Raw genomic sequence first — 288,358 nt, 5'->3', positions numbered from 1 at the left:
TTTTTGTAGCAGATGTATTGTATATATTTTCATGTCCTTTTCCAGCTGGCATGGCAGCTCTAATGACTTGCACTGAGAGTCCACAATTCAATGCACTAGGTAGAAGTTTTACTTTCAGGCCACTGAAATCTTAGCCCTGGAAATAAGTACATGGCTCTTACTTTTCTATATGCTTCCTGAAATACAAGAAAGAATGTCTCCAACACCCAAAGCTGCATTTCACAATAATCATGCCATTTTTTTCCTGCCTCTTTCTAAGCAATATATATAAGGAACATAAAGCCATTTCACCTGTGTTTTCCTCACCAAAGATCACATCATGTTTCCTGCAAATGAAGGAGCTCTAACTGATAGGAGAGAGATATCTAACTCTATACTAACACAGAAAGCTGTTTGGAAGATCTTGACAGTTTGAGGTGTGTGCTTGCAGTTGTGGGGTGTTAGAAGAAGAATACTTCTGTGGAGATCCATGGCATCGCTCCCCTACTCCTGTAGCAGAACATATGGGGTTGGGGGAGAAATGCATGTAATGCTCCCATGTTCTGCAAGTGATTTATAGGAGCAGAAGAGAGGATGGGAGTGGAGAACTTCATGCTGACTCTGTTGGCATCACTTTTTCTGTATTTTCTCACCCTACTTAGAATTTCCTTCTCCATCTAAAAAGGCTCAAACAGCTGCAATAGATGACAAACACGGTATGGTTACCAACACCCAGGACTTCCCCCGAGGTGTCCTGCACCTCCATGGCTGTCTGTCAGCTTGCTAACCCCTCTGCCAAGGCAGGACATGTGGAGAATTCCACCATAAGAGGTCTGTCCTCCAGGCACGGCAGCCTCTGGGCGTCTGAGGTAGCTGAGGGTGAGGACAGGAGGGCGCAGCAGCCACAGAGCTGCCGCTGTAGCGTGTGGGCACAGGTAGAGGTGAGCACACCTGCCCGGGTGTGCCGGGCCGGAGAGACACAAGAGCCCCAGCCCTCCTGCTGAATACAAATCTTTAGATAAAGCCACGGCTACAGCACTGTAACGAAACAGCTGGGGGCAAGGCTGGCGGTGGGGATCAGAGTCCCAAGGCCTCACACCCGCTGTGGCGCAGCCCAGGCGCTGGGTTTCGCATCCCTGGCTGCTGGCTTAGGAGGTCGGGGCAGGTTTGGGTCCAGGACAGGTTCACCTCATGTTGCTTATTTCCTCATCTCCTTTTCCCCAGCAGTTGCCAACACTGACTGTGGGGAATGAACGGGCAGCGAGGGCAGCAGGGGCTACCTGAGAGCGCCTGCTCTTACACCCATGCATTAAAGCATCGTTTAAGAGCCTAGTTTGCCAGTGCCCAGCCAGTAAACAGGGAAGATCAATGCGAGGCATCAAGCTCTTGCCAAAGGATACACGAACATTTCCAAACAAAACATGCAAACATCAACCGATTTGCTCCCACCCAAGTTCCTCTTCTAGGCTACTCCAGCAGAAAAAGCTTCGATTTTTACAAAACAGAAAAGAACGAAGAAAAACCCACCCCCACCCTCCCCAACTCCCTGCATTAATGATTCTCTCAATTATTTTTTGCCTCTTCTAATCGCTGAAAACTCCCCAGCCCACCGGCTCCTCCCGGCCGGCCCCGGCGGCACCTCTGCCCCGCCTGGCCCGGACTTGGGGGGGTGTGGGGGGGGTGTCGGGGCTTGAACTCCGCGTCCCGGGGGTGCGGGGAGCGGCCCCGCCGCCCCTCTCCTCCCTCCCGCCCTCCCTCGCTCCCGGCTGGGACGCGGTTCCCCCCGCACTCACCCGCCGGCCCCGGGCCGGGCAGCGCCAGCAGCAGCAGCAGCAGCAGCAGCGGCGGCGGGAGCGGCGGCCCCGGCACGGCCCCGGCTGGCCCCGGCGGCATGGCCCGCCCCGGCGGGGACGGCGCCGGCGGCACCCGGGGCGGCGGCGGGGGGGAGCGGGGCCGGCGGCGGCGGCGGGAGCGGCGGTGCGGGCGGCCGGGTCCCCTCGGGGGAGTCGGGAGCTCGGGGGAGCGGCGGCTGGGGGGGCTGTGTGTGTTCCCCCACACCCCGCCGTGTCCTCAGAGACACCCCACAGGCGCCGGCTTGGGGGTCGTTACCCACCCACCCCCCCCCCATGCCCCACAGGTGGGGGGGTGCTGGCACTACTGCTGTTACGGAGGGGGTGTCCCCATTCCTGCTCCCAGGCAGAGGGTGAGGAGCGGGTTATCATTTCTAGCTGTGTCCAGGGGGAGGGGGGCAGGTCCTCACCTCCATCCTGCCCGCAGAGATGTGTTCTCCGCCTGTTTCACACGGTCACGGGGTGTGTGGTGGGGGGGGGTGGATATGGACCTTCACATCCCTCTTCTCCTCCTGCCCCAGGCTCCCGAGAGGTGTGGCTTCTCCTCCAGCTGGTCACCTCCAGCACCGCAGAGCACCAGCTGTACTCATGGAGGCAGGTGAGGGGGCTTCGCAAAGACAGGCTGTAATAACGCAGGGAGGACTGGAGTGTTCGGAATCCCTGGGGGACTCCAAAAGCTGATGGATGGGTAAGTCTTTACAGACAAAGTCATGTCTCCATGAGGAGATCTGTGAAGGGGATGGGGCTTGAAGACCCTGTGTCAGCCTGTGAGGCCAGTGCTGATGGTTTTCAGAGAGTGTTGGAGGACAGCAGGACACCCAAGCTCTGGGCACAGGTAGCTGGGTGGAATTTACCTGCTCTCAGAGTAGTGACCATGTAAAGAAAAGGAACTTAACTCCTTGTGAAATTAAATAGAGGAAGGCATTTCTCATAGGGATAGAAGGAGCCAGTGGGCAACTGGATCTGAGAACTGATGGCCACCACCAGGAGGGAAACAACCAGAGAGGACTGTACACATGTGAGTTTAACAAAGTAAAGCTTCAGGGGTCTTAATACCTCCCATGCTGCAGACCTTTAATTTCTGCTTTCATCCTCGTCCATTCAATAGCATGTAATACACTGGGAGGTCATGAACTCCTGACAGATATTTATGGTCGCATCCTAAGAAGTTCACCACTGTTTTGCTCATGGACACGTTTTCCTTTTGAAAAAGCATTGCAAGCGGTAGTAAGCCAGCGTTAGCCGAAGTGAAGAAAAAGAGAAGGATGAAATGTCGTAGCAAAGTAACCTGACATTTCCTGAGAGCTTTTCAGCCAGCTTTATAGAAGCCAAGAAGTCACTGGGGCTAGAGAGTCGCGAACAGCTCCTCTTTGCAGCTGGTTCAAGTCGTAATGCTTAAAACGCTGACTGACGCTTCCAGCCCCGCACGAAAAGCGTAGCGCAGGCCCACCAGGAGACACCTCTGAAGCCCCTCCACCCTCCACCGACGGGCCGGGGCCGCGGGGATCGGGGGCAGAGGCTGCAGAAGCGTGTGCCTGGGGCGCGGGGGGGCTCCCCCGGGGGCTGCGGGCGCCCCCACGCGCGGGCACGGGAGCTGTCCAGGGTGCTGAACCCCGCCGGCCCCGCTCTGCTTACTCCCAAACACGGGCGGGTTCCCCTGGCTGACGTTTGTCAGAGGGTGTCACTCTCTGCTCCTCTGTTTTCTCTTTCGAAGTTTTCCCTCAACCCGAAGCGCGGACGATTAATTCAGCCCTCCTCTCTGTTAATGACGGCATAGTGCCGGTGAGGAGGCCGGAATGAAAGGGTGGGGTGAAGGAAAACCTGAGAGTAGCTCATGTCTTGGGGAAGTAAAACCTTTTCCAGTCGGTAGCGTATCCACCTTAAGAGCGTCCTGTCCCATTATCCTGTTGTTCACTCCTGAACAAATGAGTAGAAGTTTCAACTCATTTATAGCAGATTTAGAGTTGTGGATCAACAGAAGTAGCAGAAACTTCCTGTGGTGAAAGGGACAGGAAGACAGGAGTGGTAAAATTTTCATGTATAGAACAGAAGGCAGAAAAATAATATGACTGTAGCCATGTTTCAGAGTCTCCAAAGTGGTCTTCTAAGAGAAATAAATTGCCTTACTCCCACTAAAGTCTGACATTGTGACAGCTCTTCCCTTATGTACCAAGTCCATACCAAGAAAAAGATCAACTCTGCATGTTGTAATAGTACTTTATTCATCTAAGTGACTCAATATTTACTTGGAATAAGATAATAGAGAAAGGTCATATAGATGTTATACCCTACATGAATTTGTCTAGTGTAAGCCATTTTTAAGTCCTAACAGGATGCATCTAGATATGAGGATGAAGAAAGAATGATGGATGTTGTCTACCTTGACATCAGCAATGCTTACGACACAGTCAGCCACGGCATCCTTCTTTTCAAGTTGTGTTATTAAGGTCTGAGTAGATGGATTACTATGTAAAGCTGAAAAACTACCTGGGCTGTCAGGTTCAAACAGTTTTGGTTAAGGGTTGTACCCTTCCTGGAAGCTGGTTACAAGTAGACTTAGCCAGGTGTTTGTCTTGGGATGTAACTTTTTAAGTATCTCTATCAGTGACCTGGAGGAGAAGACAAAATCCACCTCATCAACTTTGCAGGTTACACTAAACTGTAGGAGGATCAGGGGAAGAGGAGTTTGTACACTCTGAACACAGGGCTGCCATTCAAGAAGGCCTGGACAGGCTGGAGAAGAGGGTCGACAAGAACCTTGTGAAATTGAACAAAGATAGCTGCAAAGTCCTGCCCCTGGGAATGAAGAACTCATTGCAGTGGTGCAGACTGGGAGCTGGCTGACTGGGAAACAGCTCTGCTCAAAAGGTCCTGGTAGGGAAAAACCCATATATGAGCCAGAGGTGTGAAAACTAGCAACATACTATGTTATACTAACAGGAGTGTAGCTAGATTCTGGAGGAAAGTTGTTATCACTCCTTTCTACCCAGTGCACTTGTTAGACTGCATGTGGAATATTATGATGTGACCGGTTTTTTGCCTGTCAGTAAAAGGAAAATATTGATAAACTGAGCAAGTCTAGTGGAGGGCCACCAAAATTTTCACATGCCCTGTGATGCGAGGCAAACAGGTTTGATCAGCCCAGAGAAGACAAGGTTTGGGGGGCACCTAATAGCCACCTTCTCATATCTGTGAGGAGGTCATCAGGAAAACAGAGGCAGGGTCTTCACAATGATTCATGGTGGGAGGGCAGAAGACAGTGGGCACCAGATGAAACAAGAGAGAGATGGTCTTTAAAGAGTGATCTGATAGAACTTTATTCCTGCAACATAAATTTTCAGGTTAGGGTGTCCTGATGTTTGGCACTTCCTTTTATCTTGATATGAGATTCTCTTAGTGTTTTAAGACAATACTTCAGCCCAGACAAAGTGTTCATTCAAGAGGTAACACTGGAACATGCAACTTGGACGGGATGTTTTTTTTTTTTTTTCTTTTTCTTTTTTTTTTTTTTTCAGAAGTAAAAAAGTTTTTATATGAGTTTTCACAGTTTAGGCAGTCACATAAATGTCAAGTTGCCTTAGTCTTCTGGAACAGAATAATTTTTACAGTTCTAGTTTATCAGGCTGGATATTCTGTGCAACACTGGAGACACACTCACAATATTAACTTCACCAAACATACATTGGATTTCAACCTATCGATTAGTTTCTGCTCAGCACTCAAGTTAATTTTCCAGGAGTCTAGAAATAATTTCTCAGAACACAGCTGGAACTTCTGATGACTTTATTGTGTTATTTTTGTTTATTGTACAAATGCAATGGAGATTTGACTGTGCAAAGTACTCAGTATTCTGGTCCTAGTTCAGCAAAGGATGTAAGTACATGTTAAACTTCAACTTTAGACTTCAGTGCTTTGCTGGACCACGGTCAGAGAGGGTACCATGCTGAAAATCCATCCCAAAGGTACGCTCACCACAGAGCTAAACAAAAGACAGCCTTTGAGATGGCTCTTCCTTGCTTCCTTTTTCAAAAACATTTTAAAATAAATAAGTAAATAAATAAGATTAGCCACCCTTCTCCAGCTATATGGCAAAGACATTATGAGAAGCTCTCTTTGTGTGGACTTACAGTAAACATGCCACATCACATGGAGTGGTTAATAAAGGGGTACGCAGGCATGCCATAGTGATTTTGCTGGGAATGTGACTATTAATTAATTGAATTTTTGCAGTAGTGTCTCATCCCAAGGGGTAACATAATTTTATGTGATGCTAGCAGTTTTTTAGGTCAGTTTTTTCTGATACATCCCAGCTTTATATTTTTGTAAGTAAAAGCTGTAAGTGATCTTTTTTACACACCTGGATAAGCTTAGTTCATAGCTTCATTAAAAGACAAGCTTGTAGTAGATTTCCTCCTCCATATAAGTATAAAAGTACATAAGTTGTAACTGTGTTTCTAGCCTGTGTAGGTAAATACCTCATTTCTGTGCAATGCAGATATATATTGTTGGGTTGCAAAGAGCAGGAGTACAAGTGCTTCCTGAAGGCACACAGCTGCTCCTGAACTTGAACACAGCAACCTTGTCCTGGGAGCCAGCATTGCCAGGGAAATAATGCACAGACTCTTGTTTATTTTTGTAATTTACAGCTAAACACCACTAGATGTCCTCTGCTGCCAACCCTGCTCTTACATATACAGCTAAAGTGTTGTTACCATATCCTCTCTTTACATTTATATCCCTTGCATTGAAAAGCATGTTACTACTGCCAGATTATTACTGCCTGGAGAAGAGAAGGCTCCAGGGAGACCTTATTGTGGTCTTTCAATACTTAAAGACAACTTCAAAGAAAGATAGGGACAGACTTTTTAATAGGCCCTGTAGTGATAGGACAAGGGGTAATGGTTTTAAATTAAAAGAGGGTAGATTCAGACTAAATATAAGGAAGAAGGTGGTGAAACACTGGCCCACGTTGTCCAGATAGGTGGTAGATGCCCCAACCTTGGAAACATTCAAGTTCAGGTTGGACGGGGCTCTGAGCAACCTGATCAAGATAAAAATGTCCTTGCTCATTGGGGGCGTGGGGTGGGGGAGTGAGGGGTGTTGGTCTAGATGACTTTTAAAGGTCCATTCCAACCCAAACCATTCTATAACTCTATGACTCTTTTTGCTTTGTTGACAAACACTATATGACAAGTGTTAGAAAAGACATGAGTGCGCTATGTCCTGAATACCTGTATGGAGGAACTGGAAGCTTTAAACTTTCCTTCCATTCTTCTATTTCACCTCCCTACTCACTTTGTTACCTTTCTGGGGACATGAGAAATTAATAGATGAAAGGTCTGACATTTGGCTCTACACCAGAGAAGGGTTGGTCATGCTCTGGTCATTTCCACACTGATTGTCACGTTTTGTCTTCATACCTGAAAAATTGTTTGGTCTCTTTGGAACTTGGATCAGAGTTGAACCAAGCCTACTAATGGGATTAAAATGGCCTTGTTGTTACATGAGCTCACAGTCTATATGGTAACAAAGTTCATACATGTGAATTTATAAAAGCAACCTGCTATATAGTGGATGGGGAGGGGATAGACAAATAGTGTGAAAAGGTTCTAAGGACATCTCAACAGAAAGGACAAGAAAGTTGTATTTGCACATCAGAGTCTGTTTATACAGAATAATGTATGACAAATGGAAGTAATTTTTTTCTCTCAAGTGACAAGCAGGTTTATTACCTACAAAGTTGTCTTCCTTTTTCTAGGAATGCATATTGTGGGTTTCACTTCTGGGACAGCTTGTGTGTTATGCCACTTGCTCGGGACATTGACTGAGGCTTTTACTGAAGAATAGAGTTTGCATTTCATGATTAACTGCTAGTACTCAAGGATCAGACCACCAACTGAAGAAGAGTTTCTCTATCATCATTTGTAAACTATCATTTGTAAACACATTATTTCAGGTGGGAAAACGGAAAAGCTTTTCACAAAGAGAAACATATCTCACTAGATCATTCAGATATTTATTTAATTTTTAATTTTTAAAATTTAAAATTTAAATTTAATAATTAAAAATAATTTAATTATTTTTACATAAATGGGTAAAGAAATTTCATTTATTTAAGTGAGGAGTCTGTAATACTGAATTAATTATGAACCACTTGTGATTTTAGTTTGACAAAAATAGCGTAATTTTACTTGATGAGGCAAATGATGTTTTATTATATAAATTACATAAATATATCTTTTTCCTGACCACATATTTTTATCTTAGTGAAAAGATTTGGAAATGAGAAGTCTTATTTTATATGGCTTTATGTCTTGAATGTTTATTTATTCTTTACATTATACTTATTAACTGTACTGTGCCTGTGCCTAAATAATCTTAATCTATCACGCTAGACACAAAATACCTAATTAAAAAGTACTGTTTCTGGTTCAAAGATTTTGCCTCCTGGCCATGAATTCAGAAGCAGTCAGGGGGTGACAACTAATTTATTCCAATTCAGGACACCTTAAAATATATTTTATGAGCCAAAATAAAACCATCTTTGCTCCAATATGGTGAATTTGCTATGTGACACTTGAGGGGCCATTTTCTCATGCTTTGTTGTAACTCTTTAAGTGTGTCCTTAGCTACCACTGCATGATACACACTGGGTTTATGACTTAAGCTTCAATGCTGCATGTGCGTATTCACAGATGAGAGACATAGGTAATTAAAGCAAACAGGCTGGGAAGTTTGAGTTAACCAAGCAGCGTTTATGAGCTAAGAGATCAATCTGAACAGTTGCAATGGCATTTTATTGTCATTTGTCTTTTCAGAAGCTGTAAATGAGCTGCAATGACACACATAACTGTGGAATAAAGGCTGAAATCTCCTGATCCTCCTTTCCACCTAACACCTTGTGCTGATAGCTTCCTGTGATATCGTGCTGGTTTTCCTCTTATTCCAACATTGACCATATAGTTCTGATATTGGCAATGATTTTCTGGTTTTGCTGAGGCCTCGCTTTATATATAATTGTGGTGTCTTGCTTTACATCTAGCTTTGTCAAGTCAGCTTTTTGATCTTCAGTGATGTTGCACCCCCTTTTATTTATACTACTATAATTTTTAATGCCTCCAGCAGGAGTAGAAGAGTCTGGCTCATTATGTGTATGTTTCTCCAGATACAGAATGGACATAGAAACAAACTGCAGTGGCTAGTTATGCATTTGGGCTTGGCACCTGGTCTCAGCCACATCCTATTTAGCACTTTCCTCCATGAAGCTGCTTACCCTTTCAGACACCATCCCGTTTGGAAGCTTGAATGTCCGTCAGCAGCTAGTAAAATCAGCAGTAGCAGCTGATCAATTTTCTAGAGCTCAGAAACATAAAGAAAAGAGGTGTCTGCAGCCACATTGAGAGTAGATATGTAAGAGAAAATTTCCCTGGAAGAGCGGTCTCTAGTTTGTGTTCTTGAACATTTCAGATTGAAAAAGTTTTCCAGGACACTATGAACCCCTTGAGAAGTGTATGCTTTGAGTGACTGCCATATGGAGATCAGGGTGGAGGGTTTCTTTCTTGTTGTTCCTCATCATATAGGCTAAGTCTTGTTCTGTAAATATCTGACTTAAGAAATATCAGTCTAATGGTAAGAAATCACAAAGATCATTCCTATTGATTTTGGCTGAATGTTTTAAGAGGAAAGGAAGCAGAGGTCCTTCAGGGACTTGGGCAGATTTGCAGTCAGCTACATCACTATTGTAACGTCTACTATGTAGCAGAACTTTGATTAAATGCCTCATAAGAAAACAAAATGTGTCCTGGCAGCACCTCTCATTTCACAGGTTTCTTTCAAAAGCTCCTAAGAGACCAATTCAAATCATGGCCATTGCACATTAGTGCCACAGAGCCTGATCTAGTGTGCCTTATGCAGGAAGCTAAAAGTAAGATTCTACTGAGGAAAAAACCTGCAAAAATTAGTGATCTAAACTCTTATCATAAAAGTCATCAGTGAGGAGCCCAAGCAGTTCTCACTTGTCATTAAATCTGGGATCATAAATGAAATAGGTTCACGTAGCTTTCTGTGCAAACACCCTACACAGAACTGCAGACCTGCTACAGATTTTTTTAACCCCACCTTTCTCCTCTCAAAAAATCAACCATAAAACAGTATAATCAACTTGGCAACTGATCTCTGACTTATCTGCTTCTTGGTTATCCATCTATAGAAGGCTAATTCCTCAGTCTAGGTCTCCCTTTCTCAGAGATCAACAGTTTCAGGTGAGTTACGAGACAATCCACCTCAGCAAGTCACATTAGCTCATTTATCTCTTTACCGAGCCTGGAACAAATGCTGATGGGGCAGGAGATTTCGGCAAACACTGTCACTCTGGCACATCTGCTGGATTCAGAATTTCTCTCTCTGTTCTTGATTGCCTCATAGTTAAAGCACAGTGGTATAGAAGCACCTGTAGTCCTGATCAATGTCATATTGAACTCAGTTTCTTTCTTTCTGTAGGTTTTAATGGAGGTCATATCAGGTCACAGCAATATAAATATTCAACCTTCCAGGCTGTTTCAAGCTCTCATGATCCTGTTCTTTTTTCTTGTTGGCAATTTCAAAACTTAATCTGCTCAAGTACATCTGAAATGTGACTGTTGCCAAGTACAAATGAAATCATGAATGTTAGCTGGTAACTGGTCCGAGGGCACTAGTCTGAATGATAAACAAAGTGCAATTATATTCTTTTGTCATATGCCTTCTTGCCTTAAAAACTGAGTTAGGAAAAAAGTTTCTTTATAGTTTATCTAAGCTGCCACTTACATTCCCTTTTTCTCTAATCAGCGATTGCATATTAGATAAAGTTTGTCACCATGCCAACCCACTTAGAAAGGTCTTGGACAGGAAACACAGCTAGTGAGGGACAGAAGTTCATGAGAAAGAGTTTCCAACATTTTTCCAGCTGACAGGAAACTACAGTTACCACAAAGGATTTCTTGACGTTTTCACTCCAAAACGTGGGTCAATAGTCAGACATTCAGCTCATGACTCAGGCATGAAAAATGTATAACATCTGGCTCAAATCTATGCTATAAGCATGCTATGGAGAGATTCATGACCTTAACCTAAAGGTTTATTGGATTCATTTTTAAAGACAATGAGTTTTATTTGAAGAAAAACCATGCAGGAATATTCTGCAGTATTCTAGTTGTTAGGACTGAAGCAGTGAAATGCCTTCCTTTGGTCAAAAGCAAATGGAGGAATAATAGAATATAGTACTATTCTGTGTTATTCAAAAATAGAAAAATACTCTTTATTTTTCCATTCCATTGTGTTAGGGCTCATTTTCTTAATTTTCTTTAAGTTTTGAATAAGTAATGACAATGTAACAGTAACAACAATAATTGTATAGAAGCCAAAGCTGGTATGAGGTCTTACGACTTGTATGGTAGGTGTTTACTTCACTCACAATCACATTTCATGACAGATAATTTTTATAAACCCTGATTCAAGTGATGAAATACTTATCCTTGTTTTGCAGATAGAAGAATAAGAGGCATGCCTGAAAACAGAAGCAATATTAACTGTGCTAGGAAATGGTCCCAATTATCTTCAGAACCAGTCCGACATCTGTATAGGAATAGTCACAAACTGAGGACTGATCCCTCAACACACCATCACTCTTGAAAAACCTTTTAAGTAGAAGAGAGGCTGCAATGCAGAAATGATCATGCAGTCACAAACAAATTAGTGGCAACATCAAAACTAGACCTCAGAAGATAATCACAGAAGTCCATGCAGAGGGATACAGATCCGGTGCAGTAAAACGACATCCATCTTGTTGATATTTGGCTAGCTGAGAACATAGCAAGGCAAGATCACATCTGCCTGTATGTGTCTGCATAAACACATCCATAAATTCCAGCCTCACGCCTAATTCTCTCACCCACATTTCTTGCTTCATCAAGAGTGATGCAGAAGCAAGTTACTGCTATCATTCCTCACCATCACTCAGACACCGGCAAGAGAATGCAGTGGAGCAATTCTGGTTTACTCCCTATGTTCAAGGCTGATTCACGTCACAGAATTGTGATTCTGAGGCATCTGGAGGAACAGCTTGAAAAAGTGCCTGTAAAATCTGCCTGCCTGTGGTCAGTCCCTATTTCTATTTCTTTTTGTCGCCATGCAACATAGGAAGAGACAACAGTAGTGGGCACTGGAATCCACACTGGCTGTGTGATTTTTAACTACTTTTATGCACATCTGACTAGCTTTTTAGTAATGGATTCTCAATTACTAGAAGAAATACGCATGAAATATCTCTAGGTAGTGCATTTTAGGCCATTACTGTAGCCATCCTGTAAGCCTTTCTTTATGTGGCATGGCTTTCTTTTGAATTTCACGGTCTTTAGCATATCTCTTCAAGCAAATTCATTTCATTTGCCTTGTCCTTGCTTCCCACTAAAACCCTTTTCACAGGGGGTCTCTTCAATGGCTTTCCCAGTCCTGGTGTTAGAAATGCCTTTCTTACATTAGTTACTCTTAATTTCCTTAAAAAATCAGAGCAGAGGTGAAGTCTGGGGAGGGGAGAAGTGCTCGCTCAGCACCAGGCTCCACGCTGGTTAGAGGACAGCATTTAATGCAAACATAATCGTAAACAGGACAAACTCAGGAAGTGGTTTTAAATGTGCATATTGTTCAAGATTAAAATATTCCCATGGGAACCAGTGCATCAGCTGCTTCCAGCCTGACGGAGAAACATAGTTTGGATGGGAACAGGTGGAATTCTTCCCAGTGTGTGAGTCATTTTTTCTCTGGCTCCCCTTACAGACTTTGGGGCAGATCCCAACGCAACACACACTATTCTTTTCTGTTCTTTGTTTTGCTCTAAACCAAATCAAATGGGCAACATGCAGGATGACTAAACTAGTGGACAGGACTGTATTTTTCAAGATTGTTGATTCTGGATGAAAATGGATTATCTTGGTTTTGTCTCTTTACTCAAATATAATACAGATGGATAACTTGGGCTGCGGATAGATTTTTTTCCTCCAGAAAAAGAAAAGGATTATTTCATACCTCTATCCATCATGAGACCTGTTCCTACAGACTGGGAAAAGGACCAAAGAAAGATAAAGTAGAAAAAATATTATTCATATTTCCTGAGTAGTCAAAATTAGATGAAAACTTGAAAATCAGATTAGGATCCGAGTTCACTAAACATCAGGAGTGTCTGCATGTGATTTTTCATTTCAGTTGAATTCTAGGTCCTGGAGAGGCTAATAAATCCTGCAAGGAGAAATTTATAAAAAAAGGTTAAGTTTATCACACTACTCTGTTGTCTCCATCACTTTTACCCTAATACTGTTTCTGCCAAGGCCCCATGATTACTACAGTGAAGCTGGAAATAGTATAGATGCTAAAGCACAGTACAGATGAGATTTACACAAAGACAGCCTGATCCCTACAGCCAGAAGTCTCTCTTCTGTTGACTAGCTTGAGTTTAGCCCTGTAAGAATTTTGTTTCTTCATTCATTTTTTACACATGGATTATTTTTCCAGGCAAGAGAAGCAAGGGAACATCATATACTCAAGTACTTCTGAGATAACCATAAGGGAGAGAGCTACACCATGAAGCTACTCATGCCTGTGGGTTCTGCATCTCATTCCTATAGGCTCCTTCCCTCCCTCAAGGTACCTGAAACATGATAGAGCAAAAGTCCCAAGTCTTCCCATGAAATGAATTTTCTCCAGTGTTTGAAGGGAAGTGGCATATGAATTATGAAAGCTCAGAGTGTTTATAATGTGAAGCTCCTTCATTCTTTTCTGCTGTGGAGGAGCAGAAGCATTGGGGACGAGCACCCCCCTTACTGGATTCTCCAAGATCTGAGGCAGTGCTTTTAAGGAGTCTTTCCTGACTGATATTTTTCACAGAAATGGTCTTCCCGTGAGGAGGAAGGAGTTCTCATCTGTGTTTTGTGGCATCCGCAGTGCAGAGCCTTCAGGCTGTTGTTGCAGTCAAGGTTCCCCTCTGATTCCAAAGGTCTTTGTTTTGCTGGATGAGAGATTTGAAACACTTGTGAACCGTGAGTATTTTCACATGGGGCAGAAAAACATTCCCTGATCAGCCTTAAATATACTCCATGGTTAGAGGTGAACTCTGACTCCAAAATGTGCTAGTCTGAAAATATCAAAGATGGAGAAAACAAGCTCTTTTGTCCCAGTTTTATGGGTGACAGACAGGTGCAGATTTTGAAAAACTTACCTGAGATGACATGTCTGTGCAGCATTTTGTAGGCTGCCCGGGGCTTTTGAAGGCTGCCCGGGGCTTTTGAAGGCTGCCCCAGATTTACATATAGAACAGTTAGGGCATGCTCCAGCCTATCTGATGGGTTATGTGTCACTAGATACATGTCAGTCACTTATCCCACATGGGCAGCAGATGGGGAAATTGCTGGGGGTATTGTGCCTACAACTGGCCTCATACCTGCCCATGAGGTGTAGCATGGATCTTCCTGTGACGGTCACAATTTGAACATTAGTCTCACTTCTCACATTCCCACACAAACATGCTATGGGTAGCATGACTAGGTGTATGGATCGTGAGCTATATTTAAAGTTGGGTGGAGAAGAGTTTTCTCCAATTTAGAAAAAAGTTCACAGTTTCACCAATGCACAGGATGAAACCAACACCTTCAAAGGTGTAATAGACATAAATAAAAGCAGCTGCCATGGAAAGCCTTGAACACCCTAAGTCTTTTATTGTGTATATGGGAAATCTTTCTTCTTTATTTCAAAAATACATGGGGAAAATATGTATTTATGTGTGCGCATTTGTCTATATAAACATAAGTCTTCATCTGAACACAGTTGGAGTTACAATTGCAGGCATACTGATATTTAAACCTAGGGCTGTTTTGGCAGAGAATGTCATCTCTGGATACAAATGTTCTCTCTAATCTTTTTTTCCAGAATAAGTCGATAAACAGATAAATCTCTGGTGAAACTCCCCTGAAATTACATCAGAAATTAAATTTTGTCCCATGTTCTTCCGTGTTAACAGCTTTCTTCCAACAGTGTTGGCTTCTTCCAAAGGCTAAAAGACAGAAAATCCTTCTGTACCGAGCGTTGCATGTGCTTCTGTACCACAGCGATGTTATAAAGGCTGGCATTAGAGGGGTTTGATCTGAGGACAACACATCTTGAACTGGGTTTGATCATTGTTGTGTCTGTTGTGTGACTTTCTCAGAAGCATTGTGAAAAATCCCACAGATAAGCCCATAATACAATTAAAGTAATAAAAACATAGTTATAATGGAAGGAAGATACAAACTCTGTCAGAGGCTCTGATTTTACATTTCTACTACAGCCAGCTGTCTAGCATCACTGTCTGAACTGCCTGGAAAGGAGGTTTCTGTCCAGCTTCCTCTACGGTCATGGTTACCACAGGGCAACCAAGACCTTTGGGTAACGAAAAGATTACCCGTAAGAGTCGGGGTGTGGTGTAAAATCTCTGCTCTTGACTGCCATCTTTCTCATCCAACTCTATCTTTCAGCTCTGACCTCAGATATCTCATTAAATAGATCTTCTCTCTTGAGAAGCTCACAAGAAATACATCGATCTCAGGTCTTGAGATGTTATTCCCTTGGTGAGGCTTGTCCTATCCCAGCAGTTCTACTAGAGCATCTTGAGCAGGATCTGCCAGGTTACTTTCCTTTCACAAGCAGTAGGTGTTCAAATATTAATTCTAACTCTCATGCCTACAGGGAGTGAGGTCAATCCATTCTACATTTAGGCTGTGAGGCAGACTCTCCAGATGTTTGCACCCTTGTGTCAAGAGGTCCTAGACAAACATTATACGGTTTTAGCTTTGAAAAATGCTCTTAGACCTCATTTTGTAGACAGTTTTACTTTTCATACACTCTGGGGATGATTTATTTGGGCTGCATTTTTATGTTTCTGCTTTTAAGATTGTGGGTGGATGTTGGTTATGACAATTTGTGTTTGGTATTTTGGTATTCTGGTATGTTTGCTTTTATGGTACGTGGATGGGAACTAGTTGCATTTTACAGAGCTATTTGTTGTAAAATTGTGGGGTGTAAATAGGATTGAGAGAAATAGTATGCCAGATTCTTGTGCTTAAAATACCACATTGTACAACCGTGCCATGGATTGGAAATGTGTGTTTCAGGATCTGATTGTGGTCTTTACAGTCGTAATTTATATCTATCTGTGATGGATTGGGTTGGTCCTTCGGAGTTATCTTTGAAGCTTTTATTCTCAAAAGCAACTTCAGTGTTACGTGTCTAGTTCCAATGGTATGGTCTTTCCATCTGCAGAGATTGAAATCTCTTAGTTGATAAAACACTAACAAGGATTGGCAGATGTCTGCTATAGGCATGAAACAGTATTCTGGTTTTCTTGCAGTGTAAGTGTGAGCTATGAAGCTATGGAAGCTTCTATTTTGCAGGATATATGTCCATAAAATACGTTTTGTAGCAAATATTTCAAAATTTGAACTCAGTAGTAAAAAATTCAGCCAGTATCTCAACTATATTCCAATTTTATGAATTCTGATGAACAAAAATATTTTGTGTTCTCCATCAGAGATAAAGTGAACATCTTCTGGAGTTTGTAATGAAAAATATGAGACAGATCATCAGAATAATTTTGGGATTGGGGCACTTTTCTCAGAATGGAAGGAGCAACCTACATTCAAGTTCTAGGTCTGACTTTGGCAGAGCTGAAACATTCAAGATACTCTTCATGTCCCAGATCAATAGTATGATCAATCTGTTTTTCTGGGTCCAAAGTCAATCATTTCAACCAGAGACCCCATGCTGAAACTGAGAACTTTATCAAAAACATTGAGAGGTTTTCTGGATTTGATCCCAGACATGTAAAAAAAGTTCATATAAGCATCTTTTTCCAGACCTCAGATTAAAAGCCACTGGGTAATTGCTGACTTGTTTGAATCTGTCCCTGCATGCTGCCTAAAAAAAAAAATCTTCATTTTGTTCACTTCATGTCTTCAGCTTGGGAAATGAAATCCATTTTTCTAAACCATCTGTCAAAGCAGCTAAATGTTAGCAACAGAAACATACAGCTGATTTCCAGGAAGAGCACAGGCTATTATCTAACTGTATTGTCTGTGCTGAATTGGAGGGTTCCTGAGTCTAAACAAGTGGCTTTTCTTGATCTTAGTGATATTTGGCACTGAATCCTGACAGATAGGTTTTTGCAGGCTGCAAATAGCACAGGGACTTGAGACCAGTAATGATAAAAATTCATGAGAGGACTGGCTGACCACACAGGAGTACAATGCCCTGAAAAAAGCCAGAACATTATTTGTACATTGTATATTCCATTGTCTTTGCTTAGTGTTAGGATCAGTTGCCTTCTAAATTTCTTAATTCATTTCTGAAGATATAAGGCTGTGTTGATTAAATTACATTGCCATAAAATGAATAAACAGAGTCCACATGTAAAAATCATTCCTTCCTGAACATCTTACTGAGTTTTCTTCTAGACAGGTAAGTTCAGTATCATTACTGGCCACACTTCTGCTTTTTAAATCTTTTCTTAAAGCTTCATCTCACATAAATAAGTAGAATGAACTACTATGACTCATAAATGAAAAGAAAGAAACACAAGTATATTTATGTAGCAAAGTTCAACAGACTTCAATTTTAACTGTCAAGTACTCTGTATAGAAATTAACCCTGTTCCAGGAGGCTTCCTGTCTGCAAAATTTAATTGCAGACTGCTGGCAATTTATTCCCTAAGTGAAGTACAAGTACTGTTCATTTTTCATATCTCTTTAATGCTGACTTCTGTGCATTTCCTGTGTGAAGTCATCCAAACAGATTTCCAGACTCTTGATTTCACACAAAGATACTGCCCTGGGATCCTGGCACCTACATGAGATGAACACCCACCAGTGCTTCTGAGTCAGAAGAGGTATCTGTTCTCTCTATCAGATTGCTGATGCAGTTGGTGGCCTCAGCTGAGACTGTCCTACCGTACCAAGCACTGTACAAGCAGAAAGGAAAAGACAGACTGTCAGATAAAAATGTGGTGGAAAGGACGAGTGATGCTCAGAGGTGCAGAGAGATTAAATGACTGGCCGATGGTCACCCCTTAATGGGAGTGTGAATCCCACTCAAACCTGTGTTCAGTTCTGTGATAAAGGCACCAGACCTCCTCTCACTGTCTATCAAAACTCTTGACAAAACGCCATCCATGAAAGCACAAATTATTGAAGCTGAATGTAGTCTGTGCTTGCATGATGAAATGACAGCTTTCTCTTGTTTGGTTCCACAGTTCCTGTCTGCCAAATCACAGCGAACTATAGCAGTGAGTCCATTTAGTGACTCTTGCAGTGAAAATAAAAATTATGTTTCATTTTATGAAGTTGTCATCAGAAATGATGTCTGTAATTAGAAGAGAGAAAAACTATTAGGATGCCCAAAGGCTTGTGCTGGGAGGCACCACGCTGCACACTCCCTGTGCTGACTTCAGTTTTCTGAACATGTGTCTGATAACTGAATGGGTTTAGGAACTCCTTCTGAAGCGACGGGGCGAAGGGGATGAGTGATACTCAGGCATGTCAAGCTTTGCCTGTATAATGCTCATCTGCTATTGTCATCATTATTCCTCTGGTGCCAAGTCTGTCTGATGTTAGACAATGGAGGCTGAATTCACCCATGACACAACTCTGCCAAAGGCCAACAGAGCTCTGCCACCAGAGGGATTAGTCCCTTCTAAATCTTTTTCAGCGTGTTGGATGTGCTGCAGCTGATGTGTTAACGACTCCTGACATGTGCTGCAGGACTGTCTTTGCAAAGCAGCTCACAGGGAATCTCTCATGTAGCTCAATTAATATTAATTTACATGTCTGGGAGGTGGTGTGCATTTCCCACATGGCGCCTTAAAAACAGACACAAAAAAGCTTTAATAATGAAGCAGATCGCAATGGGAAGTGGCTAACCCACACGGCCTCCCTGTGAAGGTAATCCCAGCTCCACCAGTGGAAAAGTAAACACGGGAGCTGGCTGGATGCGGGCATGTGGACGGTGCTAAAAGAGCAAGAGACCTGTGGGGTGCTTGACAGCAAGGAAGAGGATGCTTCAGGGACAGATTACAGGTTTGAGCTGCCCCTTTTTTTCACAATCACCATCTATCTGTATGAAATCTCCAGAATAAACCTGGCTGAACACTTGGTGATAAACGTATTAGGAAAAAGGATTAGATAAACCTCATCTAGATAAACTTCATTTAAGGATCAGGAACAAAGCAGACCATTTTCTCGGGAAAAAACCAAACAAACCAGATTTATGATCTGGGTGGAAATTACAGTATGTAAAGTATTTGCCAATTTTCCTTTTGTGGAGAAGCAGAGCTTAGAACTGAACAAGGGAGACCCATTCTGGGAAAATACACTACAGAATGGGAAAAGGTTTGAGACTTTTAATAACACCATCGTAGGACACGTAAAGCTTAAACTGCAGTACTGGGTACAACTCCAGTTAGCCACATTAAAGAAATATTCCGTTTTCCCGAAGCACGGGCGGAGGCTGTAAACTGAGACACCTGGGCTATACGGACCCAGTTTTATGACACGTTTTATTTCTTACGAATAGACTTCTGCAAGCCAATCTGAAAAATCAGCCCAGCACCTCCCGCTCCCTGCCCTGGTCGTGCTGCGCTGGAGACGGCCCGTGGCTCTGGTGACACCCTGGGAAGTGTCCCCCCCCGCTCCCCCTCCTTGCAGGCAGCGTAGAGCCAGGCGCAGGCTCTGCCTCCTCCGCACGGGTTTCTCGGGACTGGGTGGTTTCTGGGGACCCTCTCGCCGTTTCCAGGGCTCTGGGACGCGGTGGCTTCCGTGGGACAGCTGTGACACCTAGTGGTGACACCCGCGAGGAGCCGCTCCCACGGCCCTGGGGGAGCACCGCGGGCCTCCTGCCAGGGCTGGGAGAAGGGCACCGGGTTTCTGTAAGGGCACCGCTGGGAGCGTCAGAACACCTTTTTAAAGGATAGCCACGTATCTAAGGGAATTTTGCTTTGCTCAGACTCCCTGCGGGTCTTTTGAGGGTCTCTTGTCACCCTCCTGATCCTCACCAGTTGGTTCTGGTCCTTTCTGACCGCACCATGTGAGCCCGGGGCATGTGGCAACCACAGTGAACCTCGAAAGCACTTTAGATGGTGATGATAGTTGTGCTGAGTTTGGTTCTAAAATCCACACTTGCCTCTGGGCAATAATCTTTGGCCTTCGCCTCACTTATAAGGGGGGTCAAAAAAACTTGTGTTCAGGCTTGATCTAAGCAAGTTTGGGATGTCCTGCCCGGTTCCTGCCTCCCGTATCTGTGTGTCCTCAAGTCTCTGCAGCCCACCTGCAGCTCTGCCGGGCAATGATTGCTGTGATAGTACTTCTGACCTGTAAACTAATCCAAGGCTCAGCAGATGTGGCCAGTAAATGCATCAACTTTTGCTGGTAGGTTTGCTTTTTTGACCAGGCAAACAGTTTGTTTATCACAGTGGATGGTTTACTTTCCAGAGGCTTATCCCTAGTATTATACTAATTTTTCAAGCAACAAGATGAGCTGCTGGCCTTGATTAGCCTCCTAAAATATAAATTTTAATATTCCAAACTTCACTGTAAATGGCAGTAATAGGCATTCCTACTGGCAACCTCATCCAAGTATTCAAAAAACAGGAAAAAAAATGAGAAGGGACATAGATACAGCAGTGCTGAGAAGTGAAACATTAAACTTCTCATTCACATGCCTCCAGACTGGGGTTTAAACACCTTTCGGTGCAGATGCTGTGGAGATCGTGCCTGTTGCCCCAGTGGTGATCGCTGTATGAAGAGCTACACGTGAGCCATGTGCAGGGACAGGGCGTTCTCTCCAGGGCTAGCTGTGTTTCTTACCATAGGTCTATTTCAACCACATTTTAAAATTTAAATTCACTTTACTTAACTACATTCAAGATTTATATTTAAAATGTAATATTTAACTTTAATTTTTAATATAATTTTATATTTATTAACTAAACTTAAATGTTGTTTGGACACTTGAATGTTCTGTTAAAGTCCCACAGAGGATGAGAGAGAGAGCTGAGTGTCCCCAGATTACTGACACTGAACTTCGTATGCGAAATATACCCAGTTACTAATAATGCATGCAAACATTGTGACCACATACAGATATATAAACATAGATATGTGTGAGGGTGTGTTTAAAAAGGGCATATTCCCAGAACTCCACACCAGTGATCTACATTCCTCCATCCACGTGGGCTACTACCCACTTTACACTTACATGTACCACAGTTCGTGTCCAGAGCCTTTCTAATGCAGCCAGTGACCTGCTGTACTGAAGATGAGGAGCAAGGGCTAATGCAACGGAAGACCAGGAGATCTGAATGAGACACCAGAAAATCTGGGAAGTCTAAACCAGAGCAGGACTGTGAGTGAGCTGTGCATGCTCAAGGGATACAAGTGCTGGGTAAATCATTTACAGGCAACTGCAGTGTGATGAAGGTGCTGCAGGGGGAAAGAGACAAATGAGACCATGGGGAATGATTGACTACAGTTAAAGGTCACAAACCTTTGTAAATATACGGTAGAAACTGAGTTAATGTGGTGAAAGATTTACAAGGCCTGAGTAGACTTAGTAAGAGGGCTGGGGGTGGCAAATTTTGGACCATTATAAAAGTTGGCAGTCATGTATTGGTCAGGAGATGAGCAAGCCTGGCAGATCCTTGGTAGCAAAGAGCAAGACCTAAGCATCCAGTTTCAGAAGGGACTGACATCTTTGGAAGCCCCAGCTAGGATGGTCAATGGAAGTCTTCATGTCACAGATTGTCTTGAATAACCTTTAAATCATCTCCTTTTGGCTCTCTGTGTGGGATGGCCCTGCTAAGGAGGTGCAATCAGAACCTCCTCTTGAAAGGCACAGAAGTGCGTAAAGTAACAGAGTTAAAAAGCATGAGGGCAATAGGAAGGAAGAACAGCTTGCTTGGGTAAATTTTCATAGGGGCATTGTGAAAATGCCAGCAAATGAAAGGACTGCCTGAGGCGTAATTCACACCACTGAGAGCAAAATGCAAATAAAATGAGTCGGGTTTGAGCATTGTAGCTTACTGACATGTGCAGTTGACATGACAGAGCCCTTATCAAAGCCGCTTTATCTGCCCAGAAGCAAGGCAGTGGGTGTGTTTGTGCTGCTAGAACAGAACAGGTAGACAAATACATGTCATCTCCCAGTCAGCGTCTGTGTCAGTGGAGTGGACATGGGGCTTAGAGTTGAACACTCTTTTGCCTTTGACTGATCAGTAACCAGATGAGCTTCTGTGTGCCTTGGTCAGGGTACAGGCAGCACAAATCTACAAAATATTCAGCCCTTAGACCTAAACCAGTAGAATATAATTCCAAACCCTGAATCAAGAGATGTCAAAAATTATTATTCAAATGCCATTTTCTTTTAGCTGTGTCAGGAGGAACAAAAACTTCTCTTGCTAATTTTTATGACCATTTTTAAGACTTAAAGTGCCCTTTCCATGCCAGAATTTACATACAAATATTTTTACTTCTAAGCAGTGTAAATTGCATTTGCCAGTTCAAAAGTGTCAAGAGAACAAGGACCCAAAGCGTGGCTGAAGCTGGATGCCATGGATCTGGGAATACAGAAAGCAAAGAGTCAGACAGGTTAGCATCTCTAAGCAGCCCCTCTCTGCTTGCAGACTCCACTCACATATCCTGAAACCAGGTGAAATTCCAGGCATTCTTATTTTATTTTGACAAATTCTTTCCTCCTTCCAAGCAGTCAGGACTGTGCCTTGGGATAGGTCTGTCCTTTCACTCCTGAGTGGCAACCTCTTCAGTTGTTTCATCAGACAAGCTTTCAACACAATCCATCAAATGGAACATTTGCAGCATTTAATAAAAGTCTGAGCACCCTAGGACTTGGAGAAATGCACCTCTTTGTTCCTCTGTAGAGGGGACAGGATAAGTTTGCTGTGTGCCTGCCTGTAGGACATCACTGCTTACACACAGCTAAACTGACAGCAGGATTTGTTCTTTATTCCTCATTTCTGGATTAATGTAAGGAAAAACGATCGTGAGTGATGCTAACTCAGGCTTTAATCTTTTTTTACATTTGTAGATCCCCTTCAGGACATGATGCAGGCTACTACTGACAGCAGACTTGTTTTCCTAGACTTGCACTCGCAGGCACAGTGGAGGTTACACATGGGAGCACACCAGTCTGTGGCCAGTGAAGGAAAGGGGCTGCTCAGAAATAAGAAGCTCCTCTTGAATTCTCAGCTATAGCACTTTGCTTTGGTGAGCACGCTCTCTATCAGCAGGGTGGAAAGATTGGCTTGGGGATGGGGGGAAAGTCCCGTGTTCATCTACAGGAAATTCAGTTTCCACGGTGTAAATGGAAGATTTCTCCCACTGTCAGAGCTGCCGTCTTGTCTTTGGCAGGAGTCACGGACTCACAGAATGGTTGAGGTTGGAAGGGACCTCTGGAGATTGTCTCATTCAATCTCCCTGCTCAAGCAGGACACCTAGAGGTGGTTACCCAGGACCATGTCCAGCTGGGTTTTGAATATCTCCAAGGATGAAGAGTCCACAGCACCTACGGCCAACCTGTGTCAGTGGTAGGTCATGTTTGCAGTAAAAAAAGTGTCTCCCGATGTTCAGACAGCACCTCCTGTGTTTCAGTTTCTGCCCAGGGCCTCTGGTCCTAACACTGGGCACCACTGAAAAGAGTCTGGCTACATCATCTTTGCACACTCCCTTTAGGTATTTATATATACTGATAAGATCCCCCCTGAGCCTTCTCTTCTCCAGGCTGAACAGTCCCAGCACTGTTAGCCTTTCTTTATAGGAAAGATGTTCCAGTTCCTTCAATCATCTTTGTGGACATTTCTGGACTCTGTCCCACTGCAGGTAGGACAAACTGGAGAGAGTCCAGTGGTGGTTGGTGGCATGGGGCTGCCCTGGGTCCGCGGTTGAACGGTGAGTGCAGACTCAGAGGAGTAATTTTCTCCAGACTAGTGTTCCCAGAAGGGAAAAAGAAAAACCAAACACTCCTTTCCCTCTCACTGCAACTGCCTGGATGAATGAGCGATGGTGGGTTAGTGGGCAGTGTGGTCTGTCAAGTCCACATGCTGGTTTCTCACATTTCAGTCAGTTGTTCTCACCTTTCTGCCAAGTAAAAATAACATATTTCCAAGGGACTTTGAGTCTGGTGATGTGGGAAGAACCACCTGCTAAAAAACACCAGGGAAGTTTTCCTGATAATTTGTCAAAGGCAGAATTTTAATCTATCATTGTGGAAAAAGGACCCCTGAAATCATTGAACCAACCCCTTGACGAGGGGATTAACATGTGCTGGAAGTTACAGGAGCAGTCAGGAAAGTGTGGTGGTTTATTAACTACTGTTTGTGACTGTCCACTGAGGGCTCTGCTGAAGTTGGAGATGTTTTTCGCCTCTTACTCGAAGCTTTCCCTGGCTCTGAGATGTTTGGTGGGCAGACGGTGTTATTTAGCCATGTAGAGTACAGCAGCTGGACAACCCAGGCTGTAAAGGTTTTCTTTTGACTTTTGCTGCCTTGGGACACCCTTGTCCATCCAGGCTGACACCCTGGGTGATGCACCCGTGCATGGGCCATGCCTGGAAGGACCACGTGGGAGTGCGGGTAGAGAGCAGTGCTGCTACAGCAGGAATATCCTCGGTCCCTGGACACCCCCTCAGCACCACGTGGGACTGAGCAGCCCACTCACATCACACACCAGAAGAGTCTAACCCACAGCCTTCTCTAAGCAGTGAACAGGGCCAAAGTCCTGCTCCACAAAGGAGGCCAGAGCCTCCTACTTAATTTAGTGGCAGAAGCAAGACTATCCTGCTTGTTCTCAACAGAAATAATGGAGAATGGGCAAGTGGCTGAGCTCCAAATCTCATCCTGAGTCTGGGAAGCACTCGACTGGCTCTCAAGATCTTAAAATGAGTTTTCAGGGCTCACTGTTAGGAAAGACTTTCTGTTTAGACACAGATAGCAATTAAGAGCCCAGCTCTGATATTGGTGGGACATCAGTGGGGTATCAAGTCTCAACCAGTCCTTCGTGGTGGTGATATGACATCCCCACGTGCTGGCAGACCTCAGGCAGTGTTGCTCAGCCAAGCAGCCACAGTTCCCCATAGTGCCAAAGCGAGCGGGTCTGTGTCCTTGAAGAGCGATGTTCCACTAGAGTTTTTGCTGAAGCTGTTTATGAAGAGAATTTATGGCAATTCTACACAAGGTTATCATTAGGAGAACTTTTAAATTAAAAATACAAATGTATATATGTATACATATGTACCCTGTGCTTGTTACTTAGCAACTTGCTGTGTCTGTCCTCAGAAACAGAGGTTTCCATATCCAGCTATTTCTCATGATAGATCAAGGTCTGACCGATACCATCTTAATCACATAATCACTATGCTAAACAACAAATTGTAGGGAAAATTTTGTGGTACAGATAGAGATTACACTCAAAATAGCACACAAAAAAAGTACAGATTCCAGATGCTGGACATTTGGAACATTATGCTTATTTACACAAATAAAAATGATATTTCATTGCTTAATCCAGTGCATGTTTTCTTTTCTTTTTTTATCAACTGTAAAATCTGTTAGGAAAGTTTTGTGCATATTTGCTAACAACACACTACCAGTTGTTTGAATAAACAAAGTGCATTTTCCTTCATCCCTGCCTGTCCCATTGACTTTGCCTGGAAATGCCAATGAGGATCTTCTGTTTGCTAAACTAGTCACAGGAAGATAGCAATGTGAATTCTGTCCTGCAGTGTTTGCACAAGCGCTGGTGGCAGAACTAACATAAATGCTCATGGGAATTTGTTTCTGCAAGGTTAATGTCAGAAATGATTTATTGAAGCCTTCCTCCCGCTCCCCAGTCTGGCATCCATCAAGCGAGTAAACAACACCCCCATGATTTCAGAGTGCTCTGAGGCTGGTCACTGAGCAAACACTCCAGATCAGAGTCAATATTTTTGGAGCAATCAATCAAATGGTATTTATTTCCACAAAATTTAGGTTGAAATACTTTGAATCAAGAGTCAAACCCAATGGTTTTGAGGACAAATTCTTTTTTTCCTGTTGATACACCAAAGTTATTCAGTGAAATTGGTGAGTTGATCCAACTAAAGTTATACTCACATTATGTAGAATATTTTTTTAAAAATTATGTTCTTTTAGCTTTTTAATGAAATTATAGAAAAGAATATGTCTGTCCTCATGTGTTCCCACTCCAAAAAGAAATAGGATTTGCATGGTGTTGCCACACACTTGCGCCATGGAAATGCCTCTTCTAATCCTTTCTCCATTACTCCCCATTCCTGAGAGTCTGGTACTTCTTTAGGAGGTCTTATTTCTTTCTAATCTCTATTTTATTTATTAAATGCACACTGAAATTAATTCTTCCTTTTCCATCATGAGTGATAACTATAGAAATCTGGATCCATAGGCCCCTGCAGGTAGAGCTCCCGGAACCAAGCCCAGCCCTCAGGGATAAATTAAATATTTATACCTTAACCAGATCGTAACCATTCTTATGGTTACTTATGGCCAAGCCAGTGGTTAATGAACTCAGTCAAGAAGGATAGTAATTAATTTTTTTTTCTGTTTATTTACCAGACAAATGGCTATTACTTTCACAGATATGTTATTTTCTAGTCACAGCCAAAACCACTTTCCCTCACCTCCAGGAGATGTTGGGTAGTTTCAAGTATCAAACCATAACCTGAGACAGTGGCTTGAAGATGGCAAGTACCTCGAAGCAGGTATCAGATTGAGCTGAAATGCCAGTTTTGTCTTGTTCAAATGCCAGTTTAGAGTGTTCCTGTTAATGTGAGGACATGATTAGAGCATATTAAGCCATAAATAAAAAAGGGCTATAGGGTGTTAAGTTTATGGTTGGACACGATAATCTGAAGGATCTTTTACAACATAAATTATTCTACGCTTCTATGATCAGCTGTGGACAGACATGCACTTCGCAAACAGCTGCATTTATTGAATATCTTTCAGTTTTTGCCTCTGCTGGCAGCTCCTGACCAGCTCTGCCAAGAGCTGGGCGCTGCCTCATCTGCTTTGGGCAGCGGTACCCAGATCAGTTTAAACACCCTGCACCCCCGAGGTGCCGCATGCTGTCCCTTTGCTGGCAGCCCCGTGGGAGTGCTGAGCAGCCACGGCTGGCCTGGGGACAGACATCTGCCCATGCTCTGGGGCACCTTAGAGCTCTCCTTCCATGTTGTTCATGTTTGCATCTCTCTGGTAAATTCCTTCTTCCTTCCTCTGCTCTGCAGGGCTCAAGTCCAGTTTATTTTCCAACCTCTGTGTTACTAAAGAGATTTTTCTTTTTTCATCTGCACCCAGGAGAATCAACGCGTTAGTACAAGAACATGGCATGGTTCAGGAGACCCTGGGTTTGGTGGTCACATCTGTACTGCTTCTCCAAAGCATGCTTCAAGGGCCTTGGCTAGCCAGGAAAGTCAACCTCGGATCCCAGCTGCTCCTTCCCACTGGTACCCCAGCACAGCACAGCAGCTCCATCTCCTTCAGTGGCTGGCATGTGGCAGCCCTGCATCTACTTCTCTAATGTTTCCTAGAAATTAAGAACATGAGGGTGGTTTTCAGAAAGAGATGCAGCCTGAAGTCCATAAATGCCGTCCTTCTAGTCCCAGGCTCAGCAATTGCTTCCTCTGTAAAGTGAGATAAATTATTTAACCTGATCTTTATCTTCATTAAGAATATGATTCTGAGATAGGAATTTCTAAAGCCTGTCTATGTGCATGTCTGCATTAGTTAAAAAAACACAGTCAAATTTGTGTGTAGTTTTGTAGATGAGCTATAGAAGTTAGAAGAAAGGACTTTGCAGTCTCTTTTTTTTCAATAAGGCAGATTCTTCCCCTCTCCTTGTGGAAGATTTCTCGTTCCTTCCTTAAATGAGCAGTGATGAGCCAACAGGTGCAATAGGGAATGGGATGTGAAGTGCCAGGTCCTATTTTTGCTGAGAATCTATTCATATGGAGATTTTTCTCCTGCTCACCCCACTCTATGCCTCTTAGAGCCAACAGATCCTCAAACTTGTTGGTTTTTCTTCTGTCTCTGGTTGGGTTCATCTGGGGTTGTAGGGAAAGCTTTTCAAAGCTGAGCATTTGAAAACTTGTCCCTCTTCTGCTTCAGTTGCTTCAGCAGAGCTGGGGAGGTGTGGAGGTCCCTGGCACTTATTGCATATCCATACACTGCCTTCCTCCACATGGCCAGGTACGTGATCATAGAATCACAGAATATTTTAGGTTGGAAAAGACCCTTCAGATCACTGAGTTCAACTGTAAACTTAGCAGTGCCAAGCCCACCACTAAACCATGTCCCTAAGCACCACATCTACACGTCTTTTAAATACCCCAGGGATTGTGACTCAACCACTTCCATGGGCAGCCTGTTCCAATGCTTGACAACCCTTTTGGTGAAGAAATTTTTCCCAATATCCAATCTAAACCTCCCGTGATGCAACTTGAGGCCTTTTCCTCTTGTCCTATCATCACTCATGTCCCAACAGCCATGACAGCTCTTGGATCGTTCTTTCTCTCTTAGTCCACCACAGCTGGGCCATCCTCTCTGTGACATGAGACAGCAGCTTGGTAGGAGATTTGGGAATGAGACTGCAAAATCCTGACTCCTGACAGGAGCCCAGGCTGTGGGAGGGAGTCACGGGTCTGCAGAGCATAGCTACTGAAAAGGCCACACAAGTGAGGAGGACTGGGCTGGTGGCCATGTCTCTCAGACTTGACTTTTCACAGCCAAAAAAAGAAAAAGTGCCTGATAATCCCGAGGAGAGGGGGAGGAAGGGATGTGGTCCTGTGCAATGTCTTGGTACATCCTGAAGCTGGCAGATACAGAAGCTGCTCTCAGGCATTTTGAAGAGGGAGGGACTTCACAATCTCACAGAAACAAAACTCAGCTCATCTCATGGCAAACCGAGGGCTCGCTTTGCTGGCACTGACAGGATGAATTACTGGTGTTGCAGGATGAAACTTGCGCCTTTCCCTGCTTCAGTTATAAAACTGTTCTCCAGGGAAGCAGGGATGGCTTCTCACTTCTTTTGGCTCCACTCAGGCCACAGCTGTAGAAACATGATTGTTTTCAGTGGAAGGGTATTATTGTTTGTCATACTTTCATATGTTGGGGCCTCTGTAGCTGAATTTTCAGCATTATATATATATATTCCCTCCTCCTCTGAGAAACCCTCTTCCCCATTTCCAGGCCTCTCCCACACCCCCTACCTTTCAAAAAGATGCTGTGGTTTTATTGTGCTTCTCTTGTGTGTGAGTCTGCAAATGCTTCTTGCTTTCTGCCTGAGGCCTGCCAGCTTTTTCCCACCACGGCCAAATGGCAGCAGAAAGAAGAAAGACTATCATCTCAGGCTGGAGGCTTTCCTTTCTGCTGTGCTCTCTCAGCCCTTTTCTTTTAAACATAACTAGCATGAAGTCAGGGAAGAGATCATGTTAAGTCTTTTGAACAACCTTTTTGGAGTATATGTGCTGCTGGCTTCTGCTACTGGCATCTTCCCTTGTCACAGCAGGGGACAGATGTCCCTTTGGCTTTTCTGCTATGCTACAACATTACTGAGTCTTTTTTTTTCCTCCATGAGCAATGTCATCAACCTGCTGCAGCCATGCCAGCCCTGAGCCCAGGGCTGAGCAAGAAGGAGAGATTAATATTAATGAGAGGGTGAACTAGTGATTTCCTTAGCTGATGCACTTGGTACAAACCATCATGTATGGTCCAGAGCTGGTAGATGTGCTGCTGGGCAAAGCCTTCACACTAGCAGCTGAGGTTCATGCCCTGCTTTGCCCTCACCTTTCCAGATGCTGGTTTGGAGCCTTGATGGACAGAGGGGAAGTACAGTTGTCCCGTTGCTGCACCCCATTGCCATTGTTGTGCCGTTGCTGCCCCATTTAATGGGTTCAACGTTAGGAGCCTGGAAGAATGCCAGAGTGATGAAACACTGGCAGGGTTTGGCCAGAGAGGCGGTAGATGCCTCATCCCTGGAAACATTCAAGGCCAGGTTGGACGGGGCTCTGAGCAACCTGATGTGGTTGAAGATGTCCCTGCTCATTGCAGGGAGTTGGACTAGATGGCCTTTAAAGGTTCCTTCCAAAACCATTCCATGATTCTATGAAAGCCCCTGGCAATGTTGATCTTATTGAAGAGATACCAGCCCTCTAGGGAGTGATGCGATGCGGGTCAGGGCGCAGCCTGGCAGGGCTGGGAGCAGGCAGAGGTGAGGAGCCCCGGCCTGACAGGAGCTCCCTGCTTTGTGTCCCAGCCCCGCAGTGCCACACAGAGCACATCTGTCCCGAGCACCCCCCAGGAATGGCCTGGACATGAGTGGGGAGCGGGGCTGGCGAACTGCAGCGAGGGGCTGGGGCCAGGGTGCAGCTGCCACTAGATGTCAGCCACTCCTTGCTGCAAAGCAAAAGACCCAAAAATGCAAGAAAAATTCCTGAAAAGACTCAATTCCTGCCTTTCTATGGGCACTCCGGTTATCATCCCTTACCAAATACCTGAGTGAGAACGTCTCTGAGTTGCTTTGGAAGAAAACACTTCACTTTATCCACGAAAACATTTAATTTTATTTCTCTGCATAATAATGTTTTAAATCTTAATATTGTGGCAGTGAATTTGTCAAATAATTTGCATCTATTTTGCAGGAAGGATGTTTTTCCCTTCCTCAGAGTAAGCTCAGGAAATGAGACAACCAGGCAGGAAACTAGCTAAACACTGATGGAAATATAAAATGAAGATATTTATCTCATCACTGTATTGACAAGCTATGGGTAATTGTTTTCAATGTTTTAAACCGTTGATTTAAAAATGGACAAAATTGAAGTTAAGTCTTCTTTCCTCGAACCCTGTGAAGTGGATCTAATTAATCAGCACTTTTGCTTCTGGCAAGCAAACACAGCAACAAAATCAAAAGTTACAAACTACAGTAAACTTTGTGGTGTGGTAATATTTGTGTTTGGAGTTTAACCTGTTTCCTGTGCTGTGGTACCTAATATCTGGCACACGGGAGATCCCTGCTCCCCCCAAAACCTAGGAAAACAGAACAGCAGTTTCTCAGCAATACCTTTAGCGTGAGTCCTCGCTTGCTGTTGCTACTCTCTAAGGCACCTTTGTGCTCTTCTATCCCTGTGGTGATTCTTTGGTAGGCTGTTCCCAGAGTGTAAAACAAAACATCTGGTTGTTAACAACACAAAGCTGTTACAACAGCTGCAGTCTGCCAGGATGCACAGGACCTCTGGCCAGAAATCATTTCCCAGCTGCAGGAAATAGTGATAGGGGATCTATTTTATCAGCTCAGCATCAGCTGGGAGCTGCCTGGTCTGCACCATATTCTCGTCTTGGTGAGGTGCAGGCATGACGCAGCTCCAGCCAGGGCCATGCTCTGCCTCATCACCGTTGCAGCCAGCATTGGCTTTGAAAGCATGAAGAGATGCTCTGTTAGTACTCAAACTACGCCAATATTTGGCAGTCTGGTTGAACCATCCTAGACTGAGACAGAGGCTGGAAACTCCTGGCTTATATTATGAGCCAGTTAGTCCAAATGTGGTAAAAAGGCCATTATGGAGCCTCAGGAACACATCTACTATGGGGCTGCACAATGGGGCTTTCACCTATAGGTGAGAAGTTCAAAGCTGGACTCAATTACACCAGTTGAAGCATCATACTTAGGGGGTTACCAACAGCTCTACTGAAGGATTTGCTCTTTTAGCCAGGACTGGGGAAGCTGGAAGTGGTTGGGTAGTTGCCGCTGTCTCTCACCCATTCCTGCATATCTGCAAGTAGATGCAGCTCTGGCCTCATGGGGATGATGGTGCAAGGGGGCTTAGGGAGCAGCTCCACAGGATGATGCCTGCAGGAGCCAAGGCATTGTAAGCCAGAGCCCTGCTCCCCCAGCAGTTCATGCTGCCTTGCTCTGCCAGTACAGCTCTTGGTGGGGTTGCTGCATAAACCAGATCATTGACATGATCCAAGTTAAACCTTCAGCATAAAACAAAGCAAAACTTCTGATGGTTATTTTTAACCCAGATCTTTTTGCTGATCTGCTTTGCAGCTCAGCGCCACAAATAGGTGGACTGGCAAAAGGGAGGAGCTGAAATGTGGTGCAGTTATGGGAATAAGTGGCTGATGATGGAGCGTGTGTGGTGGAAACTCTACCACCAAATCCAGGGTCTCATGATGCCACCTGGAGTTTAGGATGCTCCTGATTTCTGGCAGCAGAACTCTGTCTCATTTGCCACAAACTCTTTAACATTTGCTCTTTTTAAAGGCAGCTTTAAAAAAAGAAGACAAACCCAAGTAACCAAGCAAAAAAACCCAAGCCTAAATATAAAAACAATCACAAAAAGTCCTCATAAAGACCATTTTTTTGGTGTGTTTTGTATACAGACACATGCATACTCCCCTCCATAGGCAAGCCTGGTCTGATCTGACATCACAGTGGCTCAGGGAGATTGTCCCCTATTCAAAGCCACTCCAGCAACCCATTGTCACTTCACTGTCACTGATGCTCTGATGTCGGGGACGTGCGTAAGGACAAGAGCAGCCAACACCATCTCGAACGCTAGACCTGAGGATCTGTTGGTGTGAACAGCCCCAATGACAAGAGGGAGATCCCGCTTCCTTCCCTAGAAGTTCTTTTCTTTTGTTTGTTACATTTAACTGTAGCTATATTAAAGACTCTTAATTATAAGTTTCAGAGACCTCATTAATCACCAACCTGACAACATTACAGAGATGAGCTGCCAAAGGCATGACCAAATCACTAATTACCGGGTTTAGATTCTGCTGTTCAAAACTTGATTAGCTACAGATACACAGGTGATAATTCCTACTGTCTTCTTCATAGTGCACCCTCACTATTATCTGCTCTAGTCTGATTTAGGTTCTTACTAAAATAACATTATGTTAATTAAGTAATCCCACACACAGAATGCTTAATGATGGAAATGATTAAGTGGGTTTAGATGATGACTAATATCTCAAACTGTACTATCAGTGTCAGAGAAACTGGTGAGGGATGTACACAAAAAGAAGGAACTCCTCACTGCCACTGTAAATCCTAACTGTGAACACAAATTATAAAAAGCAATGAAAAATAAGCCAATCATTAATAAGCTTAATTTAAAAAAACAATTGCAAAAAAATGCAATCAATTGAATCTCTTCTCTGAAGAGCTAAAATTACCCATAGTAGCAAGACCATTTCAAGTGTGTTACTAAGAGCAGAATCTGCCCCTTTCAATTTCTCATGTACTCAACAGGTAGGTGGTGGTGCTGCCCTCCTCCACCATATGCCTTGGATCTGAAAGCTCAGTGGATCTTTGGATGTATGTATTCCATAATACGTGAAATAAAAAGGAGCCTTACAGGAGGCTCTGCTCTCCCCAGGAGCCACATCACACCAGTGCTACAGCAGCAGATGCTTGTGCTTCCACCTTGCACTCCTGTTCAGTTTTGGGGAGGTGCTCAGACAACCCTAAATGACCAGCTGCATCCCCAGCCAGCACCTGGGACCTGTGCACTGTCTATGAAAGGGTTTCTGTCCACCCTGTGTGTAAGCCCTTGAAGCATGCACGTACTTTCACCGTTGCCCAAGGGTGTTTTGTTCCCAGTTATTTTTCACAACCCACATTTAGGTCCAAACCATGCTGGACTGACTCATTGGGAGATCCCTTCACTGCAGCATGAGCCTTTCAGTCCTCCTTCCTTCAGGGGAAGAAAGCACTTCCAACGATGATGAAGTCAATTTAAGAAACAAACTCACCAAAAACGTGAGGGCTGCCAAGATTACCTTAATTATCCACAGAGGTTAAAATTTTATTTTGATATAAAAATTAAATAGCAAAGTTGCTTTTTTTTTTTTACAGTGATAAATTAGAAATTTACAGTACATACATTGAAGTAGATATATTTTCTGTACACCCCAAAATAATCAGTGTCTATTTCCTTAAAAATCAGAAAAAGGAGCTAACTCGTCTGTTTAATATAAGAGCTAAGCTTGTACCTCCCCAGCAGACTCTTCCAAAACCTGCAGTGAGAGGAGCACAGGCTGAGGGGGAGGAGCTGGGAGCAGGGACTGCACAAGGAAGGTAACTGCTGCAAAGTTTCTAGTTGTATAACCACAGAAACTGTACTTCCGAGACAGGATTAGTCACACATTTTTTGGCTTTAAATTCATAACAACGTTGAAACGAGAGAACATACGAGTTGCAGATGCCCACTCTTCACAACCACCGGGTTTTTTGGCTATCTATCTGCTGTGACTTCCCACTCAGTGGGAAGTACAGTGTCCCCTCAACTGCTGGGGAAAGATGTTCTTTCAGGAACAGCAGCTGGTGTCTCTCCCCAGCCCACCTCCTCCCCATAGGATTTAAGTCCCTCACACTCTTTAATGGAATATCCCCCCAGGCCCCTCAAAGGGCTATGCCGTGCTATCCTCATCCAACTCGCTTACAACATCTCAGATCGCTGGGGACATGCGTCTGTCACAGTCCACAGGGTCACAGGCAGAGATGCAGGGATTTGAGAACAAGTTACAACTTAACATTCACTTCTGTGTACATAACATGGTTAAAACTGCCATTTATTGAAACAGTTAGGTCAAACATGGGTTGTATCAGCCAGGAGAGTATCCAAATCATTTCAGAGTGAAGGACACTTGAGTGAACATGACACCTTGGCACAGCCAAATACTAGGTTACAAGAAAAGGCTCATACTGACTTTACATTCCTCGCTGCATCGGGAGAAAGATTGCACGACGGAGAAGCTCTGTCATCTGAAGATCTCCTCCTTTCGGAACTCCTTGTCCTCAGGGGGATAACCAGATCCAAACACAACACTAATAGCAAGACACTTTATGGAGAGGATGAAAAGGCTTGGCTGGTATGCGGTGTTGGCCAAGACAATGCTTGTGTGTCTTGAGCAGAATGTGTCAAGTTGTCACTTGTTCTGCTGGAGAGGGAGCCCAACCGCAAAGACTGCAATTAGGGTTTGTTTGGGGTTTTTTGTTTTTGGGTTTTTGTTGTTTTTTTTTTTTTTTAAAAAAAAGAAGTACTCTAGCACATGTTTCAACATTGACATTGAAACAATACACACTTCTGGGACAGATTAGTGCTCACAGCCAGAGCTGGAATGAACTGTGGTTTGGGAAGCACATGGGGCACCTGTGTGTAAAGCAAGGACTGTAATAAAGCAGTGCCTGTTCTCAGCTGCCCTTGAAGGTCGTCCGAGTCAGGGCACCAGGGAGATGCTCTGCAGCTGACCAGGTTCCACACAAACAAATGAAGCAAAAGTTTAGGGCACGCAGATAAAACCAAAGGTCCTTCAAAGGGATAGAGCATCAGAACATTGTTCTCTTAAGTGCTTCTAGGCTATTTCTATTTGCAGCACCCTTCTTATTAACCAGACAAGCCCGCAACACAAGGTTCAAGCTCCCCACGAGCACAAGCCAATGCCTCCTCACATAAAAACATAAAAAACTCAACAGTTGCTATGAAACAGGATTATTCACCAAGAAGTTGGATCTCTTCTCTTGGGATCCCTTTACAAAAAACTGGAAATGTCTCTTGTTCCCGAGGACTGAATGCCTGCTCACATCCTGCATGTAAATATACATTTGAAAAAACTTCATAGCTATCGGAGCATCGTTGTGAGGCAGTCAGCTGTACTGCGATGTCATGGGCTGAGAATGTTCTTTTAATTGTAACTGACACACATAATTATACAACTGATCTGTGTGAACATGAGGTTGCCAAGGAACTTAACATTTCGCTTCTCCCCAGACTGGCGTCTGCAGAGATACCATCACACTGAATGAAATATATTAAGACTTAATTGCTTCATGTGATGGGTCTCCAGAGAGAGCCAGATAAGTTTACTAGGAGAAAACTGGCATTGTTTGAAGAGACCCTCAACTCATTTTCTCTTTCCTGGAGGAAGGAACACCATAAAGTAAGACTTTATTTAAAGCTATTAAATGCAGCAGAATAAAGCAGTCCACTGGAAATAGCAGGAGCACCTGAAGGTACAGGAATGGAGGCAGATGGATAATGGTAATTAATGCAGACCAGACAGAGTTTCCCAGCTCCCACTGACTCCTCTACTTCTGACAATGGCCTTGAGCAAAGCTTTTAAAAAATCGCAAATATTGACAGAACCACAGAATAATTCAGGTGGGAAGGGACCTAGAGAGGTCCAAATTCCTGCAAGGCAGAGCAAACTCCCAATTCAGACCAGGTTACAGATGGTAGGAAGAATGAGTCGAAATTATTATTAGACCATCAGATGACTTAAAGAATCATCCTCACTAATACCTCACTAAATGCTGCTCATCATGGATAACTCTCAGACCTGGAAAGTCCACTTGGTATCTGTTGGAGGACCTGGTCCTTGGCTGATTTGTGCAGCATATGGGAGCAAGAGAATACCCCAGGGCATAAAGACACAACCCTCAGCAAACGCTTCCTTCACGGTGCTGAACTTGGAAAGAAGACATCTAACTGAGGTCCTGGGTGCTCCATCTTCTGATAACTGGACCCTCAATCAGCCCAGAATTTGGCCCCAGATCACCTTTCCTCCATCAGCTATAAGACGATGAAAAGAAAATAACATCCCACAGCTGTGGGCTACAATCCCTCAGCTTCTAAAGACTTCAGTATATTGCATCCTGCTTTAAAACAAAAAAAAAACAAAAAACAACAAAAAGGAAGATAACGTGTTTGGATATTTCACAGCTTTTAAAGCCTCCCTTGGCTTTCTTATTTTGGGCAGCATGGTTTATGGCTATTGTATCTGCAGCATGATCTTTTTGCTGTTTATTCTTTAAGGCTTTTTTTTTCCATCCTCCAGAGACAGGTTGTGTAACCGTCTCCCTAACTCTGCTCCCAACATTTACACGGCAATGCTTACACACAGCCAGTCTTTCATGGGAGATCAGTCAGACCATCGGGGTGTCATCCTTTTCTCATACCACAGTCTCATTCCCTTTCCCAGGTTTCACCCAACCATCTGCTCTCTTCTCCCGCTTCACTTTCCCTGAGTTCACCAGTCTGTTCGAGCACTTCTGCCACGTGTGCAGAGTTTTGGCCGACCAGATCCACATACCTGATGTAATACCCACCAGGAGGGACATGAAGATTTTGAGCATCTCCACTGCCATATTGGAATCATCTGCTGAATAGCGGAAAACGGCCCAGTTGGAGATTTCGTAGAAATAACAGGCTATGACACATGTTGCTGGGACAGTGTACAGCACTGAAAAGACACCGATTTTGACCATCAGTCTTTCCAGTTTGTCAGTTTTAGTTCCATCTTTCTGGAGATTAGACCTGATTTTAAATAAGGCCACGAGTCCTGCTGCAATGAATAAAGTCCCAATGACCAGGTAGGTGAAAAGCGGAGCGACGACAAAGCCCGTCAGTGCATCTAGGTTCTGGTTCCCAACGTAGCACAGACCGGTGAGCTCGTCTGCATCTACTAGTCTCATAATCAAAATGACTATGGTCTTCACCGCGGGGATAGCCCAGGCTGCAATATGGAAATAAGAGCTGTGCATTTCTATAGCTTCATGGCCCCACTTGAGTCCGGCAGCCAGAAACCACGTCAATGTCAGAATAACCCACCAGATGGAGCTAGCCATCCCGAAAAAATACATCAGCAAGAAAATTATAGCACATCCTGTGTTCTTAAGACCTTCTTGGATAAGAACAGGTTCTGCTGCCTCTTCAAAATCACAGGATATCCTTTCCCGGCCCACAGTTAGCCTCACAATATAAGCAATGCTATAAATATTGTAGCACATGCTCAAAAATATGATTGGGCGCTCCGGGTAGGAAAATCTGGATGAATCAATCAGGAAGGTCAGAACTGTGAAGGCAGTTGAGATGAAGCAAAGACTGGCCCACACAGCCATCCAGATATCTGTGAATTCCTTAGCCGACCTGCTGTAGAGACCAGCGTCGTAGCCGCACTTCAGGACACAGTTCAAGCTTCTCTTCACCCAGATGTACTGATCCGAGTTAGATCCCATGCTGTGGCACTCCTCTCCAGGCTGCAGGGAGGTCTTGCTATGAAGGGGCACCTCTTCGTCTCCTGGGCCCTCCATGCACATGTGGTTGTGATCATTCTGGGGTGGGAATTTGCTGCAGTTTAGGCTGTCTGGCCAGGCAAATCCAAATTCTTTTAAAACGGGTTCGCATCTTCTTTTGACAGAGAGGCACATGCCACCGCAGGGACCTATAGGGATGTTAATCTTCTCTGTGCACATCGGAACATAGACGGAACAAAGGAAGAACTGGAAGAAACAGGAATCACAAGTGCGTTAGGGGAAATTAAACAGGTCAAAATATAACAAGTTTTCTCTTTTTTTGCCTTTTTAGCAGTAATATTTGGTCCTTTGCCTTAAAAAACAGGAAGCAGCATAAAACAAATAAACCAAGAACAATAAAAACAAAGGAGAAAAAAAACCCAAAAAGCTAACAATGTTGTCTTCTTTCAGTTCGAATGTGGTCTAGAGCCAAAGCCTGAACATTTTACTCCCTAGATTAGCTCTGCGTAAATTTAGCCCATCAGTTTCAATGAAGTGAGTGGGATTTAGCCAGATCTAAACCTCAAGGGTGCAATTTAAGAAAGCAAAAAAGCAAATTAAGGCGGTTTAAACAAATACATAGATTTGTTCTACACACTGCCTGGATATTACAGCTAACACGCAAACAGAAGAAAAGGCATTTATTGAATTAGTTTGGTTCGCGATCCCCCTAGAAGAATGTCTTTTTCTTCTGCCATAAGGTCACGTACGTATTTACAACGGGAATAAAATATCGTCGTTTTCTCGGCTTTTGAATAATCGCAGTTCTGCGACGCGACAGCGTCAGAGGGATTGCGTGCTAATTCCGCAACTCTGCCCCAAGAAACAAGCTGGGTTTTGTTCGATGAAGCCCGTGCCCGTGGGGAGGGCGAGTTTCTTGCCTTTCGCCTGGGACAGCCGCTCCGGCGGCGCAGCTCTCGGCGGGTCCCGGGCGGGCAGCAGCTCCCCGGGCGTCTCATTTCGGAGGGGCAGCACCCCGGTGCGACGGGATCGGCGGGCACCGAGAGCCAAAGCCGCCGGAGCCCCGGCGCTGCCTGGCGGGGGGACACCGGCCGGGACAACCCGCCGAGCCGTCCCCGGGATGAGCCACATGCTCCCCGCTGCCAGCGAGGAGAGCACGGCGGGGCGGCGGGACTTTCGGGTTGGTTGGGGGTTTTTTTTCGGGCTGAGCCGAGGGGATGGGGATGAGGATGGGGACGGGGCGGGGGGACAGGGGGGGTGGCAGGCGGTCCGCGCACTGCACGGCCCCCCCCACCCCCGCCCGCCCCGGCACAAAGGGGACCCCCTGGAGCCCCGACCCACCTGGAGCTGGCTGGAGCAGCCGTACTGGATGAGGGGGGTGAAGGTGGTGAGCTGCAGCTCCGCGTCCGCCTGCAGCTCGTGTCCCACCAGGTTGGGCATCTTGGTGACATTGTAGCCCAGGTTCTGGCACATGGCGATGCGGATGGCGTCGCAGCGCCGCTCCTCCTCGTCGCCGAAGCCCCGCGCCCCGCCGAGCAGCCCCGCCAGCAGCACGGCCAGCAGCCGGCCGCGGCCCAGCGCCCCCCCGCCGCCCCCCGCCATGGCCCGAGCAGCGCCCCACCGGCCCCGGCCCGGCCCCGGCTCCGGCCCCGGCCCCGGCCGCGCCGTGCCGCACGGGCCGGCTCCAACGGGGAGGGGCCGGGGGCGGCTCCGCTATTAAACAGCCTCGCCAGAAACTGCCCAGGGGAGGGACGGCGCCTCCCCGCTCCCGCCCAGCGCCGCCGCCACCGCCCCGGGGAGCCCGGCCCGCCGCCGCCCCTCCGGGATGCGGGGGGTCCTACCTGCGCCCCCCGCCCCGGCACCGAGGAGTTTCCCGCACCCGCACCCCCGGGAAGCGCACGCCCCCCTGCCTGCATCCCACCGCTCCTCGCAGGGATCCCCGCCTCTTCTCCTCCCTGGGGACCTGCACCCCCCTCACCCTTGTCCGTCAGGACCATCTGGTTTTACCCAGCTTCTCGGGAAAGATCTGCCGCAGGGATCCAGCATGCCCAGTTTCAACAAAATCTGTTCCTTCGGGGAAAATTAGGAGACTACTTTGAAAATCAGGCCCTCAGTGGAGGCAAAATGCCGCCTGAACCTTGGAGTCAGTGCTTCTGCCTCCCAAAAATCACTTCCAGTTTGAACTGCTACTCATCATCGCTTCAGTCCTTCAGGATCGCCACGGCAGGTACCCCCGTCCCTCCCGCACGCCTGGCGCCCATAGGAGACATGTCACTGTCCCCAGGGTCCCCCCCACGCCGCCCCAGCATGGGTGCTGGTCCCAGGGGCTCCCCATGGCACCCAAGTGCAGCTCCCCACGGACCGGGTGGGCTGAGACCCCTGCCCACGTGTTGGGGCCCATCATGCCCCAGCCCGCCCTCACTTCTGGCCTGTCTTTCTTCAGCCGAGGGTGCTCAGTTTCTTCACTGCCGGATAAAAATGTCCAGGGTGGCTTTCTAAGCTGCCTCCTTTTCTTCCCAACGAGTTAAATTGCACCGCTGGTCGCTGGGTTACATCTGTGTTTTAGTGTTGTTTGCTTTTTCATTGGGGCCAAAAACCTGGAGGGCACTGCTAGGTACCTCCTGGCATCTGTATAAATCTCCATAAAATAAATAAGCGTGGACTGAAGCATTCGTGAATTTGGGGGGTGAAAGGTTTGGATGATTAAGCAGACCTTTAACATGTCACCGGGAGGAGGGATTAAGAGCAGAGAAATGAGGCTTGTGCTGAAAATCTCTCAGTATTATTTACACCTGTAATAAAATGTGGTTGAGCTGGTTGTGCCTTTAGCAAAAATATGTCATCTATTAATGAATTCTTTGTAAAGCACTTTGAAAATGTTTGTAAAGCCCCCAGTTAAGTGACCTCTTACTGCGTGTGTACGGCGTGTGGCATGTGCCTGTGCTCCTGAGCATGTCCATCGCGAGCAGCTACGCCTCGGTACACACCTCGGGGCCTTTGCTTCTCCTCAGGGTCTCCCAGGTGCATCTCTGGGAATAAGACTAAGACTAAGAGACCAAGGCAGTACTTAATGGCTCCTTTCCAGACACGAGATTATAAATCACAGCAAAACCCATGCTATGAAGTACCTCGCGCTCAGTCACGGCGGTTTTCCCCTCTGCCGTTCCATCACCATTGGGATTTTTCCACCTCTGAGATGTGGGAAATGTGTGTGTGAGCTGTACTGTGATGTTGTAGGGACTGATGGGCTTTCAGTGTGCTTTCCTCTAGGCAGATGGGTAGTGTTTTAATGGAGGTTTCATGAGCATAGATATTTACATAGCTCTCATCACTGCAATACTTTACAGCTAGCTCCAATAAACAGTGCCTTTAACCTCACAGAATGCTTGTGAGGCAGACAAGTAGTATTATCTTAACCTTTTAAACACGCAGGCAGACAGTGTCACAGTCCCAAGGTCAGGCAAGGAGTCTATGATGGAGTCAGTAACTCAACCATATCTAGAAAGGCCCGTATTTACTCCCAAGCGTTGCCGTCCGTAACCAGCAGCGCTCAGCTGATATCTGGGTGGATGATAACGCTGTGAGCACACACAGTGTTACATATGCCTGCTGAGCCGTTCCCAGCCCACCGAATTTATCACCTACATCAGACAAGTGTGGGGAATGGGTGATGGGTGCTCTCCATACAAACACCTGAAAGCAGGAGGCAGAGAAGTTTTGGGTTTTTTTTTGTCCAAATTATATGGGAAAGAAGACTAGAGGAAGGATCATAGTGACATTAAAAGCTATAAAACTTTGTCTTAGTATATGAAAACCCTTTTCATTTGCAGTCTCCTGCTGCACTCAGGCACTGAAGCAGAGTTTGCTGCTATCAGAGTAGGACCTTTGCCTAGTTTCCACAAAAAAAATCACCTATTGCATATTCAGAAGTTACGCAGCAAAACCCTCTGCCCATGGACCTGGTCCTTGGACTCAGTAAAGGGGCAGAGGGACATTTTAAAGCTACAGCGAATGCAAGTACCTTTTTAGAAGAAGAACTCTCTCCCCCCCCCCCAAATAAAAACCCCTACCGCTATTCCCTTTTCTTTGAGAACACAAAATAAATATTAGAAAGTGCTACACTGCTGTGTTTGCTTTGGAAAGTCTTTTAGATAATGGGAATTAGTTTTCAAAACAAGAGTGCTGGGAGAGGTGGTGACAAATCATATGAGAGGTCGGAGTCAGAAAAAATGGTAATTATCCTGCTTTGAACCTTACGCATATATTAACAGTGATTAAACGTCACTATGATAAGGATGTACATAATAGTTTCTTTAAACAGATCAAAGTAAGAAAACTCTGGGCTGGGGGGTTTATAGATCCTTAGATTACTGGGCAGTGTGAGACACTGGCCTTAAACTGGCACAGCACAAACCATGTTCCTTCCTCGATTATTGCCTGAGGTACAACATATTTTTTTTAATAAATCTGATTTTGATTTTGAGGTTGCTTTCATTAAAGGATCAGCAGCCACCCTGATAATTATTATTTATTATAGCCGCCAATAATTACATTTGTTTTCTAGTCTGAATTATCTTCAGTTTCCAGCCACTGACTTTTGTTCTATCTTTGCTGGCCAGGTTGAGAAGTCATTACCGAGATTATCCCTGTAGGTAATGTCAGGCTGTGATTAAGTCACCCTTTGACCTTTTTGTAGTAAGCAAAATAGATTGAACTTCCTGAGCTTTCTATTGTAAGGTGTCTTTTCCAATTCTTTAATTATGCTTTTTCTTTTAAAGGAGCAAGATTTGACCCTGCTCTTTGAAAAGCACTTTCAGCCCAAACCATCCCTTACAGTCTTAATGTGGATATGTCTGAATTAGTAGCCTAATCACCCTCGGTCCCTTTAGAGTCAACTAGAATAGGCAAACACTTGTAGAAGGCAAATCAAAACAGGAATTACATGAATATAAAATCCTATTTATAAGTTATTATTATCCTGTTATTACTATTCCCCCCCTTAAGTTTTTTATGTGGGTTTTCTGCATATTTATTAAAGCAACGAGCCTATTTTTACATTACAAAAATAAATAACGTTTACCGGCATCTCTCAGAGTCTTCCATCACCTTGCAGGGTATCTGAGAAGGTTCATAACTCCTCTCTGAACATTTTCAGTGCTTCACCATTTGCCTGAACTGTAGATTTAGAACATGGCTCGGCTTTTCCGAACACTCATGTCAAATGTTCAGGTAAAATACCCTCTTCATTCCTACACAGGTTCACCCTGCTTAGACTTCCATGGACATGATTTGCCCCATAGCATCATACTGACAGCCAGGACTGATGCCTTGCTGGCAGACCTAAGAAATCTTGGGCACCCTGTTGATTTTTTAAAATAGGTGGGTACCACATTAGGATGTGATTATTTTAACCAAATATAGATGTCAACTTTTGGTCAGATGAATTTCATTCTGAAAATGCCTCTATTTACTGTAGAGGGAATCTAGCATGACTAGCTCAGAGGTGAAAACTCTCCAAGGGGTGTCTAACGCTGCATGAGAGCAGTCCCTGTCTTCCTGCTGGTCTCCTGGGACTCGGTGACAGAGGAGATTGATATTGCCATCCCAGAGATTACTTTCAAAGATCTTGGATATAAGTTATCTAAACATACCAAGTTTTTAATATGTGTAACTTCTAGAGCTGGTGTAGGACAATGAAAGTGTAAGAATGCGTTAGTTACTATTAGTTATCTCTATCATGCAACTCATCTCATACATATTTTCCAATATACAACAAAAATACCTGTGGACACTTCTGTCACCTGTTTTGTTTGTTGTCAATTCCACAACTTCCATTGTGTAATGGACTGGTACCATTAGTTACATTCTCTTGGCCTCTGTTTACATAAAGCACTATTGTCTTTGACTACCTGTCCATTATTTTTTTGGTTTTGCTTACTTTATAACATTCTTGTCACTCCTTTTGGATTTATATTCATTCAAAGAAATGTCTCATTTCTACTGTTTGACATTTATGCTTTTCTTAAATTTAATTAACTGTACAATTTTAAAAATTTAATTAAAGATTTTTTTCTTTATAAAGTTGATTAATTTTTTCATTAACACAGATCACTTTCTTTTTTTCAGTGGTGGCTTTTCAAGCATCTAGTAATATATTTTAAATAGATTCGTAACTACTGTTCAAAGGTTTCATATAAATTCTCTCCCCTCCTTACTTCCATACTTTGTGAGGTTGATCCTTTTAAAGCAGGAAATACGTCTATTCCCCAATTTGCATTTATCCTGCTGTATTTATTCATTTGAATCAGCCTTTCCATTGCCCAGTAACAATCAGAAGAGAAATGGTTTGTTTTGTTGTGACACTTCAGGTGAACATGATTCTACCTCAGGAAAAAAAACAGTGCAGTGATCTCCATACGCATTTATACATATCTATACATATATGCAAACACATTCACACATATATCTCTCTTTTATACATATAAAATATTCATAAATAATATCAGTGCACAAGGTAGTGCACACAGTAGCACGCTGATTCAATGACATTGAATCAATCAATGTTGATCTCTGTGGGGCAGAATGTGTCCCAAATCTTAAAGCAAAGTGTATTGTATGTGCAAATTTACCTGCCATGGTGCGCTGCAGCATCCTTCTGGGCCTGATCCAGTGGGATTTGGCTGCTGATGCTCTTGGTATATTTTGGTTAGGTTTCTACCTTTGGTGTCTCCATGAGAGCCAGCTTGTTCTGCGAAGGAATCTCAGCCAGGACCAGCAATGGAATCTAGAGGGCAGGTCTCCTGACATGCTGTTCATCTCTGTTTTCATGCAGACATGACTGTAACTTACTTTAATGTACTTTGGTGCAGCTAGGCTGTGACACATAGATCCCATATCTGGATTCACATGTGTAGTTCCTTGTGTGCCAACATGGGTCAATAGTTGCTCCATGACCCCTGAAAGTCAATATTTTAGTCTGCCCAGAGTCCTCATATTTTGGTTTTATAGCACTGTAAACAAGAAATTTCAGTGCTAGTTAATATACGTCATTTTGAGAAAGCCTTTGCACTTAGATAGCAATCAAAACATTTGGCAATGCAAGAGATTTTTCGGATTATTTGTGTGGTTAGAGATCCAGCAGGCACAGATGCATCACACACAATGTTCAATGGGGCACAGAGAGCAAAGCTGGCCATAACTTTCATAAGGTGAAAGGTGCCATGTAAAGGTCACTTCATCTATGTGTTGCTATTTTTTTCACAAAGGTATTTCTCTTTCTAGGCTTAAGAATAACTTGGACTTTTTTTTTAAGAAAGTTTTCCTAAAGCCCCTTTCCTCAAATAATTCAGAGATTTCTCTCTAGCCAGATTAGCAGAACAGATAAGAAGTTGTGAGGCAAGGTCACTGTCAGGATCTGGTGAGACAAAAACATTTCCACAATGTTTTTTTCAGAGCATAGCTACATTTATGAAATGATGTACTAAAATACAAACCCATCCAAAACAACCAGTCCTCCTCCCTTGCTTATTTTACCCAGCTTCTCGGGAAAGATCTGCAGGGATCCAGCATGCCCAGTTTCAAAAAAATCTGATCCTTTGGGGAAAATTAGTAGACTGTTTTCAAAATCAGACCCACAGTAGAGGCAAAATACAGCCTAAATTTTGGAGTCAGTGCTTCTGCCTCCCAAAATGACTTCCAGTTTGAACTGCTACTCATCATTGCTTCTACAATGCTCAGAGATTTGAATTTTGGCTTGAAATTTCCCCTTGACCTTAGCCCAAGGGATTTTTTTTTTCTGGAAAATGACGAACAGTTTTCTTCTCATAAAATTCATCAGAAACCCTTTTTTTTATGCTAACTCCCGAACAGCTTGGTTTTATAACTTCAGATTTGGCACGTGCAGAGTGCAATCCTGAAGGAGGAATGCACTTTTTGTCTTGTTTGAAGAAGTTTAATTTTGCAATAGCAAATTAGCCGGAAAGTTTTGGAAATAATAGACCAATCGTTCACAAAGCGTGATTTAACCATGGTAGAAAATGACAGGCTGAGTTCTCTGTCCCTGAGAGGTCACGAGTCTTGCTTTATAAATACGGCTTAGTTTCCTTTTTGCAGAGTCATCTTTCCCACTAAATCTTTCTGCGTCCTGTTTTGCTTTAACTCTATGGCAGCGTCAGAGGTTATTTCCCGTGTATTTGCTCTCCATAAGCAACATTGTACTTGGCTCTCAGTGGCATTTTGAATGTCCTGTAAAGTGAATTTCACTGGACATGATTTAAGAAGGACTCTTTCTGCTCTTTTCTTGCATGGCATGCTGAGTTAAATTACTGCTCCTCACTCACCCGGATTGTACCTGGCCCTGGTTCTCACATCCAGTTGTCACCCACATCACACAAACCTGCTTATGGACATAGGAGACAGGTTTCTTTTTTTTAAAGCAACCTCCAGTGCTTACTCCTCAAATGTCTTAAGAAGTAAATACTAAGCTTTTAAACATTTATACTAATTAATTTATTACCAAAGAGTAAATACAAAGCTTTTAAACATGGGAATTAATTAATTAAATTAAATTAATTAATTTTTTACACTTTTGAAATTAAGTTAGGCTGAGATAGAAATCCCTCAAAATAAGAGCTGAGAAGGTGAATTTGCTGATATGCTTCGGCTGGTTTGTGCTGCTCCAGCGATACCACGACAAGCTGGTTTAATCAATCAGTTATTGCAGGCTTAAGGTTGTTCTGTGTCATTGGAGCAGCACAGAGCTGTCAAGCATGCTGATGAATCTGGCCACAAATCTTAAAATGTACTATTTTTTCCCCATTAGAAAGCCCATGTGAGCTGATATGCTGTGTTTAATTACATAACAGCGAGTATTGACTTGCAGGGCACGGCTGGAAAAAAAAACCTTCTTTGTATTGTGTTGGGCAGGCGGTGGGTCATTCTCCTGGGAAAGAAATTTGACATCTGCCAGGAGGTGAAGTTTGCTGCATTCACACTGCTTTTGTAGCGACTGTGAATACACAAAAGGGGACTGGATACAACAGTGAAACCTGTCCTCTTGCTGATAGGGACTGTTGGCAGGACTCTCATGAGGAGCCGCTTCATGCACCAGTAAAGCGGCTTTAAGTTATATACAAAACTGCCTTCAGGTCCTTACAGAATCCCAGAGACATTTAAATAGGCAGCAATACTTGACTCCTCCAGCTCTAGTTGGACCGCCCAGTTTATAGTGGCACTATTCTTCACTTTGTGAGCCATTTAAAATATAGTTCACTGTGTGCTAATTATTTCCACATTCCAGTCTCCTCTGTAATTCTTCTCATTTTTTTATTAATGTGTTTTGTTTTTTTTTTTTTTTCTCTTTAAGTGATCACTGTAAGCACTCAGATTGGGAGTTGGTATAGTTATTTCATTTAAGGAGATGAGTTTTTGGTAATGTATATAATCTGCTTTATTCTAATCCCTCTTCCAATATAGTTGATTCCCCTTTCTCACACAGACAGAGCTGCTCTTCCATGAACTCTTTGTATGCGACACTCATAGTTTTCCTTTTTCTTCACCTATTCCTATACTGTTAAAGCAGTGCTACATTCATATGAAGACAAACACATCAACTTCATAGCAGGCAGTGAGAAGGACTGGTTTGGCAAGTCTTTGGCAAACAGGTTTCTTAATTTCTATCCAGGATGGCAAATTAATCATATGGATTACTGCTACACAGACTAAAGGACTTTCAAAATGAGTATGAGCATAAATAATGTCATTAACTCTTGTCCAGAAGGCTTTGCTGTCATTTTACATTTACCTTGTGTTTCTTGCATGTGTACAGGTGATTATGTGGAGTGCAACCCACCTTACTCTGTGTGCATATATGCTCCTCCTCTAACTCCCTGGCAGGGTAGGTCCAGGTACTAGTTGTTAGAAAACTAACAAAATAAAATAAATAATCCTGTGATGACAAGGAGGGGTGGTGTGACCACAAAAGAAAACAGATCAGCTTAGATTGGCTTCAACTGTCAAGGAACCACACCCTTATTCTTTTCCATTGTGCTGATCACGATGGTCTTTTAGCATTGTACCGAGGTTTTGTTATCAATGGAACAAATGAAGAATTTTATTGCTGGATCAAGCATTTGAATATATACTTATCTTTCATTCTTGAGTAGTGTAATTTATATTTGGAGGCTGACAATTCATCTAGTTCCCCATAGATATATAGATGAACTTAGAGAATAGTGAGAGTTTATGTGAATTTCGTTTTTCTCAGGCATTTTTATTCCTCAGAGAGACTTCCATGGGGCCAAATTACCGTGAAAACTAGATTACCATGATATTTCAGTTCCTTATGGTAAAAGTTCATGTCATTCATTACTGTTGACAGTATACATCTATCCTTGGGGAACTATGAAAAATATAAAAAACCCCTCCTAAAAATGTGCATAAAAAAACTTAAGAAAGATGCCATTTAACCCAAATGTACCCCGAGCAAAGCTAAAGCCAATTATTTCCCAAATATGAAAATTTCAGGCCACAGCTGGGCACAGTGCTGTATTGAGAGGCAAGGTTATTACTTGGTTTATGACATAAAATTGCTCCAGATATGTGAAGAAATCAGTTGGAAAGAAGATCAACACACAAACTGCTTTGCTCTGAACACAAGGTGCAAAGCAGTGGAGAGTTAGGCTCCCAATTTAGACCAAAGCCACTGTATCTGCTCTTCCAGTGCAACCAGTTCCTGAGGCTAAAACCTGGATTGAGCCCTCCTTATTTTAATCTTGCAGGAAAGACTCTCAGGGGGGCACTTTGCTACCACACCAAGATCACTGCAATAGAGGACAACCACTGAAAAGGCCAGTGATGCTCTCTGTGCTTCCTCAACCCTGCCTCTCCTTCCTACACTTCTGATGTAGGGGTTGTGCAGCCAAGGGCGAGTTGTTTTGATAGGTTTTGTCATTGCTGGGTTAGTCGGACATCGAATCCCATGTAGTCAAGGCAGACAGAGGAGGTACTTAAGAGTCCAGATCTAATGTGGCTGCACTGGAGATGAAGCGCTCTCCCTTGACTATCAAAGGAGTTTAGGATGTCTATCTCATTCCTCAGCTGCTCCAGGCAGTTGGGTAAAGAGAAACTAACATAGGCTCAAGCATAATAAAAGGTAGGGATTAAGGAAGAATTTATGCAACAACCCTTGGGCAACAGTGTGTGACTGTAGGATAAATATTCTTGACTTCAGTCTGACTAGAGGATCATTTTAACACTTTTATTTTAAGACTCTCACATAAAGTGTAATGCCATGCCACTCCAGTCCCTGAATTATGAATGGATCATCTGGGTCTCAAGAACATGATTTCAGTAAGTAAAAAGTCAGCATTTCAGAAGATCATTGGTTAAGTAGACACAAGAGAAAAGAGGATTTTCCAAAGTCCTTCTAGAAAGCGGTACTGGTAAGAGATGGCCCTGGGGTTTATTTTCTTCAGCTAAAACAAACTGACATGCTGGATGTTAAAGGACATTTGTTTCGAGAAAATGAGGTTCTGGTAAGCTGTACTGTAAACCTGTATGTCTCTTTTTTTGGATCATCAATAATTATAGCTCTTCTGTACAGTGGTAAAAGCTATATAGTCTTTCAACCTTGGCTATTTAATTAACTTAAAATTTCACTTTATCACTTGAAAATACACTTTTCTGCACTATTTTTGCATAAAATCTTTCTTCCTAAACAGAGACAGATGTAGTTCGGTGGAGGTGGGAGTGCTGGGAGGGAGTATAATTTCTTGCATACATTGTGAATTCCCATGTAAATTTTACTAAAGTTCTGGTATGAGGGAACTTATTTGAAATATATCATTTGGGTTAATGCTGCTTTGTGGTGCTGAGACATAAACTGCACAACCACGGACATCAGGTCATTAACCATCCTTAGTGCCTTGTTTTTAGGGGCAGCATACTATCTCAACCAGGGCTGTATCAGTTTCCCTCTGGGTGTTTGACTGAAGAGATCTGTATAAATTATTGCCATTACATCTCTTCTTTAAAAAAAAAACAAAAAAACAACAAACCCAAGCAAAGTCCTTTTACTTTCTATAAATAGGGTGTAGAAGGAAGGTGCTTTCCTGGTGTGGGAGGGGAATGTAAAATGATACCATGTCTGACCAGTTACCTCATCTCTATGCACAGGCACATGCACATGCATACTGAACTCCAGCCAACGCAGTAAGTTTTCTGCTTCCTATCTTCAAAATCTTCCAATGCTAAAAAACACTCTAAAAAAATCAAAAGTAGTTTTGTGACAGTGACATGCATCAGGCTGCAAAATGACCTCTCCCAGGGAGTGGTGAAAGCCCTATCATTTATGTTATAAACAATAGTAATTCTTAACACATGATGTGCACAAAGCTGGACAAATATTAAATGATCTGCAAAACACGCCTTTGAGATCTCACTGCTACAGAGAGGCATGGATGGGGCTTTTGGGATTAGGGCCCAAAAAGCAAACCTTTTCCTCATAAAAAAATTACACTCAAGTTCATCTCTTCTAGCTGGGTACTCTGATAAGATAACTCCATGGCATTTACTTAAAACTAGACAAAACACTGGAAACTATTCTCTGGAAGACAATATTGGGAGGGCCAAGGAAATAACCTATTACTTTAAGGAGTGGATTTTTTCAGCAACACTGAGTTAGGTGTCCAACCTGCAGCGAAATCCAGTGAGATCTGAACATCTAACTCCCACAGGCTTCTCTGAAAATAATGACCTTAAGATGTTAGATTTTTCTCTTGGCCGTGCCAGAGTTAGTATGAGGGAAGTCTCTGCAGGAGATGTCTGTAAATGAGATCAGAACTCAACCATAAAATGCTGACAAAGTCATCTGGAGCACACAGAGCTGTGCTCAGTGATGAGTATACCATTTCTTTATTTTTGTGTTTATTACATTTTTTTTCCCCCATGTGTTGTTTTTGGTTTATCGGCAGTTTTTATTTTATTATAATTTACTTTCATTTGCTAGTTCTCAGCCTATTTACAGAGAACAAAAGCATGCACAATGTAAAACAGTAGAATAATAGTGTTTATTTTCACAAGTTTGGACCGATCAAATAACTCACAAGTCCCAAAGTGGAACCATGCCTGAGGTAGGTTAGGTCATCTCGAGTGTGGGGAAACAAACAGAAATATCCCATTCTTCACTATTGTTTATTATATTTATGTCACTTGAGAGCTTTAACAATACCACATATATAAAACATTTGTTCTTGCTTTCTGCACTATTCAGAGTCTTCTCAAGGCCTTTTGGTGCTTTTTTTTTTTTTTTTTTAGGGACACTGCAATGTTGCTATGCTTTAGTGACTTTCTCAACTGATTTAACAGACATGTAAGAAATGGCCCCTAGGAATAAGCCAGGGGTGCTGAAAAGGAGGTTTTGTTCTCTGAATGCTTGTATGCTTAAAAATATTTCTTTTGAGAGTTTTAACTAGTTTGTTTCAATTTCTTTCCCCGATTCTTTTTCACATACATTCAAAGCTCGAGTCTGTTGTTGCTATCAGTATCTTTGCAAGTCCCATCAAATCCACAACTGGTTTTTATACTGTCTTGATTTTTGACAGGAGGTCCAAACGTGGATGCCTAAAGCCCACCTAAACCCATTATTTCAAAAGCTAATAGTAACCATGGGTGCATTGCTTCTTCCATTTGCAATTTGAAGCACTTTCAAGATGCCTCGCAGCAAGAGGTGGCTGCTCATCCACCCTGCTGCAAATAAAGGCAAAGGGGGCAACTTGCCTCAAAGAGCCTCTTCCGAGCCATTCACCCTGCTCACGGCTTTGGATGTCCATATTTTTGTTGAGGAGTGATGTAGTTTATCAAACCCATCATTGCAGGACGACCTAAAATCACTGCCAGTCTGCTTGAAAATACAAACCTGCAAAACGCAGTGTTTCGGTAGCCGCTACTTAGACTGTTAATTCTACTGCTGTGATGTCCAAGAGCTAGCAGCAGGAGTGATCAGAGTCCTGAGGCTATTTCAACATGAGCGTTTGAAAATTAAGTCACTGAAATGTACTGTTCATTATTCCTCTGGAAAAAATCAGGCTTAAATTGAAAGCCTTTTCAGAAGTGCTGAGTTCCTAGAAACTATCATTATTTTTCAAAGGAGCTGTTGGCTGCTCAGTTGCTTTAAAACAACTACATTTCTATCTGTGGGCTTAGCAGCCCAACTTGATGGACTGACAGTTTTATTACAGAAACTTTAAGTACACTAGGAACTTCAAAAAGAAAAAAAAAAAGGCTCCTTCTGAGTCCTTTCTTAAGTTCATGAAGCTATTCATGACTTCGAAAAAATGCTTGCATTTGAAGCATAAATAATATTGCAGTAATGACATCAAATAAAATGGAAATGACTGAAGAGGAGGGGCAAACAAAAAATATTTGCTTGAGGATTTCATCATTCGTTCCTGTCTCCATTTTCTCTCCTATTTTCTGAGGCATCCTTTGCATCGATGCTGCTGACAAACAACCAGCCACTGACCGCTGCTCCTGTGGGCAAATGGTAATGACTGGCTTTTATCTATCTTACCTTATCATTTTTTCTTCATCATTTTATCCTACCTTACGGCCAGAACTCTCTATAGCGTATTTATCTCAGATTTCATTCAAAAGGTCCAAAAAGGAGCCATTAGAGTGAGCTGGCATTCAGGTGGCATAGACGATGGAGACCCAGAGCTCTAGCTCACTCTGTGGACCTCTTTAGGTCCAAGGAGACCCATCCCATGCTGCCTCAGAGCCCCGTGTGTGCAGCAGCGCTCTCACCCTTCCCACTCACAGACATGGAGAGCCGAACATCGTCTGCAGGTTTGAAGGCTGCTGCCCCCACCTGGTATACAGAACTGAAGGACATGGAAGGTATGTGGCAGAGGTCTTTCCTGACTGCTGAATTTGACACGTTGAGAAGGGAGAATGGCAGAGGACGCACATGAGCTCCAGAGGCAGCGCTGTGCCAGAGCTTGGGCAGACGTACCTCCTGAGAGCACACACGAATGAAGGTAGGGCACTAGCCTTTATTATCCGGGTGAGGGAGTTTCAAGCATGGGAGGAGGCTGAGGTACCAGCGTGATGCAAGATGTAATTTTGCATTATTTCCAGAACTACAGAAAGCACTTTCCTGGAAAGCTGCAGAGAAGCAGCAGGGTCACAGTTGCTGTTCTGGGCTGCTGTCCACATGCACTGCCTCTTACTCATTTCTAGTGAACCCACTGGCTTAATTTAGCCTTTAACAACCAATTCTGTCACCTGATTTAGAAAGAAGAAATCACTGTCTCCAGGAACAGCAGCACCATAGGCTAAATACAGTTGAAGTACATTTCCACTGACATCAGTAGCAGGAATATGGCTCAGTGTGTCATCTCCTGGTTTGGCCTGCAGAATCAGTGTGGTCAACATTACGATTTTGTTTTCTTGATGTGATCCTTGGTAACGCTGTAAGAAAGATTGCAACATTTATTTCTGGAAAAAATCCAGATTTGTATAAACTGGGAGATATTGTGTGTATTAAAATATTCACAGGGTATTATCCCACAGTCCATCTCACGTTTATTTTGGAAATTATTCTGTCTGGAAAATGGGAAAACTTCCAGATAATTCCTTTACCTTGAAATATCAGCAAACACAAGGGTATTTTGAGGTTATTCCCTGCTAAAAAATGAAAAACTAGCATTCATGGATGTAAGCCAGAAGAGAATCCCTCTTCAAAAATGTAAAATTGGTTAAGTTTAAAGTGTACGTAGTTTCAGAGACAAGGGTGAAAAGTAGTTCTTAAAGGGTTTTTCTTTCCTTGGAGGAAAGTAAAACCAGCTCCATTAATGGCCATTAATTCCCATTCAATACAACCATTTTATGTATTACTGATACATGTTAAAAGCTCGTGATTTATTTCGACAAAACTAATTATATACTGTATCTACCATTTGTCTTGGACTTGGAGAAGAAATGGAGGTTGGAGCAACATCTCCTAGTTCCTATGCAGTATACTGAAGGAACCAGATGTCTGTGTATAGACATTGCCTCCACTGACCTGAGCAGAAGGATGAATTTAATCCCTAGAATTTTTAGCAGCAGAGTATTTTTCAGTCTGGATTTCATAAACTTTATGATGGAGGCATGAGACAATTGCACAGATGGCAGGAGAACAAACCAAAGGACAAAAACAATGAGAGTGGAAGAATGGGAAAAGAAGGAAAGTGAGTGAAAAACAAAAAAATGCTAGAAAGAGCAGTTCTTATCGGATAAGAGAAGCTACTTCCAGAAATTAATTTTAGGCACTGAAAACTGCATTAGTAGGGAAAAGCTGAGGGAAAAACTAGATCACCTGTCCCAAGGGAGAAAATAAATACATGGCAAAAAAAGCACAGAAGTTGGAAAGCAGCATGAGGAGAGGGCAAAGCATTACATTTCTTCCAAGTTAAAATGTTTCCAGATTGTTCTGATATTTAAAAATGTTTAGAAGGAAGATTTCCCAGATCCCAATGGATTTGGAAGGCAAAGCCTTCTGCAATGTGAAGTTCCCTATTTGGCTTCTTTCTTCAGTATCTTTTTTTTCCTGTCTGATTTTGTTCCGATTACTTAAATGCTGCAACTTGGATTCCCAGCTAGACCACCTCGTAGCACTGATACCTGCCGGCTGTGAGGGCAGGCAGAATTCTTCACACCTCCAGCCACTCATGTGCTGAGATATGTAATTTACTTGTAGACACCAGTTTTGTCAGATGCTGAAGGTATTAGCAGAAAATGTTCTTAGACTGTGAGACCCACTGAAACCTGGAAAGGCAGGCACTTCTGTTCTTCATTCAGCAATTGCCACCCAAAACATCTGATCCCCTAATATAATCAGTTATCATCAGTATAAGTAAACTGGAGGACAGTAGTGCTGTCCACCAGTTAAAGTCTCTTGATAAAGTCTGGCCCTGGACTTGTGCTGAAAGCTGTGTTTCATTAATCCAGCTGCAAAACGGTACATGGGCAACTGGAGCAGAGTCTAAATGCAGTGAGATGCTGCCACATCACTCCCCTCGGTGGCACAAGGCATGGAGAGTGGAATATCACAGAATCACAGAACTGTCTAGGTTGGAAAAGACCTTGAAAATCATCCAGTCCAACCATTAACCTCACACTGACAGTTCCCAACTACACCAGATCCCTCAGCGCTATGTCGACCTGACTCTTCAACCCCTCCAGGGATGGGGACTCCACCACCTCCCTGGGCAGCCCATTCCAACGCCCAACAACCCCTGCTGGAAAGAAATGCTTCCTAATATCCAGTCTAAACCTTCCCTGGCGCAATTTGAGGCTATTCCCTCTTGTCCTGTCGCTTTCTACTAGGCTAAAGAGGCTCATCCCCAGCTCTCTGCACCCTCCTTTCAGGGAGCTGTAGAGGGCGATGAGGTCTCCCCTCAGCCTCCTCTTCTCCAGACGAAACCCCCCCAGTTCCCTCAGCTGCTCCTTGTACACAAGTTCCTTCTATCATAGCTGTCCTAATCTAACAAGGCTCACATGTCTATCTGACACGTTTGGCAGCTTAAAATTTTATTCAGACACATTGGTATATCTGATACTGCCACATTCATGAGGACCAGGGAGTAAGCTGAGCACTATCTATTCCCCCACCATTCATGCTGTGTAGCAATTAGCTCACTCTCTGGCTTTGTTTTGGGGACTACTCAGAGTAACTCTCTCTAAGGCACCTGGATATTACAAGGCAAGTCCTGAGAAGCCTTTGTCACGTCACCTGGATTTATACCAGGATTCATCACTGATGTTCATTTAAGTAAATGATGTTAAGTTCATTAAGTATGCAGCCTTGTTCACGTGACAAGGAGAGGTTCTGAAAACCCCAGGTATTTATATGAGGGCAAAAGTAAAGGTCCTCAGTGTTTTTTTAATTCATGTGAGTCCTTCTTTTTCCAAGATTACTTTGTCCCAGTTCCATTCAAGGGTAAGTTTTTCCCAGTACAGAGTAGGCTGGGATGGCATCTGATGCCAACTGGGCTATCAGCAGTATTCCCATGCTGCTTTACCCCTAGGGCTTCTTCCCAGAACAGTATTGCAACCCCACGGAAAAGGATCTGGAGCAAGGTCAGGGCTGTGCCACCTTTTTTGTTAGTCCATCTTCAGAATCTTCCTTGGCTGGCCCAACAGGAGAGATCCAAAAGCCTCCAGTTCTGAGCAGGCAGCTTTCAGTCAGATCAGGGTTGTGGCACAAATGAACACGGTAAACGGGGTATCTTCTTGGGCCCTTCTTTACCACTTTTCCTCCACTTGAGCAGTACAAGCCTCACAAAATTAGGACTGTTTGCAAAAATATGTCTCAGAAGTGAAATTATTAGCTTGTGCAATTACTAATATTGTATGTGCCATAGCTCCCTGCCCACAAATACAAGGCAGCAAGCACGCCTTAAACCCAAGAGTGGGTAGCAAAGCCAAAACACGCAACCAAGTGTGCCAGAATCCATATCTTAGGCAATAATTGCCTTTTCTGCCCACAAACAGCTCTTTAACAGAGCAATACAAAAACAGCAAGCAAGGCGCTGGGTCCAAGCCAAAGTCCAGACAATGTTTCAGCAGGTTATCTTGCCAACGCTGCTTCCCTGCGAGGCTCAGCACACAGCAATACTCACTCCCTTTTTCAGCCACGCAACCGCAGCCTCAGGGGAGCTGCACCTCAGCAGTAAAGCTGAATTTAAGGGTATCTCTAGGGTCTTCTACTAGATTTTAAACAAGACTGTCATAGGCAGAGGTCTGCCTAGCAGAGGGGTGGTTGGTCAAGCACGCTTGACTGAAACAGCATAACTGAACTACTTAGGTCAAAAATCTCCCAGATTTGCTGGGAGTCTGCAAACAGTCTCTCACTCAGCAGCTTCAAGTTCTGTGAACTGCCCAACTCATCCATCTATGGGCTGCTAAATTTGGAATGCAAGTATGCTCTTGCACCCACAGCAGGCTCCATGGAAGGAATGGTAAAGGTTTTTGCAAAATTAATGACAAATTTGCTCTATTTTGTTGAGAGTGGTACAGACTGGTCTCAGGTCTGATCAAGGAGGGGAACTCTGCAGGCTCTGTAGGAGGAGGATTTGGAGGTAGGCTGTAAGGGGGAGGAATTTTCTTGCCGTGGATCTGTTCCAAGTCTGTATTTGACTGCAGGTTAGTTTGTTGATCCTCTTGTCTTAGGACATATCTCCCATCTAGGTCTTGAAATAACCTCTCCTGACTTGACCACTGCACAGAAGGTACAGAGTGTACTTGCTCCATCAGGACCGAGTGTTTGTAAACTGTTACTTAAGAGGGACCTAAGTAAGATCCCCAGGTCCTGACACACCCAGCCCCTTTGGTCCAAAAATAATCAAAATTTCAAGCTGGAACCAGATGCCAGTTTTGAAACTGAACTATAAGTGTGTCATCAGTCAGTATGTTGACAGTTTTGTAAAACTCCATCACATCCCACCCTGTGTCTTTGCAAACCAGAGGGAATCAGCCTATTTTAAGCTTCTCCACACCACGCAGTGGCTCTCACTCCCTCGACGACTTCAGCTGCCTTCTTCCCGCTCAGCTGCACCACCAGATGTTGAGCGCAAACTGCACACCCCGCACACTGTGCTGGGGCTGGGGCTGCGCCGAGGCTTCGAGCGCCAGCACAGCGCTGCTGCTTGTCCACTCTCCCTGCTGATGTGCAGCCTGGGCCGGTTTTCCCGCCACCTCCTGCGGCTGCTGCTGCAGCACTGGCAGCTGCAACCCGCCCGCTCCGTGCCCGGGGCCCAGGCCGTTCTGCCCTAGTGCAATGCCTGCGGCCTCACCAGGCAGGAGCGAAGGGACAGGAGCGAAGGGACAGGAGCGAAGGGACAGGAGCGAAGGGACAGGAGCGAAGGGACAGGAGCGAAGGGACAGGAGCGAAGGGACAGGAGCGAAGGGACAGGAGCGAAGGGACAGGAGCGAAGGGACAGGAGCGAAGGGACAGGAGCGCCGATGTAGGGATGCAGGACAGGGGTGCTGGGGACAGGAGCGCCGATGTAGGGATGCAGGACAGGGGTGCTGGCGACAGGTGTGAAGGCACAGGGGTGAAAGGGACAAGGGCAAAGGGGACAGGGGTGCCAATGTAGGGGTGCAGGACAAGGGTATGGGGACAGGGGTGGTGATGCAGGGGTGCGGGGACAGGGGTGCTGGGGACAGGGGTGCGGAGCAGAGGTGAAGGGACAGGGAAGGTGGCAGGCGAGTCAGGCTCCAGGGGCAGCCGGGAGCGTGGCCGTGCCCGAGCCGCAGGGGCCGGGACGGGAAGCGACACGGCACACGACACGACACACGACACGACACACGACACATGACACACGACACGACACACGACACGGCACACGACACGACACACGACACGACACACGACACGACACACGACACACGACACACGACACATGACACACGACACACGACACGACACACGACACACGACATGACACACGACACGGCACACGACACACGGCACACGGCCCGTCCGGCGCAGCGCCCCGCGCCCCACGTGTGGCGCGCGCCCCGCGCCCGTCTCGCGCCACCCCGCCCCCGCCGCTCCCCGCCCCCCGGCGGCCGCGGATTGGCTGCGGGCCTCACGCGAGCCGCGCGGCGGGGGGGGGGGGGGGCAGGGGCTGCCCGCGAATAACCCCGGCGCCGCCTGCGCCCCGCGCGACCTTTCTCCTGCATCGGCGGTGACGCGGCGGCCGCGCGCCCCCTCCCCGCGCGCGGCAAAGATGGCGGCGCTGAGCAAATCCATCCCCCACAGCTGCTACGAGATCGGTCACACCTGGCACCCGCGCTGCTCCTGGGCCGTCCTGCACGTCACGCAGGGGGCCCTGGCCGAGTCCCTCCGCATCTACGGCACCCTGTACCTGGTGGGTGAGGGGGGGCTGGCCTGAGGGGCCAAGGGCGTGAGGAGTGCGGTGGGGGGGGGCTGGCCCGGGGGAAGGGCGCGAGGGCTGCCAGGGAGGGGGAGTCTGGCCTTGGTTTTGGGTGGAAGGCCGTGAGGGGTACCAGGGCGGGGGGAGCCTGGCCTGGGGTGGGAGGAATGGGAACAAGGGGTTATGGGGTGGGGGGAACCTGGTCTGAGGTGAGGGGGAAGAGCATGGGGGGGGTGGGGAGGGCACAAGGAGTGTCAGAGAGGGGGCGTCGGGCCTGGAGCAGGGAGGAAGGGCACGAGGCATATTAAAGGAGGGAGTCTGATCTGGGGTGGAAGGGGTATGGTGGGAGAGGAAGGGTAGGAGAGATGTCGAGGAGCATCCTGACCCTGAGGTGAGGGGGCAGAAGAGCAAAAAGGGTGTTTCGGGGGGAGTGTGGTGCTGGGGAGGAGAGAGGTGGTGGTGGGGGCAGCTTGGTTTGAGGGCTGGAGGGCATAAGGTTGTTTGTGGGGGAGAGAGCCTGATGCTTGAGGGGGCGTGTGTTGAATCTGGGCCTAGGAGGGAAGAGGAAGGGCATAGAGTGTGGTGGGGTCTGGTGGGATAACGTGCTGTGAGAGGGGTGAAGCTGGTGGGGTAGGAGGTCATGGGCACGGGCACGGCCTGAACATCGTATTGCATCAATTTTCGTTACCTATGATACTTGACTTAATATTTGCCTGGGAGGCTGGCGTTATATCTTTGGCAGTAGCAAGTGCCATGCACGCATGTATTGCTGTTGGAGACACTCTGGTAATCAGTGTCTTAGGATCGAGGAGATTCCATTATTACATTGAAGCAAGGCTAAAAAAGATACATTAAGGCTAAAGGAGACGAGTATTCAAAAAATAAATATCCTATAGGTGAGGGATCTTAGCTTGGGTGTGCAGTTAGACTTGGTTATATCACCTCAGTTGCAACTGGCTTACTTCCAGTAAATTAGGGTGTAGGTGGAGGAGTCGGGATCTGTTTGCATCCATCTGTGTAAACATATCCTGAAAGCTGATCTAAGCGGGAATCGCTGCAGGTGAACACTTTCTTCTGTCCCCACTTCTGTCTTTCTCCTGTAGTGGTGCTTGGAGTAGTGAGCTGGCTACCAAGCTGGCCCCAAACTAAGCCTTAAAGAAAGAAAAAAAAAGTCATTGAGTCTGTGGTTTCAACTCTATACCAGTGCTGGTACAACAAAATTATTGAGCTATTTAATAAAGAGAAGGGAAGGAGCGGGACTGCAGCAGTCCCAACATATTTAATTTAAGCTCCCCTTGAAGTCTTGCATGAGTGAAAATTGTGATGACATCCAATTACATGATAATAAAAGTTAGTAAGTAGTAGTGGTGTGGACCTAAGGAGTTGTTGGGTCTGACAGTGAACATTTTCACTCGAACTGACACAAACAGAAGTGGCAGCTGTTTCTGTGAGCATACAGGGAGATGGATCAGGAAACTAACACAGAGAAGAACATTCCCTCTCCTCCTCTCCCCCTCAGTAATTTTTTATTTGTATCTGTTTCTGATTGTTTGCTGTATTGGGAGCATGAAGTTTTGTACCAACAGAGAATGGGCCTGAAACGAGCATGAGGGAGAGGTATAGTGGTGGTATGTCATGTCTGGCTGAAGAGAAAGCGGCTTAAACAGCTCTGTAATTAAAGTTCTCCAGCAGCCAAGCCTGGTAAAGAGATTCCTGCTCATAGCTATGTTGTGGTTGTACAGTCACAGGTTACGGGGAAAGCTCCCCCTTTTTATTTATTTGAAAAGAAAAACAAACCTAAAAAATCCAAAATATTTTCCTGATCTGTTTTACAGTGTCGCCCCATGAACAGTTACAACTTGTCACAAATCCAAGGTAGGGTGAGAACCTTCTCAACCAGTGTCACCCTGTACTGCAAAACTGCATCAGTTTTTACACTACCTTCTTTCAGTGTCTAATTTTTCTTAGGGTTTTGTTGAGAGTGTTTAGCTTGATTTAGCAGAGTAATCTAAAGCTGACCTCCGCTAAAATCTTGCTGCTGCCTAAAGAGGGAGGAAGCACTTGCCTTCCTTTGCACCCAGACGCATAACTATACCCCTTTCTTTGTGTGGTCTTGGACCTTATCTCTTCTTGAGCACATGGATTAATTCACTAACCCAGAAGAGGTTACTACAATGATTTTAGCTGGGGTAGTTTTCAGGTGCATTAATTGAATTGATTTATTAAGCAGGATTTGATGAGCACCAGAGCCAGCATAATGTAAAGAGTGAAAGGGTGCAGTGGGGATGGCAGGGGAGGAAGCAGAAGACTTGCACATTAAGTAGGTTGGCAGGGAAAGTATACTCTTGAATTGAGAGTCATTACTAATGTCATTCTTTGCTGGACTTAAAGCAGTCCTTGAAAACTTTGTATTTGTAAATGAAATATCACAGTTGGACAGTGCAAATGTTCAGTCCTTTTCTGCATTCTGAGAGTCACATAAGGGGATGAACTTAAATTATTTTATCTTTATAGTTATGTCAGCATATGTTCAGAATATGTCTCAGTCCTTTGTACAGCTCAGCAACCAAAAAAATAGCACTTCATTTTTCTATGTCAAGCCTGTAAAATGGCTTCTGCTTGGTTGTTCCTCCTGTTGGTGCAAGCTAATAACTAAGGAAAGTAGATGAAAGTTTCCTTTCACAAAAGCTTGTGTGAAATTGAATGAGAATGAATAGATGAGAATAAATTGCAAGAGGTTGTTCTGGGAGAGAACATGATTAGGGACAGTTATAATCCAGAGTCTAAACACGTAACATCTACACCCCACAGCTCTTAAATGTTTTGCTGCCCTTCAGTCAATAGGAGACTGATGGGGCCAAATTAAGTGGTGCTAGTATTTAATGAGTAAAATACTGTTTTTCAGTAAATGGCTGCAAAGAGTATTTGCTTTTAAGTAGTGCTATACTACTTTTGTATTAGATTTTTAATAACTGTTTTTAGTTGGAAAAAATATCTTCAGATATCATAGTCTCACTGTCTGTATTTTTGTTCCAGTACCAGTTGATTGCTTTCTCAGAAATAGGTTTTATATCTAAATTGAATTGTCCATCTGCATGTGAATTGGCTGACAGGAATGCCTATTTCATAATTAAGACTGCTTCAATTTCACAAAGCAAGTGTCCCAATGCTCAAGTCTTCTGAGACCCACTTTTACAGAAAAAAAAAAGTTAAAAATTGCTTAACACCTGTACCCCCAGAAGAAGCCCTAATCTCCCATAAACCTTATAATTATACTTTTTAAAAACTGCCTGCCTTGATTTCTTAAGAAAACTTTTTCAGTAAAGTCCTTCATCAGAGTTTGTTGTATTTTGTTCTATCTACTTCTGTTTTAGATTACTAAAAGCTAAAGAAAATCTGAAGGTGTAATCTTGTGTTTTCAAAAAAGTTGAAGAATTCAGAGTTCTGGAAATCCACAGAGGTGTGGAGAAGTGTTTTGCCCGTTATCATGCCTAGCATAAAGGACACAGCCAGCATAAAGATGAACCCATAACCAGATTGTATTTGACACAAAAGGGTCAGTACAGGGGTGAGCACTGGGGGTACAAACAAGTCAATCAGGTTATACATAATCGACATCAATCCCAATGATCCTGACAACGACACCAAACAACCAACAATGGGTGGAATAAACAGTGACATGCAGTCTCCCATAGAAGTGACAGGAGACAACCAGGTTAACAAGCCAAATACATAAGACCAAGGAAGCCACATACTGAATCCCTACAGAGCCCACATTTACAAAAGCCAGACCTGACTCGAGCCCAGTCCCAGGGAGGCGGGAGGTCCTTCCCCAACAGGGAACTCTGCACAGGGCATTCCCCTCACACACAGACACTGCCCCTGCCTGCAAGGGGTCCCAGCTTTTATCCCTACATGGGACACCTGACCTTGGGTTACTCAATGCTGGACCTGGGGCTTCTTTACCCAATGGCTCTGTCTGCCAGGCCGCAGCACCCTGGAGGGAAGCTTAGAGGGAAACTCACCCCCCCTTTGTGAAGGGCTGTGGGAATCACCCATATGTCAGCCTTAATTTGGGGCTTGGGGTTGAAACCCCAGCATTTCAAGAAGAGAGTGATTTCACAGGGACATTGCATAAAGCTGGAGAAGGGGGAAGGAGAGGCTGGAATATTGTATTTGAATTGTCTCAATTTCTGTTTCCCGGGATTTCTGTTGATTTCACATGGGAAATCTGCCATTCATCACATGCATTGGAGCAAAGCACTCTGTTTACTAAATGTCTGTAAGTTTTAGGCACTTGTTTGATGATGGTGCACATTTTGCAGTAGATGAATATGCTTAGTTGTTAGTTATCAGAGGTAATCGGATCTGGTAGTAACATTCTCTTTTAATCTAAATAAGGTAAAAATCATTTGTTTGGTACTTTGCAGTTAAGCTAATTCTTCTCACTTTTTGCTTGTGGGATGTCAAGAATCATTTGTGTCATTCACCTTTTCTTCTCCTAGTCTGATCATCTGTTTTCTTCATTTAATTTAAGCCAGGCTCCCTCCCTGCCTCTCCAACCTAACTTCTTTCCTGCTCGTCCCCTCTCAAACACAGGCCTTCTCCTGCCCTTCTCCAGCACTGGCCCCTTCCCACCCTACCTCTGCTGCCCTTCCTTCACCCTGTGTGCCTTTGCTGCTAAATGACAGAGCCAGGGAACAGCTTGTACGCTGGCCCCTACGTGGTTCACGCTGACAGTTTACTCGTGGCTCTCACTCCACATGCCTCTCTCCCAGACAGACCTGCTGGCATATCAGAGAGGAGCACCAGGGCTAAAGCAGCGTGGATGCCAGCAGGTCTGTTCAACCTGTCCTCTGGACAGGGGGGTGGTTTGGACAATTTTTTAGCAGAAGAGGTGTAACCTGAGTCTGCTTCCAATACATTTTTAAATGATTCATGGGTCTTGCTATATTTTGTTGATTTCTTTCACTTAATTTATTCTCATACTCATTTTGATCTTACTTTTGATGCTCTTTTCGTACTCATTTCATACTCTCCTTTGTAATATTTTTCACACATGTGCCATATCTGCATCCTTCTGTGCTTGTAATAGCCTTCAGGTTCTTAGATGCCAGTTCCTTCTTTCTGTGTCAAAAGTTTTTTCCTATTTACAATTACAGTGCAGTTGTCTTTCTAGGCCTTCTGACCTCTGAGTATCTGTATTCTTTCCCTTAATCTGCATTATTTATTTTGTAAGCTCCCTAGGATGGCACTGTATATAATATTGTTAAGGACACAAATGCTATCAGTGATTGTACAAGTATAACGTGTTTTTTCTTGTATAAATGTGAGGGGGACATTGGTACTAGTACAGCATGGGCCAGGTTGTCATGCACGTGGCAGTTGGCAGGTCTCTTCACAGATAAATTACCGATTGACACGAGGTAATAACAAGAACAAACCTAATTATAGCACTAATAAATTATTTTGAAAACTGTTGCACGGAAGACAGAATCAGCAGCCGAAAATTGAGGTGAGGCGGGATGAGCTGTGAGTGTTGCATCACTCCCCTGGCTGCGTGTGCATACCTGTAGGACAGGGTCAGGGCTCGGTCCCCAGGATGGATGGTGCACACTGACTGTGCCACTGCTGCTTCAGGCTCACTTCACATGCGGTTTCTCTTAGGGATTGGTGTTTGGACTAGTCCTAAGCAAAGATGGGGAGTCAGCTAACACTAAACCAGATCCTGTCTTATCTGCCAGTGTAGACATAGTCATCACGTGTCATCTTTCTGAGGTGTGTGAGAAGGCTGTGCTGGCCAGATTGTATTGTAAAATAGTCCAGAATTGCTCAGTATATGAAAATGTGATTTTTTTGTTTGTTCTGTGAACCATTGTGTATTTGGAAAGAGGGTGGAGACTAAGAAGAATGTTCGCGTTACCCTTGAATATGCTTCTGTATGCCAGCTTGGATCTCTGGGTGAGCCGTCAAGAAACTGCCTTCTGTCAGGCCCTGGTGATGGTGGTGCGTGATTGTGTTGTGTTGGGATATCTGATCATCTTAGTGCTGTGTAGCGTCCTGTATCTCTGTGCTGTGGTATGAATGACATGTAGGTCAGTGTGTTCTTGCCTTTAGATTCTTCTGTAAAATGGATTAAATATGACTAAAATTAGCTTAAATGTTACTAAAGGAAGAACCTGGCTTCAACGTCTTCATTCGAGGCTGTAATCATTCTGCTTCCTTCAGGTGGCTTTCGTGCCAGGCCAGTAAAATTCTTTCAAAAATCAAAAATAAACAAAAATAGTCTCTTGCACAGATAATGAGAATTTTAAAAGAATCAGTTAATATATTCAGGTAGGCTGAAGAATTTGTGCTTGAAGATGCAAGGAGTAACCTAGAGCCTGCATGAAAAATAGCCCTCTACTCATTTCAGCGCGAGGGAAACAAGTGGTGAAGATAGTTGCCATGGAATGAGAGTAATGCTGGGACTGAAGGTAATTTAGATGTTATTCAAAGAGTACACAAGTGCTGTTCATTTCTTTTTTTAGTTGGGTGGATGATATGGAAAATTTTAAAAAAGCCAAACCAAAACAATCCAACCCCCTGAAGGTGGTCTGCGTATAACATCTCACAAGGGACAGAGAAGTCAGAGAGCAGGAGACACACAGTCTTCCTCAGAGTATTGCAGGAACTGACTTACGAAATGAAAAAATCTGGGAGACAGGTTTTGTAATTTGTGAAATCGGGGAGGGACCAGCTAATTGAGGAACAACGAATCTGAATGTTTAAGAGGAGGCATGAGAAACAAATTGCTGATTTGAACATCATTGTCTTTCAAAACTCAAGCGTTACCTGAGGGCATTTAGAGATTAAGTTACTCCAAGGAGTTTAAAAATAATTTTTATTAAGCAAATGAATAATCTTCTTGTAAAATTAATACAAAATTGCAAATTGTTATAAAAATACATATAAATGAATGTAATTATGAAATAAATCTGACATCAGTCTAGCTGTGCCTACTGCTTGAGTAACCTGAGGTATTTTCTTAACTGGTTTAAATACTGGGAATTGCTTTGCTTTTAGCATGCACATATGACTTAGTTACAAAATTTTCCTTGGCTTTTTAATGACTTGCAGTGTATATATAATATAAGCCATCTACACAGCATTATTGATAATTTCTAAATTTGCATTTTAAAGGTGCCTAAATATGCCAGATAGTCACTCTTCTAAATGTCATTGAACTCTCCTTCCTGGAGATTTGACTATGTGTCTGAATATTTCTGTAGCTTTTTTTTTTTCCCTTTTTTTTTTTTCTGTTTTTAAGTAAAAGTTTGTTATGATGTGTATGATTTTAGTTGGATATTGTGTGAAGGAATGAGATAGAGATGTTTCTGCTTGTTTTCAGTTTCCATCAATCAGTGCTGTATGTGTTGGCTAATTTCACTAAAATTGGATGGAGGGGTAGTGTTCCTAAAGACATAAATTTTATACAGACTTAGGAAGTGGTGGTTTGGTGGTGGAGGGTGAGTAAAAATGATGTACAGACAACGGCAAGGTTGGTGCAAGGTCAGTAGTTTTTTATCCTGCCATGTAACCTGTCAGACTGTGTACACTAGTCAGACAATTAGCGTATTCATTAAATGAAATCATCCTTTGTGGTGATGCCTCCTGTGGAATCTGTAGTTCAGGGACATAGGTGAAGACTGAGGATACTGGAGGTGAAGCTCAGGTTATTGTGGTTGGATGATGATTACTTGTAGGCGTTACATGACCTATCGTTAAAGTAATCAGGCCTGACTGGTGCCTCTGATCATGGGAAAGGTCGTTTCTGGGTCTCATGTTCCTTTTCTGCTGGAACACACTGACAGCCTAGCTCAAAGCCTTGGGCTACGCTGTGTAGCTGTGTTTTAAGGGTTGTGTTGGAAGTGCTTATATTCCTTCCACAGTTAAGACAGAATAAATCAGTTCTGATTTCTTAGTTCTATAGGGCTTAAAGCTTGTATATGAAGACTAAATTAAAAAAAAGAAAGAACTTCAGTGATACTTTTTGACAAACAGATGGTATCCTAAATCTGGTGGACTGATTTTTCATAATTACGTTTTCATGTTGGAGAGTCAAAATGCAGTTGTGTGAATTCTGTAGTTAATGCTAGAAAATATGTTTTCTATCGATTTATTTTTACTGAGTAGGTTGTTTTTAATACTTCAGACATAAAATAACAGTAGGCCTTAGAGTTCAAATCATTAACAATGTTTGTTCTTAGAGTGACCAGTCTATTACTTCAGGAGCGTTTGCATTTGATTTTGAGGGGTGATCTCCTCCTTCCAACTCCCCCTCTGTATATTGTACTTACATTAAGGTCTAAAAGCCACATTTCTTCCTTCTCCTTTCATTTCTAGTCACATTCAAACAGTCTTGGAGATGTAGTAGCTTGTCTCTCATTTTTTTCCACCTATGCTAAATATAATTTCATAGCAACTTTTTTTTTGAATGAATGAAATAGAGTTTTTTATATATAAGAATGTTTTCTCTCTCTCTGTTTCAAGATGATAATGGCCAAAGTGTTTCAGTGAGAGTTAAATCAGAGCTTGCTTTAAACTGGAGGGGAAATGTGGCAATTACCATTGGAGGGTGAATCTGTTGTCAGTTTACGTTGGGTTGATGAACAGGAGAAGGAGAAATCTTCCAGTCTGGGCTAGGTGCATAAAAGATAATCAGCTGTTTAGAGAATCGTTATGGTGCTTGTATATTCAAGAATTTTGGAGGATGGGTTTGTGGTCACATCTCTTGCTGTGATACCTGTTATGTGTTAGTCCTGCTGTTTGTTCTCTTTGTTTATAAGTAATGAGGGTGTGGGGTTGCCTTCAAAAGCCTTCTAACATTGCCAGGCCTGCATTAAAGCATAACTCAATTTTACATTTCAAGTTTTAAACAGTTGTGTGCAGAATTGAAGAAAGGAATTACTTTTCTTAAACATAAGTCAGAGTCTTTCTGTTTCCAGTTTTCCCACAGGTGGTCATGGGACATTGAGCAGTGCTGGATCAGTCTTCAGGTGTGGAAAGGAAATCTTTCTCCCGTGCTTGACTTAGCTTAATCAAGAGGCTTTACCTGAACACATGCCTAGTACCAAACTAGTTGTGTTTGAGGCCAGAAATATTTTCTCTGGAAGTGAGGCTGGCAGGTGTTTAATTCCACCCTCTTCTGTGTGTATGTAGGGCACAGATGTCACACAAGGACAATCAGGGTATATTTCATCAAATCAATTTCTCACTTGGAAGTGTTACTAAAGAGTAATGTATTGGTCTTTTCTGTAGCACGCAAAAGTTTCATTGTCTGAGGACTAAAGTGATCTGTCTAAGATTCATCCAGATGCACATATGCTTACCCTCATGATTATAATATCCAGTGATACACAGATAGTCTTTTCTGGGTTTTAGTTGTGAAGTATAACTTGTACACGCATGTTGTGGTAAGGTATTAGCTGTCTTTTTCTACCTGCCAGTCCACAGAAATGTGGCGCTCAGATCACAGCTAACCCTTGCAGGAGGTTAAAATCTTCGCGGGAACAAAAGCACAGACACCAGTATGATGGTTGCTACTTGTTCAACTTATTAGCTGCCCCGTTGCTTTATATATGCTCCTTAAAGGGATCCACCTTAAGCACGGCTGTGTTTTGGTAACATTCTTCTTTGGCATGTTTGATTGGTTCCCTATTCTTCCCGTACATCGCGAGGTCTTCCGAGCGCCTCTCCCTACACATGGATGAATCAAATACAGAAATAAATATAATGATAATTTTCTTAAACTGTCTCCACTTGTGCTACTAATTCTTTAGACTTGTTGCTATGAGATTTTTTTTTTACTTCCTTAAAATTTTAGCATCTGGTTACATATGTGTTACTTGACTGTCATGTAGGTAAAAAAAAGTCTACTCTTGTATATGTAGGAGAGGGTTGGAATTTTGCCTTATGGGTTTGCAAATCACTGGAAAAGTAGCAATAGGCATTTAGAATATTAAAACGTCCTTCAATGGCTCTATTAGGGTATTTGAATGCTTGAAAATTTTCTGACTATTCATTTCCTAATATTTTAACATATCTGAACCTTTTTAGAATTTAATCTGTTATTTTCAGCTTTTTTCCTGAAATGTTCTCTGTTATCTTTTTTCCTACCTCTGCTGTTTATGTTTTTGATGATGAAATATCTAGGATTCTTTTTGCTTAATCCTTTTTTCCCCCCATTGATGGTTTTCTTTCCTCTAACTGTGATTAATTTGTTTTTCTGCAGTATATCTGTATTTTCTGCAGACTGTTGGACTGAAGGGAGATCAAGAGCTAAAACTTGTGGATGTGAATAGACAGAAATTAGAAAGTTCTAAAACTTTTGGACGTTCTTAGGCCATTTACCTGTGGCAGAGCATTGTTTGTTTTAAATTCCCTTTTGCTCTGAGTTGTTGAGTGTTTGGGCATCTAGAAAAGTATTTCTTATAGGAGACTGGCAAAGACAGGTTTTATTAGAAGATGTGAATGTAAATATGTTCCCAAGCTGGACTCTATTCTGTTTCTGGAGCTCTGGTGGCTTGAGCTCTGCTCGTTTTGAGAGAAGAAATGGGAGTTGAATGGCAGGAAGGGCTGTTACAGGCAAACAGCTCAGCTGTTGGTATGGACTGTTGGTAACGAGTACTTAAGTCTTTGTTTAATGCTTACACAGGCCAAATAAAGACTGCACCGTCAGACTGTACTACTAGTTAAAGTTTCTTTTTAGTGCATGAAATGCCATAGTGTAAGAAAACTTAAATTGTGGTGAGAGGAAAACATCAGTTTTAGTTTTTGAAATGTGGGTTTTCTTCATTACTTTCCAGGTATCTTGGAATTCTTGCAAATTAAGTTACAAGGAGTGGTTATACAGTATCCTGAGTCAAATGCTTAATTTTTGGAATTTTTCTTGGTGAATAAATAAATAAATTGTTAGGTAATATTAGGTATGTATTTCAAACCTGGGTATTCTTTACCTGCAGAGTAGCAAATGCGCTTGAGAAAGTGCCATTATCTAGTTGTGACTTTAAATGTCAGTGACAGGCATATTGGTTTACGTGGTAAGAGTTGTTATAGTATGTTGAATATACTGTGGACATGGGTTACATTAGGTCTTTTATTCCCTTTGTAGTCTCTTTCCTGGAGAAATGTGTGTACAGGGTGACATTTTGATTTTACAGTTTTGTCATAGTTTGGTGTTGTTTTTTTTTAATTGGTGATATACGGTATATGTGTAAACAAGAAGTGAAAGCCATGTGCCTTCTATTAGGAGTGGAAAATGGTGCAGTCGGTGATAGCTCTTAGTACCTATGAAACTTTATTCAAGTTGTATTGGTATTTTTTTTTAAAAAAAAGGAAAGGTGGTACTTTACAGGAAAGGGTTGTCTTGGTTAAATGTAAATTCCATTGAAGGGTGGAGTTGTTAATTACAGTCTTTTTTCTAGAGAGTTGTGTAGCCCTTCTAAATATCTTAAGGCCAGATGCCTTGAAAAGAAGAGATTTAATTTAAGAGTGACTCAGTGTTTTATGGAAAGCCAGAGTAGGAAGTTGCAGCAGATCTGATCCTAAGCCACTCTTAGTCAAAGGATATGTTGGAGCATTCTTCTCTCTGAGGTAGATAAGACTGCACTGCTGTGGTCTGCCTGGAGAAGTTGTAAGTGAAACCTGGGTCATAATCCACTGGTATTCAGTGGGGTCTGCTCTCCCTGTTTCCAGATGTTTTTTGGACAGTCTTCACCTTCTCATAAAGGGTAAAAAGCAGGGAAAACAGCATGGCTTCAGAAATGGAGGAGTGAGTTGTTTCTGTTCTCTGGATTATGGCTAAACTGCTGGGTTAGGGGGTGAGGTGAGGCAGCACAGGCAGCATGGAACTGAGGGGAGGCAGCATTGCGTCTGGGTATCACTTGTGGCGCGATCTCACACAGCAGTGCTTCACTTGTGTTGTGGACATGCCAGACCATTTTACTAAATCTGGAAATCTACAATAATTGGTAAGCACTGAAGAATTTTATTTTATAAAATTCTTGTCACTCTGTCTCAGACTGAAACTGGGAAATTATAGAGAAGGGTGACAAGAGTAAGGGGAGGTATGGAGCTGGTTTTGTCCATTCCTGGAGACACGATAGTCAACTGTTTAGATCAGTGAGCTGAATCAGAATTGCAGTCCTTCATTCTTGTAGTGAATAACACCCCAAACTAAATTTTACAGCTATTGCCACTAAGGTCCTGATACAGACCACCCTGAGGTGCCTAAATAAATATGTCCTAGGATTTGTATGATCCTTTTATGGCTGGAGAGAGAGCTGAGACCATAATGTCAATGAGATGTTAATTCTGTCTGTCAGACTCCTCAGGGAGTCTCAGTTAATTTACAGACCTTCTGCTACATCTGTTGGCATCTTCATGGAGATTAATAGTTTGCCAAGGAAGTATCTACTGGATGTCCTGATGCTTTCTCCTTCCATGCTGCTATCTGCTACCGATGGATGCTGCAAAGCCTTCAGCAGTGCCATTTATTGTAAGAATTTGGCCTTCATCACAGTGTCCTCCCAGCTCACTTGGGTGAAGTATATCCCAGTAGAAACCAGGAACTGCTGCAATCTGACAGATTTCATAATCTTTTTGTCTTGCCAACCTCAACTTTAATAGTACTTTTCAGAAGTGTGTGGAACTGAAAGGGAGAGCAAAGTGGTGTCCAGAAGTGTCTCGTTATTTTTTCCATGTAATCGCACCATTGGTGGTGGAGGAGAGGAAGAGAGCCTGCTCCATAGTCTGCTTTTGCCTGTTTGCAGCTGTACATGATATTTAGCTTAGTTGATGTCTATAAAGAACTTCGAAAATTATAAGCATTATTTGTTTGTTTTTTTTTTTTTTTTTTTCTTGGTGGGCGTGCGTTGAGCTCCATTGCCCTTACACATACAGCTCTTTCAGTTATTGTGAGCAATGTTTCAGTGTTTCTTTGGACTGGTTTGTGTGTCATCCTTGGTTCTGTTTTATTTTTCGCTTGGGAATAGAACAATAAAGAGAAAGGAAAGCAGAAATTCAGATTAGTCTCAAACTTGTTGGAGAAGCTACAGTAATAAATTTTTTACTTAGATGTGACATTAACTTATAAGATACCAATCTTTGCTGTTTCACTTCTGACGCTTTGGTCTGAGGAAGCAAGGCTTCACACTTCAGGTTTAAGGTCTGTATTCTTAAAACAAACAAAAAAATATTTTGTTCCAAATGTTCATGACCTTTGTACATTAGGCTAGAAATAGCTGAGGAGGTAGCAACTAGTGATCCAGCGTTTAGACTACGTTAAGACTTTCCTTCATCAGAAAGATTATCTGGATTGCATTATTGCTTAACCTATTATGGTTTAAGCAGTCTTGACACTTGATTAAGTAATGTGTAAATCTGTTTTCAGAAGTCTGTTCATGCATGTATTTCTCCTTAATCCTTGGTTCAAGCTTCATTTTGGAAACAGATTTTGGCAGAACTTTCCTGTGGTTAGTGTTAACGGAACCCTCGGCCCACCTCTGAATCTAAAGTATCTACTTGCTATTCAGTACGAGTGGACAGTGTTTCAGAACAGCTCCCTCTCCTGTGTTTTCAAATTGAGGAACTGAGACTTCGAGAGATGTTGCCAATACCAGTTCGACAGGACGTCTTCTGTTGTTCTCATCAGTACCAGCAGTACGAAGCTTGCTCTCTTCGGGACTTCTCTAATTCTAAGCATTGACCAAAACCTCCTGCCAGTTCTGAGACTCCCTGGGAGATCAGTGCAGATAAAGATAATAATGCTATTAAAAAGGACAATAAAAACTATGTCATGGTGCACCCAAAGTCTAATTTCGTGGAATCATAGAAGAATGCAGGTTGGAGGGACCTTGGGAGGCCATGTGGTCCTAGCTACTTGCTCAAAGCAGGGCCAGTTGGATGAGGTTGCTTGGGGCATTTTCTAGTTGAGTTTTAAGGATCTCCAGTGATGGAGAGTCCACGACTATTTTGGGGAACCTGCTCCAATATTCAGCCACCCTCAAGTGAAAATTTTTCTTCCTTAGGTCTGATCTGAGTTTCACATGCTTGAACTTGTCTGTTGTCTCTTGTTTTACCCCTGTGCACCTCTGAGCCTGGTTCTCTACACTTCCCATTAGATATTTGCAGAATTTCTGTGGACAAAAAAGAGTTTGAGGACCTTCAGTGTTTGAGTCATTAAATAACTGTTTTTTGTAAAACATGGGACATACATTACACTGACCAAAAAGAACATTTATTTTTTAGATCCAGCCTGGTTTCTGCTATAGGCAGTATTTTAGAGATAACATAATATTTCTGTAAAATTTGTCAGGAATGTGTTGATCTTCCAGCAGACGGTGAACATTTTTTGGAGGACTTGCAGTTGGTTAATTGGAGTAGAGAACCTTTAGAAATACATCATCACTTCATAGACACTGTGTAAGGCCTGTATTTGGATTCCTTTAGTGACATTCTGACCTTAATTATGTGATAGTCCAACTGTCTGGAAGACAAAACTCAATGTAAATTTATCATATCTTAAAAGTTGTGTTATCTGGCAGACAACGTTTTTGACTATTATGGCCAACGGTAACAAGGTAATAAAATTCCTCCTATACTTCCCATTTAGGATTGCTTGATGTATTTCTTGGTATAAATATTGTAACAGCTGGAGCAAGTTCAAAGGAAATCTTTGTGGTATTGTTCATAAACCCAGCAAATTTAAGAGCCTTTGATTTACTACTTAAATAGGCATGTCTCGTTCTCCTTTTTTATTTTTCTTTACAATGTGCAAAAAAGAGCCTAACTGAATTAAAGTTTGTCACCCCTTTTTTTCTTCCCTCCTCCCTCAGATTGCAGCTATTCTCAGGAAACGAAAACTTGACTATTACTTGCACAAACTGCTACCTGAGATCTTGCAATCAACTTCCTTTCTGACTGCAAATGGGACCTTATATATTGCTTGCTTTTGCATTCTAAGGTTGGTATACTGTCCTAACAATGAAATGTAATAGGAAAGCTGTTTTTATGCAGCTTCTCAGTTTATATAATAATTTGTCTTTTTTTATAATAGGCTTGTTTGTAATGGGTAGGAGTAAGAAAAACAACAGCCATGCCGTCATCTTGATTTCTGGTCTTACCACTTGAATTGGGTTGCCTTTTTTTTTCCTAATCCTTTTTGTAATCCTTTAAATCAGTAAACAAGTCAATATACTCACTTTGCTTCCTTTTTTCTGTTTTACTGATTTAAAATTTGTTGTTGCAGGAAATTAAAATATATTTTAGAGGGGAACTGAGAAGGCCTAATCTTTCTCTCCTAGACAGAATTGACGTAATTTGATGTTTGTTTCTATTTTCCTGCTGAAGGGGCTGTGATGGCTTTTTATGATCCTAAACTTTATCCAGCCATCTAAGTTCGTACTTTCCTTATTTGTGGTCACAAATGAAGGAAATCCCAGCACAGCTTCTGGGGTTCTGTAAGACACAGACTTGCTCTGAAAAATGAATATAAATGGCTCTTCTGTACTCTTGAGTTGTTTCCAGTGTGTATTTCATGTGACTATCAGGATAGTTAAAAATTAAACTTTCCTGCTTACGAATATGATGATCTTGTACATCTAAATGCATTTAATGTAAGAGATGTTTTACATAGTCATGTAAAGCGTATAGCAGCTATGAATTTTTGAATATTATCTGACAGTGCACTCAACAGCCCCTCTAAGTTAATCAAACCCATTAAGCCCTACTTCTAGGTCTGTTTAGAGGCCTCTAAACTTTGCTTCAAAGCTGAGGGAGAAGGCTAAGAGGAGGAGCTGGCTGAGGAGCCATGGAAAGCTTTTTAAGTAAATCATTTGCAAAGTTCAAAGTGAATCTTCAAGTAATGAGCTCTAAAGAATATGAATTTTTCTGGCAATCTAAGTTGTATTAATATTGATTTATCTTTACTCCTCTGAGCTATACAGTGGTCTTCCTTATCCTTCCGTGCAAATCTGTAGTGCCTTATTTCAGTGCTGTAGTTAGATGTTACTCTCTGAATTAAGCTGGTGTGGTTTTAATTTTTGTTGTTTTCAGCTGTTCCTCTAACAGAGGTTATTAGCCATCTAGCAGATCTGTGACTATGCCTGTGCTAGTAAATGAAGCAGGAAAACGATTAGTGTTTTTCTCTGAAGCCGATTGGTATGGCATCGCTTTCACCTATGTGGAACATAGCTGTGTAAAGCTGTTTTGACCTCCAAACCAGCATGGCCAGATGCAGGCTGGGTGATGGAAATGGTACCTAGTCTGTGTGCCCTCCAAGTCCCCTTGACCCGTTCTTTAGGTTCACCCAGGACAAAACCATGCCAAGGATGACTAACAATTTAATGTGACAAGGCATACATGTAAATGCTTGCTCTACTGTTCTTACAGTTGGGCAGCTGAGTACCAACCAACAGCTCGGGAGATTGTGTATGTGTTTTCCATTACAAAGAGATGCTCATGAAGAGTTGTCACCTGCAGCAGATTCTCTGCTGGTAGGGTCTCTGCAGACAGCCCAACACCTGCAGTTTGCAGGACTTGCAGATAAAAAGTAAAATATCAGCCTGTTGGCTGGGGTGCTAATTGGAGCTGGTGAACTGAAATCACTACCAGAGGCAAAAGAAGAAAGTGTTTAGGCAGCCTTATGCACTGTGCCTGTTGAGGTATATGAATGTCCAGTTATAAGGAGTATTTTGCAACTTTTCTGACCAGAATAAAATTCAGAGCCTCAACAATTAAGCGAACAGGATATATAAGAGCTATTAAATGACATTTCGGAAAACAATGGATAACTTGATTATCAGAGAAGTCATACTTTCCAAATTTACTAGTGTGCTTTGAAGGATGAATATGTATCTGATGATGATCTGATTGGTGCATTATATGTAAGTTCCCAAATGACTTTGACAAGCTTGCTTGCTATGACTTTTCAAGAAGAAAGATCCTCTGTCTTCCAGGAATTAGTAAATGATTAGCAAGTAGTTAATATATATGAAACAAAACAAGAGGTAAATAATCAGTTTTCATGATAGGAAGAGGTTGCCAGTGATGTTTCTGCTGTGTCCTTTGTTTTGGATGTACCTAAAGAATCTGTAAAAGGGATGAAGAGTAGTGTGGGTGATTGTATGAGATTATTTAGGTTACAGAAATCTAAAACTGACTCTCATCCATTTCAGAAAGATCTGTTGATTAAAATCACGAAATTTGAGAGAAAAGTGCAAAGTAATGCATCGGGAGGAAAAAAAAAGCAATCCTATCCTTACGCAGGAATGGGCTTTACACTAGCTACTATTAATCAGGAAGGTGTTTGAGAGTTGTCATGGATAGGTTCCTTGAACAAGGCAGTCCAGTACTTAAATGGTCAAGGAGCTGAGTAAGTGTTATTTGGAAAGAAAATGAGAACAAGCCAGAAACCTGTATAAATACATGACATCTTTACAAGTTGAGTACTGTATGCCTTTTTAAAAAAATTTTTTTAAAAGAGCTTCTCCAAGATCATAATGTTGACAAGTCCTTCACTTGGAATGTACTTAATATCAACATTGTCTTGCAGTTTTAGCCGTATAAACTTGCTTCTCTCATCTGCTCTTGCGGGGGGTGATGGAGGATGGAAATGTAGACTTCGTTCCTTCTTTTTAAGTGATTTGTGTGGGGTTTTTTTGTATTTCTTTGCTTCTGTTTTGTTTGAACATGTATAATTCCTTGAGTTTATTGCTGTGTAATACAGTGTACCTCCTTCAGTAGCCCCTGAGAGCAAAAGTAATTGTATGTCATTTTCCAGCCCGGAATGGGATTCGGAATTGTACATTTTAATCCATCAAAGAAATATCAGCACCTCTGTGATGTTCTGCATACCTTTGGCCTAAATATTTCTGAACTTGATTTGCAAGCATGTAAAAAGATTGAGACTGTGGAGATCTAGATGCTCTAGATCTGATACTAGATAGTGATGAGAGATGGGATGTGATAGATTTGTATAATAGGATGCATGCTGCAGTTTTTGTATCTTTTTTGGTTGGAAGGTATATTATAGTGGGAGCAGCAGTAACTCAGAAGCAGAAGTATCCAGTGAGCCCCGTGAAGCTGACTGATCTTACTCTCCTGGAGTTCTTGACCAAAGCAACAGATTAAAGTAGCTGAACATGTTAACTCATTTTATCTGCACGATTCCTGGTTTGGAAAGAGTGGCCTGTTTCCTTCTTTTGTAGTACCAAGGAGGAGATATGTTGGCAGGCACATAGTAGGTCCTGGATGAAGTGGCCACTTCATCTGTTTATACCTTTAGCAGAGTTCCAGTGAACCTTCAGTCACTGTGTGTGCTGAAAATACATCTTAGTCATCCAGTAACAATTAAAAGAAATGTAATTGTCAGTGAGAAGTCTGTCTTGTTCTAGTATGTCTTGTTGGTGCTCTTGTACTAGGGAAAACCACCAAAATTGAAATAGCTACAAATATTTTTAAGGATGTAAAACTACTCAAGAACGTGCGATTAAAATAATTTCAGGCATTGTTTAATATTGTCATCATTTCACAGGTGGGCAGAATTTCAAAAACATCTAAATCCAGTATTAGCAGTGACTTAGGTTGTGGATAGATGTTCTCATTCTAGAAGGGATTTACCAAGCTAATTTAGCTGACTTTTTAAAATTTTATTTTGTTTTTCCTTGAAGTGACTTAGGGACTATGACAGACTGCTCTGTTGGCAGAGCAGTGGGAGTGATGATCCTTTGTTATGGATGTGTGACAGGCCAGCTGGGGGTGTAATCTCTTCCATTGGTGAGATCCAGAAGACTACATCTGTCTGGGCTTCAGTCGGAAGTGCTAGGCTCCAGTGCTGACAAGCATTACATCCTTTAAATGAAAGGTGTGATTTTTTAGGTTTTTGGGTTTATTAAATGCAAAACCTCATGAAGATGTGATTTTTTTTTTTTTAGTCTAGCAACTTAGAGTGATTAAGTTTGTTCATGTACAGCTTTGCATTAGTTTGCTTAATTAGATCCAACTTTTTATATCAACCAGCCTCTGAGTTTTGGATTCAGTTGTACATAGAGGAATGAGATGCGTAACCTGAAAGAACTCATATTTCTCATTCCAATTTCTAACCATAGATTATGCGAAAATAACCATGCAAATAATAACAAAAGCTTGGTTTTATTTACTTGCAGAAGTTTGTTTCACTTACTGATTGCACATTTTAATTTCCAGTAGGTTTTATTATGTAAAATATGTTACTTTTGTTTCTGAAATCTTATCGAACCAAACGTTTAAGCATTGTAGAGGGATTCTAAACCATGCCAAAAGAGCAAATTCCTGTTTCTTTCCCACAGAAAAGACATTTGTTCTGTTACTTAACAGGTGTGTCTGGTAAGATGTGTTCATACTTATTAAGATGTTTAAAATGGCTTCTCTGAAACTTCATACAGTAATTGCTTTCCAAGAGAGTCCTAATAATGAACTTTAGCTCCTGCAGCATTTGGCATTGTCATCCTGAGAAATTATCCTTTTGCAGCCGTGGGAATGAACAGTGTGTGTAATTGCCATTACATCACTTAACTGCTGATACACTGGCTCTCTTTTCACATATGAACATAAGCTGGCATTGCTCACTGGTAATGTTATTTTTGCAGGAGAAGTATGAAATGAGGCTGTTCATGCCTTTTACAGCAAGAATGAAAGAGGGCTAATCAGATAGTATTGATTAATTATCTTTGTTCTCTCTTTTGAGTTGTCAACATGAAATTTTATCTAAGAAAATTTCCTTTTGTACCCTGTATGTTTGCCATTATGTTTGTTGTATTTTGTTCACTGTGTTTTTGGAAGGTTGGACTCCATTGTACCACTGTTTTCCTGAACTGATAGTGCTTATCAGCTGAGCAGCATTGGTGTAATTGAACTATGTTTGTTGTCATGCTACCAAACTTCATGACTGCCTGGCTGCTTTTGCTTCTGTGATCAACCTAAATTATTTTGAAGGTGCAGGTGTCTGGAACAGACCAAATGTGGTTGGTGACATTGTGTCTCATGCATTTTGGTTTTCCTCCTTTGAGTGTGACCAATTTATAGAAATATTTTCTTTAATGTTTCTGTAACTTTTTTTCAACTCCTGTTGTTGGGGGAAATTTGATATTGTGTGGACTCTTTGAGTGCAATCCAGATGTTGTTGCAAAAAATGAGAACTTTTCCACCTTAATAGAACTGAGATGTCACTGTCACTTCCAGTTGTAAAGTACATCTTGATTCCTTTGCTTACTGTAAATGAGTGGTTTATGGTTTTTAGCATTAGTCGACTATCTCTTTGGAGCATGATGTATATTAATTTGGTTTGATTTCTGGCTCACCTGATTGCATCCTTACATTCCACAAGGCACATCTTCCTTTATATGGACAAGTAACAGAGAGAAGCAACTCTAAGTTCTTTTAGAAAGTTTTTCTGCTATTAATATTTGCAACTTTTCAGAAACATCTCTTGAAAGCACTGCTTTCTTTGAAGGAAAGTAATCCTTTAAATGGAATGAATACGTTAATGAAGTATTTCAGGTGTTTAATGTTTATGAGAACTATCCAGCTGTGAAAATACAATGATTAGTATTTAGCTGTAAGTCTTGATTAAAGTAAAAGGACAAAATTAATCTTAATAAAGCGTGTGTAATTTTATAATAAAGGTAAAATATGGTGTTATATATGTTTCAGTTGCTTTGCATGTAATATGTGTACAAATTACATTTTCAGGAAGATACTTGGAAAATTCTACTTTTGGTCTCCTGGCTTTGGTGCTGCTTTACCTGCTTCTTATATGGCTATTCTCATCGAAAGGAAAAGCAGGTATGGTTTATGTTTATGGATTTTCAGTTTTATATAATAATATTTCTTGTTTTAGTTAGTTTGATGAATAACATTTGAAAATTCCGTGGTTTTATTTCAGAATGCTGGAAATAAGGTTCATTTGAAATAGTGTCTTTGGCAGCCTTAGATTTAAATGTAGAAAGCTACTGTGAAAAAACACTTTACAGACATTCAGTTTCTTGTTTGTGGCTTGTTTTTCTTGTTTAATGGGTAATTGTGTTGTTTAGGTTTGCCTGATGAAGCTCAGTTGTTTAGGATTTTCTAATGAAACTGTTGGGGTTTTTTTAAACATAATTGATATAATGTTTGCAATTAGTCACAGAGAAGGAGCATGCTAATGAAAGTTGCTGATGACTTGAGTTAACAACGTGACATTAGTTAAGGTAGACCAGTAATAGGATGTGGTGGAAAAAACTGACTGGAAGTGCCGAAGTAATCCGAATTGCATGAAAATGTAACGGTACAGAAAGCAAAGACTTTCACTTTAGGAAAGATGCCAAAATTCAGCTATCAATGGGAAGTTTGTTATGAAAGCATGAAGAGGGGTGTAGAAAGCTCTGAATGATCCAAGGATAGCCAAAAGTTGCCATTTGTAGTGTGGCCATGAAAGGTGGCAGGTGAAATCCTCAGTTGTAAAGTTTTAATGTTTTGACATTCAACTTATATTGGTGGCTTGTATCAGTAGTGAAAGTTATAGTGCTTTATTACTGTAATATGGAATGAGATCCTTTATCATCTAGTTTGTGGGTTTTATTCAAAGCAGAGAAGGTAACAAAAGGGTGATGTAAGGGATTACTCTTTAAAAGATGATGAGGGAGGGATGAGGCACTAGGGATGATGTGATTGCACTTCTGCTTACTATGAATATCCGAAACTTCCTTCAGCAGTCATTGAAAGATAACTGCAAATATGTACACATCATGTTATTGACTGGCTGTCAGGCCTCATTCCTAAACTTTAGGTAAGATTGTCAAAGTTCTGTCTTTTAAAAGAATGCATTATCCATTCCTTTTGGAGACTGACAATGTGTAAGAAGTTCTGGAAAGGTGAGAGCATTTCTAAATCTCTTCATTTAATGTAACTACAAGGAAAATACTAGTAATAAAGTAACTAAACAAGTTAATTATCTTTTTAATGTCTTTTCTAGCTGTCTGATTTTCATTTTACTGCAATTACTTCCTAAAAGGGTTGGTACACTTTGGTAGAACTTTGGTTCCTTAGAGTCTAGCACTGCTGTTGGCATTAGTGTTTTGCTTTGCGGTGAGAGCAAATGCATTTTCTCCCTTTGATTAGTGACAGCACTAGTTTAACTTTTCCTACACACCTGTTACAACGTGAGGATTTTGTGTGTCAGACCTCTAGTATTTCTAGATAACATTAAAGTGGAAGAAATCAGGCTGGTTTTCCATCTATGCAGGTTTTTGTAGCTTTCAGAGTATTTGTGAATCAAGAATTGAAACTGCTTGTGAGCCCAAACCCATACAAGGTTTTTGTGGAACAGTGGAACAACTTTGAAAAACTTGCAAAGCTAAGTAAGCTTAAGTAGAGCAAAAAGAGTAGGCAAGCAGATTTTATGTCAAATGGGTATTTCTATAATTCTTGGTGGCAATGTATGAAAGCTTGGACATGTTACCAGCCTCCTATTTAGCATCTGAAATTTGAAAGAAATAAAAGTTGAAACAGAAGTGTGGGAAAATGACAAAAGTACAGCATGTATGTAGTATATAATGCTGAAATACTAATTCCTGGAAGGTTGTTATTCTTTCTGTCAGAATCCAAAATGTGTGACCTAAGATAATTTGCCTTAAAACTTCACATTATATTGCATCAGATAAAATGTAAAAAGGCAGCTTTGGTATTGCAATGAACACATGCAGCTGAAAATGTGGGATCATTGTTAATGAAAATGTTAAATGGCATCAGAGGGTAGTTTACGTTTTTTAAAATAAAAAATTGTTTGGTATGTTATAAGATGCCAACTATGTGTGATGTGTGAAATGCTGCTGATCACAGACTTGGTGAAATATGATTTTCTGATTTCACATCTGTTTGCTTGTTCGCTTCTGTTACAAGCAAAAACAAATTTTAATAGACTTGTAGTCTCTTAAGAAACTGATGTTTGACATGGAGACACAGTGGCATTTTCAGTTGTCTCCTGAGTAGTTTACAACAAATTGTACTGAAAAAATCAGAGAGGTGGGAAAAAATCTTGATTTGAGTTCATAAACATATCTCTTGCCCTTCAAATTGCTACTAGCAGCTGGCAGCAACATCAAACTTAATCACTTAATCTCTTCCCAAGTGGATACCCTATTTTAAGTACCTCACTGGCATTTGCTTGCACAGCATCCCTGTCAGTCCTAAACTTGGGAACAGCAGGCTTGTAAATCAGATTTTCTTCTAAGTGTTGCTGTTCATGTGTGCCAGCCTTGTACATTTTATAATTCTTACAGAAGAATGGGAAAAAGAGATGGATAGCTTGTCGAGGTGCATTATAATCCTGAGGAGGAGCATGTTTTCTGACGTGTTACAAAGCTAGTTTGATTGTTGTTTGTGTAATACGTAACTGCAAATTTGCAAGGCACTGGCAATGAGAAGGGGAGGTGACATTGCATAGAAACTTCAAACTCACTCAGAAAATGATCTGCATTATATTATGCTGCTACGTTTCTATAAAGCTATAAATTGCACGTTAGTATGTCCGTGTGCATTCCGTTTGGTGATTACAAAATATGGTTATCCTTCCTGTGAAGACTAGTTTATTAGGATCTGTGGAAAGGGCCAAGGAATAAAAACACTTGTAAACTTTTTTGTATGTGTGTCTATAAATGTTCTGTGAGATTACCAGAAGAGAACTAGTCACATTATTATGATTAAGTAGTGGTTTGATAAGAATTATTTCTTATCTACATTCTTATAATTTCCATGTTTATGTATCAACATTCAATTATATGTTTGTAATGTGCAGATTCATATTCTATGCCTTTAGTCCCTTATTTCTGTAGTAGTAACTCAGAATTTTTACCTTTTTCTGGTAGTCTCAAGCAGTGTGGGTTGCCTGTTAGGATTAGAAGGAAGCATACTTACTGGCCAATGCAGAATTTATAAATGACAAGCTGACATGTGTTAGCTGCATCGCTGGTATGCAAGAGGGCACAGGAGTTAAACTTCAGCAGATTTTGAATGTACATTATCTCATACAATACTGATCTTTTTAATAGTTGCTAGTGTTAGTCCTGCCATGTTATTTCTTTTCTCTGTATTTAAGGCTCTGGCAGAGATGTTGAAAAATGAGAAATGAAACAAAAAACATTGTGTTACTGGTGCCTTATATGTTTTCACATGTCAAGAAAATATTCTTACAAATAAGGAAAGTACTCTCTTTTCGTGGAGAAATGTACGCGATTCTTTCGAATGTACGTTTTTCTAATTATTTTTGTTTATTTAGCTGTGACATCATTTGAATTACTCTTTGTGTATATATTGTCATAGTAACTGTGGCTGCATGATAATAAATAAGCTTCTATCAGGTGCACTTTCACAAGTGTATTTAAAAGAATATTTTTTTTTTTACAGTTTCACCTTTTTTACATTTCTATTAAAGAAATTGTTCAATTCTTTTGTCACAGAATTTAGTTTTGTAGTGTTAGACATTAAAAGCTGTGTTAGTGTCTTCTCAGAAATACAGATATGACTCAGTTACATTAATTTCATTAAGCTTCCTGAGGAAATCCTTACATTCATTTTATTAACCTCTCTATGGAGTTGTTTTACCAGTGTGCTCCTTGTTTACTCCTGTAGATGTTGTTTCAAACTGTTGATAAGAAGCAATGTTATAATTTTGAAAATTGATTAATTTCCTTACATCTTCTGGCCTCTGTTTGTAATTCAAAGTTACAGTCTCCTGTCATTTTTTCAGCATAATTCAATGTTATCAACAAGCATTGAGCATATAGTAGAGGAGAAGGTATGTGGCTTAGACTGAAAGACATGGTATTACGTTGTTCTAGAAGCACCGAGACTGTTAGAAGACAAGGAAGTAACTGAATATACTTGTTAAAATTGTTGTGAATGAAGCTGTTGAAATGTGATTTGAGGCTTGGCTGAAGCCAGCCCATTGCTAGAAATCTGATTATATCAGTTGTACCTTAGTGATTTCTAAGACAAGGAAGTCTGATAGCTCAGAGTTTGTATTTAAGACCTCTGTGATGACTTTCAAAGAAAATAATTATGTTCTCTTAAGTGTTTTATGAATGTGCTGATGTTTCAAAACCATTTAAATTGTGTTTTGCTAATATGCTAGTAATTTTGCTAATAAGTTTGCTAATGGCAAACTTCAGTTTGTTGGATGCTTGTTCAAAAAATACGGTATTAGTGAGTTTTAAGACATAGAACTAAAGCTTTAAGAAGGGACACAATTACAGTTTTAATGAAATTAATTGTCTTACTGCCTGGCTTCCCCACCCTCCCTACCTTCCCCTGCCCTTTGTAAGTAATTAAGCCAAAGAAAGTTTAACTACAGCCCCCTAAAAGTTCTGTGGCAGTTCTGAAGGGACCCTTCTGCCTTCTGGGATTGCCCCCTACTCCCCCCTTAGGCTGCATTAATGTTTACTTACTGGCTGTTAACATTATAGCGGCGCCTGTCTCGTCGCTACAGTTAAGACTGTGTCACTGATGGTATTATAAAACTTGAAATTTAGGGCTTTTATAATTTGGTTGTAAAATCTTGCTCTGGGCGACTATTTGCAACATGTTTTTAGTTGAAAACTTCGGGTGTTTTTCATCAAAAAAATTCAATGTACTGGGCTCTCAGGAAAATATTTAAAGCATGTGCATTTAAAAAGTGATACAGTCCATGTTCTAGAGAAGATCAGAACATCTCTATGTATACATATATTTAGTGTTCTTGGAAACAAATGTATTGCTATGCATTGCTTAGAAGTGGCAGAAACATTTGTGTAAGAACAGTGTGTAATTAGATTGTATGTATGTTGTCCTGATGAAACATTCCGTTGCTATTAGGGTCATTTGCTTGAGGTAGAATGCCATTAGTTTAAATACATTATAAAGGAAGAATATGGCAGCACAGTAATGATAAAAAGTATATGCTGTAAATACATACAGCATTTTTGTAAGTTTATTCATTCAAATAGAAATTTGTTGGTATATAATGCTGTATAGTAGTATAGTATGTTTAAACTTGAGGTGACAATTTCCTTTCTCAAAATGGTTATTCAGTTTGACATTGTATTTTTAGGGAAACCTATAAATCACCAGTATGGGGGGGTAGGTGATCAAAACAAGTCAAGAAAGTTTTAATACAGCAAGAGTTTTTGCAAGCTTTAGTCTTACTTGCTACAGGTAAGAAATTGAGAGCGTGAGTTACATTGAGGGAGGAATTTTTTTTTTTCTTTGGTATGTTTTAGTGAAAAATGGCTCAAGTTTGGGTCACTTACATGAGTATTTTGTGGTGTAATCTGGTAGAGAGCTAGCAGGGAAACAAATTATTTTGGAGTTTTACTCTAGAGTGATTATTCCTGTGAAACAGGGAGCCAAGTTGTAGAAGTTAATGGGAAGGCTTTTTGTTTCTAAACCCAAAGATGTTAAAATCCATTGCACTTCAGCAACTGCCTTGGTGAGAGCCAATGTTTGAGATTCGTGTTTTTATAGTAACAGTGTGAAAACATTTGAACATGTTTTGCTGCATGCTTTGAGGGCTGCTACTGCTATAGTCATGAGAGGGAGGGAAAACACTGATGGTTTCAGGTTGCCTGGGAGTGCAGGAGTTGATCTGAAAGGTGCTGTGATTGTGGGAACATTGTGAATGACAGGTAGCTCAGGACGGGTGGCTCTGAGGAGTGTTTTTCATGGGAAATAGCATCTTTTGTTGACTTTGGATCTTAGTGGGAGATCTAAGAGCTGGGAAATCTTGCTCAGCACAGGGTTAAAGTATTTCTAACCAGTGCTTTACAGTAATTTTTCTTTTTGAGAATGGGATCACCTGGCTCATGCTATGTCTGTCCTGACACACTCAGTCTCCAGTTTGGAAAAAAACCCCCATGTTATGGAGGCTCTCAAATAAGCAACCAACCACCAAAAATTAAAAAAATGAACTAGCTCTCCATAAATGACATATTCGAATGTCTGTGAGAGGAGAACAGAACAACTTTCTAGGGTTTAGCGACAACTCAAAACGCAGAACAAAGCCCCACTCCCTAGAGTTTAATGGCAACCCAAAATGCTCTAACACTCACCTGACAAGTGAGGGCTCTCAACCCCGAGGACCTGCTCCGGGCAGCGTCCCGACCCAAGGCCCCTCGAGGAGTTTCCTTGGGCAGCGTCCTGACCCCAGGGGAGAGTCCTCGAGCGCAGCTGCTGCTCCAGGGGACGAGCTCCCAATGGCTCCCCCAGGGGACTCCACTTACGCCCGGGCCCAATCTGACCTGTGGTCAATAGCGGCTGCCACTGGCCAAAGGCCCCAAATACTGTGAGGCCCTGAGAACAAAGGCAGCCCCGACCTGCCACCCCTCGGCAGCCAAGAAGCTCTGCTCTCACTGGGCGGGGGCACCTGCCACACCCCAATAGCCTGTTATTTTACACTAGGAAGATTAATGAATTGTGTAGGGTGTATCCCTGACAATCATAACTTTGTTGATATTTTCAAGGAGATTTCTGTTTTTCACTTACTATTTATGGTATTACATGTTAATTCTAGAAGTTGTTCCTGGAGTTGATTTAACTGTGTTTAGTTAAATCAATATTAATGAAGTCAAGAACCACCTTTTATAAACACAGGAGCAGGCAATTCCAGTGTGTCATAAGTGAAGTAAGTGGGGTAGAAGACCATCTTGGCTGAACAGGGGGCTCTTTGTGGTGCTCAAGTGTAAAAAGAAATCGTATGATCTCTGGAAGCAAGGTCAGGCTTTGCAGGAGGATTACAGAGCTGTGGTTTACTTCTTCAGGTACAAGACATGAAGGCCAAAAGCTCAGTTGGAGTTGAAAGTGGCCAGTGTTGTATCTTCCAATAGGAAGCACTTTTTTAAAGTATGTCAGTAGGAAGAGGAGGTCTAAAAAAATATTGGACTGATACTTGCTGAAGGTGGTCATCTCACTAATAGGGATGAAGGAAAGGTGGAGGCATTCAATGCCTTTTAAGGTCTGGTCTTTAATACTTACAGACCTTGGGCTGCCCAGTCCTCTGAGTTGGAGGAGCACGATTGTGGGAACAGTGACTTTCCATTTGTGGCATTGGAAATTGTTAGGGACCAGCTGTATCAGCTGAACGTTCGTAATTCTATGGGGCCTGATGGAATTTGCCTCAGAGTACTGGAGGAGCTGGCAGATATTACGGCAGGACCCCTCTCGATCATCTGTGAAAGGTCTTGGGAGTCTGAGGAGATCCCTGAAGCTGGCCTTTGTTATTCTAGTCTACAAGAGGGTGTGAGGGAAGATCCAGGGAACTACAGACCTGTTAGTCCAACCTCAGTTCCTGGAAAAATTATGGAGAAGATTATACTGGGTACTACTGAAAAGCATTTAAATAACAGTGAAGTCATCATGCAGAGTCAACACAGATTCACAAAGGGAAACTCTTCTTTAACTAATTTGATATCTTTTTATGACAAGGTCACCCACCTAGTGGATGAAGGGAAGGCTGTCATTTAAGATGTAGCCGGATTGTGAAGCAGTCTTGTGTAAAGGAAAAGCATGTTCTCTATGGGTCATAAAAAGATGCTGTGTTACTAGCAATATGTAAACTATGTGCTCCATCTGTAAAAGTAGCTTCAGTGTTAAATTTGCTGCATTTAAATGAACTGTGGAAACCGTTTTGTTCTCTATGCAGGAAAGATCCTCTCTCCCGTACTGTGCTCGTAATTATTCCTACAATCAGTCTATCCTTCACCTCCGTCCTTTACTCCTTGTGATTTTGTGTATGCATTTAAGATGTAGTTACAATCCTTATATTTCTGCATACCTTCTAAAACGAAGTGGTTACAGTCAACACTGACTTTTCTATCCACCTGAAATGCGTGTTTCTATTTCATAGCAGTCATCTCTTCCCAGTCAGTTGAGTGAATCACCATTATGTGTCTCAGTTACAAAGGCAGTCTAGATAACTGTCAAACTAGTTTTCATCCACTTCAGATGGTGAAGGTTTGGCAAGGTGAATCCTATAGTTATGAACAGAACAAGAAGAATCCTTGGGGATCAGTGATTCTAGTCCCATGCATTTATAGTCAGTCAACCCAGGTTATAAACTAATCAGGCTTCTGAAAAACTGTAACCATGTTTGCAGAAGTGTTTGTTAAACAAGCTTCAGGAATTTTCAGCTTTCAGCATTTGAGTGTTGGAAAAATTTGCTTCAGCTTGCTTGTGTGATTCTTGAAGTCTTGCACAAGGTGAAAGAGCAGAACAGCTACAGCTTTGTAGTTGACAGTCCATTTTCTGGGATAACACAGATAGACAGCATAAGAATACTGGAAGATCCCACGTAAAATAAATACCCGTGACTCTGGAGATGCTGGAGAATGTGTTGCAGACTTTTGGGTGGGTCTGTACAGACTGCTTTTATTTTCTCATAGTGTTGTTACAGTCAGGGTTGAGCTGGATCATGCAGGACTATTGGTTGTATTTGCTCAATGGTCTCCAGTTCCTTGGGTTTCAGGAGGATTTACCAGCTCAGGCACAGCACCAGCCGTGAGGTTACTTCATGAATAATAATATAAAGACATCACAGGCAGCACATGTTAAACTCTGGACTACCTCTGTCAGTTTGCATGAGCCAGCCTGGATGGACAAAGGGCAGTGCTAAGGTCACGCTACAAGCTCTGGTAGATACCAGGTGACTCTGGTAGTTAGCTCTTCCTGTGCTGCTCCATGAGTAATTGAGGGGATTATAGTTATTTTTAAAAAAATTTTCTAATAGATTGGCAAATCTATTTTTGAAATGTTCACTTTGCAGGCTGAAAACTAAGTATAAGTGATTTAGTAATCTGAGTATAATTTTGTATTCTGTTTTTCATCATTAACCCCAAAATCCCTGCAAAAACCCCTAGAAAACTTACAGTCCTGTTGAAATGCCTACAGATAAAATGTTAAAAACCAGACTGCTGCTGAACATTGGACTATTCTGCAAGTCTGACTTGGATTCAAATGGAACAAACAGTGGATAAATTACTCTGTTCTGTCTGCTCAGCACTAGCATCCAGGAGACACTCATTTGGACTTCCTTGGCTTAAGCAAACACTTAATACATCTTCTGTGTCTGAATGCTTGCGTGTAACATGCAGCTCCCAGAGGGGGAATAATAAATACTGTGCTAGCATAGAATAAACTTCAGATGCTGCCTAGGTGAGCTGGCTATAGTGCTGGCTGGTGTCGCGATGAAAAGCTTGACATTTACCTGGCAAGAAAATATCTGTGCCTACCATGCCTCTGATACAGTGGCTGAAAGTCTTCAAGGGAACTTTTCTGTGATATGTTCTCAAGTCTGCTCATACGATAAATTTTAGTTGGTGCAGATGAGAGGAGCTTAAATCTTTGTTTCTATATGAGCCACACCTATGAACCCTCTGTAAATGAAGTGACTCCTTCCTGCAGCCTCATTGCTTCTGCAGCAGGAAAAGTGTGGAGGTAGAAACCTGGCATGGTAATGATTTGCTATATTTAACCATGCAAGGGTTTTCTGTGGTTAAGATTGCAGCAGTGTACTGTGGTTTAACATCTTGCTTCCCCTTCCTGCCCTCTCCCCTCCACATCCCGGGACAGAAAATGACACGCTTTTATTTCCTTTAGTAAGTCCTGTGGATTGCATATTGGTTCTTGTAGTCAGATGACCTCCACTCCAGATTGAAACTTTCTGATAAAGTCAATGTGTGCTGTTAAAACCTTCTTCTAAAGATGGTCTGACTGAAAATCAGCAACAACAGAGTCCACGGCATTAAAGGCAAGCATAAAACAGGTGTCATGAATTTGGGCCAGTACCTGTCACTGCAATCCAGACTGCTCCAACTTTAGTGAAAGACTAAAACAGTATGGATTGTTTGGTAGTACAACGTCATTTTGTCTACGTGAAGGAATTTGTATGTGCTCTATCTTGATTCATCAATGATAAGTTTTTCCTTTTAAGCTCTTCTTCAATGTATGTTATTCATTCCTTGTTAGCCAATGGACTGAGTAACTAGCAAAAATGTTTTGATATCAGCTGTTGGCATTTTGGATCTTTGAGCTTAAAGCTAGAAAATAATAGGCTTGGACTCGACTTAGTAATAGCTTCTTTCTGTCTTTGGTAGGTGAAATGTCACGTTAACATCTGTCTGTAGTATCTGGCACAGTTCACCATTGAATACTGATGTCCTGCCAGAAATAGACTTCTCAGTCAGTAGGGTTGTGTTGGAATGACTCTCAGTCAAACTTATATGTCTTGCCTACCTTTCTAGAGAAGGTTTACATTGGCTTCTGGCATTGCTGTTCCTTGGGACCCCTTGTGTTCCAGGCCCTTGTGGATGTAAGGCACACTCTTAACAGCATTAATATATCTTCTGCGTGACTAATTCATAGTTCCTAACTAGATTTGAAACCTGCCTTTAATATGGTGTATTATGTTGTCATTGGGGTTCTAAAGGAGGAAAAAAAAAATGCAAGGGCATTGTATGTTGGCAAGTCTAACTCCATTCCCTACTTCTGCTGGAATAGCTGGTCTGCTGTTTCTGAATATAAGGGCATTTAGAAGTTAGTCGCACCATGTGAAAAACCTCAGTAAGCTTCTGTTTGAGTTAATTTGTCATGTTAGCTTTTTTTGCATATTTCAGGTATTTTGTAAACAGTGTAATCGGATCACAAATGTAATCATGAAAACATTGTGAGTCTAAAGAGAAAATTAGCTCTGAACATGCAAACAAAACAATAGCTACTAGTTTGACAGACTAGAAAAAGAGTGTTAAGTCTTTTGAAATAGATGAAAAACTGATGATTTGAGTTGTTTATCAAAAAATATTGTGGAATGGACTGTCTCAAACTGGGCACAGAATATGACTTGGGGAGGGAAAGGCAACTATTTCAAGGTGGTTCTTGGGAAGCCTCTGGAGCTGCTTCTCACCGAGCTGCTGTGGGCTGGGTTTGGGGTGTGCAGATAGGGTAGGGGTGAATGGCCCTTACCTGAGAAGGGCTGGAGGTGGAGGAGAACAGGTCAAATACTGGATGAATTTCCACTGGTGTTGGTCCAATCCCAGGCTGTCTGCTAGAGTACTAGCCTAATATGAGAATTTTTTTCCCCTTCTTCCTGCCCTCATTCCCAAAATACACTGAGCATATGCCAAGGCCAGTGAATGTTGCCCATCTCTGCAACTCCGAAATTTCTGTGCCCTGTCTTGCTCTTCTATCTAATTTTTATTAACGCTTCTGTCCATTGTGTCATCTTTTTCTGTGAAACAGTAGTGAGGTTGCCAGTAGAATATGTAGAAGGAACGACCTGCTGTTGGTAAGGATCCTTAAAGCAGTTTTGCTCAAAAAGAGGGTATTTACTTTTGTGCCCTACACACATACCTTCCAGACAAAGTGGCCAAGCAGCACGTCTATCCCGACTGAGAAGGTGCCCAGAAGGGAACAGAGTGTTTTCTTTTTGATTGACTGATCTGATTAAAATCAATTCTGCTACTACCAACAGCCCAAAGAAATTATTTTTTGGGGCCTTAATTAACCCTAGATAGGCCTTCTATACCAAGAATGTTAATAATTTAATAAAATCACTGGAAATCCTTATTTTCTTTTCCTGAGGTTTGATTAATTTGCTATTCTTCTGTTATCTACTAGTTAATCCTTTTATGAAACTAATAACCTTTTTGGAATCTGATTTTTATCTCTTCATGGAATCTTGTGAGGTTAAATCACGCTTTAATTAAGAGTTTTTTTCCCCTCTGTAGGTCAGTCTTTGTTTTGACTCTGTTGGCTCTGTAGACATCATGGAGAAACTGGGAGAGGAGAGAGAGGGAGTGAATGTTGAAAGAAAATAGATGTAAAACAGAGTATAAAACAGTTAAAAAATTAAACTAGATGTTTTCTTGTGTTGCACTAGCTGAAAACTCTGTAAGAATTATTGGTACTAATTTAATGGGAATGTAGATATATTTTCTTTTTGGCTTCTCTCCCTTTCCAGTTTTCTCATACCCTTTCTTTGGCATGTGTTCAAATCATAGAACATGTTGAGTTTATTTTCTTTCCTTTTAAGAACAACAAATTCTGAGTATTTGCAAGAAACCATTTTACTTAATATGTAATGTTAAGTCATGCAAGTATTACTGATTTGCCGTTTTGAGCAACTTCAATTTCCCCAACCTGTAAAGTGTCCTTTTCCTACTTTAAACAACCCAAAATTTTGAAATAGAAAACTTCTTTAAAAAAACAGTGGGTCATGGGTCCTTAAACTGTATATTTTTGACATGATGTTATTTGCCTGAACATTATCTTCGTGTGAAAGAGTTGCTACTGGTATTTGCTAAGCTCAAAAGTAATCATTTTCTTTTTTGAAAACTTATTGCTTGGGTCTGTTTTCATAATTTTTGGCATTATTTTGAAAGCTTATCTGTTCCTGCTGATTTTAAGTGAACTTTTGCACCAGGATTTTGCTGCTGGCCTCCAGCTGTCAGTAGGAAATTGGTGGGTGTGAGAGATTAACGATACCCTAAACATAATCTGTAGTATTTGTGTTATTACAGGGATGCAATCACAATTCCAGATCTATAGTTGGTTAGCTTGCGGTGTCAAGCTGCTGTAGAGCAGAAAAAAAGCCTTCTTCATTTTGACCTTTTTCTTTTCAGGGGAAACCTGTGATTTGTGTGTTTGATTTCATTCTGCAGGTTATAAAGTGGTGTGTTTTACAGTGTGTGGGGGGGAGGGAAGCTGGGGGGAGGAATTCTTCCTGTTTTTGCAGACCACAAATCCTGTCTGGGGAGCCATTACAAACTATTATGTTAGCTTCTTAGTTTATGTTCAGAGATTAAAGACAAAGTTAACTCTTTTTTTTTTTTTAAAGGACAAATGTTCTCAAATTTTACTGTATCAAGTCAGTACAGCATAAGTTATGCACTCTTTGCCTTTTTTTATGCTCCACTCCATATATACTTTTGAATCCACTGATTCCTTTGAAAGTAGTTTTATTTGTGATTTCTTTTACTTACAGAGAATCTGAAAAAGGATTATTTGTTAAAATAAGGTGATAACTTTCAGAATATGCAGCAGACTCAACTTGAATTTGTAGGAAATTTACAATTTTTTTTTCTTCCATAAATTCAGTGTGTTAAAGTCACATGTAGTTCAGATCTTGTCATAAGAAAGGGTAAGTTTGTCTTGTTTCATTATAGTACTTATTTATTCTCAGGTTTGTTGGTTTGACAACACTAAGAATTTTTGGAAAAGTGAATAGGGACACGATGTTTTGGACTAGGAACAAAGTTAGAAAGCTTTATAGCAAAGCTAAAACTATTCTTGTCTTAGCAGTGAGTTGGATATTTTTATTTTGTGTGGTTTTGCCCCCCATCTGTTTAAATGTATACTATATGTGTGGAGAAACATAACCCATTAGTGAGGCTGTTTAGTCAGAGAACATGTTATCTCAATTCCATGCCTAAAGATTTTTAACGTGTTGCTTTACCTGTCTTCAGGCTCCTTTTAGCCATCTTTACTACTGACTGCTGCTGTATGTTGGGTTACAAGAGCTCTAGCAGGGTATGGGACCTGGGTGTACTTGCCCCAGTGTGTACCTTGCCCGGTGGTGTGAAATTACCGGTTTGCTGTTACAGCTCACACCTAGAGCTATTCTCACCAAAAGACGTGCCTGTTTAGTCAATTTATGTGAATTTTGTACGTAGTGGTCATCATCTTACCGTAGTTATTTCCTGTTATTTCTGACTTGGTCACTTATTTCCCCTTTACTTTTGAGCAAGAAAAATGTGGTTATAAAAAACAAAAGACTGGTAAAAAAATGCAATTATAGTAGTTCAAATATGTTTAACTGCAGTGAATGTTTAGATTTCAGGATGTCTACTCAGAAAGGTTTGTGGTTTAACTGAAACAGGGCAATAGAGCAAACAATGCTCAAACTTCTTATTGCCAAAAGAAGTTCTTGATAAGAAAGTCACAGGGACTGGAGTGCTGCATATTAGACATATCAGATGGAGAGGGCAAGGCAAGACATATAACAGAAGGAGATAAATATTCAAAAGGAGGAATGAATATTGAGAGAAAAATAGCTTAAAAATGGCAGGCACCCATCTATCTTCTGTGGCTGTTTAAAGAGGGGTTTAATTTCTGTTGGAAATTTTCTTTGAGTGCTGCTGTGGTTGCAATAATTAATTTATGGTAAAATTGCCATGAGCATAAGTATGTTCTAAGGATTCATCCCACCTTCAGGCAAGGTTATTTTTTTGTTGTTGTTGCTTTTTTTTTAGCTTAGCAACAGCTCTATATTGAAGGAAAACCATAAATAAGGAGAGAGAACTGGCACTGAGTTTTGTAGGAAAAAACATCTTGGTTGTAGTTGAAAAATTGGTATTTTGTATGATTTGCTATTATTATGAAGTAAAAGCTCATGCTACTTGTGAAAGTAGTTATTCTTTGAATTTTATATCATGTCAACCTAAGCAAGAAAACAGTCTTTAGGAAACTGTTCCACAAACAGTATGTTGGAATGCAGATTTGTACAGTTGTCATTGCTTCTAGGGGCATGAATAGGATTTGTAACTCCACGTGTAAGGGGAATTGGACTTTGGCCTCAACCACATAAGTTTTCCAGAATTTACAGCACTTACAGAAAGTATAAATACCTTGCTCACAGGCAGATGGATTTAAAGTCTGAGTGGTACTCAGTGATTTCTTTCACTTTAAAATACTATTGATTAAACAAAGAATAGGCAATCTTTAATCTGTCTTTTATTGCCTGTATTTTCACTTTAAGTCCTTGAAGATGTGTTCTGAAAAACTGGAACAGTACCAGTGAAGAGCCACGAGTATGATTTAAAATCTTAGGTACATTGTGCAAAAACTGAAGGAGCTCAGTTTGTGTTTAAGAAATGGTATGTGGGTGACTTGGTTGGATTCTGTAGTGTTACAGTGGAGATGAAGATGTAACCAGTTTCAGTGACCAGACAGATTTTTGTCTATAGTAGGGTGCAAATTGCAGAGGTAAGTAGCATTAGAATAACTTACCAGTACTGGTTGTGGTGGCGTCGTTGGAAATACTTAAAGACAAATTTGATCTTTTCTTTAATGAATTAGCTACTTTAAAAAGTTTGTGTTTTATATTAGTTAGGAAGCCAAATTATTTATCTCTGTAATCTCTTCTGATTTTCTAGTACGTGGAAAAAAATATGCATGGTATTTTGAAAGTGCTTACAATTTTCTTTTTTTCTCCTGTAGAATGATAGAATTGTTCAGATGAACCTTGGGAAGTCACCTAGTGCAGCTTCCTGCTTGGAGCAGGACTAGTGCTGAGCTCAGACCAGTTCAGGGATTTGTCCGGTCAGCCCTGCAAACCTCTGAGGGCAGAGGTCTGACAACCCCCCTGGGTCCCTGTTCCAGTGCATGGCTGTCTTGATGGAGGAAATTATGTTTCCTCAGGTCAAGTCAAAATCTCCCCACCTGTGCTTGTGGTTGTCTCCACTGGCTGATCAATGCCTGTTTTGTATTGGGGACCAAAATCTGGTGCAGTACTCTGTGTGGTATAGTGAGTGCCAAGTAAAGGGGATTAATCATTTCCCTTGACCTCCTACCTACACTTCTGGTAATACAGCCCAGTACACTACTTGGCTTCCTTGCTATTTTTGTCCTATAGCTTTTTGGTTTTTTTAACAGTTATTTTAGACTGTTTTCCTCTGGGCAGTGCAATCACAGAAATATGTATGTGGCTTTCTGTTGAGGTTTATAGGCCATAGTTTAAGAGCTATCGCTGTTAGAATTTGGTCTGAACATTACCAAGTTTGTCTGAAAAACAAATTTTATCACAAATTTTATCAAGTGGAAATTTTCTTTGAGGAAGGTATAAATATCTTCTGGAAGCCCATGGTCTGTTTTAATTTAAACATTAAAAGTCGAATCCATGAGATTGGAATTTTTCAGCCACAGATGACATGACCTGTGCTCAGTAACTAAACTCTGATACATTGCCTGCTCAGTTCTCTGACAAGCATACAAGAAAATTCATGTGAAGGTGTGAACTGAGGGATAAAAAGGAGAAACAAAATGAAAAATATGCTAAACACTACTGCTCTTTGGTACTTGAATTAAAGGGTAATCAAAAAAATGTGATTGCTTTTGTGCAATCCTCCACTTCAGGTAAAAGATACCAGTCGTCTTAAGACTTTTGCAGAACAGTTTTTTTTTGTTGTTGTTGTTTTTTTTTTCTTTAATTTAACACAGCAGATGGGCAGGATGGACCAGGATGTGCCATCCCATCTCCTGTCCCACAGGTGCAGCTTTCTTGGATCCTGGTTTAGGTCCTTGTCCTAGTTCAGCCCTGGTCTGCCACTCATGAATTTTGCCCCTAGTTTGTGTTTTTAATTCCCAAATTAAAGATTGTGTATGTCATTAGAAATAGAGCAGAGTACAGGAGATACTGGCAGTTGAAGAGGTGAGAGGGAGGCTGTGGGAAGCCAAGATGAAGACCTTGATGTGAGCAGCTTCTAGAAGAAACTGTCATGAGATGGAGATGATGGAGGAGGAAGGGGCAGTAAGGATGGATGTGTACCTGCTTGGGCTCACCACAGTGACCTTGCCAGAACATCATTGCTGTAACTGCCTGCTTATGTTGGTGCTTCTGCGATTAACGTTCAACACCGGTTCGTGGACTTGGGGGGGTGAAATGTTAGCTGTTTATTAGTATCTTTAAACCTCCCCAGAGCAGGTGGTTAGACATGGCTGACTAATTATTTTTGTTGTTTAATTATTTCCTGCTCTTGTAATACCATTTCTCAATTATAGCCTTCTCTTATTTAGCAGCTGCAGTTTTAATACAGTCCTGGGTTGTACCAGTGACCCTTTTGCTTGGCCTTCCTCCATCTTTCTGTCCTGTTTTCCATCAGCTGTCATTGCTAGAAAATAGTGCAATGTTTCCTGAACTTCCACCCGCTTTTTTACAGTTGAGTTCAGGATTGGGTTAGGCTTGTTGGATCACATTTGCACAGGGCCAGCAAGAGTCCCTTTTTTCCTTTTTTTTTTTTTTTTTTTAAACATGGGGCCATTTATTTTTAAAACAGTCACAGATTTAATTTGGAGGAAAAAAGCTTTCTGCTTGGAGTTAGCCAGGGCCTTGTACAGCAGCAGATAGCGATGGGCTTGCCGCAGGCACTTTCAGATGATGTCATCTAGCAACTTGCTGTATATTCAGGTCCGGAAGTTACTTCCTTGTGTGCATTCATTGTCTGCACATTTTCCCTTCTCCTGCCCACCTACATCTCGCATTGGTCTTGTGGCAGCTGCACTGCAGCTTCTGATTTCTTTCCTTCCTCTTCTGTAGCCCCTTTTCCTTTCTTTGTCTTTGTGGTTGGCGAGTTGCATTTTATACTTAACCAAGAGGAACCACAATAAAAGCTAAAACTTTGTTAGACCAAATTCTGATTTTTTTTTTTTTTTTTTTACTACTAAAACAAAAAATTAAAAAAAAAAAAAATCAGTGAGAGACTAAAAGACCCTGTTTGCATGACATAGAGACTGAAGGACAGAATTCACCAAGTAAATTATGTGCACATACAATAGTCGTGCCGTGTTGTGCACACCATGTATGATACAATTGTGAATGCACATACTGTACTCTTAAAGCTGCATCTGCCACTCAGTAGTAAGGTAAGAGTATTACTGCAGGATATTGTTGAAGTTCTGATGTTTTCCAGAATACTCAAAATGTATTGAGTTAACATGTTAGCTCTCATGGGTAAATTTAATTCTGTGTTTCCAAGTATCTGAATGTTTGGATATTGATCCTAAACTTTTAATGCTATTACAGGGGTAAAAAAAAAAAAATTAATCCAAGAAACATGAAATAACCAGTATTTTTCCTCTGAGAACAAATTAAAATAAAATTTACAGTATACAGAACTCTATTGGCTGCCAATTTGGTAATCAGAAGAGTCGGAACACTGATATTATTTTATCATCTGAGCTGAAGGACTAGGTGTTTGTTTACAGATCAGCTTGACACTTGAATGAACCTGTTACATGAGGTGAATTTTCACCCCTTCCTGATCAGAAGGATCATGCAGTATTTTGATGCTTTATTACAAATTGTAGAGGTCTCTTTGCTTTAACAGTTACAGACCCTATTCCCTATATGTTGTCCTTCTGTTTCTTGTGTGTCTCATCCTCATCAAATCTTTAGATTCATGTTTTTTTTTCCTTAGGTTTCCATTGCTAGAGTCTTGTTCCTCATACCTGGCACAGAGTGGTACCAGGTGGAGAAGGTATGCAAAGAGCAGATTTTTAATGCTGCTTATTAAAAAAAAACCCACACCACAAAATCCAAATGGATTTTGCTAGTTAAAGTTTTGAACTTAACCCGAATTAGAATCTTTCCTGTGAATAGAGAGCAGCTTGTGGAACGTAGGATGGTGCATCATTGCTTCCTGCAAATTCAACTCAATGTGAAAGCACTAAATCTTCAAGTGGAGTATATGACTGTACCTGAGATGTCTGCTGTGATGAACCCTGATCTGGATACATAACTTGACAAAGTTCTAAACTATGGGGTCAGGAAATACTGAATAATTTTTTTTTTTTTTTCAGTTGGTTGAAGCCTGGGAACTATGCAACAGGAATTTCTGTGTTCCCTGCTACCTGTGATTTTGTTTTGCTTGCTTCTTCAACTGATGTGATAGCAAGATATGTTCAGTTAATATACCATTCTCTTAAGCATTCTATGAATGCTTGAAAACTTAGTCTCATGACAAGTGTTATGACAAAATGGAACATAAAAGCCTGGGTTGAAGCTTCTGTTATTCATGTAGTAGTAGTATAAAAAAAATCTTGAATGATATGGAAACAAAGGTGATATCAGGTTATAAACTTATTTCCATGTTGAGAAACTTTATTGGTTAAACATGTGGTGCCTTCTATGCTGTTTTCAAATTTTGTCTGTTACAGCGGTGGGGACAATAAGAAAAACTCAATACTACAAGGCTGACAGTAAAATCAAGAAATTAAGAACAGCAGTCCAGTAACAAATACTGAAACTGAGTTTTCCAACCTTTGGCCATAGTCTGTAAGCTGATCTTTGCAGAAGAGGAGGAAGGAATGAGGTCAAAGCAAATCTGCAATAGTAAGGTTTTCAGCTTTCTCACGGCCGAAGGTGACTTGCAAATGATATACAGAAAATAACTGTATTTTTTTCATCTGGACTCTACAATGACATCTAATACAGCCTGTTGTTACTGGAGCAGTTCATGTCTGCATAGCCAAGAGTTCAGTTCTGGTCTTGTGCTGCTGTAGCATCAGCAAAAGTGTGAGAGCATGAGCTCAAGTTTATACTTTTCTTATCTAAATAGCAGTGTGAGCTATGGGCTGTGACACAGGGACTGTCTCAGTCTATGTCTATAGAGACATAGATCTGAAAATACAGCAGGGGAAAAAAAAAAAAGAAAAAAAATCAGATAAAGGTTAGAAGAGAAAATGTTGGCAGCTGTGCCAGGACACTGTTGGCATTGTAACTCTCAACTAGAAAGGCAGGACATACTTGTTTGAGCCAGTATTTCTGCATCATTGATCTCAGCATAAAAAACTTTTCATGATTAAGTAGAAGGGCTAAAGGCACCTTGAGTTACATAGCACTGATCACAAAACAGAAGCTTACACCCAAGAATTATTCTGTAAATTCAAAATTTAATTTAGGCTTTGGCCACAGTTTGTATGCTTACATTACCAGTTAGTGTGTAGGCTTTTGTTTTGTGATGAGTGCTGTGTAATTCAAGGTGCTTTACACCTTGAAGGCTTCAGGACTCCTGCAGTAGCAAGTTGCTATATATAACTTGATTCATGTAATTCCTCACCACTTTGGATAGCGTGCTGTCAAGGTGCTATTTTTGGTTTCATATTTATTTTTTTATAGGGTGGTAATGATTCATCCTCCATCAGTAATCTGTGTTTTAAACTTTAATAAAAAAAATCTTAATGCTTATAGTGTTTTTCTTCAGTGTGCAAAAAAAATACGTAATTAATTCACTGATTTTATCATTTCTGTTTGCAGGAGAGGTCTCCTCACAATTTACATGGCCAATCAAGTAAGTAGTCCTTTTTTTCAAGAATAAAAGTAGGTAAGATCCATTGGAAATTTTTAAAACTGATGCTGAGGTTCCTTGCCTTTTTAATGCTTCCAGGATTTTTCTTTTTCTTTAAGAATTATGTGTTATTAGGTAAATAAATTATCTTAAGAGCAAATTGTGACTGTAGGTCTTTTAGAAGTAGCTGTAAAGCAGGGGCTGAAATTATTTCATTTTGCTGTGCTCAAAATTTCTTGTATCATAGTCTCAGGAAAATTCGTAGTTTTATATGTCCCCTCCATAGTAGAATGGCATCTGTTACTTTTAATACTCATTATTTTGCAGATGAGTCATCTAACACCATATACTTTAGCTATGTAATTGTTTCTCAAACTGCTATCAAATACCACACATGCAAACATTTTTACTATCTGGTTGTATAGATTTAATTTTTTTGGTGGCATATTCGTTATAATATTCAAATAAATAACAGCAGTGAATTTATCTAAATGACACATTGTACGTTAACTTTTTCTAAATATGGAATACTTCTGTTACGTGATCATACATCTTTAGAACTGATTTTATTATGCCAAAAGAATTATCTGGGTTTTTATAAAGTATTAGTTATGTAAAGAGTCATGGAAACTACAAAAAAAGGAAACAACCTAAGAGTTGTGTTCTGCACTACTGTGACAGTGTGCTGGGGCCTCAGTAGAATCGTGCAAGAGTAAAACTCTTTTGATAGTGAAAAGGTTAATGACTAGAAGTGATGAGACAAAAGCAGTGTATTGTAGTACAGATTAGGGTGGTAAAATCAGTACCTTCTCTTCATCCTTGTAAGGTCACTGTTGATGACTGCTGTAATTCTGAAGATTTGGGGGGGGGGCAGCTTTCGGTAGGAGGTGACATAATATATTTGCTAGCAGGTAAATATCCAGGAAACTCCTTACATGCATTTGCCAAACCTGTCACTGATTTCTCTCTCAAATTCTGGTGTTTAACAATCCATTTTAGGCAGAAATTGTTTCTTGGGTTATTCTGTATTCATAGACTGCCTGTCATTACAGACAGACTCATGAGTGGCGCTTACAGGCATCACAAGATAAGAAATTAATTTTTGCCATTAACTTTATTATTGTCAAGTACCTTCTTAACTTTTACAGCTGCTTGACTTGGATGGCTCGTACCCTATCCTTTACGATTCCTTTTCTTTATAAAGTTTTTTACATAATTTGAAAAAAAAACCCAAATTCCTTTTCTTGAAATTTAATTAATTAGATGTTCACACTCCCAGTAACACGTGGGAACAAGGTTAGATTCCTGCAAGGAAATCTTAACCTTGGAAAGTCTGAAATTGTCCTTGTATTCAGAAGAGCAACTGTGTACAAACTCATCGTTTAGGAAATACGGGTTATAAGGATGGTGGTAATTAGTTGGACATTTCATCATTCATTTGGATATTCTCTTCAGCATAAGGGTTCATTTTAGACACATATCTTTGGTGAACTCGGGGTTACCAGGGTTTGCTTTTTATACTGCCCTTGATCATTCATACTTATCTTGTTAGCAAGCTGTGTAATCATGTTAGATGTTTCCCTATTTGTTTTGCTTGTCTTTGGTTTAGAGCTTTATATGCTTTGATAAGATTCACTTATAAATTTACTAGACCTTTAAAACATTTATTTGTTGTCTTTAGATTGCACCACGCCCCTTTCTGAAAGCTGGCAAATTTTAACCATTATTGATGGCAGCTAGATTGTGAAATTACACTGCATTTCTTGCGTTCTGCAAAACTACTGTCAGGACCTATTCGGATATACGTTGAAATAAATGTATTCCTTTGTTTTGTTTCATGTTTTGCTAAACTGTTTTGCAGTCTGGTCAGTAATAATTGAGGCTTTTTGTGTGATTCTTCACGTGTGCCTTTACCTGGTTAGACAGACAGGAGGTAATTGCAATTAGGTTTATTGGTTACAATAAACAATTATCATGGTTGTTGCTGCAGTGAATCTTTATGGACATATTAGGGCTTTTAAATTAGAAATTTTTATTTCTATTGTCCTGTTGGCAGTGTGTGACAATTTGTCCTCAGAGATGAATTTACTTAGTGAAAAGGGGAAAGGTGTGTTAAAGTCTTTATGCATGGCTGCTGTTTCTCAGCTCCGTGGGTGAAATGCAGTAGAACATGAAAGGCAGAGAGCCTAAGGACTCTTGTTCTAAAGGTGACATTTTTATTGATTTCTAATCTGGAGCTACTAGAAACATATGAATAAGTGTCCTGACTAATTTTAAGTCAGTCAGTGATTATGGATTTATGTGAACCTGAACTCCCCAGTGGCATTTCCTTACTGCTTACACAATGAAATGACAGATTAAAAAGAAGCTATTTAGGTTATATATGCTCTATGGAAAAATCAAATAAAAATGCTTTCTTAAACTAGCTTTCTGCTAAACTGAAGCTATTCAACAGTGCACTTCAGGGCTTGAATTTATTTTTTTTTCTTTTTTATTTTTTTAAGATAAGAACTAGAAATAACTATAGGATTGAAGGGTCTGTAGTTTTAATTTTGATATGCAGGGTGTAAAATCAACTTCTGAGCTTCTCACTGGAAGACAGTCAAAGTTTTTAGAAGTAAATTAATATGCCTGAGCCCTAACATTGTTGAACATGTGGGTTTGGAAAATTTTAACTAGTTACAGTCTGGGACCTGATGTTTCTGTAATACCCTGGAGCAGAGCAGCAGTAGTCAGTGCCGTGGACCACACAGAAGCACAGAGCCTTTCAAGTTCTATTTTGGATTGCACATGTTAAAGAAATTTCTAGGATTGTAAGAGGTGCATTGGTAATGAACATATAAGATGATCCTTCATGGTTAATTTGAGATCAAAAGGAGCCCCAAGATTCCAACAAAAGGTGGAAAGTGAAATGTAATCTCTTCAGTTATTTTTATCTGGAAAAGTAGATGGCATTAATGACTGCCCATGAGTAAGACGTATAGCTCTTATATTTCAAATCAGTTATGGCATAAACTTCATTGTGAACAGCTCAGCAGTTGAGTTGTTGCTTTTATGTTGAAGCAACACAGGTTTTGGATTAGGAATTTTTTTTGTGTTGCTGACAAAACAAATGAATGCTACCTTCAGTATACAATATAGGAAGAGACAAGTCTGAACTATGGCCAATTTTATATAAAACTTTTGAGAAACAAAAATTTAGGAAAACTAATGTGTTATCATTGAAATCCTCCACCAAAAAGGCAGTTATTTTAGCATATGCTGAACTGCAAAATACATTTTTTTTTAAATCAGAAAAAAATGGAAGTTTCTTTATGTGCTGTGTTTGAAATTCAAACTATGCATTACTATATATCAAAGACTTTCTTCCTTTTGTACTGTGGCTTCTAATGTATGGTGTTGTACTTAGAAAACTGGAAATGTTAATATTAACAAGTTGCTCTTGAGGGTCATGGGTTAAATGATGTAAAGCTCAAGCATAAGATGAGGCAGCTGGATGCAGAAGACAGAGTGATGCTGTTGAGGACTGGTTCTGGAGTGTGATGGGAGAAAGAGGTGTAGGAATCTGGCCCAGACGTAGAGAGAGCACTAGGGAGTGGAAAGGCATAAATTTGAAAAATAAGACAAGCAAGATAGGAAGAAAAGGAGGCAGAGAAGTACAATCTAAAGATGAGAAATGAGAATTTATTGTGGCAAGAGACATGCAGGGACTGGAGCTGGGCTGATGTAATGGGAATTGGTTTGTGGGAGTGTTACAAGTATAATGAGTGGAAGAGAGATGAGAAAACATTGAGTCTATTCTAGTTAAAACAGTGAACAGATGATAAAGAAGATGTTAGGTTTGCGGGGAAAGGAAAGGGTGAATTTTATTGCAATTAGTATGAAGAGAAATTTAGTAAGATTCCAGAAAGAAGGAGAGAGAGAGAGAGGGTATTACTAAAGTCCTGGGCATGGGAGTTTGAGAAATTGTTGTTAGCAATTACATCTAGATAAGGTTTACACAGAAATACAAAGTATACATGTTTTCTTTATCACTGTGTTGATGTTAGGTCATCAGTGCATCTGCCATTTAAGGAGGAGATACTGTTTTAAAGTAAGAAATACACATCATTATTATGAAAGCAAAGTATGGGAGAGAGGGTGCATCTTCCCAGATGCAGTGCAATGTGCTGATCATACATTAAAGACTGGTGGTAATGAAGAGAAATGCTGAGAGGCCAGTCAAGTGTGTAAGAAGACTGCAACAAGGGAAGACCTTCAAAATTTTCTACATCCAAACTTGGGATGTTTCTTGGAAAACCTCTGAGAGCTGCTGTGACCTCACTCACTTTAACAGCCTGCTAATGAAGCTGAGAGCCTGCTTACCTTGCCGTTCCTTTCAGATGTACCAACTCCTTCCCTTCCTACTGCTACTTCAGAAATATTTTTTTCATTTGTATTTCAAGTCCAATTAAGAAATAGTTAAAGCTACCACAAAATGCTGTTCACATTAAACAAATACTGAACCAAACGAGTTGATCAAACACATTTGTGAGTGATACTCTAATAGAGAACAAATACAGCTGAGCACAAAGTTTCTTGCAATTTTAAAGTAGTCCAAGCAGTTTCACAGCTGATTTCTTTTTTTTTTTTTTTTTTTTTTTTCCCAGCTGCATAAATAGACTAAATCTGGGTTCATTTTGGCTGTATCTTTGTTTATTCCAACCAATCATTGTGAAGGTCACATGTAAGTTGTGCTCTTAAAACTTGAAATATTTGGTCTAGGAGCATGCAAAAATGCTGAAGCACAGACTTAAAAAGAAATCTCTTAGGATCTAATGGAAAAATGATTATCCAATCCTGTTCAGTCAGCTTTAATCCAGATATTTTTGTTTTTCTTATAGGAAGGAAGTCATAGTGATTCAAAATATCACTAAATCTTCATACTTTGCAATAATTTAAAAAAATCAAAGCCATTAACCTAATTTAAGATATATGTCACATGCAGACAGCAAAGTAGATACCAAGCTTGACAGAGATAAGGCACAGTATAAAACATGGTTCAAATGTTTGAGGCCAAGGGCCCTCCAACATCACTTTCCATATATACTGAACTTGTTATTGTTTCATGCTTTGTGGGGGTGATACATGGAGAGATGAAAGAAAGAGTGAGACTTGCTATGGCAAGAGACAGAACAACAACAGAAATCCCCTGTTAAGCAGTGCTTTTGCTGATCCTGTAGTTTTAAGTTTTTGCTTAAGGCAAACTGGTAATATTGTAAAGGAAGGTACTTGCACTCAAGAAGTGCTCTTGACACTGAGCATTCTTGAGTGATTTTTCTCACCAGCTTATCAAATGCTTTCTGTACAAAATTGCCAGTTTCCGAGTTGTTACAGATGTTTCAAAAAATACCTTGTGCCAGTTGCAGTTAAATATGGGAGGATACTATGAATAGTAAAGGTTGAAGGGGCTTGGGTTTTTTTGAGTAAGGTGCTGTTTGACTATAAAATCATGTTTATAATTTGCATAACTTGCATCTCTGTGAAATTATCACCTAGTGCTGTCATATGCTATCAAACACTGCATACCAAATCGAAAATACCCTTTAAAATACAAAAAGTTCATGATTATCACTTCTTCATTGATAATTCTGAGAAATAATAAGTATTTAACATGTCCCATTTGTTTTGGCAAACCATTACATTTGGTTACATAGTTTATTGTAACACAAAAAAATGTTTTCTGTTTAAACTTACTAAACTTAAATTTTATAAAGAAGACACTGTCTCCTTTGGGAACAATTCTGTTTTAGTCAGAATGAGGAAGGATGGATAAATTTACTTTTACCCAGTACATATTTTAAAGTTTTTAGAAGCACTGGGTTCTAGTAAAATGAATTTGACCGCACCTGCTGTTTCTTTTTAGATAATTAAAATTTTGTTGTGTGCTTTCATATAATTCTTAGTATTAACATTATACAGGGACTGCCATATGGGGGGATGGGGGAGCTTAGTGATTCTTTTAGCATATTAGCCACGATAAGAATACCTGGAATTTCTTTGTTTTCTAACATTTCAGATATAATCTCCGTAACTGAAAGTGCATCAAGTAACTTCTTGAGATGCTTATCTTCCAGGATGCTAGCCCTCCTGCCACCATCTCTTCCTTGCTTTGTCACTGTTACCTGCACCCCTCTTCTGGGGTGATAGTGCCTTTGGTTACAGCAGCAGCTCACAGGGACTATCTATATTTATACTCTAGTGGTGTCCAGGGTATATTCCCCTTCATTCCTTGTGTTGTCATCTTTTGAGTCAGTAATGTGTCAGTTGAAGTAAAACTATTGCTTAGTTCCTTCTTGCAGGCAAAAAACCGGAAGTACCAGGTTACCTTTGTGGTTAGAATAGTAAGTCTTGTTGTCTTGGTTTTGTAAGTTATTGTTAGAACACCACAAGGACTTTGATATTTGATTCAGATTGGATATTAGGAAAAATTTCTTCACCAAAGGGGTTGTCAAGCATTGGAACAGGCTGCCCAGGGCAGTGGTTGAATCACCATCCCTGGAGGTATTTGAAAGACGTGTAGATGTGGTGCTTAGGGACACGGTTTAGTGGTGGGCTTGGCAGTGTGAGGTTAATGGTTGGACTCAGTGATCTGAAGGGTCTTTTCCAACCTCAGTGATTCTGTGATTCTGTGATACTGCTTCTGACTTCCTGGTTAACTTAGAGGAAAAAAAAATCCTGTTTGAAAGCTCACAGGGGAGCTCAGGTTTTCCTCACTGAAAACCACATTGAGCTGGAACTCGGGACTGTAAGATCATAAAGTAATTCCTGCCCTGTGGAGGACAAAACCCAGTCCTGGGACAGTGTCCTGAAGCGATGTACTGATCTGCCTAGGGAGGCATCTCTTATCGCTGCCTGGGTAAGGGAAGAGCAAAAAGGACAGAATTTAGTACTGTCTAGAAAGCAGTCTCAGGTACTACTTATGGCAAAATATCTGCTGTCACATGGACAAACGGGCTCAGGTGATGACTTGCCACTGGCTGTAGTTGATAATTTTTGAACTTCTGTTTCAAGTTAAGCCTTTAATTTTAGTATTAACAAGAAACAAGTCTTCTCTGTTGTAAATTTAGACATCAGTATCAACTCACTAGTGTTTTCCCTTAGGCTACAGTTCTAATACATGATTCTTCCTTAACATCTCAAGTGTGAAGCTCAGGTGAGAGTCCTGAATCCTTGCTTCTAATAGTGGCGTTTTTGCTACTATTTTGGCCCACATTGTAACCTGGGATTTCATGAGGAGTTGTTTGCTTCTGCTTCTATCAGGTCACGCAATGTTCCTTGATAAATCCTGCCTTTTGTTGTAGAATGGTATTTTTCTGCTATTTTGTCATAAGGATTTAGGAGACCCTCCTCTGTAGCTTCTGATTCTTTTCTGCATAGATCTTAGTAGAAAAATGAAGTAGAAAACAAAGAGCTTTCATTTTTTCCATTTCATGGAATGCTTACTCGGATGGAGCTCATCTGATATTTGTTCTATGGCCTTCACATCATTTACTCTGTCTTATGGTGTAAAGCCAGGCAGAGGCAGCCCCTTGTTCTCAGAAGGACACTTGGTGTATGGCTGGTGTCACAGCACGGACAGTCAGGCATCACAAATGCACTTTCTGAAAATGACAGAGGACTTGAATGTAAGATGGTTTACCAAACTCAGGGAAAAGAGTCAAGATTGATGGATTTTTATCCTTTAGATTTTAAAAAGCAAATCTCAAAGAAAAAATCACATGTTAGTTTAGACTTGAAGACAGTGTGCTTGAGTGAGAAATGTGGTTTGTTTTTTTGTATAATTTCAACAGCCAATCTGTAGTACTCTGTAATTAACTGGTAATGAAATATAGCACTTGGACGCTAATGGCACTTCAATTATTTTGCAAAATAAAGCCTCAAAACATGAAGTTGTCTCAGAAACATCTCGAAGGAAAAAAAATCATAATGAAACAAGAAGACTTAGAGATTCAAAGATCTGCAGAACTAGAAAATGCTCATTACTCATTCTTGTCTCCTTCCTTTGGTTTGCACTTTGTCAAGTAGAATCAGTAATTGAGAAATAGATTTTATTAATTTTAAGCTTTTCTAATGCTTTCTTATTTGCTATAACACGTAGTATGTGTATGCATGTGTTTGCAGAATTAATTAAAACTAGCTAAACTCAGTTTTGAATAAGAATGTGGAAAAGAAAGCTTGTTTTGTCTTCTGAGGATACTTGTAACTGTTCTCAACGTTGTTATATTTTTGCTTTTGTCTCATTCTCTCAGCATCCCCAGGGTACAGATGCTGTTACTACCATGTGCCAGTTGTATACTGGAGTGGTAAAGTAAGGGAAGTGTAAATGTAGTAGTATCAAAAAGCTGAAATGGTTTCTATTAAGATGTTAATAAAGGTAATGTAGACTACCTGAAAAGGAGCAAATTTTTCTGAGTAGTTTGGAGAATATGGAAGTTATTCAAAAGAAATGGTTACTTTTTAATGACTGACAGTAATGTTCAGATCTATTCCACAGGCACCTAAGCAGAAATAAAATTTTACCCTTTCATGGAATCATTGAGTTTATTGTGGTGACTGTACAGGGAAGTGTATTGTATGATCAACATTTCCAAACTCCTTGCTCAGAAATTAAATGCAGATGTTTTCAAATAATCAAAGACTTGGACATGTTTTATTCTAGTCGACAAATGCTCAAGACACTTTCCAAAAATTTTATTTTGGAATTCAGAATTAGATGCCATAAATGGGTAAGCTATATACTTTACACGTATCATGTTCTGTGGGATAGGCAGTTTGGCAACTGCAACAGGCAATACTGAAATAAATTGCTACTTTTAAATATAAACATTACATAAAACTCATATGAAGAAGGAAATAAGCTGAAGCCTTACTTTCTTTTGAATAGAGCCTAATGCACACTAATTTGATTAACAGAATACTTCACATAATCAAATTATGGATAATTCATGGTGCTCCATGATGATTTTAAAAGGTTGAAACTTAAGGTCACTGTCACTACCCCCACGCTGAATCTTTAAAAGGCAGGTTTTAAAATTAGGAGTCATGTGAACTTAAACATTGCTGATGTCTTCACTTTTAAGTAGTACAGTAATAAAGTTCGATCCTGGCAGCTGGTGTTCTTGTGGATTGACATGGCTAATTGGCTTTGGCATCTTAGCCTCAGGAAACCTCATCCATCACTTCAGAGCAGGACATTTGGCCAGAGTCAGGGAAAGCATTTAATACTCTGTCTCTTGCTTTCTATGCAAAGCTGCTTTGCATTTTTAACTTTCCAATGTATCTTCTAAGAAGCTCAGTGTAAATACTTCTCTTTGTGCTGCTTTACCATGATCTTTTATAGTGAATAACTACCCATTTGACTTTCTAAAATGAGCAAAAGTTTTGATTTTGCAAATGAGTTTTGAGACTTACCTCTCGACTAATAGCTTAAAAACTTACAGCTTATGCTGAGTTTCATATCAGAAATATACTAAATGCTAAAGAAAGCTAGTTGACTTTTATAGTTAACACTTTGCTAGTTAGTAATTGAGATGAAAGTAATGCTTAACTTCAGATTATGAAGAGCTATCAGACACCCATCTCTAGTGCACAGAGTATTCCTGATTACGAGAATTGCTGTTGGCAGTGGTCTGATAGGTCAAAAAGATGGGTCAAAACTCAAGGCTTCCCAGCAGGTGAAATCCCAGTAGTGTTTCAAGAAAGTGAGGGGTTTCCTGGTGGAAGGAGAAGGCTTCAGAGGTCTTCTGGAGGAAGCTTGTGAGAGCAAGAGCCCTTCCTACTTCACAGCAATCTTAGCAGTCATCTGCCCTTCTCTCAGATCTTTGCATTGTCAGGCAGTCATATGTCTTTCTCAAACCTTCAAGGGTCACAGGTATTATCCTCCTTTCCCAGCAGTGGTTGCTGTTACCTGGCAGTTTCTGCTGCCCTCTCATGCTTCTGAGTTTGTGACATTTGGGAAGTAAAGGGAAACGGCTCTGCTCAGGGAGGAGGGAGGAGAAAATGCAATGTGAGAGCTGAAGAAGTTGAGGTGGGACCTTAAGCAAAGGTAGTGCTTGCTCTTTGTGTATGTGATAACGTAACATTGTGTAGAAATGGAAACTTCTGTGGAAGGGAGGGATTTTTTCCATTTGCAGCAGTATTTTCCATTTGCATCTTAACCTCTGCTTCAGAACAAGAGAATCACAGAATTGTCTAGGTTGGAAAAGACCTTGAAGATCATCCAGTCCAACCATTAACCTCACACTGACAGTTCCCAACTACACCAGATCCCTCAGCGCTATGTCAGCCTGGTAAGCGCTATGTCAACCTGAAATGTCAACGATCAGGGTCCAGGTAATGCTGCCAGGAGGGAAATTCCCTGTCTGTTCAGCGAAGTGGGTACTATGCTGCTGCAGGCTTGTCACTCCTTTCCTTACTCGTAACCCTGAAGTCCTCCACTGAAGCTTGAAAACCAGAGTGGATGTTCTGCTGTCCGTGGAAGTGGTGCATAACAAGACAGTATTTGAGGCAGTGGGCTATTAACATAACTGCTTTGTCAGGTGGAGAGCTGAGGCATAAGGAATGAAGGAAAGGTGGTCTTAAGCTGGGTTCTCTGCAAACATGATGTTTTGGGAACAGTGGTAATGGCCTGTTGTTAGATACCAGATTTACTAGGAACACACAAAATTTAATCAGCTTATTCTTGTTGGCACACAAAGGAGACAGGCAAAGGTGTTTGTGCAGTCAAAGATGTAGAGGTAGGTGGAAATCTAAGATAAAATCTGTAAATACCCACTTAACTGTGTCTCTACTGCCTTTTAACAAAACTGAGTATTTTTAATGTACAGAATTTTTGAATCTTTGTTTTTTGAGGTTTTGTCAGTCCTAATTAAAATTTTCCAGTTATTTTGTTGATGATAGCTGTTGTCAAGCTGTTTCTTCATGATTTCTGGGATTGATAAAGTATTATAAAAACTAGTCTTGGAGTACTGATTTAATTTTATAGAAGGAGAAGGCTTCAATTCTGTGTTCAAAATACACAGAATGAAAGGATTTTTAAGAAAAATACAGTTTAAAAAGTGTAAGTTCATCCTGCTGATTTCTGATTTTATTTTTTTTTTTTTACACCATGTTAATCTTACCATAGAACTGGTGATGGAATGAGTGTGTATTGTTTATGATTAATGATATATTACATTTAATTATTATTTTCTGTGCTCCACATGTTTCAGTTGAAATTAAATCCTTCATGCTTTTAATTACCTATATCCACTCCTAGTATATTAGTGCCAGTTCTAGTCTGATACTGTTCCTGACGTCATTTATAGGATAATGATAATTAAAACAGAGCAGCAGTTTCAGGCCAAAATAATTTTGCTCCCTTTAAAACTCTAAGCTGTCAAAATAAAAGTCAGTCGTGTGTTCGTAGTACTTAAATACGAGTTCCACAGAAAGTTTTGAAGCAAATAAAGTTTGGTCTAAGAATGATAAACAGCTTTTTCTGTACAAGAGTGAGTTGTTTTGGAAACTGTTGAAGTGAACTTGTCCTTTTTCACATTTCTGTGATGCAAAACAAAAACTATACCTTTGCACATACAGTCTGAAATAATAACTTTTTAGATTTTCACTTCCGCATTTTTGCAGACGTCTTTTCTGTATTAAAAAGTATGTCTCATGGCTAGGTACAAAAATGATTTCAAAAGTCTTACTGTAAATAAGTAAATATTTTTACTTACTTTTATAATCAGATATAATTGTTATGCTGGTGAATAGCTATAACCTTGTGTCAACTGGCAAATGTTGACAAGTTCTTTACATGATGCTGTTACAGAATACGTAGATTTTTAAACAGTGCTGAGACTAAGTTTTTTAATTGTATAAACAGTCACTGGTTTGGCATTCAGGGGGAGGTGGTTCATTTGAAATCTTGTCTCTGTGATATGCTCCTTATGCCTCTAATAAGGTTAGAAAAGCGGAGGAGGACAACTTCTAGCACAGCTTGTAAATGTCAGTCTGGATGGAAGACAGGTCAGCTTGGAAACAATATTGGTGTTGGAAAAGTGAAAGGAAAAAATCCTTTCTTGAAGCTAATCTCTAATGAGGAAATGTTGTTTAAGAAAATGTAGAATTATGATCATTTTTGGTAAAGCAGAGGAAGTAGTTCTGAAGTATCAAACTACATCTAGTAAATGTGAGGAAAGTTGAAGACAGAATAAGATTTATTATACCTTCATCTAAAGCTGACTGGCTTTCCTGAGGCATTTTTTGTGTTGGTCAGAGCCCTGTTCACATGTGAAACTTTCCAATTAGTGTCCTGTCTTTAAGAATGTTATGTGTTTAGAAGGCAACCTGACTTGAGCATTTTTACAGGAAAATCCAGAGATCAGTGTGACAGTAGGATCTTCTACGAATCTCCTCCTCTATTTTTTCCACACAACAGGGCAATGATCAGCAAATCGGACCATTAGTCAGTATGAAAATTTCAGTACTACATCAGTTACTGCATCTTAGTACAATATTCTGTTAAACAGGGTTATTTCAGAGCAGCTACATCATTTGAGATTGGTCTCATATGGCCACTTCCAAGCGAATCTTTAATGTTTTTGTAACGTGAGTGGTGTGATTCTTTGAGGAGTTTCTTTATGGGTCAGTAATCATTCTCTGTCTGCTCAGAAACACTGGAGTCCTTCAGTAGTTGCTGCTCTTCTCAGGTCTCAAGGACTGCAGGCTATTTTTGCAGAGTTTGTTAAAATAAGTCTGGAAGTGAAAATACTACGTTCAGTATTTCAAGGGAGAAGAATGATCTGAAGTGGGAATCGGGAAGAGGGACTGAATGCTATCTACTTAAAAACGTGTTTCTTTCATACCTAGTTTATGTTGACAGAACATGTTTTATCAATGAATTGGCACATATGCAATATTTCTGAATTTTGTGAAGGATATCCACTGTAGCTTGGATTAAAAAAATACGAACATATGTTTCAGTGAGATGAGTTAGATTGACTTTCCATGAATTCTAAATAACTTAATTAAAAATGTCCTGAATTTTTTTAAGCCTCCTAAAGAATAAAATTTAATAGTCACCTTTGAATATTTTAAAATGTTAATGATTATAGTCTTTTTCAGTTGCAAATCTCTTCATCTTGAAGCGTCATGCTTTCATTTATATAAAATAATTTGTGCTAGGAACTTTGGGTAAAGTAACTGGTGGCTTCAGTCTCTTTCATTCAAGCTTGCTGCTACAATTCCTGAGGCAAAATTCTGTTTGCAGCATTTAATTTACATAATTTTGTTTCTTGTTTTGCAGATCAGTATGTTGATTGAAAGGTCTTTAAATAAGTTATGTGCAGAAATTTTCAAAGAATGCTTGTACAGTTAGATTGGAAATGTACACTCTGTGTATGTGTAAGCTCATGCCCCACTGGCTGCTTACAAATATTTTATAAACAATTGTATTTGTTTGGAATATTTGAAAATGTTAAATATTGTAAATGTTTGTATAGTGTTTTTTTTTTTTTTAAGAACAAAACCCCTTCCCTGCTTCCTGACACACACATGTGCATGCATGCACATACTGTGTTTCTATTTTTCTCTCCTGTCTTCAGGGATGTTTTTATTAACCAGCAGGAACTTCACAAATTATGGTCATTCTCCCTTGTAAAAATATGAAGTTGTCTTTGGTGACAACGGTTCTTTTAACACACTGTAATTCTCTGCTGTCCAAGAAATGACTTCTTGTATAACCTTCTTGCTTTACATTTTAACGTTGATGTTCACCATGTCTCTTACTCTTAGCCTAATTAAGACTGGTGGGAACTGAACCAGGTTCCTGAGAATGTTAAGCTGTGCAAACTGGCCCCTTGAGTCCCGAGCCATGACTCTGGCATACAATATCAACCATTTTGTGTTGACATGGATACACTAAACTTGAATATGGGCATTGTTTGCTAATGCTTGCAAATCATAGTAAATTAGTAGCCTTAGGCAAAGCAAGAGGTAATGGGAATTCAGTGATGTAAATAACCTTGCTGGAGAACTTCGCCCATGGTCATAAATAACAAAGCTCTTGGACACCTCACCCCCTTCTTCCCAAAAGAAAATCTAGAATTTTTACTGAATTGCATGACTGCCTGCTTATACTCCACTTATGAATCTGAATATACCAGAAGTTGAAGATATTTCTATTTTGATAAATTTTGGAGTAAGGCCTCTCCCTGATTTGTTAAGAAACTCTTACTAATCGGTAATTTTTCTCTCCGAATTATAGCCTCTCTGTAACGTAGGTTGTATATTGTGCATGTGGAGACTCAAAGAACGTGTGTCAAACTAGAAAGATTTTTGGAACCTTGCTGAATAAAGTTACAGTGATCTGTAGCATGAGTAGTAACTTAAAGCAAAGTCACACTGTTTTGTGTTAACCAGTACCCTCTCGTGTGGAAATGGAGTTGGAAGGAAGCCTCAAACACAGGTCTGGGGTGTGGAAACCCTTCAACCTGTGCAGCAAAAGTTTTCCAAAATAACTGAACTGAAACCAGAAGGGTGTTATAAACAATATTAGGAAACTATAGCTACAGGAATTTTATCACTGGGTTAAGAAGAAAGGCCAGCATAGCAGTGGGTTGGTGAGCGTCATGACCTTTAGCAGAGTAGATGATGAATTACTTGAGTTACTGAAATCATTAGATCAAAGAAGCTGTTAGGCACTAAAATGAAGAAAATTAGTGTTTTGCAGTACTCTAAGAAACAAAACCTGTGGTTTATTTTAATTTTTGCATTTTTAACATATTTTTTTCAGTTTGTGGGTTGTCTTATGTGAAAATCATGAACAGGCTGTACATGTGGGTCCACACTAGGGACATAGGCGTGGTTTTTCACTTCCTTCAACCTGCCAAGTCTACTTCACTGACTTCAACCACTGCAGTAAATACTTGCAAACGTAATAATTCTACACTGATGTGTTGTTACTGTTGTTTTGTACTCAGTTGCATACTATTTATCTTCCAGCACTGTTCAAAACATTGCTTTAAATTTTGACTTCTAATTTTAAATGCAGAGAATTCATTAATCTGTTACTTGACCGATATTTACCAGTTGATTAGAAAAATTAGATTATTTTTTTTTAAATAGGAAGTCTCCCCAATTAAAAATTTTTTTAAATGAAAATTTGCAGAGTGTGCTTGTGTTAAACTTTAATGAGTTAACATTATGATGAACAAGAAAAGCGTTTGTATTGCTTGCTTTTTAAGGAAAATGAGTAGGAACAAATGAAGCAAGAGTTTACAGGTAGCTTGAACAGGTGACTCAGAGAAAAATACTTCACAGGTTTGGTAATAGTGAATTTTGAGGACAAAATATGCCATTGGGAGGTGTTGGAATATTTTTAAATAATCACTTAACATCTATTAAACTGATAAAATGAATAATGAGAAGAAATTTCTCTCAGTAAAACAATAATTCTGATAGCCTAGGTGCCAGGTTTTTAGACTATAAAAATATTTTAGAAATACTTCTAGACTGGCTATTGAGAATATATTGATGAATCTTTGGCTAAGCACATATGATGATCCCTGTGGTCCATGTTCAAGTCTTAGATAGCAGCTTTATTCGTTAAAACCATAGAATTTTAGGTTGGCACTGCAAAAATGAAGATCTCACAGTTATGGCAAAATACTAGATAATGGGGAAGAGTACTGATTGTGATTGTCGTAAATGCTCTGGAAAAGAGGAAACTGAGAAGACAAAGTTTCACTATTTATAATTTGTCTAGGCTTGTGAAAACGAGAGCTGGTTCTGGAGACTTGCAGGAGACTCATGATAATATTGTGCTGAAGTGGCAGTAATGCTGTGCATGTGGGGGGACATCCTTTTTTCTATACACAGTGCTGGAATATGAATTGTTACTTGGAGGGACAGGAAGTTGGAATTATGAGGAAAATGTCAGTTCAACACTTTGTAGCTATTAAACACCCCCCACTCCACCCACCCCCTTCAATTTAATATTAAGGATAATTAGGAAAGGAATAGAGGATAAAACAGAAAAATCATTGTCATGCCACTATATAAATCACAGGTGTGCTGACAGGTTTACTACTGTCTGCAGTTCTGGGCCTCTTTAAAGTGTAATAGAAGTAGAAAAAGTACCTCATGGAAAAATAAAGATGCAAAGGTGTTGAAGAACACATGTAAGTGGAGGAGTTAAACTAAGTAACCTTAGCCTGGGGGAGGATGACTAAGGAGAAATAAGAGACAAGTATGTAAAGTCACGTTTGTATGGAGAGGAGGAATAGTGATGAACTATTTACTTGTAATACAAGAACAAAGGGATGCCAAAGAAAATTGTTAGCTGTTCAAAACAAACTGATACACACACGTACAAAGCTACACCGAGGAGCTCACTGACGCAGGATGTTGTGGATGCTGAAACCTTTCTTGTGGGCAACAAGAGAAGTCATGGGAAAAATATTTCATTAGGGCAGTCAAATGTGAAGATCCTGTATCTTGTTCTGGCAGCTTTGTCCTGTAGCTTACTGAAGTGTATAGCAGGAAAGGTACTTTTCAGGCATTTGTCACTGAATTGACACGTTGGGTGTTAGAGACAACTGAGCTAGGTGTGCTGTGGACCTTTTCTGGTATGGTCATTTTTGTGCTCGAGGCTTTAATACAGGTACTTCTGCTTTTGGAGTGTGAGTTCGACGACTTTATACATCTGCATCTGGGGAGGCGAGTCTTGTACCAAGGGCCAGTTCCACTCCAGTAGCAGAAAGGCATTTTGTGGTGTAAGTTGAGAAATGATTCCATCAGTTTGCTGGTTGACCTGCCGGACCCCAGGCAGTCTGGCAAAGAGCTTGCTAAAGCACATTGCTCCACTTCCCACTGTGTCTTGGCGTGTAACCTGTTACCTGTGTATTAGTTTTTTGTTATCCTAGCCATCCATGCAATACTTAATCAAACATACATAAGCAGGATTTCCTCTATGCTTAATTCTTCTTACCTTATGTCAAACAACCAGGCATCTTTTGGCAAGCAGTAGGGGACCACACAGGGAAGCCACGTGGCATTTAGTACTTTGGAGCATCTTTGGTGGCATCTCTGGACACACAGTGCATGTTTCTTGTTAGCACCCAGTTATGCACAGATGGCACACGCCTAGGAGGGCATGTAGCTTACCTTACTAAATCCTTTGTTAGTGTGTAGAGATAGTGGAAAGTGCTCTCTTCAACCGACGTTATTTGTCTCTGACAAAAATGGAAGTCTCTTTTCCAGTGGATGGAGATGGGGGAGCTTTCTAGCAACATGATTAGCAAGACCTTTGTAACACTGATACTGTACTTTGGTTTACCTTGTTATCAGGTAAAGCAGATCTCTTCCCTTTCCCTCCTCTCTGCTTTAAAAGCACTTGGTCTAGTTAATTGTCATAGAAGATGCAGGCAGAAATAATATATTTCTTTAAAAAAAAAAAAAAAAAAGAAATACTGGACAGTTTTAAAGAACCCTAAATGCCATTAGCAGTTCTGCCTGTAACTCTGTTTATTCTGTTATCTAGTTAGAAAAATGTCTTCAGGAGAGGTGTTTCTTTTTTTCAGGCTGGGAGGATGAAAAAGGATGATGGTTTTGTGAATGAAGAAAGGAGGAGATAGGTTCTATTTAAAGTGCTTTTGAATCTCAGCAATTTCTTCAGGGTACTTTCAAGTGGGAAGATTAATATGTTGTATATAGAATCTTTGATGTAAATATCTGAAAGTGTAGAACATTAATCATAATAACGTGTATTTCCTAAGTAATTATAACAGGAAATGAAATAATTTGGGCAATTCTGACTGATACATCATTCAAAGGGTTAAATGGTATTTTTGCTAGAGACTTTTAATTAAATAGATTACATTCTATAACTTCAGGGAAATGTTATCTGTCCTCCCATAACATATCTGATTCTTTTGGTAATAGTATTAAAAATTTCCTAATTTAAATTGAGAATGGTCAAAATGTTAGGCTTTATAAACTTGACTATGTAAGAAGTTAGAAATAAGGGAGTTTTTTTGATTTTGATGGGTTTGAGCATCTTTTCCATATGGATTCAATTCACATTTTAATCGGAATGTGGAAGTCATTACTCTGACATCTGAAACTGAGGTAGCAATAAAAAAAATTATCACAAACAAGACAGCAGACACAAATTATTTTGTGTTTATTACTGGGTGGCCCTTTGAAACTTTCCCAAAGTTAATTGGTTCCAGATATTTGAGAATTGAAATTATATTATGACAAATTTATTTCTGGTCATATTTAACTTGAGTCCTCTCAGTAAGGCTGGCTTAAACAAACAGAAAAGTTGTCAACCCACTCATGTCTGTCTCCAGTTTTTGTTGTAGTAGCTTTAATCCTAGTGATTTGGTTTAATAAAGACCACTGAGAAAACAAACACTGGTAGTGACTGCACTGTTCTTGTAAATTATTTATCATATCTCTAAGGTTTTACTGTGGCGTAAGTGCTGCTGTGTTAGCTTAAATTGGTCACAAAGATGTCATGTCAGATTAAATGCCTGTGCAGAGTTTATATACGCCTGTGAGCAACTCTTCCTGCAGCCTGTGATGGGAATGTGTGTGTGCGAAGCTCTGGACATGCAGCCCTGTCCTGCTGTCATGGCGAGTGACCGACCACAGCAGGCTAAAACACCAAACCTGGAGTTCCATCCTCTCACTTCCAACGCAGCAGGTAGCTGCCTTGCACAGGATGGTCTGTCTGAGTTCTGTGGTTGTAGGCATTCAGCGAGATCTTGGGTGCGGGTTAGTGGTGGGGTTATTTATGTTGTTCACCTTCCGTTATGTGAGCTGGGAGCCCAGGGGCATTGTATGAGGGAGGCAGGTGAGCCCAGGACAGGGTATGCAACACCTCAGGTTTTTCCTTCTTATGAATTAGTATGATATATTTTCTGTAGAAAATGTAGCAGATTTTAAAATATTACCAAATAGGAGACAAGTATGGCTAAATAGCATATTAAGTGCGTATTACATGCATTGTCATATATATCTTCCAATATTATGTAGTCTACTGCTATTCCTGTATTTATTGAATGTTTATTCAATATATTAATTGAATATTCTATGCCACTCTTGTATGACAGTAGCTTTATTTTTCCCTTTTAAAAGTAAACCCAGGCATGAAAACATTATAAAACAGAAGTTACCTTAATATTTACCTTGCCTCTATCAAGATATACCTCATACCTTTTTGTTCCTGTAAGAAATAAACCCTTTTTCAAATTTCCTGAACTTTTATTATGGGTGTCAAGTTTTACTCTTTAAAGACTTAACATCTAGAGTTAGAAATAGTTTCTAACAAGTAAATTAAATAATGAAAGTCTTGCGATGGTAAAGTAAAAATGGAAATTGCTAAGAAATAATTAAATTTCTCTTAGTGAAAGGGTCTAAAATGTAGTATGCCAAGTCCTTGAAAGACAGTCTTTTTCCTATCAAAGATTGTGTATTATCAGCACACTAGTAATAAGATACACACACAAAAAATGCACATTTATATGTGTATACAAACTTTAAAAACACACCTGGTTAAAGGGAAGAGAAAACCTTTGTCCATTATGTTTTCCAGAATTAGCAGTAAGTAAAAACGGTAAAGGAAATGTTAGATTTGTGCAGGCATGGCTTTAATTAATACAAGTCTATGTTTTGTAAGCGTTGTGTTTGTAAAATTTGTGAAAGAGCACTAAATTGTATTAGGGTAATTTATGAACCAAATAAATGTCAGTTGCTAAGGTAAACTAGTGTAGGAAACAGTGTAACTAGGATAAAAAAAAAGTGAAGAACTAGGGTAAATTGTAAACAGTGTAAGAACAGTGATACAATTGTTTCTTTATATCCACCCAAGCAAGTATAAGTTCGTTTACAATATATTTATTAACAGTTTCAGGCTAATAAAACAACACTTACAGAGCAATTTTGGACACTTTCCAGCTCTCTGTTTTGTGTAGCAACAAGTTAGGCCAGTCCTTTTTTTTTTTTTTTTTTTCCCTTCTTTAATAAGGAAAAAAAAAAAGGAATCTGTATTCCTGGCTCCTTTATAAGGTTGTTAAATTTGCCGTTTGGCATTTCAGAGCAGTGTGTTGCATTGTGCTCAATTAGTGCAGACGAAGCAATCGAAGCGCCACTTTCAGAAATGTACCTAATTACTATAAAACACTGAGGGATCCATTCATTCTGCGTTTCTGGCTCCGTGGGTGCCAGCCACAGAGACTCCAGCAGCTTCTGAAGCTTAATCCCGATTCACGTCTCCACGTTTCTGTGGCACTTGCATTTTGGAAGCTGTAATGGGGTCTGGCTGTTTACGATCGTGTGTTGCTATGCCTCCCATCTGTAGCATATTGTGGAAGTGGAAGCATGGTGCATAGGAAGAAATTGAGAAAGACCCTCTGTGGTAGGAGTCAAAATAATTAAACACAAAATATAAAATGTCGCCTCCTTTTTCTGGGCTGTGGGGAGTGGGGGGAGGAGGGGCTGTGAAGGGTCTTTTTCAGTTATCAGGGCTCTGGATCAATTTTTGGAATGGGATTTACTTGCAGCTTGTACTAGTCATTATAATTTAATGGCTAGTTTGATGACAGACCTCTCCCAGCTTGATGACAAACCTTTCCTATTAGCCTTTTCTGGAGACTTCTGGTTGATAACTTATTTTTTAATCAGCTACTGGGCCTTTAAACTAAGACTTAACACAGATGAGCATCTGCTGTTTTCTTTGATAAGAACTGTGTTTGAAACAACAAAACCACACCTCACTACTCTAGTTGAAACTGTTTTATCTGGAGGCTTTTGTGAAATGTTAATTCATCCTTCCCCCTTTCTACTGAGTGGAGGAGCTGACTGCTGTCAGAAAGTGTTCCCAGGTAGATACTTGGGTTAGTGTAAAGCCTGTACACAGCTACGTCTGGGGAGAATCTTACTGTTGACAGTTAACACTAACAACTTTTCTGATGTTTTGATTACGCAACTCCTTTAAATGCCAGTGAAGCCCATCAGTTTTAGCATCTTCAGCACCAGCCGTTTTTTTTTCTGTACATTATGCCAAGGAAGAGGTGAGACTTTTAACATCCAATAAGATGCTTTTAGTGAAGACCAGGCCTGATAAATGATAGTTTAACCTGTTGTTAGTTCCTCTTCATGTTTGTAAAACAGATGCATCGTTTCTTCAGCCATGTTTTGAAAGCTTTCTGAAGTGTGAGACCAGATGAGACATTAAACAGTCTGATTTATGAGCCCATTTGATGTTTCTGCACTTATCAGGATTAATTTGCTCATTTGATGGGGAACACAGCATGTTTTAGGCTCAGTTGATTGTCTAACATGGTCTTTAAATTGTTTTTAATGTTGCTACATTCCTTATACAGTTCTTTCTTCTGTAACTGTGATTTATGTAGTTTTTCCCTAAGAGGTATGAGCTATTATTTGGCTCTGCTAACATACAGGCTGTTCAAATGAACATGCTTATCCATGCAATCCAGTGCAGTTTATATAACAGACCTACTGCATGTATTTGGTACCTTTAAAACTTGCCAGGAATAATTGTACGTTTTGTTCCTGGTCAAAAATCTTGTTATTTTGTACTTGGTTAAAGTGTTTGTTGTGAATCTTAAAATCCGTGTAGTTTTTTCAGCTTCTGTACATGTTTAACGTAAAGATAATGGGTAAATGTAGGGTGAATAAAGCGGTCTGGTGAAGGGATTCTGTGGTTTGCTCCTGAGGTGGGGAGCAACAACTTGAGCTTAAATTTAAATTGAAGGTTAAGCCATCTCATCATTGCCTTCCTTACTTTTCCAATATTGTGATAGAGCTCTATGTGACTTGGAATAGTTTAGGACCATGCTGCAGTTTCTGGATTTGGTAAATCTAGCAGGTGATTACTGGTGATGCTTCCTGTGTCATCCTAAGAAATATGCAGATTTAACTTCAGACTTCAAACTCTTGCTTTGTCTTTGCTGTGTAAACATCATATGTTGTGCATTGGGACATGCAAATTTCCTATTTTTATAATTAATACAGTTTCTGAACAGAGCAGACTATTATAACAGAATATACAAACCTACATTTAATGTACCCCCAGACATTCATCTGATAATTCTTGTAACAATTCAATTAGTTCTGGTCTCGTGCTGCAAAATTGAAGTGTGAATGCAAGGTTTTCCAAATGTTTTTCAAGATTTTTCAAAATGAGAATTTAATGGTGCTGCCATTGAGTACAGGAATTGTGTATTGGACAGTGTAACAAATTCAGATTATTAGTGCAAATTCATCATGAATAAAATACTAATTCCAAATAAGCATTTTGTTCTAGAATAATTTGGTTAGTATGAGACTTTTTTAAAGTGCCATGTTTCGGGCTAACATTTCTTCTATTTAAGTATGTTGCAAAATTTCTGTTAACTGTGATGTGCAAAAGCTTGTTTCTTAAACAGGCTTTGGGTGGCTGGTTTTGGTTTGGGGTTTTTTTTGGTAATGTTGGTGTGTTTTACTCTTTGATGGATTTATTGTCTTTTAATGGAAGAAACTGAATCTTTGATATCATTGCCACTGAAAATAAGGGAATTTAAGATTAAATGTTACTCTAATAACCACATTTGTAGTTAAATTTAGCTTCTTATTTAAAAGGTGGCATTGGTGGAGACCTATGCTTAGCACAGTTTTTTCTGTATTTTAAGTAGTTTGTTTTTCTTTTAAGTTTTATTGTAGGTTTTTATTTTATCTAGATTCCTAAAGGTAGCTTCTGGGATAATTATTCTTACAGATTTTGTGATTTTGTTACTAACATGATGCTTCCACTTTAGGGTTATGTATCTTTCAGTATAGTAAGAATTGAAAATAATACACTTCTGAATAACAACACTGAATAATGGAGTTCTCCGTGTCACCGTGAGAGAAACTAAATCTGGAGTGCGAAATATTATGTTACAATCACACGGTTCATTTGTATGTGTGGGAAGGTTATTTTTAAAGACAGGCCAGAGAGAAGGATTGTTTTCACTCCAAAGTGAACATCACATTTTTTTCTAAATTATATGGAATTTTAAACACCACTTAGAGAATATCCCTAGGATATCAATCCTGTGGAGATAAATTGCTGCAGTAATGAGGGACATGTTTGACTTTAGTCTGAACAAGTGCATAAAAATGGTCCTTAACTGTGTGATCACATAATGCCTCTTCCTCCGGAACCTTGCTTGTTCCCAATAAATGATTGAAGAAGTCTTCTGGATTAGCAGTGTTTCAACATTTTTTTTTTTAACCATAGCCATTGGTGTGTCTTTAAAACTTCCTTAAAATACAGGTTATCAGTTCCTTTATGGGCTTTTCTGTGATGCTCATCAGCTGTAGTCTGTAAATACTTTGCAGACTGTTAAAACTTATCCTCATCAATCAACTGTAAAGTGACAATTATAGTAACCACTTTAGTCATAAGAAGTAGTTTCCTAGAATTATTTATTCTGATAGTGTTCGAAAAGTATTCCATAACTTAGTGTGATTCAGTGTTAGAAAGCAGAAACGTTTGCCCCTTACTCTGTCCAAATTTGTCAGCTTGTATTTTTTTAACATGTTGGAATTTCAGTTGATCTGTACATTCTCAAGGCAATGGTTGGAAATAACTAAATCCGTATTCTTTATGACTTTGTGAGGTAAGTGAAAAGTATTACTCCTCTTTTGGATGAGGGATTGCCATGGTAGTACCATCAGGAGTAGATTTTTAGGATCTCTTAATTTCTCAACCTTGGGAAAGAAGACCACAGTGTGCCTGTTTGCATAAACCCCCTCCATATTTCAGTTGCCTTGCCTAATACTGGAAAAGAAAAACAAAAGCTCGAATCCAGCTCTTCTGCGTGAACTTTACTTGTTTTACCCATAATCTCATTGTGGTTCTGCCTGCTTTGCTTGTGATTGGCCTTCCAGTTTTCAAATAAAGTGAAGCAGGGGCCTGGCATTGATCGCCACGTAGATTTATTTCCTTCTTTCACCATTTTCTATAGCAACTATCCAAGTTTTAATGAAAGTCTAATATCCTGTGAAACGACTGATATGTGATACTAAAGTCTCATTTTTTGTGTTACAGTGGGCTAAATTTTTTTTTGCCTAGATAAAAACATGCCTAGTTACTGTTAGGCTATGAAGCAGGTTGGCAATAATTACCAGGTCGTTATACACCGGGCAAGGATTTTTCGTAGTGTTGAAGTCAATTCACGACAGTAATTTTGGCAATTCCAATATTGTCGAGCAGGCCTGACTGAAAGCCTCTTTAGATCTAATACGTGTCAGGACACGAGGATTGTATCCAACTTCAACTCAGGGGATTTGAGTCTGAGTCTAGCTGATGTCTTGATTTTTAAGGGTATTTTGCTAATTTAACTTGCTAGAGGTACTTTTTTCTTTCTCGACATTTGATATTTGTCCCCCAGCTGCTGGGCTGGCTACAGTAATTCATCTGTTGGGAGGGTCAGTCCAGTGTAGCTTCTCTTTGTGGAAAACATTCAAGAGGAGGAAGGAGGAGTATCCAGCTCCTGGCATGACAGAGAGACAGAAAAGAAGTGTTTCAAACTCAGCTTCTATACAGGGGTAATTCTGCATGTTTAGAAATTCAGAATCCTTTAGCCACAGAATTAGAGGTACTGAGTTCTCATAATTTTTGTTTGAGCAGATGTAGCGGACTTTACCACTTTTCGCTGTTGCATGTTTGCATAACGTTTTAGTGATCATGGGTAGGTGTTATGTCAAAAGCTTGATTATTAAGAAGCGGGGCTTCTGGAGTACAATTACACTGCGGCTTCTGTCAACAGTCTTGGTGTTCAGAATAGATGTGGCCCTTCTGATAGTGCATGTAAAGGAGAAGTGTGGCTTCCTTCTGAGATTGGTCTTCTGATAAAAGTTTCCTGCCTTTCTTGAAAAGAGAAAACAGTCTGCAAGAGTGCTTTGCTGTGTGCCCTGCACTACTTAGCAGGGGTGGCTATTCTCAGACCCTGGAGGTACTGTTGTCATGTCAGTTTTGAAGAAAGATGCTTCGAAAGAAGAGATTTTGCTCATTCAGTTTATTTGAAATGGCTTCACTTGCAAACTCTGAGCATTATGCAGCCTATAAGTGAAGATTTCTGTTTGTTACTCTTGGGCAAAATAAGAACAGGAAGAGGTTGACCAGTGCTTCTGCCAGCCCTCAAAATACTGTTCTAAGCCCTGAATTTTTTACTTTTTCTTTTTTCTTTTTTAAGAACAAGTTTTAAAAAAATATTTCAGAATACTATATTATGTTGGCAGTTAATTACCATTCCCCATATAATATGTGACTTTCTGAAATGTCTTGCTGATTATTTTGTATTAAATGGTTTTAATTCACTTACAATCAGCATTTGATTTATTTATTTATTTTTAATGGGCAACAGCATGTGATAAATAAAATTACACCGATTCATTTTTTGTTAGATCTTCTCCAGAATATACATACCATTCACTGAAAACAATTTAGCTGTTGTTCAGCATTAGCGAAACTTTTCTAGATAGAGGAGAGAGGCATTTTATAAGTTGCACCAAAACTGAAATAGCATTAACCTGTGTGTTCTGTTTTGAATTAGTTTGGAAAGATTGTGGGACATACACGTTTTAAAAAATAAGGTTGGGAAGCAAGTGTGAGTGTCTTATCCTGAATAGATGTAGTCTATAATACTTGTTGGTTACAGTGTGGTGATGATAAATCACTAGTTTGAAAATGTTTTTTAGATTAGGTTTGTATTAGTTTAACTCATAACTCCGTGGGTAAATTACAATACATGGAAAAAAACCAATTGAGACAAAGAAATTTTTGTTTCATTTGCAAATGCTGAGAACTGCCACTTAAAACTGCTACCAGTGGGAAACATAAAAGATGAGGTAATCCCCTAAAGAAAAAGGACCATGGTTGTGAAACACATTAAACATAAATATTGTAATGCACTGAATTGAACCTGCTCAGAGTTCATGCTAACAAGAAATTCTAGTCACTGAAGGCAGATAAAGGAATTGTAAATGACTGTACTTAAATTAGTTTGTAATTCCCTAACACATGCTTGGATAATATGAAACCAAGCTGTCTAAATATGCAGCTCTCATTAATTTAGTGGTCATAGTGAAAGCTAAAAATGTCTATGTTAGACCCAAGGCTGCTGGAATAGCTTACTGGTGTCATTGAATGTTTAAGTCTCTGCCATTTTCCAGGGGTTAAAGTGGAGAATAGGGATCAGGGGTCTGGATTTTGCTTTCAGTTGTCCCAGTAAGTCACTGAGGAACCGGGGTGAACCATGAAAGCTCACCTCCATCTGCTTTCACTTGTATTGCAGAAGAGATTGGCTTCACTTATTTATGATGGATTGGGAATGAATTCTTGGTGCTTATTGCCATGTCACATACCCTTCTTTCTCATCTATCGGCTTTCTTTCATGACAGTCTTCACCGGCGCTCTTCAGACCAGCAGGGCCAGGTGCTACATAATCACAGTGAAGAGTCAGAATGGATGGACAGAGATGTAGTTAAGTGTAGGATGATCAGCAAGGCCAAGTGCAAGGTCCTACACGTGGGTCGGGGCAGCTCCCGGTATCAATACAGGCTGGGGGATGAGTGGATTGAGAGCAGCTCTAGGGAGAAGGACTTGGGGGTACTGATGGATGAAAAATTAGATGTGAGCTGGCAGTGTGCACTCGCAGCCTAGCTGTATCCTAGGCTGCATCAAGAGAAGTGTGGCCAACAGGTTGAGGGAGGTGATTCTTCCCCTCTACTCAGCTCTTGTGAGATCCCACCTGCAGTGCTGTGTCCAGCTCTGGATTTCTCAGCAAGGAAATACATGGCCCTGTTGGAGCAGGTCCAGAGGAGGTCACAAAAATGGCTGGAGGGATGGAACAGCGCTCTTATGAGGACAGGCTGGGAGAGTTGGGGTTGCTCAGCCTGGAGAAGAGAAAGCTCTGGGAACCTTATAGCAGCCTTCCAGGACTTAAAGGGGGCTTATAAGAAAGATGGAAAGAGACTTTTTACCAAGGCTTCTAGTGACTGGACAAGGGAAAATGGTTCTAAACTGAAAGAGGATAGATTTAAACTGAATATAAGGGAGACATTTTTAGACTGAGGGTGGTGAGACACTGGAACAGGTTGCCCAGAGAAGTTGTGGATGCCTCATCATGGGAAGTGTTCGAGGCCAGGCTGGACGGGGCTTTGGGCCACCTGATCTAGTGGAAGGTGTTTCTGCCCATGGCAGGGGGGGTGGGCTAGATGATCTTTAAAGGTCCCTTCTGACCTAAACTATTCTGTGATTCTGTGTAGTGTTGGAGTTCAGCATAGCTGTGGGCTCAGGGCAGTGTCACCCTGTTATCCTGGCACTTGGTGACTTCATCAAGTCTGCGCAGACCTGTGGCTTTGGAGTGTAGTTGTTCCAGACAGCAGAAATGTCCCATGGATCAGTTCAAAATGGGATGGAGGGAGGTGGGAAGTCTTCCCGCTGCAAGGACGGTGCGGGATGGATGGATGGGTGCATGTGCTCCTTCTCATCATTTTGGAGCTGGAAATCTGAACATTTTGCTGCCCCCAATTCCCCGGGGGAGCTCTGACTACGTGCAAGTGTGCTCGTATATTCCTGGGTTGGCCAGCGTGGTCTTTCAGCTCTTATCTTTTATTCTATCTGGCAGCATTACTAATCAAAACCATTTTTGACAGTTGTCAAGCTTTCTGCAGGCTGGCTTGCAGCTGTTTTCTGTTCTTCTGCTGTGTGATTGGAAAGGAGGAAGGTTTTAGCTGGCCTCAGTGGATCGTTTCTCAGATGCAGAAACCTCTGCTTGGTGCTGGTGGTGAGGCAGCCTTACTTGGACATCCTTTCTCTGGCATTTCTGTCAAGGCAGAGGAGATTAAATGGCCTATTTCTCCAGTTTCCCATGCTGGCTTCTGGCCTGGTTTGTGGGTAATTCAGTTCATGAGCATTATACTGCTGGATTTTATTTCTTTTTTTTTTTTTTTTTTCCTGGCTTCCTGATATTTAGTTAATTGCAGCATTGAGCTGTTCAGTCCTTTCTGCAGAGAAAACTAGAAAAAGTTGAAAGTCAGTTACAGGCTGGGACCAGGAATCCAAATTAAATACCAAGCATTTTTTGAGAGGAGGGTGGGAGGAAGGAAAGGGAGAAGAACAGGTAGAGAAGTCAGGAGAAGGAAAGAAAATTATCATCATCTTGGAAAAAGTTACAAGTACAACTGCAGATTACTGGGTTCAGATGAAGATAAATAAATACTAATGCTTTTATTTCATCCTCTTGGCAGTGCACAGGGCTTGATTATTTTTGTGCTTGGTTCATTTGCTGAGTGTGTGTTCTGCAGCTGTAAGTTTTAAAGCTGTTTTAAGGAGAGGCTGAGGTTCGCGAGCAGTTCTGCAGCAAGGGTCTGTTCTTACAGCAGAGGCATAGCGAAGGCTAAATGCAAAGTCCATCACCATGATGTATATTATCTTTTGGGTGTTATGAAGATCAGGGTAGTTCAGTTAGGTAGTAGGGTAGGGGTAGATTAATTCATAAGAGAGTTCATTTACCCTGAAGGTGCAGATTTAGTTCAGTGAGCAAATGGAATTTGTTAGCGTAATAGAAATTACACTGAACCGATCAAATATTTGTGTGTAAATCTGACCCTAAATTTACATGACAAATCTGCAGATATTCTGAGGAAGGAGCAAGATGTGACTCAAAAAGAGTTACCTGTGCTGTTAATCTTATTAATACTAGTTTATTTATGCTATATTAGTGATGTGTTCTAGAAAACCCCAAGAATCTCATTAGGGAATCAACATACATATACTATTTGAGAAAAGAGAGCCATTTTCAGTTAGTACTTTTGTTGTGTAAGATACATGGCCAGGTGTGTGCTTTATTTGCTTTCTGCCCCCTAATCTTCAAGCTGGTCTTCCCTCCTTACCCATAAATTAGAGCAGATTTGCCCTTCTCTTGTGTGTCCAGAGCTTCCATGAGATAATTGCAAACTGATAATTGCTGGGACTTTGTGAGTAGGTGGATATGTGTCCTTTTATTCCTTATGTGCATCTTTATTTTCATTTGGGGCAGTCAGTAAAATGTGATTTATGTAATAGAATTGTATTATCCCTCTAATAAACGTGCAGAAATGTTCCATAAGTAACCAGAGGAAAGGGGGATCAAATATGGAATGTGCAGGTGGGTGTTTGGTGCAATATTTTCTCTGGGTGTTCACATTTTGAAAGCTGAAAATGGAAAAAATTAGAGAAGTTTCAGAAAATGGGCTATCGTGAACTATGTAAAATATACTTTATCATAGGATTTAAATTGTTTAGGCTTTATAGAGCTCAGAGTTCAGTTGCTTTTATAGAAGGTAAAGGTAAGAAGTGATTTGAACTGCTAATGGGTGAATGGAAAGAACTTGTGTCTCAGTTGTCAAGTGTATACTGATCTGCTCATGGTACAGTAAGGTGCAATGGTTCATTAAGGTTCAAATGGTTCAGTAATGGAGGCAGAGACATCCAGACTCTTAAAAGACAGAGGTACATGGAATTCACACCTGTCAAATGGACTGAGCAAAATTTTTTATGGTTTTCCAGAAAACAAGAATTTACAAATATGTCTCTTTAAAGGCATCAGTTCAGCTTCAGTGTTGTATTTTAATGTATTTTAAATATATTTAAAATTAATAAAATATATAGAAATATATATAGTAAGTTCTATAATAGTATTGTAATTTCATCAAGAGCTGTAACAGTAAACAAGCTTATCAGTTAAGTTAAATCTGTCATCTGGAATAAGGTTTAGATGAAGAAGTTTGCCTTACACTTAAGATTTTGTGGACAGAAATTAGGAAAAATTGCTTTCAGAAAATTCTTGTACATTTTCCTATTCATTATTGCTTCTGAATCTCACCAAATATCTTTTTTATAGCACTCATGCTTGTTTTCAGAAGCTGTGTGATGGTTAGCTAATCAGGGCTGTAACAATAGTTTATTTGCAATATTTAATCAAGTTGAAAAATGTTAGTGATGATTTCGGACAGACTGTCAAAAACCTTTTTTGAATGTAATTTGCTTTTCGTGAAGAAGCACAAATTTTACAGTCTAGAGCTGTCAGCCAGCTAGCGTAGCCAAGATCAGCAAACTTAATAGGAGTGAAAAAGTCTTTTGTGTTATTCCATCCATTTTTATTCTTATAACAAATAGCACCATTTTAATTTTAATTAAATCTGTAAATTGCTGTGAATGATTTCTAAAGATCTGTGCCTTTTAGGACATATCTTTAAATAGAAAAATTTTTAATATTTAAAATGCACATTTAGAAGTAGGTGCCAAAATCTGTCAGGTGATTAAAAAAGGATGCATTTCTAAATTAATTAATTTGCATTAACAATCCCCTCCACTGCTTGCATTTGCAGTTTTAACTTTGGTAAAACCGTAACTCTTTTGATGAAAACTTTCAAGACCATTTTATTTTTGTGAATACCTAGAAAATTCAAAACATCTGGAATATAAAGTACTGTTTTTCTTGCTGTTTTTCCTACAATTTACATCAATAATACACAATTATTTTCCACTTTAGTTCTGGTTCATACAAGTGGTTTCTTTTTTTTTTTTTTTTTTTTTTTTTAACCCACTTGCAAGGAATTTGAACAGAAGCCTCTGCTTTCTTGGAGGGAGAACAACAGTTGGTCATCTTTGTCTGGAGATGACATTAGAGCTTGCCTGGCGTTACAGAGTGGTAAGACACATTAGGCTGCCATTTCACCTCACATACAATGTAACACAGTATACATACATTCCTTACGGTGAAGAACAATTTTAGGATTCAGTAACTATCAGCTTGGCAACACATTTATTTCACACTGAGATCACTAAAACCATCTGTTGATAATTTGCTTTCTTATGGACTCTGACTCCCATCTCCGAATAGAAGTATCTAAAGTCATTGCCTGAGCCTGTAATGATTCTTATTTAAGGCTTATTTGCAGTGAATTGAATGCAAATAAATCTTAAATTTTTCCAGCTTCGTAAAAATCTGATTATAACGAAATATTTAATGCTAACAGAGGCAGAAGCAGTTAAAAATGATCTAAATTCCTAGCTGGCGGTTTCTTTGGGAACACTGTTATAATTTCTTAAATGCACAGTTTTGCCTTTTTAATAGGTTGTCCTGACACAATAATAAATATTTCCAATCAGTTGTATTTCATACTCACAGTTACACATCTTAACATAAAATACAAGATTATTTTAATATTTTCAGGATTTAAAAATTGATGTAATTTAAGCAATAAATGTATGTAAACCTTGGCATTCAGTGGACAAATGTTAAATATGAATATATGGAAGAATTTTAGAAGATCCTTTATGGATTGGAAAAGGCTGACATTGCAATCAGGCAGTTAAAATTATTCTGAATGGCATGTAACTGTGGGTGTCTTTACACAAGGATACTGTGAATTGTAAACTGGAAGAGCTGTGAAAACTGTTGAGTGGGGCAGAAGGGCAGTTTTGACCTGATACCTAAAAGTTTGCTAAACTTTTCCAATAGAAATCTATTGCTGAAGAAGTCAAATTTATTTTATTAGGTAGTCTGTGTTGAAAGATAGATTAATATGTGAGAGCAGTACTCTGCATGTTTTTATCAGATTTAATGTAATTAAATGAACTTCACATTTCAATATACTTCATACTTTTAAAAATAATTATGTAAAGTTGTGATGTTTGTGTTCAATGGATTTAAACTTAATATTGTAACAAGTTGTATGAGAATATTATGGAGCATGATTCTTCATTCATGCAGCTTTTTTCCCCCTATTCTTTATGGAGCATTAAGTATGATGGAGTTTCTTTAACATTTCAGAAAACCCAGTGGTTTTTGGTGCATTTATGTTTTATGTTTTTCCACCCCCATGCTTATTAATCCAACCCGTACAGTTTGAATGCCAGCAGGACGTTCTGTGTTTCAGGATTTTAGTGTGGCTTGGCTTTTCATGGCTATGAACTGCAGAAGGAAGGATGGCCTTCCACTTGGATGGCATGAAGCATTTCCACCACTTTTGGAGAATTTGGGGATTTGGTCTGTGCTTCTTTGGGAAGCACAGGGAGTTTACAGCTCATCTGTAAATTGTATTTTTTGTGGACTTGTCACTGAAAACAAGTTGTTGTGAAATTCTGGAACAGGTTGATTAGAGAGGCTGTGGGACCTCCATCCATGAAAATGTGCTTGAACAAGCCCTGAGCAGCCTGCTCCAAGGGGCCCTGAGTAGGACCAGATGACCCTGGTGGTCTCTGCCAGTGATTGATTATGCCTGCCTTTGTGGGGCGGAAGGGAAAAAGCTGGAAACTGAAGACAGTGCAAGAGTTTGTCCAAAACAGAAGTGTTGCAGATAAATTCACGTTTTAAGACTGGCCACATTTTCCTAGCCAGGTCACTTTTATCAGTAGTCTATGTGATGTTACAGTTTTGTGAAGGCGTTTAAAAAGTTCCTGAGTGATTTGATCTTGTTCTTTTTCCATGTAAGACTTCGCCTTACTTGAATCTCAACACTTTGTTCACATTTAGTTTTCTTTGTAGAAAGGATACAAACTTAAAATATTTTCTGTTAATTCCACCTCCTTCACCTTAAACATTACACCAACAGTAAGCTTGGCTCTAATTACTCTTTTGAAAGATGAACATCTTTAAGCATCCTCTTGGATTTTGCATACCTAAAAATCCAATAGCCCATTCTCCAGCCTTATTAATTGTCAGTGCATGAATGGCCATAAGTGGCCTCATCCCCCCCACTCTATTTGGGTAAGAAGCTGTGATTGTAGGGCTAATCTTCTTAGTGGTACTGGGCACATGAAGAGTGGCCCATAGGAGGACATCTATGGTGCTGGATTTTCTGATGCTGTGATGTTAACTTGTTTCTGAATGACATCTGGTGTTAATGATGTGAGTACAAGTGTATTAAGAGAGATCTTTTACTACTAGATCTGAAAAGAAAGTCACACAGACCAGTGGTTTTCAAAAGAAACAAAAGCAGCTTAGCTCTAGTGACAGAATGCTCAATTCGTTTGAAACATCCTTAAAAATGTTGGTGAAAGAAACCAATTTTGGGAAATACAAAGGGTTGTATGAGGCTCACTTCATCTCTCAAATAAGATGGGTTTGAGAATAATCGCACTTGGGCATTGCCCTGTGTTGTTGCAGGTGTAAATGAAGTGTAATACATTTTACATGTTCTGGAGCTCACACATCCATTTACAGATGGGAGGGGAAAGCATAAGGTAATTAATTAAAAGCTCTGTTGTAAAATTCTTTTCTGCAGGCAATTATTTAGAAAAGGGTAAATGCCACTTAATCTGTGTCTAGGAAGATTGAGGAATTAATCTCAAGAGATGTCTTTGATACTACTTTTGCTGAGATACAGCTATCTTAAGGTAGTGTGGCATGAACCCAGCAAGTCTTGCAAGCATGTAAGCATTGAGCTGCTTATTTTTTAAATCACTATTTAAAAGATAATCAGCTACTGCAAACTACTTCTATTTCTCAACTTTATAAATGTCTTTTCAAACAGTCTGCTAAATACTTTCTGACATAGATCCTTACATGTTAGAATTTTTTTTTTTTATTAGAACCAGATATTAAAAACATGTTTTGTTGCAGTTGAAATTGAAACTGGCTTCACTACTTGCTAGGGAAACAAGTCTTTAAAACAGATCTGTTCTTGTGTACACTGATGTGCCAATCCATGATTTTATGTAACCAGTGAAGTTTTTCATGCCTTTTTGCAGCCAGCTTGTAGAAAGAAATGTGATACAGAACTTACACTTTTTTTTTTTTTTTTTTTTTTGTATTTAGGCTTGCATTAAGAGTCAGTAATCTGTGTTTATGGCAGAAGTATGTGCTAGTTGTCCCACTGGATTAAGAAAGGATGGGACAACTAACACAGAAATTATGCAACCTAACTAAAGATTAACCTAATTAAAAATTTCCCCGAAGATGTGTTCCCTGTCATTTGCACAGGACAATGTTGTGTTTTGTAATGCCACAATTATTAAGAGGGGCTCAGGCACTTTTAGGAAAAGGGTTGCATCATACTCTCATTTTTCGATATTTGTTTGTTAATTTAAGTGTATACTATTAAACATCAACTTTAAAAATTAATCAGTTTAATGGGTTGTAAAGTACCATGTAACTATTTTTTTTCTTAGTTTCCCACTTTGACCTGACAGCCTGGGGAAGATCATTATATAGGGCTGAGCATCTCTGACCTGAATGAAGAGCCTTGTGTAACTGCTGCAGCATTGCGGGAGGGACTGTGCACTGTTGAGGTGGTTACTACCTCCACAGACCTCTCACCTTGCAATAAACCTTTGCCTAAGCCGTGCAGATGGTTCTAAATAACTTACTGAAGTGATTCAGTTGTAAAATGGGTGCTGAAGGTAGTTGACACTTTAAATAATGTTATAAAAGTTGAAACAAATCTTCATGAGTTGCATTGTCTGTTTTTTAAATAACTAATTTGTTTGTGTGTTGTTCGGTGCAGGCCACAGAAACGTTGTTCCGAATGGCAGTAGCAAGAGGAGCTATTACACCTTTAAGACATGGAGAAGTAAGGCTAAATATATCTATATATATTTTCATATTTTTTGCACATGTGGTATAATGTTTTATTAATATAATGCTTTATAAATTCCTGGAAGACATGTTGTCTTCAGGTAAGTGAAGAGGGCTGGACTACATATAACTTGCATACCTATGTTACAGCTTTTTTTAAAGGAGAACAAGAATTTAAATTGTGCCCAGTGGGAGATTAAGTATTCTTCAAAAACACTCTATTTTTCTCTTTGCCTGAATCATAATTTAGCCTTATAATAGAAATGACTCACAAGAATGTCCTTTTAGTCACGTAATTTTTCACTGGATTTTCTCCTTTAAAAATGGTAGAGTCTAGAGGAATTCAGAGGTCAGTCTTTGTTATTGGGTAGCTGCAGAGACGTTGTTTCATCCTTTGTCTGTTCCTTTCAAGAAATAGTAACTTCAGGCAGGATACAAAGTATTTAATACATTGATTATTCCAAAGAGGATAAATACATTTGAATATTATGTTTCTCATACATGCTTCTATTGATGGTGAACGTTTGTTTCCTTTTTTGTGTGGTTTTTATATCAGGTAAACATCGTTCTGAACATTGCTGATTAGATGCCTCCGATATTAGGTGGTGCAATTTATGCTTTGGTTAAATTTCATTTAAAAACCCTGTTCTGGGCATTGCCACAGCTAAATGCTGCAGTGTATAGGGTTTTAAATGTCGAAACCTCAGTGTTTTTTCATGGTAATTAATTTTGATCAAATTCTTAGGTAACTTTGGGAAGAGTTCATATAGTAGACACAGCATTCAGTCTGGGATTGAGAGAGAAACTTACCCTGGAGTCCTGGCTGTGCTGTAAAATGTTCCTTATGCTGATGAAGTTGCTTTAATTTATCTTTTGAAATAAAGTAATGCATCTTTGCGTCAGTGTCTGAAGATGTACCTCAGATTTCCTATCCTGCCGTTGTCTGTAATTTTAGCTTTTCTGAATATATGGATCCTTTATACTTTTTATGTACTGCTCTTCATTGTTTTCTATGAAAGACTGTAATGCAATTTACAGAAGTATTAGTTATGGATTATGTGCAGCCCTTCCAAATTATCTCTGCTTATCTTTTTTTCAGTGAAGGGTACTTAATTTTCTGTGTTTCAGGTTGTCCAGAGTTTGTGGAATTTCCATCCTTGTAGTTACCCAGTGAATGGTGTGAATTATGGAAAAATCAATTTTTTTTTAAAGTGTAACTAATTGTACCATGCAGTGCAAAATACTGGGATGATTGAAGGCATAATGATCTCTGTTGTGAACTATACCAGTAATTTCTGTATCTGATACATCTTATTATGTTGAGCCAGTTCAGCCCACTGATGTGGTAGAAAAAGTTTCATTTTCTTCTTTAGCTATTCCCTCTGATCTTTTATCAATTAAATTGCCTCAGGGGCTAGGGAGAACCAGATGAGAGGCAGCAAGATAAGTGGTGAGAGGATGTAGCCATGTTTAGCAAGAAAGGAACTGGCTGAAATTGCATCTGTTTGATGATACTGAACTTCATGTTGGTGTACTGTGTCCTGTGACACTATTTCCAAGGTATTCCTTTTTCTTCAGGGGAAATACAATTAATGCTAAGCTAGGTAATGTATAGATAAAACATCTAAGAGTTGTCCAGAGTTGGCTTTTTGTGTAAGAAGGCAGTGGGAGAAATAAAAAGTCTTCTTTTCTTTCCTGTATTTTTATCAGGCTATATACAGGGGGAAAAAGTGTTTTTACTCAAGGAAGATCTTTTCATTAAATTCCATTGTGGAATTATAATTTTAGTCTGAAAATGAAGAATGACATTAATCAAATGAAATTAATTTTTCCAGAAGAAACATACAATTATCAAGAGTCATATTAAAAATTTTTTTAGCTCTTCCAAGAAATTGCTGAATATTTTCACAGTGTGTAAGTAGAAAGGGAGCCAGAAAAAAAGTTGAATATGAACTAAAGTTGACTGTATTCTGTTTGAGAAGTGTGAACTTGGCAGTGAAAATCAAAGCAGAGCAACTTGTTTATTGGAAATTCCAAACTACAGGGGCAGCAGTCCAAATGTGCAAAAGTGCTGTTCAGCTTTCATGGCAGTACTTAAAAATGTAACAACATTTAACTTTTAAGAGGGGATAAAACTGTTTGGTATTAGAAGGCAAAAATCATACTTGTTTGTTTTAAATTCTTAAAAAATAACAATATTCTGTCTGCACTGCTAAATGGATTAATATGCAAACAGTTCTTCTATATAGACAAAACAGGGTGCATGAAAAACTATCTATTATAAACAAGCTGTCATCCCCAGGTGAATTTATAATTTATAATATTGGTTGTCTATGTGAAATCTTTTTTCTCCTCCTTCCAACATTTCCTCATTCATTGGGACTCATCAAGCCTTTATACATACAGTATTTTTAGGTTTTTCCATTATTATCCGTGCAGAAATTGAAGAGTTAGTTTGTAGTGGTTTTTTTTGACTTTTGCATATGGTTTGTAAAATTACTGTTGAGAGTTTAGAAAATCATGCTGCCAAAAGCAGTTATCAAAATTGGGTACATAGTGCTAAAAATTATTTAACTGTGGGATATAGATCATAGAGATTCCTGAAGAATCTGCTCAGCAGTTCCCTTGCTCCTGGTTGGATTGAAGTGTAGTAACATCCGTGGGAGGGAATCAGACCCAGAAGCATAATTAATTTTCAGAATTCAATATGTTGTGTTTCATGTTAGTAAGTTATTTCTGTCAGTTGCTTTGTTTTGGGGGTGGAGCGTGAGGCAGAGCCTTGTAGAGTTTATTCATTTCTGTTAGCACTTCTAGCTCCTTCCCAAGTGATCCAAAAACTGTATGAGCAGATGTGAACAAATTTATGGCTGTGCTTGTCTGTGGAAGTCTTGGGGTGCATTTCATTAATGTCACATGGTTTAGAGTTGGTGGTAGGCATAGCTGAGAGCTGTGTGTTCAGGGTGTCTGGACCTGACACCACCTGAGAGCTTCTCCAGCTGCTTCTTCTGCTTTTGTCTTCATGCAGCAGGCTAAGATCTGCTGCCATGTGTTTCTCATGCCATCCAGCCTCTTCCAGACAGAGCTGCTGTCTTCATGGGTGCTGCCTGATGTGGCAGGAACAAGAGCAACCACAGCCTGTCTGCTGAAGAGAGTGAGAAGAGGAATAGGAGGAGGCTAGTGCTTCAGAGCTGACTGTTCATGCTTCCCCCTTCTGCATCCCCTGGAGATTCTGCTGTTGGGTGCTTAACCCCCAGGGGAGAGCCAGGAGGAGGAGTGAGGGTTGCCAGCAGTGGCTATGAGAGGTCACTGGATGCATGGTAGAAAGATAGAATATAATACGTTTGACATGGGCCAAGTTGAAGTTTGGTGACTATATGCAGAGAGAAAACGGCCCTGATTTTAACTGGAAGTGACCAATGTCATTCATATTGAGCAAGTGATATACCAAAAACTGTGTCATGTAAGATTTGAACATTATGTCAAGGTACTGAACGAGGAGGGATCTGATTAGGACAATTAGATTGCAGGATTGATGCCCTCGATACCTGTAGAGGGAAACAAATGCACACAGCTCATCCAGAGAAGGAGCAGGAGGACAAACCCTTAATGGAGAAAATACTATGAAATATATAGGCTGACATGGGTGACAGAGGTAATGGTAGAGGCATGATTCCCAGAGAGCTGGAACTGATAGCCATGAATGAACTCTGTGGGTGTTTAACTCATGTCTTATAACATCTTTATGAACCTGTAAATTGTCTTAATCTCTTTCACCTGAAAAATTCTGGGACTTCCTGGTGGAAAAACTCAGGCACATATCTTCAGAGGTCATTAAATCTATAAGGAAAAAAAACATTCCTGCCTCAGAACTGAAGAAAAGGGACATGCCCCATGGATTGTGCACTTCTGTCTGAAGCATTGACATGGGGAAGCTTCAGTATGGTGGAACTTTCAGAATCTTCATGTAGTGCGTTGTGATGGCAAAGACAGGAAAAATATAATTTTGCAGAAGAGAAAGATTTGCATAGAGGAGTCAGAGCAAAAAAACCCCTTAGGCTACATGATAGGCTCCGTTTCATAATGCCTGCAACAGCTGAGATGTTTTGAAGAAAGGAATGTAGTCTTCAGTCAGTAGCATTGCAGTAGAATGCCATTAATTTAGGATATTTGGTGGTTTCTCTCCCCCCTTCCCCCCAAGCCTTAGTTCATGAAATGCCATGGGAAACAAAATATAAAAAGGGATTTGCAGGCTGTGTCTGTAAGTTTCCGAGAGGTTCAGTTCACAATAGCAGTTGGATTTAGCTGAAGAGATATCTATCCGAAACTGTCTAAGGCTCTCATGAATATTACACTGTGTAAGCAGAGGCTGAATGGCGATTCTGTCTCTCCTTCTCAACCTATTTAGTTCACATCTGGGTGAGTTAATGACCAATCTCCAGCTGGAGTTTATGTTGATTTGCTGGTGCAGACTCCTGATTCCTTTTAGAATTACCAGTTACATTGTCTGCGTGGAAGAATGGGTGGCGTTCGATGAATGCTCACCCATACACGGTGTGTCTTCTGTCTTGGAGGTGCAGCAGCAATGCAGCTTAAAGGGCGTTGTCAGACCAGTGCTGTTGTAGATAATGAGGCTGGAGCATTCTTAGCTATAAAAATACCATTGTCAACCAAAACTGAAGTATAAATAGATACAAAAATATAGGCAATTATTGTACTTTCCAGCCTAAAATGGCCTTACGGTGTAATACATGTAATGATTTGAATTGCTATGGCAGTAGATACCCATGTCTGAAAATATACTTTGTTGTAAGAAGACATGTCTTTGCTTTTGCTTAAAGTATGTTTAATAGATTTCAGAATTATATTTTTATTCTGTTTTCTGTAAGGTAAATAATGTGATGTGCAAACTTCCATGAATTTAGCCCAGATATCTGTAAAAAGTAATTTCTGTGGATTTTATATTCATAGTAAATACCAACGATACACTTGTCGTTTAAATTTATAGCTAAAAGTTAAACAAGAGGATCAGTAAAGATCTTTAAACCGCAATTTCTTACATATTTTTACAGCTAAACACAGACCTGGAAACAGCAATAGGAAATACTTCCTCATGCAGCAGTTCTGTTAGTTTGTCAGACTTTATTTACCCTCCTGTTTGCGGTTGTTCAGATGTAAGAGGACATGGTCCAAGGGCCACCTGTGAGACTTGGGTTTGAGCCTTAAAACCAGCACGGGAACAACTCTCAAGATAACATCAGTTTGTTTAGGTCTGAATAGGAAGGAGCTTAGTAACTTCAGTGCAATTATTTCCAAATGAGCAGGTTTTATATTTTTGTGATAAAATGCTTGTTTTGATAATTCTTGTTCAAAAGAGTGTTCTTTCTTTAGAAATCAAACCCATAGTCTACTTCATTATATGAGGGGATGTATATATATTTTAGAATAATGCTATTAAAACAAATAATAAATTTTAAAATGTTATTAAAAGCTGAAGAAATTGTGAAAGCATTCATTTCTTGCCTTTGTGGGTTGCACTAAATGATAAATAGTAGATCACAAAAGTCAGTAGTTACTGAAGTTACATTTCTCTCTTTAAACTATATGTATGCATCCATGTATGCATGCAGATATATAGCTGTTCTTCTTAACTGTCAAATTTTATCTTGTGTTGATTTTAAGGAAGAATGTCACCCTGGGAAAGGAAGGGACAATGTTAAAAGTGATGTTACTGCTAGCTCAAGGTTCCTTGCCCTATTCTTCCCCATCCACCATGTCATAGCAGAGTGCAGTGTAGAGTCCTGGAGACACAGATGTGGAGTTAAGTCATGTAGACAAGAAACTTTTTTATTAATAGCAGTAAATGTAATAATATTTTTTCAGGAGAAGGGACTTCCTAATTTTACTTTCCATTGCAACAATTTGCCAGAGATCTTAGGACACCTCAGTCATTATATTCAGTTAGTACTGTAAAGATGACATGGAACAGAGTGTTCATTTAAATGATGATCTCTTTTCCATATAAAGGGGATTGTTCTAGAGATTACCAAATTCTACATTTGATTTTCAAATTTTGGGGTTTTGTCAATGTATTTTTCTGCTTGTATTTTTGGCCAGCTTCATTAGTAATATGTGAAATGCAGGAAGACTTCATAAACAATAACATTTTAGGTTCTGAATAAGTACTGTGAATCACTTGCAATTAATTTTTATTTAAATAAAATTGCTTTGAGCACACTGTTTCCTATGATTTCAGCTCGGGGGCATACCAGGCCTAATCACTTACAGGCACATTAGAAACCGCATGGGAGTGGGACAATGGATATCTGATTCCCTCGCCCTCTTACCTTCCTATCACAAAGATGTCTTTATTTTCCGGGGTTCAGAAGTTCTGCTCTCACAAACTACCCCAACATCTCTGGTTTCCATGCTTTTTTCTTGAATACTTTGTTACTGTCATGTTAATATGTGAGGAAAGATGTTTTCTCAGATTTACATGAATCTTAGAGCAGTAGAGAGACTGTTGTTATGGTCCTGAAGGTTCTCGACTTTTTAAGCCTTCTGTCTTTAGCCAAGGACACATTTAAAAAGCAGCACTGTTGGTCAAAATGAGCCATGTTTGAAATGATAAAACTTCCTAGCAAACAGTGTTTGACATTGCAAAAGAAATCTGGTTTGGTACAATGAAACTTTAATTTTTGTAAGGTCATGTCATTCATTGGCTTTTTCTACCTTCAAAGTAGCATTGTCAGTCTCTTGGATCTTATCCAGTGGGTTTTGTTTTGTTGGTTTTTTTGATTTTTTTTTTTTTTTCCCCCTCCTGGTTAAGGGTTGCTAGTACACAGAAAAATGTATATTTTTAAAATGGAGTATGTTGTAAAACAGCATCAATTTAATTTAATCAAACCATATTTTTGGAATATGTGGTGTAAGATCCAAAGTGCCAGTAGGTTTCATTATTAATTTCTCTTATCATTAGCCTCTTATTTTGGAAAACTGTTTGCAAATGTAAAAGGAAGGAGTTGGTTGCAGGCCAGTCTGAGTCCCTTTTCTTCTAAAGGGAGATCTCTCTCTGTCCCCGAGAGAATAATCTGTACCTTGATTTTTAGCTTTTTTCAAAAGAAATGTGGTTGGTTTTTAAAAAAAAAAAAAAAAAAAGAAGAAGAAAAAGTATCCTAGATCAGTGTTCTGAAACATCAATTAAAAAATCCCTTTACATTATTGGCATACATAGTTAGAGCTTTCTCTTTAGTGAAATCTTTTTCAGGGTAAGTATTGAGGCTATCTGTTATAAGCTCTTGTAAAGAGGCAGCAAATAGATAAAATGTATCCATAAGAACGGAACTGTTTTATAGTCTACCTGCTTATGGTTTTGGTTTGGGGGATATGTGTCAGAAGTATTTAAAAACAGTACTGGTATCTGGAAAGTCCTTCTGGCAGGTCACAGTGGGTAATAGTTCAAAGGTAATTTAATTGCTGAAGACTGGCATACCTTATTTATATTATCTGGAAGTAAGTCAAAGGTAAACAACTTTTCTGATTAAATGCAGTGAAAACTAAAGCTTGATTGGGGCAGGCGAAAGAGAGAGAGAGAGAAAGAGAATGCCACTGAACCCTGGGGAGGAAAACCACCAGATTACCTCTGAGGTTTTCCAGTGTGTGGTGTTCAAGTTTTTGCCATGAATTCAGTTGTGTGAAGGTGTTATTTGTCTAGTTTGCCCTGGATTATCCATTTTATGTGGTTTGCAGGTTTTTAATTAATTTTTAATCATGAAGAGGAAAGTAAATTTGTCTCAAAACCTTATTTGAATATGAAGAAGTTTTCTGCTCTTTTAGTACATGATTTGTCTGAGGATATTCTGTTTCTTACTAAAAATCTTCACAAACCTTGAAAAAAATACTGACCTGCTCCAAATAATTTTGAGGAGAAGTGGTGGAATTTATTTGTTTGGGAATTGAAAAAATGAACACACCGTAAGAATTGTCTGGTGTAAATTTAAGGTAGAAAAATACGAAAATAGGATAGTTGTTACATGTTTCAGAATATGGAGAGTTACTACTGAAGCTATGTAACACACAGGTTTGTTTGGAAACTTAAAGAATTTATGATTTCACTTCAGTTTTGACAGATATTGAGGTGATTCATGCTTTGTATTTTTCTTTTAAATATATGGATGATACATTTAAAAATACATAGAGTGTCTGTTTTTCATAGAGTGGAAGGATGGGGTTTGGTACTTAAGTGTTTGACATCATGCTATGCATTATTTTTATTATGAAGTAGATTATTTTTTTTAATGCAGGCTGATAGTGTGTATTTATGTTATGATAATCATAACTGCCCCTTTGTGAAGTCAAACACAGGGCTAAAACCTAAATTGAATTGTGCTGAGAATATTTGCCAGGCATCTTTCACCAAAATGTGTTTGGCAAGGAGTAAAGTAAGGAGGGGATTGCTGATTTTAAAGACTTCTTTATTTCTTAAAATTCTCTGATACTTGCCTGTTCCAGAATATTCCAGATTTCTTATTTTTCATCAGCAAAAGAGCAAGTGCATGGCAAATGCAGATAGTATAAAGCTGGGGCAACAAAAACTAGATGTCAGGAAATACATTTACTTTCTAATCTAGTTTTTATTTTAACATGAACTCTGGTCATCAAGAAATGTGGTACCGGGAAGTATATGAGTCTGTTTTATTAAGATAATTGTTCTTAATTTCTTTCCTATTACAAAATGTAATTAGTGATTGCCATTTCAAACACAGACATTTCTGTAACCTGATGGCATTTGTTTAATAACTATTCAAATTGTGGTCTTATATATCATGACATTGGAATGAAACTGTCATCTTGCTTTATACTTAAAACTTGCCCCCAAAACAGGGTCTGCAATTCCATTGTTCTGCCAGAGCAAGAATAATCTGTAGGGAGTATTTTACTTCTATACATGAGGAAAGGCACAATAGGTATTATTGGAGGTCAGTACTTGAGTTACACTTCTTTATTACTTCACTGTTGTTGATGTTATCTTAATGTATTCATATAGTTGAAGAAGTAGGCTAATTAAACGGATAAAGCTAAGAATGTGTTCACGTTCCTGTATGCATTTAAGAATGCTAAATACTTGCTAAAGATGTAATTAAAGTATACACTCAACTGATCTTCAGTTTTTGTGCAAGTTGTTTCGCCCAAGTTGTTGGAATAATAGTCTTGCCAATGTATGAATACATTGTCATTTTATCGAACACTTTGTGATAAAAATATGTGCATGTCAACTAACTCATTGCTTATACTGTATTTAGAGTCACTCTGAAGAAGGGATAGTTTAACTTCAGTGTAAATGTAATTTATGTTCAATTATTTCCAGTGAATGAAATATATTCCTTTAGGAAAACAGTGCAAATATAGAAATTATGTTAAAGGAGTTGTCAGTGTTTCCTTGCTCTTTAGAATTACTACTGAATTTAATTATTTAAATAATGTCCCCTCATTTCTATGGCAGATGTAGGAGTGGCTCATGATCATTCTTGAAAGCCCAGTTGATGGGACAGATAAGTTTGACAAGTAACAAATACCAAAATAAATTGCAATCAGTGAGGAGTTGAGACCAATTTTGGACTTTGTATCATAGTTTTTTTCCTCAGGTCAAATGACTGGTGATAAAAGGAAGTCACTGTATTTCTTCCCGTCCAGTATTTTTTAATGTTCTTACTCATTCTGCTGTTTGAATTCAAGTTATTTTATGCTCCTTATCCATGTGTTACAGATTATTAAAATATCTTTGATCGTGCACAAACAAACAAAAAAAGTAGTTGTCTTTAATAACTTCTAATTATCCTGTATATAAGCCTAAATGCAATTTGAAATGCATTTTTGGGGGTTTCAAAAAGAGAATGAATGTGCTACAGGCAGTGAGAAAGCTCTTTCCGTTTCCTATTCGATGTTCAAATTTTGGTGAAAATCATACAAACAATATATTTCCTTATTAATGAGTAATTCTAGATTGTAGCTGGTGAGCTGATAAAAAGTGAAAATGAGGAAAAGAAAGGGAGAGCTGTGAACAGAATGAATGGGATAAGTAGTAATAAGTAATAGTTCTCTTTTGGCACTGTCTCACATAAGATCCTTGTAGACAAGTAGTATGGGCTGCGTGAACAGACAGAGAGGTGGGTGGAAAACTGGCTGAACAGCCAGGCCCACAAGATGGTAATCAGTGGCACAAAGCTTAGTTGGAAGCTAGTAATGAGCAGTGTAGTCCAAGGGTCAGTGCTGGGTCCGATCCTGTCTAACGTCTTCGTTAGTGGTCTGGGTGATGGGGCAGAGTGTACCCTCTGCAAGTTTGCCAGTGGCACCAACCTGGGAGGAGTGGCTGATACGCCGAAGAGTTGTGCTGTCATCCAGAGGGACCTTGAGAGGCTGGAGAAATGGGTTGACAGGGAACCTTGTGAAGTTCAACAAGTGCAAAGTCCTGCACTTTGCAGGAACAACCCCATACACCAGTACATGCTGGGGCCACCCAGCTGGAAAACATCTTGGTAGAAAAACATCTTGGCATCCTGATGGACACCAGTTTGGACATGAGCCAGAAATGTTCCCTTGCTGCAAAGGTGACAAATGGTGTCCTGGGCTGCATTAGACAAAGCATTGCCAGCAGGCTGAGGAAGGTGTTCCTTCCCCTCTATTCAGCACCGCTGAGGCTACACCTGGAGTCCTGTGTCCAGCTCTGGGCTCCTCAGGGCAAGAGAAACATGGACATCCTAGAGGGAGTCCAACATAGTGCCATGAAGATAGTGAAGGGGCTGGAGCATCTTTCCTTTGAAGACAGACAGAGAGCTGGGACTGTTCAGCCTTGAGATCTTCTCCTCTCAAGAAGGATATTATCCACCTGCAGAGAGGATGCAAAGAAGATGGAGCCAGGCTCTCTTCCAGTACTGTCCAGTGACAGGACCAGAGGTCGTGGGCAGAAACCGAAACACAGGAGGTACTGGCCCCAATGTAAGGAAACACTTCTTTTCTGTGAGGGTGACCAAGCACTGGCACAGGCTGCTCAGGAAGATTGTGGAGTCTCGATTCTCAGAGATATTCAAAAGCCATCTGGACACAGTCCTGGGCACTGGCTCTACGTGGCCCTGCTTGAGCTGGGGGGTTGAACGAGATGACCTCCAGAGGTCCCTTCCAGCCTCAGCCATTCTATTTTGATTCTGTGTACTTCTGTTCGTGTTTAAAGAGCTAAATTTTCAGACTTTGTAGTGTATTTTTCCATATGTATAAGACTAGGATAATGACACTTATTGGGCATATATTCAGTTAATTTTATACAAAATTCAAAATTTAAACCTTACAGAAACTTCTCTTAAGTTACAGACAAATCAAAGGACAGTACATAAAGTAAGCAATTCCAGCTTATAAAGGCTAAGGGGTTTAGTAGTCGTTCCACAAAGTGAAGGTATGAGAAAATACTGTTATTCTTTTCAAGTTTATAGGGAGGCTGGTTACTAGAATTGGGAAGTGATACCCAAACCAGGGTGTAGTATCTCTGGTGTAATACTATTTTGTGGCAGGATAGAAGAGACTCTGGAGCATCTCCATCATATGACAGATTATGATCCTCCTTGGGTGAGAACAGCTGGCTTTTATGGACAACATAAGTCTTGTACCACACTCCAGTGATCTGAAATCAGCTTATACTTTAAAATCTTTGATATTCTTCCTTCTTTTAAAGAACTTCTGTGAGCTTGCTCTGGAAGGCCAATCCTATACCTAGATAACAGTATGTTTAGGAGAATGGTCTAGCCTCAGATATTTAAATATCTCTACAAATGTAAAGAAAATTTTTGTTATGGAAAAGATCAAATGCCATTGCTCAGTGTTCACATGTGAGCATTGTGGATACTTTGAGAATCACTAATAGTGGCATTACTTGAACTTTATATTGCTAAAGCTCTGTGGTAACTGCCTGCATTGGTTTATTGTAATATTTTTGCAATATTAAATCGCTGTCTTCTCAGAAAGGATTCTGTTGTTGTTCTTGACCAGTGTGAGATGGTTACAATAGGTGAAGATCTGGGCTGCCAGCAGCAGGAATGTTAGCGTGCATGAACTGTTGGAACAATTCTTCCAGTCTGAACCATGAAACCAATCTGTTCCTGTCGGTTACGATTTTATGGAAACTAATACTTTGTTGATGGAATCAGGTGAAAAATATGTGGTTCTGATTAGCAAATAGTATGCAGAGTTTCTTAAGGTCATGGAGAACATTCCTCTGGATATGTCCATGTGTTCAGATGTGTGTGTATGACTGTGCATATATATGTTATGTATGCATCTTCCTATGTTAAAAATGACAGGCAGTTTAGATTTTTCTTTTTGTATATGGTTTTAAAATATTTGTACTCTTACTGATAATTACAATATTAATATTTATATGCTTATTATTGTAGAATAAATACTCAGTTTTACTGTTTCTAAGTTTCAGGCACTGGTGGTTTTAAACTCAACAACCCTCAAAATAATATTTAGTATAACTGCTTAACATAAACTCAAATAATGAGCCTTTTCTGAAGTAGCACTGTTTTCTGTAGGAAATGTGTATTATACAAGTGACTGCCTGGATAAAATAATGACCTTTCATTTTTAAGTATCCTGCAGAGCAGCAAAAAATAAACTGGTATCTGCAGTCTGCCTAATGGACTGCTCACCACATCACCACATGCAATTAAGCATAAGTGATTTTTCTGCTCAAGACAGGCTCAAGACTGATTTAGCAATGAAACTTAATTACTTCTAGCCCTTAGAGAAAATGGCCCAGCAAAGCTGAGGTTGTTGGCAGGGCAATGTGGGAAAGCTATTGCTGAAACTCCCTTCCCCATTTCTGATTTTCTGTTAGCAGTACTTAACACTGTCAACCTTCAATTAAGCAAATATTCCAGCAAAAATTGTGCATTGTTATTTCTTTCTTTGTTACAGGCTAAAGAGAAAGATAATGAAACTTTGCAGCTTCTTAAAAGCAAGTGTTCTGATCAATCCAACTGCTTCACTGTATGGGTGAAGTTCTTCTGTGCTAATGGAAATGAAAACTTAAAAATTAGTTCTCAAATGTCTGTGTAAGTGTAAGGTCACCATTCTGGCCATGGAAATCTCAGGCTAAAAGCTAAAGCTAAATGCACATGTGCTTTTTGACAGTTTAATACTTTATAGGTAAATTGTGTCTTTTTTTTTTTCTACTCGGGTTATAGGAAAAAACGGTGAAGGATCTGAATATTGCCAGAAAAAAAATTAATCATATTAACAAACTACTTCATAGTCAAAATTGCTTCGTTTGAGTTTTTAGGAATGTGTTATTTAAAGGAAACAAGAACTTCAGTTCTGTGACTCCAAGGAATACATCTGGAATAACAATTCAGAGGGACATATGGCATCAATTGGGTTATATTTTCCTATATGAGGGTTCTGATTGCAGTAAAAGGTAAAACTGTTCATTAATTATGCAGAATTAAAATACAAATACTGTGTTGTTGTGGATTTATATACCCTGTTGAAGTACAGTGAATCAAAAAAAAAAAAAAAGTGGAAGTTGAGGAAAGAAAATCGACTTTTCTGTTTGTCAGCTGTGACAAAAATTTGCTTTACTTTTGTAGTATATTTTTCCCATGAAACATTTTGACTCCCTTATTCTTATCTCTTCATATAGAAAAATCTCTCATTCACCTCTGGGATTTTCATTTACAAGGAGAAGTAATACTGCAGTTGTAATTCGTTCAATATAATTGCCTTCTCATTAGTGCTCAAAGTTTTGTTCCTGCGAACAGCCATGGACATGTTTATCAATGGAAATATTCATGGTAATGAAACTAAACATGTGCCAGAGTATTTGCAAGAGTGTGCTGCATGAGACACTAATTCCCAAAGGCACGTTTAGCACATGCTCTAGTGCTTTACTCAGTAGGGAGTGAATTTAAGTATGTGTATAGGTCCCCTTGATTTCAACAGTATTTAATGAAATAAGTGACTTAAACTTTTTGCTAGACAGGAAATAATAATTTAAACATGTACTTGATTTTTTTTTTTTTTTTTTTTAAAACCAAAGCATTGAAAGACTCATTGAAAATACTTTTTATCTCTTCAACTCTAAGGGCAAAATGCCACCGGTTATTTTGCAATAGGTCATGCAATAGCTGTGCTTAATTCCTATCATAAACTAATTAATGAGGTTACCTGCAGTGGAAGAGCAGTGGGCTTGATAACCCAAGTGGTCTCCTGCAGTTTTAGGTTCCAGTGGAGCTGGGTCCCAGTGGTCTAGCAATCTCTGTTCTTTGCAACCATCCACTGATAAGGTAATGCTCAGGCCACCATGTGAACTTCATGCTACAAATTTAGTGACTAATAATATTGTTGGGATGTAAGATGAGTCATACCACTTTGCCAACTTCTTGAATTTCACTGAAGTTTGGAAGCTAAGCTTCACTCCTTAGAAGAAAAGGCTGTTGTTTTATTGGAATAACATTAACAGCATTGCTGCCTTTTTTTATATGTTACTGAAGTGTTTGTAATATAGGTAGATATGAACTGTATTCTTTACAGAGTTCCTCTCTGGTTTTATCATTTTCTAAGACAGGTACTTTGACTCCCATGCATGTGTTGGATTTTAAATCTCTGTTAACTTGTTTATAAGAAATGTTCAACAGTCATTTTTAATTCCTCTGAATTTTCTTCGCTCTGAGCTTTGTCATTTTATGGTCTGTGCAGAATGGAACTGAACAGAGGCAGATGTGGAAATACTTTGGTAACCGTGTTTTGTACACAGTGTACTCCTCTCCCGTGGCATTCATTACAACGAATTGGACTTTGTGTAAATCAGGAGAAAAATGTAGACAAATAAAATTTCTGTGTGTCATCTGCATGCCCTTGAACTCAGTTTTACTTTGAAAGGACTGTGTGCTTTGAAAGGACTTAGTGGGTACAATTTTCCAGTCATGAGAAAAGTGCTTGGAATTCCAGACATTTGGAAGTGTGCACATGTTTAATAAAACTTTTCTTAAAAGAAAAAAAAATCTTAAGTTGCTGAAACTCAGAACTTTTATGTAATCAAATCTGGCCCTGGAACTGTTTATCAGTCTTAAAGAAAGTGTCCTTCACTTAATTTTTGTTTGAATGGTAGTGATGATGTGTAAAGGAAAGATCGATTGACATCTGCATTCATGTTCTTGGTAGTCACTGAAGATTTTTAAATTCATTCTCTTGTTTTATCTCAAATAGAAAAGAACTGTTTAAAAGCAGCAGTTCATAAACAATATGGACTGGTAGAGGCAGTGGCTATCAAAAAATAATTTCAGTGTGAGACATTAAATGTTCTTGTGAAACTGCCTTAAATTAGTATTTTCTCATAACTTAATCTCCCAATATAAATTATTTCAGTTCAAATATATTCAATTTTTAGAAATAGCATTTAGAATTGAGGTTCACAAAATATTTTGATTATTTTAATGTGGCAGTAATATGGGAAATATTGTTTTAAGTAATAGAACTGTGTACACAAAAGAGAAATATACCATTATGGTAAATTGTGTTCATCAGCTTGACGGAACTGTATTAAATGCAGTCTCATTTAAGATTAACTACATGATACTGTAAAATATCACTCATTAGTACTTTGCTAACCTTGCACGAATGGTTTATATAGCAATTGATCACTTAATGCAAGAAAAAAGGCCATTTATCCTAAAATACACTATAGAGAGATTTATTTTTATTGAATCTAATAAATGCTTTGAGATAAGTTTTGTCCTGGCATGTATTAAAATATCAGTACAAGATTTTACTACAACAGCTGTTAAAGTGCTACTCAGCAATGGACATAGTGATAAATAACAGGCCAAAAAATGTTCCTCCCCCAGTCACTTACACTAAGGCATTTTTATGCAAACAAAATTATAATTTGAGGTTACGTTACTGATGCTGGAATTAAGTGACAGCTGTTTTAACATTTCAAATTCTGTGCCTGTGAATCAGAGAGAAGAGTTTGTCAATTTGAAAGTTATGGAGAATTTTGGAGAAGCTGGATAAAAGGGTTCAGAGTTGATCAAGTCCCACTTGCTTCCTTCTCCCTTTGTGGGACGTGCCCATGAGACATAAGGTGTCATGACTAGGTATGACCATACAGCAGGCAGCACGGCAGATATGCTCCCCTCTTTGCTGTCTTCTCCAGGGGGTGATCATGGGCTGGGTTTGGAGTGGGTATTCATCCACACTGCTAGGGCAGGGAGCATCCTGGAACGAACCCTCTGCGTGCTACCTAACACTAGGAGCAATTCCTGCTTTGGTATAGTTTTAATAAATCTTAATATCTTCTTAGCTTATGTGCTCACTGTGCTTATACCATACCAGCACTTGTCACTTCAGAGATGCCATGTTACTGCCCTTCCTTTCATTGTGGACCATGGGATCATCGAATACCAGGTTGGAAGGGACCTCAAGGATCATCTGGTTCAACCCTCCTTGGCAAAAGCACTGTCTAGACAAGATGTCCCAGCACCCTGTCCAGCTGAATCTTAGAAGCGTCCAGTATTGGGGAATCCAGCACTTCCTGGGGAGATTATTCCAGGGGCTGATTGTTCTCATTGTGAAAAATTTTTCCTCTTGTGCTCAATCAGAATCTCCCCAGGAATAACTTGTACCCGTTTCCCCTTGTCTTTTCCATGTGTCTCCTTGTAGAAAGGGAATCTCCATCTTCTTTGTAGCCACCCTTTACATACTGGAACATGGTGATGAGGTCTCCCCAAAGTCTTCTCAGTATTGAACAAACCCAGTTCTCTCAGCCTTTCCTCACATGACAGTTCCTTGATCATCTTTGTGTTGCTCCTCTGGACCCTCTCCAGCCTGTCCACAGCTTTTTTCTATAGTGGGGACCAAAACAGCACTGTATTCCAGGTGTGGCCTGACAAGCACAGAGTATTATAATGGTCATAAAATAAGACATTTCTAAGTGTTGCCTTGGGATGTTTTTTGTTCTTCCAAGTGGTTGTGCAAAGACGTGTGGTTGTGCCCCTTAGTGTGAAGAAGTCTTGCTGTGTCTCTGTGAAGTGGCCAGGCAGAGACTTGTAACAATGCAGACCCCTCCCTGGCTCACAGATGCTCAGTGCACATTGCCCCAGGCAGCTGGGTGTCTGCATCTTCTCCCCCCTCCCTACTTTGTTTTCTCAGTATTTCAACAGTTGTTTTTTTAAGGTGCTGTCCAGACAAAGTGTTCTCTTATATTGAGTAGAAGTAGCCCCCCAGATTTGTGCTTCTGTAGCTTTATCCCCAAAGTGAGAGCTATATTCAGAGAGATTGGTTAGAGAGTGCAAGCCTTGCTGGAGTCATACTGGGAAGACTGGGCCAGGGTATTGAAGGGGAGCTCTTTGGACTAATCTAACCATCTGATCAGGAGAAGACTATGGGAAACATTGTAAGTTGCAAAATAATTTTTGTGCTGGCTGCTATTAGAACGTGTCCCAGGCCGCAGCGCTGAATGTGGCGGTTTCCCTAAGTAGGAATTTTAGGAGAGCTAAAGGTGGGCAAAGCTGCTCTTATTGCTGGAATACCTAATTCTTAATTCTGTTATTTTCCCATTATAGATGAGCGTTTAAATTTGCCTGTATTCATTTCTTCAGTGTATTTTAAGGAATTTTATTCAAGATCTCTTAAAGAATTGTGTTTCTGACGTTCTTATCTGGCATTATATTAAACATTTGAACATATACTAATGAACCAGGGTTGCTTGAATTTTTCATTGACCTATTCCTGTATTGTAGGCAGATTATAGTATCAAAACACTAGTAAATCACTTCATAATTAAATTCTTTGTTGAATTCTCAGGGGTTTGAAATTCCTTTGGGTTTTACCACCACCACTTTTGAAGATAAGACCTGACTTGTCATGTTTTCCACAATTCTAAAGTGGTTTTTGCTCAAGTGATCTAGCAAGCAGATTAAAATGGTGCTATATTTGGCGGAGAGAATTGAAGAGTTTTATTTTATGTATCCCTTTATCCTTTTTTACTATAGAAGTGGCAAAGTTACAGCCTTTCAGAGTATCCAATAATTTATATCCCATTGTGTAAGGCTTTTGACTGATCAAAACCTTTCTAGTACAAACACTTCTTTTAATTGGAAGGAAGAAATCCTTGCTAGAGATTCAGTACTTATTGAGAAGATTCCTAATTTTTATATCAAAGCTTTCCAATAGAAGACACATTTTCAAAACAAACCAGAAGATAACAGAATTAAATTCTGAATTATTTCTTGTTTATTTTTCAGTTGCTTAATCTGTGCTGTTTTGTGTCTTGGATTTGTTTCTGCTTAAAAGCATAGGGACCTCAGGTCAGATTCGTATAGGTTTCTTATATTAAATCTGGTAGTATTAAGCCTCATTCTGTTTTATTGTGGTATGTCTGCGTTGCGAGTTTGGTTTTTGTTTTAAGAAGGCAAATTGTAATAATGGTCTGTGATTTTTTTTTCCCCCCAAACAGTATTTTTATATGTGCTTCTCCCTTCCTTGGTAATATGCCACAATATTGGTCAGTGTTCGAAGAAGCATTTCATTGCCCCAGTAGTGAAGTAGGTGTTCTTCAAATAGTATGAAATGCTGCCAGAAGTTCTGGAAGCAATCTTAGAATTGCTTTGATGTTTCAAAATTTGTACGTGGATACCAAGTTAAGGACCTTGTACAAGGCTCACTTTAGTTTCTTATTTTTGCAATTTAAACTAAAGTTCTTTAACACAAAGGAAGCAACAGAAAACTCCTAACACATGCTACTTTTTTTTTTTTACAAAAGCAAGGCAGCTTGTAATTAGGGCTGGAGAGGACTTTTAATGGTGTACTAATTTATTCCTCTTCCTTGTCCTGACAGGTTTAATTATTCTTAAATATCAGTGAGTAGACTGATGACTAGCCCAGAACTGACCAGCTCCGCTGATGATGGGACAGTGGTAAAACTGTTCTTGCCATTCTGTTTCATTTTTTGTAAGTTGTACTAGTGAGTTATTTTTCCTCAGGTAACCTATGTTTTACTTAATTGTAAATAAGCCATTCAGACATTTTCTTTGGATCTAACACATATTTTCAACTCCTCTGTGATCATCCTGGCTACAATTCAGAGGGTTTAAATCAGTTTTACTGGGTGCAGTATTTCCCCTTGAAGTTGTCCTCTTAACTTTTTCTAACACTTTAAAAAAAAAATAAAAAAAAATTGCTTCCCCCTTGTATTATTTTTTTCTTCCATGAATTCCTGGGATTTTTAGTTAACTTATTAACTCAACACATTAAACTTTTCCATGTTGTCTCTGTCAATGTCTTTTTCCCTTTTGCTTCATGAAATGCATCTTTCATATCTCTCAGGCTAGGGAGTAGCCATTGTATACAAAGACCAAGCCTTACCAAAAACACCCTCTTTTATAAGAGTGCTGCTTTGCTCAGTTATTTCTGAAGGAATGCCGGAAGATGCTGATTATCAGTTTCATTTCATGTTCAGTTTCATATTCAGTTGAATAACATAATTCTGCAATAGAGTTTGATTTATGGTAAGTGATGAGGAGGTAGGGCACAGAAAAGCGAGGAGGTAACCAAATTAATTACTCTGTGAATCAGAATAGTTGATATATTTTACTGAGTCTTTATGAACTTGTCTCATGGTGAACAGACTTTTGTCAAAGTTGTGTTGGGCCTGAAACAGAAGCAGCCGAATTGCACAACAAAAGGAACAAAACAGTATCAGTGCGTGCAGCAAACACACTAAGTTATGCAAAGGGATGACCACAAGTGTATTCTGAACTCACCAGGTGCTCCAGCGTCTCTGTGAAACAGGCTGTCTCCTACTTGAAAGCTTTGTCATTACTACAGTTGAAACGGAAAATTACAGTGGTTGGTCTGAAGATACCAGTTTGCTCAAAGAAGTGGTGTTCTGATGTTCAGAAAAAACCCAGCAACCTTATATACACCGTGTGGATGCACATCAAGTATGACAGGAGAAAACATCTCAAAGACACAAGCTTATGAACTGAAATAATAGCACGTTATTTTCCACTTGGTTTACCTTTAAAATATCTTTGTAACAGCAAAGACTAGATATTTTTCTTCTAAATATTCAAGCCCTAGTCACTGCAGAGATTGGATGCACTCATCAGTAAAGTTGAATACTTACCACTGCTGGAAGAAAGCAATTTTCTAAACCCCAACTGAAAGTTTATGGCTGGTGCTTTTACTTGTTGTGTCCTCTCAGCGTGAATCCCTTTGTGTATCTACTCACAGTATCTTTTCACCAAAGAATATATCAAAGTTTTATGTGCTCCTCTTAACAATATGTTGAGTTTCTTTTAATATTTCTTTGGTTCTTGAAGGGGGCTGTAGTTGGTACCAAGTAAGTAAAGTGTTAAAAACATTAATGCTGCTAATGCAAATTTTTTTTATCTGTTAGTATGCGATAGGATCATTTTGATTGTATGAATAAAGTATCTTAAAGTATTATTTGAAAGATGTTTATCAAGAAGAGACTTATGTGAGCACAATAGTTAATTTTTGTTCACCAGAACTATTACACTTATTTTCAAACATTCAGCCAAATATCTGTAACGTGACTAATCTATTAAAATATTGTCCAGATGAAAACTTTGTGTATAATGGCATTGTATTTCTACAAGGTTTATTCTGTAATTTGATAGTTGAAACTATCAGTTTATGTTTTACACTGGTGTCTACTTGCTTGAATATCTGTAACCTGATCCGTTCGTCTGAATTTTAGCTATACTGGGGCATATACTGCCTGCTCTGCTCGGTTCTGCTTTTGTCTTCATTGTTTTCACTTTTGTAATGATTCCCTGCGGCCCATGAACATTAAGGTCCATGTGAGGTCAACCATACCTTGCAGATAGTGACAAGAGTGCAAATAATGACAAATATAGGGGGGTCACATGGTGTTTCCTGTTTCCTGTATTTAATTTAGAGGCCGGTGATTTGTGAGCAGCCTGCAAGGATGCTGCACATAGTTTGGTTTGTCTTTAGCTTCAGTTTTGAATCCCTGAATAGTCTCCTGCTCCCAATCTCCTTTTGTTTTCCGTTGTTTAAGTACCTCCTGGAAAAGGAGTGTGTTTGGGGATCTTCTGTCTCAGATTTTGTCTTTTTAATGTTTTGCACATATTTTATTTCACTACTTTAATGGGTGTGGGTTAACAAAGCTGTTTCTGTTTAACCACCACCTGAACTTGGGTAGTGGAAAAAGGAAATTGGTCCAGCTGAGGAATAATTTCAGTCATTAATGACTGTGAGAGCCCATGGAGGGGATGCCAAATATTTTCTTCTGGGCTCCAAAAAGAAGAGGTGACTCTAGGCTGGAAATATATTTTGCAAAGTAGGAAGTGATGTGTAGATATGGATGACTGTAAGCTCAAAGGATTTCTGTCTCCACCAGCTGATGCTAAGAAGTAATTTAATAATACCTGTAACAGTGCTGGTAGTAAGGCAGGCAAGACATTCTGAAAAGAAAATAAAAACAACAGCAACAACAAAACTCTCTCTTTTTCTCCAGCTTTTTAATAAGACTATTCTAAACTGTAAGACTGTAGACTTCTGCTCATACTCGAATGAACAGCTCTAGTTGGCTGGTGGACAATAAGGAGCTCTTGGCCTCACTGTGATCGACCTTTGCATGTGCAAATGTGGGTGCAGGTGGTTGTGGTGCTGGCAGTGCTGGGTTGTTGTGGTTGCTATTAAGGAAACAAAGATTAAGTCCTTTTGTTACTTCCTTGGATTTCAGAGAAATGACTAAAATCCTCGAAATCCCCGGAAATTGCGATATAACAGATAACTCAAAGATTTCAGGAGTATTTGTGAAAGCATTTCCTTAAATATCGAATGATGAAATTTGACTTAGAGTGTCGTCTTTATCTCAGGTGTCTGTTAATGTTAGTAGAAAGACATTTTTGTTTCAGGATACTTTCACTCAGATTTGCTGGGATCTTATTTTGATTGACTGATTTATTCTTACATGCCCTATTGGGAAAGAAAAAAATCACATCTTCTGTATGTGATGGATACCCTGATATTATGCACTCTGTCATTTTACAGAGTAGGATGTGCACTTAAGCTGTTTTACAGGAAAGTCTTCTGAGACTGTTGAGGACACAGGCCAGAAATATAATTATGCCAAAACTGCTGACTTTTTAAAAAGAGTTTCCAGTGATAACAGGATTTAAACTAAAAGCAGTTTAATTTCAATTATATTGCTCCAGTTTGCAGGAAATAAATTTTACCATGAGTTTAAATTTTTCTGGACTTGAATTTGTTAACCCATTGATATAACAGCATAGTGAGCTGTTTTGTTTAGCTCTTGCTTTCAGTGTTAATGATGTAAAAGTGTTTAATTTACGTTGCAAAGAGAGGATTCTAGCGTTGTTGCCTTGCAGTTAGGCATTCTCATAGCTTGTTTATGCTGTTGAGTACAACTAACATCAAGATAACATATTTTGGGGGGGGGGTAGGGACTGGCCCCACAATTTGTTCCTAGTACTGTTTTTGCAGAGACTGTCTAGGAGTAGCTGAGAGATGAAGAGGTGTTTTCAACTGGTCATCCCTGTACCCAAAGACATTTGTTTGGTTTAATTTATATTATAATTATCTGTTGTCTTTGAAGTTTAAATAGCATTTTCTCAGTATAATCCCATTTTGAATGCCATTTTACTTCTCTAGTTGTCAGTTCATCTGTTCACACACCTCGCTTTGGGAAATGCAGAATTTCTCAGTAGTGATTTGGAAAATTTGAGTCAGTTTATTGAAGCAAATATTTCACAGCCAGCTATGGGTGCATTTCACCTTTTGCTGTACTGCTTTCAAAGTGCCTATCCTGTAATCTATGAGGCCTTTAACTGACATAACCAAATCATTTGGTCTTCTGCACTGTTTGTGCGCTGTAGATGCAGAAGATACGGAATCAAATTATGTTTAGTGGAAGAGCCATGTGTGGAGCCCTGTAATCATCGTTAGATAAAGCTCGGTGTCTTTCTGCTTCAGAGCAATACTTAATGAGATGGTTCAAAAGGACAGCAGATGTGCTCTGGAAAGCAGAAGGAAATTGGTTGAGCTCTTTGGTGTTGTATTTGAAAATGTTTGTGTTAAGTCATTTTACACAGTTCAGTGTATTGAGTGATTTCATGATGTGCTTTCCTTCAGCTTTTCTTTTTATCTCGAGAAGTCTTTGTAGAGTTATTGCACTTGACTAGAGGTTGTTCATCCTTTGCTGTCAACCGAACCAAACTGGTCTTTCAAATGTGTTGAGTCTCACCAGGCAAGCTAAGGTGAGGTGGGCTCTGGTGATACTTAGGAGTAATTCAGTGCTGAGAATTATTTAAATGCAATATTTGGGGGGGGGGGGGGGAATATAACACTTATGAAAGTATGTGTTTTTGAAGATTCAAATCTATAACATTAATTTTATAGGGAAGAATATAATTGATGATGTCTTTTGGGGGATTAATCAACTGTTAAATGCAGATGTTTCATTAATGGATGTGTTCAAATAATCTGTTTTTTTACTCTAATAATAATACATACAAGCCTTATCTTATTACATACAAACATACTTACCTTATTTTTCCATAGTCTCACAAAAACACATTTTAAAAATACTTTTTTCCAAATTTTTAATGGAGCAGGACATATTTCAGATGTAAGTTGTTCTCCTGGGATAATTGTTGTTGTGTGCTGTGTTGAAATTTAGAACTTGAGTATTAGAAGAGAGTTGAACTCACTCATGCCATGTTGTAGTACATGTTCAGATGGTGTAGACCTGGTACTTCTACTCAATTTTAGCTGTGGTTCTGCAGCAAAATCAAGTGTGAAATGCAGATCAAAAAATCATAATTAGCAACAGTTCAAAATTTTGTTGAAATATCTGTTTGTGGTATAGTTTCCTTAACACTAAATCCAGTCATCAGTTTAAAGTATTTGCAAACATTTGAGAAAGGAAGTAGGTACAGTACTTGATGGCTGTGTGGTTTAGGCTGGAAAAGATGTGAGAGAGAGAGGTGTTGCTGCAAGGAAGAGTGGGCTTCTCACCCAGTTTTAGCTGCTTGAAGGTCTTCTCATCTGGGTTTAGTTATTTTGTCATCTCTGGGAAGTGCTGACTGAGTCTCTCCATACTGAGTAGAAAGCCTAAATTAAAGAGGGCTTAAAAGAAATCCTTGGCTCCTTGGATAACATTACATGAGGTGAATTCCCTTCCCTGCAGTATTCTACATTATTTGCATAAAATGATGAAACACATTTGATAGTTCTTTGTGCCTAGACTCATGTTTTGGTCATGGTGGTAATTTCATTACCTAGCAAGCTAGGGACAAGACCATCTCTGTAGATTGGAGGCAGCCCAGACATTTGAAGGTGTCCGGTTTTATGTTTCTTCAGTAACAGGTGTCTCTGCAGAAGAAAGTTCTGTGGTTGAGTTTTTAAAGTGAAAATTGAAAATTTTAAATTGAATTTCTGATTCTGCATGTGTGCAAAGTGATGATCTAAGTACAGTGTCCTGGTTTGAGCCCAGAGGACAACTGAGTGCCATGCAGCCATTCGCTCAGCCCTTCCCCTCCAGTGCTGGGAAGGAGAAAAATGAGTCAAAAGGCTCAGGAATGGAAATACAGGGAGGAGTCGCTCGTCCATTAATGGTCACAGGCAACAGACAGGCTCAAAAAGGATATCACTTTAATTCAAAACATTAACAATAATGACACTTAACAGACAGAATGGGATGGTGAGAAGTGTTACCATATCTTAAAAACACCTGCCCCCACTTCTGCCTTCTTCCTGGGCTCAGTTTTGTTCCTGATATCTCTACGTCTGCCCCCAGCAGCACAGGGGCAGGGGGTGCAGTCAGTCTGCTGCTTCTTCCTCCAAGGGGGGGAAGCACTCTCTGCATTCTTCCCCCTGCTCTGCGTGACGTCCCTCTCATGAGACAGTTCTCCACAAACTCTCCCTGTCATGAGTCCTCCCCATGGGATGCATTCTTTTTGAGATGCTCCAGCGTGGGTCACCCCAGTCCTCCCAGTGCCAGACAACAACAGCGGGGGCTGCTTCTTCCCACAGAGTCCCAGGGGTCCTCCACAGGTGAATCTCTGTTCCTCCAGTGACCTCCATGGGTGGCGGGGGGGCGGCCCTGTCATCTCACCACGGGATACAGGGGGACTCTGTCCCCCGGCACACCTCCCCTCCTTCCTCCCTCCTCCTTCCTTCCACTGACCTCAGTGTTCCCACAGGTGTCCTTCTTGTAACACTTCTTCACAAGTCCCCCAAACCTCTCTCAGGTTCCCCTTCTGAAATATGTTATCACAGAGGCACAGCCACCATCACTAACTGGCCCGGCCTTGGCCAGAGCTGGGTCTGACTTGGAGCCAGGGGAGCTTTTGAGAAGCTTCTCAGAGGGGGCCACCGCTGTAGCCCCCTCCCCTGCCACCAAAAACCCCGCCACACAAACCCAGCACATACGTATTTTTGATGCATTTTATAATTGAGCTGAAAGTTTGACAACTCATTTGGCAGTAATGCTGCTCCACTCGGTTATTTGACTGCCAGGAGTTGTGCTCGGTCTTGGTTTTCATGCTTTATTCCTAGATGGTTGTAAGAGATACCGACTGACCCAGAAGGATGCAGACCCAGTCTTCTTTGTTTTCTCGACAATGTGAAGCTCTTCTAAATTTGGTCAGATATTTTTTAGGGTAATCTAGGATTCTGCTTGATCTGCCACTGCATAGTCTTGTGAAAATATCTTGACTTCATAGAAGCCAACTCAGTGACCTGTCAGGGGCTCAGCTTTCTGATCCCTTATAGTAACATCCCCTTATTTATCCAGTATTTTACAGGTTCAGAGTGATTATCTGGATGAATGTACCACCATTGCAGACCCAGTAAAAAAGCTCAGTGGTAGTAGTGTGAATTCAGTAGTTGTGTCCAAAGTTAAGAGGCTGGCATCCCAAACAAGTTGAACAGCTTCAGTGTGGAAGTTTAAGCATGCAGGTAGCAAGATCAAGGGATTTAACCTCAGTTTGATGAATGAGGGATGGTTTTGTCCAGCTCAGGAAGGGATTGCCTCCTTCAGGAAGCAACCCTTAGTGCAGATGGCGTGCGACCCTCGAATCTCATGTGTTCGTTATGGTGCAATGGACATTATTGATGATGTTTCCTGAGTTTGTACATCCTGTCCATTAACGGCACTGTCAAAAGGTCTGCTCTCTCCAATTCGTTGAATTTTTTAAATTTTTAAGTTTATTCTGATGACAGCCTTTACTTTTTGGTTAGACAGTTTGAACTGTCTCGTATAAACTCAATAAATACTGGTGTTTGAAGAATCAAATTCTAGTCTATAACAATGAAAAGTTAAGGAGAGATGTCGGATGTCCTATAAGGAAATCTGCTAGGCATCCACAATGACATCAGTGTGTACATCATCCACTCTTTAGAGTTCTACATTCTTGGAAATCTTGCTGGTACTTTACTGATAATAAAATAGATGTGAAAATATAACATACTTCATTCTTAGAGGTCATGTCTTGCAGAAGCATGTTTACCATGATATGTGTTACTTTAACAATTCAGTTCTGTACATTCTGCTGTAAAGAATAGTGTTCCTATTTTCTGAAATTTTCCTTTCTTTGAAAGGTGGCTGTAGCCCACCAAAAAAAATTTGCATAGGATTCTTCTCCACTTTGTGAAAAATAGATTGCTTAAAATGCAAGAGAGATCATTAGGAGAAAATAAGTAACATCAGTTACTACTTTCTGGTGAAAACATTGATTTTGCTAAGAGTTCAGGTGCATAGCTACATTTTTCAAGTTCTGGTTGACTTAAATGATAAAATTTAGATCCATACAAAAATAATAATAATAAAATTTTTTTAAGAGTTTGGGAGCTGTCTCTAAGGCAATACTAGAAGAAACTTGAAATTTCTGAGTAGCTTCCTGAAACGTTTCCAGAGATTTGAAATAACTGCACTGACCATTGAGACACTGCAATAATGGTAAAAGCTCATTAAATTTAGCTGCATGATTGATTGTATGGGCAGTTATAAATGCAGCTAATCTCCCTGTAATAACTTTTTAATATTCCCAGGAGATAACTTTTGGGGTGCAAAACCACACTGTTGGAAGTGACTGCTGCCTGCGGTTGTATCAGTGGATTACACAGCTATTTTAGAAAATCAGCTTTTAATTAATTACTGACAATTAATTTTCCTAAACAAAAATAATCCTTGCAAATGAATTGATTTAGATCTTGATAACCAGCTCGTAGCTAGCTATATGCTTTTAAAGAGTTTTTGTGTACTCTAACAAGGTCACAGTTAGTTGTTTGAGTTGTTTTGTATACAGTTGCAAGTGATGTTATTTGAATCCATCCTTATTTATATTTTAGAAAAGTAAAAAAAATACAGTACCATCAAGTATCACTATATTTTCGAAGTTCTCCAGAAACAGGCTGGCGAGATTTGGTAGACTACAATCTCCATCCCTTTCCTTGTCTTCCCTGTCCACCTTTCCTACTTCTCTGATCCCACTGTATGGATGCAGTTTGCCACTGGGGACTTTACCCACCATCCCAGCTGTGATGGAAAATGTCATTTGAGGGACTGGGAGAGCTCTTGTTGCAGCCCACCCCGCTCCCAGCTGGGAGGCATTGGGTGTAGCTGTCCCACCTTCCTGGGGAAGGGCAAGGCGTGAGGGAGGTGGAGGTGCAGAAAAACCAAAGAGGTGCAGAGCACAATAGGGCAGTGGTGTAATATTCAGGAAACTCTGATGCATTTCAGTTGTTTTACTATGTACAAGTTTAGAAATGTATTCTGTATTGGGATATTGCTGTGGTACTAGCAACAAAGTAATGCCTCTAGGCATGTACAAATATCTGTACCAGCTTTTAAACATTGAAGAGAATATTTAAACAGTCACCAAAAGGCATAATCTTACATTAATCTTGTTTCACATTACTTTTGTTGTTTTAATATTGTTTTTTTCTTTGTTGGGTTAGGAGTAAGAGTAGCAGAAGGAATGAAAATTAATCTGGTCTTGCTTGTAGGATTCTCTGCTAGTGCCAAGTCTTTTTTCCTGAACATATAACTTTTGTGTTAAGAAGTAGGTGACCGATCTTGTAACATTTAAACGAATGTTGGTAAAACAAAGAAGACAGTTTTAAAGGTGCTGGGAGAAAGAGGAGTATAACATAATGTAAAGAGTTTATCCTAATCAAGTTGTAATAACGTTCTAAGTTGTAATATTGGAAGAGAACTGCATACTTCCTGGTGTGCGAGCCCTTGCTGTGCAGTCTTTTAAAAGAAGTACATTAACAAGTATTTCAGTAAAACACTGTTATTTTCGGCTGATTCCCATATCAGTTTTGAGCTTCTCTTTATTAGGTCTAAGAATCTTACAGCTCAATAAAAACTGAGGGAAAGGCACTGTGAGTCTAGCTAGAGCGGTCTAAAGTAGTGCTTCTCTTAGCTTCTGCTTAGCATCTCCTCTTTCCACTCAGTCTCCACATAGGAGATGGTTAAAAAGACCAAGTGAAGGGGTCTTCAAAGCAAAATGAGTTGTTTTACCTTGCCCAGCTGTCACCAACAGTGTGACTCCCTTACCGGGCTCATGCAGTGAAGCGGACGCCGAGCACTCACACAAGCTGCTTTGCTGCTGCAAGGCAAAGCCTCTGGCAGTGGGATGGAGTAGACACCTGTGGTGAGAACTTCTTTAAAATGCTAAGGCCTTCCTTTCCCGTGACGCAGAAGTATATACGCCTTATCAGGAAACTTCACTGAAAAGTAATTCCATCGCAGCATGAACTCCTTCATTCAACAGATAACACAATCTCTGCTTTCGCCCCCTTCCAAGCAATTCTGATTATATGTCTTTCCTAGCATGCTTACATAAAGTGTTAATTATTAAGAGTCCTTGTTACCCTGAGGAGTTAACCGTATCTTATGGTGACAACTAGTGTCAGCTGTACATTACAGAGGCTCCTACCTTGGGAAATGAGAGAAGCATTTTTTCTTACCATGCTATTTCCCCCTCCTCACGTTCTCAAGGGGGCTGTTGCGAAGAAATGCATGTAGTTTACAATGTTATTGAAAACTCTGCCAAATTAGTGGAAAGATACAGAAATACTGGTGTCAAATGACATCATATGCAAGGTGTCAGCATTTATGCATAAATGTAAATAATTATAATTTTAAATATTTTCAGTTAGTAAACACAAAAATACCACTGTATATGTATATATATATAAAACATTTGGAGTAGGTGTCTGCTAGTTGTACATCGTTTTTGAGACAATAAATCCACGGTTCCTGAGCTCATCCTTTAATGTGTGTTTCTGCTGGCTGCAGCATTGGCTTCCTCAGCTACCTCTTGCTCCTGCCCTGCAGGTTCACCAGCAGAACGGAGAGGGAAGCCATGGGCTTGGGCATGTGGAGCAGGAAATTTTTGAGGCTGAAAAATAACTATTTGTTGTAAATAAATTACAGTATGTCTGAGCATGCTACAATCTCTAGAAATTTTTAAATTTGTCCATGCAAGTTACTCTAATTATCAAATACATTGCTTAAAGTAATACTTAGGTGGTTGCGGGAAATTGCTGCTGTTTTATTTCTGAATTATGAAAATGCATTATTTATTGCTACTCCTTTAAACCTATCCCTTTACTAATTTTGAGTGTCTATCAGAATTTCATTGTGTTCTGACACTGTTTATGATTTTCACCAGTGTGAATTATTACTGGATACGTTGGCTTTCATGATGCTGCCTTGCGCAGAATGTTATGCTTGGAATATTATTTTAATACATATGCTTTGCAGCAATGAAACTATTTCAACGCCTGTAAACTTTTAAAGACAAATATCTCTTGCAGTTCCTTTTTGGATACTAAGGTAATATCAAACCTTGTAATTCTGCAGTGATTATGAGCTCTGGAAGAAAAAGAGGCAAGCAGAAATCCTCATGGTGGAGATGAAATTTTGGATGATATCCGTAACATGAGCTAAGGAGTTATGTTCAGAAGTCTAATATGAGACATCTGCACAGACTACTAAGAAAATTTATTGTTATTTTAGTATTTACTACATTTGTACTGCTCTTGTAGGATAAGTAACGGGATTTAAATTTCAGTTTACATATGGATTTAATATTTACAGATGTTAGGGTTTTGGTAGTTTTCATTTACATTATATTTAAGTATATTTCTAATTCTGCATTTTCAATCTATCCTAATTTGAACAATTCACAACTACTTCACATTTATTCATCAAAGTTATAAAGATGGGGGATTCAAACCCAGCTGGTTGAATTGACTGCTTTGTTAGGAGTTTGCAGTGTGTAACAGGTTGCAGTTTGATCTCAGTGTAGCTTAAGCTGATTTAGGCAGGTGTGAACCCCAGCTGCCTGCTTCTGCCCCCGTTGGGTCCTTGAGAGGGGGGAAGATAGTTACTTTCAGATGGATCAGGTCTATGATTTTAGTTTTTTGTGCATCTCTGTGCCAGCAGAAGACACATGGCAGTAATAGGCAAAAGAAGGTGCCGGAGAGGATGAGCAGTGACTATGTAAGTTGAAGTTGTCTGAAAGTAATTCATGAGGCTTCAGCCTGAGCTGAGAGCATGGGCCAGTGATGAGCAAACGTGCACAACAACATGTGTAGCCATCACAAAGAACTCATCAGCTTGTAGTAGTATCTCACTGACCCGCTCTTAGATTTTTAAATTTGGTTCAGTACAATCCAGTGATATAATATAAAACTCCTGCATGTTTTGCCAATGAATATCCTTGACCCTGCAGCGTATGTTGTGACAAATATAATTATATATATGTACATATCTGAAAATGTAAAATGATTGTAATTTCGCAGGTAGTTTGTAGTTCTGAAGTGAATGAATATTTAAACTAGCAAGAACAAATCCCTTTACAGTATTTTTGCATTTTGGGGGTACAAATTCAATTAGATGGGCTTCTTTCAGGTATTTCAGAAGTATTTTACTCTGATGTAACATGATGAATTTAAAGAAACATGGAAAAGTAGATCATATATTTTAAAGCTATTCCTGGCATGATTTAGGATAAAGTTGGAGTTAAATGCAAAACAAAGGCTGAAGTGTGTTCTTCTAAAAGTTTCTTGAGAGTGTGTGCATAGCTTTGGTGTTGTATTCAGAAGCATTGCTTGTTATTTAGGGTGTTATTTGACATAAAGTAATTTTATTTTGTCTGTTTTTTCCTCAAGTCTAAACTGCGTGTATAAAATACATGTTAACTAGACCTATGTTTGGTGAAAAATAGCAGACAAAGGGAGGAGACGACTTCATGTGCAGTCAGAAAGGTCTTCTGGTGGTGGGGGCACTAATGTTGGCATATCCCCACCACCCAGCTGCAGTTTCAATGGATCTTGGAGGATCTTTGAGACGTGTAGCTTTGGTTGAAGTTGGGCTACAAGTTCTAGAGGTGTAAGTGAGAACTGATTGACGAACTCTCATGTCTTTCGGAAATTAAATTCAAAAGCATAGGAATATTTTATTCTGTGTAAGTTTGTTAACTGCCCACACTTAACAGTTATAAATGTAGTGTCCTTGCCTGGTCAGAAAGAGGAAACTAATTGTAGGGCTGCTTGGGTTTCAGGGATTAAGAAATGAGGATCACTTCAGCTAATGGGAGAAAGTTGGCAAGAACAGATTTTGTATGAAACAAAATTTCAGCTGCAGGTGTTTGAGAGAATATTATTCCTTGATAAAATTGTACACTGGTTGAAGTTGGATTAGGAACATCTTTGTATAACTTGTGAGTGATGAAAACACCACCAGAGAAAAGTTGCACTTGTCCAGAACTGGGTGTTTTAAGTACAGGAAATTTATAGCTGAAATCACATTGATAAGAAAACCATGAATGCTAAGAGAAAGGAAAACTGAGGGAAGGCAACTAAATAACTTGTGCAAAAACATATGGTAAAATCACAAATAAAAATTACCATTGGTGCTTAAAAGTTAGATTTGGGAGTTGAAGGAGAATTAGGTAAGTTCTATGATTTGATTTCATTGTGCTTTTAATTACATTAATGTATATTCATTCGGTGGTTCTGAATACCCTGAAAAATCATATTACACTCAGAGAGCTGTAATCTGGGAAAGGTGAAATAGCTGCTAAATCACTATAGAAATACTAAAATACCCTGAGCGAAAAGAACCCAAAACAAAGTCAACCTTATTTATAGATACATGAAAGAGTATCTACATTATTTTTTTCAAAATCATTTGAACAGGAGCAAGTGACCGCAGTCATGAGGGTTAATCATTGAAATACCTTTTACTCATTGGGAGTTACTGGGAATATTTGCATCTGTAAAAACAGTAATGAAGGCAAGTGGCCGCGAGATCAAGTTATTGTTCAGGAATGCAAATCAGCTTTTGAAATCTGTTTGCGTTCTAAATTTTACTTCACCATCTACTTGATTGAATTGCAATTTTATTAGTTTGGTATTATTCTAAGCTATTTGTTATTGCATTAAGGGCATAATGTATATCTAGATTGGTTACATTATGTGGTGTTTTTTGTTCCAGCCGTTGGATATTTTTCTCTAATTTGTGTTAATTTATCACTGATATAGAAAAATCAGTAGACAGATACATCTTTTTAATAATCACGGGGGAAAATGCTTCTTTTCATGGACAGTGTATTTCTCTATAGTCTGTATGCAAATGCAGTTTGCTAGGCTATTCTAGGGTCTAGTATTTCACTAGCTCACAGAAAACTTGATGTTGGAAGGCACCTCTGGAGATCAGCTAGTCCAATGTCCCTTCTAAAAGTGGAGCAGGTTGCTGAGGGCTTTGTCCAGTTGAGGATTGAGGATCTCCAAGGATGGATCAGCCTTTGCTGGGGCAGTCCATTCCAGTGCCTGACCCCTCTCACAATCAAAAACTTACTTCTGAGATTTAAACAGAATTTCATGTATTTCTGCTTGTGCCCATTGCCTCCTTTCCTATTACTGCGTGCTACTGAGAAGAGTCCAGCTCAGCCTTCTTAATTCCCCCCACCAAGGAATGTATTTACAGACATGGTTAAAATCCCTCCCCTATGTCTTCTCTTCTCCAGACTAAACAACACCAGTTATCTCAGCCACTCCTCCAGGCCCTTGATCATCTTTTTGGTCCTTTGCTGGACGCTCTCTGGCATGTCCTTGTATATATATGAATTTTTAGTTTCATTAAGTCTTGTTTTTCTCAAGGATATTGCCTATTAAAACATTAACTATTAATTTTTTTTGGTACACAGTATTTTTGGTAAGGTATTGGTCAAGAACATAACTTAGAATTTTTCCTTCATTCCATCGTTTCAGAAAACCCTTTGTTGGAAAGGGGAGGGCATTTTATTTTGTTTTGTTAGATCTCTGAAGAATTTGATCAAATGCCATAGGTTACCACACCAGTTTTTACCAGAACTAGCTGTTTATATCTGAAAGGCAGATAAACCTCAACTATTTCAGTTTCTGACTATTTCAGTTTCCGAGTGCCTGAGCACCGTGAAGGATTGCATGTGACCAAGGGGCTCCACTTCATGTCTAATCACTCTTACGGTGGGAAGGTTTTGAGATGATCTTGTGTCTGTCTTACTCCTGGTTCTCAGAGACAATCTGAGTATTTAACAGAGATGGACATAAGCTTTCACTGACTGTTAAATGTTTTGGATTTATTTTATAGAGTATTTTCTAGATACCCCGTTTTTAAAAGCTCTACCTACAAAGGCTTTCTAGTTCACAAGCAATAGGAAGCCTTTTAAGGTAGGGAATTTCTCTTTATCTACTTGTTTTTTCACATGAAAAGTTTTCATTAGTCAAATTCTTGACTTTCAAAAACTTGTAGTGAAATTTTGAGACAACTTTCTTTGTGACTGTTGGAAAAATACAATTAATGTAACTGCAAATATTCCCTTGTAATTAGAAATGAATTGAATGGCTGTTAGTTATTCCTTAAAACACAATAATGAAAGTCAAGGTTTCAAAAGTCATCAAAGTTCACCTCCACCCAAGCAGGCCTAATGTAGTAAGACTTGCCCTGCTGAGGGTGAAGTGATTTTCTCGGGAGGCCTCCAAAAACAGTGAATCTAGAAGAAAAAAAAAAAGTCCCCAAACCTTCAACTGTCTGAGTATTAAAGTCATGGTTGGGGGGCTTAAAGCTGAGCTGTCAGGAAATGGGAAATGAACTGAAAATGTGGCAGTGTCACATTTAATACATTTCTTGTGGTGTGTAAACTGAGAATTTACCATGTCTCATGGCAAAAATCTCTTCTTGTAGGGACTAATCATAGAAGCTGTTCATTTTTCCATTATTGGTCAGAATCCAAGTGTAACCTTTCAACAGCAATTCATTTGACAGTGTTTCTGTTAACGTTTGAATGTACTGATGCCATTTGTCAAGGTACAGTTTTAAGGAGAAGGGTGCTTGAATGTGTGAGGCAGGGTGCATGAGCACGTGTACCCTGTGAGTAGCAGAGAGACCTCCCGGCATGTAAACACCTTGTAGAAGCACCGAGCGTGATCCTCCTAATGAACAACACCAACACTCTAGCTTTTATGCTTTTTTTTTTCTCCCCACTCTGGTAAATACAAAATAAGGAAAAAAAGCTGCTACAGAAGTCTTGCCTTGAAGAATATATATCTAAGTTATCTTCAGAATATAATTACAATGCTTACACCTTCCTTCCCCCTGATTTTCATGCAGTGTCTCGGGGGCCACTGGAGACGTGCTCATTGACTTTGGTTAATTTTGGGGCCTTTCATTTTAGTCCTACTGCTGAGTGATAACTAGTTAAAAATGATCTGTTGTTAAGGAAGCATCATGTCCTTCAATTCTGTTTATCCTCTTTAAATTGTAGGTTATGCACATAATACTGTACATGTCTCTCTATTTTGCACTTGAGTCCGTAGTGTTGTCCAACCAGATGGGGGTGGGGTGGGTGGGGAATCTGCTACATTTAAATGCATGTTACAGTATGGAAAAACTTAAGACTTGATTTTTTAAAAAGCTATTATCTTTAGAATGTATGTAGTGATTCATTCCAAGTATTTAATTTCAGGAAGGTAGTTTCTTGTTAGAGTGATACTTTGCTTTGAGTTTCCTCCTGCTCTTTCCTTCTTCCTGTAATTATTATTAAGCCAGATCAATTTTTTTTTTTTTTTTAATTCAGGAAAGAACAACCCTCCCAAATAATTTGATGTCTCTGTAGCCCTAAAGTATTGTACGTACTTTGTATATATATTTTGGGGTGCGTGCACACTATTTTTCCTTAGTTATGTACTATCTGAAATGAGAAGGCAACTGTGTGCCAGTCTAACAGAGTGATGTTTTTACAGATGATAATTGAGGGTTTATGTTTTATAGTCTAGGACATGACTTGGAGATCTAGGAGTACCAGAAGGTACAGAATAGGATTGGAGGTGTGTCCCCATTGCTCAGTGTCAGAGCTGCCTGCGAGCTGTGCGTCAAAGAGTTGATTAGTTTCAGAAACGATCCCCGACCAGCTCTTCCAATACGATATGTTGAAAAATAGCTCTTCTTTGCTCTTTTAGGAAGGTGTAATAGTAAGGTACTGCTGTTTTATTTGGTGATTACTTTTTTATACTTCAGTCTCTCAAGTGTTGTGCATCCTTGAAAAAAGTGGACTCTTGCCAAGAGCTTTAAGAAAGGCTGTTTCATGGCTCTCTTACAGTATGTTGTAGGTTTGTTTGCTGTGGTTAAGGTAATATGAAAAATAGGGGAAGAGACTTGACAAGTGTTTTTTGAGAAAACAAATGAAGGGTGCTGAAGTGCTTAACTACATGTGTATATATGGAACTAATGAAATAAAAAAAATCAAGGGTTTAATTTTCTTTTTTATTCTTTCATGCTCTTCTGAGACTGGCAGGTGCTCCCCATCTTGGCTCAGTTACCTGCTATATTTGCCAATTGTAACCATTTAATTGAGATCAAACAACAGTGCTTAACATGAACCTACACAATCTCTTGTTTAATAACACATACTAGTGTTTCTTTTGATCTTATCTGTCTAGAGATTGCTTGAGGCCTGCTTGAGCCTCTAACAGCTGAAGTGGTGTAGGTGTAGCTAAATTGGCCAAGTGCCCAATAAGCATCCGACATAGTTGTGTACATTTTCATAAAGCCTGTCAATTTTGAAGCAGCAGCAGCAGTGTTTCATTGCTTCAGAAGTTACCTGATTTCAACTAGAAAACTAATCATTATGTGGATGACCAAGATTATCCAAGAGTTTTCACCAGTGCTTTTGATAGCTCACGAAATGCTGCCCAGATACAGCCCAGAAGGACCAACAGTCTAAGTGGTGGGGAAAAGTAATGGGGGATGCAATAAAAACCTCCCCATGTGGTTTTTATTCCGTTGGGATAGTAAATAGATAATTGAAGTGGAGAGCAGAAGAACAGATAGAAACTAGTTCAGTGCTCAGGAAAACCACTTGCCAGATCCACTGCTGATGTGATGTAGTAGCAAGTGGCTGTTAGAGCCTTCACTGCACCGTGTCAGTGTATGCGCTGTTCATAGCAGTGGGGTCTGGCGGTAGAGCTGGTACTATCAGCAGCTCAGGGGTTTAGGGCTGAAGTCCTGCCCTTTTGCCCCGTATAGGTGAGTCACAGAATCAACTAGGTTGGAAAGGACCTTGAAGATCATCTAGTCCAACTGTTAACCAAACACTGACGGTTCCCAACTACACCAGATCCCTAAGTTGTAGCTGTCATATATAAGAACTGGCATGTCAGTTAATGGTGACTAATTCCATCAAGTCATTATTTATTATGTTAATTTCTTGCCTGGGGCATTAACTAATAATAGAAAATCACTACTTACATTATTAAGAGGGATCATGAGATCAGATTTTAAGGGGCTGGATATAAGAAAATGTGGCACCTATTTTCACATAACTTCTTTTTATATAACTTCTGGTATATTTGGTAACTTTTCTGTCACTTCTGGTATCTGTCTAATTACTCAGAAGGATTTGGTGATTTCCATCCCCTTTAACTACTAGAAAATTTTATACTTTTAAACCTATTTTGTTATTGGAAAAGAAAAGCATATCAATTTTATAAATACAGTTCATTGATTAGAATGCTACAGGTTATGTTACGTAATGTGCAGGTAAAAAAGAGATATCCCATGCACATTTATTTCCTTGGTCATAGAATACAAGACCATTACATTCATCTGCATGTTTAGTTCCATTTTTTTTTTTTTTTTTATTAGAAGAGAGTTTGCTTAAGAGATGACCTTAGCGTTAAGAGCTGTAGAAAGCATTATTATTGCATCAATAACATGTCTTGAAATAAAATTTAGGAACCACAAGCAACAGTTGACAACTTTCTATGATTGCACCAACATATAATTATAGTGCTGTTTGTGTAGCTCTGTGGGATTATGGTTAAAGCTAGTTTGTTTTTTTTATTAGACCAATTAATATGTTTGGAAAAAAACCAGAAAGGCTTTGGGGCACAAGGAATCCTTCCTCCTGTCTGAAGTAGGGGTAAATCTGAAGAAGTGATTTTGATCTCAAAAGTCCAATGGAGCGTCATCCTTCATCCCTAGTAATGTTAGCTGATACAATAAAAAATATTACAATTACCATACTACTATTCAGCTAGGTCTGTAAAGGTGAAAGGGTGCTCATAACCTCTGTCAGCAGTGAGAGCAGTAAGCTCTTCTGTGGATAAATGGCTTATTTTGAGGATTAAAAAGATATGTGAAACAGTTGTGTTTTTTTTCTCGATTGCATATTTTAAAGGTGAAAATTCATGACTGCTATACAAAGCTCCCAGTTACATGTATATAAATCACAGAATGCTTGAATGAAATTTGGAAAATTTGTATTAAAAATACTAATTTTAGAAAGCAAGCACATATTGCTATTAAATCCTTATTACTGTGGTCATATTTGTAGAAATATTATTTAATGATTGATCATTATTTAATGATCAATAATGTATAACAGTATGTTCACTTTCTCTTTTTTGTAACTTTTGGAAGAAATTGGCTCAAGTAGTAATTATTGGAGGGACTTCTTTTAACTGGGTTTTTAATTTTCCATGATTTTTACCAGTAAAAATTCCTTAGACAGACCCTAACAGACAGTAGCACACAGTCTTCAGGAACTAGGAGTATTAATTTTATTTTCTTATCATGAAGTGTAGCTACAGCTCTCACATACATTGCGAAGTGATTGATCAAGAAGGTGATGGTTTTCAGGCTTCATGAATGTGCTTGAAGTCATGTTTATGTGCCGGTGGCTGAAACAGCCTGAGGACTTCTGTGAGCTGGGTTTAACGCTATTTAGTGCTGAACTGTAGCTCTGACACTCTCAATGCTTCTACCAGCTGATATCACTGACCTGTCCCTTCTCCCTCCTCCTGTCTTCATCTACATAGATTACATGTATCTTCAGTGCTTCTCCTTGTAATTACAAGGTCTGTGTTACTTTATCACAGACTTCAGCCCCACTCTTTAATCTGGCTGTATGGGAGAACTAGCAGCCTCCGATCAGAGACTTTTTATCCCATGAAATCTGACTATAATGAAAATGCTTAAGGAAAAATACACACAACCTTAGGATTAGGTAATGTACATGTAAAGTCTGAATATAAGAGGCTTGAGAGTAGTTTTAATAGTTTTGTCAGTGTTATTTTTCCTTTCTCTGGTCCAAGATTATTTCTATCTGGCTGCAAGAGCAAGTCCTTTGTGAGCTGGGGCTGCTGGTGTTACTGGGGCTGCTGGTGTTACTGGGGCCGCTGGTAACTGCTTTCAGCCAGAGCTTTTTGTTTTATGGTCAGAACTGGGAACTGCTGAATGTCGCTTTGTGATGCTGTTTACATGAGGTCTCAGCTTTCTTGGGGGGAAAAAAAATAAAAATAAAAAAATTGAGCTTGTCAGCCAACAGAGATCTGGAAAAAAGTACCTCTTAAGTTTTGTCATCAACTTTCTTCTTTTTTGATTAATGTTTAGTATAGTACAGTAAAGTATAATGTAATCGATTAAATTGCAGGGTTCACCTTACACACTGAATATGCTAACCTGTCCTGGAGCATAGGGATTTCCTTGTAGCCTATGTGCATCTCTTTAAAAACATTAAAATATTTAGGGCGTATCATTCTCATTAGAAACATGTAGGTTGTCTGCTTGCTGTATCTGTTTCTGCAGCTGGAAAGTTTCAAGGTCTGTGTGTTGCCAAGCACAATTTGTTGACTTTGTGTCATAAATCAAAAAATGACGGACTGTGCAAGAAAAATCCCAAATGAGACTTCCTGCTCACTAGATTATGATGCTTAAACTCGCTCAATGTTTAAAACTGTATTTCTGTAGGCCTTTGTATTTTTTTCTCTTTTTAGTATAGTTGGTTCTAAATCTAAACCAGGTTTAGCCTATTGTACTGAGAACGCAATTGAAAAATTATATCGAATGGGGGAAAGTTGAAAGAAAGGCTTATTTTTAAATAAGCTTAATTTTGGAGCATGGTGACCATTTCTCTTCTGTTTCTTGATGCTATGATAAGAAGATAATCACTGGGCTATCCACGTTGGGCTGTGCATTTCATGTAAAACAGTCTGCTTTAGCGCTATATCTTGATGTGTAAATGTTGGGAGACTCAGTGTCAAACTTTCCCAGAGCATTTCTATGAGATGTTTGCCTCTATTGATCTTAAACACCTCTGATAAAGGAGGTTCCACAATCTCATGGGCAACTTGTTCTGGTGTATCACTACCCTACAGAGAGCGCTCTTCCTGATACCTAGCCTATGTTGTCTTCACTGTAGATTAGCTCTGTCTTCCTCCTTTTGTACTTAATGTCACAGATTCGTCAGTATTTGTTGATTATATGAAAATAGTTACCATGTTTGTCACTAGCTACTTCTTTGTTATTTCAAGCAGTTTCCCAACAGTTGTACAGTACATATCTGTTATTTTCATCATGCTCTTCTGGGCTGTCTTGTTTCGTCTGTGCTTTTCTTTGACAGTAGTGCCCAGCACTGTATTTTGGGGGGCTTGCACCAGGTCATTCGTGTAACATACTGCTATGTCTTAACCTCATCTGCTTCTAAAAGAGTCTGCAGTATTTTACAGCACTTTCCACAGCACTGAATTGCTGGCATCTGTCTGTTTGTGATCTGTGGAAATTGTTATACTCTTGTACTGCCTACACAGTTGTTTCTTGATACGGTTTTTGTGTATGTGATTTCTCCTGCCAACTACTTTGTATTTGTTTTTATTGAATTTCATCTTGTTGACTTTGGGCAATTCAATCACTCTGTGTGAAGACCTGGCCTCTAAAGGATTTTGTGAATTTATGACATAATCTCTTTTTCATAATTCAAATCATTACTGCAGAGGGAAGGAAAACCTCTGTGGTTACCTCAGTAAAATGCCGTTTAGTTTGATAACGAATTGGTAACTGTTAGAGTTTTCTCCTGCAGTGTTTGTGAGCAGCTCTCAGCCTACTTACGTAATTATGTATGCCACAAACATACATTAAAGTTCAGATAAATTACACCTGCTCCTTTCCTTAAAACATGTCAAAGGAGAAAACTACAGTATTTTTAATTTACTTGTCTATGGTGTTGGTTGTTTCTTATTGTCTTGTTATCTAGATGTTTATAAACGAGCTGTTTCAAATAATTTATTCTAGTATAGTTGTGGATATTAGAAGTGACCTGGCTGACTGTCTAACATTCACTGAACTTCTCATTTACAAAAATTACTATCAGTTTCCTCTTTTCCAGCTGACCAATGTCTTCCACCTCTGTTTGGTTTGTGTTTTTTTTTTCAAATAATGTTTTTAAGTTCTGAAAGACATCTGATAATTATAGAGGGTGATTAAGCAAGGTCTTCAAGTGTTTTAAGTTGCCCATATTTTGCCAAATAGAATACAGATTATAGACAATTTGATGACAGGTGGATGGTGAGGTGGATTGAAAACTAGTTGTACCGAACTGACAGGCTTGAAGGGTTGTGATCAGCAGCACAAAGTCCAGTGTGAGGCCAGTCTCTGGTGGTACCTCAGGAATCCATTCCGGGGTCAGTAGCATCATAAGTGACCTGTATGGGTGGGCAAGGTGCTACACCCTCAGCAGGTTTGCAGATGATACAGAACTGGGAGGAGTTCTTGCTGCACCGGATGGTTGTGCTGCCATCCAGAGGAACCTCACAAGCTGGAGAAATGGGCCAGCAGAAACCTCAGAACATTCAAAAAAGGGAAGGGCTGAGTCCTGCTGGGGAGGAATAACCCCAGGCACCAATATATGCTGGGGGCATCTGGAAAGCAGTTTTGCAGAAAAAAACAGGGGGTCCAGGTGGACACCAAGCCGAACATGAGCCAGCAAAAGGCCCTTCCAGCAAAGGAGGCCACCAGCCTCTTGGTCTGCATTAGAAGAAGCATTGCCAGGAGGTTGAGTGAGGTGATCCTTCCCCTCTACTCAGCGCTGGCAAGACACATCTGTAGTGTTGTGTCCAGTGCTGAATTTCCTAGTATGAGACAGACGTGGACATGGCCCTGGAATGAAGGGCCATGAAGGTGATTAAGGCCTTTGGAGCATCTCTCATACAACGAGAGGCTGAAAGAGCTGGGGTGCTTTAGCCTGAAGAGGTGAGAGCTCAGAGGGATTCTTAATGATGTGTGTACATACTTCTTATGCTGTTATCAAACTTACTAAAAAAAAAAAAAAAAAGATTGAAAAGGAATAAGAGAAAAAAGGACAAGAAAAAGAGACTGTTTAGTGAAGTGAGTGTTTTTACTGTACTGTCAAGTCTTCTTGTCCCTTTTGTCTCCTGAAAATGGTAACCAGAGAAATGATGATTGTTGTTTGAATGTTTAAATATGGTTTGGACTTTGGAGGATTAGGGCAGGTCTTTCTAGGTAGACCTTGGGTTTAAATGTAAGTCTGCTTTCAGTGCTAGTTTAAACTTAAATATATAATTGTCCTTACTTTGCCCTAACGATTTAATATAAAATTATTTCAGTTGTTTACATTTTTGATGCAGAATAATAAAATGTGGTAGTACTGGTGAAGGAAGAGGAAAGAAAAAAAAGGCTAGTTTATATAATAAATGTTATAATGTCTTGTGTGATCTAATTTTAAGTCACATGCCAGAGGACTTAGAAAAGGGAAATGGCCTCATTGTGAGATTTTTTTCTCTGAAAGTCATTATTGACTTCTCCTATTCAAATTTTTATCACACTTTCTAATCTGTGTCAACAAGCAGCACCCTAATGTTCTATGTATTTATAACCTTCAAATATACACCGTTACCAGCATTACAATTTTTTTTCACTTAAGCTATCTGTATCCTATCATGATCAATACTTCTTCAACCCTTGAAAATCAGTGCAGGTGTTTTGTAAAACACAGTTTTTCTATAAAGTGTTTACCTCATGAATGATGGTATGAATATCGACCAGTGTATCTAGAACAAAACAGTATTTTCTCACTCTTGAGCTCTGTCTGGCAAAGACGGAGTGGATTAAGGCAGGTTATGAATTCAAAACATGGTGTAGTTGTTCCTGAAACAGCTGTGTATATACAAGCAGTTCTACAGTCAAGGTACGAGGGCTTGCTGGTATCTCAAGGAGGATGGCTTCATCCTTTCTCTTCTTCTCTGTTCCTGGCATGGAGGTCCCTGTCCTTCCCTTTTGCCTGTGTCTCCTTTGGTGATCCAGTGATATCCTTATCTTGCCAAATTGGCAGAAATCTCTCCAGAATTTTGATTTCCCCCCCCTCCCCCCTCCTTGAGTTAATTTTCTTCAGCATTTGTGAGTCACTGTGCGGTGATAGGGAGGAGGTAAGAGCACTGAGCCCCAGCAGAGAGGTTGGGAGGAAGAGGTAGGATGTTCCCCTCTCAGTGCTGGAGAGCTGTTAAGTTTGGTCACTGACTCTTGTATGATCACATTGATAACCTAGAGTGAAATGGGATTATTCCAAGTGAGTTTGGTGCTAAGGTAAACTACTAGAAAGGATACTCTCATTTGGGAATAGGATTATTTATTCTCAAACTTGCTGGAAAGCAGTTAAACAGAAGCAGCTGTCTGTACAGGCATCTTAAATGTCCTGCCTTTTAAACTGAAACTTAGTGATATGATATTTGAATAAACCACAAAAGCAAAGACACACAAAATATAATGTTTAAATTTCCATTCTATTGCTTTATTGTTTTCATTCAGTTGTTTTATTATTATTTTGTTATTTATTATTTTATTCCAGACTATTTTAAGTGGCATCATTTTCTGTGTCTGTTGTCCCCCTACCCTGGTTTGTATTTCATATTTTTTGTAACTTCTACAGGAACAGCTCTAAGTCCACTAGAAACAAGAGCTTCCTTTTTGGTGGATTCAGACAGGCTTTAATTCTGGCTCTTCAAGCATATAAATAGAGTGTCACTTTTATAGTAACATTTGTAAAATCTTCATGAGCCAGGACATGCAGTATAAGTGTGATGTGTGATGTTTGATGTAATAACAGTCTTTCTCCTTCTTGTAGGTCCTGTTGTTCTGCATCACAGCTGCTCTGTTCATGTTCTTTTTCAGGTATGTTGCTAATATTTTTATGTTTGTAAAGATTATTTTAAACAGCATTTATAAGAGCTTATTTGATTTTTGGTATTCATCTGAAAACTTATATATTCTCAACTCATTTCTGAATTGAGTGCTTCCATGTCAAAACATAATTGGGCTAAAAAGGGAAATTGCTGGGTTAAATGCTTTAAATCTGGAGATTATACTGATTACTGAAGGAGCCTCCTCTAAATTCATAGTAAGATCTTGGAGATCTAACATTCCATGGTATCAAAATGTCTGAAATGCTGCTTTTCATATATGTTCTTAAATAGCTTACGCTGGGGAAGATAATATTTCATCTTCTGATAAAAAGAGAGGAGAACAGGAAAATGAGATTTTACAGTCTTAAGTAATAACAAATATTTGACATGCATGCAGGTGCAACTACCTTTTTTAAATTTTAGAGTAAACTAGTTTCACATATTTTCATAAGTTATCAATTGTATTCTTTCTTAAAACATGCGGTGGAGAGGTTGGATGAGACAGTCTAACCTTTTTCTCTCTCATTTTCATGATATATGTAGTAAGTCGTTTACCTTCTCATTGTTTCCCTTTGAAATACCAGACCTCTTAAATTTTCTTTATTATATCTCTAGCTGGAAAGTTGCTTGCTAAAGCAACCTTTGACTACAACCCTTTAACTTAGAATTTTCTGTGGCATGTAGCCATCTATGGTTCTTCAAGCCATACGATCCCTTGGTAATTGCAAAATGCTGGAAGCTGCAGCTTGTTTTTTCTTAATTCTATTACTTATAAATTACTCATGTATATTGGCCAAGAACAGTCTGTGGATAGTGAAGAGTTGCTAATTTAAAGGATTTGAAGAAGCATTCCTCCTTTCATCTGCCACCCATTAAGACCCTTGCAGTCTTCTTGCTTTATTGTCTTCTACTTCCCTGAGTCATGGCATAACAACATCAGAGAATCTCACTTGAAAGGGTTAAGTGAGATACCTGTCTGTATGAATGCTGATTAAACCTATTCAAAACACTAAAATGCTGGTAAAGCTGTAAATGTTATATGATTTGAGAGGAAGCTAGTTGTCTCCTGTCTATGTCTTTGGTAATGAACCAGTGTTTTAGAGACAACCTGGAAGTTAAATGAGAACTGACCAGAGACCAGAAGTGTTTGGTGAATTCCTCCTTGACCTGGCACAGCAATGTTGACGGTTGAATGGGCTCCAATTCACTTTCTTTTCTAAATTTAGTCCCTCCATGCCATGGTTGATGGATATCCTGTTGAGCAGTCATAATCAGCAACATTTAATTCCTTTGTCACTGGTGTTGTAACAGAAGAATTAAAATACAGGACCAGGAGGTTATAGGTCCACTGGCTTAATTATCAGAAAAAAAAAATCAAAATAATTTTTGTTAGTAAACGCAAACAAAAACTGTAAATCAAAGTCAATTTATAAAAAAATAATTAGCACAGATCAATTTATTTTCTTTTTTCTTTCTGACTGTAATCAGTATTGTGATTAGAATTTCTTCACAGCGATTCATATGGTACCCTCCTAAAGTAACCAGGTATAGATGCTCTGTGTGAACATACCTTTGGGTAAGCACAGAACCCTCAGGGTAACCTGTGGACAGAGTTGTTGCTGGAGGTTGGCTGTCAGACAGAGGATGTATTGACTGTGTTGACAAGCACCTACTCAGGTCCTCCATTGTTTACTATTTTTATATTTAAATAATGACAAAGATAACAGCGGAAGTGGTTATTATGTATGTGGGTAAAACTGCTGGCTGGGAACTGCAGTTACTTTGCAGAACAGACTTGGAATTCAGATAGATGCGAACTGAAGAGACGATCTGAAAAACTATAAAGCTGTTTAGTAATGACAAGGTCGAGATAATACATTTACTGGTAAGGAGCTGTGGAGAATCAAATGGTTTGAGAGCAGTTCACTGAAGACCCCATAGTAGTTGTCAGGCTGCCAGCTGAGTGTAAGTCAACAGTGTTACATTCCTGTAACAAGGGAAACACTGCGCGGGGTGTAGAGATCTTGTGAGGTACATAAAGTTGTCTTTTTGTTGTACTTAAATTTAAGAAGTTCTCAGAGCACTTTTGTGTCCTTTTTGATTATTACGCACCAAGAAGAATCTGCAGAGAAACCTCAGAGTTTATTCTCCAGTGATCTTGAGTTTGTAAAACATGGTTTATTTAAAAGGATGATTTGTGGTTGTTTAATTTTTAAAAAATAAATGAGGGATGGAATAACTGTCTTCATGTACGTACAAGACTGCTGTAAAGAGAAAGAGAATAAATAGTCTGTTCTTGCTTGCTACAGTAGAAAGGACAAGAGGTAACAGAGCAAGACTCTTTTTCTTACAATAATACATTGCAGCACAGATGAATTCACTTAGATAGTGAGGAAGGAAATCTTAAGAAAGAACTGGTGAAAAGATTCCTTGGTGAGGCTACGGATTATCTGTTCTTTCAGATGCACAAGAACAGATTTTGAATAATAAAGGTATTGCCACTTAGGGGAAGGAGCGTTTGACTTCCTCAGTCTCTCCCATTTTTTGATTCACACCAATGGTTGTCATATTGTGAAGTAGTTGTTGTAGTAAGCTGCCAAAGACAGTGGCCATAAAGTCTTTGGAGGAGGATAACATTGCTGTGCTTTGTTGAATGCAACTTGAAAGTTATACCTGTAAAAAAAATACCAAATTACAGCTCTGTGCTGTAGAAATCACCAAGTCTTGTAGAACTTATAGAGCGGAGACAGGAGGGCAGGCAAAGGTAGGGAACACGTCAGCGATCCAGGTGGGCAGGGGCATCTCTGAAAATTAGCAGAGGGAGAAACGTGACTCTTCTACCACACTGAATTGCAGTGTTCTTCCACAATTTCTAGTCATAGAAATATAATAGGAGAGGAACAACTACTCAGGGAGAAGACAGATGACAGAGAAGTCACTCGATCAGCCTTTAAAGTTTTTGTTCAGTTTGTCTGGAGTGAGATTGTGAGTTGGTAATTGTCTTATCCCATATGTTCATCATTGATTCCCTATGGTAAGATTTTGGACAGCCCTCAGAGGAATTCTCTATGGATCTATCCAGAGCCCCAGGGAAGCAATCTTCCTGTCTCCATTGTTACCTAAAATAGAAAAGAATTGAGAGAGTCGTTCAACTGCATTTTCTCTGTTTAATGGCTGAAAATCACTTCAGCCTTTTCCTAATCATAAGTGGATCAAACTGACAAAATCGTGTTAGAATTGCAGTACTTTCAGAAAAGTCTTAGAAAAAGACCTTATTCGAAGTCAGATCTGCTTTGCTTGTGGAATATTTTCCCATTGACTATAAAATGCTGTTCACTGCTAACAAGCATTTGACACTCTTTCAGAGGTGGCTCTTTGTCCTCCCTGCTTCACCAAAATGTCCTAAAAGGTGCTGAGAGCAGTAGCACTTTTTTGTATGTAATCCCTTTCAGCATTAAAGAAAAAATCCTGATATCTAAACGGTGTAATCTGAAGTTTAAAGCCTTTCTAAAAAGAAACTTAATGTCAGTATAACTCTATGCTACCAAAATATGATTGGTGCTTGAAGAGTCAAGTGACACAAGGAATAAAAGTGAAGCGGTCTTTTTCTGAGTTCATATAAATTGCCTTAATCTGAGGCTATTGTTAAATTTTCTGAATTTAAAAGTGATGACTGTCCCCAGTCAGTAACTCTGGTTGGCACTAGCATTCCTGGCAGCTCCAGGATTAACTGAATTTAGCCACTATTTTTGCTGTGTGTAGTTTTGAGCTGGATCGTTTTCCTCACACGGCTCATACCGTGATGCGCCGTAGCTGGCATCGGCACTATGAGCCAGCAGCGGTAAGTGTGGAAAGCAGAGAAGCTCTTTGGCATTCACATGGACTTTTGTCATTTTAAAGTGACTACCTACCAGCACGGCTTAAGGTGATCTTTGCTGAACCCAGGAAATGAAAAGTTATTTGAGTTGGAAAGTTCAGAACTCTTTTCTTCATGGAGGAATTAAGATATGTTTGATACATCACACAACTTTCAGGATCTCTTTCAGGTTGCCATATTAATAACAGCCTGTTAAGTTGAGCTTGCTTCTGGAAGGCAAATGCTTTGGTTGATAGCTACCCACTAAAAGAGAACAAAATCAATATGGTGCGTAACTGTAACATGATCATACCTCTCCCTGGATGTGGATATTTCTTACCCACACTGTTAGGAAATACTGGTATAATAGATGTATGAATCTTTGTCTATGGAAGTATAGGCAAGTTCTTTTTGATTTATTGGAATATTTCCTTTTCTGGTTTAATGAAGTTTCTCAGTATCTCATTATAATGTTAATCTTGAATTATTTTTTTTTTAATAAATCTGTAATGGTCCTTTGGCCAGGCAATTATATAATTTGCTGATGCTTCCTCTCTGACTGCCAACACCTACATGTCTGATTTCTGCCTCCAAAGCAGCAGAAAGGTGCAAAAGCCTGTGTAATGGACCTGGGGACTGGGAAGTATTCAGATGATGTTCCTGTCATTTGATATAGAAAGGGTTTCTCAAGTTGTAAAATGAATGGCCTTTACTCTCTGTTGGAAGGCTTTGTCCTCACATCGTGTTGACTTGCTACCCCTCCTGATCCTCCCAGCCCACCAGCTATGACAAATGTTTCACACTAGCTGAAAACTTCACCAGGCAGCCTTGATATTTATCACTGGAGTTTCCCTAAAATTCTGTTGGATTGTTCAAACATTATTACATCTACTACAGGACAAAAAGAGAAGAAGGTGCTATATCTCAAGAGTTAAGAAGTGAGGCTACAGAACTCAGATGGTAGAAGGAAAACCAGGATTAATTACTCCAGAATATATAAAGTGAGAAGGGAGTCAGATTGGAAGTTAAATTCATAAGAGCAGTATAGAAAGGAAGACAGTAGGAAGAAGGAAGGAGAGAGTGACTGAAGAGGGAAAAAATAAGATCATGTCCGCAGACAGGAGAAAAAATAGAAGAATATACTAGGAAAAAAGGAAAAAAGTAGCTCAAATGCAGATGATAGGTTTACAAGCAACAAAGTTATATTTACAGACAGAGGAAGCATATTTTAGAATGGTATTTTTTTCTTTCTTGTCTTCCATCCTCCTTTTCTGGTACTTTTTTCTTGTACCTCTGTTTATTCTCAAAATGCTTCTGCTCAGCTCTGTTGGAAGAGATGAAACAATGCATCACTTACTTGTGGATAGTTGCAATATACAGTAACTTGGGTAGTGCAGTCTGTCATGTGTGTATTTAATGCACATGCATAGGTAATCACAGTTGAAACAAAGTTCTTTACCCTTCAACCTATTTTTTCCTAAAAAACTTAAATACAGAACTGTATCTGGCGAGAGGATGATTCCCATATCTTTAGGAATTCATTTTTAGGTAACATTGAACTCCACTGGTACTTAACACTCACCACTTACTCAAAAATAAAAATTCATTTATGATATCATATGATGTCATATATGATATGTTTTAAAATGCATTATTTTTAAAGTGTCTTCTAACAAATGCATGCTTTTTTTTTTTTTTTTTTTTTTTTTAATATAGTTTGCATGAAATTAAGGTTATGGGTGAAAAGGTTTTGATTATACCATGTTTCATGTCATCTTATTTCAGTTTGAACGATTTATGTACTGGCTCTCCTGAATACCATTCCAGAATAATTGAATAGAATTAAATGAAGAAACAAGAGAAATCCTATAGTGTGTAAAAGAAATATTTGTAAAATACAATTGATTTAATGTTATTTTAGTAGCAGTTTTATTTTGAATATTACGCTAGGTTTTTTTGGAAGGCTGATGCAATGCCTATGCTTTTATACATATTTGAAGAAATCCACATAATAGAAAACTTGCAATCTCTGCACAATAAATGAACACCTACATATAAATCCTATCCACATAAACTTAGAAAATCCAGCAATTTGGGTGAATATGTGTTGGCAGACTACAGTACTGGTTGCTATAGTAGTTAATCCTTAGACTATATACTACCAGTTTATAATAGGCATATGTTAATTCATCTGCTCTGAACCCTGGAAAGGAAAGCTCCACGTACAAGCTGAAACCAGCTATTATGGGAAGTTGGATGTTTCTGATGATTGATTGATCATAAATTGAGGGTGAAGTCTGCCTTCTGTAGAGATAAATGTTAAAATGTTATTTTCTGAAACAAGGATTTCAGACAATCGAAAGTTATTGCTGTGATTTCGCAGAGCAGAACACGGTGTTTTTCATAACTCAGAGTTTGTATAGCTTACATCGGAAAGCTCTTGATCTCTTAATGTCATTTATCAATTGTCTATTGATTGAAAATGGAAAATTAAAAATATAATGAAAAGAACATCTAAGAAATGCAGATGCACTGTCATATACTGCCATTAAGATGTAATATTGAAACTTGTGCAAAGTTACTGAAAACCTTTAAGAAAGGTCCTTTTGTTTGCAGAGCCCTTTATCTCATTAATGAAATTCTAGCCTCCCAAATTACAGCTATTTACTCTTCTTTCCCCGTGAAACACATATCCTGTAATTTATTCAGTATTTTCTACATGATATTTCAAAGTGCCTTTATTTTCTTTTAAGAATGTGTGGTACCAGTGCCATAGTAGTCTCTTGTTTAATCACCTAAGCTCCCTTTTGTACAGAAGCAAGTACTTGAAAGATATTTTTGCCTTTTACTTCTGTTCTCTTTTTTACTGTAGAATGAGCAAGCTTAACAGCTGGAGTTGCTATTATATGGATTTAATTGCAAATAATATTCCCCTTTCTTATAAAAATTATTTTGCAGTCTTTTGCTGTAGAATTACAGGAGTACATCAAAAGTCCTCTGCTATTGAAATATTAGGTAATAAATCAGAAGAAAAAGAGAAAGAAGAAAAAGAGATGAGAATTTTTTTCCGTGTTTATGTATTTTTTTTACTGCTCTTATATAAACATCTCAAAGTTAGCAGTTCAAAGCATTGTTTTGGTAACTGTCATGAAACTTGATTTCTGAGGTATTTTGGACGACCTGGTGAGTAGATGAAAACTTTCAGTCTCCTAACAAATGCTACAAATATCAGTTTGTTTTATTTAGTGTGAGCAAAAGTAAAATATGGTATCACAGGAGGGGTTTGCGGATGACAAAATGACCTTATAGATTAACTCTGACACTTCTCTGGCAGAGCGCTGGGTTTGGAGTAGCATAGGCTTAGTTCATATGCAAATATGGGTAGAAAGGTGAGATAATCTGTTTTCAGTTTATATACCAATAGAATGGTGAAAAAGTATTTTTGCTTTTTTATTTTCATGAAGCACATTTTTTTTCTCTTTCTCATACCCTTTTACCAGACTTCCACTGCATTTCAATTTTTCTTTTTTGTCCCTTAAAAATTGCAAAGCCATGTGGTATTGTTTTGGTTTTGGTTTGAAGGGGAGTTGCTGCTGAGTTTTGCAGAACTCTGGTCCTAGCTGTCTGCTGCATTCACAGGAGAAGGGAGACTGATCTCCCCAAGCTCACGTGTACCCACCTCTATCTCAAAAATGATATAGTAGAGTTAAAGGTATGTCTTTATTTATTTATGTCATATTTATGCAAGAATTTGAGATGATTAGGTTTTCATATAGGTAAGAAGAAAATCTACACTTACAGGTATTACAAAGAAATTTGTAACAGAGTGCAAAATTTCAGTGTCTAATGGGATTATATTGGGCATCTTTAGTAGGTTAGGGACCCTCTACTGATGATGCTCTTTTACCTTCAGTCAGTCGTCTGTGGTGGCTACTGTAGGATGTCCATGACCAAATCTACTTTTTCTATTTCTGTGTTCTTGTATTTGCAAGTACAAGTTACTGTTCCTCATCTGTTCATATGGGTTGTGTGGGAGGAATGGCACAATACTGGATTTCATAAAATTAAAAGAAATGGCTTCTGAATTCTAATCTAGCATTAAAAGAGAACCTTACAACAGTTAGATCTTTAGCATGTCTTGGGGTCTGTTTTCAAGACTCATCTTCAATTTCAGGCACCTGAGATACTTAAGTTAGGAAATATGAGGAAAAGACAGGTAAATGAAGAGGACAGTTCCCATCATTTGTGGGCTTAATTTATGTTGCAGAGCTATCTCTCTCTAACTGATGATATAGGTGATTGTGCACCAAACTTAATTGCATAGTTCTAGGTGGGATAAGTCTAGGCTAATGTTTTTCCTTAAAGTTACGTAAAGACCATATTAAAATTATTCTGAGAGACAGTAAGTGTTTAGAATTATTGAAATGCTGAGATATTATAAAAGATGGTTTTTCTAACCATCTGCATACACGGCTTGTATTATCCTTGTATTTCATGGATCCACTTTTGGCTTTAATATGAAAAAAACCCCACCTTGTGTTCTGCTAATAAGAGAAAGAAAGGAAGGGGACATATATATTAAAGTATATATTTAAGTATTAATTTTTCTGGTTTATTACCAGAGCCTTGGATGGAAGTATATCTCCCCCTCTGCTCTACTGTTGTGAGACTCCCACCCACAGTACTGTGACCAGGTATAGGGCCCCCAGGGTAAGAAGGACATGAAACTGCTTGAGGGGGTCCAGAAGAGGCCACGAAGATGCTCAGGGGGCTGGAGCACCTCCCTTGTGAGGACAGGCTGAGAGAGTTAGGGGGTTCAGCTGGAGAAGAGAAGGCTCCAGGAGACCTTAGAGCGGCCTCCCAGTACTTAAAGGGGGCTACAGGGAAGGAGGGAGGGACTCTTTATCAGGGAGTGTAGGGATAGGACAAGGAGTAACAGTTCTAAACTGAAAGAGGGCAGATTTAGATTAGATATAAGGAAGAAATTCTTTCCTCTGAGAGTGGTGAGACACTGAACAGGTGGTTGCCCAGAGAAGCTGTGGCTGCCCCCTCCCTGGCAGGGTTCAAGGCCAGGTTGGACGGGGCTTTGGGCAACCTGGGCTAGTGGAAGGTGTCCCTGCCCGTGGCAGGGGGGTTGGAACTACATGACATTTAAAGTCTGTTCCAACCCAAACCATTTTGTGGTTCTATGAAGTTAGAGGAAAAAGGCATCATAGAACAAAATGCTTTCCTATGTGGAAAAATTGTGGGAAATATTTGAAAACCTCTTTCTGAATTCTAAATAAAATTATTTGCATTTGTACAGTAATATAAAGTACAAAACCACAGTAAACTTTATAATCTCTTTAGATCCTTGTCATGAGTAAAAAGAGAAAGTATTTATACTTCTGAGGCATCCTAGACATGCATCTTATGAACTGGGAATGCATTTTAAATTAAATTAAAATTTTAATGCATGTTGTTATTGTTACTGAATTTCACATGTAGTTTTGATAATATTCACCTGATGTCTGTCATATTTTTTGCCCAACTGGTAATAACATTTAAAGTATCAATTTAATTGTCAAAGAATGTTGAGTTTACTAAGTTTTTTTCCTGGTGCTGTATAAATTTTCTTGAGAAAGTATGTGATAATGATATAGTAAATTTAGGGATTAGAATATGGCATTTAATGTTCAATTTTGCCTTCTGAATATATGTTTGTGATACTGAAATGTTACTAGAGCAGACTTATTTCAGTTTTAGGGTTTCAGGACTACTGTCCTGAAAATATCCCGAGAGAAACATTATGGGTATTGTTAATTGCTCGATGCCTGTTGCATTTACAGTTTCCGAGGAATACATGCCACCTCGATCTTTATTCCTTGCACTCATCATTTTACTGTCAGCCACGGTATGGCTGTCATGCCAAGCCAGGCAACGTCAAGAAGTCCATGCTGATCTCTGGACAGAGGTTCCGGAGTGCACGTCCATATGCACCATAGGGAACAAAACCAAACCTAAGAGTCTATATTGCAAGATTTAGGTTTTCAAAGGGATAAGCATAAATATCTTTACAATATCTCAAACACTGCTTTTGATAGTAAGTTTTAGGAGGAGAGAAGCATCTCTTAGAAATCAGAGCAGCTGTTACCTGGTGCGATCTTGGTGCCAAGCCGTGCTGGTGCCCAGTGCCTGTCTCTGCCTCCCCCTGTCCCAGCCAGCAGCTCTGCAGTCTCTCCTGAAAAGCAGGTGAGAGGATAGGAAAGGTGAGATAGAGTAAAACAGCAGCAGTGTTACTACCAGCAGAGACAGGTGATTTGTGTCGCTTTCCCTGTGTCGTGGCAGTGGCGGTAGGAGCCGAGGGGAGGGAAGGGGCTGGGAGGAGGCTCTGGCTGGGGCTCTGTGCGGCGGGGAGAGGGATGCTCTTCTCGAGTGCCTTTCAAAACATTTGCTTCTTTGAATCCCTCTCACTCCTTTGACTCTGTATACACTTGAGGATGACTGGTGGGCAAAGTTGAGTGCCAAAACTGGCTGCTTCCCCTTTACCTGCTCTTGTTATCAGATGCGCTGCTTGACCAGAGAAGAAAAGAGAAACGTGAGGAGGGGAGGTGGGACAGTACCCACAGGGAAGGAGGAAGAGGAGGCCAAGCAGGACAGGATTTCCACCAGCCATGAACCACCTGTAACTGAAGGAGCTGGAGAACATGGGTGGTTGCATTATTAGGGCTGTAGTACAGCTTTGTGTCTTTGGTTTTACTAAAGCTCTTCAGAGAGAGTACTTAATTGAAAAACATATTGGATCATCCAGGTATCTAATATACGAGTCACCATGTTATTTTTTCCTTTTTTTTTTTTTTTCTTTTTTTTCCTTTCCTGCCTGTTGATATAATAGAGAAACAGTCTTGGAGCATTCTGTGTCTTCAAGTCTGTTTTTATGTACCTAAGCATTACTTAAATCTTTATTATGCTCAAATGATAGCCCAGAATAAAGGTGTAATCATCATCCTTTTGGCTTTTTTTTTTTTTTTTTTTTTTAAAGGTGGATACTGCCTTTAATCCCTTGAACCACCTTTCTTGTTAAAGGAGGTTTTCCAGTCCCAGTTCATACTATATTTTCACTTTGTCTTTCAAGATGAAAAGGTGATAGGGGATTGAAATGAGTAGGTGGGTATTTTATTGTTGTATAGTACTCTTGTCTTCAAGCTAGTTCTGTTTTTGAAGGTATAAGCTATAGTTAGATTAGGTCCAAATGGGGAATATTAACTGTGTGGTCTGAAATCAAGCTGGATTTTGATTTTCATCTGGTTAAGTCACGCTGCTCCTCACCCTTCAATATGCAGAAAGGCTGCAGAATAGGCTTTCTCAGCTGCCAGTGAGTGAAGAAAATGCTGTTCTGTCTAATTCCTGTCTCTCCTAGCATTTTTTTTTTTCTGGTTGCAACTTTTCATACTGAGATATGCTGATACATCTGTTCGTAATACACATGTCAAAAGTCAAGAAGATACTCTTGAAGTGGGTGACTCCTCTTTTCTTAGGCTTCACTGCTTTAAAGAGAAACAAAACCACTTTTACACTAAACTCGGGTGGCTCACTTCATTGTTTGCCAGGGATTAAGTAGGGCAAATTTTACAGCTGTGTGGGAAGAAAGGAGTACATTTAGATAAAAGAATCGTATGTTTTCCATTGCCACTTTGCATGGTACACATGCCAATTTGCATGCTATAAAAGAACTGAAGTAGGGATATACACTATTTAAAATGTAACAATTTAAAATGTTTAAATATTTGAAATGTAACAATTTAATATTAAAATTGTAACTAAATAGTCTAGAGAAATAATCAGTTTCTTCAGGAGTTAAAATGGAACAATAGTTATTGCTAGATCGGTTTTTACTCTTTTATAGAAAATACTAACTTTTGAATGTAACATGAGTAGATTAAATTTAATTTTCCACGTTTTGTCACGTTTAGACTTATGATACATAGGCTGCTGGAATTTATTTAAACCTGTTCTTTCCAACAGTAAATCTTGTCCTTGTTTTAACAGATTGCTTTACACGTAGTTGGATCCAGTTGCACAGCCTCCTTAAGAGAGGAAATGCATTGCCTACAGACAAGCAGTGCAAGAATTATGGCTGTACAATAGGGAGTATTTTTCCACCATTATCACTTTTCAGTGGAGATTCTTTTTCAGATACGTAACAGTGACTCAATGAACCGGGAAGGTGTTTACCTGCAAGGTGATCTGGTGGTAATGGGAGAAGCTTTTGAGGGCTGAAATTTCAGGCGTCTCTGTCCAGAGCCATCCCCAAAGGAAGAAAAAGAGGGTCTGCTCCCCTTCTTCAGGTTTCATCTGTCAATCACAAAAGGCTTTTGTCCTGCTAGCATATTGATGTGTCTGGGCTTTGGCTGTTTATCATCTTCCTGTCATCCTTAAATGCAAAATAAAAGAGGGGAAATAGCTTCTGGTTCTCAGGCTTGGAGAATAAACTGCTTGTGGCTGCCAGGGACCTTGGTGTCCCAGCTGCCCTGGACTGCCTCTGCAGGGATACCATCACTGGCAGTGCTGCACATCACCCGTGTGGCTCCCAAGGCACTGCTCAGAACAAGGCTGATACTACAAGTCAGATGATGAGAAAGCAATTGAGCTTCACAGATTCCATTTCTCTCTTTGATCCTGGCATTAAAGTGTCAAGGTCTGCGAGTGGAAGCACAGTACAGACAAGATTTCCGGCTGCTTTAATCCTGGTGCTAAAAAGGTCCATTCACAGGGTGTAGGGATTGGATTTTATTTTTGCAGGATTTCAGAACTGTTAGGTATCTTTTGCCTATTTTTATTGCCAAACATTATAGAAAGTTAGTTTTTTTTCCTTCCTTATTTAAAATAATTTTTCTGTAAGATTTTTCTTGTTTGTATACTACATAGGAAAGATTTGGCAGACTATTGGCTTACCCTTTCACATACATTTGAGGCACTTTACATTTTACAGATGGAATACTAAGGGAGAAGATTTAAGTAGCTTGCAGAAGGTCAGATATAAAATCTGTGGTAGCGAAGCCTTTGAGCCACAGAGTTCCAGTGCAGTTCTTAAATCACAAGGCTACCTCTCCTGCATTCCTGTTACAGGATATAATTTAACTTTAAAAAGTGAGGCGTGGTGCAGAATTGCTGTCAGAGAATTAAGGTAGGAAGTAGTATGTAAGCAGCTGTATAAAAAGATAGAGTTTTAAGCAAAATAAACACTTAGCTCAGTAGATGTATTCTTCATTTCCTATTTCTGCAGAATTGGATACTTTTATTATATTTTGGCTTTCTGAGAGAGTGGGAACATGAGTTTCAGTTTCCTAATGTTCTCTTTTTAACAAATTCTCAAAAGAGAATGGGGAAAGAAAAGGAGCTGACCAACAGACAGACTGTGCAACTGTAAAAGTGGGGTTTTTTACTTTTTGTTATTACCTTATGCAGTATTTTCCTGGGGAACTTTACATGTCAGTTACGATTTGAGAGGTGTACTTTTGTAATATCGTGAAAGTGAAGTTGATTTAACGCTTTTGTACTCTTACTTCTCTTGTTTTCTTTACTCTCGCAGCTCCTTGGCTTAATTTCTTTTTCTCGACTGTTTCCTGTCAGTTCTTCCTGTTTTTGCTGCTCCTCTATTAAAAATAGTTATCTAGTTTTGCTGAGCTGAGGGATATGTCTGTGTAGTCACTCATTTAATTTAGAAAAACAAAATCCTCCTGACCTTAAAGAAAGAAAGAAGAGATCTGTTTGAGCAGCAGTTATGGAACTTTTAAGAAAAATCTCTTTATTTACAAAATGCATCTAGGAAAGTAGAGTCACACCAAGAAACAAGTCATAATTCTTAGAGAATGGTTTAGATTTCAGAAATCCCTGATTGTCATTTGAATGTTACCTGTGTTTATTTGATTGCTACAATCCTTTGTGCAGGAACCAAGCTGTAGTTCTTGCAGACACCGTCAAGGTCATCAAATACAAGTCCTAAACTGGTACCTCACACTCATCACATGTTTCTAATTTGATGGCAGTCAGGGCAGAAAATCTCCATTTCATGAAAAGCAGAAGGCAATTACATTAAATTAGAATCCACATGTTTTATTATGTATTTTAAAAATAAATAGTCTTTCTGTTTATGTAAGGGTTGCACACAATTAAATATTTTACACTTAACTACCGCACAACTTGAATATATATTTGTAGTCTAAAGACTAGAGTCACAAATATGGCTTTTAACATATGACATTTATATTTCATTTTAGAAACAGGCATATTTTTAACTACAGGCATTGGAAATAGTTGGAATTCTGTTCCTGTGAGCTAATTGCTGACTAGAATAGGAAAATAAGAGCTACTTTGTGGTTAGATGTTTGCGGTCTTTCTTTTGGCTTTTGGCCCTAAGATAAAATGTCAGGGGAAACGCACTAAAGGATAATGGTATCAATCAGTGTATCCTGGACATAATTTGAAGCCTGTCAAATGTCTGCTACTTTATAAACATTGAATTACATCATTCTTGTTCATTCTACCTTCTGCTTATACATTATTTGGTTAGAAGAGTATAAATTATGTCATAGATGATTTTCACAGACATGCTTCAGTTCATAAAGTCTCAATTTCACAGAAAAAGAAACTGCTGCAAAAAAACAGCTTCTTCTGTGAAACTGAGACTTTATGGGTCATTTCAAACATTCTGAAGAATGAGACATTCTTTATTCTCTTTCGTATCTTTGATATATTGACTAGAAACCGTACTGAGGAAAGGTTTCTAGTCTTATATTTTTAGTCTAAATAATCCTTGCCCCAAACTAACCAGATCTGATTAATGTAATCGCAAACTGTAATTCAGAATCCGACTCTGCTCTTACTAACATTAATATCAAGCCATGAGTCTAATCATCAGGTGAAACTATGGTTCAAAAGTTTGATGGCATATTTTCAATGACTTTTTAAGAAACTCGAATTTCGCTTACGGTGTGACTAAGAGAACTGTATAAGTAAATAATAAGTGAGGAAAAATGTGAATAAACATTAAGTTAAAAGTCATATTCATAGTTGCGATTTTGCTCTGAAGAGGAAGAATTAATGCATTTTAGGTTAAAATTTATGGTTTTTAAAGTAGGAAAAATACCTTAGGTTTTTAAATAGTTATTTTTTGCTGTGTCAGGATACCGTGAGAGAATTTTTTTCAATGTAAATTTGGATTAAAACATATTTATATTTTTTCAATAAAACATTGAAGTAGTGTTTAGTCCAGGATCATGGAAATGCCTCAGATTCTGGGATGATTCCTCAAATACACTCTTGGAAGATACTTAGAAGGAACAAGTAGTTGAATAACGGCATGCATAATTATTGGTCAAGAATGAATTGTGTCGAGTCAATCTGGCTTCCTTCTGCAAAGATAAGAGGCTTCGTTGATTCAGAAGTAACAGAGGATATCATATATCTTCAGTAAGTCTTTAGACAGACTCTCATGTGACATTCTCATAAGCAAGGCCTCAAAGTACACTGTAGGAAAACTCCTACTTAAAACTAGCTGAAAAACCTGAGTACTGAGTTTTACTCTCAGAGTGGAAGTATTGTCCAAGGATAATTGGTTCCATCCACAGTTTTAATATCGACTCTTAAGTCATCATCCTGGTCATCGGTGAAGATGTCAAACAATGAGACCCAGCCAGTCTTCCAAGATATCAGGTTTTATTCACAGATTTAATAAATATATCATTCAAAACAGTTTGGCAAATTGGAGAAATATTCCCCAAGTACAGGATTTAATTTGATGGAAGGTTCTGCGCTTTGGAAGAAAGAATTAACTGTACAGATGGAGAATTCAGAACCTCTTCCTAGGTCACAGATCTTCATAGCCAGGCCTAGGAGATTACAACCTGAACATGAGTCCAAGTATCAGGATCAGGAAAAAAGCATTTCTAATTGTGTATAGAAAGAAGAGTACAGCATGCAAAGCACGTGAAGTTACCACTGACCTCTCCCTAGTGTCAGTAGTGTCAGCTGGAGTAACAAAATTCAGTCTATGTATGGATAAATTGTGCAGAGCCCAGGGCAGAATAGGAATGATCAGACATTTATAGACCATATTCTTTGAGGAACTTGAAATTACTTAAAACTTTGTTTAGACTAGAAAAAAATCTAGACTGATAATGATCTTCTCATGTATGCAGTACTTATTTAATTAAGAAAAGAATAATGAATTCTCTCTTGGGTGAAAAGTAAAGAAATAATAGACTAAACTAGAAGCAAGGTAGATGTGCGTTGGAAATAATTATGTTGGAGAAACTTTTTAATATTAAGACTCGCCAAACAGTGGCTTAGTTTGTTCACAGACAGGGAGATTCCATCATTCCATCCTCTGTTATGGAAGACCAGGTTAGACACGAATGGTAGAGCTACAGCCCCTGTTCTTGATGGAGAATGGACTATATGAAATTTTTTCTGTTTGTACCTTCTGTAATTTTATGTGATTATTCTATATAACTTGTAAGTGGAAGTGTAGTTATTTTGGTTCTCTCTCTGAGGCTACATATTGATTATGAGGATTACTTACTGTCAGGAGGATTACTCAAGTGGGCAAGCATTTGTAAGTGCAGGCTAAATGGGTGGCGTCAAACTAACATATACATTCTGATACTTGTTTTAGATTTTTTAAAATAATGACATTTCTGTTGCCTGCAGGAGTTGTTACAGCATAAGGAGTGAAGGATTCCTTAAGGAGAATCCATTAGAAATATGTTTTGTGTGTGTCACTAGGTGACAGAGAACAGTAAATTTTATTTAGTGATGGAATTTATGAGGAAGGACCGCTAGCAAAATAAATAATATGTCACTGAAGTAACAAAGATTGCTTATAAGAGGGAGATGACATGCTAAAGAGTAACTGGAACACCTTTATGATTTAATGCAAGATGAACATGCATGGCAGTAGTTGTATACTGATTTCTAGTACATGTTTATATGCATTTATTGTAGGAGTGCAAGATCTCTTGTAGAAAGAAAGAAAAAAACATATGATTTTAGTCCAGACCTTTATTTAACAGCTGCCGTAGAAGGCTGTTGGAAATCTTGTCAATCTTGTCAATCCTGAAAACCTATCACTCGTACAATGCAAATACCAAGTAGCTTAAGGTTTTTCCTATTATTTGTTTCCTGGTTTAGAATTTCTTTTCTCTCTCTGTTGGTACATGAAGAACTAAATAAATAGAGAAAAAACTAAATTAATAAAATGCTTGAAATAAGAATGTAGAAATGAATGGAAAAGCTTCTTTCTGGAATTTTGTTTCAAGTTTATTCCTTTAATTTTGTAAAGAATAGTTGATAAGGCAAAAAAGTGATTTGATTTGTCCTTTTGAAAAGTTCAATTTTAGACCCAGCTAAAAGGAATCACTATTAGGTTTTCTGCATTTGTCACCTTCCAAAGCTGACTTAATGAAGCTGGAATTTAACTCATCCTCTGTTGTCACTCTGTAATGCAGACTGACAGGTCACTGATAATTTCTTGCTGAAACATCTCTTCTCGTGGGTGCAAACAAAGGATAAGCCTGATGTTGAAAGCTAAACTTTCAGATCTTTGAAAATGTTTGAAGAGTTATTTGTGGCTTCTGATAAGAGTGTGAAAGTTTTCACTGTACTGTATGTGCTGTGAGTTGGTGACAAGCCAGTGTCAGTTTGAGTTAAATCAGCACAACCCCCCCCAAGCAGTACTACTCCAATGAGTAATTTTATTAGACATAATGTAGGCTAACATCCTACTGTAAATCCATTGACTTCTCCAGACCATTACTGAAATGGTTTCCTATGTTCGTATGTGTTACTAAGTGCTTGAGTTTGTTTTAATAACTGATGAATATAAAGGGAAAGTGCAGGAATAAATTAGTTTCTTACCTCGTATCCATGTTTTTCTCTTTGGGTGTATAAGAAACATTTGCTTACATTAACACTTGATAAGCTGAAGTCGAAGATGTGATCATTTACAGTGGGTTTGCTGTATATGCTATCAGTTGTCTTTGGGAAGCATATAATGAGTTACCCAGAAGTTGTTATTATCGTGACTTGTCAAAGCAGTCTGGTGTTTTTCTTCTGCACTCTCACTCACAGTCTCTCAGCACATCCTTGTTTCAGAAACATTTGATTCATAGACAGCTAATATTAATTTAAAAATATAAATTGCTAATTTTAATAATTACATTAAAGTTATATACTATGCATAATACCGTGCATTTCCCTCTTCTTAAAGTGCCCTTGCAATCAAATAGCCTAGCAGTGATTAATAAAAGTATGCTGAACGTGCCAGCTGGTACTCAGAATTATAGATAACACTGACTGATACGCACACATGCGCCCGTTGAAAAGCAGTTATCTAGGTTTCAGTGAAAGGCATTACAGGAAAACGCAGCATTTCTCAGGAAGGAAAAAATGAATATAAAATTAATTTTCTTTTGAGGATTCTTAAATGCAGTCTCTTTAATGTGCGAAGGTGAAAATGTCTGATCTTTGAGATCCTTTTAATTCAAATTTTGAAGAAGTCATCTGTCATTGGATCTACAAATGCATTTTAAGGATTCAATTTATACTACTGTATTTAACATAAAGTAAGCAAGACTCTGGAAAACAACCAAAGCTATGATGGTATATTTTGGATTTCAGGACCAATCTGATTGTCCATCTTTACCTTAACTATGTTAAAAATGTGCATTTCTAATATTTGCCTTCTAATTGGTACCTCTATTTTCCTCCTCCTTAAGAACCTTAGCTCAAAGTATTCTTTGAGTTTGAGCAAAAATATTCTGTATATAAATACCACATTGTGTGTGTGTGTGTGTGTAGAGATATATATATATATATATATACACACACCCAAGCCCTCTATTACTTCAAATAGCTTAAGATTCTGTATGAGAAAAGATTTGGTGCTTTAAATTGTCATAGCATCAGTATGAGAATCGCTGATACGTAAGTTTGAGGTCTTGTTTTTTCCAGTCTTTTTTTGCTTTTGTACGTTACTCCTAAAGAAATCATTCTATTAGAGGAGCTTTTCTTGTCCGGAAGCTGGAAAAGCTTAAACCTCAGTTTTGCCCCAGTTATCCTAACCTTCCCGTTAGATCAGTCCTGGAGGCTTCTGTTCCACAATGAGATGGTCGGCTAGATTTGTGCTTTTTCTGTCATTTTATTTTATTTGCAATAGCAGGAAATTAAGAAAAAACCCCACCCTTCTTCAGCATTTCAGAAGCTACCTGATAGTATATGGATAAAATGGATTCAGGTCTAAAGCTCTTTAAGATGCATACCATGGAGGATAATTTTCAACTTGTGCAAGTACTCCTTGTCATACTATGTACCATTAGATTGCTAGTAAAGCTCAGCATGGTATTTGGACATGCCTCTTGTTCTAGCACCATGTAGAATGAGATTTTGGAGAATGACTCTTTTGGTAGCCATCTGCTTGATAATATATATATTTTTTTTTTTCTACTTAACTGGAAAAGATTACCTGGCATAATTGGCATTCATCTCAGGAACCCAGCGCCTTCCCTGTTCTGCTTGGCATTCCTTCTGTGCTTTGCTTTTTTCATCTTATGTCAGATCTCATTTGGTGCAGATATCTTGTTTTGCTTCTTATCTCAGCAGGTGGAAGATAGATAGAGCTTATCTTTATTTTTACATTGACAAAAGTTTTCCAGAAATCTCCTCTTCATATAAGAGTTGTTAAGTACTGTTCTTTTAAAATGTGCACTCAGATTTCCTTTCCTAAGTAGCAATTTCCATGTGTTTTATTTCACAGTGTATAAGACATTTCCCCTTAAGGTTAATTTAGGGGTTTTTGTAAGAATTAATAGTAAATTCCTTTTTTGTTTGTTTGTTTGCTTTGAATACCAGGTGTTATAGTTCTACAGTGTCATTTCCTGACTTTTAAAGAACTGTTTACTTTTGATTATACTAACAAGATAAAAAAGGCAAGGGACTATTTCAATTTTTTTTTTTTACTTAAAGTATTTTTCACTGTAATTTGTTGGAATCATAGGTAAGCACTTTTTTAGATTTATTGTTTCTAAGAACTATTTTAAGTGGAGTATTTCCTGACTTATTTTACCTGCTATATTAAAAGTATTACTTGGGGATTGGATATTTGATCTAATATAATCTCAAATGTATTCTGATATGTAGATCTAACAAATATACAGAAATTGCTTAGCTTTCACTATCAAGTAAGCTGATAGTTCGTGGTGAATATCTCGGTGTCCCTCAGCTTGAGCAAGACTCAGTAATGCAAAATATTTATTGTTTCCTTTACATAATTGTATAATGAATATTTCTTAAATAACATGCTATAAATCTCAAGCATTCTCAAATATATACAGGAAAAAATGCATTTGCATTGTGTAAATTATTTTCTATGGGCAAATAATTGTCTCCCCTTTATACTAACGGCCAGAATTGCTCAGGGTGGTACGTTAGACGTGACATGGAGCTGTAAGGATCAAATTGAGCCTAAAATTTCGTTTGAGGAAAAGCAAAGAGAAGGCAGGGCAATCTTTCCAGAGCTGGCAAGGTGGCAGGTGGGAAGCAGAGCTCCTCCAATCCTCAGCCTTGCAGCACCTGCCTGCAAAGATGAGATCAGGGACCCACTGAGGACTGGTGGGAGTCTGGAGGTCCTGGTGCTCTGAAGGCTTTACAAGTTGGTGCTTCAGAAAACTGTCTGTAAAGCTCATTAAGGAGATTCTCCATTAGTCCCGAGCCTGCAATACTGATGATCTTGACCATACGTGAAGTACATGGGATGGAGGTTTTCTTTCGTTGCAGAGTAATAGGACATTTCTTTAGCTCATTATAAATTTTTAATTTTTTTCCTTTGTTTTAAAAAGTGGACAGTGAGCTCCTGACTGTACAATGATGGAGAGCTACTCGAGCTAGTTGTAGTGACTTTCATTTGTATACGAGTTATCTTTGTGTTTGACCTGCATGAGCTTGGTTGAGGCAGAATTCATGAAAAATGCTCAAGGCCTCTCTATCTCTCTTGCTACATTTATCTTATTCAGATAGAGGTCAGATTTGTATGATACAGTTAATTGTCTGATGCAGTTAATTTATAAAGTATTTATGTCACAAAAAAAATTAAGACACAAGAGATTAAATTTTTTTAAAAAAATTAATTTCATTTCATACATGCAAACAAAAATACACAGCACCAGTGTAACTGCACAACTTGAATAAAATTCAGTGTTTAAAGACTGAAGATCATCCAGCTGAGCATTGTGCAAACTAATGTGTGTTCAAATTTTATATAAATTCTTCCAAGGTTATGAACATACATAGAAATTATTGTACTGGAACAGATCAATGATTCATCTAGTCCTGCTGAGAAGTGCTGGTGAAGCATGCCAAAACGTAATTCAAGGACTTGATCAGGATATCAAGCCTGTCACGCAATGCTTGACCCAGCTGGAGACTTGGCAACTGAGTATACATCATGGGTGACTTAACTTCCCCTCACCTCCATCTTCCTCCCCTGCAGGAGGTCTTGTTCCTTCATTGACTTTAAAAGTCTCAGTGCTAGAAGGTACTTTCAGAAAAATCTGTAACCGAGTGGTGGTCTTCTGGGATGTGCTGGGCACAAGAAGGCCACTGCTTGTGGGCACTTGCTCCGTGCTTGCAAAATGGGGTTGAGGAGCCAGGAGTACCCATTAGAGCCAGGACTGCACTACAGGTCTCCCCTCCCTCAACCTGCTCCTCATTCTCATACCTGTGCCAAGTCCTGGAAGAGTAGGAATCTCGTGTAAGATGGAAAAATGGTAAATTATATATTTGGAGGGAGGGGGAGAGCATGTGTCAAACTACTATTTTGTTAAATAAGGTCCTTATGTATTTCACTTCTGCTAATTAACAAGCAGTTGCCCCATTCCTTGGAGGAAGATGCTTACATAGTGACCTCAGAGGGGCCAAGGGCTGCTCTTGCAGGGTGCAGTGTGTCCTGTGAAGGTGCAAACCAAATCCCATAGATCTGCTGTAGCTACGATAGGAACAGTCCTCAGATGTGTAACCAGGTCTGCCTGCAGTGAGGCCCCATAATACGTAAACAAGTCTACATATGGTTGGATGTATGGTTGCTCATGAATTTTGATGTGAGTGACCCTCTCCTCTTGAAAAACTGTAAGAGATCTTCAGTTCGGTGTAGTGCCCATTAAAATGTGACAGGGAGCAGGTTGATCAGTAGTCCATGGTGTGTCAGTTGTGAATCGTATATTGGGGGATGGAAGAGAAGTAATTTCCCTTTCCCTCTTGGAAGCAATTAGAAGAAAACATTAATAACGTACTTGAAAGCCTGGCTGTTGTAGGCTGAGGAAATAGAGGGGAAGCTGTGTGGCAGTCGTCCTGCTGGGATCTGCTGGGCTACCCTGGCTCCTTCAGGGCTGGGATATTCTTCAGTATTGAAATGATTGTTGTCAGTGGGTGATGATCTGAGTTCAGGTCATGGTGTCTGGAGAGAGTCATCTGTTAGGCTCAGCTGGAGTCCCGCTTACAGCAGCTCACCTCCTGCTCTGGTCTCCAGCAGTGGCGTGTCTTGGTGGATATCTAGCAGTACTACTGCTAGAGGTGTGTTGTTAGAGATCAAGCATATTAGCAAGTGATGTTCTGGTTCATCTGAATTGAAGTTGTTTGGGTTTCGAAACTGCTTGAAAACTTTTGGGTGAGATAACCTGTTAATGAATGTTTGATGTAAAAAGATGCAGCACAAGTAGTGTATCTGCAGATGCCAGACTTGCACAAGGAATCAGGTTTTGATTAATTCTCTCCCCATTCTTCCACTAATTTTCTTCCCCCCCCCCCCCCCCCCCCCCCCCCAAACCAAGTGACTATGACAGTGTTTCTTTAAATACAGTGTTTGGCCAATGTGTGTGTTGGCTGGCATGGCATTTGAATGGATTAATATGGATGCTTAATACAAAGTCAGAGATGACATACTGTGGATTTTGGTCTCAGAAAATTAAATACTGCATTTAGTACATTTATTATTCAAATATCTCATATTCACATCAGTAATACAGGAAAATTAAATATCCTGTTCATACTTATTAGTGCTCTAACAATTGTTTCTGTGTAAAAAACAGATATAATTGGGAACTAGGAAATACAAAATAAAAATTCAAACTAATCAATGCTTCAAGGAGATACATAAGCAGAAGTGTTGTATGACTTGCCAAGATTGGATTCTGTTGAATGTTGATTTTATGCTATAGTTAAGAATTTGTGAAGTGTTGACTAAACTTGAGGTGCTGTGATGATGCACTGTGTGGATGTTCATTTTATTGAAAAGCTGATTTTGTCATAGGCGAAGTTTTACAGAAGATAGGAGATTGATAAATTGATTTTTTCAGCAGTTTATGGCAGGGCTTAGTTTTATGGCTTTTTTCTGCCTTGTCAGAAATCTTCTGTCTTCAGCACAGTTCTGGCTGAAAGTGCTCTACACCTCACACACAACTAATTTTCCAGATGGAAAACTGACTTTTTGTGGTTGATTTGGGGGTTTTGTTTTGTTTTGTTTTGTTTTGTTTTTTGTAAGCATGATTAAAATTAGGTTTTCAGTCTGTTTGTAAAGTTGTATAAAACCAGCGCCCTCCATCTTTTTATCTGCACTTCAGTTGCAGTAATAGTTTTAATAAAGTGATCCCACTGTTTTGAATTGAAGAGACACGTGGGTATCAGTGATGTACCCAGCAGTATATGTCGAGGAAGGCTGTTGTCAGATACTACCCTGTGATTTGATTGCAAAAGTGGGTATTACTTATTAGTTGAGGAAAAGAAATCAGAAAAATACTGTTTTGAAGATGAGCCAGTTCTTATATTCCTGGACATTACACAGACCACCCAGATCTGAAGTAATGTTTTATGTGTCTTAAATCTAAATAGATTCAACTGAGACTTGAGCCGCCTGCCTGAGTCCAACTGAATGCCACATGCTTAGAAAATGAAAATCTGCCTTTTAGTTTCTCTTTGTATCTTCCTTAGTGAAATTTGCATATCAGAAATGTAGTGTTCCTTGATGCGCATTAGCTTTACCTACTCCTGGGATAATTACATTGAATAAAGAAGAAAAACGGGCATGATCCTTTAATATAATCTCTTTCCAACCATGTGTCTCTGTTGTCACAGTCTGGGCATGGTATCTAACAGAAATTTTACCCTTCTACTAGATGACAAGACAAAAAAATGCATGCGTGTGTATATATGTATAAATATATATATATATATGTACATATGTATCGTGGGTGATTGTGATTCATGAAGGAATTTGGCGAAGTTCAGTAAAACTTCACATATTTCTGGCATGCCATGTCGAATGGTAGAATGGACCACCATATATTCTCCATTTTAAAAATATCAGCAGGAAAAAAAGGATAGGTTTCTCTCCTTGGGAACCCCATTTAAAAATGAGGAAAATGTGGATATCCCAAATCTTAATGCTTTACTGTTTCACCTAAATTCCCTTCTTATTCTGCACTTACCTGCAAGTGGAAAATGTTCCTTGTAATGTTTGCTTTCGTGTTGTGACTGCATGGTTAATGCTGCAGTAACTAATGTGCTCTTTCTCAGCTAATCTAACCTTGAGCAAAATTGTTTCAGAACAATATAAATAAGGAACAGCAACAAACAGCAAGTTTTCCTTTCTGTCATATTTTCTGAAATTTCATTGGGACCCATCGGGGAGAAATAAGTAAATTTTTTGCCAGTAAAGTGAATAATTCTGTCTAGATATACATACATGTGAATTTATACTTACAGATATTGATGTGTAAGCTGATGTAAAGTTTTGATTTTCGAACTAGTACGGGGAAAGGAGAAGGGTAAGGACTAAAGAGTAATTTATAATGTAGATTGTTTGGTTTATAATTCTTATATATGCTTATATACATATCCACAGCTAGTGTTTTGCATAGACATACTACAAAGTGTGGGTTTTTTTCAAAAGGTACTTAGAGCTCTAATTATCATGCTCATTAAAGCATTGATTAAGGAAATTTGTGGCAAGCATACTATGGCAACTTTGTGTCACTTTGTAGTGTTTCCTTGAGTGTCTTGCAAAAGAGGCACATGACAGATCACTGTAGTTGTGGTGTATTTGTTTAGAAAAATGTCTCATGTAAGTTTGAAAACTGCTGATTTAATGAGTTTTTAAACAATAGATAGTGTGATTTTTCAAATTCACTGTGGATTTAAAATTGAGCTTCTTTCTGCCTATGGAGTGAGGCAGTCTGAGGAAAAAAGGGGGTAAAAAAATGATTTATGAGAGTCTCCATTTCAAAATATAATGGATTGAATTTAATATGCAACTTCTGAAAATCATATTGTGAACATATGTTAATAGAAACTTCCCACAAAAACAGATGACGAGATGTGAAAAAGAAGATTCAGGCAGAGTTTGTCTTTCTTAAGTGTATCTTTTTCACGTTAGCCTTTTAACAGACATAATTTCTGTCTGGGGAGATAACTACAAAACCTCATGTATATTTGTCAAGTGAAATCCTGACCCTGCAGCCGTGCTTTGCCTGGTTTCCAAAGGAGGAGGGCTGTTTGCAACAGCACTGTCTTGTGTTTCTGCCAGTCTCCTTCCTAGGAACCTTTGAACCCGAGAGCCAGTTTTGGTCATATTTGCAAAAACATAAAGGTCCCAAAGATACAGAAAATCCTTTTTTTTTTTTTTTTTTTTTTTTTTTTTTTCATGACAGTAAGCAGCTGTGTAGACAAGACAGCTGTACTGGTGATCACAGGCTCCCGGATGAACCCGGTCTTTTGTAGACCCCAGAGAGCGCACGAGGCTGTTACACTTGTGGAATATGCTTGCTGTGCAAATTGCTAGGAAATCAGGCTTGGTGGATTTGTTTGCTCCTGGAAGAACTTGTTGATTTAACTATTAATGAAAAAAACAAAAACTTATTTAACCTAACTTTTTAAACAACTTTGCTGTTCTCCTGTACTTTATCCATAGCTAGAGAAGTTGAATGTGAAAATTCCTAAAACTTACATGATCAATAATAAATGGTAGTTAAAAGTCTTGGTATTTTTCCTGTCTCTAAAAAGCCGTAACTGTTTTTGTGCACCCTTCTCAACATAGCTTACTTCTAAAAAAAAAAAAAACCCTATTAATAGAAAAAGAAGAAAAATTCCTTTATAAAAAAAGAAACTTGAAGGGAAACATGATGTGCTATGATGTGCTGGCAAGTTAGGTAAATAGCAATAAAATGCTATCTCTGATATATATATATATATATATATATATAATATAGCTATAAAAATTTATAGTCAAAATCTAAGTTGTACAGGACTTGAAAACATATAGCTGACTCATGATGCCAAATTCATTCAGGAATTCACCCACCCTCTCATAAAAATAATTCAACTCAAACATGTACAGAAAAATGCTATATTAGTTTTTATTTAATTGATGAATAAAAAAATTATTTCTCTGATTGAAATTCAATGCCATGCTGAAATCACACCTATGGTCATCTTTACCTCTTAAACACTGCTTCTGATCAGGGGGGTGTACAAGAAAGACTTTACAGAAGTAGAATACCATCTTCCCGGTGTTAACCCGAGGGAGAGAAAACAGGGATCAGTCTTGTTTGCTGTCTTCTGTGATGAAGTGTGATCTTCTTTAAAACAATATATTTCAGTTGTATTTAAATGTAAGAAAACATTTCTGTGGATAGTGGTGGGAAGTATCATTTATTGACCTCACAAAACATTTAATACACATTTTGATCATTGAATGAATAAATACGGTATGTTGTACGGAAATGTCTGCTATCAAAACTTTTGGCATACTTTGAAGTATCGAAGAAAAAGGTTGATGAATTTTGTTGGTAGAATCACAGAATGTTTTGGGTTGGAAGGGACCTTAAAGATCATCTAGTTCCAACCCTCCTGCCATGGGCAGGGACACCTTCCACTAGCCCAGGTTGCCCAAAGCCCCGTCCAACCTGGCCTTGAACACTGCCAGGGAGGGGGCAGCCACAGCTTCTCTGGGTAACCTGTGCCAGTGTCTCACCCCACTCACAGGGAAGAATTTCTTCATTATATCTGATCTAAATCTACACTATTTCATTTTAAAACTGTTACCCCTCATCCCTACACTCCCTGATCAAGAGTCCTTCCCCATCTTTCCTGTAGCTCCCTGAAAGGCTGCTGTAAGGTCTCCCTGGAGCCTTCTCTTCTCCAGGCTGAACACCCCCAACTCTCTCAGCCTGTCCTCACAGGGGAGGTGCTCCAGCCCCCTGAGCATCTTCATGGCCTCCTCTGGACCCGCTCGAGCAGCTCCATGTCCTTCTTACACTGAGGGCCCCAGAGTTGAACACAGTTGTATATAGTGCAGATGGGGTCTTATGGAGGGGAGCAGAGGGGGAGAATCCCCTCCCTCACCCTGCTGGCCACACTTCTCTTGATGCAGCCCAGGATACACTTGGCTTTCTGGGCTGTGAGCACACAATGTTGGCTTATAGTCAGTTTTTCACCCACTAGTACCCCCAAGTCCTTCTCCACAGGGCTGCTCTCAATCCACTCATTGCCCAACCTGTATTTGTGCTTGGGATGGCCCCAACCCATGTTCACGACCTTGCACTTGGCCTTGTTGAACTTCATGAGGTTTGCACAGACCCACCTCTCAAGTCTGTCAAGGTCCCTTAATTCTTAATTTAAATTAATTTAGAACATCATTTCAATATCAATTTTAAAGTTAAGTTACCATTTGTCACCATGCAAATTCCATATCAATGGGACAACAGAAAACCTTGTGTACAAACCTTAAACAAACAAAAAAAAATCCTTAAAAAAAAAATGTCTAGTAAGAGAATCTGAGTCCTCCAGAAGCGCAAAATAAATTTGAGAGAAGATAAAAGATGCTTTTTCTCCATTGTCTATCTCTACAGCTTCATTATACAAAACACCAGCAACTCTTCAGTGCGCTTTCTTTTCCTCCTCACAATTTCTTAACACATGGCAACCTGTCCTGTCAAGCCAGTAGGTTTAGTGCAGAAGTACAGGGTTACTCTTTCATATTTGACCCTGAGGTTACAGAGCCTCCTGCATCTTGATGTGCCTTCCATGTGAGGAAAGGCATTCTGCAATCAGTGTTACTCATTTGCAAGGCGTAGAAAGGTCTGGCGCATATTCTAGATAAAAGGAAATGATACGGCTTGATCAAGAGAGAGCTAAAATGTGTTTGACCAAATCAAAATGCAGAGGAGGCTTCTGTGAAGCCTCTGTGACTTGACCACAGAAATATTCTGAAGCTGCAAGGTATGTTCTGCTTTGTTAAGGTTGTACCTTAAGGAGTCTTCTAGACATCAGCATTGCTCGCCTGTGTCAAGAAGCTTCCTAACTTCGGAATATTTGCACTGAGAATAGGAATATATAACAATTTTGGAGAGTTGCCTTCCAGAGAAGATCTTTTAAATAGCATCATTGTGTCCACATTATAAACATGAAAAAAACCACCCTGTGGGAACTTTTTCTGAAACAACTCAGAAAGCACTGAAGCTATTCATGGTACAAATTGCTTGCAATGAATTTCCTTTGCTCCTTATATGCTAAACTTTCTTGCACATATTTTATTCTGGCCCATAGGGATGGAGCATAAATCTGAAAATGAGGAAAGAATTAATGAAATACTCTAGCAGGATTTGGTGTGAGTCAGGCATTGATTATTTTGTACTTTCAAACTGTCAGTTTAGATACTTCTGCCTGTGCTGCAAGATATGGCCCTAGAGGAGGACATGTCTCTAGGGGCTTTAGACCCTACCATTAGTAGTAGAATTAGAAATACAGCTAAAATGTATTCCCTAATGAACTCTGATATTCTGAAGGTGGGACTTTTTCCCCAAAAACTCAGCTGAATTCCACAGGTCAATTTTTTGCAAGGACATAATGAAACGCATTCATCACTGATTGTCATATAAAGTTGTTTTGCAAGATAAAAATGTGCATAGTTTTATGTATTTTGAAATGTGCTTATAAAAGAAATAGTTATACTTAGTATTCTGAACAAGTAAATGAATTCAAAAAAGAAAACATCCCAAATCCCCAGACTCCACCCTTTGCTCTATCACAGATAAATCAACAATGTAAAATTTTTGTTTTTCTCTAGAACAAAAGTTTCGCAGCTGTATTTAAAAGTATGTTGATGAAAAGTGATTCATAAGGTGAAGTAATCATTTTTATACAGTGCATTTGGCAGATTTCACCCAAATTACACCATAAAAGAAGTATTATATTTGACAGCAAACTGTTAGTGATGTGAAATTTGAGAATGAAAACTGACTATCCAAAGACTTACTTATGACTGTGCTGCTCTCTGATGGTACCCTGGTTTTCATACCCAGTTGTGATCAGTATGTGTTTTTCCCATCTTTGTTGTAGATTTAAGCTTTAGATAAATTTTTACTGTCCTTCCGTTGTGAAATAACTCACATTTGTTTTATTTCGGCATAATTGGAGGGTATTACATCTAATTTGTCTACTAGAATTCTACTAGCTAACTATAAAAGTAGTTAACCTTACAAAGTTTTGGGCTACCTTAAAAGTTTTTAAATTATATCCATTTTGTCTATTGTATTTTAATTTGAAAAGGGCATGCATGATTCGCTAAATCACTGTGTATATAATACTAGATGACTTAAAACTGTAACAAATAATTACAAGGTTTTAATAGAATGGGCTAAACCTCTTTATCCCCCTTTGCATGAGTGACTTGGGAGCAAAAGGTTGTGACCCACAGGGTCAAGAATACTGGGTAGAGTGTTTGAGAGTAGTAGATTTATCAGGCAATCCTATTCAGTCTCTGCTTTCCCATTGAAGCTGTCCTGATGCTCTGCAATTAGTAGACACCAGTTACCAGGGATGTTAATGTTCCTTTTGGGTTTTGTTTGTTTTGTTGCTTGTATAGAGTACTGATTAGGGCTTTTGAGTGTGGAATTCACTTGCAAGTGATTTATTTTGTATCTCTAGGATGGTTTCCAGCTGTTGGAGATTTTTTTTTTTCCCTGGGAAATCTTGGTTTCAGATAGAGCCAGAGTGGCAAACTGAGAAGTTACAACCAGTTCTTCATGATAAATTTTCTTTGTAGAATAAGGGAATTTAATTTTCTACCTATCATGTACTTTATATCTTTTTTATTATCTTCCTCAGAAATCAATTCCAATCTTTTACTGGTTTAAGGATTAAATGAAATGTTGATAGCAGATTTATAAGAACCTATTGAATAAAGTTAGAACTGAGGATGTTACCAAGTCTGTGTATTCTAGGAAACCCGTGGGATATTTTACAAAAGAATGTGCCCTTGCTTAAGCTTCTCATTCAGAAATTAAACCCCTATTGATACATGGAAACAGACTCCTATTCATATGTTCCATATGATTTGTAGCATCCTAATCCTTGCCATGAATCCTTTCCTTATTCTCAGTATTGTAGACTGAAACATGGCTTCTTCACATTTTTTTTGGAAAACGTCAGCTCTTGGTTGATTGCAGTTCTAATTGCCTCTTTTCACAAGTGCCATGGGTTTCCTAAATCCTATCAAAGAACAATTTATTTTTAGTTATTTAAAAACTTGTCTTCTGTGAGTATATATTTCAAATTTACCATAAATCTCACGCTCATACAATTACCTACTTTAATAAACCTTTAATTTCTTCCACATTTACTAATACATTTTTTACATTTTTTACTTTCAGCTGTTAGTATATTTTGGTTGAAGCATGTAGGATACTACCGCTCTTAAACAAAGTTGTATTCCAGTAGCTGGTAGAAAATAATAAAATTAAACTTCAGTAAGTAACTGGTAGGCTGAATGACCATGCAGCTGCTACGTGCTGGCTGGTTCTCATACTTAATATTAACTGGCCGACTTAAGTGTAATTCTGTTGACTTGCAGTTGTCATACTAATGTAAAGCTATTGCTGTAGTTGCTTGCTGGATTAGAAGTGAAATTTTGAAACCGTAATAGTTCTTTCCTCAGTTGACTTCTGCAGGAATTACATTTTATAACTTTATTATAAACACTTGAAATGGTATAGGTCCAAGAGTTACCATCTGTTATATGAAGTTTGTAAAATTGTTTACATAACATTGATGAGTATATTAAAGTGGTAAAAAATGCCAAGAACATGCCGCTAGAACTTGGATTTGTCTCCACCTAATTACTGCAAGTTAAAAATTAAGCAGCCTTGTCTAATCTGCTTTCATGGCTTTGCAGCATCCAGAGCAGTCTGTGAGTCAGCATCAGGTGCAGTTAGAAAAAAGACATTTTCTGGCTTGGGGAGAGATAGATGGAGAAATGTAATCCCCTGAAGGAAACACTCCAGAGGTCCTGGATATTACTGTAAACTGATTTTTTTCACTGGAAATCTGTCAAAGCTGAAGGAATAGTTCATGGTGCAAATCCTCTGTCCACTGATTTTCCTCCTTTCCTGTTGAAATGTGTAGTATTAGCAGGTCAAGTGGACCAGAATTTTCCTTTGTGTATTACACTCTTTCTTTAGTTTGCTACATCTTGGTGCTGCTGATGGAATTAAAGGGGTATGTCACTGGAAATTTCATTTATTTATTTGTTCTTACTAAAGCCTTATAAAGAGAACTCATATCAGAAGCAAGACTGAGGCATAAAATGTCTTCTGAAGCACTCCATACAATAAAACTTGCAGCAAAACGAGAGAAAGGGCCTGGATGCGTGCAAGCATGATCCACGTCTTCATGCTCAGAGTCTTTGGTCTATCAGTCATGGTTGACATTGTTTCTTATGAAATGTTGACTTTGGAACAAGTGCCTGACACAAGCGAATAGAACAGTTAATTCCTATTGGCTGCACATTTTTATCAAACACAGAAGTAGTGGCAGATGTGCTTTGTGGCCCTTCTGTGGATGTCCCTCAGTTGTGTTTCACAACTAAGGCAGTTGTGTCACTGCTCCAAGTGTGTGTTGTGGCCTTATAGATTTATTTACCTGGTTGTGCCTCTTTTGTGAGTCCATAACTGAGGAGCACTGGGCAACACTTATACTTTTTCTTCATGAAGTGAAGCTCCAAAACTGAGCTTTACTTTTGAATAACAGACACACTCCAATAGCTTTTTTTCCCAGACCTGCTGGGATTGCAGCCGTATGAAGGTTTGTTTGCACACCATTTTTATTTGACTTCATGTTTTCAGGAACAACAAAGTATGTTAAACTCATGATCTAAATTTAAAATTACAACACAAATTTTATTCTAGGAGGACAAATGGTTACATTTGTGACTTCAGCATTACAAGTGAAAGAAAGTTCTCACAAGAAACAGATGAATTACAAGTTTAAATCTTATTTTCTTGCTCTTATTAAGTACTACTTTGAGGCTCTTCTCAGCTGAAGGAACTGGAGGCTGACCTGGACAGAACAGTGCCTTCAGAGTGAGTGTCCCCTCTGGATCCTCATTCACTGCAGTGATACTTCTCTGTTATTAGGACAAAGAAACCTTTAGAACAGCTCTGGAGGATCTTCACTTTCCCTTCCCCCTTTAATAAGGTTAGATATGTGAGAACATTTGTTACCTAAATTTTTGAGTTTCTTTAATACAGAATCAAAGGACTTAAATTATGAGAAATTAACTAATTTTCCCTCCATTCATGTCAAATATCTGACTAACTTGTTCTTTAAAATCTCCAGTAATGGAGACTCCATGGCATCCTTAAACAATCTATTCCTATTCTTAGCCATTTTTATCACAAGATTTTTTTGAGTGTCAAATCTGAATGTATCTTGATGCAACTTTGGGCCATTACTTTTTCTCCTGTCTACCACAAACATTGAAGAAAACAGATTATTCTCTTCACTTTGTAGCAAACTTAAGTAGCAAAGACTTAGCACATCCTCCTAAACTCTTCTTTCCTTGACTCCCTCTACCTTTCTTCCCTCTTCTTTAGACTGAACAACACGAGTTACTTCGAACTTTCCATGCCAGTAATTCTCACTGCTCTATTCTGGTTTCACTGAAGTGAGCCCACCTTGAAGTGTGATGCATAAGACAATTTATTTCAGCTGATAAACCTGATAAAGCAAAAGAATGAATTCAGTGTTTTGCAGATTGTGGCCTTTCTTCTACATCCCAGAGCAGCTTTTGATTTTTGACCCTCCCCACAGTTCTTACCCTGTGTTTGTGTAGCTGATTGTTTCTACATGCATGTAATTTGCATGCAATCAGTGAATCGTATCCTGTTTTTTCTGAGCCTGCCTCTTCCACTTGTAGCCCTTTTCTGCTTGGTATTATCTGCAAATGTAAATGCAATAGGCATATACTTTTTGCTCTGTCACCTCTCTCACTAGTGAAATTATTGAGTAACAGACATCCAGGAGGTCCTTCTAGAGTACCACTTAGTATGTCCTTCCAGCTTGTCAGTAAGCCGTTGATAACAGCTCTGTCACTACTCTTATTTAACCAGTTTTGTATTCGTTCTAGATACCTGCCATTAGATTATGCTTCCCTGATTGTTTTTAAAAGAAAATATCACGTGCTTCAGGGTCCAAAGCCTGAATCAAGTCAGTTGTGTGTGACACACACTGCTTTTCATCTCTAGTCACAAAATGCTACCCGGTGTTAAAATAGTTTTGTTGGAGATTTTTTTTGATGTCTGTGTTGATTGTTAGACATGTCCTCATTATTGCATTCCAGGTGCTTACAATGTCTGTTTTTGTATGATGGTTTCTCACAGTAGGCACCTTCCTCCTTAGGAAACCAGCTGAATTCCAGTTTTGTCTAATTCCTTCTTTTGCAGACAGTATGATATTTATTGTTTAACTTTGTCTTTACTTAAAATAACTTGTCTAAAGCATCTCAAAGTTATGTTGGCTTTATCACTACTGCAGTCACATTGGTGGCTCATAATCAGTCTGTAACTGTCCTTCTCTAGAAATGAGATGGCTTGCTGCCAGGAAGATGAAGATTATGATACATATTTAGGAATTGACAAAAGCAGATGTGGACACATCACAAGTATGCTATTAGTTATGCTGGTTACCCATGCTTATCCTGAATTTAAGGCTGAATAAGATCTTTTTTTTTCCCAAAATAGCAACAGTCAGGCCTTATCTGTTATAAAAGACTAACTTTTTGTGATTTTCCAATGGCATGTTAATTTTGTGAGACATAGATCTTTGATGGAGACACAAGAGTTCATTGCCATTGACTTGTTTCGTTTTCATGGCACAGTAGTGCCATGCAATGCTAACCTGGTTTCCAGGATCGCTTTAATCATTGTTTTTTTGGTAGGACCAACATGCCTGGATGTAATGTGATGGTGACATGGACAGGAGTGCTTCAGCTTGTGCTCCAAGCTAACTTGGTAGCTAGCTCCATGTAAGACTTTTGATCATGTGAATGTACCCTCAAATATTTGCCTTCAGAAGGACTGGTTCAGGGGGACTGGGGTAAGGATGTGTTCCTTAGGATGTAGGATGTAGGAAGACAGCCCCGTGCCATACTCTTGTAGGACACCTGACAGCCTTTCTTGATAACAATAAAGAGAAGATTCCTTCTTTGCCAGTAATAACTTCCCCTAGAAACTGACCCTATACTTCATAGATTGCAAGAAAACAAGAAAAAGTATGGAAGGAAAAGAAAATATTCCCATATTTGTGCTTTTTATTACATATATTACATGGGAACTTGCGTGTATTTTTTGTTCCCTGTTACTGGAGCAGTGGCAACTACAAAGATGCAGTTTGATGATGACTGTGCTTGGTAGAGTGTAGAAGCTGTTGGAAATCAGAGGTTTTCTGACTATAAATGTCAGGTGATCAAGGATTTTCTGACATTATTTCTCTGCATTTCTCTTCTTTCACTATTTCTTTGCATATGCAAATGATTTGGAGTCATACTTTGACTTGTAGACCTAAAACAAACTTTGGCTCTACCTTAGAGATTCTGGCATGTCTTCATTTAGACAATGTTAGCCAGTATTTTTGGATGCCTTGTTTCTGTTTTGTCAGTGTCACTTCTTTACCTTGTCAAATAAGTTTAGATTTTTAATGTATAAGTTCTGGCTTGCAAGTGTAGTGTCATGTGTTTTATATCTCAGCTAGTTGAAGGTAATAGAAGTTTAAAATAGGTGAGAAATGGTGAGAGTATCTAATGGTTCTTTAAAATCTCACAAACTGAACTGGAATTAATAATACTCATCTTCATCTAACTGGTGAGCTATTTTAAATGTTTATCATTCCCTATATATTTTTTTCAAAGAACAGAGGTTCTGAACACAGTGCTGTTTGCTTTCTCCACTAATATCATCTTATTCCTGCTAAAGAGGGCATTATTTCTAGCTGCCGAAGTTGCATCGGGATACCATATAATTCATTAGACTCCTGGAAGGACAAGGAGTAAAATTTCATCCTTTTTATGAATATTGATTTTTGTGGGAATTACTTATACCCAGGTTCACAAAGCCCAAAACTTACCTAAGTGTCTACCTGTTGTATTTTCTGGGGTTTTTGTGACTTGTTCAGGAGTATTTTGCATTTAAAACTTTCTTGACTTCTGTAAGATGGATGGAGGTGAAACAAGGTATAGTTAAAGTCAAAGCCCCATTCCCAATTCCAGATGTCACTGACATCATCACCCCTGTGCTGAAATCTGATCAGTGGGTGTTAAATATTTGATTAATCGTATGTTTTAGGGAAAAGCTTGTCAGTTGTATGTATATTTTGGTGAAGCATTCTAGAAATGAGGAGCCAAGTAATTACATACATATTTAGCATATGGCACTGAAGAACAACAAAATACAATTTGTATATATAGGCTGGGTTAGAAAAGTAGCAGACGTTTTCTGTTATTTTTCACTGATACAGTCACACTATATTGTGTTTTTGAAGGGGTGCATTCTCTCAGCTGCGTGGTGTAACTACTGCGCCCTGCAAGAGAAGTACAAAAAATGTTTATCATAATATCTCTGTGACATACCTTACTTTCCCATCTTGGAAAGTGGGGCTGATATTTCTTTGATTAATCTTAATTCTGATTTTTTTCATTCTCTTATGTGTGAGTTCAGAGGAATTAGCAACTGTCCAGAGCTCTCTTTACAGATGAAATGTAATGGAAATTTTGAGCAGTGTTTCCAAACTCAAAGTTTGAAAAAACACTCCAACCTTAAAAAACCCACCACAATGTCTCCCTCAGATGTTTTTTATCTATTGTGAGATGACAGCATGTACGTCTTTGGACTTTTCTGATTTCCTTGATTCAATTAATCTTTTGATCCTTTGCATCTTACAGATGCTAGAAATTAGTTAAGATTGATAACTTCATGAAACCCGGTCAACCCAAGAACTAGGATGCTGTGATGGAGTCCAGACATGGTGGCACTCTCACTGTAGTGGTAGGAGTTGGCAGGGCTTTGATACTGTCTCTGCATAGTAGTTGTAAACGTTCCTGGTATATTTGCAGAGCAAAATAATTATGGGAGGTTTTATTGATCTCATAAACAGTGATATCAACAGCAGTTAACTTGCCAGCAGTTAACTTCCGTAATTTTTGGAAGGTTATTTTCATAAATACTGCATTCTTTCATTTGGTTAAATGAGTTTTGCAGAAAGTATTCCATGTTATGTAATTATATTTTTTCCTTCATATTTTTGGGGAGATTTTGTGTTTTATCTGGGTGATTGCACACATTCTTGGTATGGAGTTCATGCTGTTTTTTTAAAGTTGTTTGTTATAAAAAACAAAAATTACAAGCATTACAGATGTTCAGAAGCCATATTTATGCGATTATTAGAATAAGAAAGAACGAGGAGTCCATCACAGAGGTGTTGTTTCCCAACTCTGACTGTGACTTGGGCATTGTGTTATATCATTCCAAGTTTCATGACCAGTCTCTCAACTTCTTTTTTTCTTTTTTTAGTGATGCAACTTTCTATTTCAGATACTGCACCTGGTTGTGCAGCACTAAAAATAAGATCTATTTGAAGAGCACTGAAGTAATTTAAAATAAAACTGTGTTAGAATAAAGTTTGGTCCCTTGCTAAAGTATAAGCCAGCAGGAGTTACTCAGGACTGAATTTCTGTGGTAGCACTGAAATTTGGTTCTCAAAACAGTGTTTTCCGAGACTGTGCACAAATACTTTATTCACTCTGGTTCTTCGAGCACAGTTTTGGGATTTGAATGTATTTTCAAGATTTCCTGTGGTACTTATGAACCTCAGAAGCATTCCTACACACCACAGTGTCATTATCGGTCTCCAGGTAAGCAAGTAAATCTGCATGGGATAGTCATCACAAAGAAAAATTATATAGCCAAAAATAAAAGTTGTAAGTTTCATCAAACTTTGCCACATGGTCATTTAGCTTGAGTGCAGCAACCAGCTGATGCTGATCTAATGCTTTATGGCTCAACACCCAGTTGGAAGCGTCTTGGTGATTTAGGCAACATTCTGCATTATAGACAATTAAGAATTTTTTTGAATAACAGAGAGAAAAATCTCACTTCAAGCAATTACAAATAATAAGTCACCAATCTAAAAGATCTGTATCATTTTCACTCTGTAACCTAACTCAGCAATGGTCTGCGCATATTCAGAATGATTGTTAATTTCTTTAAAATCTTTTAATAGTTTTTCATTTCATTTATTCTGATTATATATGTCAATTTTTTTAACATCAGAGATAGGGGTAATGTGATATAAAAATATAAATGGATCATCTCCTTGTAATCACATTTTTCCAACATTGAAATAAAGCAAACAGCCAAACATTTTCCTCAAATCCAATTATGGGGTCATTTGGGGAAAGCAAATGTTATATCCATTTCTCTTGAATGCTTGAATTAATCAGTGAATTTCTGTGAGAGAGGTTTAGCTCACTGAAATTTTGAATCATTTGCAAATAGCATGAAGTATGTTTACAGAAAACAGTTCCAACAGGCTTAGTCTGTTTTTTTTTTTCTTTTTTTTTTTTCAGTCCAATTGTAGAGAGCCAGTAGAAAAAGCCAAAGCAGAATTTGGCAGTAGGTAAATCTAGTACAGATCTCCGTGTAAAATGTAATTGCTGCAGATGCCACCATTATTTAACCTGAGCCAAATCTGGTATGAATTTAAGATCGTTTGCTTTTTAATCTCATAACAGTGTGTCCCTTTGGTGACTGACTGACTGTTCTCATTGTTCTAACAACAATGAAACGGCATGAGCGCAACCTTGGCCGCAGAGGTGGACGTGGTTTTGTGCACATGTCAAGGTACATTTCTCCGTATCCTCATCCCCCTAGAGGCAATTTGACTTCCCATCTTCATGCCTTCAGGGTTTTTTTTCCATTTCCTATTTTTGTTCTGTGCCTGATTTGGAGAGAATGTTTGGGTTTTGCTGTAGCAGAAGGTTACTGGGTTTTGATAAAACAGTTGTAAGAAAAAAGGCTAAAATCAGGTAATGGAAAAATGACATCACTTTCCAAAATTCAACAAACCAATTGAACTAAGCAGATAAATCCTTAACTTCATCGTTTAGTCAGCTCTTTTAATTGATGTTAGCCTCTTCCATTAGCAGTGTGAGGCAGGGCCTCTGTTGAAGGGTTTTGAGAAGGGAATGTGGCCATCTGAGTGACTCAGTTGCTTCTTCTGAGCCCACAGCACAGCATTGTTGCTACACAAAGACATGGAAGGGCTGCATCCAGATAAAATAATAAAAAATATTTTTTCTTTTTTTTTTTTTTTTTCCAAAAGAAATTCCATTTACTCAGAAATGCACATTTCAGGAAGCACTAATCTCTGAAGAAATGAGAGCGTTGTAAGTAGCAGGATAAATAACATCGCTAGAAATCTGATTTCAGAGTTGGCAACAACACTCAAAACTTGATTAGCAGTCAGATGTGAGGTGCTTATTGATAACAGCTTTGGTTTACAACCCGGAATCCAGTATTGTAATTTAACTTCAGTATAAACAGCTTTCTTTTCACTTGTAGTATCACATTCTTGCCAGAACTGCAGAATTTTTCTTTAAAAGTGTAATTCCCTGGATTTACATGAAAGCTTAATGGGACCATAAGTTCACTGTTGACTACACTGTTTGTCATCTCCACTCACCCTTTCTTTCCAGATATTGTAAATGATACATTCAGTATAGGTCTAGAAAAAAAATAATGTACATCCTCTACTGTGCTTCTTTCACCCTTCTCCTTGAATTTTGTCCCTACTTGCTCTTTCTTTGTTCATTGACGTTTTTTAAAACATAGTTTTATGTTTGCTGCATGTAATAGTTACAAAACCACAGCCTTTTCAAAAGATCCATTTTATACTTCAAGCACAGCTACAAGAAATGTCATGGATACATTCTTTCACTTTTTATTTAAACACACAAAAGTTAAACTATCAATCTGATCTGGAAACACAAGCAGTGAGACTTTTAATTGTATTTTGATGCCAGCTGCATTGCACATTTAATAGTTTGAAGTATAATTTTTATAAGAGTTTCTACTACAACTGCTCTGACTTCAGTTATTTTTAATCTGATTTCTGACATCTTCTGAAAGCTGCGTGTTGTCTATGGGGGTACAAGATTAGATTTTTTGGTTATAATTGATCTTTTTTTTTTTTTTTTTTTTTTTTCCCCCCCACATAGTTTGATTAAGTAAGACCTGTGAATAAAGACAGAAAGAAAATAAAAGTTTAAACCAGAGAAGTGGAAATTCAGAGTAAGAATCTGGGTATAGATTCTTTTTTCCCTTAAATTTGTCTCTGGATTTCCTCTGCACGAGTCACAAGTTGTGCCTCACGATCCTATTGAGTCTTGGAGAAGGTAGCTTCAAGTATGGTGGTGACGTGTTCTCTGCCTCCAGCTGTCACTGGTCTTCTGGGGTTATGTGATTCAATGGGATGGGGCCACCTTCCTGACCTTTGGTGACAGAGGGGAAGAAAAGGTTTTCCATCAGTTTTTCCATCCCAGTCCTGGCAAAGACAAATAGAGGAAAGCAGGTGGTTAGTCCTACTCCTGCATCATCTGGGAAAGGTTGGACATGGAGGAGACATAGCACGAAGGAAGGGCTTAGGTTTGATATTGAGGGAAATGTTAATGTTAGCAGCAGCTGGTGTATGGAACAGATTATGTTTGCTCTCTGCATTTCTGAGTGCCTTGATAACGATGATTATTTGGTGTCTCTAAGAGATATGTTTCAGTCTGGATGGATGGACAAAAATGTTTGCATGTCTATATAGGGAACCATAACTTGGTTCAAAATACGGATATTCTTTTTTGGGTTATCTGTGTGAGAGCAAGTTTTAATGTCTTTAGTAAGTACACATAAAGATGGTTAGTTGAAATGGCCATAATTACAAAAGAAAAAGCAAAAAAATTCATTGAATCTTCCATGTTAGAGCAACCTAGCCATCTATGAAGAAAACTTTCTTCATTTTGATCTCTCGTGCCTTGTGTAGCTGTAGATCTAGAAAGGAGGCTCCTTGTGTTTAGATACTACTGAACTGCAAGTACTGGTTTTGATCCAAAGAAATTGCATCTAAATGCTACTCTGCTTCCAAGCAGGGTGTTGCAATTTTAGATTCGATGCACTTTGTTTCTTATAGGAGAATATATAAGCAGAGTATTCTTTTTTTTAAGCTGATGCGAAAGTCATGAGTAGTTCCTGAAGTTGGAAGACTCTTGTATAACCATACTTACAAAGACTTTTAGGATTCAGTTTCCCACAGATTGATCTAAATGAGGACCAAAATGTCTTTCTGCAGCCCCATCATAAACCACTAAAAGCTCAATGGATTTGGGCATTAGGATTAGCACAATAATTATGTTCTTTGGTCACTGAGTAGGATCTAGATACTGTTCAGATAGTTGGAAAATCCACCACAACTAAGTAATGACAAGTCAAAAAAGGTTTTGTGGCATGTTTGATCATAATTTTTAGAAATTATATTTTCCACTTGAAAATGTGTGTTCTTCCACTGGGAAAAACACTAGTGGTACACATTTCTGAACAACCTTTGGTTTCAGTTTCCTTTGTTTTATCAGATTTGACTGGATTATCTCTTATTTTATATCCAGAGATATAATGAAGTATTACATAATGAAGTACATATCCAGAGATTTAAAATACTTCATTTTAAAGTAATTTTTTTCTACAGTTGCATCAGTGAGGAAGGTCTTACTGTTTTGGAATTTTTCTTGGATCCCAGAGCTTTTTGGAAAACCAGTATTTCCAAAACGCGATTTTATGTTATAGTCACCACATAAACAAATTAGTCTCAAAACAATTTAGAACTGAGCTTGAACTAATTCTTCCATTTCTTTGATTCAGAATGTTTAAGCGTGTGTCCCTGAGTCTTGAGTTTCTTTATAATCCCGTTTTTCAGTGGTGCTTATTCTGCACTTTCCATCTCATAGTCACAACTGATTAGCATAGTGGAAAGTGTCAGGCCATGAGGAGGTAAGAAGGTACTGATGGATTATTATTTTTTAAGAAAAAGAAATGAGGTTTTGAGAATAACATTTAGAGGACACATGGGGGGAAATACAAAGTAGGAGTGTGACTTGCAGGAAGAAAGAGCATAAGAGGAGATGGGAAAGGAAGAAGAGAAGTGGACACAGAAGACCTGTAGAGTAGACCTACAGAAGAGAAGATGAGGGAAGAAGGATAGAAAACAGAAGGAGGAAGGTATAGTAATCTCTCTAAATAGCTGAAAATACAAAATGGATTGCCCTCTAGAGTTCAGCAGAGCTCACAAAGGAGCGTAGATAGCCTTTAATTCCTAACAGCAAGGGATTTAATAGCAAGGGATGTAGCTGGTGTGTTCAGTCAGTCACATTTCATCACCATGAGCCTCCCTTCTCCATAAGAAACCTTGACTTGGAAACGTGAGTTCACTGGCCAGTCTACGTGCAGATGTGCTGCAGTAATATACCAACACACGTCCTGTGCTTGCAGTGTTTCCTTCCCATGTGTCCATAATGAGAGCTTTGCATATAGGAGTTTCTAATTTACTCTTACCCTGAAGGATAACATAAGCAGTATGGGAATGTTAAACATGGCATATGTTGTTGCTATGAGCTGCTTTCTCCTTACCAGTTCTGTGCATTAAAAGTGACTTGTTTCCTCAGAAGACTTCTTGTGCAGGGTATATCAATTGGTCATGGAGAAAATCTTTAGAAGAGTTATGACAAGACGTACTAACAAAAAACCCAAAACATAATTGCTGGCATCCAGCATTATAGTTCAGTGTGGGAACTTCTCCTTCCCACAGGATGGAGGGAGAGTAGTGTAAACTCATGTACAGCACCTCTTTACATACACTAACATAAATAATTAGTTAGTTCGTGTCTTGTTGGAAGTATAGTTAGTATCAAGCCTTGGCTCTATTCCACTTTTGCTGTTTTCTTTATGAAAAAATAAATGTGTGTGGCCGTGAGTTACATTTATGTTGTAAATATGCACGATTAGAATCGACCCTATTTGCTCATGTGCCAAAATTGTCTCAGCAGGAGAATTTGGAGAACCCAAATTTATTGCTATGGCTCCTTGATTCTTCTGCTTCTCCAACTCCAGCCATGGCTCTGGCCAAAACCAAGCTGGAACGGAGCAGAGCATTTCTGCTGTGTGATCAGGTCCGCGGTGCCCAGTGGGGACAGCTGGCAGAATCGCTGGTGTCGCTGGCTTTGTACCAGGGACAAATTCCCCTCTGATGGGAAAATGTAACCAGATTATGCACCCTTTAAATTATTGCTCACTGGACAAAAGAAACGGTGCTGCCCTCCTGCAGTTTGGGATTTGGTCCCTGGGACATTCAGGGTGGTGGGAATGGTAGCAGAGGTGAGCTATGCTCCGTACCTTTAATGGCATGCATCTCACCCATTATCTCAGACTTTCCAAGTTGAATAATTCCCTAAGAACAAGCTTATAATACACTATTGAGATTTTTCCCATCCCAGGGGTTTCTGCAGCGCTGGGTGCACATAATGCGTTTTACTGTGCTCATTTGCAGCTTGAATGGCTTGCAGGGGTCAGCAGCAGAGCGGAGACTTTTTCACCCCTTGAGTAATGAAGCATTGAGTAAAAGTTATTATTACCAATTAGTGGTGGCATTATTATTACCAATTAGTGGCTGTATGAAGCAAATCATTAGTCTTAGTTGACTTATTAGCAGCCAGGTGTTCATGAAACGTGCCATGTGCATGCAGCATTGTACCTCAGCAGTCACCGCTGAGGTCAGGCACTGAATTTGTGACATCTCCACACTGTCCCTGTGTGGGCTTTCAAAAAAAAAGCCTGTTTGGAGTCAGTATGGAGGGATTTTTTTGTATTAGCTGCTAATGTTGTGTACCTGGTGAGTGAATAAATAAGGAAATTTCAGTCTCTAGACCAGTATTCTGAAAACTTCAATATACTGAATTCATGATGTAAAACCAAAAAAAATTAGATCTTCAGGTTTGTTGTTGGTTGCTGCTTCATTTGTAAGAGCAAAATCGCCATGTCAGAGAAGGGAAAGTCACAGTAGAAGTATCTGTTGACTGAAAGTATTGTTTCTCCAGGACTTCTGTTTTTGAAACCCTTAATAAGCAATATTTCCACATACCCATTAGTTTTGCATAATGACTTCACACAAGACATTTTAGACAGCAAGCAGCATGAATTGAGTTCTATTTAAGAACTTAAATTGCACTTTTATACTGTGTTATAATTTAAAAAATCAGGAAGTTAATGGGGAAAAATTGGAATTGTATCTTTAGCATTGCTTCCATGTTGTACTACATCTTTAACTTCGGTGCATTTTGCAGGGGGATTCATATCTGTAGCTCTATTACTAATAGAATAATAAAATTCCTATACACCAAATACGTACTGCATAGAAGTGACTTTAATCATATAATTAGAATAGGCATTAGAAATATTTCTCATGTTCCATGGAGTGATGAGGTGGGGGTTGGAGTGTTGTTTCAGTGATTCCGATGTCTTCCGGTTTTCAGTCTTAGTGAGGACAGGGTTTGACTGACAATTTCTTTGAGGATACTTCAAAGGAAATGAATTGTAGGAGAGTATCAGTCAGGTCGGGTCAGTTTGAGCACTAGTTGGGTAGGGACATCTGGTGGTGCAATAAAGGAATAATTGAACACTTGCAACCCAAAGTGCAGTTTCATTGGAGTGATTAAGGCAAAAACATCATTTTGCTCATACTGTAATTTTCCGTTTCACTATTATTCTACAAACTCTTATATACATGTTTACATTTCATTTAGTGTATGGTTTTAATTTATGGGAAAAGTAGAAACTAAGACCTTATTCTTGAGCTGGCAGCTTGCAGACCTAACTTGTTGAACACCCTTAACTCAAAGGGCATTTAACGTACAGTCAGTTGTGGGTTTAAAATCAAACTTGTGATACTGGACCACAGTTCTGTGGATAGAGCAAGTATATGTAAACCCTGTGCATTTGGTCTTTGTTTGTAGTTCTGCCAGTGTTTCACTGTGATCTCTGGGCAAATCTGATTTCATTTGTTAAAGTCCATCACTCATCAATTGTTTCAATCTATAAAATTTCTATCACAATTTTCAGCTTCTGAATTCCATAGGTAAAAAATCATAAACCATAAAATGTTTACATATCTTCAGTTACAAAATTCTGTATTAATTAAAGATACAGTGAGCAATTTTATTTGTATGTGTTTACCTTGAAGCCCTACAGATCATTTATATGTGACCAGTATTTAGGTGCAGTCATTTTAAAAGAGAAGCTTATTAGAATGAATTTTCTGGTGCTTTGTGTAACTGTGCCTGATACTTATTTAGCGCTGTGCACGTGGTGACAAAACCAGGTACTTGAAAATGTATGTGTTGAAGGCTGTAGCATTAGGAAGAGTTTTCCAGGAGTGGTTAATTCTCACACCAGATGCTTGGCTGCCAGGACAAAACCAGACTTTCTTGATCTATGAACTTCTGTTATCTCTTATGTTCTTCCTGCTGCTCGTGTGTATCCCACCATCGGTAGGATGAGTTGACCATGCATGATACCTTCTGCGAGATGGTTTCACGTGCTCTCAGGAGGGTGTGGGCACAGGCTTTCCAGGGACAACTTGGCAGGAGGCAGAGGGTTATGTTTGTCCATTCCCACTTATGAAGTTTCTGCGACTGCCGTCCTGTCTTCTCTTAAGAGTAGATGCGTTCTTGAAATGATGGTGTTGATAAGTTACTAGTTTGTGCTTTATGTATTGTGTCAGGAATGCATTTGTACCATGGTGTATTCCCCATGCAATTCTATACAAAGAAAAGTGGTAAAAATCCCAAATATCTGCTCTTTGTTTTGCCACCAATATGACATTGAAAAGTCTTCCAGGAAGAATCTGTAGCAGCCACCAGCTTCAGCTCCTTTCATGGTATCCTGGGCAGAAAAAAGTCAATAACCTAAATATTTCATAGCCAATTATGGACTCTTTACTGGGGTCATTATTCACACAAGGAACCCTATAGTCTGTAAGGAAGGATGTATATAATCAAGCTCAGAATCGGAACAACCACTGTATCACTGAAAAACTGGGACTTTCAGATTGAGAGTCTTAAAGTAATGAATTGCAGAGATCAGCGCTGTGAAAAGTAGAACGTTTTATCTCAAAGTCAAAATAACTATTCCCTTCAGCTCTTTACAAGAGGGTGGGTATTTTATCGAGGTCCAACCATCCTTTTACTCCTTGCAGTAACATTTATGTTTTGTAAAACTCATCATGACTTCTTTTCCATAAAGCAACAATTCTTTGTCATATGAAATCTTCCATTGTCACCCCAGTGGTTCTGTCACCATCCTTTAAAAATTTCTTCACTCTTGGTTTGGATAAAAGAGAGAAGCACTGGCATTTGTATGCTGTACCCTTTGTTTCGGAGATGTCCCAAGGCGTGGTGACAACTGTGAAGTTGGGGATAGCCACAGAGTTGTTACAGATGCGCTGTTTCCCATTAATGAGAAGCTGGTATTCATCTGCAGCCCTTCCACGCAATATTTAATCTATAACACTTTATATTGCAAGCAGCCCATTATAGAAAACCTGTCATTTTTATGTTTTAGGTGCAAAGATGGCTTGAAAGGATTTACATACTCTGCACTAAAGTAAGTAAAGTGTCTGTGAGTATGTGGCTTAAAGTGAAGATTTTGAGGAATCGTGCACAGTGGCAGCCGCATTTTATGAAAAGAGTATTTCTAAGAAAAATCATTCTGTTGTAAAACTTTTCTAACTTTTGGTGTGTACAGCATATTTTGAAGAAGACGTGCTGGCAAGAGAGGAATTTTTTCATATTTGGGACTATTATTAAAGGAAACGCAGACATATGGTTGCATGTTTTTGACGGAGTGTTAATCTTTTCTCTTTCTAAAACTGGGATTCACGATTCCCAATATTCTCCTGAAAGCAGATGGCTGCTGGAGTTTCTTTGCTGCATTCACAAAATGTTTAATGAATACAACAGTAGTTGTGTAACCAGCACCCAATTAAAGCATGGATTTGTAGCATATCTGTTTGAAATATCCTCAACATGCCACTAAACCTTGTGTCTGCCATTGTGATACAGCCTCTCCTAGAATTTACTTTGTGATGGGGCCTTCTGGTTCCATCACTCATTTGTTGTAGTTATGGAAAGTTCTCCTGTCTTCATGTCTTGTGTCGGAGGTACAAAGACACGTTATTACCTTTCCCTCACATACTCTGCTTCTGTCTGCCACTCAGCCCAGTGCGTGGATAGTTATCAACTCACAGGTGAGGGAAAGAGCTGATGTCAAGCAAGACAGATTTGCTGTTGTTGGTAGTGGGAAATATTTTATAGAGTTTACAGTTACAAAGCATCCATTGATTTTGATATAAGGTGCCAACAGTTAAATAATTCAAACTGTAGTCCAGAAATATGGACTTGAAACACTCCTGTGACAGTGTGCAGAAACAGTGCTTTCTGAAATCACCAGGTCACAGTCACATACCAAATGACAAAGTTTTTATAACTTCATCACCCTCAGGAAGACTGCCACAGTACAGTGTAACTTGGATTATAGTGCAGAGTGTTAGGAAACATCTTGCCATTTTGTCCTCCATTGCCCTTGATACACAGTAATTCTACACCTAAGATGAACCGATATATTGACAATATCAACTTCTGGGTGAAGAAGGAAGGCTGAGGGTGAAGCCAAGCAAAACAAAGTTGATACTCATGGTGGGAGTGAAAACATTTTGAAGATTTTACAAAACAGATATTTTATAAAAATATTATAGTAATTATCAACCTTTATGTAACCCCATTTTGCTGGAGATAATTTGAGATATTTCATGTGCCTTTTTATTTTTCTATTTAGTGTTCTTCCTCTGTATGAGAGATGGACCTTCTCTAGTAATGTTTTTAGTTTTAAAAGATTCCTGGCAGCAATTGCGACCGTTATCTGAAGTTTAAATATACCGGTGGAGTGATCTTTTCAAAGAGATACAAGGTTTGACAGCTGTATAGGATACATTTTCTTTTGCAGACTTGTGGGTAACCTCAAGCTTGTCTTAAAAGACTTAGACACTTATATTGGACTTTATGTATTTCCTTGAGTTATTTATATAATTATTGGTTTGTTCTCATTTTTTTTTTTTCTTTCAGGTTCATTGTAGGGAAAGAAGAAATCCCCACTCATTCATTTTCACCTGAAGCAGCTTTTTCAAAAACAGATAGAAAGATAAAGCATTGTGAAAAAGTATCGCAGCCAATGAACATCCTGGCTCTAACAAAAAAGCTCATGGACAAAGTGTGAGTCAAAGAAAACAGAAGAAAACCAACCCAAAATGTATCATTCTTATGTAGCTCATTTCAGTGTTTTGTTACATTGACTTTGACAATGTTTTATAATACTTTTGCTCTGCAGTTAAGTGTTTTGCATTTAATTTTTACTGGATAATTAGCAGTGACAAATTATGAACTCGTAAGGAAAGCAAAATTTAAGACCTGTGATCACTTGCAACATGCAGTTGTCTAACAGGGGAGAGTAAATTCAGTCAGTTCTGAGCAGCAGAGTGGTGGTGGCTTTTTCTGCAGTTTTCAGCAAAACTGCACAGTTCTGCTGGTGCTAGTAATGAAATTAAGGAGGAGAAATTGCACAGCAGCAGACCTTACTTAGGCCAGTATAAGTGACTGTAACATCATCATTTGGGAGACCTACATCCCTGTACTGCATAAAGGAGAAACTGCCTGAGGAGAGGATTGGTAGTACATGGCCTGCCTCTGCTGTCAGGAAATAGGAAATTGCAAAGCAAAGAGTGAGTCTAAAACTGTTCTGCACAAGGTTGTATCCGGACATCTGAAGTTAGGTAAGATAGGTTCCCCCCAGGTCTACTGGATCTAAATTATTGTCCTTTAGTATGAGCTTAAAGAAATGACGTCAAATAGCTCTTCAGTCTAATATGTTCAGTCAGCATACTTCTGCAGTGCTTGGTTTGTCTGCTTCAGGCACACTGAGTACCACAAGGAGTCATTCAGTTACAGGGAAGATGGAATAAAAAATGGACAGGGATCCGTTCATACTGCACCTATGAATCTTCACTTCCACTGACCTCTCCAGGAGCAGTTTTAATGGCCAGATCTTTACCTGCTGACATGCAGGAGAGAGACAAGGCTTCTAAGTTCATTGTGTTCTCAAAGTAGTGGCTGATCTTCCTTGCTCAGATAATGAACAAACATGAAGTCGCCTACATCACATGGTGACTTCCCATGATTTGCTGTGGGGTTTAATTGAAAAAAATGAGGGAAGTCATCAGCGGTTTTTCAGGCATGACTGTATTAGACAACAAAAGACCAACGGGGAGAAGACAGCTCCAGGCATATGCAGATTGATTTAGCTGAGTTGCTTATACCTGTTTTGTCTTATACACCTCATATTCAGTTTGCTGGAGATAGTTCATAGCTCTTCCAGTGTTCATTAGATACAAGGATCAAGGGACTATGGGTGGAGAAGAGCATATTTCTCTTTAAGGTTTTGAAACTCCTGACTCAGACATTCAGAAAACTTTCAGTCCCAATCCTCTCACAGGTTTCTCTTCCATATGGTTCTTTTCAGTATAATTGAGTCTAAATGCCTGCAACCTGATCACATTCTCGTTACAATTTTTGCTACATAAACTGACCTCACAGATGATTTATGGCCATTAGGCTTTATACCACACGATTCAAAACTTACAAGATATTTGACACAGTATATAAATTGTGTAATTTATTTTGCATTAAAACTTAAATACTTGGTTATAGCAAAATATAATGTTCAGATCTGGCATGATATTACTTCTCTTGATTCTACATAATGCAGGACTAACAACTGTACAATCCATGCGTCCCACCATCCCAAGTCAATCTCTTTTATTAAAAATGTTCAAGGTCGAATTCTCTGTCCAAAGTAAGAGCTACATAAAAATCTACACAACAGAAGAAATAGCCCAGAAGTGAAGACTTGTAACTGAGAGAAGTCTCACAGGGTATCTCTGTGCATTTGTGTGTTCTGCATTGCCCTCCAATGAACCTTACGTGGTATGAAAGATGTAAGGACACAGATAACAAACAGATGCTTGGTCAAATATCCTTCCAGAACCACGGAACAGAGAGAAACCAGGAAGGGTCACATCACTTCTCCGTAGTGACCACGCAGAAAGTTTGTTCTTTAATTTCATATTTAATGTGTAGCATGGCAAGAGGTTGGATCCAAGTAAGTGTGCAGACACTTCTTGCTGTACAGCTAAAGTATTGTTAGTTTTTATTGTCCTTTTATGGCATCATAAAACTTCACAGTGCCCTTCAATGGGTAATGGGGAAAATGAGTGGTGGGAAAATAGCACCTTATGTATTTTTAGGCAAGAAAAATTTATGAAGTCTCCTGTCGATGATGCTGAAAACAGCTACAAGTTAATATGTGTTTCATTGTGCTTTTTGCAGGTGCAAACATGGCCCAAGGCATAGATGCTGTAAACACTATGGAGATAATTGCATCTCATATTGTATTAAAGTAAGTGCAGAAAAAGTTAGATTGACAAACTCTGGCAAAGACAGGGTAAAAGTTTTTAGTCAGAAAAAGCATATACTTAGGAAGTGAAAAAGAGCCTGTCACTCATTCCTCTTCTATTGAAAAGCCTGAAAACAGATTTTCTCAATTTAGGATGGGGGGGGGGGAGGGGTGGGGTGTTAAAGTTCTGTCTTTCAGATCAGCTGTAGTGAATGAATAACATCAAATGTGTGGGAAAAAATGGACTAGCAAGCAAGGAACTCGTTTAACTATGTGGTGTGCTTCGCTGCGAGCCCACTTGTGACTCCACCCTAAATAAAGCACCTGGAATGTGCTGCTTCGGCAGGCGACGCGGCCCTGACGCACGTGCAGCTGCCCGGGGCTGGCACGCTGCTGCTGGGCGCTGGGCTCACTCCTCCACTCATTTATTTTAAGGGCTCAGGGTAATGAGAGATTGGTCACAGTTGCTGCGCCCAGGAAGAGCTGTTTATGTCCGGTGGCATAATTCATCCTTCATTATTAATGTGATCAGCGCATTTTTTTTCAGAGGAGTACTGTGTAGGGATTTTTTTTTTGGCTGGTATTGGGTTGGCACAGGTGGTACCACCTGCTATGCCTGTTTTAGGAGTTGGTAAGACTCCAGAAGTTCTTAGTCACTTAATAATTTACCCGTTTTTATATACGGAGCAGCAAAAATGGATTAGTGTCTCCAGATGCTTTTGATATATATTACTTTCAAAAATAACTTTTTAAAATTAAAATTTTATATACAGTTAATGTTATCTCAGAAGAGCTATGCTTAAATCTAGCATCAGATCTAGTGCAACATATATTCATGTATATTAACAACGTCCTTTTGTGTTGTATTAACACTCCTTTTGCTTTGCAGTATATTAGCGTACCTCTGTGTAACGTGGACGTAAGTTGCGCTGGTGTTGATAGGATTTAAGATGGTGCTTAATTGAATTACAATGAGAATATGCAGTAGAGCATTCATGAATAGTTCAGGATAGTTATGTCATGTTTCTGTTGTAGGTATGACATATATTTAACAGAACTCAGATTAAAATTAGAATTTTACAATCTCTCACCACTATCTCAGTCCACTTAATGTTTCATTCATGGGCTCTTTTCTTCAAGGCATAACATCTCTGGGGACATGGTCTCTCCGTTTGTTTTGTGCTTGTTCAGTGCCTTGCCCAGTAAGTTTGCTGTTCAGTGCCTCCTGGCCTGCTTTGTCTCCCATTTCTTGAGTCATCCGTGTTTGGTCAGCACCCTCTGGGGAGCAAACATTCCCTGTGCCTTCATTTGCAGCATACTCTGTTTTTCCCCGTAGGTATCAGTGTCTGGCCTTCAGACTGCAGTGAATATTATATTCAAAACAAAGATTAAAATTAAGCAGAAGTGATTTTATGGGTTGATAATGCTGCAGTTCCAGATCTCTGCTGATGGCAGCATCTTCTAGTGTGCTGCTTTTTTCACGGGTGCTTTTGTATAGCTTCAGTCTGCTGCACTTTATGTAAAGTGCTGTCTTTCAATATTTAGGCATATTTTAGAGTAATTAGCTCTTAACTACTGTTAGTCCAGACTTGCTTTCTAAGCTTCTTATTAATCTCACACAAAATCCTTATTCATTCTGTGCTGCATGCTCAGCAGTCAAATCTATAAGTACCCTCATAACACTGTATTATTTTACGAGCACAGTCAGAACAAACAAGTAAGGATTTCTGGTAGACTACTCGTGATGGAACTGATGCCTCTTCTCCATAGAAAACTGTCATAATCTGCTGGAAGAATGATTGTCTGTGTGAGGCTTCATGGATAGAGAGGTGATCTGTGTGATGGAATATAACGAGCTGAAATTACAATGAGGAGACACTAGCCTACAGTAGTAGTAGGCCAGTTGTTCATTTTTTTCTGCTGATGCTGCAGATGACACCAGGTAACCCTCACAACTTACCTAGTGACTAGGATGACCAAAAAGAATATGAGCTTATTTTCTGGTGATTGTAGTCTCTGCATTCTTTCTCTTGAAGGAACATGGGCTACTCTATACCCAGAACAAATTTTAAATATCTTAACTAATTCCTAATCTATTGCAACAGGTTAACTTAGTTTTGATAGGTTACTGATCTGTTTATGTGCACACACATGCTTTTCTGAATTCAGGTTATAGCGAATATCTTGACTGTATTATTAACCTTTTAAGAAATCTGTTTCTCAAAAGGGGAAAAAAAAAAAAAAAGTTTATTCAGTGAGTTTTGCAGATATGTAGTTTCACTGTGCTGCTAATTCTGGCTGATCTGTGTCCCAGTTCAGTGTCTGTGGAGAAATGGCTCTTGGTAGTTTTCTTTGCTCACTTACGCTTCTAGTGTCCTGCATATACTCTGCTGCTTTCTACCTCCATTATCATTTGAGGTCTTTTTATGGAAGAGAATAGTTACAATATTGTGCATGTAATGCTTTCTTTGACTCTGAAAAATACCTATAAGTGTGATACGGACTCACCTGGTTGATGTAATGAGCTAAATAAAAAGATTTTGTGCACTACTTACTGCTGTTTGGCTGCACATCATAGCTAAGCCTCAATCCTTCAATTCAGCATTTCTAAGTAGGCTATCATAAAAAAAAGATCACAGATATATTTGAGTGTTTCCAGTTAGAATGTGTTTCCTACTGTAGTGTTCCTCACTCCATCAGACTAACCTTTCCTACAGCTGGATGAAAATGTCAAACATAACATAATGTTGTTTGTTCTCTTGTTTTGGACTTTGTTCATAACTGCTGGTTTTAGGACTTCCTTTTTTATGTAATGGAACCTGGTATCATAATCATCTCAACTTTTGGAAGACGCGGGCTATGTATTTTATACCAGGGTACCTCTTCATTTTAAGTGTGAATATATGCTCATCTTAATTTTTACATTTTAACTACACAGAATTCACAGTTCATTTCCATCTCTGCCTACCTTGCATACCTTTCAGTTCCATTACATGATCAGAAAACACTGGGTTGTTAGCTGTTCAGTATGTACAATTTACATACCTAAGAGAGCAGATGAAGAAGTGGAAATTTTTCTTTCATAGCTACTGGATCATTAGATGACACAATATATTTTCTTCCACTTGATTCTCATAAACCACATCTTGAGTAGCAGGGAGAGTAATTGCTTCAGGAAGAGTTTATTACTGGATGTTTAACCACAATAAAATTTTATGAGCTTTATAATGCATTATAAAGTCCTGTAGAAGACAAAAATGCTTTGAGTTTCTGAATTTGAAAGGCTGCTCAATGAAATCCTCTGCCAGTTAACCCTGTAAATGAGATTGTCTTGGTGTCCCTGAGTATCTTCTGAAAAATGAACTACAAAAATGAGCAGTGGGTGACTGTCTTATTTGCCAGTGTTAACTGCACAGATATTTTTCAGATAATGTGTCTTCGAATCAAAAAATGGATAGATTTTACTCAGAATGATTAGAGAAGTTCAGCCGTAGGGTAAGAATAATGATGGGAGGCTTTGGAGAAAGTTATAAGAAACTGGAGAGATGAATTTGGAAAGAAAAAGTCAAAGTGCGGTGTTGTGATGTGGTATGAAAAAGCAGATCTGTGTCCAAGGTGGAGTAGTAAGAAAAAATCATTGGAACCCATGTCACCCTTTCTCAGTAGCTCTGCACATAGTCTCCCTTCCAGTTTCGCCCTTTGCTGCAGGCATCACAGCCTCCAGTTTGGTTGAGGGAAAGTATGTGAGCATGTGCCAGGCCATCAGGGTCAATTTCTAATTCTCACACTTTCTGAAATTTATTTTTTGTGGACTTTTTCCTCATTTAGTGCTTTCTCCAGACAGTTGAGTGTAGAAGTGCTCTTTTTTTCCACCGCATTACTTTTCTCTATATACCCATTTGTGGTTGAAAGCTGGTCAGTAACCTGGAAATGAAGTCATCAGGATTATTTCAAACGACAGAATTTTGGAGCAGAAGTAGAGTTTGTCCCTTGAGGCCTTTAAGATACTCACAGAAATTAAAGGAGAGTCAATCGTCTATGATTTTATTGCCTTTGCTATTTTACAGGGGAATGAGGAAAAAGAACCTGGTCTTGAGTTAAAAATGGGCATGCATTTTACATAGTATCTGCAGAGTGGGTTTTAAATGGCTTGATGTAAAAAATAAGTACTTCCATAGACGTTTTTGCTTTTCCTTTTTATGAATTTGTGGTTTCTTACCACAAAATCTTTCTTTCTTTTCTCTAGGGCTTCATTAGGATGTTTAGCATCGGTTACCTGATCCAGTGTTGCCTTCGGATTCCATCCACCTTCCGGCATCTGTTTACAGAACCATCCCGGTTACTTTCCCTCTTCTACAACAAGGAAAATTTCCAGCTTGGAGCTTTTCTGGGATCTTTCGTCAGTATATACAAAGTAAGGTTATAGCATACAGAAATGACGAATTCCATGGGTTTTATTTCACTTTTCAGAATATCATGAAGAGCTAAAAAGTCTAGTTGCTTAATATTACCGATGCTGTTTGCTACTGCATGTCACTGACACATTCTACAGTTTTGCAATAATCAGATTGTAAATAGAAAACTAGTCTTCCATTCTGTGTGTTTTTTCTGTCATTTCTGAATAAACCAGATAGATTTTGCAGCATGGTATCAAAATCAGGAGATAGGGAGTACTTCAGAGAAAGTGAATTCAGATCTCATAGGGGCTTGCTGGTACACAAAAACATTTTAGTGCAGACACGAGTAGTGACTGCAGTAGCAGCAGTGTTGCCAGAAAGAAGGCACTTGCAGATTTTTTGGCTCAAATATCTGGAATTCTTACTTGACGCTAAATAGCAGCAGATTGCAGAGCATACATCATGTGCAGCTGAGGAGACATTGCGTTTACCATTTGGAAATCTACCCTTCTGCACCATTATAAGATGACAGATTGTGAACTGATACGCGTTCATACAGCATTGTTGGAATTAATCAAATTATGTTTATTTATGCCAAAAGGGAATGTGACGAAGCATACACCCTAAGGCAGAATATATTGCATAGTGCAGTGCTGAAGTGGCTTTTGCACTTTTATACTCTTAATCACACGTGTCATTTTTCAACTGCCACATTACTTGCTCTGCAAAGTTAAAATAATTCTAAATTATTTGGGGTAAGCGTTACTTACTGAAAATTAAAAAAAAACCCCAGGTGTTATTTGTAAGCAAAACAGCATTTCACTTTCAGTCAGATTGAGAGACAAGAATTTGTAGGGTTATAGTTTACAATTTTTGATGGCAGAGTGCAAATGGGCTATTCAAAGTTTATTTGAAAACTGAAATTTTGCTCAAACTCTAAGAAAAGAGCCTTCAGAGAAAAAAAGTATTTAAATTGCAAAAACTGAAATGATTTTGTTGTCTTTTAAAAGCTCCAATTGCAAAGTGTAATTTAGTTCTATAGATACTCATTTTACAAGGGTGACATACTCTGACCTTTATTTATACTTTATTAAGTACATACTTGGCCCTGGTGAGGCCGCACCTCAAATACTGGATTCAGTTTTGGGCCCCTCACCACAGGAAAGACATTGAGGTGCTGGAGCGTGTCCAGAGAAGGGCAACAAACCTGGTGAAGGGTCTAGAGCACAAGTCTTACAAGGAACAGCTGAGGGAACTGGGGTTGTTTAGCCTCAAGAAAAGGAGGCTGAGAGGAGACCTTATTGTTGTCTACAGCTACCTGAAAGGAGGTTGTAGTGAGGTGGGTGTCAGTCTCTTCTCCCAAGTAACAAGCAATAGGACAAGAGGAAATGGCCTCGAGTTGTGCCAGAGGCAGTTTAGATTGGTTATTAGGAAAAATTTCTTCACCAAAAGGGTTGTCAAGCATTGGAACAGGCTGCCCAGGGCAGTGGTTGAATCACCATCCCTGGGGGCATTTAAAAGACGTGTAGATGTGGTGCTTAGGGACACGGTTTAGTGGTGGGCTTGGCAGTGTGAGGTTAATGGTTGGACTCAGTGATCTTCAAGGTCTTTCCCAACCTAAGTGATTCTGTGATGCTATGTTCCTTTCTGTTACTGTTTGCATTCTGTAACTTACACAGATTTGGGTTGCATTATATTTTATTTCATAGTTTGAAATAAGTATGTAGAGCAGCAGAGATTCTAGTCATTCCAAAAGTTTGGACCACAGCCAAAAAAAAAATTAAATGCTTGATGCATTTTGAACCCAAAGGAATTGCTTTATGGATGGCTATAAAAAAAGGTGTGTCATGTCCCTAAAAGCAGTCCAAAATGACATGTAGGATTGTAGTAGGTATATTATTAATATTTTGTCTTACCCTGACTGTTAATGTCAACAAATATGGTTTTGCAGAAAATAAGTTGGCCATGGTAGCCTGGTTTCCTTTTTTAAATTAATTTACAAGTTTGAGTAGGAAAATTGTCTGTCATAACTGCAATGGATCAATGGCTTTACAAGTGATTTATTTAATAAAAATGTGCACTGTAAAATCGCTATTGATATCACATCTCTGGTAATGTGTCCATTTTTGGACACAGATATTCCTTGATTTCTTATTTAATTCTAATGTCCTTCAAGAGTGGGTTCACCTGAGGGCCACCAAGATGATTTGAGGACTGCATCATATGGTGTGTGAGGAAAAGCTGGGAGAACAGGGTTTTCAGCTGGAGAAAAAAGGTTCAGAGATTTTATTGCTACCTACACCTCTTGGAGGTGTGCAGTGATAGTATGAAAGGCAATGGATACAAACTGAAATACAAAGAGCTATAAGGAAATCAATTTTCATGTGAGGGTGGCCAAATATTGGAACAGACTGCCTAGTGAGACTGCGTAGTTTTCATCCCTGGAGTTGCTCAGAACTCAACTGGACAAATTCCTGAGCTACCTGCTCTAGTTAGACCTGCTTCAGGCTGGACCAGATGATCTCCAGAGGTCCCTTCCAACATAAATCATTCTTTGATTCCATGAAAAGCATATATTAGATGGATTAAGAAGCTGACACACATATCTCAATGTAAACATCAACATGCTGTCATACTGAGTTATATAATGTTCTCCCATCGCTGCTGGATTTGGCCTTACTAAGCAGATCTTGAACCATTTAGAAGCAAAGAGAAATTTACCAGGGGTAAAATTTGGAGACAAAGTATGGATTTCCAAAACAGTTGAGTAAACAATGCAAAAGATGTGGCAGATGTTGAACAATCTGGATCATTTGGTAATCTGCAGTCATCCAAATGAAATATATTTTAATGCAGCCTAAGCCACAATTACTTACATCCATTCTGGCCTGAACAGCTGTGTACTGTCTGTATCAACAAACAGGTTATTATGTGTTTTACTGTGTCTTTTAATCATACGCAGTTCTAACTTTTTAGATTAATGTGTTTTCCTGGTTCTAGAATTCATTGGATGTATGGAAAAATCTCAAGGTGTTTGGTGTGTAGTTGAAAACGGACTTTATCGTAGGAGAGTCTAGACAACTACAGTAAATAAAGATGATGTGAATTCAAGATCAGCTTTGGAGTTAGATTGGTATTCAAATTAGGTTGATCTGCTCTCTGATTTTGAAAGAAATGGTAGCGGAAAACTTAATTAAAACACTGAAATGTTTCAGGTACTGTGGATTAGGGGTATTATCACGCTACACTCTTAATACATACTGTGCGCTTTACTAGTTTATAGAGGGATATCTCCAGTCTCTGTGTAATGAAAGAGAAATAACTATGGCTGATCCTGCTCTCTATTCACCTACAGGGTACTAGTTGCTTCCTGCGTTGGGTACGAAACCTAGATGATGAGCTTCATGCACTTGTAGCTGGTGAGTCCATGACAAGAAGTTTATATTGCCTCTGTTGGGACTCTGTAGTTATTTCTCTTGCCTCTCTTCCTGTAACCTGTTCAGACTTCTGCGATGAAAATAGGACTGTGTTTGTCAAGGTTGCATCAAAGTGATGGCGGTGTTGAAAGTAGCTTCAAAGAAAGAGCTGCAATTAAAATTATAAGGCAAATTCAGTCAAATGGTGTGGTTTTTACGATCAGCATCAAGGACAATATATGATTGGTGTGCACAAATGCAAACTTGTCTTTTATTTTCCAACTGTAAAGAATGGGAGGTTCAAATACTGACTCTTCCATACGTGACAGTACACGTTTGAAAGGATGGGCGACACTGGCTCCAAGGAAGGACCCTTTTGCCATGACATTTGGGTGGTGGTACAGGCCCTTCCCTGCTGTTTGTGCTATCTATCATGTATTGAAACCTGAGAGTCTCTCTTCTTGTGGGAAGAGAGAGAAAATTCAGTGCTGTGCTCCTGAGCACTGAACTACAGATTTATTTCAGGGTTTCAAAACTTTTTTTAATGACAAAAAACATATTTCAATGGGCAGCAGAGGAACATCACTGAACTTTGTTGTAGCAACAGAAAGCATAGTCTTATGCAGTGTCTGTTGAGCTGACATACTGCGACAGCAACAGTAAATCACAATCTTAACAATACTTTTGTTTTCTAATTGTTACAGGATGCCTAGCAGGAATTTCTATGATGTTTTACAAAAGTACTACTATCTCTATGTATCTGGTGTCCAAATTGGTAGAGGTAAGAAACTACCCTCGTAACAGAGTTCTTCATTTCATCTATTTTTTCAAGGCAGAAAAAGAAAATTAACTTCACAGGCTTTGTCAAACAATTCCAGTATAATATAATTCCAGTTGTGTGGCAGTGGTGTACTTCAGTACATGTATGCCAAGAGGCATTGCCGTTCTGTGGTCTCATTTCTTTCTTATTTTCTTTTCTGTAACTCATTTTAAAAGTCCTTTATCCACTGGTCTCCATGTATAGTCTTCATGATTTTTTTAAATTTCCTCATAGCCCTTTGCTTTGTAGCTTTTGCAGATTTTTTAAATCTGAAAGTTCCAAGAAAGTCTGTTCTGCCAGAAACGTAAATCAAAACTAGTCCTTAATTGCAGATTTATTGCCAAAAGCTACAGCTTAACTTCCTGCCTTTGTTCCATAATTTTGGCATTCAACAGTCTAAGATAACTCAAAATAGCTTAGGCTTTAGTCTGTAGCTGGAGTTGTTTGTCACTATATTTCAACTGATTGAATCCCCAGTTTTGCAACGAACTTCATTCTAATTACCATTTTTCAGTCTCAAATTATTTCTAACTTGTTAAAATTAGAAGCCAAAGGAAAAAAAAAAAAAAAGTCAGTAGAGTTTGGGTATGTTGATTATACTTTGCTAACCACCTTTTGATTTCTTACTGTGATTTTTCCATAAAATTGGGACTTAGTCATGGTTATTTCCCCAACGCCACCACTGGAATAAGTTGAGAGCGTTCTCTTATTACGCATCATCCCCGAATCACAAAGCTTTCTCCTGCAGACCTCGAGGGCCTCATTCCCTAGTGATATTTATCCACCTCCATTACCAGGGAGAATTCATTTCAAAGAATATAAAAAGAAGGAACTTTTTTTTTTAAAGCTTAAAATTAAACATAGAAAAGGGAGATACACTCTGTTTATTCTTGCTCCTTGTAATCCTAGATCAAGCTCTGAAGGTAGTTCACATATGCATTACATAAAAACAAATCTGAGTTATCCATATTGACTTTTAGAACGCCAGTTGTAAAAAAACAATATTATATTGCTGATGGTTTTCTCTGGACTTTGAGACATTGTGGCTGCAGTCAAAGAAGAAAAGTGCTGTGTGTTCTTTCTTTCTTTTCTTTTCTCTTTTTTTTTTTTTTTTTTTTTTATTTTTGCTACTTCTATCATCTTACGCAAGCCAAGGGTAACTGACCAAAGAGGCGTGTGCTGCTTTGGAAGGTCAAGCTGTGCTCAGGAAAATAAACTTTACATGTTTTCTCAGAAAGAAAAGTATGTGATTTCAAGCTGTTTAAGAACAGTGAATATTCACTTTGTTGGAATAGTTACTGCATTGTTCTTTTGCTTTTTTAAAATGAAGAATTTAATGTAGCAAGCTTTCCCTTTTTTAAGATCCGTACTACCCTTTAACACCTAAGCTGTTGCTAGGTCCTGTTCTATACATTAATAGCCTCTTACTCTGTTGATCTTGGATAACTTCTATAAGCTATCTCAGTCAATGTCACATTTGTGGACATACACAAAAATATACAAGCATAGTTTAATAAGGTTGACGTGTTACTTTGAAAGGGTAAAAAGTAAAAAGGTACTTTGTTTACTTCGTTTCATTCAGCATTTCTTGTTTATTTTATAGACTATATACTTCAAAGGCATTGAAGCAGGGAAAGTTCCCTATTTTCCTCATGCGGACAGCATCATCTATGCCATTTCTACATCAATATGCTTTCAGGCTGTAAGTATGTTGCCTTCTAACAGAACATGAAGTTCTAGTTTAAGTCAAATGTTGAATTAAATGAGGAGCACAGGGATAGAGTGATATAGAAAAGATGGTATGATGTAGTGATTCTGGCAAGATGCTGTGAATTGGGGCTCCTGAATCCTGCTTTGAGTGTCGCTGCGGGAAGATCATTTCTATAACTTCTTACATGCTTATAACTGAATATATTCTACAAAGCATTGAATTCTTCAGAAAGGATCACAAAATGTCTTGACCCAGATGATGAATATAAATACATTGGACTTTCACAAGTGTATGAAAGGACTGTTTCTCAAGGAGACAAACAACAGATTGTACTGTTTTATGTTTTTTAAACGAACTGGATTTTTTCACTTTCAGCTAACTTGAATTCAAGTTGCCTGTTTGAAAGAGACTGCAAAAAATTAGCAAGGAAATCTGAAGTTTTCTATTCGAAACAAGCTGTAGCTGTCATCTTTTGCCCTTTCCAAGTCAATTACATGCTTTCACCACCAGTCCCTTTATCAGCTGCATCCTTCTCATTGGTACCCAAATTGCTCGACATTATTCCACTACATCTCCCCCTTTCTAAATCTACTGGAATGTCATTTTTTTCATAATGAAATATATTTTTGTACCACTCAATAAAGAAAATATACAATTACACTAAAGCAGTCTCCTGCTGTCTTGTGCTTAACAGAAAAGTTCCACTTCTCCTCCTCATTGCTCCCATGTATTTGGGAATATCTCTAATTCTGGTATGAAAGTGAACTGATATTTTAATACTTGGAATATTCCTGAAGGTCTGCAGCACTGAGATGTCCAAAATAATATCGGCGGGGTCATTGAGACTAACAGAAATAAAGTTAATATGAGAAAAGAGGAATGGGTTTTTCATTACTTAATAACTAGCTGGAAAAGGGGCCCAAGAATGGAAATAAATTACTAGGTTTGGGAGGGAGAAAAATAGGGAAATTAGCAAAGGGATCTATGGTGAGATGTTTGTTATTCACTATATTTATAAGTGACCCAGAAAAGTAATGGAACAGAGAGAAGATAAGGATTTTGGTATATAACGTTATTTAAGATAAAGATGACTACAAGAAATTATGGATCACAAAGTGCAGATTGAGTGAGGGATAAAAGAGCAGGTAAATTTGGCATCCACAAATGCAAAATCATGCGTGTAGGAATATAAGAATTATTGTTGCTTTGTCTTCAACAAGATCAGAATTAATTACCACCACTTTTGAAAGAGACTTCTAGAAATACCAGTCTGTGCTGATGGTGATCATATGCAGCACTGAATTCAGCTGTGAATGGTTTGTCCGCTGGTAGCACTGGACATCAGCAGGTGGTCAGAGCTGCTTTCTGTCCGTGAATCATGAGATGATTTTAAAAAAATTAAAATATGTGTATATATATTTCCATAACTATCCTTGCACTGGTTTTGGCAATGTAATGTAGCAAATGAAACTTCTGCGTGATGCCATCAGCTGGCTCTGACACGATACTCTCCCTGCAGGCTGTCATGGAAGTTCAGAACCTGAGACCTTCGTACTGGAAATTTCTTTTACGACTAACAAAGGGCAGGTATGTAATCAGGGCTCGGTTATGGCTTGTCTAAACATGTCATTGATGACATTCACTTTTCTGTGTCACTCACTGTCAACAGCAGACCTGTAGGAGGAGTATGTATGGGCTAATGTTCTCAGTATTTACGTTGTTTTTCAAATGGTTTCCAGTCCGCTTGAAGTTCTTTGCTACTAAAGTGTCATTGCTAGGTTTAGTCTAATGACAGGAGCAAAGACTTAAGTCTAGTTAAGACCAGCAGAGGAGTGTTTTTCTTGAAAGTTTTTTTTTATCTTTAGTTCACTTGGAGGTTGGAATGCTTTCAGATTTGAGTGGCATATGAAGTATCTGGTAAACAACTATGCAGGTTGAAGAAATCAATATGTACAGTGGCTGACAGCATGGTATTAATATGTGTTTAAAAGTATTAGTAGAAATGTCATAATATTTCCTAGAATACTCTGAATATTCAATAATTTTTTATGGGACATTATTTCAGTTGGGAAAGGTATTTTTTTTTCTTGGAAAACTAATGAAAAATATTCACTGATTATAAACATAAATTTGCACTGTAATATCATACTGGATATTTTTATCGTACTGGATACTTTTATTGCTGCAGGTATCTAAAATGCTTACCTTTTAGAATAGATTTTGCTGTAACTGATTTATAAAAATACAATTTAATGAGGCGCACACTGTTATACCGATGTATTATGTGGCAGAAACAAGGCATCCAAAGCTTGATGTAGATCAGTTTATGAGTGGGATTATAAAAGGTAACGTTTGTTGTGTCAGTGAGCTCTCCAGACTGTAAAAATAGAAGTGAAATCAGAGGCCGGTCCTTGGAGGATGTTGAATCTACACCCCCCATGGCAAAGTACACTCTTAGCTGGACATGAGGCGACGGAATACATTGCTAGATGTAGTGGGAAGCTTTCCCTGGGATGCCTGGAGGCAGTCTGCAGGCAACCTCTGAGGCCGTACAAACATGATACGGGGATGATGTCAGTGCAGATGTCCAGTTTTGGCTGCATTTTTCCCTCTCGTGCTAATCCTTAAGTTACTTTAGTTGAAAGAGAGGAGGGAAAAGAAATTCTATTCTACGCATTTATTTTATCTGAAGTAAAGCTGTGTAATAGTAATTTCGACACTTTCTCCATAGAGGCAGATTCTTTTGGGATTTCATAGGTCTTTCACTCAACAATTTTGAAGACTAAAGAGATGGAAATAGATTGTAACGTAATAGATTGTAACATAAAATTGTTATCCACAGTTGGGCAGGCATGGCCAGAGTTTATGAGGTTGGGGTGAGAAAGAAGAGTAGTACGTTTGTTTTGACTTTTTTCATGAAGTTAAAAGTAGAAGAGAACTCTCTCCTTCCCCCCTTTCCACAAGTTGTGTTATATAAAGTATATCTACACAAAGCACTGTTAATCACATTTGTCAAATTATTTTTGTAATCTTTATTGCTCAAGATTTAAAAATTGTATTCTCTAAACAGTGCAGGCTGAAGCCTGTATTTCAAAGTTTTGGATAGTCTTTCATGAAGTGAAATGATTTTAATAATTGTATAAATATATTAATAATTTTTTAAAATACTTTTTTAAAATTTTATTTTTTAAAAAAGTAAATGAATAATTTGTTCACTGCCTTGTTTTTCAGGTTTGCTCTCATGAACAGGAAAGTTTTAGATGTATTTGGTACTGAAGCATCTAAGAACTTCAAGGATTTCACACCTAAGCTTGACCCAAGATACACAGTTGTACCACCAGAGCTACCACTGGAGCTGTCCTGAAAACAACAGTATATCTTGTCATTGAATGTGATCAGCGTTTTGTCCTGAAAAGTTAATTAACTTAACAGTCCTATATATGGAGGAGGGCTTGGGCTTCACTTCAGTATTATTTCAATGAGAAATGCTTTTTACCAATCCAAAATACTGAAGCTTTGCAGGAAAGTGTGGCTTAGTGATTAAGCCCCTTCCATACCCAGAAAATATTTCTGGATTACTATAGTTGGTTGACAGTATGGTAGATTCCTGAATGAATTAAACAAATGAGTAATATATTTAGAGAAGTAAAACGTAAATATGCGTAATAATTTCAAAAATTCTGTAGTTCATACCAGTAGAATATTTCTTGGTAAAACTAAAAGTAATTCTTAATCTGCAAAGGAAGGCAAATGGCATAGTTTAGGTCCAAAACTTTACCTAATTTTAAAACTGTTGCAGTCGGGTGAAAATGCCTCCTTGGTTTTCTAAACTGCATCACTGATTTATCTCAAAAGAGCCACCGCCCGCTCATTATTCAAAATTAAAGTGTTTTTACATAGTTATGGTTGCAAAGTAAGGCATTCCTTAGGAAAAGAAAATGTGTATTAATTCAGAAATCACATTCCAGGGCTGTAAATCCCACTGACGATACAGATAACAGACAAGGAAAATAAGAAGGCAGCAGTGGTGAGTGCTGTGCTGTGAGGAGCAGCGGGGTGTGGTGGTCAGTATCTGCCAAGTGGAAAATGACAAAATCGTCAGAGGAAGGAATGAAACGTTCCAGCCTCTGAGATGGTGCTGGAAACAGCAGACAGTTACAAAAATAAAAAAGCCAAGAACAAAACAAAACAAAAATCCCCCAAAATATACTGAAATTAAATGTTTATTTTTAAAGGGCTTGACATTGTCATTTTAGATGGCATTGGGTTGTTTGTCAAGCTGCAACGCCAGCCAGCATTTCCAGCCTCCTTTAAGAGACCTGACCTCTGAGGTTAGACTGTTACAAGAGAACAGTTTTGATGATTGTATTAATAGTATTTTTTCCTTGTACTTGGTGAAGAGTGTTTTTCCATCAGTCCATCACATAGCCATGACTGGGACACTTACATTAAATTTAATATGGTACTCAGTGCAAATAACTACCTACACAAATTCCATCTCATTTTTACCCTGAGTATTTCAGCAGATAATAGTTTGTGTTTGCGGTGGTTTGACCTTGGCTAAATGCCAGGTACCCACCAAGTTGCTCTATCACTTCCCCTGCTTTCCCCCTTTTTTTCTCAACAGGGCAAAGAGGGGAAAGAAAATAAGAGGAAAAAAAAAACCCCAAACCAATACTTGGTAAAACAAAAGCAGTTTTAATATAAGCAAAGTGAAGCAAAGGTCCACGCACAGAAGCAAAAAAAGCAAACAGATTTATTCTCTCCTTGCCATGAACAGGCAGTGTTGGGCCTTCTCAGGAATCAGGGCTCCCATACCGTAGTGGTTGCCTTGGAGGACCAAGGGTGACCCCAGCCCCTTCCTCCTTTCTCCCAGCTTTACACCGAGCAGACATCACGTGGTCTGGAATATCCCTTGGGTCAGTTGGGGTCAGCTGTCCTGGCTGTGTCCCCTCCCAAGATCTTGCCCACCCCGTCCCACTGGGGAAATGTCGGGAAGAGCCTTGGTGCTGTGTAAGCACCACTCAGCAGCAGCCACAGCCCCAGGGTGCTGCCAACACCCTGCCAGCTCCCGACATAAACACAGCACCGTGAGGGCTGCGATAGGGGAAAACCAATTCCAGCTCAGCCAGACCCAGTACAGTGTTCTAAAGCGAAACCTTGATATGCTAATTGCTTTTTTTCTTTTGGGGGCTTTTTTTTGGTTAGAATCCATTCAGGTGATGCTGAATGGTGTTCATTACTGTTGTGGTTTGAACTCAGCTGATAGCAAATCGCCACATGGCCAGTTGTTTTCTCCCCGCACCCCCCCCCCCCCAGTGAAATAGGGGAGGGACAAAAAAGAAGAAATTTGTAGGTTAAATAAAAAATTTACTATCAGAACCAACAGTAATAATAGCAGTCTAAACCGGGTAGCCGATCCAGAAACCGAAAACAAAACAACGTATGTGAGAGAGCACCACCCGCCTGTATGCTGAGCTTTGACATCACATGACATGGAGTGGTCCAGTGGTCGATCAGGACCCATCTCTTCAGCTCTGCTCCCTCTCAGCCCAAGGACAGTTAACTCTATCCTGGCCAAAACCAGGACAATTACTCTAGAACTTAATGAAAAGACAAACTATATTCACGTTCAACTGAAAAGAGACGAGGCAAGCCAGGGAATGGAAATTGCAGTAGGTTGCATGTATTTTAAAAAGAAAAAAGAAAAATAAATCAGCGTTTTATCAGATCTGTTTTGTCAGATAGTATGAATTGGATTAATTAACAGAATCTTTGTAATACTGTAATCCTACCCCAGCCTTAAGCATATTTTAATTCCCATTAGTTTAATATCTTCTTGCCGAATATGCAGTAATTTTTATCAGATTTAGAGAGACATCATTAAAATGTACCAATCTGTGCACAAAATCTGCTTCCTCATCAGCTACTGTAACAGGGATGCTTTATCACTGTTACTAAAGGTGCTTTGTCCTTTAAAAACAGCAGTTGTCCAAGTTAGTGTGAATAAAGTTCTGCAAGCTAGTTTGTATGCAATATTTTATTGCTTGAAATATTATATTAAAATTCCTCAAAAGGAAAAAAAAGTTAATTCAACAAGAACTTTAAAAGGATCATAATAGGTTTGTAGTGTTTTTCCACTGGAATATGGTCTAAAATATTTGACCTTGTAAAGTCTGAGAAGTTATATATTTTAGGTAATATGTTAGAAGTCACACATTATATGATGAATACTTTCTAATGTAATTATATACCATTCTCAAACTTAAGGATATTTTATAGATGGATTAATTTTCTTCACTGGAATGACAGTTGTGATTGTTTCTCTATCTGAGTTTAAAAAATATCCAAGTGCTACATCTCAGCAGCTAAACAACAGTTTTGTCTATGTTTTCTTGCTTTCAAAAGTCACAGTTGTTGTTTCGAGTTATTTTCATGTAATATAAAAAGTTTAAAATTTTTAAATTATTTTTATTCAAATCAATTATATGTAAGAGAAAGAATAAAGTCCTAATGTTTTTCCCAATAATAAACAGTTGCTGCTTGAAAAAGTGACTTTTTGTCCTTGTTTTTAATAAGCCATCTGGAGTCATAAATGAAGTAATACTCAGTAGTGACGGAACGCCAGGAATGTGACTGAGCGTTTAAACTGTACGTATTTGTTACATAAAGTCCTAACGCAGTGTAAGTGAAGAGGTAATGCCAAAGCAGTTCAGCTGGCAACTTCAGCTCTGCGCTTCCACGGCTAATTATGCAACATGGGTTGACGTTATTTAACGTTTCTTTTTTAAATAGAGAAAACCACATAACCAGTGTTGAAGTTAGTGAGAAGCTGCATGCCCCCAGCTCTGCACACCCCGTGGCCCAGCACTTGGGCCTCATGTGACTGAAATGGCAGTGTTTCCTACCACCTGATGTGGCACGGCTGTTTTTTTGATCATATGATGGGTATGTGATCACGTTGAACTTGCAAAAGAAGCTGATTTTGCAAAGAGGAATACAGGGAGAAGAGTTGCTTGGGAGGTGGTGGGTCAGCCTGAAACACCACAGTTCCTTGATAGAGGTTTGGGTGTCCTTAGGGAGGCTGCACAGGAGGATGGTGCTTGGCTCCCTGCAGGCATCTCGGGAGGGTGTACTGAGAGCTGCTGCCTCGTCCATGGCTCCCAGGAGTCAGGAGCAAATATGCCTGTGGTAGGCAATTTTTTGACCTTTCCTTGTTATTTGCATGCACGGCTGGCTCTTCTGGAGACACCATTGCCATCCCTACCACTCTTACCACATCGACTTGCTGTGCATCTCTCTCCCTGTGCCTGTTGCTGTAGTCCCCATCTTGCACCCAGAGCCCCATGCTCCCTGTGTCAAAATGAAGCCTTTTGCCCCCATTCCTCTTCGTTCTTCCCTCCCTCACCTCTAAGCAGCCAAGTGTCAACTCTCCTCCCTTCTGTCTTACAAGCTCCATTACAACCCTTGGGTGCCTCCTTTTGCTTCTGCTCCACCAGAACTGCTCCTTCACTGGGCAGCCAGGCTCCTGCCCGAGGGAGCAGTTGGGCAGGGATGTTCCCCTGTGCAGCTGCCTTTGGGCTTTGGTCAGCAGCGCTGCTTTAGGAGCAGCAGATTCAGCAGCCTGGTAGTGTTTTCCCCTCCCAATCTGAGATATTCTGACGGATGAAATACCTGTGCAAAATCCCAAAGTGAAGGTTGAGGTCGTTCTTTTATGGTGGACACTCATTAATATCCTTTGCCTGACGTCTTTCAGCTGATTTTTCAAGCCATATGAGATTGCTCCCATTGCAGACCTGCATCACTTGTTCCTAGTCTTTGTTGGAGGTGATGATGAAGGTGTTGACATCTGCCACTGGGATCTACTAAAGGACAGGATTTCTTTTACAGCATCATTTTAAATCTAGCACAAGGCTGAGATTAGTGCAGATTTGCTGGGTTCACGTGCAGTAGATATTTCCACCAGGCAGTGCATGAAGGCATATAGAAAATTTGAACTTTTAGAAAGCTAATAATAAAAGCAAAGAGTGCCTACAATGACACATTTTTAGTTTTTATAGATAATGCCGTCTCAGCTCATGAGGAAGATGAGTAAAACATCAGAACTGCTTCAGTGTAGATGGAGTGATTTCACTGCTGAAGGTAAAAGCTTGAGGTTCCTTGTATTGTCTTGCGCCTGGGTCTCTGGACAATCTCAGAAGCTTTGCCTTCTGCAGGTGACATCTCTCCAGGCAAGGCTGCGCTGAGAAAATACGGGTTTCTGTTGTGTGGTCAAGAAACTCATATGTTCCTCATCATTGCTCAACCACAGTGAGAACCAAGATGCTTTCCATAATATAGACAACCTGTTCTAGTAACTTCCCACACTTCTCGTAGCAGAGCTGGGACCCTTTTACCCTTGCCATCTTAGATGGGACATTTCTGAGAAGTCTCAGTAAGGCTCAAAAATAATTTTCAGAAAACTTGCTGGGTTTTTTCCCCCTTCTCCTTTGAGAGTTTCCCTTCCTTTTGCCCAGGCCACTGTGCTTTTGTGTTTGTCTGAGGATGTGGGAAGGGGTTCTTTCTGGATGCTTGGTGACATCTCAGGCAGAGAGGTCTGCTGTGGTCTGAGCTCAGCCCTATGCTTGGCGAGTTAAAAATTCAGGACAACTTGTGTGAAAATGCTTCAATTTCCAACTGGTCCAGAGGAATGTATTTTTGGACAAGTGGTCCTGGGGTGGGTGTGCACTGACAAGGCACAAAAAGACAGAGAGCAAGAAAATCAGCAATGCTTAAACTGAGGTTTTACTTCACTTAGGATTTTTTTCCCACAACTATGTTTAACATGGAGTGGAAGCAGGGCCCAGGCCCTCTACATCAACATCAATCCTTGATGTGATGCAGAAGAAACATAGAACCCAGGAGAGGGCGGTTGTTACAGAGGCTCTCAAAACAGCCAACCACCAAAACCTGAAAATTTATTAACACAATTAACTAGCCCTTCGCAAACTACAGGTTCAAGTGTCTGTGAGAGGAGAACAGAACAACTTCCTAGGGTTTAACGACAACCCAAAATGCTCTCACTCGCCTGACAAGTGAGGGCTCTCAACCCCGAGGACCTGCTCCGGGCAGCGTCCCGACCCAAGGCCCCTCGAGGAGTTTCCTTGGGCAGCGTCCTGACCCCAGGGGAGAGTCCTCGAGCGCAGCTGCTGCTCCAGGGGACGAGCTCCCAATGGCTCCCCCAGGGGACTCCATTTACGCCCAGGCCCAATCTGACCTGTGGTCAATAGCGGCTGCCACTGGCCAAAGGCCCCAAATACCGCGAGGCCCTGAGAACAAAGGCAGCCCCGACCTGCCACCCCTCGGCAGCCAAGAAGCTCTGCTCTCACTGGGCGGGGGCACCTGCCACAGTGGTGTGTAGCAAAATGCAGTTGAGGCCAGCAAAGTAATTTTGGTGCCCATAGCTTTGTGCCTAAATACTGCTCTGGAAATTTCCATTTCCAGATGAGTGTTTCTAAGCAGTGAGCCCTTCACCAGACGGGCATTTCGCTCGCTTCAACCCTTGTTCTGCACCTGGATCAATCCAGCACTGAGAGGTACAACACTGAGAGTACAGGTGCCTTAGTTGAGGGGGAGGGTCTCACTTCCACAAGTCTCCTTCTTTTACAAAACAAACATGTTTCCTCTCACTCCTGAAAGAATTTGACGCTTTCCCTTGAGCTACAGAGTTTCATGGGTTTTCTTATTTAGTAGAAGATCCTGAATGCAGACACATATACAGTAATATTTGATGCAAGGATCTTTTTTGCCCCACAGAGGAGCCTGAAATTGCCGTTGTGGACGTACTGGTAAAATCACTCGTTGCTCCCCCTTGCCTTTGGCCACACTGAAATGGGATCGATTCACTCAGGACACAGCACCCACCTTTGGCAGCTGATGGATTATGTCTTTCCATCTCCATCAAACACAACACTCATTTTACCAACAGGCTCCTTTGAACGTGGCAAGAAGAAATGTGAATTAGAGCCCACTTTGATCTTAAAGACTTTTTTTTCCTGGCACAGGCCAGGGAGTTTTCCGCTTGCTAATTAAAACAGAGAAAGGTCAGAAGAATTTTAAATATTAATGCCAAGGCTTTACCCAGGGTGGAAGAGGCTGGTTGGAAATCCAGGCAGGCGATTAATCTTCTCACGCTGGTGGAATCCAATCAATGTTTTTTTCCCCTCAGCTGCCACAACGGAGACATAAAAAATGCTGCCATGGCTGTCGGAGCAGAAGCTGATGGGACTGTTCCCAGGACTGCTTGAAGGTCACAGAAGACCAGATCACACAGAGTCAGGGACAAAAGCAAGGGGTTTTTTTCTGCGTTTTCCTGTTTTTTTAGAGTGACGACCTGTCTTCCCATTGTAGGCAGTGAAAGCTTACAGAAAAGGGCATATTGGGCTGGGGTGAACAGACCTGGTGCGAGAAAGTCCCACATTAAAAAGCTGCTGCTTGCACTGTTTTGATACAAATGTAAAAAGAGTCTTGAACAACACAGAAATGTTGTTCTGCTCATTGTTTATCAGCTATAAAAAAAAAACAACCAACAGACATTTCCAGCCCAGGTCACTTGTGATTATATTCATAGGCGGATGTAACGTCTCACTGACATGCTCTTATGTCTCCTTGGACACACAAAAAATATAAACAATTTGAAACTGAGGCAGAAAGTGACTCCCTGGTTGACTTGTGACATCTCCTGGATGGTGCCCGTAGCCTGGTGGGAGTGGACAGCTCTCGGCTGACTGCGCTGGCTGGACAGAGGCAAGGTTTGGCCTCTTCTACAGGAACGAGGGGCAGGCAATTCACTGTCTCCTCCACTGTAACACCTGGCAGCACCAAAGAAAAGCTTAAGATTAAGCAGATTTAAAACATTTAAAAAACCCCTTCTACCCCATGAATATGTAACTCTTTGCCTATGACCATTTACAGGAGTTGAAAAAGTGACTGAAAGATCAGCTCTAACTACACCTGAAAGCTTAAAAAAGACAGTGGCTCACGTGGTGCAATTCTCACCCTGTTGCCATTGCTGCCACGTGGGTTTGAGACTGTGTTACTCGTGCCTAACATCTGTCTAGAGAAGCTTTGGGTACTGTGAAGAGTGGGCACTCGGACAAAATTCACATCCCAGGACAGCCTGGCCACAGACCCTGCTCAGCAGGACTGCTGAGACACCATCACCCCACCACAACCCCTCAGGCACCAGAGGCACCAGGCCTTGTCTCTGGGAGGGTATGGCCTGCAAGCAGAACATTTACTATTTCTCACCAGGTTGGTGAGGTGTCGACCAGGTGGGCATGTTTCCTCACACCTAGAAGGTTCCCTGCCTGATGACCACAGTGCTCCCAGCTTAAGAAGTCACAGAGGGAAACCAGGTCCCTTTCCACCATCCTCATCTCCAGTAGTGCCTCCCCAAAAGGTGTTCCTGTCCCTGCACCTTTACCCGTTCCCTTCATGGTTCTGTTACCCAGTGCTCTGTGTCAGCCCCACCATGCCAGGAATACTATTTCGCCGTGGGTAGAGGAAACTCCAGGCATCCTGGCCAGGGGTTTCCTGCGGGAGTATACTCATCCTCTGTGTGGAGCTGATCTAGGCCTCTTTGCTGCAGCCCCAAATTTATTATTAATACATTTTTCTCCACTATCAGCCAGGGTGGGTCTGTTGTCAGGGTAGCTTGGAATGGGATTTGCTTGGTCACAACGGGAAGGAGACTATGTTACCAAGTAACAAGCAATAGGACAAGAGGGAATGGCCTCTTGTGGAAGGTTTAGACTGGATATTAGGAATCATTTCTTTCCAGCAGGGGTTGTTGGGCGTTGGAATGGGCTGCCCAGGGAGGTGGTGGAGTCCCCATCCCTGGAGGGGTTTAAGAGTCGGGTCGACATAGTGCTGAGGGATCTGGTGGAGTTGGGAACTGTCAGTGTGAGGTTAATGGTTGGATGATCTTCAAGGTCTTTTCCAACCTAGACGATTCTGTGATTCGCAGCTCTGTCACAGCTGCTGTTGGGTCTGCCAGCCCAAATGTTCTTCTGTGACAGGTTATAAAATTTTGGCTTGATTGAATCTTTGAAGGCACATGACCTTGATTTCCCAGCCAACATACCAAGGTGATGCAGAAATCCAGTTGTTTTTTTACAACAGTTCAGCTGAATCCTCTGCAGGATCACATTGACAGTGAGGCGTCCTGGAGATCAACACTCTTTAGTCAGGTGGGTCAGTCCCACAGCCACAACGTTCAGTGAAGTGTAAGCTCTGTCCTTGTTGTTGGTCCCAAAAGCAAAGCAGTGTTGCTCATCCAGGGAAATCAAAAAGCTGGTATGTGACTTCATAGTCCTACTTCATGCTTGCAGGCTTAGGAGCAAAAGCCATCAACATTCATACATGATATTCTGGACGAGGCCAGCAGTAGAACACCTCATCTGCCCACTCAGAGCCTGCTGAAATCAGGGCAGGAAACCAGTGGCCCACAAGAACAAACCGGATCATTAAGCCCAAGGTCACTCCCCACCGCAGGCTTCCTCTGACATTTGGGAGTCTGTTTCTCAAGGAGCTACTGGAGTCAACCAGGGACTGGACTGATTAGATCAGTCCTGGCAAACTGGACTGAGCCAGACTCACTGCTGCTGACTGAGACATGCCCAACGGCCTCCCACAATTTACAACATGTAGAAAAAAGCCACACTGATGAAAAACCTCCCCCTTTGATAGTGCTCTTCACATGTCGGACTGCCTGGAAACTTGGCTCCGTGCAGTCTCTGATGATCAGCTGCTTTCTGAACACAACCTCAGGCTTCACGTTTGCTGCTTTGCAGCTCCAGGAAATAAAGGGATCCTGAAAAACAGCATTTGCCATGCTCCTGTGGGAAGCCATATGCTGAAATTTTGCTCACCCCAGCTGGAGTTTCTTATCACCTGGCTGTCCCCCTTCAACCTCATGGTTCTCATTCAACCCCACAATAACCTACAGCCATTGAAGGTTATCTGCATCCCTGCTCCAGGACATGTAAAATCCAAAGACGATCCAACGGGGAGGGCTCAACCTCTTTGCTCAGCTGGGAACAGCAGCAGTGGAGCTGCCTTTCTCAGCCGCGGGTGTGTTTGACTGTAATGCCGGCTTTGATCTGTATGTAGACAGGGATGCTGGACAGGAATTACTGCTTGCTCCAGCAATCATAATACCTCTCAGTGTGAGATTAATTTTTGATTCCATGAAGTACTTTGAAATTATTTTGCTTTAATAAGTTGGGATGGGAGGAGAATATTCTCGCAGAGATGGGAATGAGTCCAAAGAAAACACCATGTGTAGCAATGCAAAGTAATTTTCCTGGGAGCCTAGGGGAGTTAGAAGCAAATTTCCAGTCCTTAGCTCAGATTCTTAGATCAAATCTTTCTTTAAGCTCTTCATCCTCAAGATTTTTCTGTGCTATAAGGAGTGACCTTTTGCTTGCTGTGTTGGGAAATGTTGCCCAGACCTGGCAATTTAAGCACTTTATGCCATCACATAGAAAAAAAGATCTCCTTCCACTCTTGTCCACTCTCTCCTGCAGTAGTTGAGAGCATGGATTTAGAAGTGTCATCCTCATTTTTGGTGCTTCAACCTCAAATCATGATTCTTAATATCCCCAGATACAGTTTAGCTTGCCATTTGTTTGCTGTTCTGGGAAGATCTCTCTGCTGTTTTGTGATGTGAAGATCTCTAAGGACCTTCTGTGTCACTCCTTCTCCTGCACGTATGTGTTCTGCTGTGACAGTGCTAAGCAGCCTCCTGTCTCCCACGTGCCCATGGGGATGCGGGTGTCCTTCTGCTGAGGCCAGACCTCCAAGGCACCCAGAAAACTGTCAGGAGGGAATGAGGGCTGGCTCATGAAAATTGCTGTACATGTCCTGCTGACCATGTATTGGTTTGTCCTGGCCAATGCATGCCAAGGGGCTTGCTGATGAATTAGCACTGAGAGCTTGCCTGTTCCCGGCCCGTAACGTCCCCTGGCACGCTTCAGTTTGGGGTGTGGATGCAGCATCGATGCATGGGGAGGGACAGGGCTTCTCGCACCTCCCAGCACTGCCACAGGGCTGCAGCTGTGCTTGCAGCGGAGCAGAAGGCGGTGAGAGGGACTCAGGGGGGAGGCACAGCAGCCTCAGCCGGTGGATCTGCAAAGATTTTATTGTGATTTAGAAGTTTTAAGTCCTGATGGGGCTTGTCAAGGCAAGGCTTTGTCCCCTTGTTTTCACAGGAAGTTTCTGATTCCCAGCCATCGCTTATTGCTGCTGCAAGGGCGGAAAGTGAGTCATGGGGTTTCCTATTGGCCTGAGGAGATATGTACAGAAATTACTTGTGAGGGACTCTGCCCAGACAGCCGAGTGCCTGGCAGCGAGGGAGAAACCAGGCAAAGAGCCCTCAGATTCATTAGCATGGCTGCAAATTAATTGCCTGAACCAGTAATGGACACAAACATGTTTCCCTTGTGGGCAGTCACTGTAGGAGGGAGCAGTGCTGCTTTGTCAAGGGTCAGGATTGGACAGGGTGATACGCATTTTATAGCTTTAACCCTCATAATTTACTATGCAGACAAAGCAAGAGAGAAAAACGGATGCATGCAAAGCAAAGATGGATGTGCCCTTTTCCTCCTGCTCATCCCTCAGTCTGCTCTCTGGAAATCCCTGTGAATTCACTGGGAAGTTCACAGGCTTATGCTTATTTTTCTGACAGCCGTGCTAACTGCAGTCCCACCGGACACAGACTGCAGGGAACAGCAGCCAGTGTCCCAGGCAGGGTCACTGCAGGGGCTGCTGCGGTGGGTGTCCTGGGGCAGGGGATGCACCTCTGCCCTCCCTCCTTGGCCAGAGAAACCCTTCCTAGAGGTGCTACCAAGGGCAGGGGTGCTTCCCGCAGCATAGAAAAAGCATTTTCATTTTCCGGAGGTGTTGTCTTCATCCTGCCATGGGGACGTACTGCAATGGCTGACCACTTGGGTCTGCTGGTGTTTTGACTTCCCAAGCAGCCCTCTCTGCTCTCATCAGCATCCTTTCAGTGCTGCTTCTTTAAACAAAAGTACCTTTATTCTTTCAGGCTCAAGAAATGAAGGAGGAAAACAAGTCACTACCGTGTAAGGGAAAACAGCCCCTCCCTACATACATGAGATTTCCAAAGAGCTAATGATGGGCTGGGTGGGCCTATGTTCAATTCCACAGGGAAGATAGTACATTATGTGCTAACAAAACCAGGAGGCAGTAAAAATCGTGCAGCTTGGTTAGAGGCAGGGCCTCCAGAGGAGAGGAAGTGTTGCCTCTGACTGCAAGTTGCTCACAGGCGTTTGCCATTTATAAAGTCTCTTGTGAACTCGCTGGGGTTCCTCCTTCTGCAGTGGCATGTGAAACAGAGGAAATGTTGCTCTGTAGGTTTAATTTTAGTGTGTGCAACAGGCTCTGAGATCAGCATGAAAAAGTGAATCACCATTAAGGGGTAGGCAGCAAGTGTGGACCTGAGTATCTCTGCTCCAGTAGGAGAGATAGGGATGTCAGAACATGAATGTGGCATTGTCTTTCAAGCATGTCAGGTGATCTCTGTTCCTACTCTCCTGCCATCCCTGTGTCTGAGAGATTGCTCTGGGGAAATCACCCATCTCTCATCCAGATATTCTGGGATGAGCTTGTGCTTCAAACCTGCAACTTGTCTGCAACATTCCATAAGGTTTGGCCATTGCTCTTGTCTCCCTTTAAAGGTTTGCTCCAGGTGAAGGAACTGAAGAAAATAAAGTTTCTGATGACAGACTTGGTTGTTCATACTTTCCAGTCACACAGCCCCTTGTCTGTGTGATTGTCATGAACACTCAGATCCAGACCTGCTTTCTGCTTCAGATTCCCCCATGGAAGGTGAGGGCTCTTCACTGCACACAGTGCTCACATGCCAAGGTGAGAAATACCTCCCTATCAGTAAGCACATTTCCAAAACTCCTCACCCAGGAATCCTTCACGTCCCTAATTGCCCTGAGATGTCTTAGGAGTACATAAAAATACATCCAGAGGCACGTAAACACATACAGATGACCACAGTGTAGGTTACAAAAGGTTTGGGGATTTTGCTTAATTTTGCTTCATGTCATTTCGTGTGATGCTACAGTAAGAAGATACATTTGATTTTCTTTTTTAATCAAAGGAGAATACAAAGGAAGTGCATTTTTAATAGAGCTGAACTGTGTATGTATTCCTCTCCCATCAATGCTTTATAAAAGTCTGCTGAGAGTTGATACTAATCTTCATCTGGTAGAGATACAAACTTTTATTAAAAATGAACCGTAGGATATAAAACCATACAGCTAAATTTTCTCTGTCAAATAAATAGAGGTCAAGACCCATTTACTACACCGATACATGCTTCCTTGTCACTCCTCAGCAGTTTATCTTCAGTAAGGATTTTTTGCCTGAAGTTCTCCCCTACTGATGTTTTTGAATTCACTGGGGCCAAAATTTTACCTTCTGATTTTTGGGTTGTCTCTAGCTGAGCAAAGGAGTATGAGGTAGGTTTTGCTCTGGATGAAGCTTCCCTCAATCATCTGCAAAAGACTCCAATGGGACCTGGATCCCATCCAGTGCGTGGGCCTGACCCAAAGCCTACCCATCTCTTCAGAAACCTTCATGCTCACTCTGTGATGACCATAAAAACCTCATGATTTGCAACTGTCTTTGCACACCCAAAACCCCAGAGATCTAATCTGATGTCTGTGTTAATTCATTTTCAAATGACTTGTCTGATTGCAGTTTGTTGACGAACGCTGTTGGAGGGCAGGACATGGGCTCCCAGCAACATGGTATCCCCACATGGTAGGTACTGGGGTGCCAGTGGGTGCCGGTGGGTTTGATCTTGGGGTGCTTTTCAGTGCAGTGAGTGCCACATTTTGGCACACTTGTGCCTGAGGTTCCCACCACTGCCTCTCCCACACTCTGCATAATCTGGGCCCCATTGCAGGACACGACTGTGATCTAGTCCATCCCTCCAGGTACCAGACACCGGTGGCCCAAGTGACCCGATTTGCTGGGCAGCTGTGGGTGCATGGCCCTGGGCGAACAGAGCCTAGCGGAGACACAGCTGGGTGCATCACAACTTGAGTACCGCCAAGAATTTCATCCTGGTCCCACACTGCATTTGATGAGTGTGCTTGCTCCCACACTTTCCAACATTGAGCCGCTTCATGCCCAGTCTCCTTTTGTATTAGAGAACTTAAAAAATCCCCGAGACAGATACTGCACCTTTGCGTTTTAAGGCACCAAACAAGATTTAGATAACGTTTGGAGACTAATTTACAGGGTGGAGGCTCCTTTGAAATTTTTGCCAAGAGCATCAAAGATTATACCCATCCTAGGGAATTATCTACACCCCCCAAAGTCAGAGCGTATCTAGAGCTAAGGTGAGAGAAGTAATTGGAAAGAGTGTGACAATCTGTGCTGCCTCTACTTCCTTTATAAATATGCAGCTGACAAGCAAAAGCCTTTCATGGATCTGAATTTGTATTAGAGAAGAAAAACAACAAGAAAAATGCAAGACCTGCCTCCCCAAACCTCTGAAAGATAACCTTTATGGATTCCTACAGAATCCAGGGGTGACCTTTTATAAAACTGATGTAGCAATTAGTGCTGATTCCTCACATCCTGGAGATCAGAATTCCTGAGGGGGACTCAAGTCAAGCAGTCGATGAGTGAAGTACCCTGAACCATTACAGACAGTTGGAAATGCTTTTAAGATTCTTTATAATATTGTAAAGGAGAAAGGAAAATAAGAAAAAAAAAAAGTAAAAATAGATAACAGAAATTATATAGAAATAGAGCAATCTGTGTTTGGAGTGCAAGACCAGATAGGCCAGGAGTGAGCAAGCTTGCTGATCACAGAGGGGAGAAACAGGAGAGATAAATTGTATTTATATAGGTGCCAATCAATTTGGACAAATGTTCAACAGACCTGAAACTGAGACAAATCAATCCCTGCAGAGGAACTTTTTTAAAAAAAAAAGTCACTGAATACCCAGATTAAAAGCCAATATGGTCTGGAAATAGTTGGAAAGATATTATTTCCTGGTTCCCGTGGGAATGTGAGCTGGGATACCCTGTGCCAGTTGCTGTCAGCAGCATCTATTCTGAGAAGACCCTTAGTAGCAGGTTACAGCAACCCAGGCTGGGAGCACGTGGGCTCAAAGAGCAGCTGAGCCCACTTGTCCAAATCAGCCTGTTAACAGGCATCCTCACGCTCTTCCTTAGGACACAGGTGAAAAAGGAGAAACCTAAATTACACCCTGAAGCAGCTGTGAAATGATGTGCACTGTCAGAAAGCAGAACAGCTTTGACTTACAGAATTGATGTATCAGCTTTTTTCCTGCATGGGCATTGCTGTTTGTTGCACTGGCTTTGTTCTGAAGTGTTTGACTTATTTCTTTCTGTAAAGGTTTACAGAATAATTATTCTTCCTCTACAGCAGATGGGAGGGTAATGGAGGACAGTGGAGGAGAGCATCTCTTGGTTCATGAGGACAACAGTCCGGCAGAGTCGCAGGGCCATGGGAGGCTGCATGAGGCTTCCCGACTTGTCCTGCCTCCTGTTCTTTTTTGGAAGGGCTCCAGATATCCTTTCAATTTTTATTCTGAAATAATTTTTTTACACTTTTTTTTTTCTTTTTTTCAGCAGATGTAAAGTTTTCATCAGAAAACTGGAAAATGAAGAGTTTTGGTCAATGACTTTTAAAAATCAAATCAGGTTAAATGAGGTATTTACTATAGGTAACTGGGCAAGCAGCAACACCAAACATGTTCACATCATGAAAGAGAAGTGGCCTGTTGATGGCTCTCCACGTGAGGTCTTTGCTTTTCATTCTCCCTGTCCTCCTTGGCTCCTGCTCCATTTTGGAGCTTGGAGGGCCACTTCCCGGGTGGTGGTGGGGCCAGGGGAGAGGCTGCTTGGAAGAGAAGGCGGCAGGGAGGCTGGCATATTGGTGAGGCTGTGAAGTCAGCTCAGATGAGCCATGGGAGTGAGAAAAATGGGCTGGCAGGCACCCTGTTGCTCTGCTGGTGGGCCTTTCCCATCAATGGTCCTGACAACTTTTTCCCATCCTAGTCTGCTGCTCATCCCACAGGCAGGGTCCTGGTGTCCCCAAGGGAAAGATCACAATAGTGAACAGGTCTGTGCGGGAAGGGTTTTTCACAGTGGGAGGGTTACTGGGGTGGCTTCTGTGAGAAGCTGCTAGAAGCTTCTCAAATATCTGACAGAGCCAATGCCAGCCGGCTCCAAGACAGACCCGCTGCTGACCAAGTCTGAGCCCATCGGTGATGTTGGTAGCACCTCTGAGATAACGTATTTAAGAAGGGAAATAAAAAAACCTCTGTGAAACTGCAGCCAGAGACAGGAGTGAGAATATGTGAGAAACAGTTCCAAAGCCCCCCAGGTCAGTGCAGGAGGAGGGGCAGGAGGTGCTCCAGGCCCAGAGCAGAGGTTCCCCTGCAGGCCGTGGGGCAGCCCATGGGGAGGCAGCTGTGCCCGGCACCCATGGAGCTCCACGGGGGAGCAGAGACCCACCTGCAGCCCGGGGAGGAGCCCACACCGGAGCAGGCGGGTGCCCGAAGGAGGCTGTGACCCCGTGGGGAGCCCACGCTGGAGCAGGCTCCTGGCAGGACCTGTGGCCCCGTGGAGAGAGGAGCCCACGCTGGAGCAGGTTTGCTGGCAGGACTGGTGACCCTGTGGGGGACCCACGCTGGAGCAGCCTGTGCCTGAAGGGCTGCACCCCCTGGGAGGGACCCACACTGGAGAAGTTCATGGTGGACTGTCCCCTGTGGAAGGGAACTGATGCTGGAGCAAGGGAAGAGTGTGAGGAGTCCTCCCCCTGAGGAGGAAGGAGCGGCAGAGACAAGCATGATGGAACTGACCACAACCCCCATTCCTTGTCCTCTGCACCACTCAGCAGAAATGGGTAGAAAAATTGGGAGTAAAGTTGAACCTGGGAAAAAGGGAGGGCTAGAGGGAAGGTGTTTTTAAGATTTGGTTTTGTTTCTCATTACCCTTCTCTGATTTGATTGGCAATAAATTAAATCAATTTTCCCAAGTTGAGTCTGTTTTGCCCATGATGGTAATTGCTCAGTGATCTCTCCCTGTCCTTATCTCAACCCATGAGCCTTTTGTTGTATTTTCTCTCCCCTGTCCAGCTGAGGAGGGGAATGATAGAATGGCTTTGGTGGGCACCTGGTGTCCAGCCAGGGTCAACCCACCACATGCCACCTCCCATCACCTTCTGCTCTGGAAACCTGAGTGATGGCCACTGCTCACCCACAGTGTAGCGCTTTTGGAGATGTGGCAAGACAGAGATGCAGGCCTGCCCGTTCCCCGAGTAGCTTTGAAACTTTCATACTCTGTGTTATCTGTGCCTTGCTGTCGGGCAGTGCTGGGAGGCACAGGGCTTCCCCAGGGCAGTGATAGGGGTGGACATCTTCGAGCAGGCTGCTGGTACTCTTGGATATTACGGAAATGCAGCTCTCTGTGGGCAGGAGGGTGATGACCCTGATGCTGTGTGGCCTTCCTGGGTGTGTCTGTGTTTCTGGAAGTGGAGCCCCAGGGACCACACACAGCTCCTCTTCTGTTTACCAACATGGATGTTGTCCCCAGGCCACCTCTCCTGAGTATCCTGGTTTAAAGAAAGACAAATTACTGAGCAGAGATCTTCCAATGAGCGAAATGGGCCCCTTTCTGCCGTTATGGCTTGGCGAGGAGTCGGGTGTGTGTTCCCCACAGGCAGACCTGTCTGTGAGTTTCTGCAGCATGTGGCCAGGTCTTGAGCCACCATTAGTCACAGCTCTTGTTCCAGGGAAGATGAGGATTTTGAGAGGATTTTGGACACACATGTCTGGAAGATGACATTAAGGATTAATTGTCACATGCAAAGTGTTACTTCTGGAAACCTTCCCTCCTCAGCAGTCATGTTTGTCAGTCTTCCTTGATTTAGTGATACAAAATTCCCATTTCCTTCTTTATTCTGACTTATGCATGGTATTTTATTTCCACTTCTGCTTTCAGTCTCTTCTATGACATTGAGCAAAGCTGTTCAATGTCTTTCTTTTGTTTCTTCTTTCATTCAGTGTCCATCACGTCCTGTCTGGCCCTGTTCATTCAAAAGGATACTTCATTTTAATTGTAAGCAGTTGGGTTTTGGATCAGACAATGAGAGTTGGTTTTGATTAAAGATGATCTTTCATTATATAGTTGTACAACAGAAGGAGGTTCTGCTGTCAGGGAATCGCAGTGTAATGTAGTTTGGAAGGGACCATGGGAGGTCATCTGGCCCAGCTCCCTGCCCAGATCCAGTCATTCAATGGCCATGAGATTTTGCTAGTGGTAAGAACTGTTCTGCTTTGTTTCTGGTTAGATTTTTCCATGTTTTATGCTCCTTTCCTTTATGTAACTGATAACTGCAGGTAGAAATAAATATTTCTGATCTGTGAGAGTTGAAGAAGAATTGTAGTGCAAATAACAGTGTGGTCAAAGCCAACAGTTAATAAGAGTTTACCTGTTTATATTATGGGCTATAAAGACCTCATCCACTTCTCACTGCTTGTCCTGAAAGAGATGAGTTCTCCTGTTTTCTGTTCATTGCCAGTCCACTGGTGACTGGTGCATTGAAACCTCATCATCCAGGATGTCAGAAGACCAGGATGTGCCCAAAATGGAAATTTCTTCCAATGTTGGTAGAGGATTACCAGAAACAGCTCAAAGGTTACTACTGCATAATTACACCCACACGGGAAACAGCAGTACTTTACCAGCCAGGAAAAAGCCCCAAAGGATGTCATATTGCCCAAGTCCCTCCCCACCCACTGCTGTTCCAGTCCCATAACATCTGAATTTTCAGCTAAGACAACCAGCAGTGAAACTGCCTAATGGACCTGAGGTCCCATTTGTCATCCCAGGACATTAGTGCCTCCTGACCCAGCTCTCAGCAGGTACATACTGGGAGGACTCTGCCTGCCCAGTTGTGCTAGTTCATGCCAGCTGAGGGCTTGTTGCACTGATGCTGGTTATTTTCACAAGAATTTTTAGAAATCTATAGGTTGATTTCCCTCCAGTATTCAGTAAATCAGGACTACTGAAATCAGTCAGACTCTCACCTCATTTAAATACAATTCACCCCACTAGTTACTAACTTTAGCAGCATTTCACCGGGGCTGTACCTGGTGTAAGAGCATGATTCAGTCTAGTGAAGCTACACAGCTGCACTGCAGAGTCTGGGGGAGAGAACAGACCATTTTCAAAAGAAGAAAACTTCAATCTATACAAATAAATAAATCCTCAGAAAAAAAAAATAAAGCTGGTTTGAAACTTAAGTTTCTTTAAGTCACTATCTTGTCCTTGGCACTACTGTTTTAAGCATATGATTTTAAAATCATAAACATTCAAAGACCATAAAGTTTTAAGTAGGTATATAGCAAAGAGTGTAACTGTGAAGACAGATCGTTCTCTTAGTAAATAAAAAAAAAAGTATTTAAAAGATTATACTCACAACTATACATACATTTTGAGAACATAATTCTTCTTGTATTTGGAATATTGCTTCATCATGAGGGAACTGGGAAACTTTGTTCAGCTTCAGAGAGCGACAATATTTTTATATAAACAACCCATTCAGTTCAGCAAGCTACTTAAACTTCTGCTTAAATCCTGCTTCGAGCTTTGATTTCCATTAGTGCTCTTTCAAGTTAAGCACAGGCTTAACAGCTTTTCTAGATCAATGCCCAGGATATCAGGTGACAGTTCCAGCTATCAATGAGACTTAAGTGAAAAGACTACTTCTTTGGTCTTCTTGTTACCCCTAAACCTCTTTTGCCCAGCTCCAGGTGTACATTTCTTTAACAGACCACTAGTGAGTTGTTTGTGGCTTTGGGGGTTCTCCAGTGCCAACATGTGTCCCTCCTCCAATCACCCCTTGCCTGTTGACACCACATCCCGTGTCCCTGTTCTCAAGGCCTCTGCTATCATACCAGCCTTGTTTTCCTGTACAATGTGTCATTATCCTGGGGTCATAAATATTTCATTTAGTACAGAATAAGTATTGTCTATATAAAAAACTATGTTTTTACCACATTATTCTTACAAAGAAAACAAATTAGGCAATAGCTACTATGGTCACTAGAAAAACTGTTTTTACAACTGAGCAAGCTAAAGCAAAACTTCAGGCAAGCCAAGACATGTTTGAACAAAGCCTGGCAAGTCCTGAGGCCTTGCAGAGATAGAACGAAGCCTCTGGCCTTTTACCAGCAATGGTAACCATGAATTTAGTGGGATACAGGGCAACAGCAGAATGAAAGCATTAAATAGACTTAGTAACTAGGCTGACTATTGAGAAACAGCGCTAATAACCTTTTGTTAGCCTGAGAATTCCTCTTTAGGGATATCCTTTTAGGATGTGAAGCACTTTATCAAATATTTGTTTCAAAAGGGACAGAATAGTTACTCTGCATTATACTTTTGTAAGAAGTACATTATCTCCTGAAAGATGTTCAATTCATTGAACACTATGCACCTTAGATAAGACACTGGTTTAGCTCTTGACATTATTATCCTTTCCTTCCAAGTCTGTTCCAAGATTTTAAGTGCAGAGGCCTAAACAGTGAGCTGGTTGGCAGCGAGATCTCTTATCCCTTCTTTCAAAATATAATATTTCCTTTGCGAATACTTTTCTTTCATATACATAAATGGCATTCATTTTACCTAACGTTGGGGGTCTGCAGTGTGGAAGCCTGGCCACAGCACTGCAGACTCCATTTACGAAATCACAGAATGGTCGAGGTTGGAGGGGACCTCTGGAGGTCATCGTGTCCAACCTCCCTGCTCAAGCAGGGCCACCTAGAGCCAGTTGCCCAGGACCTTTTGAATATCTCCAAGGATGGAGACTCCACAACCTCTCTAGGTAACCTGTGACAGTGCTTGACCACCCTCACAGCAAAAGTATTTCCTGATATTCAGCCTATCTTCATAGGAGAGGTGTTCCCTTTGTCATCCTTGCAGCCCTTTGCTGGAGTCCCTCCAGTATGTTCACGTCTCTTGTACTCAGGACCCCAGAACTCCAGTTGTAGACTCACTAGTGCTGCATAAAGAGGAAAGCTCACCTTCCTTGACCTGCTGGCAATACTTTGTCTAATGAAGCCCAGGATACCATTAGACACTTTTGCAGCAAGGGAACATTTCTGGCTCATGTTCCACCTGGTGTCCACCAGAACACCCCACTCTTTTTCTGCCAAAGTGTTTTCCAGACGAGTGGCCCCAGCATGTACTGGGATCCACATAGCATAGTGCTGTTCCTCCCCAGGTTCAGGACTTCTAGCCCATACTTCATCAGTCTCTGTATGAGAATCTTATGTGAGTCAGTATCAAAGACCTTCCTGAAGTCCAGGTACACAATATCCACTTCTCGCCTCTCCTCTGCCAGGGAAGTCACTTTATCATAGAAGCTCATCTGGTGAAGCCGTTCTGTCTACTTTTGATGATTTCTTGTCCTTAATGTGTCTGGAAATGGTTTCCAGGGTTTTTTGCTCCACCACCTTCCCAGGCATTGAGATGACACTGACTGGCCTGTAGTTCTCTGACTTTTCCTTCTTGCCCTTCCTGAAAATAGGAGTGACATTTGTTTTTCTCCCAGTCACCATGATTGATCAAAGATTATCAAGTGACCTCACAATGACATCTGCCAGCTCCCTCAGCACTTGTGGATGCATCCCATCAGGACCCATGGATTTATGTACCTCCAGATTGCTTAAGTATTCCCTGACCTGATCCTTTTCCATGAAAGGAAAAGGATCTTGCTTCAGACTTCCCCCTGGTCTCTGAGACCTGTGTTTCCTGAAGGCTGATCTTGCTAGTAAAGACTGAGGCAAAGAAGACATTCAACACTTCAGACGTTTCTGTGTCCTGCATAACCAGGTCCTCCATCTTGGTGAACAATGAGCCCACATTTTCCCTATTCTTCCTTTTGTCTCCTTTGTACTTATAGAGCCCTTCTTGTTGCCTTTGACGTAGCTGGCTAGATTTGGTTCCAGCTGGGCTTTGCCTTTCCTAACTTCATCCCTGGGTGCTTAGACAATATGTCTGCATTACTTTGAGGTTATCCATCCTTCCACACACTGTATGCTTCCTTTTTTTTTTTTTTTTTTTTTTTTGAGTTTGTCCAGGAGCTCCTCCTTCAACCATGCCAGGCCTCCTGGCATTTTTTTCTGACTTTTTATTTCTTGGGATGGAACAATCTTGACCTTGGAGGTTGTGATCCTTGAAAATTAATCAGCTTTTTTAGGTGCCCTTCCCCACCAGGGCCTTATCCCAGATGACTTTTCCAAGCAGATTTTTAAAGAGGTCTAAGTATGCTCTCTTGAAATCTAAGGTTGTAAGTGTTTTCACCCTCCTCCCTGCCCCAGGATCCTGAACTCCAGCATCTCATGATCACTGTAGCCAAGGCTGGCTGTGATCTTCACACCTGTAATGAGCCCCTTCTTGTTGGTGAGTATAAGGTGCAGCAGAGAACCTTTCCTCCTTGGATCCTCTGTTGCTTGGAGGAGGAAGTTATCATCAATCCAGGAACCTTCTGGATTGCTTATGTCCTGCTGAGTTGTCCCTCCAACAGCTATCAGGGTGGTTGAAGTCTCCCATGAGGATCAGGGCTTGCAAATGTGAGGCTGCTCCTATATGCAGAGGGGGTCATTCACTTGTTCCTCCTGGTCGGATGACCTATAGCAGACATGCACTATAATGTCATCTTTACCTGTCCTCTCTTTAACCCTAAGTTCTCCATCGACTTCTCATCCATCCCCAGGCAGAGTTCCATGCAATCCAGATGCTCTCTCACAGAAAGGGCAACTCACCTTCCTTTTGTTGCCAACCTGTCCTTCCTAAAGATACCGTATCCCTCCATTGGGACACTCCAGTTGTAGGAGCCATCCTACCACATGTCTGTGAGACCAACAAAATTGTAGCCCTGCAACTCTATCTCATGGTGTTTTTTCACCATACTGCAACATTAGTATACAGACACTTCAGAGAGGTTTCCCAACATGTTATGTTCCTGGAGGGGGTTTGGGGAATTTCTCCATAATGGTGCCTTGTAGGAACTTCCTTGCTTGTGTACTAGAGGTGTTCTTGTTTAAGCTTCATTTTGTTGACTTTGTGATCTCTTCCATCATATCACCCCATGCCTTTTGCCAAGAGATTCTGTCCATCACTCCCTCACAGGATTGCTGGTTACTCTTTCCCTTCCCTGTTATCCTTAGTTTAAAGCCTTCCTTATGAGGTCACCCATCCTGTTGGTGAAGATAGGTTCACTCTGCCTAGTGAGGTGGATTCCATCTCTTCCAGGCAGATGCTATTCTGCAGTCAGGGTCCCATGTTTACAGAAGCCAAAACCCTGCCACCGACACCAGTTCTGTAGCAGTTACTGACTTGTCCTATTATCTCCCTTCTCCTCACACCCCTTCCCCTCACCAGCAGGATTGAGGAGAACACTGCCTGGGTCCCCATGCCCTTGATTACTTCCCCCAGAGCTCTGTGGTCACTTTTGATATTGTCCAGATTTCCCCTGGCAGTATCATCTGTGCCCACATGGAATAACAAAAGGGGGTAGTAGTCAGAGGACCAGACAAGCTTTGGCAGTCCCTCCACAACATCCTGGATCCTGGCCCGTGGCAGTCATCAAGCCTCCGTAGATGTTTTCTCAGGTTGACAGACAGGTGCCTCTGTCCCTCACAGCAGGGAGTGACCCATTAAAATGACTCGCTGTTTCTTCCTGGTAGTCTTGCATGGTTTAAGGAAGTGGACCAGGTCTTTCGCTTGTAGTCACATCTGACTCCCCTTCAACTCTGATGACAGTGAATACATTTTGCAACTGTAAGCCCTTATGGAGGGCAGGAGCCTTCACCATGGTGCCAGAAGTCACTAGCTTCCACTCCTCCCCTTCTTCAGACGTTTTGCTTAGCTTGATAGTGGGAGAGCACTGCCTGCTTCTCTACTGCAGAATAGTGGAGTCAGCAGAGAGAGCCACTGTGGGGCTGTGATTCCTCTGTCCTATCTTATATATCTGTTTTAGGGTGAGATGCCACAGTCCCTAGAAGTGCATGGTTTTCTGCAATGACTGCAAAGGTGTTCTAGATACAGGGGTGCCATACCAATCATGTTTCTTCATATGTGACAACAGAAAGTGGCTTATGAAATAGCTGCAAATTAAGAACAATAAGAATGAAATGCCTTGTTTATATTCACAGGCACATTCTTACATGCATTCTAACAAACAACATGGGGATAATAGAGATAATGAAAGAACTCTGAACATATAAACTCACTGTTGGTTTTCAATAGCTGAAAAGCATTTTGGTGACAATGTACCAGAAGACACTGGTACATTTTTAAAAAAATATTGGGTGATCTTTGGATTAAAAAATTGTTGATCAATATGACACTAGGTGGCATTGTATAAATACATATAAAGCCTTGTGCCTTTATCTTTCTGTTTCAAAGGAATGATCAAATGTGAAAATCTCATTGAAATATGTCAGTTTTGTTCACTGATTTTTGTTCTCTGTTCGTTGTAGTCTGGGATTTAGCATCACTAAAATGCATGGAGTAGTCCAGCAATAAGCTACATTTCATGGTTTCATCTACTGCTGAGAAGCTAGAGCTTGCAGTCTTTCTATCATTTACATATGGTATTTACTCTCAGACAACAGTATTTTCTAGAATATAAGTGAGAATAGCTTCAGGCCTCATGGCTTCTTATCTTCTGTGAGCAGCTTAGATAAGCCTGACCGGTTCAGTCCCAAGGTGGCCAATGAGTTTCTGTGAATCACCACAACCCATTGAGTATCCCTCTTCCGAAATAACTTTTACCTCTTTGTTTCTAAGAATACTTGTTATGTGGGCTGTGCCCCTGAAGGATCACATCAGGATTGTGTGATGATCCCAGTTATTGTAAATGGGATTGAAATACCAATAAAACCAAACAAAGGGTTGTTGATAGGTCATGCACATCACAGGGAGAAATGAATCTGCATTTTTGTCAATGGTGGGAGATTTTGTGGTGTCTGAAGTGTGAAATTACTCAGTAGGATTACGTTCACATTGGCAAAACAGGAGCATGAAGAGGGATGCAATGCTTTAAAGACACCACATGAAACTGTTTCTTGGAAGTGGCAAAATTTCACAGGCCTGTTCTGAACATTGAGGTGGAGAAGGGTTTAATAAAGGGGACAGAGCAGAAGAGCAACTCCTCTTCACTGTTCAGCCTTTCTAGGCAGGTACATGTCTTGGGGAACATCCTCCCATGCACACCCTGTCGTTACCCTGACTGCTATGGGGAAATGGGCTCTGATGAACCCATGAAAAACTGACTGGAGTCAACGTCCTGGAGTCTTCACCAACCTGATGAAGAGACCTTTAAAATAGGAAAGATCTCATGCCTTTTCTGGGAAACCAGTATTGCTGGGTGATTCTTTGAAGTGCTGGCACTCTAACAAGTGCAGCATAGGGAAGAAAGGAGGAATTAGAGGGCTGCATGCAATTGCAGGGCTAAGACCTCCAGGCTCACAGTGACATGGTGGGATGGCTCACACAGCTGGAGTGCTCTAGAGATTGGAAACAGGCTCTTTAGGAAGGGCAGGCCAGGAAGGTGAGGAGGGGGAGCTGTCCTTTATGCAAGACAACATTGGGAATGCATGGAGCTCTGTCTTAGAGTGGGTGATGAGCCATAAACTAAGAGTTTATGGGTCAGGATTAGAAGGTGCTGTTGCAGATGTCTGCTACAGACCACCTGATCAGGAAAAGGAGTAGTCCTCAGACAGCTGGAAAAGTCTCACATTCACAGGTCCTGGTCTTCATGGGGGACTTTAACCATCCTGATGTCTCTTGGAGGGACAATCAGCAGACAGAATAATCTGTGGGTTTCCTAAACAGACATCAATGCACAGGTGTGTCCAGTGCAGGGCAAAAAGGAGGAATAAGCTTTACCTTGCTTATCTGGGACAGATAAGGTTTTTACAGCAACAAGACAGCTCAGCAGCAAACTTTAGTGATGAGGAAAATGGGATGGATGCTTTGGCTAGTTATGCTCTCTTGGTTTATTTTTTATATTTCACTCACCCAGTGTCACTGCTATCTCTAGACAGGGAAGAGGTTGGATCTAGGGAACTACAGGCTGGTCAGCCACACCTTGAGAAGACAGTGAAGACAATAGTCCTGGAAACCATTTCCAAACATACTAACCTCAAGAAGGTGATTGGGAGTAGTCAACATGCAGTAAAGAAGGGAGAGTCACACCAACTCAAGAGCTTTCTGCAATGAAATGATGAGCTCAATGGATGAGGGGAGACCAGTGGATGTTGCTTATCTTGACCTTAGTATGGCTTTTGACACTGTCTCCTGTAACATAGGCAAACTGATGAAGTACAGCATAGGAAAATGAACAGGGAGGGGGACTGAAAACAGACTGAACTGCTGGGGTTAAAAAGCTGTGGTCACCAGCATGAAATCCATGGAGATAATAAAAATCCAGCAGTACATGGCCCTTAGCAACCTGTTTTTGCTTACCCTGCTTTGAGCAGGAGCTTAGGCTAGACGATCTCCAGAGATCCCTTCCTACCTCAAATATTCTGTGATTTTGTGAACAGCAGCTTCTCTGCTGGCCTCACTTAGAGTTGAGCCTGTAGCTCAAGACTCCAATTTCATTAGCATCTGTAACTATTTTAGGCAGGGCAGAGTGATCTGTGCCCTGCAGGACTGCCTCCAAACTGGTGTCCTGTTGCTCAGGGAGAGAAGTGGCAGACGTGTGCAGTCTCATTTTGGGGGAAAAGGCTGGTTATGGCCAGAGCTGTGTTTATGGCTGTAGGCTAGCATATAAACACTTGGTCATGCTGGAGTGTGTAAGAAGAGAAATTGGCTTTAGGTCTATAATATGCTTCTGATACTTGGACTGAAACCTCTCATGCTGTGGTGATTTCACACAAGAAATATTTTAAGGTTTGATGGCTAACCAAACAATATGTCTGGTAATTGAACTGCCGTGCCATGTTAATAGTACTGCTGTTAAACATGGGAAATTTATTTGTCTTTAGATACTTGACGCAGCAGGCTGTCTGGGATTCATCCTAATGTACTGTAGATCCATGCAACATAAGCAAACAAGCATGTGGATTACAACTAGAAGCTTGCACATGTGTTTTAGGGGAAAGCCTTCCCGGCCTACCCTAAGGGACCTACGGAGGCAGACCAAGATACCTTGACGGCATTACTCAAATGGCAGGAGGTTTACATGGGCAATGCAAAAAAACCCCAATGATCTGGAAATTTTTAGGAAATAAAAATGGTCAAAGGTTTTTTGTTTTTTTTTTTTTTTAAATAGGGAATATTGTTCTCTTGGTCAATTCTATTATCTTTTAAATACATGTTTCAAAATTTCCAAATTTTAATTTAAATTTCCAAAACAAATTCTAATTTTAAAAAAGAAATTATGATCTGTGTCAGGGTTGTATCTCATAGTAGTGTGAGATTATTTAGTTTAGTTTAGAACAAAGCAAGCTCTTTAAAGCAGTTCAGTAGTTGTAGAAAAATGGCTTTGGCAGATGGTGATTTACAGTATGTTTTTTCACAAAGTAAAAACAAACCAACCAAAATATTTTAAAAAATAAAATTCTAGACAAGCTGAACCCTGTAAAACACAGTCTACATTTTTGTTGTTTTATTTTAAAAGTCTAATTCAGTCTTGATCCCTCTGGGGGACAACTGAATGCTACAAGGATTAACAGTAATTGAACTGGTAAGGAAGAGTTTCATGTGTTTGCCTGCCCTTTCTGAATGCATTTTTAGGCAATGTAGCCTGTTTTACTGTGTTAATGGGTTATTGTTCCTATTTCATAGGAGATGGTAGAGATATGAAAGAGTGTTGAGATCATGGGGCAAAAGAAGTCAGTATATTAGCACAAACACCGATTATTTCTATCTTTAATAGTCAGAGGGAATGGTGCAACATCTGTTCTTTGTGACTGTGGAAAGTATTTGGTCAACCTGCCAGTTAGTGATTATTGCACTGTACCGACAAGAATGAGCGTCACACAATTTCAGACATATGGAAGGTGACTGTTGGGGTGAATTTCAATCTGAGTTGAAGAGCTGAGCCAAATATTCACAATAAATCATTTATATGACAAATCTGGATTCCTTTCTGCCTGTGGGATATTCTGTCTGTCTGTTTGAGGGTCTTATGCTGCTGCCCTTAATTGCCATAACTGATCCCTTTTTTTACAAAAGGATAAAGAAACCCCTGGAGTACTTTGAGCAGAAATGAGGGGTCCTGGGCTCTACTCTGGCCATGCCTTTGTGGTCCACATCTACGGATCACCTGCACATCAGGCAAAATAATAATTCATGGATGTCCATGAATAGATTTTCCTTTTCCTTGGTTTGCTTTGAGATAGGGCTGTTAAATGGTATGTAGCTTGGTGCTTTTTTAATTTTCAGGAATAATAGTTAAGTTAGCTGTTAGAGGTTGCTCTTTCTCCTGCAATTCCTTGTTACACTGCTGCATGGCCACAGAAACAGCCCTTGCTACAATTGAAGATCGATGGAGAAGGGAAGGTGCAGAGCAAAAACCTCCTAAACCACAGCCACTACTTGAGGAACAGGGCCCTTGCACAAACCTGCAGACCTCCCAGCCTTCTCCCCTTTCTTCCTATCACCAGTCATTTATTCCATCTCTGCTCCCCGGGAAATATTTTACTCCTTGAGCTGAACCAAATACCGAAGCCATGACAACTCCAAGGAGTAGAAACTTGTGCAAGGGAAGTAGAGAGTTCCACTTGTAAACATTTTTAAACCATTTATTTCAAATGAATTGCCTTTGGCACATAGAGGACAAATTTAGAAGCCTTGTTTTCAGGATTGATGTTGGAATTTTTCACACCATTTCTAAAGAGGGAATCTGGGCCTTCTGCATAGCCCTCGTGATCCCAGATCTCTCAGTGCCATGTTTCCTCCTAGCTTTAAAATGCTGGCAATGACACGTCCTGTGAACGAATCACAAACCACTTTCTGAAGAGATTGTTACAGAAATGCTATGAATCTTACTGAGGCTTCGCAGTGACTGGTTAGGGAACGGCACCGTGTCTGCACTGTCCCTGCAATGCACGACAGTGTAACCACATCCAGCTTGGTTGATTACTGAATGCTTTTGCAGCTTATCTTCATGCATGTGGCACTGAAATCTGCTTTCTGTGAATATCAGTTAAGAAAACAGGAGTGTGTAAATTTTCAGAGAATGATAGAGGACGAGGAATGGGAGTTGCCCGTGGCAGAGCACTAGTGTTATGTCTGGCCAGCTCTACTGGGTATCATGAAGCACTGCAAAACAATAGATACATCTTCAATCTTTCCTGCACTAAATTTCTAGTTCATCAGATAAAGCCAAAGCTGCCAATGATCTGGGCTATATTTTCTTTTGCCATTTTGCCATTTTGGACCAAATCACCAGTTGTCAGCAGGGCCAGCATTTGTGTGTGTGATTAAATAAAGAGCAGTAATATTTTAGTCACTAAAGGTACCGTTCTTCAAATGAGACAGCAAGCCTTCTTTCACATGATGTTCAAGATATAATGGAGAGCATACTTGACACTTAAACCATGAAAAATAGAGACTGCAGGATCCTCTGTGGACTGTATGATACGCAAATGCTCATAGAAATCTGTGTGGTACTCCCCACTGCTGGAGAGCAGCATGCTGGCTAGGTGGTACACTGCAGCAGGCTCAGGTTCTGCCTGGGTTCTGCCAGCCTGTTTGTCCTGATTTCTGTGTGGTACTAGTCTTCCCAGCAGGCTGGCACAGAAACAGCTTCCTCTCCCATAGGATCAGCATGGTAGATCTCAGACAGTCCTTTCTGATGTTGTATGCACTCTGCCCTTAGCTAGTTCTGTTTCCGGACTTATTTTTCATGTGTTGGAGTGAAGTGGAAGACAAGAGTGCCAGGATGCCATTCAACTGTAGCTCAAGGACTGCTCTGTCTTGTATAGCAGCAGCAGCTTTGACAGTACTGTTGTGCTGTCCTGACTTTGACATGGTACTTCCCATCTGGGATCTCTTATGGTCATTTTGATCAGTGAAGGACATTTGTTGCTGTAGAGGAGATTCCCTTCTGTACTTCACAATCTCCATGTCACAAGTACAAACTATGATTCTACAGTATTTCATATTTTATATTAAATTTCCCTCTTCATGTGGATTTCTAAGGCAGATATCTCATTGCTTGTAGGTCCACTCAAAACCAAAACTCTGGGCCTTCCTTTTGGTAGGACAAATGGAAGCAGAAGAGCATTGAGATTCTGGGCTGTCAAATACAGTAGTGGTGAAAACATCTGTGTACCTGGTTGGACAGAATTCGGCCCAAATCTTGAAAAAAAGATGTTTGTGTTACCTCCCTTTGTTGATTCTACAAGGTCACTCTCTGAAGAGTTGCTCCTGTTTTCATGTACAGTTCATTGTGATGATCTGGCTGTAGCTGAGCTGGTGTCAAAGATCTTAGCCCATGATCCTGGTGACCAGTCTTCCTCAACTCCTCCTAAGTTCTGCTGGTGTAGTTTTTCCTAACTTCAGTCTTCCAAAATCTCCTTTTTAAAGATCTGAACAAGCAAAATGCACTAAAAAGTATTAGCTAAACCTGGATACAAGTACATTTTTTTCTAGTGACTATGGAAGAGTAGTAACTGGCATCAGATGTAGTGGGAGGGAAAGGTAGGGGCAAAGTTCTGGGGACAGACTGGGGGCTGTAATCTCTTAAGCCAAGTCAGCTGCAGGCAGCACAGTGTGTCTGGCCATTCCATTGCATCATGAGAGTCAGAGGACCCAGACATCAGCAACCCCAGGGAGCAACAGCTTAATTCTGCTCCCTAGACTTTGCTTGAAGGGTGGACGCCCATTGCAGCTGACCTGCCTATCTTGTCTCTATTAGTGTGTTGGTGTTTGATTGATTCAACGCTGGTTTATGCCTTTATGCAATTAATTTCATTTTTCTTGGCATTTGAATGACCTTTTACTCCAGCCCCTCAGTTAATATTCATCTTTCCACAGACACATTAGTAGCGTGCTCTAATAACCGATAAGTGGTGTGGTAAGTACCCTTGGGTCTCATTACCATTCAAGAACTTACTGTTTAAGAAATATGGTCCCAAATGTGCTAGCAAATGAAAATAATTAGTTATAGGCCATTATGAACAACTTCTCTGCTGTGCCCTCTATGTGCATTTAACAATGTGTGTGAGAAGTACTACTCACTAGTGGGTGTCCTTTTTCACCCAGGCAGGGTCTGATTTGAGGTGGTCCCTTTCCTCATATTTGATGCTCTTCATGTAGTTGGTGTACAGACATCTTTCATCTTGGGGAAACAGACTGATCCTTTAACTCATGTTATAGCACACCATGGTATGGTGTAAAAACTGAGAGGGAACCACTGCATATGATGGGAGATGTTTCCCTTCAGTCTTCCGATATTGACTGTGAAATTTGAGCCCTGCCATGGCACAAGGGTGCCTCTTGGTTGCCTTGGCAAGGTGTTTGCTCTTTGCATGGAAAGCAGATTAATTAATATCATACGTAATTCAATCAAATTATTTTTAGAGCCTACTCTGCTTTCTGAGGTCAGAAACATCCTTTTCTTCCTTTAGGCTTGGGCACTTGGACTTGTGTTGACTCCAACTTTTCCCTTCCACTCACAAAGGCTCTAGTTTTCTTGTGCAGCTGAACCATTGCCTCATACTATGATTTCTCCAGTTTCTCTTTGGTCCTTGCTCTCCCCCAGTCACTACACGGAAGACTCAGACCCATGTACTTACTGGGTACATGGGTCTAACCCTGCTCTAACCCATGTACTTACCCTCCAGATGGCTCCCCTCATGTATGGCCATCTCTGCTCTGTTGGTTTGGTGATCCTTCATCTCACCATGGGGGCCCTCACAATGTTTTAGTGATGGGGAGCTGTTCCTGCCAGGAACCAACTTCCCTTCGTGTTCATGAACACTGATCTCTGGTAGGGTTTTTTCCTGTAGGAGACTTCACAGACAACACTACTGATAGAACATGACCCAGGGAAAAAACCAAAGTTCCTCTTTGTGTTAATACCACAGACATGTTGCACTGACCTTTGAGGTTATATGACTCTTCTATAGGAGCTTAGATCTCAGAGAATCTTTTGGGGAAAAATATACGGGAAAAATATCTTAACTTTCCAAACAAATAGTTTTAGGGGGAGCATGTATACACAAATGCCATTTCCACAGCTATTGCTGTCTTGGAAGATTACAGTAGTTCTCTCAGCCAGTTCTTTCAGTCAATTATTCCTTGAGCATTTAATAAACTCTCTGCAAAGAGGCCTGTGAATGCTCCACCACTCTACATCTGTTGAATTTGTGGTGTGGCAACCTGGGTTATTAAATAGCTGTGGCTATATGGAAAGCAAATCAAATCATGGCAATGGCTCTGCAAACATTTTTATTACAGTAAGCAGAAGGGACTGGTCTCTTCTGCTTTTTTTTTTTTTTTTTCTTCTTTCCCCAACAGTAATCTTTTTCTTGCCTCACTGCTTATGAGTGACTGAGACTTTTTGGGCTCAGCTGGAACATCCTTCCCGAGTTACTTCATTTGGTCAGCTACTTTGGTCTTTGCACCTGAAGGCTAATTTACAGCTATTTTTTGTAAAGAAAGAAAAATTCTGGCTGTGAGGCTGGATTGGATTGGTAGGAACACCTCTAAGAAGGTGTTCTCTGATTTAGGTCTGTGTGTATTCCCAGTAAATGCCAGTTTCTTACATTTATGCTGATACCTTTCTCAGATGGCCTGGGATCAAGGGGTATCAAGGCCTGCTATCTCACATGAAGAGAGCAGGAAGACCCTTGCTCTGGCAATCACTGTGAGATCTGGAGGCATCCATCTGCCTTTTGGCTGGGACCCTTTGAGTAGGAGCTATTTTCCCCACTTTGCTTGTCACCCAAAGAGAGTATGAGTGAGCACAAAGCTAATGCAATGCTGAAGTCCTCAATCCAAACCTCAGGTCTGTGTAGTAGATGATTGTGTTATTCAACTTGAATGCAGTGTAGTTTCTTGGTTTCTAGGTCAGCTTGTTGAATATCTGGCTGTTTTGCTACTCTTGCTATTTTGCTATTTTTGGCTAAAAAGCCCTATCCCCCTGTTCCCTCATTTTGTCTATGTACAACTACAGTTTGAAGGAGCATAATAAATACTTCGAAAGAACTTTGTAATTGTTTATAATACTGTAACAGTCAGAGGATATAGTACAATATTTTTTAAGACTTATGGGATAAACACACTTGCGTGTAGGATTAATTTGATAGTAGAAAAAATGTCTTAATATTTTCCAAATAATGATTCAAGATTGGCTTAAAAAAATGCTATTTGTGAATACCAGGAAAGCTGCTTTGTATTTTTGAAAGCCTTTACAAGTCCTGGAAGTTTTGTGGATTTTTGCATGAACAGTTTCTCCAAAAAGTCATCCCAGAAAACTGTTCATAGTTTAGTATGATTTAGCTTCTGGCGTTTCAGTTATCACCCATGGAGTGGAGATAATACTTTATGATTTTGTAGTTACTGACACATTAAAAAAAAAGAATAATCATATTGGCCATTTGGAAAGAATCCTGGCTTTTACTGTACAAATGTTCAAATGAGATGTTGGCAAAAAACTTTCAAAGTAAGAGTCAATTTTTATGAAAAAAAATTAGTAATTGGTGGAAAATTACAAACGGACCACTTCTGTAATGGATATTTCTCTACAACTAATTTGACTAGTTCTATTTATAAAACAGATACAGCTGTGGAAAAGCTTTGTGAGGAAGCCCATAAACATGCAGCTTTCATTCACTTTTAACCCTGGATGGGGGATATGTTCTTCTTCTTATTGCCAAACCTGAGGATAATTTATATTTTTGTGTGGAAACCACGTAAAGCTGAGTGGTGGCTTCATCCATTTGTAACACAAAACCAGGGGAGTTTTGTGGTTTTGGCTGGGGATTTCTTTTATAATTTGATTTTAATACAAGTAAAAACAACCTTCTTGGCTGGGAGATGGGGTCTGAATTGCCTTCTCCCTACATAAAAAATATTTGCTCTCTGAAGCTATCGTAGGTTGGCTGTCTGTGGTGAGCCTTAGCCTCCACCTGCACATCCAAGTGCGACCTGCCCTTGCCTTCAGCAGATACAAAACCCTCCCTCCCCTCAGTGTATCATCAATAAATATTTAAAATTTTTCGTTTCCATTACCTTGGGCTGGACCAATTTCATAACTATTTTAATGCTATCCTCCCTCTTTGGAAAATGGAAACCAAGCAGTTTGTAATTTTTTTTTTTTTTTTTTTTCCCAATCAAATCTGTTTTCAGATGGCTGTGCTTTTGCGTTAATCACTTCTGGGTCATCCACTGAAGAAGCATGTTTCTTCACAATGTTTCTCAGGGAGATTTAATTGCAGGAATGCATGTTAACTTATGTTAATATTACCTTTGGCAGAAACACTGTTCCCTTTTGATAAATACAGTCTAAAATGACAGAAGTTGGATGAACCGACCAAACTCTATTTTTCAGTTTCTGTCAGGCTGCTGTGTGTGAAGGGAGATTTCACAGATAAGAAGTCCCCTAGTGATCTGCCATGGTGTCTGGTAAGATATAGTTTAAAAGGAGTTTTATCATAATGAAGACCAATCTACTACTGTAACTCTCCTGTGGCTCCAGGCAATTGATGGTTACTTGACAATGTTGTTTCAAAAAGTCAAAATCTAAATGACATGCTGTTTTTATATATATATATATATATATATATATATATGTGTAAAGATTTTTATATATAAAAATATATAGATATATATCCCAAAGTATAAAATCATTTTAGCCTCCTTGGTAGTTACTTAGATATATTTAATGCACGCAACAAAGGAAGTTGTTTCAGCATCATGCTAGTGGAAGTGTCAACAGGGACTGTCACTGCTAAAAAATTCCCCTTCTCTGCCCTTGCACCACGGGCAGAGTTTGTCTTTCAGACCCAAATGATTGCACAGGCGAGTGAAGGAGCCTTTTGATATTCTGTGCCCACACAAAAACATTTGATGAAAACAGATACGGGCTCCTGGCTGCTAATGTTCTTCTCTATCTGTTTGCAATCAGGGCAAAGCTGAGTAAGACCTTAATTCTTTGGGAACTTGGCAGACTTTAGAAACAAGACGAAAAATGCTATTTGAAGGGAGCTGGGACTTCACTGCTGCTGGCCTGAGCAGAATGGATGGCTGTTCAACCCTTTTGCTGTCTTCTAAGGACAATTAGAATAAATCAGCTGGATTTTAAGAATAGCAGGCAGAGTGTCATTTAAGCAGATTGCTTAAGAGTGCTTTTTTCTTTCTTTCTGCCCTTTGTGAAAATTTCAGGTATTTATGCCTAAAATTTAGTTGTGCAAAACAGGCCTTATCTGGTAAAATTTTGTATCTAAAGCATTAAGCGTGATTGACAAGGCACATTTATGTGTTTGTTAGGAGAGGGAAGCTCAGAGGCATAAACACCAGTGTCCTCTGAGACCCTGTAGATATTTTCTTTTTTTTCATTCAGTCCAACTGTTTTCACTTACCTACTTATAGCTGATCCAGAAAGAGCCTTAGCCTTGAAAAATAATGTATATAAGTTTTCTCAGGAGAAATTAGTAGTTGTTCTGATAAAGTAAGGTCTATGCACTCTTAATTCAATTTAAAGTGAGAATATTAAGACCATTTCCATGCTGGCTGCCCCTAGTATGCATTTAATCAGCTTGAATTCTGATTACAGACAGTGTTAAAACCCGGCTTGTGACCTGCACTTAGCAATTTTCATTAGAAGAGATTTGGATATGACTCAGATAAGACTCGATGCACATCTAGCTAAAAATAGGGAAGAAATGGAAAATTAAAAAAACCCTCTCAAACAAATGTAATTTCTGTGTTTTAAGCTGATGTCCTTTTTTGCTCACCAAATTATTCCAGACAGAGCAATGAATGACCAATAAACTCTTAAATTAGCTCGGTCTGGGCTGGGTTGCATTGTTTGGGAACTCTTGCAGTATCTACACAAGGCATAGAGTATTTATCCTCAAAGTCATCAACATTTCTCTTTGTTTCTCTGTTGGATTTGTTGTGCGTCATGCCGGGGCCAGCCAGAGGACACACTGAGACCAGAGTGGTAGATTCTCTGAGGGCTCTGAGGGTGTTGAGCATGCTCAGTTCGCATGTAGATTACAAAAGACAGTTCCCATATCAGACTCTATGAATATTAGTGTTATCAATGGTGCATTATTCCCCAGGCATCGAAGTCTCATCTCATGGAGTGCTTGGCTGCCTCTCAACATCATTGCAGACTCTGATGATGTCCTTATAGACCTTCTTAATCCTGACATCTTTTCCAGCTTGCCAAAAACTGTCCTCCTTGGTCAAAACTCTGTTCTTCTTCACCCAGCGTGTCTTAGAATCCAAAGTATCTGTAAAAGATCCATGGGGCTGCCAAAAATGTGGGTCACTGTCTCTTCCTCTAGCCCAGTCCACCATGCTGTGGTGGTCTGCTTCAGGTTCTTCTGCAAACCTCCCAGGTTATGAATTTTTCAGGCAGAGCAGCATCTGAATTTTGACATTGTGACTGCTTGTCACTGTCACTATAATGAATGTGCTGCTTCTGCTTCCCTGCCTGCTCGGCAAAGAACTGAAGTGGACATCTTTAGCAAGGACAGTAATTTTGGTAATTGCAACTGTTTTATATATAACTAGGCAGTCTGTACTTCAGGGCCAGTTTTTGTTCAGGAAATTTAAGGTATGAATGCCTCGCTCAGCTTAAGGGCTGAGAAACAAAAGTAAGTTCAAGGTAAACCTCTTTACCATGGCACTTGTTCCTCCCTCTCAGTGTGTAGCTGCTTTTCCAACCTTCTGCTGAGAGCATTTATCATAATCCAAATGAATTATATCCTTGGCTCCACTACTTAGTTCCTCCCCCTCCATGCAAAACATTAGGTCAAAAAGACTCCTCCTAAGGTTTTCTGTTGTCCCTTGTGGCTTCCTCCAGATCTCTGGGATATAATTTATCTCATCCAATGCTTGTCAGCCTTCTTTACTTTGTAATGTCCAGCTGTGCGCTATGGGACAATCCTTTTAGTGTTTACCTTACCCCCTCTCCACCCACCTCCACAGGAAATATCACCAGATCATTTGCAAGAGGAGTGTCAGTCTTCTCTTCCTGGGATGAGAAACACCAGAAAACAGGGTTTTTTTAAAAGTCAGATCTTCAGTAACATGAAGCTCTTCCATCATGCACTAATTTCAACTGAAACAAAAACATTACCTTTTTACCTGGTGATTTGTTTCTTAGTCAAAATTTTGCTTTTGTTTTATTCATCCTGGTGTTGGTTGGGGTTTTTAATTTTTTTTTGTTGTTTTGTTTTAAATTCCCAAATGTCCTTTTATTTATTATCTATTACTGATGGCATAGCTTGGAGTTTTCTTTTTCAATATTTCTTTTTCCTGGAGATAGTTTTATATTCTTATAACCCTCAAAGATTTGCTGTTTAAAAGCATGTACAGATGACTGCAAGAAAACAAGTTAATGTGGCCCCATGGCTTACTGCTGAGGAACTGAGTTACTTAACTTCCCTGAAATAAAATAGCTCATTTTATTTTATATTTGCAACATGCTAGGAAGATATAAGTGACTGCCTAACAGTGATCACGTCCAAGTTGTTCAGCAGTAAAGTTGCAACAGTTCAGACTCTGGCATCTGTTTATTCATACCCTAAACCAGCTTTCTCAATATACTTTCTTGATTTGTTTAATAGAGTACGGATGGGTCTTACATAGTTAAATTACCCATGGAGCAAAACATTCATGGCTTGCTGGTAGTGCTGCAGAAGTAAGCTAATAAGTAGCTGTGCTGCAGTTTGTAATTTTAAAGTTGAATATGCATATAATTTTGTTGCTGGATCCAAGTCAATTCTGGGGAAGATTTTTTCCTAATTTTAAAACCTGTTCCTTCTACCAGGGTTCACAGAACACATAAGGACTGGATAATTGATTTTCCAGGGCATCCTGCTCAGAAGTGGGTTGGAGTGGCTAATGGATAACTGCAGCAATTCAGACAAGTGGGATTACTTCCAAAGCAGGACAGCATACTTTTTTTTTTTTTTTTTTTTTTTTTTTTTTAAATAGTCAAGCTTTAATAGTTATTTCTGCATGTCTGGGTGAGGTATGCCAGAATTACACATTCTCCTCCATTTCAAGAACAAATGCATCTTCAAATGGGCTATTTTTTTTAATTGCTGAAACCCACAGTAAAGGACATGATGTATAAGGGTAGCTTCTGAATAATATAACTTATTATTAATGAGATTGTTCTCTGAGCACAAGCATGATGTTCAGAGATAACCTGGCACAGCACAGAGAATTACACTTCACAGCTTGGCTGAACTGCTACAGAGCCAGCTGAGCAGAAAATTCAATGTCTACATGCTGGCCTAGGGGCTAAGGGTTAAAAGCATTGCTGGGATATCTGAGTAGTGAGGTTGCGATCTCAGTGCTACAGCAGAAGGAACTGAGTAAAGTCTTTGTCTTTACTTATTAAATAAATGAGCTATCCAGGGATCAGCTTTGTTACTTGATGTATGTTACATGTTTTTAACAGATGCCAGATACTGAATTCCCCATGCACAGTGATTTGTAAGCTGTAGGAAAATGTTGCAATGCTTTGCTCTAAATGGTGATGGTGGGGAAAATGCTTTTAAAAATATCCTTTCTAAATCCAATTTAGAGGCCTTAAATGTAACAAATAATATGTAGGTACACATGTAAATCTTCTGGACAGCTTGCACACACTCAGATTCATTGTTTGCCCATTAGTGCCAGAGGTTAGTGCTGTCATTGTCTGAGGTTTACCTCAGCTTCTCAGAAACCTGAAGCACCAGAATTATGGTGCTTCTCACTCCTGGAATCACATAACCACAGGAACATCTCTGCTTTTGATTATTGTTAGTGTATTTTAAAGTTTCAAAAATTTAGAAGAAAAAATAAAAATTAAAAAAAGGAATCCACACAAGCTCTTTTATTAAAGAACAAACTGAGTCAGTACTGGACTTTGGGGCATGGCCTGTGTGTTGTTTTAGCCAAAGGGGTAAGAATTTAGCTGCAGCACATAATGGAGCCAAGCAGGGATGGTGGGAATAAGCAGAGCAGGGCTGCCTCTGGTGCCAACCATTTCTCTGCTCTCATATTGAGCAAAGCTTTGCCTCAGGTTCACAGCCTGAAGAACGGGTACAGCCACTCTCTTATCTGTGGATGGAATAAATGACAGTATGAAGAGGAGCACCACAAATAGTATTATGAGTAAGAGAACAGCATTTTTTTTGGCTTTGGAAAGCCTCTGCTACTGAATTTTGTATTTCTGTTATTCCTTTGAATAGACGGAATAGCAACACATACACTCATGCATAACCAGACATTTCATGAAGATCTTGCAGTGTTTCAAAAGCAAAATGATACCAGGCTGACAGCAAGTTGGATAAATAACACTGCTGCTGCGACGCAGCTGTGCTCCCAGCAGGGGGAACGGAGCCGGTGGCTGGCCTGGAGTGGGGCTGTGCAGGGGCAGCTCTGCCCAGGATGGAGCATCATCCCCCTGCCCAGCACCCCAGCACTGCTGGGCACTCACCTGCAGGCTGCTGTGATGGAGTTAGAATGATCTGAAGCATCGCTGCAGCATTTGCAGCTGAGCTTTCTGTGGCTGTCAATTAGTGAGATAAAACAAAAGTTGTTCCTACTCCTCAGATGCAGAATTATATTTCCTATGTCCAGGTTAAACCAAATAAATCCCTTTTTATATTTTAGAGGCCACCAAACTTTAAGGTTAGCTAATAAAAAGCAAGGCAGATACTGACAAGAAGCAACATGTAACACCGTTCAGCTCTTGCCATCTGCAAAAGTCTCCAATTCAGTTTCATCTTCTTCTCCTGCATGATTTCCACTGTAATGAAATTTGAAAGAAAATCTCAGATATATTGAAGAAGATAAGTTTTACTCCAGCACTGTATAAGGATGTTTTAGGTTACTCATGAAATCTCTGGGGATATCTCCAAAAGATATGACTTTGAAGCTTCAGTGGCAAATGGTGTGAAAGACAAAGCAGAATTGTCTTGAAATCAAAAGAAGTTGAGGTAACTTTTGGTGTGGTACCAAAATACAGTAGCAGAGGATTTGACTTTGACAGACATCAGATAATGGACAGTGTGACTAAGCCATATATAGGTATAATTTGAGTGGGAAGTTTAAGTGTTTCTCTTCCAGGATTTGAGCGCTTTCGCTTGATCTGGCAAAACTTGCAAGCACACCTGCAAGTATCCAGGTTAGTCAAACCCCAGAGGCTCTGTCCAAGCTCAGCCCAAAGAATTTGACCCCAATTCACCTTAGACCAAGCTGTCTTATCCCCTTCACTGTTAGTTCTGGTCGTACTCAAAAGCATGGTGTAGTGCTCTAGGCCCAGAAGATTTCTCTGACTAGATCATGGTGACTGAAAGTGTTTATCTGATGTATGAGCTCACGTTCTTGGCTGTCCTTACTCAATCTACCTACTTCAATAGGTAATATTAGCAAAGTATTACATACTATGTTATGCAAAACATATATTTAGACATCTAGTTTTGAATTATGGGTATGTCCTTAGGAGTGACAGTAACTTGGAAAATATGCCTGGATATTCAGTCTGAAATCTTGACTCCTGCATTCAACAGGACCAGTATAACATGGCAGTGGTATTTCATGCAACAAGACCTGAACAAGAGGATGAAATGAAATATTTTTGTCTTTTCTTAGATGGATTGGTAATGTTCAACATTTGCTGTGGTGTTCTAAGGGGTGGTGCCTGCCATACTCACATGGTGAAAAGAAAGACTCTTGCTTCTCAGCGCTCACTTACCACCTCTGAGCCGCCACAGCTATTTCCAGTCCAAGTACTACGAAGCAAAAGACACTTACTCCAGCCATCTTGTTCGTGCAGCCCTCCTCTAGCAAATCATGACTGAAGTAGCTGTAGTTTGATCTCTTGGTTTGGTAATCCCTGTTTACAGTGATCCATGCTGTTGGCTTCCTCATCTCTCTCTCCTGATCATCATGAAATTGCCTCTAGCCCATCCTGCACTTCAGTTTGTCCACCTCCCACCTCTGCATCATTGGCATGCTGTAAATTTAAACGTGTGAAGTGCAGACAGACTATGTGATTAGGACCTGTTGTGTTGGCTTCATTGTTATGGTCTAGTCCCTCCGTGCAGTTCAGATAGTCAAGGCCAAATTTGGCTCCAGAAGACCAATGGAGAATTCCCCTTGTGGAGACAAAGGGAGAGAAAAACATGCATTCCCAGCAGAATTAGCTCCTGTGCCAATTGTATGTCTTGGACAAGTTGTGAAAATAAAATTTTGCAACATGGACATGAGATCTATTTGAAATCTTTTGCCCATGCCTTCACTTAGAGGTCTAGTCCGACTGGTGCCAGAGCTGGCCACTCTGGAGAGTGGTTAACAACACACTTTTTTCCTTTCCGACTCCTTCAGTTTATGCACAAGGGATTATATTAGACCACGTTACTAAGAAAGAACCTCATTCTATCACTCAGTTTCTGAACCGAGTTGGCAAGTGAGTTTGTGTACAGGGTTTCTTATCTTTTACAGGAAACTGTTTTAGGTGCAAATTCATGTGAAATGCCTAGAAACCATGTTACCAGATTGTTAATCTTTATGTCCTGACATTATAAGACTATGACTAGAAATGTTCATTTTGAGGAGAGCCTTGTATGTTTCTGAATAAAATTTGTGTTTTCTGAGGCCCTGTTTGCTACCGGGAGCCATTCATTCTGATTTGGGCACCAGCAAAACTACATTTGGAAATTAAAAGTGCATTTATAATGGGGTAATTATTTAATGGAGTATTAATATTATTCATCTGTTTTATTACAGTAATTCTGATCTAGTGGCATTGAATACAAATGGCTTCAAATCAGTTACATTTGTATTAAGGAGCCCTTCCTTGGGGTTACTGTCTCTGTGAAATGCTAATTCTTTCCTCGTTGCATGTGCTTATAAAGCTTGTCATCCATTCTCAGCAGCAGAGGGAGAACCTGTCAGCTTTTTTTTACTTGATGGCAATAGTCTGGGGGGTTATGAGGATACATGAAAATATGGATTAATCTGAAATGTGAGATACATAACAAAACCCTTCATATGTTCAAATCCATAAGACACATAGTGGGCACATCCAAGGGCTGGGCACAAAAGAGAGAGGCAGGTCCCAAAGAAGGTTACATGATGTGCCTTCTCAGAGAAGCCCATGGCTGTTGGGGCTGGGCTGGGTTTGCTCTGGATAGCATCAGGTCCAGGAGCTCCTTCTGCCTCCTGGCATTTCATACCTGGAAATTTAGAGGACTTGGCTACTCCCTGCCTTTGGTCATGTGCTGGCTCAGCTCCTGCACCTGAATTGCTTGTGTGAAGGAGAGTCTGTAGGATTGTGGCGACTGGACATCACCTGAGGAGATGGATGGGACCTGGCTAGAGATGGTCAGGTGGAGGGGAGAAGCCAACAAAAGAAAATATGTAGCAGGTGCTTCAACACAGCTCTGCATCTGCAGGAAACCACCTTCTCAGCACAGGCTCTGACTATATTGACTCCAAACCATACTGGAGCCCAGAATAGCAAAATAGAGTGAAATAGAAGCATTTAATAAATTTTAATCTCAAATTCTATATCCTAGTTCTTATAGTATTACAGAATTCTAGTTCTGTACCAAAATGAATTCACCAGTTTTTGTTGACCCAAGGTTTTATTCCACAGATGCTGTATTTTGTGTTGGAAAGTTTTGCTGTTGCTTAAAAGGCAATTAAAAGACAATTTTTCTTTTTTTTTAAAGAGTTACATTTTACTGTTCTTTATGAGACTCTTTTCTCACACTTGGGTGTGGGGTCTGTGGTTTCTAGTCTAGACCATCCAAATGTGAAAGCTCTCTTTATTTATTTGTCTCCTAGGTGATTATGGATAGCTTGGACAAATGCATAAATCAAACAGTGGTTTGTCATATTTCTTTACTTTCTTTAAAAATCAAATGCTCATATGACTATATTGGACTGAAAAAAATTGTTCTAATACTACACCTTTGGATGTCAATGCTATTGTATCACAATACCTTAGAGTGTGATAGTGTGGATGGGTAAACTTCTTCATTCTTCACTGCACCAGTGTTCCGGAAGCAGAGGTAGCAGCAGTGGTTAACCATGCATGGGGCTACAAGAGCAAGAGTGGAGCCAACAGATCTGAGAAATTGGTCTTCCTACCTACCCAGAAATTGTGAGATACATCTGGAGGACTGGGTTAACTTCTGGGTCCCTGGTATAAGAAAGGCATACAGTAACCTGGAACAAGTTGAGGGCCCCCGAGGATCAGGACTGGTGTACTTTCCATCTGAGGAGAGGCTTCAGGACTGGGACTTGTTCAGATCAGAGAAGGGGACAGGGACCTTACTACTGTTTACAGCTGCCTAGTGGGAGGTGATAAAGAAGACCCAGTTGAACACAGAGGTGTACAGCACAAGGACAGCAAGCAACAGGGAGACATCCGAGCAGGGGAAATTCCACCTGGACACAGGAAAAAAAATGTTCATTCTAAGGGTGGTGAAGCTTTGCAACAAGGCCCCAGCAAGCTTGTGGGGACATTCTTAGCCATTTTCAAATCTTGACTGGAACAATATGACCCCACTTTGATGCTGCACTTTCTTTGAATGGGAGAAGACAGAGCAGATCTTTGCAGATCCCTTCCAACTGACACTGTTTTACCATTCCAACCTCTGAATGGAATGCTGAACATAGACCCGTGCAACTTCAGAAATGTTGCTAATTATCCAATACTATATTTTAAGCATTTGTAGAAGGAATAAAAAAATTAATACATTTGGGATCATTATTTTGCTTATGCAAAATCAAATACCATCAGTTGGCAACTTCCCCACTCCTTAATTTGCCTTTATTGAGGTAAATTATTCTGTTCCTGGACCATGAATTCCACATAGTTCAGCACAGTGTTTACTTTTGGAGGTACAACGCAGGATGTATGTGGGTGCATATGCCAGGTCGTGAACCATCTGCGTCACTGACAATGTAAAAGTGTCATCAGCATTCAAGTTAGAAGTTTAACGATGTCTAAATTAATGACGCACTTGTGTTAGAAGATTAACGGCGTCTAGATTAACGACGGCTAAAAGCAAAAGTATTTTTGCTCATTAGGGAAGAAACAGATAAGAAGGGAATCTTTAGAATAACAAAGCAGAAGTTTATCTACCGGTTGTGCAGGCTTAGTAGCGCTTGTTGAAGGTGTTGAGAGGAACAAGCTTTTGAAATGAGCATGTGCCAGAGCAACACATGGATTTGCTGTCACAAGAATATATAAGGACTTGTTTTTCTAATAAACTTTGGAGCTTGGCTGTTAACCCTATTGGTGTGTGTCTTGTCTCACAGCCTCGTCCTGCAAATAAGGGGGTTCCTGCTACAGATGTATTATACCTCTGCAACAGTAGATGCTCTTTTTCCTGGCGAATCACAGACCTGTGCTCAAATATAATGGAGTACAAAGACATTGAGACAGCAAGATGGAAAACACTGATTTTATGAATTTAAAATTAAGTTTCAATTTTGTCTTTCTCAAGTTAGTATACATCAGAAAAAAAAAAAAAAAAAAAAAAAAAAAAGGAATAGTCCCATATTAATGTGAAGAAAATTGTTTTCTAATGCAATAACAGGTTGTTCCAGGAACAGCAGAACTGATTAGACTCTGTGGATTTTGAAAAATATATGAATGTAAATGAACCATTTCTCTGTGCTCAGAACATTTGTGTTATTTTTATCCTATGTAGACTTCCAGTGTCTTTATAGAGGTTTGAATTCTTGCTGCCATCTTCTATTTAATGAGGACAATGACAGGACTTTTGTCTCATACAGGTGTGGAGGACTATAATGGACTTGAATCTCTGTGAGATTTGGTTGAAAACAGAGGGTTCAAAAGTTGTTAGTGAGTGTCACAGCGAGGAAGATGGATATACATATGAAGTCTGACCATTTAGGCTTAACTTCTATAAAAAATGCGGTTAAAAATGTAAATTATTAAGATTCTGAACTAGGTTTAGCTACATAATTATTTATGTGAATATGTCTACACTCAGTTAGCAAAAACCTGCCAAATTTAGGATGAAAGTTCTATTAATGAGCAGACGTTAATGCCCAGATCTTTATAAACATTGTAGTTGTTAAAGAAAATACAAAGAAGCAAAACATTCAGTAGACAACTACAAATACTGATTTAAAGCCAGGCTCCCAGTTTAGTAATTCATCTTTTTATAAACCAATTTTTGCCAAATTGAATTGAAATTAAGACAATGGAAAACCAGACTGATGCTCAACAGATTTCTTTTTCCTATGGCACAAGTAGTTGATCTCTAAATGTCTCCTGACCTTTGGATGCATCTTTCCCTGACTTGCATCATGAAAGAGTCATGATTCTTCTACCCTGATTTTTGATCTGTGCTAAGCTTAGCAGCATGGGCATTTTATGGCATAACATTACAGAGCAATTTTACAGGTTTGTAATCTGTATGTGCTATTAATCTCAACATAATCTATGTATAAATTAGCATTCAATGTAAAACTAGTCCTTTTAGATTGTTTTTAATCAATGATAAGAAAGGCAGGAACCTGCAGAGCCTGACTAAATTGATATGCAATACAAATGGAAAGAAGCTACCTCTCTGAACTAGTCCATCTTTCTCCAGTGACTGTAGAGATGGACTAAATGGCCACCTATGACTAGAAATCTGACTCTGAGACACTTAAGGTTAGGTAAGGTGAATCCTACATTTACTGACCCAAAACTCTCTTTTGTCTAATAGAGGGCTTTTTGTTCTTCCATCTTCTGAACAGCAGAAATCCTGTTTGTTTTTTATCCTTCAAAGTTATAACCAGTACAGAGACAATATTGTTGTGTCATTTTGTCTCTGAAAATAGAAATATACATACCCAATGCTTCTATATGTACCCTTCACAGTGCCCTCAGACTTGGATGATGAATAGAATATTTCACTTTTTAAAATCTAGACAGACAATATGTATCTGTCCTCTCTTACACAAGGAAAATCCCTGGCTTTTCATTGTCTGGTTATGCATTTAAATGCTCTAATGACCATAAGATGTGTTGATGATACTGAATTTTTTATGCTCTATTTTCTTTTTGTCAGTATAGTACTAGCAAAAACAACCCTCTCATAACTGATTGTCCTCTCAGGAGGAACATGAGGGGTTACTCTATAAGCTATTGAAATTTTCTGGAGAAAATAAATGCCTGTGCAAACTATTTATTTATTATTTCTTTATACTATTATTTAAGATTTATTCAAAACCTGATTAGACACAGGCCTGAGCAGCCTTCTCTAGGTGACCCTGCTTTAAGCTAGGGGCTGGACTAGATGGTCACCAGAGATGCCTTCCCACCTCATCTAGTCTGTGATTATGTGAAATAACATGTAAGCTGAGGGAAGTACCACAGGGTGAGCGGATTACAGAGCTCAACCTGCTTGAAAAGAAAGGCCGAAGTGTGGCTTCATTAGAGTGTGCAAGTGCCTTCATGGGAAGGAGACAACAGGCAATAAAAGGGCTCTTCAGGGGGAAAAGAAGAATATAAGGACCAGAAGTGGAAGTAAGATAATTCAAGTGGCAAAGCAAAGAAAC

General features: G+C 39.9%; 2 protein-coding genes across 3 annotated transcripts; one reads left to right on the top strand and one right to left on the bottom strand.

Annotated features, from left to right (window-relative positions):
- Nucleotides 1-33,750: 33,750 nt before the first annotated feature.
- On the bottom strand, nt 33,751-39,601 carry FZD4 (frizzled class receptor 4). Its single transcript, XM_074917582.1, has 2 exons — nt 39,341-39,601; nt 33,751-38,245 (listed from the first exon to the last, which is right to left on the bottom strand). The coding sequence occupies exons 1-2, from the start codon at nt 39,599-39,601 to the stop codon at nt 36,917-36,919; spliced, it is 1,590 nt and encodes a 529-aa protein (XP_074773683.1). The 3' UTR covers nt 33,751-36,916.
- A 19,075-nt stretch (nt 39,602-58,676) lies between these two features.
- TMEM135 (transmembrane protein 135) lies at nt 58,677-245,052 on the top strand. 2 transcript variants are annotated; one of them, XM_074917559.1, is made up of 15 exons: nt 58,678-58,914; nt 73,797-73,924; nt 79,690-79,782; nt 100,028-100,061; nt 134,631-134,696; nt 178,240-178,286; nt 224,216-224,257; nt 225,775-225,921; nt 228,091-228,160; nt 232,404-232,571; nt 235,910-235,973; nt 236,675-236,751; nt 238,394-238,492; nt 240,021-240,088; nt 241,733-245,052. In XM_074917559.1, exons 1-15 carry the CDS (start codon nt 58,774-58,776, stop codon nt 241,863-241,865), a joined length of 1,377 nt encoding a protein of 458 aa, XP_074773660.1. In that variant the 5' UTR covers nt 58,678-58,773; the 3' UTR covers nt 241,866-245,052. The 2 variants fall into 2 exon arrangements, with proteins under 2 accessions (XP_074773669.1, XP_074773660.1); XM_074917568.1 differs by lacking the exon at nt 134,631-134,696 and having other exon boundaries at nt 58,677-58,914.
- The last annotated feature ends 43,306 nt before the right edge of the window (nt 245,053-288,358 follow it).

The sequence above is a fragment of the Athene noctua genome, chromosome 1, assembly GCF_965140245.1.
Source record: "Athene noctua chromosome 1, bAthNoc1.hap1.1, whole genome shotgun sequence".
NCBI lineage: Eukaryota > Metazoa > Chordata > Aves > Strigiformes > Strigidae > Athene > Athene noctua.
Note: the sequence above shows the minus strand (reverse complement) of the source record. Positions and strands in the feature narration are given on the sequence as shown.

Excerpts from the sequence above, each read along its gene's own strand:
- FZD4 (XM_074917582.1), bottom strand. The coding sequence starts at position 39,601 with ATGGCGGGGGGCGGCGGGGGGGCGCTGGGCCGCGGCCGGCTGCTGGCC. Across the intron at positions 38,246-39,340 it reads GCTGCTCCAGCCAGCTCCAG|TTCTTCCTTTGTTCCGTCTA; the intron begins GTGGGTCGGGGC and ends TGTTTCTTCCAG.
- TMEM135 (XM_074917559.1), top strand. The coding sequence starts at position 58,774 with ATGGCGGCGCTGAGCAAATCCATCCCCCACAGCTGCTACGAGATCGGT. Across the intron at positions 58,915-73,796 it reads TCTACGGCACCCTGTACCTG|ATTGCAGCTATTCTCAGGAA; the intron begins GTGGGTGAGGGG and ends CTCCTCCCTCAG. Across the intron at positions 225,922-228,090 it reads AAAAAGCTCATGGACAAAGT|GTGCAAACATGGCCCAAGGC; the intron begins GTGAGTCAAAGA and ends TGCTTTTTGCAG.